Source organism: Gigantopelta aegis, chromosome 14 (assembly GCF_016097555.1).
Source record: "Gigantopelta aegis isolate Gae_Host chromosome 14, Gae_host_genome, whole genome shotgun sequence".
Taxonomy (NCBI): Eukaryota; Metazoa; Mollusca; class Gastropoda; order Neomphalida; family Peltospiridae; genus Gigantopelta; species Gigantopelta aegis.
In genome coordinates, this window is record NC_054712.1 from 9,314,509 (window position 1) to 9,602,866 (window position 288,358).

Here is a 288,358-nt window from a genome sequence, read left to right on the forward strand (position 1 = left end):
ACTAATGGAAATATGTAGTGGGTTTAGTCGGTAATGACCAAATGTTTGACATCCAATAGCTGATGATTAATAAATTAATGTGCTCTAATGGTAAACAAACTTTAAAATTATTTTCTGTTGCATTCAGTTTTTCGCGTACCTCGCCCGGACCGCGTCAAAAAGCGTGTATCTGAAAAACGGCTCTTATTATTTTTTTTTTTTAAACAACCTAAAAACTAGATTCAGCGACTTTGATAACTGATCACCGGTCTCGGTGGTGTCGTGGTAAAGCCATCGGACTTAATTCGGCTGATAGGTACTGGGTTCGCAGCCTGGTACCAGCACCCACCCAGAGCAAGATTTAACAATTCAATGGGTAGGTGTAAGACCACTAACCCTCTTCTTTCTCACTAACCATTAACAACTAACCCACTGTCCTGGACAGCGTGATTGAACCTTAATTGGATTATAAGCACGAAAATAAGTTAAAATGAAAATGAAATAAACTAATTGATCATCGAGTTTAGGGAAAAATTCCAAGCGTTCCAGCATATATACTATTAGTGGAAGGACTTTCCTTTGGCACAGTCACTAACCCTAACCCTAACTCATATATACTATTAGTGGAAGGACTTTCCTTTGGCACAGTCACTAACCCATACCCTAACTCTATTTGTTATAAGTATTTATAATGGGTTTTTTGGTAGGACTTTCCTTTAGCACTGTCCCGTAGCGTAGGCTATAATAAAGAACATTATAAATACTTATCATAGAGTTATGGTTAAGGTTAGGGTTAGTGACAGTGCCAAAGGAAAGTCCTTCCGAATGGTGGAACGTTCGGAAGTCTTGCCGAGTTTAATCTGCAGGGGCATAGCGTGATCTGAACCTGGGGGTGGGGATGGGGGGGGGGGGGGTCGAATATGAACCAAGTGGACTTTTTTCTATTTTGTTTTTGCACCACCCGAAACTCCATATTTATAAACCTGTATGTTTTAGTACTGAAAGCGGACCATTTGCTTCAGCGGGGGGGGGGGGGGGGGGGTCGTCCTATCCCCCACCAGCCTACACCCCTGGTCTGCACCCACCTTTGTATATGAAAGGTCCGACCTTGTCGTCGAGGTTGATCGTCTTCACGTGCGGCATGCTGTGACGTCGGCGACTTCGATCTTCCAACCTCTGAGGTTTGACGACGTCGTCGGTGTGAAAGCGTACACGTCGCACGTTCACGACGCGGTAGCCTTTAAATTCAGCTGGCGGGGAAAGAAAGTGGACAGCTGCATTTCGCATTTTTGTAATTTAGATTATAGCGATATCTACACAAACAATCTATTTAAACTGTGTTACCAAGTTAGCTTTCACGTGGAACTAATCCCTAAAAAAACCCAAAAACCAAACAAAAAAACCCCATATATTTAAAATTAATATCCGGTAAATGTTTGCGTAAAGGTACTTTAGACTTCCTTCTAGAAATTTTCAGCACTAAACAAGATACAAAATGATGCATTTACACATAAGTGAGTGACTTACGATCTGTCTCTCAACCAATGAACTTGTTTGAGTCTTTTTGTGCGGACCACTGGGATTAACACTAAATTACTAGTGATTGATTCCCAAGCCCGGTGTTGGTGCAGCATGTTGTGTAAGAGAAGAACGCGTCGCCAGCGATGACTATAGACGCTGTTTAGATGTGTAGGCGACGACTTGTCACATCACCGTCAACATCTGTCATGTAACAGACTTGTTATTTATACGCGATTATATAAATATATTAATGATGAATTCTAAAAACCCAAGTTCTCTTACATGTGTAAAGACTGACAGCAGCTCATAAAGTCGAAAAGTACTGGGTTCGCAACCCACATAACCTGCGACTAGTTTGCGATTCTCTCTCTCTCTCTCTCTCTCTCTCTCTCTCTCTCTCTCTCTCTCTCTCTCTCTCTCTCTCTCTCTCTCTCTCTCTCTCTCTCTCTCTCTCTCTCTCACTATACGCCTTTAATACACGCGCACACACACACATTCATATCTGAATATGTCCCACCCCGGTCTTAATGTGCCTCGTACACCTAGTACGAATAAACCAGTACCCCCAGGACTGTTGCTACTCTTTCCAATTAGCAGCAAGGGTTCTTTTATATGTACCATCCCACAGACAGGGTAGTACATACCACGGCCTTCGATATATCAGTCGTGGTGCACTGGCTGGAAAGAAAAATAACCCAAATGGGCCCACCAACGGGGATCGATCCCAGACCGACCTCGCATCGAGCGAGCGCTTTACTACTGGGCTACGTCCTGCCCACTATATCATCTTAATGTCAAAATAACCATATTTTAGACAGCAAATAGCTTTGGTTTAAAAGGTGCTGTGGTGTAGTTAGACACACATTCCATTCCATTTTTTTATGGGTAAAACAATGGGGGGGGGGGGGGGGGCGGTTTTCTGTACATTTTATTGGTTTGCTGCACCAACATCAAATAGTTATTATGATTTAAATTAACTAACTTTTGAACAAACGAAAAGTTACATGAATGTTTTTTGGGTTTTTTTTAATGCATGCAACTGCCATTCTGATTATACCCTGTGTTGAATTTATAAGTCCTGACTTAGATTACTAAAGTCAAAAAACAAATAAGTTGAATAATAATTTAAAAAAAAGTTTAAGTATTTCTTTTTCCACAAGGACAACATGCAGACTTTTAAATCATTCTATTTTATTCTAGTCTAGTCTATTCTATTTACTGTCCAATCAAAACTGAGTAAATTTTATATCATAACTGTGCGGGTATGCGTTAATAACACATGACTGACGTCACAATATTGGAGTAATACAATCACAACAGGATACTGACAGTTTAATATTGAAATTTCTATACTGGCTGAACGTAAGACTATTACAACCTTTTTCCATTAAGTTTTCTAAACCGAGAAGGTTTTCTTGGAGCTCATATAGTCCGAAATCGGACGTTCTTGCGACCACCTTGGATTGGGAGCACAGTGGGGAGGGAATCTAGTACACATAAGAAGTCTTTGTCAACATGTTGCGATTTTTTATTAGCTATCTCGTGTTAATACCTTACCCTATTGTGTTACTGAAACGATTTAAAATGTATTCTCTTGTTAAACCATTTCCTACCAATAGGTGCAGTGGCAGTTCCAGAAAATCCATTTGGGGGGGGGGGGGGGGGGCCTGTCACGAGGTAGAATGCCAAGGGAGGTTTGGAAGGGGATCGTAAAAAATGAAAATTAATATATCATAAAATTATAACTATCGCAAAATTTAGAGAGGCGCAATTGAAAAGTTAACTACGCGTCATCCTTGTCTTATATCTTTAATAAACTGTACGTTTCCATAGTCAGTGGGGGATCTAGCGGGGGGGGGGGGGGGGGGCAGTGGCCCGCCTCCCTAAATTTTGCCACGGTTAAAAAAAATTCTTTTTTTTTTTTCATTTTGTACGTTGGAGAATCCGATGAATATCTTCGGGAAAGTACATGTGACTGCCCCCCCCCCCCCCCCCCCCCAATAATGGATTTTCTGGATTCGCCACTGATAATGCTGGTTTAACAAAAGGAAGAACATTTTGAACGACACTTCAGCACGTTTAAAACTTTAGGGTCCATATGTTCAAACGTAATTAGTTAGCTTAACCAGTGGTTAAAGAAATTAGCATGTTTCATAAATATAGTAATTAATGAATTCAAACGCCCTTGATTACACACTACAAACACAATCAAAACCAAAAATATTTAATAAAATATTACCATTATCCACTGTACCATATACACGTTTAACAATCTATTCGTTTATAAGTACTTGGATACCCGTATATCTGTATTAAATATCTGTATTATTACATAATATATTGATATGTGTGATTGTATGTGTATGTGTATGTGTTTGTGAATGTATTGTAACTAATGTCTTTACTGTCAACCATCTTGTCACGTGTATATAACAACATGTTTATGTATATATTCCTCCTATGCCTTTGTGTAACGGCCCGAGTGTAAATAAAGTAGTGGCTGTTCCGTGGTGATGACACGGTCGCCACAGCCTACTATCTAAGTTAACAGATTTTGTTTTTAAATCACGGACTGACTGAATCAGTTCAAGTGCCGGTAATAATTTAAAACGTAATGCAGAAACTTGATTTAGAACAACCAAAGATCAAATCTAAAGTTTATTTTGTATATTTATGCAAAAAGTATTAAAGGCATATTGTCACAGATCACTGACCTATTTAATGGTCTAACAAAGTATTACCTAAACACAAATAATTCGATTTGTCCCTAAATGTACTTTATTCAACCATCTTCATAAGCACCATACTCCATTTATTAATTATATTTTGTAAAAATAATTGAATTATGGCAATGGTCCATAATTCAAAAACTAAAATTGCCGAGAGGGTTGGCATGGATTTCACTTCATCATGGTTCAGTTAAGGTGATGCGATAGCTAGATTTAGTTTCCAACAATTAATGTAAATTTTTATTTATTATCCATTTTTAGAGAAATAAGGTCCTTAAATCCGTGACAGTAAATAATCTACTTAAATTTTAAAAGGTAAATATTAGACTAACCCAGGGTTAATTTAACTAGGTTTTGAACAACACAGAACTGGTATTTATGCATAATTGCTATTTCGATATTTATTTTAGAGTGAAAGAAACAAAATTCACTCCGCCACACAGGTTACACTGAAAACCCCCCACAACAAGGTGTCTTTTGCATGCATTTTTCCATAAACAAGTTACTATACCATAGCCTTTGATGTGTAAGTCGCGAAACAGATCTATAGATTAATCAATGAACAGCATGACACATGAAACATCATGATTTTAAAGACATACCCTAGTTTTTAAACACTAAGACACATTTTTCGCTATTAGAGCCGTTTATGATCATTGAAATCAAACATTATTTATATTTTATTGTTTACATTGTCCATTTCCGTGCAATCGTATTGTTTCTGGTAATCCTGGTGTTTCTAATACCACATAATGCATTTTTCATATTTTTTAAAAAACGCACGTGCGTCTGAGAAGTAATGATTATTGAATTATCGGATTATTGCAGGGTATTTCAACGTCACAGACTCTATTGTATCCAAATTTGTTACAAGTTTGTAAAGTAACCAAACTTAGTGTCCATTGTTATGGGTTGAAACTAGGGTTTAAGTGAAAAATATACCTTAGTGTTTAAAAACTAGGACCACGCAAATAATTAGAGAGGAAACACGTTTCCACCACTCCATGGGCTACTCTTTTTGATTAATTGTCAGTGGGATATTTTACAGACAGGATAAGATCACAGGCGTACGGGCTCCCATTTATTAACATTACTAACAAACAGCTATATATGGTTACAAACGAATCACTATGCGTTTTTATATGGATTACAACTAATGTTGATGGTAGAATGATGGAAATACATGATAACAACTTTTAGCATATCTCTTTAATTTTTTGCCCGAATTTGGTTTTGCTCCAGCACTGGGGGGGGGGGGGGGGGGTCGTTGCACCACCCCACCCTTGCCTCGTACTCTTATGGATAAGATAGTACATACTACGTAAAAGATCTACATCTCATTGCTCGAGAGGCCTACTTGTTATGGCGAGACAATGGTAAACCTAGAACAGGACTTATATGTGAAAATATGAACAAAACACGTAGGCAGTTTAAATACGCTCTTAGAATGTGTCAAAATGAGAACGATAGAATGAAGGCAGATGCTATAGCACAAAATTTGACCGACATGAACTTTCGTGAATTTTGGAAAAATATTTCTAAAGAAAATAATAAACGAACTCTATTGGCAACAACTGTGGATGGTGTGACCGGGGAAGAGAATATTGCAGGTTTGTTTAAAGAACATTATAAAGAACTTCTAAATTCTGTGACAGGTCAGCATCATCGAGCATATGTTGAAGAGTATATTGCTAATGATTCAAGTTATGTTGCTGAAATGAACGTAAATCCCAATGAGGTAATGGAGTTTGTTTTTAAACTTAGCAGTGGGAAATCAGCAGGGAATGACGGTCTCTCAGCGGAACACCTCCAATATGCGCCCAAGAGATTATTCGTTCTATTAGCAGTTTGTTTCAGTGCCATGCTTGTACACGGGCATGTATCTAGTAGTATGACAGATGTTATTCTTGTTCCTATTGTGAAAAACAAAACCGGAGACATAACAGATAAAGGCAATTACCGTCCAATTGCATTAGCAACTGTGATATCAAAAGTTATGGAACATGTACTGTTATCACGAATAGACCTGAGTACATCAGATTATCAGTTTGGTTTTAAAAGTGGGACATCCACCGATATGTGTTTATTTGCTTTTAAGGAAGTTATTAACTTTTACATTTCACAAGGTAGTCCTGTGTATGTTTGCTTTTTGGATGCGAAAAAAGCCTTTGACCGAGTAAATCACTGGACATTATATATGACACTTTTGAAAAAAGGCGTGCCTACTTTTGTAGTTCGCTTTCTCAAAGCATGGTATTTAACCCAATTGTTTAGTGTAAAATGGGGTGCATATATTTCCTGTAATTTTAATGTAACAAATGGCGTCCGTCAAGGTGGGGTAATGTCACCCTTATTATTTAATATATATATTGATGACCTTAACCTACAGTTGTCAAAATGTGCAGTTGGGTGTAATGTTGGTGGGGTGTTTCTAAATAACTTCAGTTTTGCTGATGATATGTCACTTCTTTGCCCATCTATTTCTGCATTAAGAAAAATGTTAACGATTTGCGAGAAATTTGCAGAAGATTATGATATTATATATAATACAATGAAAACTGTTTGTATGTGTATTGAGCCAGAAACTCTGAAGTTGATCAATGTGCCTTCGATATATTTGTGTGGTGATGTACTGAAATTTGTTGACAACTATAAATATCTAGGTCATATCATATGCAAAAACATGAAAGACGATAAAGACATTAAACGACAGTATAGAGCCCTTTGTGTACGTGCAAACATGTTGTTGCGGCGATTTGCAAAATGTTCAGAATCTGTTAAAACACAATTATTTGTGAGTTATTGTAGTAATTTGTACGCGGGTGCATTATGGGTGAAATTTAAGCAGGATACCATGAAAGATCTTAACATATGTTATAATAATGCATACCGATGGATGATCGGACAACGACGACCATACAGTGCCAGCAAGATGTTTGTCAGTCATCGAGTAAAAAGCTTTGGCGCTTTACTTCGCTCAACAGCATATTCGCTGAAGAGCAGAATCGAAACAACTTCAAACGACCTACTTGCCCACCTGCGGTGTACAACTGTGTACGTCAAATCTGTATGTGTAAATCGCTGGCACAAGCTGCTGTATATTATGTAATCAGTTTTGTATGTGATGTTTATATATGTTCTATGGATCTCTGATCTGAAATAAAAATCTATTATTATTATTATTATTACTATGACCTTTGATACACCAGTTGTCGAGCTTTGGCCGTGACGAGAAACAGCCCAATGGGCTACCGACAGGGATCGATTACAAACAGACAGCGCATCTGGTGAGCGCTTTACCACTGGGCTACGCCCCGCCCCGGAAAAGAAAAGAATTAAACAATAACCCACCCACCCCCCCAAAAAACCCCCCACAAAACCCCCCACAAAAAACAAACAACAACAAACAAACAAAAAACAAAAACAAAAAAGAAACAAAAACAAATAACAACATTACAACATTACAATCAAAAGAAGAACATGAAAAAGAAAAAAGGAGAAAAAGAAGAAGACGAAAACAAAGAAAAGAAAGAAAGATGTTTTTAAAAATATATTAAAAAACATATCAGTACCGTTTCTTACCCTAGCAAACAAAAAAGCGGCCGGTCTCGTCTGCTTTTAGGTTGGACTAATGTCACCATACGGAGTGTCTCACGTACAGCGACTCGGGTGGTTTTCTTCACGCCTGTATAACACGGACGTGTCAAGCATGAAAAAAACTCAGCCCCGACAGTTGTATTTACCTAGTGAATAAAGACACGATCAAACATAAAGATGTGACGGTGAAAGATGAGATAGCTTGTAAATGTTGGTGGAACTTGTTAAGTGACGTTCTATGGAGTGCCGTTTAATCGAATTTTTCTTGATATATTACAACAGGCTCGTAACAACTGTGGGTGAGGTTGAAGGAGGCGCCTAAATTGAGGAAAACTAAATTTACTTGGGGGGGGGGGGGGGGGGGGGTGGAGGGGCTACTATATCTAACAAACACAATAATAGCCCTTAAAACAGCTTTTAAAAAACCAAACACTGTGTGCCGAATTTACGAATTTAAATGCAGGTGTTTACGTATTGTAAATGTATACATCTGGAAAAAAGTTAAGCACCCCCATGGAATTTTACAATGGCTAATAAAACAAGCGTTGCCAAGATATTACTGGCAAAATGAGCTGCGAAAACGAACTTGATATGTAACAACAACCCATTGGCAATAAGAACACAACAACTGTATTAGATTTCGGATTTTTGTATCACTATATTGTCGCATAATCACCAGTACTGTTTAACACCAAAAACATATCACTTCAAAGTACGGAGCTGCAGAGTTCATAAAACAATTTAAGGTGGTTATTTGAGAGTAAAAATGTTACTTCGAGACTCTAATTACATCCTTAGTTCAAAGGTTCAGTAGCGGGTAAATCCTCCACGTGTCCGGATGACTGCCTCCAACCTCCGTCTCATCCCTCCAGTTAAACATCGGATTTGTTGAAGGGGTAACTGCTGCCACTCCCGATACAAAGCTGCTTCCAATCCATGCATATTCTGTACAGGTGGCTCCATTGACTGTATACGAGGCCCGATGATGTCCCAAATGTGTTCCAGCGGATTCAAATCAGGACTCATGGCTGGCCAAGGCAGAGTGGTTACAGCGTTGTTTTGGAGGTAGGCTGTTACTGCCCGGGAACTATGGGTCTAGCGTTGTCATCCATGTACAGAGGCCTTGTGGCGAGTGAGTGGTTGTCGAAATGAGGGACAACTGGTTCCAAGGCATCTCGAATGTACTGATCGCCTGTGAGATTGTATGGTGACCAAGTCAAGCTTACAGTCACGTTAGATACACCCCCAAACCATTACCGATCCTTCCCCGTAAGGAACACGTGGTCTGATCTTCTTGGATGTATAGGCCGTATTTCTCTGCCTCCAGACCCTTACTCGACTATCCGTGACATGCACCAGAAATCTGCTTTTGTCCGACCAATGGATTCTTCGCCATGTCCTCAGATTCCAAGCTCTTCGTGCTAAACACCACGTCAAACGTATACTCCGATGGTGATCTGCCAGTAGGGGGCGTTTGATGACCCTTCTAGATGCATATCCTGCTGATTTCAAGCGGTTCTTCAAGGTTTTCAAGGACAGACGTCGATTGGGCAGCCATTGACGCTTTAGGACAGAACTTGTTGCAAAAGGCTGTCATTGTACAAAACGCAGCAGTGCCCCGTCTTTACGCTGTGATGTCACACGACGTTGTCCGGACCGAGGGAGGTCCACCACATCATTGGTTTGCCCATGTTTCCTTACCAGGCCTGGCCTGGTGTATACTACATGTATACTAAATGTTTGACATCCAATAACCGATGTGCTCTAGTGGTGTCATTAAAAAAAATGCAATTTTTTTTTTTAAATGTTAAAATAATCATATACGTGTCCTCTAGCATTATTGTATATAATAGAACGCTAGTGTCCTCTAGCATTATTGTATATAATAGAACGCTAGTGTCCTCTAGCATTATTGTATATAATAGAACGCTAGAATGTCCTCTAGCACTATTGTATATAATAGAACGCTAGTGTCATCTAGCATTATTGTATATAATAAAATACTAGTGTCCTCTAGCATTATTGTATATAATAGAATGCTAAAGTACTGTCGGAAATAGAATAAAAATTATTTTCGTCGATTATTTCTTACATATTCAACAGACAAGTAAATATTTAGTAAATATCTATTTAATGATACTCTACCTAATTTAGTATTAACTTGTTTAGGTTCTCACTGATGTACAAGGTGGCGTTTACTCTTGAAATTAAAAGAAAGATGTCAGTAAAACAGGTGATTTGTGCTCTTTATTGGAACAGACTATAACACATTTTGATGGACATGTCGATTTCATTGCCGTTACAATATGTGAGGGACTGTTTCTGATGTCAGTTTACCCCTATTCCTCTCCAAAACAAAATATTTGTTGACATTTATAAGTTAACCTTTGAGCAAAACTACCAAGATCCATTTTGAGTTTGTGATCTATTGTTCCGGTATTAAAGGTGCTATCTCAAAGTTGCATAATGACAGCTATTGCAAATCATGTTTTTATTAAATTTTGCTTTAACATTTAAAAACTACACCTTTAACTATATGCCCATAAATGATTATAGGAAATAATTTTATCTACTAGTAGAAAATACATTTTTACTGGAGAATCTTTATCACAAACAGATGCTCACATATAACTATGATATAGCACCTTTAAGTGGTTGCAAGATTGTGTAAATTTCTAATGTACTTATATTGAATTTATATTCACTAAATATTCTGATAATAATAATTTATGCTGCAATTCAAAATAATCAGTTAACTTGCAGTTTTAAATTAAAAGTTTATGGGTAAATGAAATTGACACATATCATCAAAATGTGTTATAGTATGTTCCAATAAAGGTCACAAATCTCCTGTTTACTGACATTTTTATTTTAATTTCAAGAGTAAACACCACCTTGTACATCAATGAGAGCCAAAACAAATAAATGCTAAATTAGGTAGAGTATCATTAAATAGGTATTTACAACATATTTACTTTTCAGTTTAGTATGAAAGAAATAATTGACGAAAATCATTTTATTCTATTTCCGACACTACTTTAGTGTCCTCTAGCATTATTGTATATAATAGAACGCTAGTGTCCTCTAGCATTATTGTATATAATAGAACGCTAGTGTCCACTAGCATTATTGTATATAATAGAACGCTAGTGTGTCCTCTAGCATTATTGTATATAATAGAACGCTAGTGTGTCCTCTAGCATTATTGTATATAATAGAACGCTAGTGTCCTCTAGCATTATTGTATATAATAGAACGCTAGTGTTCTCTAGCATTATTGTATATAATAGAACGCTTGAGGAAACCCGAGCTACTCTGGTGAATGCACTACCACTGAGTTACATACTGCACCAATGGCTCACCATACTTCACTGCAGCTAAAGAAAAACTCAAACACTGTGAAATTATATAAAATGATGAAATCTTTTATATACATGTATACAAACATAACAATATCAAAAAACAAATTACAGTTAATACAGTTTTGATTCGATCATTACACACCATGGGCAAGATGAAGTAGTATCCAGACAATGAAATCTAGAAGTATTTTAACAGGTATGCAGAAACATGGAAAATTTAACAAAGTACCAATTAACACACCCCAGAATTTAGAATATATACATATAGTCGTACCTGCAATAAAGAAAACCTTGTATAACGACCATCTGTCGTTATAGGGCAATCCATTTTCACTGCCTGAACCTCTATATAAAGGCCACATGTAAATCCTTTGGGTATTTTATAAAGACAGGTTGAAATGAAGTAGCTGCCAAACTGAAACAGCAGTATGAATGCATTATGAACGTGTTCAACCCATTCAGGGAAAAACATGGAACATTATGCCATGGGACTGTTTTACTACCTCTAAATATTCTAGGCTAACTAACAAGGTAACAGAAGTCAAGATAACGATATATGAGTACACACATATATATATTATAATTATTAAATAATCTTTCCTATGTTTGATGTACTATCTGAGTTCTGCCACAGCTTGTGGAGACTGATAATATTTATGATAACCATGCGAGTCCATGCTGGGTTTGCATTCCAATTCCAGCTTGAAACCAATGATTCAATGGGGACACTACACGGACTTCCCTCACACTAACCATTAAAGTGACAGACTCTAGTTTTAAAACACTACTGCATACTTTTCACTATCACAGCCATTTGTGATAATTAAAATCAAACATTACTTATATTTTATTGTTTCGATTATCCATTTCAGTACATCCGAAGTGTTTTGAGTCATTCTAGTATTTCTAATACCAAGAAATGCATTTTTCACATTTTTAAAAACGTGTTTACCTCTAAAAAGTAATAGTTATGGAGATGAGCTCTAGACTATTTTTAAAGGGAATTTCCACATTTCAACGTCACACTTTGGTTTTTCTCTATTGTAACTTTATCTAAATGTGTTACAGGCATTGTAGATGAACCAAGTTTAATGTCCCTTTTTACGGGTTGAAACTAAAATCTGTGCCTTTAAAGGTGCCACAAAATTACATAGTAATCCATCTGACACTCTTTTCACAAATTATTACAGAATATTAAAATTGTTGAGTGAATTTTAAAAGCAATTAGCGAATTTTATTTTAATTTGGCGACAAAATTACATAGTAATTGATCTGACACTCTTTTCACAAATTATTACAGAATATTAAAATTGTTGAGTGAATTTTAAAAGCAATTAGCAAATTTTATTTTAATTTGGCGACAAAATTACATGCAATAATAGACATTTTCTTACAGAATATATCAGTTGTTTTGCTATTTTTGAAGTTTAATAGATAATTGTGCGAAATTGTCTTCTTACCCAGGGCTACATTTGTAGCTCTGGAGTTGCCTAAGAAGGACTATAGATCAGTCTTAGTTTCGTAACAAATCTTATAAAATTGACTAATTCACAGAATCTGCCAAGTTGTGGGCACTGCGGGTTTCTACTCTCATGCCCAGCAGCCACGGTGCAAGCTCAAGACAATGTGTATGAACTATAACAAGACACAATGCGGTGAAATACACCACATAACCCAACAAGCACGAATGAGCATGGACAGAACTCTGTGGTACAACAATACTTCAACTACATTTATAAAACAAATTAAATAATGTGTACAACACTTAACAAACTTCAGTTAATACTGTATTGATAAAAAAACCAAGTTCATTTTATTTTGTACATAACCGAAACCATGATTAACATGTAACAGAAGTTCAGAATTTTTGTAATATATAGTAAATCGTGACATTTTAACCACTAGGAGTTTAAAATATAGAAAGGAGCACAAAAATAACCTTTTAGTAATGTCCAAAGATAGTCAGTTCAACTTCGTTATATCAGAGGGTGTATGAAATATAAAATATAGCATAAAATATTGTCTTTTGAATGGCCTTGCCTAAAAAAAAAAAGAGCAACAGATGAGAGAGAGAATTACAATTGTTGAATTTTATAATCGTATACCATTTATTTAACATTTGCATAGAATACAAAAAAATGCATGCCTGTTTTTTTTTAGGTCTGTTAACTCTAATCAGAAATTTAAAAAAACATTTAAGTTAGCTTGCATCTCTGCATGAGACAGATCCGATCTATATTTTGACACTTTAAGATGTGATGGTATGTGCATCTCTTTGAAAATAACCCTAACCCTACGTAGCAGACCTTCAGCATAGACGGATGTCCTGAAAGTTTCACAGTATCAAACTTTAGGAACACAGGAAGGTCCCCAATGAAACTACCTTCATGTATTATCTCAGAGGCTGCATGATGCTACAGAAAATGCTGGAGCAGAAGGGATATTACTGAACTAAAAAGAAATACAGACTGCTGGAAAGTCAAGTCATCTTGTTTTTATCACATTGTGAAAGTTTCAGGCCTGTACTGCCTTGAATTGTTAGTGTTAATGTTAGTATTACACATTTAAAATTAAATTTATAAAAATAGTTTTGTATTACCACCGGTATGGATGGCATCAACATTTTGGTCAATTGGTAATCACCATCGGTTCCACAGCCCATGCAGATACATACAAAATAAAATATATATATTAATAGCAATAATAAAATAAAAATTAAAAAATTAGGAGTAATCCAACTGAAATATTCCAGTAATCATTAAGCAATGTTTGTTTTTTCACACATCATAAAACTACAAAATTACCACACGCTAAAAACTCATATATTATTCTCTATACAAGTGGAGGCCAACCAACACAGCCACAGCAAATGTGTAATGAAGTACATTTAAAACACACAACAGGGCTCGAAATTCATTTTGTCCAGTCTGAAGTAATCCTTGTTTCCAATATTTTAAGCTGGAATCAAATGCTAGAAATTGGGAAGCCGTTCCCAAAAATTAAGACTTCTAATTAGACTTGTGGTGTGTAACTTATTAAAACAACCATGCGAAATACTTAAGACAAACACGGACAAGCCCCTAAGATTTATATTCATTTATATTACTCCTAAAAATCACAATTCTCGATATATCTGGAAAGCAAAAACTGCTTGTGAAACCAAATATCGGAAAGCATATTAATATTATTATGTTTCAAACAGGATTTGCTGTCTTCACTATGTCAATTTCAAGCACTGCAGTGATACAATTTTCTATCACTAAGGCCATTATAAATTAAATGCCAGATTTTCATCAAAATGTTAGCAGGGGATGAAATTATATTTTTTATTTTTATAGAACATTAAAAAGAAAGAAATGTTTTATTTAACGACACACTCAACACATTTTATTTACGGTTATATGGCGTCAGACATATGGTTAAGGACCACACAGATTTTGAGAGGAAACCCGCTGTCGCCACTACATGGGCTACTCTTCCAATTGGCAGCAAGGGATCTTTTATTTGCGCTTCCCACCTACCCATTGAGCCTTGCGGAGCACTCACTCAGGGTTTGGAGTCGGTATCTGGATTAAAAATCCCATGCCTCGACTGGGATCCGAACCCAGTACCTACCAGCCTGTAGACTGATGGCCTGCCACGACGCCACCGAGGCCGGTAGAACATTAAAAATACTGCCCCCCAAAAAACAACAACAAACAAACAAACTTGCAAACTAGATGTGTATTTATGTACTTGCATTGTAATGTTTTTATGTGTGGAACACACTGTGAAATGATCGGCAATCCAAATAAACAAATTCGAATTTGTGATAAGAAAACGTCAGGATAAAAACCTAGGATTTATTTTATAATGGCCTAATGAATACACCACTACTAACAGCAATCACCCATAGATCTGACAATCACCATACCATACTCATGGCATGTTCTGTTTCGTAAATATTTTTCATGCTTTTTAGGGTGTTTTTCTCCCCTTCTACATTACTGATGACAATGACCGAGGGATATAAAAACCAAGACTCTGGACAGGATATGTTGTAACATGCAGCTAAAGTTCTGTAAAATAATATATTCAACAAATACCTGATATACATACATAATTGTATTATGATATTAATATATACACATACATAATTAATATAGTACAAACATAACTATGTTTCACATCTGAATAATAAAATAGGTCATGCTGATATAAAAAAATAAATAAAAAAATAAAAAAAGAGAAAACAAAATTATGTGGATATCCACAACAATCAAACATGAGGATATAATCTGCTATATCATAGTATAGCCCTTTGATTGGATGCTGGCATGTATAAAAAGACCAAGACATAATGAGGGCTAAAACCAAGACGGCCCCAATAGGTAAGGTTAATGAAGAGAGCTATATTTAGATCTATCAAGTTAAAATTACTCTAATAGCTCATTAAGTTTACTTTCAATGAACTGTTTGAAAAAAGCGCACAATTACTGCATGAAAACTGTGCAAACCTTTACTGTTTCGGACGTAATCCTACGAGACATTCCACTGGACCACAAGTGCCGGCAGAAGGAGACAATAAACACTGGGTTGGAGCGGGGGAGGGGGGAAAGTGCTGAGGGGTGGTGTGGGAGCGGTGTTATTATTTTATGCCTAGTTGGCCTGATGTACTTTTCTATTAATTATGATCAACGGCCTACAGTTGACTTTAATCACATCTTTCCCATAACACAGACACTCTACAACTCATTTATACACTATCAGGATTATCATCACCAAGATGCTAAACTGTATTTAAAGAAAGATTAACATAAACTTTGAGACTTAATTCAAATTCCAGTGAGGAAAGCCACCATTGCTAAAATGTTTGTGGACATTTTGTAATAAGAAAATGTGACTAATTTGGATTTTAATACAAGAACTTTGTAACAATGTCCCAAAATTAGTTTGTCTAAATTAAATGTTATGATTTCCTAACAAAACATCTCTAATATGGAAGACATGTTTTTAAACAATAACGATTCTGCTCCTGCCTTCAGCAGTATCAACACTTTACATTTTATATAATGTAACATGGAATATCAAGATATTTACATTAGATAAGCAAAAACAAAACCATCAAGCGCATACAGATTATGAAATCATTTCATTTAACTAGTCTATGAAACAGACTCAAAGATACTTTTAGAATTCTGCTGTGCATGCTTGGGTCTGATGTCAAACTTTGCCATCATGGAATAATAAGTTAAAATTTGTAAATGTTCGAATAAAATTTAACAATTTAACCTACCATGTGTGTGCTTGCATCTGCATCATTTGAATTTTAACATGAAAACAAATGTACATAATTATTCACACCATTCATTATTTATTTTGGTGGGTGATCTTCCATGTGTAGATTATAAGAAAACGTTTAAAATTGTCTGGGAACAAAAAGCATGTGCAACCTGTTTGGTTAAGTTAGTTTCATTATATTATCTATCCAACATGCAACATATGCAACATTGGGTTTGAATTTTTGTTGTTATTTGAGGTCTTTTCAGATTATGTTGGGGTTTTTTTTCAATATCTGTAATTGTAATTTAGCCTGTTGTAAACAAATTATGCAATAAAGATTATTTTTTTAACATGCCTATTTCATATGTTAAACATGTGCTACAGATGTACATGTACTAGCCCATACGTATATTAATATGTGGATATTTTCACCATATTTGCAACAAAATAGTATTTACGAGTACATACATCCAAGAATATAAAATGTACAGTTGATATGGAGTTTGTTAACCCCTGTAATTCATTATGTCTCAGTTTCAATGCATGCTAAAGCCTCAAAGCATAAGCAACTGTGATAATCATCTATAATGCATATCCAGTTTAAAAAAAAAGAAAACTTTCATCGTCAAAAACATAAAACTCAAGTATCAAGAATATCTATCAAAAATATTCTTTAGTGTAGCCATTATTATGTCACCTGTCACAAATGATGTTGAATAATAATTTAAAAAATTGAAAACCAGAAAAGATCACATTTGAGGTAAAAGAGTGTTGAAAAACATTAAATCAAGAGGTGATTCCTATATGAAATTTTTGTTTTGTTTAAAGCTTCAATTTCGTCTAATACAAAACACAAACACAACAACAGTCTTAACAAACATGCATTTTCGCTACATTCATATAGCGTAACGCGTCTCATTGCTAGTTTTACTGTTATCATTGAAAAGATGGGAAGCATTCTGACGTTGCTTTCTTAGGTGACCTGAACAGAAATTGAAGAATGGCAGATCAAGGCAAGAAACTAAATGGTATGATCAATCTACTGTATAACAAGTATTTTTCACATGTATGCTATTTTTGTGACTGTAAATTATTTTTAAAACTACACAGATGCAAATAACTGTTCACTTTTTTTGTTACGATATGATGACCTGATAAATTTCTCTACTTTTTGTCACTAATAAAAAATATAGGTCATGTGACTTAAGCCTGCCTCGACTTGATTTTCAATTACATACTCTTTACATCGTTATTTTCAGTACAGTATATACATATAATGCTTTGTGTGGCAATAAAGATAAAAAACTTATATACTGTAAATCCTCGAATACACATTTGCCTCGTTTTGAGGCCAGACAACAGATTTTCAAAGCTACATTATATTAGTGCTACAATTTTTCAGAAACCATCGTAGGCAATGATATCACTACAACACATGTCATAGTGATGTCATATCCTACGACAGTTTTACGATATCATAGTGCTAAGATAGCTTCAAAAATATGGGCCAAACAAAATACAGGCCTGCCTTATATAAATGCGTTTCTGCTATTCTAATGTTGTCTGATTAATAACTGCATTATACTTGTCACTTTCAATGCCTGATGTCTAAAGCTTATATAAATGCCTGTTTCTGCTATTCTAATGTTGTCTGATTAATAACTGCATTATACTTGTCACTTTCAATGCCTGATGTCTAAAGCTTATATAAATGCCTGTTTCTGCTATTCTAATGTTGTCTGATTAATAACTGCATTATACTTGTCACTTTCAATGCCTGATGTCTAAAGCTTATAACAATATGGTGAGAACACCACTTTTAATTAATAATGGTGTTCTTCAATACCACACAATCTCTAAACAAAAGAATGGGAGATACATCATATACTTTGTTATTCTTTTTAACATCATATACTTTGTTATTTTTTTTAACAAATGTACAGACAGGTTAAAAAAAATTGTATCCAAAAAATACAAGCCTAGGTTCCTATTCAAGGATTTGTGGTATTTATTTTTGAATTTGAATTTAAAAACTTTTTTTTTCTTTTTTTTTGTAATAAAATGTAGCTAATATCTTACAATAAATGAATCATATGACATCATACGGGAAATGCTAGATTGATCGTCACAAAAGAATATAGAGTATCTTGAACATAAGCAATAATAATAAAAGTTAAAACAAATTCCTAAATGTTTTTACAACCACAAAAACTACAAATAACGAAATTATTGTATTCTCCCTACGAAATTGTGAAAAATAACTTGTTTTACAGTATTTAAAAAACTTAATAATTTTTTTTTTAAATACTTAGAACTGCAGCTGTAAGGAGGTTAAAAGCAACACCAGTGTAAATTAGGACACTTTTTGAAATAGTTACTTGAAAATTAACACTGGTTCTTTGCTCTCGATTCAGTTTTTCATTTGACATTTTTCAACGGTTAAAGTTATACATTTTATGAATGGCGATTATCAAGCAAAACCTCCTCCCCTCCCCTTCCCCACCATGTGATCATTTCTGGAACAGCCCTATTGTGAGGAATGTATGTTCAAGGAATATTCCTCATATTTTGATAGTAATGGTCAATTCCTACACCGGCAAAAAGAATCATTTGAATGGGAAACGAGGAGCACAGAGGAATTACACTGATAGTAAATTGTAGGAAAACAAGCCTGCATTATAAGAAACAGTCCAATATAAATGGGCTTCATTTCACATTTTAATTTTAAACTGAAATGCGCTCCGCTGAAAACTGTGAAGCTTTGAAATGGGTGAAACATACTTTTCAGTAAGAGCAAGTGGTATCAGTATAAAACATTTCCAATGTGATTTATATCATGCTGAAAGATTTTTAATTTTAAACTGAAATGCGCTCTGCTAAAAACTCTGTGAAGATTTGAAATGGGTGAAGCACATTTTTCAGTCAGAGCAAGTGGTTTTGGTATAAAAATAAGGCTTTCATTTTATATGAAGCAATCTTTTTACAAATGATTTTCAATTCTGAAAGATGTAAATTGAGAAATTGAGAAATAATAGCTGCTGAAACCCGTTTCTGAGTTTTAAAGTGGATGAAGCACACTTTTTGATTATAATAAGTGGCATCTATAGAAAAGTTAATACAAACTGCCTTAAATTCACATTAATGAGCTGAAAGATTTAAATCTTTAACTGATATATAATGGATGTTGAAATCTGTGTTGAGTTTTAAAATGTGTGAATCACACTTTTCGGTGAGAGTGAGTAGCATCTATAGAAAAATGAATACCAATACAGTTGAACCCATTGGTGCTCGAGAAATGTTCGACTCATCGAGTAGTTCGACCTAACCATTCGGTCAACATTGTGTAAGTGTAACTCAGGTCTTCTTTGTTGGTTCAAACATTGCAGTGTATTCTACCCTTCCGAGTTCGACCCAACAAGATTTTACTGTAGGTTAAAATTTCTTGTGATGAGTTGACGAACGTTACATTTTAAATTGATACATGAAATGAATACTAATAGGTTAAAATTCATTGGGATGAGTTGGAAGGCTATCCAATATTAAAAGTGATACATCTGGCACTGAAACCTGTGTTAAAGTGTTAAAATGGGTAAAAACGCACTGCTCACTGGTAGTAGTATCTGTAAAGCAGCAAGCCTCCCACCAGGAGGGACAGTCCAATACAAATGGGTTTCAAGTACGTCCGTCTCTTCTTCCACACTTCACTCTTCTGTTGACGATCCTTCATCTGTTTTATCTTTTCCTGCGTATTCTGTTTACGTTCGTCGCGAATTCTTTTCCTCAATACATATGCACTGAAACAGATTGACAAAAAATGTACTTGGTTGGAGGTAATGTTAATGTATGAAAAATAAATGACAACAGCCCTCTGACTGAAAATTGTGAGAACGATCATTTCGTTCTTGTATTGCTCACACAAATCTAATTTTGCGTAATAAAAAAAAAATCCCACAAATTTGGGAGCACCATTTACTTGGATAAAAATGAAATGGGCTACCTGGATTTATTTCTGCTAACCGATAAATGGGACATGCAGATTTTCAATTCTCAGATGCCTGGATATATACATGAAGAAGATGACATCAAATGAGAATATTGCTGAATTATGTCTTGCCTACCATAAACTCATTCAGTGAAAAAAAAGAAAACATTTCTGATATGACATTCCAGATTAATTTAGTTCTTATTGAAAAAGTAAAATAAACAAATTTACTTGGAATCCCCACCCCCTGAAAACCCAACATTAACAAGCACTGAGATACATACATCAATCAATAAATCATTTGGTCTAGGATTTTGTTTGTAAGAAATGGAGACTTAATGTTGAGCTATTTTTTTTTTTAATTGACGCCGTTGTTGCAGAAAAGAGTAGCCCATAAAGTGGCGATAGTGGGTTTCCTCTCTCAATATCGGTGTGGTCCGTAACCATATATCTTACATCATATTACCGTAAATAATGTGTTGAGTGCATTGTTAAATAAAACATTTCCTTCCTTCCGTTGCTGCAGTCGGAAAATTACAATCTATATTCTTCCTTGCGACATTATCACAGCAATGCAAAAATAATATGTATTTCTTCTGGTGAATTTAGACTTTTAGGACTCCCTGTATTCAAGTAAAAGTTTGTTTTGGATGTCAAACATTTGGTAATTCTGACTTGTAGTCATCAGAGGAAATCTACATTTTTTCATTAGCAGCAAGGGATCTTTTATATGTACTTTCTGACGGACAAGAAAGCACATACCATGGCATTTGACCAGTTGTATTGCACTGGTTGGAATGGAAAAAAAATATCAAATCATGCGAATGGATCCACCGAGGTGGTTCAATCCTGTGACTCAAGTACCTTAAGCAAGCACTCAACTGCTGAACTAAATCTCCCCCCCTCCCCCCGTATTAAGTGAAATAAGAAAATACCATATCCAATTATATCAACATTAACTAGTCTATTTAATAATTCTCAAAACAGGCAAACCATCAAAAACACCCCCTAAAACAAATCCACTGATTATGTTGTCCATTCCATCCTATAGTCCGTCCCATCCTTCTACAAAAATATTTTTTGTAAACAATTCCAGTTTGGTTTCACGTAAGAAGAAAAGTGAGTGCTTGGGAAATAACAAAAAAATAATACTAATTTTGTGTGCATAGAAAACAATTGGCTCAAAAATAAATAACGTGTAGTAAACTCCATAGTATGAAAAAAGGTGTTTCCTGTGGTAAGGACTATAGTATTAATAACCGAAACCCCCAAGAATTACCTCTCTTGTTCCTTCTCTACTGTTGGGTTGTTATCCGGTAGTAAATCATCCTTCTCGTCTTCTCCATCATCGTCCTGTATGAAATCATCGAGGTCGTCAAAGTCATCATCAAAGTCGTCGATATCGAAGGGTTCGGGTGTGTACGTCCTCTCTTTGGGTGGAAGTGGTGGCGGCGGTCTGGAGGGAGATATACTGGTTGTCCGTATCGGAGGGGTCGGCGGACTGTCTGTCTGGTCATTCTGCAACACGGTCAAATCAGCTTATGTTAATAAGCAAGCGAATAAGAAAGCAAGCGAAGAAGAAAAAAAAGAGAAAAAAAAAGAACCCCCCCCCCCCCCCACCGAAAAACTCCATCTCGACCATGAAATGTGCCAATTACAGTCTCTGTAAGCAGGGCTAGCTCTGTCACTCACTAAATTCAACGATCAGTGAAGTTTATTTTAATTTTGCGAAACAATTTAATGTAAGTGAATTTGTGCAATTTATTTTTTTAATACATAATTTGGCGCAATTTTCTGCTCACCCAGAGCTAGCACTAATTACTAATTAAGGTAAAAAAAACGTACTTTGTTTTGTTTCATAAAAATGTTAGAGAATGGTGATTAATTAATCATCTGCTATTGAATGTCAAACATTAGATAATTTGGGCACATAATCTTCAAAACTAACCCACTACATTTTATCCATTAGCAGCAATAGTTTAAAGTGGTCCAAACTGGATTTTACCTCCAAATAATGTCTTAAATGCAAAAAAAAAGAAAAAAGAAGTATATTGGAAAGAAAATAAATTTTAGATATTACTTTGTTTAAAATTTGTTTTACCTATTGCAAATATTTGGATAACCAAACTTGATCAGATATACAAACACTGATTTTCTCAATAAGAAAATGACTTTAATATTTAATTTTAGTCATTATAAAGACACTCTAAATCGGAAACATGTTACAATGGTAGCAAACTCAAGATGGTCTGGTTTAAAGAAGACCTGCAAATAACATTCTTTATGAACCAACAAGTAAATTCTAATGTCTGCCAAACTAATTGTCAGTATTCAACAAATGTTTCAAAAAGTCACTAGACCTTACAGAAGCTTTGGCTGGTGCCCTATATATTTTAGTATTACAACTGATAATATCCACTAGCCAAGACAAACATTCATTAGCTAGGACCGAGGGACAGTGGATTTGTCGAACGCTGTAATTGTGTGGTTGGAGATTTGTGTGTGTTTACCGGGAGATCGCCATTAACAAGACAGCTCTCTAACGTGGAGTTGGAGCTGGTCGCGGCCAGGACGCGGCGGCCCCCCTCGATGATGGCGAGATACGAGAACCGCAGTTGGTCCGGAGTCTGGATGAGACCCATGCGGAACGAGCGCATCTCCATCAACATCATCTTAATGTCGACCGCATCCAAATCCCGTTGCTTCTCTATCTGTAAAAACAAAATAAGGCATTTTTTAAAATCAAAATCCTATAAAATCAGATTTAGGTCTACTGCATCCAAATCTTAGTTCTTTTCTGTCTGTAAACAAGAACACCAGACACCAGACCATGGGCCTATGTAAACAAGTCAGTTTAAATTTGATTACACTCAAACGCTGTACCTGAATTTAAAATCGATTAAATCAAGTGGAAAAATGCCAAGCATTAATAACAAAGCACACCATAACTGGATATAAAATGTATGAAATCAAGACAAAAATTACTAAGCATTAAGTACACCAAAAGTAACTGGATAAATTTTTTATTAAATTCAGACAAAAATTGTCAAGCATTCATAACAAAGTACACCATAACTGGATATACAATTTATTAAATCAAGACAAACATTGCCAAGCATTAATAACAAAAGTACACCATAACTGAATATAAAATTGATTGAAACAAGACAAAAATTACCAAGAATTCATACCAAAAGTACAAGATAACTGGATACAATATTGAATAAATCAAGACAAAAATTGCCAAACATTAATAACAAAATTACACCATAACTGAATATAAAATTGATTAAATATATACAGACAAAATTAATAACAAAGGTAGTCTGGAGAAACAAACTTACTAGAACTAGTGACGAGTCTACTAAACAGAATGTCCCCGAGCGCCCGATCCCAGCACTGCAATGAATGACAGGCGGTCCGACGTCAGCATCAAGAACTCCTGTCAGTCGCACGTTTGACAGGAAGGTGAGGAACGCTGTAGGTGAGGACGGGACTCCAAAGTCTGGCCACGTGGTGTATTGAAAGTGTAGTATCTCTCGCCTCTCATTCGTCTGTCAAGTAGAGCAAATTATTAAATACAGGGCTCTCGCTGTTGGTAGCCAAATTAGCCATTTGCTAATTTAAAAAAAAAAAAGGCTAATAAAATTTGTAAGTGACTAAAATTTTGGCTAAGACATTTTCTATCTTCTGATGTGAACAAATGGTTACATAATCTATCTGACACCTGACATATAATAATAATACCAAATGTTCAATTAGCGTAATAGCGATCTCGCGACCGGTATCGAGAGTTAGTGTCATCCATAATACAGCATAATGTTTGCTTATTTTATTAATCACAGTTATTAATTTTAACGGCAACATATATATGAAAGCAAAGTCTGAAAGACTGTAGCTTGTTATTTGAACTTTGTAAAGTCTTTGAACCAAAGTAATAAAAACAGACTGACAATGAGTATCAGTTTCAATACACATGCTAGTTCAGGGCCGAAGACAAGTAGGCTAGGGCACGAGTTCAGCTAAACCGAGCAAAACAAAAACGTCCACTAGACTGGTTTATGCGCTTCGCGTTAAACCTAATGTCCACATCGGGAACCAATCAGATAGTTTGTGAACGTTAGAAAAACGTTCGTTGGCTGCTCTCAGTGTCTAGGGACATCGTTGCGGACATTAAACAATACAATTACATGCAAATAAATCTTGATGTAAATTTGTAAAACAAACCCAAACAGTTGTTCTCATCAATGAATACGTAACTGCTGTTTCGTTCGTTTATTTCCGTTGTCTTTGTTAATTTCAAAGTCATGCATATCGCGATCAATGAACATGCAGTATTTATAGAAATACGACGTGGAAATCAACAACATGGCGCAAATTACGAAATTGTTGAGGTGGGTAATTGATGGGTTACTTTTAAAAAAAAAATTAAAAGCAGTTCAAACCAACATAAAGATTGTTATTTTAAAGAAATAATGAGCTCTTTTTTTTTTTTAAAGAAGAAGAGTATATTGGCTCTCAAATTTTTATTAATATCATAGGCCTTAGAAGTTGGGGTGGGTGTTTTCAGAGGGCACTGGCTTCTAACTCTGCATATCTCCCCCCCCCCCCCCCCCACCACCACCACACACACTAAAAAATCAAAGTAATATATCAACTGCCCCTACCCCCATTGCTGTCTTTGATTTTGATCAGGTAATACGGTTTTGTTATTCAGATTTATTCCAGTTTATACACAATTAGCTGAAAAAGATGCATTTTCATATTCATATATAAATACTCTATACAGTACTGCATAAAACAATTTTGGCTAAAGCATTAAAGCAATAAAAATAGCTGGTGAAAATCAAATTTTAATCAACAAAAAGTTGACAAGCATTGTTTATTGCAAGTTCGATATCCGGCGACAATTGATTCGATAGCTGGCGAAAAATCGCCAGCTATGAATGACATCCCTGCATTTTCAATATGGCTAATAAAAACTCATTTGGCTAATTTTTTAGCTACAGGTATTTTTGATCCAGGGTGAGCCCTGAAATACATACTCAATTTTAAAATATTACTTTGATCCCACTGCCCTCTTTCCTTTCTCTGCAGGGTTTACGCTGGGTCCATTCTGTCACTTTCGAAATTTAACAATTGTGTATTTTAAAAATAATGGGCAAATTTTATTTTATTTTGGCAAAACAATTTCAAGTAATGACTGATATGTTGTCGGAAAAATAAATTTAAGTGATAATTTAGCAAAATGCTACTCCAAAGCTAACCCTGCATATGGTTGCCTACTTTTCTCAAAAATTCCAATATAGAACACTATTTTAATACAAAATAGATGGTACAAATCTTACTAGCCATGTGTTTAAACAGGAGCAATCAAACCATTGTATTTAACCAGGAGTTAAAATTGACTGAAATTCCTTCTGGATATTCGTTACGGAAAGCTATAAATAAAATTCTGCTGGTCTGAATCATAACATACTGGACCAAACATCATTGACAAACTAATGTGTGAATATAAACATAAAATAATTCCTGTTCCACCAGGCAAAAAACCAATCTTCCGACCCGTGGTGATGTTGACCGGCAAAAACTGGTTGTGACAGTAATATTTTAATTTCGACCCATGTTAAACAATATGCACAGCTTAGTTTTTTAACAGCTGAAGCAATATTCATACATTTGCATTTTCGAGACTCAAGTATCTAAGAGTGTAATGCATGGTGTCTTCTTCACTGGTCAAGGTCACTTTAAGGTTGACATCGTCAAAATACATCTCATCTTCGTAACCTGCATCCGAGCCCAGTGGCCAATACTGATGACACTTCAGCTGAAAGACAAAAACAAAAGCTCAGTAAATTAAAAACATTTGGGTAAAGCATTCCATGAAAATAAGCGAATAAATCAAGATTTATATATTTAGTTATTCACCGAAAATTTAAAATATTAGTGTAAACCATTCCACAAAAACAAATGGATAAACTGGGATTTACACATTATGTTATTAACCAAATTATTTAATTTAAAAAGCATTTTTCAATACTTTTTGTGTCTCAATTTTCCTGCAGTCATTAACATAATCAATAATATTGCAATTTTTACTTAATTTTCAAAGGGATTACAAAATTCCATACTTGTCTATGACATTTGCATAGCAAGGCCGGATTTCAAGAATTTTCCATACCGAGAAATTACAAAAATTTCATACTTTTCCAGGATTTCCATACTGTGTAAGAACTCTATACAATGTTTTCAGAGGAGTATGCACCTTTAACCCTACTTAAAAGAATTGTCTTGTGTTTTCTACCACTGTAAAATGTTTTTGACATACAGAACATTTTTGATGATAAAAATCACATATTAAATATACGTTCTTGTTTAGAATATAAGTGTCTATATAAACAAGATGTTTGTTGTCATTTTAATGTTTGTAGTAGCCCAAACCTGATTTTACCTACCAGTATGTATGAAATAGTATAAATTAAGAAGTAAACTGAAACCTGTCTACAAACATTAGCAACCAACCACAGACACATTGGCTATATAAACACAGGTATTCTAAACAAGAAAATGTATTTAACCTTTAGACTACTGGATTAATTTTTGACAAAAACCATGTTGAGTGGGTACAAGTTTATAATTTTTACTCACATATATTCACTGAAATGTTTTATAAATACATAAAATAAAGTTCATATTTGAATCGGTAAGTATTATTTGCGTGTAGTTTTCTAATTTTTATGTTATTTTAGATCAGTTATTGTTGATTAAAATTAGGCAAAAAATCTAAAAGGTCACGTTTACATACGGGCATTTGTGGCCAGCTGTCCAGTATTTATGTCTATTATTCCCAATAACAGTGGCTTCCTGACCAGATTAAAAAAACAAACAACGCACTACGATTCATATCCCAATATATGGTGATTTTCGTTGTTGGTAAAACAATCAAATTTATTATCAAATTTGATGTCACAATCAGCTATCGATCCCTGAAAATAACCGTGATGTGCCGAAGCGAAAATACTTGCCGTAAACCACTTTTTGAACTCAAAATTTCAAGCCATTTTACAGTGAAAAATCTAATTTTAAAGACACAGGAAGCTAGGTTGTCTTTTGTTTCCTGTTACTAAATTGTTTCCAGTGAGTGTCGTGTCGAACGGCGGGAAATATGAATTGGGGAATGCACTGTATACAGGGTACAGTATGTTGACTGGCATGACGTCAGGCGAGATATCTCGCCTGCAGTAGTCAGAAGGTTAATATGTAATTGTAGTAGTCAAAATGACTGTCAGTCAGAAACACTTTACAATGGCTGCAAACTCAGGACAGTCCCTTTAAGTCTTTCTGCATTTTGTTAAACACGATATATGGAGTAACTCGGTGCAGGGAACATTTTGTTTAATATCGCGTCGCGATTTAGAAATTAAGAAATTAAACAGTAATGGCAAATAAATTTTCAAAACATGACAAATATCTCTAATCAAGATTTTTAAAACAAAATATTCCTAGCAGCCATAGGCCACAGGATCCTTTATAAACTTAGGGTTTCTTTATCCTATCACAACCAGTATCCCATAACTGGTATATCAATGTTTGTGGCAGATACTGTGCTGTCTACGGAAAAGTGCATATAAAAGATCCCTTGTTGCTTTATTGAGAGAGTAACATATGTGGCGGCAACAAATCTCCGTAACCAAATGTCAAATTAGCCATATGTTAAATATCAAACAGCTGTAGTTCATTCTTCGCCTTTCTTCCATTTGTTATTAAACCGACTTACTGTGCCTTTTTCCACTGTTCTGTTGAGCATGATGACTGCTTTTGTGTTCTGCTCCCAGACCATCAGCCAGAAATGACTTGTCGTGTGTGCTAATGGACCCTATAATAAAAAGCATTTGTTTAAATCAGGGTACAATATTTCATTTGGACTGTCGCTCTTTTCACATGTTGATTACACAGCTTTAAAAAACATGTTAACTGCAAGTTACTATCAACCCCTGCAATTGCCCACAGCAATCGGCAATGCCGTGAAGTTTTTAATTCATCAAGGCACTAATTTGCCGTTGACTATATTCAGGTGTTTTTTTCCAACTGCATTTTCTTAATTGTTGTACTATTATTTAAAATTAATAAATGCAATTTTTTTTAATAATTAGCTACTATTTCATTAGCTATATAGAAAAAATACTATCTCAGTCAGTTACCTAGGTAAAAATCATGTGCACCAACCTAAAATTTAAATACATTATCCCCTGTAAATGCAGCTAAATACCAAACAAAGCTTTAAATATGAGATGCATAATTATTAAAACTATGATGAATGGAAACACCAGCTACCAAGATTTTGTGTTACTCTAATGGCAACAAATCGTACCACTGTATTTTATCATCAAATACATGTATCAATTGTATACAGATTTTCACCACAATTTTGTAATAATGTCTAGTAATTGTTGTTTTATTTTATCTGTAGCTAAAATATAGATCTCGGTTTTCATTGGCAAGTGTGGAATTCCCCAACAAGAGATCACGTGAGATTTCGCAATTTTTAAACAAATTTAACTGTCTCATATCTCCAAAACATATTTATATCCATAGAGGTATGTTACAATGCCTTTCCAGGGGTCGGTGGGTGGGGGATTTGCCGTGAAATTTTCAGTGGCCAGCTGTTGGCATACTCATTACATGCAAGGGGTGATACCAATTACATAACGCTCTAGGGGTAGAGGAAGAGGGTAGGTACTGTTTTCGATTTACGTAACATTTTTCAAGACTATATGTTATTTTTATTAATTACTTACCTAAAATGGTGTTTTTTGGAAATGCGCGGTCAGTCTAGGATCGATTCCCATCGGTGGGTATATAAAAGACCATGGTATGTGATATCCTGTCTGTGGGATGGTACATATAAACGATCCCTTGCTAAAAACAAAATGTAGTGGGTTTCCAAGGCACATGTGCAGGGATTTCAGCAGGGTTGGGGTTATAGACTGTGTTGAGCGAAGTTTATATGGGGCCATGGTCCCCCAGAAAATATATTTCAATTTTTTTAAAGCTTGGGCAAGTAAGGGTTTCGACCTCCAATACATGCACATGCACCCGATTCCTCTCTAAGATTATATGTCAAAATTACCAAATGTTAGACATCCAACAGCAGATGGAAGGAAGGATAGGATATGTTTTATTTAACAACGCATTCAACACATTTTATTTATGGTTGTATGGCGTCGGATGATTATTAAATCAACATGCTCTAACTCTGATGTCGTTAAACAACCCCCATTAACTTTACCCTTTCCAAAGAAAGAATATTTATCTGATTTTGTCGATTTTAACACGTAAAATTAAGAAGTGAAAATGTCTACTTTAGTATATTTTATTTTAAATATATATCTACATGATCAATGTGTTATACAAACTAAACTTTGAAAGTGCTACTAACCCTTTATAAAATATTAATTCTGAAATAGGAAGGTACGATTGTCGATAATACGTTGTCAAGATCAAACCGGTTTTAACGAAAGACTAGTACCGTATCCTCAACCGAACGTTCTTCGTACAGCGCAAGATTTCTTTTCTAATTTTTTTAGACGAACCCTACAATTTGAAATCGGCAAACGCGCGTGTTAATTGAAACTGACAACAGGCTGTCGCTTGTGCTTTGCCGAGCTGTGGCGGCACAGGCAAAGAATCGAGCGTATACTTTTGACGATCTCCGTTCATAGCGAACACACACACGTTTTTTAAAAGTGCATTTGAGCTTGTATTTCATATATGTATATGATGTTATAATATGGTAACCAGAGAATGTAACTTTAAATAAAAAAATTAAAATCAGTAACCAGGATTTAAGCTGATGTTTGTCATATCACAAAATGTGAATTAAGTCGAATGTGGCATATATATTTAATAATTAATTCACTAAAAAGCAAAAAACCCCAACAAATATGTAGATCTACCACTATTTTGATTGTTCTGCTAACTAAAACTGGAATATATCTACACATTTTCTCACCATACTTGCTCAACTGCTAATAATTTTAGGGTTCCACCGTAAATCCCGGATATCTCTAACAATATTTTATAGTCCAGCATAAGTCTGAATCATTTTGTACCAGTGTTTAAAAAATCAAAATATAATAATTTTACTATAAGATTTGTTGCCAAAAGGAGCACAGAACAGTACAGTAACATTCTTACCAACACTAATAATCAGGGGTCTAATAATTCTACTGATCATTAAAGGTTGTTGTAGGAAATATCATTGGCACTATAAACTGCAATATCTCTTGCAATATTTTCCTAAGAGATATCGCTTCTTTTTGTTACATCACTGTGTATGTTTCAGTGCTAAACCTATCATTAGTGACGTCATGCCACTGTCGTTCTGCTAATTAACGAGTCTATTTCTGCCAAGTTGACATTCAACCCACATTACTGACATTGCTTACAATTTTCTCAAATGAAAAGAATGATAATTGATGATAAAAAAGAATACCCCCCTTGTGTCTTGTGATATAATTTATTAGCACTCGTTGATAAAAGTATAAAAGTCCTCGGCAAGCTCAGATTTCATACTGTTATCAACTTGTGCTGATAAATTATGATACCACAAGACACTCGGGTAGTATCTTCTATAAACTCTTGTAACTTTGCGATCTCACAGTGCAATGCAAAAAGACTTGAACAGATGATACAATGTGGCATAAGAGAGCCGACGACAGCCGTATGAATTAGGCCCTGGGCCCGTGCTTATAAACCTTAGTCTAGACATTAACATAACATTGACGTTTAACGTCATGGCAACGCCATTCAAATAGCATTACGTTAAAGTCTTAACTTTATTAAAGTCTAGGCTTTAAGTTTTATAAGCATGGGCCCAGATCTCTTCAGTAATACAAAAAGCCAATCTAACCTGAGTCAGGATGTATTTTCTCCCAGCATCTGGCACCTCAATCAGACTCGCGTTAATGTAGTCGTCATTTACCTTACCCAAAACAATTCGACTGTGATCATCTGAAAGTAGTTACAAAACTAATGCAATATTTTTTCACAAATGCTCATTTAACAACATGCTGCAGTCATTAACGGACAATCCTATTACAAATTATTGCCCATATGTTTAAAAAATATCTTGGTACATATTGAAGTGAACTGTGATACGTCCCACTAGAACGCCAAGTGGAACGTAACACTGTGTGATGTCATCGATTGGCACACTACAACCATACAGGAATGTTAACAAAACAAGATGAGCGATATAAATTAAGATCAATTATGGGTAATAAATTGGATATTAAACTCGCTACCATTTCATATGTTTGTTCCTCATGACAATTGAAAATTATTTCACTCGGGACATAAACATGATATAAAATGGAAGCTTGTTTAATATCCTATAAATATTTATACAAATACATCTGAAATATATTATTTGTGTAATCACGGCTCACCCTTGGAAAAATCGTAATCTAGCCAATTTTCAGATATGTAGAGCATTAGAAGTCTGAAAAAATGTTACAAAATGGTTAATTAAAACAAAATTTTATTAGCCAAATACTAAATGTTGGAGCCACATAAAAATTAACAGTTGGCTAATCTGGCTATATGTATATGAGCCCTGCTTAATTAAACAATTAAATATCTAGCATACAACATGAAACACAAGTACAAGTAAAAACGGCTTAAACTTTAACAGGGCGCAAGAGGCATTTATCACTCCATATACAAAAGAGTGTTTGTTTTGTTTAACAACATCACTAGAGCACATTGATTTATTAATCATTAACTATCAGTATCAGGGCTCGAATTTCACCACGGCAATTGCCATTATGCCTCTAAAATTGTATGGTGTCGACGGCAAGAAAAATGCCACGTTGCTTTCCCTGATTTGCCACCGTGCCCTTCAGATTTTTGTTTTTTAAACCCAGCATTTTATTATTTAGAAATGGCACAAAATGTAACATAAAAAATCACATCTAGCGAAGTTGAGCTGCTTGTTGACATACAAAGTGACAGGTCATTTACAGAGTTCGACAAATCCGCTAGCCCGACGCCTGTGGCTAGTGGTTTTTACATTCGGGCTAGTGAGAAATGCAAAACCACTACCCAGCAGGGCTGGTGGTTCCCCCCACCCCTCCTTATCGCTTCTTTTTTCTTTTTCTCTCGGCTGATATTTCGTTTAATAAATTGATTGTGACATTTGTCATCGAATAATATCAACAACGTAATCAGTATATAATAATAATAATCCACTTGAACTAGGTCTGCAAACTGCAGTAACATGCGATCTCTACATCGTCACAGTTACAGCATGCATTGTTTACTTTTCCCTTTCAAGTTTCTGGCACAGGAAATAAGTCTAATGTTTTAGGCTAAGAACTTGAAAATCACCAATCGCGACGACTGGTTAATCTCCATTAAGTAAACACCTGTCATGCTTTGAATTTTAGTGTTTGTTTTATTTACCTATTGTTTTCTAATTTAACACTTCTCTTACATGTGGTTATCAGTAATCAGGAAAACAATTTACTTTAATGGTAACCGCACATGCAATGGCTCGGCTTGGCCTGTTACATGTTGCGGTTTGGATAATGCGTCACAGCTGCCAATCCAAGATAATACCTTTTTTGTTCATCAATTAACAACAGATTAGATGTCGCCGTTATATTCTTTTGATATCGATCGGACACGGGATAATGCCTGTATTTGAGCAATTGGCATCACCGTTCCTGACGACATAAATAGTAGGCCCTAAATGTATAACCCACTACCAAACACACAAGGTCAATGTTAATTTTCATGAAATTATGGCCATAGCACATACAAATTTAATTAAACTTTGGCAACAAGAGTGGGACAATAAAACAAGACTATGGCACTATTTGATCAAACGAAAAGTTAATTCTAAAAAACCCACATATTTAGATCCTAAAACCGAAAAAAACATAACTAGGCTCCGTTTGGGAGTAGTCTTGGGCTTGAACGACAGCAAACATAGAATTAATAAGACCCCCAGTTCTATGTGTACAATATGTAAAAGATAGATAACGACAGACACTATTTATTTTATTGTAATAAATATAAAGATGAACGTGCTACTTTAAAAAATACTTTTACTGACCTAGATATTAAATTCAAGCCTATCAAATTATTTAATCTACCCCTAATGCATAAACGATTAGTGGAACAGGCTTTAATGACCTTTGTAGAGAATACCAAAGTTCTAATTTAACATATTAAGATGATTGGGACGTTGCAGTCACTCAGTTGGACGAGTGCCTGCTTGAGGTGCTTGCATCGCATGATCAAACCACCTCAGTGTATCTGTTTCAACTGATTGGATTTTTTTCTCGTTCCAATCAGTGCACCACAACTGGTCAAAGGCCATGATATATGCTTTCCTGTCTGTGGGAAAGTACATATATATAAAAGATCCCTTGCTACATTAGGAAAATGTAGCGAGGGTTTCCTCTGTTGACTATGAGTCAGAATTATCACGTTCGACATCCAATAGCCAATGATTAATATGTTAATGTGCTCTAGTGGTGTCGTTAACAAAACAAACTTTACTTTACATTTTTTTTTCTTTCTTTTTTTTCTGGGCAATTGCATTTTTGACATCCTAGTAATTCCTACTACCAACAAAATATTTTTTAACTTCACTTCCCACCACAAACAAGACAGGACATATGACAACCTTTTGTATACATGTACTAGACACTTGACAAGATTAAAAATACATATATACCTATAAATAACAGAACAAATGAGTTAAAAATAATGTGATCCAATCAAACAAAGATAAATTGATATATATACATTTCATAACATTTGTCACACAGATATGACTATTCACTCATATGACATGTTTATCTATGTGGAATGTGTGTATGACATTTGACTGACTCAGTATTCACATTCTGTGAGATCTAGCTGACTTGAAAGCTAACAAACATAACCTACATGTAACTAGGCTAAATCGTAGTAAACGCAAAATGTTGGCAGCATGAAAAAAAAAAAACAATACCCGGTACATACACAATGAATATCAACATTAGGTAAGAGGATCACATATTTGGGTCTCAATATCAACCAAATTCCATAATTTTAGAAAAGACATATTGCATTCATGACCATTTAAAGGAATTTCAAGGGTTTTTCTGCTATTCTTTAAATAACCTACTGGGCAATAACAGGCATCCACATATTGAAGAAACAATATTTTTGTTCAGGCACAGGTTAGCTATTTTATCTTTTATAGGTATAAAATTTACCGAATGATCAGTCATGACATTGTGGTTTTTTGTTGTTCTTTTCAATAATATAAAAAAGGTTATGCCAACCAGAAAAGGTTATGATTTTAATGTTTGTATATAATAACTCAATTTCAGATTATGCAGAGGCCTGGAATAATAACACATCCATGAGTTGATGCCAAGCTCTTCTTGTATTATTTTAAATGTTTGGGTTTTTTAAATTTTAAATTATCATCATCCAGAACTAAACATTTCATGACCTTTTAGGACTGGAAAATGACATTTGCAACGATTGGAAATTCCACCACTCTCCAGGATTTCCACAGGATCAGACTAAAATGGCACTCTACCAAAACGGAACCATTTTCGTTGGGAAAAACGGAACTAATTTGGCTGTAATGGCACCTCAATATTTTGGCGAAAACAGCACCTTTCAATGTTTTAACAAAAATGGAAAAAAAATTCTTATATAATAATATTATATAAAGATTGATGCATTTTAGCCATACATTTTAAAATATTTTGTGGCATTTCAGCCAATACAAGGTTCCGTATTGTCCATAGATTTTGGTGTTGTTTCAACCAAAACTAGGTTCTGTTTTGTCTAATTTGGTTCCAGTTTTGCAATAACCCATTTCCACAAGTACCTGCATGAGACCTGTGATAAACAAAGACCAACTTACAAGGACTGACATCTCGGTATCTATTTTTGCTCCTGTTTTCTGGTTTTCTCGCTTCTATCACTGTTAGTTTTTGATCAAGAGTTCTCAAGGAGGCTTCATTCTTAAGTCTCTGAAATAAGATTTTAAAATTTTTAATTAAAAACTTCCATCTCTGGATCCTTGTATTTGGTAGGAGCGGCTTGGTGTAAATCACTTTTGGGTTTTTTACATTTGTTGATAAATGTGACATGACATGACATGTTCATGTTTGCTCTCAAGATTTAGAAGATAAATGTGACATGGGCAACCACTGATTACTCCACGATATGCATTGCAGTGGTGTGATGGTAAAATGCAGCGCAACTATAAATTGTAACGATTCATTGTAGTGCACACAAAAATAACTTACGGCATGAGTTCGACCCATACCCCCCTTTCAATGGTTAGGGTAGTTTTAATGATAGGGTTAGAGTTATAGTCTTTAGAGCCTTTGATATTGAGGGGTACAGGTCGAACTCTTTCCTAACTTACCTTCTTTTTTTTTTTAATATATTTTATTATTTGTTCAAACGGCATTCCCATAACAAATGTGTTGAACATTACATCAAACGACTATAATTCACCGTCTTATTTCATTATATGTTAAGTAATAATGTTTAAAATACTTAATAGACAGATGGCCACAAGGGAGATTAGTGTATTACTATATGTGTAACCTTCTTTAAATAAAGATTATTAAATGCCCCATGATTTTAAAATTGGACAACTCTGAAGTTTGGATTTAGGAGTTTTCGAGAACTAGCAATATACAACGCTATATTGTAATCAACACGTGCTAGCAGTTATGAGGTTAATAACATTTTCAATTATCAGACAAACGTGTTGTGCAAATAATCAGTTTCATCATGATGATGATCATGATTATAAACACTTTCATGCGACATAACTTTTATAATAATAACGTTAACTTTTAATGAATTTGTATGTTCACCTGCTGACACAATTCATGCTTTTTTACATATACGATCACCCAGTACCTGATATATTTCCACCCAGATATTGGCGCTGTCGTAATCTGCAAATTCATTTTCCATCCGCGACATCCTATTATTTTAGAGATAATTAATCCAGCTTTATGAAGCCAAGTGCTCTTTTCCTACCGGACGCTAGCTACGCCATGTTAGCCAATCGCAGAGGTCAGAGCAACTTCCTGTCTGTAGTGGGGGAGGGTGGAGGTGCGGGAGGTCATGCGGGTCGCTCAAATTATTATTACGCACCGCAAATTTCATGCATCTGTTGCTTATATTTCTACAAACAGTCGTTACCGCACCAGTTATTTATTATTTTCGAAGTCTTCATTTCAAAAGTGAATCAATATTTTATTTGGGAAATATGTATGTTTGTTTGACAGAAGTGTATTTTTGTTTAAAATAAATGTTAAATAATTGATCAGTTAGGGGAAATTATTATTTTGTTAAGAATAAGTAAGTTTTTGTTTGCCATGAATCTACTTTTAGTTTCCACAAAACAAACATGACATGGAAGCATGTTTTCAACTAACGTTAAGCACATAATCCATGGACCACATATACTGAACAAAATAAGAAACTTCCGCTAACTTTGCTTGAACATAACTTGATGAAAACAAACCGGGGGAATAATTGTTATATATGCGTTTAAAGAGTGTTCCATGATGCATCGTTTGGTGCAAAAATCATGGCCATAGGTTAACAGAAACTGGGAGAAATTTTGACCAAGTGTGGTAGGGGTTAAAAAAAACCCACACACTTAATTTAACGGGTATGACCACCTCTTGAATTGACCACTGCAGTGCATCGCAGGCGCATAGAATTGACTAACGTGTTGATTTCTACCTGTGAAATATTGTTCCATTCCTGAATGAGCGCTTGACGAAGTTCGTTGACGTTAGCGGGTGGGTTGGGACGACGCCTCAATCGTCTGTCCAGACTATCCCAGACATTCTCGATGGGGTTGAGATCAGGACTTTTAGCGGGCCAGTCATCAATGAAATCAATGTTATTTGTCCTAAGAAAATTTACAGTGTCTCTATCTGTATGAGAGGTGGCATTGTCATGCTGAAAAATCGAGATGTTGGCGTTGTTATGGAACAGAGGAATGACGTGATGAGCGAGAATGTCATCGCGGTAACATCGAGCATTTAAATTGCCATCAATGACGACTAGTGGTGAACGATAACCATGGGCAATGGCTGCCCAGACCATGACACAACCCCCACCCCTGAAACGATCTCGTTCAAGAACACAACAGTCAGCATAGCGTTCATTTCTTCTACGGTAGACGCGCACCCTGCCATCACCACGTTGTAAAGAAAATCGGGATTCATCCGAAAAAAGAACGGTATTCCAGCGTCGCCGTATCCAACGAGTGTGTACACGTGCCCAATTAAGACGATGACGTTGCGTTAAAACGCATCCGACGTAAGGACGTCGTGCATGTAAACCGTTCTCCCGCAGACGATTACGAACAGTTATTAAGAAGCCCAGGTGTGTTAGCAGCAGTAGCAGTGGCAGTTTGGAATCGATTGCGCAAATGCGTGTTCATGATATAGCGGTCTTGACCACGCGTTGTAACACGCGGACGTCCACGACGTGGCAAGTCGTTGGTGCTTCCTGTCGTTCGAAATCTTACGCGAAGATTTCGTATCGCTCGACTAGAACTGCCAACATGCCTTGCAACGTCTTCTGTCGACATGCCAGCATCAAGCATGCCAATCGCCCGTTCGCGTAAATTATTGGGTATTCTTGGCATACTAAAAATGCTACAATGTAAAAAAACGTTAATTTTTTTTACAAATTTTGAAGCGTTTTCGTTCACTTGACAACAATGTCAGTAAGACAAGTAAAACAAATCGACCGAATACTACACGGGACATGTCGAACCATGCATGCACGTGCAAATTGAATTTCACGTTGTCGACGATTAACAGTGCAAAAATAATCGATAAAATTCATGAATCCTGATAATACAGCTCAAGGCTAATACTACATATATAATTTCATTACACAATGAATTCTTTAACACAACAAATACAATCTAATTAAAATTAGCTCCACTATTACATGTGGATCTAACACCAGCCAGTTGGAGCTCATGTCCACCAATCAAAACCTTACTTGCAGAATCCTGCCAGTGATTTAAAACTAACAACACTGCGTAGTCCCCAATGTCCAGGTACCATTTCGTCTGTAAATAATAATTTAAATATTGACCAATCACACTTCGCCTTTTATAACGTTATTTGGGAGGATACAAATTCAAAAAATATCGGGCGAGTCTATTTTAGTGGTCGCAGTACAGCGAACCATACCAATACGTACGAGGTGGGTTATCAGCCTTCAATTTTACATTAAAAATTATTTATTTATTTATATATATAAAAAAACCACTAAATCAGTCTTCAGTTTTACATTACAAATTATTTATTTTATAAAATAAGACATGTTTTAAGGCATTCGTAATTCACACGAAACATGTCGTATACCCTCAGGACAATTCGGAATGTTTTCAAATTATTTTTAAATCACTGGCAGGATTCTGCAAGTAAAGTTTTGATTGGTGGACATGAGCTCCAACTGGCTGGTGTTAGATCCACATGTAATAGTGGAGCTAATTTTAATTAGGTTGCAACAAATACTATATTTATCGGAAGTTTCTTTTTTTGTTCAGTATATATGCCACACAATAGTTCTACATTTATTTTAAATAACACTAAGAGATCTTTTAAAAACATTTTCTAACAAACATTTTTTTTTAATCATCATAGATGAATGAATACATGAATTGATGAATGAACAAAGGAATGAATAATGAGTTTTAGCTGTCAGTCCTTGATATGAAATAAAAATTCATGGATGTCAGTGGTAGAGTACACATTTGAGATGTGATAGGTAAAAGATTCACCCCCAACACGTGGCAGGACATAGCCCAGTGGTAAAGTGCTAGCTTAATGGGTGCGTGGAAAAATAGTCAAGGGAACAAAAGTCATGGTAAAAAATTCTGATGTATGGTCAGTTTAAGATCAATGTCCAGAAGTGGTCCCACTGGGCTATTTCTCATTCTAGGCAGAGCACCACGACTTGGGACTGGTATATCAAAGGTCGTGGTATTTGCTATCCTATCTGTGGGATGGTTCATATAAAAGATCCTTTGCTATTAACGAATAATTATCAGGCTTCCTCTCTAAGACTGTCAGAACAGAACAGAACTTTATTTACGCTCAGATCACCATACGGTGATACATGGAGGTGATTTACAAACATTTTGTGCAGCTGCAGTAAAACAAAAATAGTACAATAAACTATAAAACTGTAGAAAATATCTTATATAATTACAATAATTCCAAATATATATATTTCAAACATATCTTTAAAGACAGAGTTAATATCTATAATATATTTAATTTTTTAAGATACAGAAATAGTTTAATACATTTGCAATAAAATATGCCAGAATAACCAAATGTTTGACATCCAATAGCCGATGATTAATAAATCAATGTGCTCTAGTGGTGTCTTTGAACAAAACAGACTTTCACTCCCAACTCCCCTTTTTAGTGGATCAATTGGGTTATACATCTATTAAATTTTCCCAATTGGCCCACTAGGGAGTGGGGCTGGGGTGGTTCTTTGATTGGATTATGTATCAATTTCTGCCAAGATCTAGCTCAGTCGTTAAATGTTCACCTCGTGTGTTCTGTTGTAGGATGAAACTCCCTTGGTGGAACCATTCTCCGCCGTAATTTTATTTTTAATCATGTCCCAAAGAATATAACTGGTATATCAAAGTTTGTGGTATGTGTTACCCCATCTGGGAAAGAGTACATAAAAAGACCCCTTTTTGCCAATGGGAAAATGTAGCGAGTTTCCTCTAAAGACTGTCAGAATTATCAAATGTTTGACATCCAACAGCTAATGTTTAATAAATCAAGGTGCTCTAGTATTTATTTTATTCTATCCTTTCCCAGATATTAACTGCTGAGTGCCAACATCAATGTTATAATCAGAAAGAAAAATAACAATTTTAAAACAATCTTCTTTATTAAATTCATTTATCTTTCACAAAAAAGTTGTCATTGTCAAATAAGTTTATAGTAGTGGAACAATAACAACCAAATAATAAACATCATATACATAAAAGCAAAAACGATAAACAAACATTCTGGGAGTACTGCTAAAGCAATACCACACCCCAAGGTTGTTTTTTCTTATCACCTCCGTTCACTGGCTATAACTCTATTAAATACAGTTAAAAGAGCAATTAAAAATAAACTATTTAAAACATCACAGTGGGTTAAAACAATAATAAAAATAATTATAAAACTATAAAAAGTCATACAAAAGTCAGTTTAATTTGAACTCTGCTCTAGTTACAATTCTTTCCCATGAGGAGTTTTCAATTTTCTGAGAAAATAATATCATAAAATAGTAACAAAGATATATTTTTCTGCACTGGGTGATGGATGTAGGTACCTGAGAAAAGCTTTTTTAGGCCTCTCCTAATTGCTGGGTGATGGATGTAGGTACCTGGGAAAAGCTTTTTTAGGCCTCTCCTTATTGCTTGGGAAAACAGTATGCTCTATATTAAATAACTTTCAATTTTTTTTAGATGAATTCTGAGTAACATCGATTCCATTTTTTTTTACAAAGGCTTTCCAGATTAACATACATGATCTAAACATAAATCTTTGTCTAGTAAAATATTTCCTTTAAAACACTCCAAACAAATATAATACAAAAGAAACAGATCAGCTAACATTCTGTATGTAAAACTTTGATATTTAGTTAGTAAAACTGTGAATATTTATTTGGGAAAAAATTAACATTACTTTTCTCTGAAGAACATTTTTTTAAATGTTAGGTTAAATTTTGTACATTATATTAAACAACAGATATGAGATGAGGACAATTTTTAATGACAAAATGGTGGGGGTCAATAATCTATATTCCATTGATGTTAACTTTTTCTTGCAAATGTCTCCAAGCCTGATTTTAAAACATCATGAGAGACACCATCTTCTGCCAAAATACACGTAACACCTGTAAATAAAGAACAACAGAATTAATCAAAATCTATTAGCTTTGTCCGTAGATTAGTGGTACATGAAGTACATTGTATAGATCATAAATACCCAAATAAATGTCACATTTGTCACAATCATTATGTACATCAGATATTAGAACTTGTAAAAATGTATACATATCTGTGTGTGCAAACATATAAAGTATATCACTGCTCGGCCTATCGGTCGCAACAATCGCCAATTGCGATCAAAATATAAAAGTGGCAACAAAATAATCAATGTGGCAAATGTCTGTGTTGATGTTTTTTAATAAAAAAAATATAAATAAATACGCACTCAGTTTTAGGTATCCAGTAACAAAGAATAATTTCAACCACTATCTAATCTTTCTGGCCACGTTATCGAATCTCCGATTGGACAAATAATGCATGAATTTGCTTTATTTTTATTTGTTTATTGCTACATGTAGATTTCTGTTTATTGTTACATAAACGTAATCCAGCATCAGACACCTGAACACATTGCATATTATCAAGAGTACTTGGCAGTGTTCCGCTTTCTTGTCCACTCTTGTGGCAAAATAAAAGGATCACCAATCAGGCTTGATGAATATGGCATCTTACTGTTGACCTGGGACGCAATGCGATATAACCCTTTGTATAATTCTGAATCAAAAATATTATTGGTAGTAAATCTTATAATTGGATAGTCATTGGGGTTAAATAAAAAAATAAAAAATCCAGCCATTATATTTCGGACGAACCGTTCAAAATTAGCATCCAAATAACCTAAACTTTTTGACTAAAATTAAAAAACAAAATGGCTTAATTCACCTACTGAGAAACACTGCAAAACCAGACTGCCTCCTCTCTTGTTTACATCAGAACCGACCTGGCTGCAGTGCTCATTTTGGAAGAGTTTTGGGGATCGAAACCCCTCTCTGCTCAAGCAAATTTTCTTTTTTCGAAATATATTTTTCGAGGAAGCAGTCTACACATACACCCCTCCCTACTAAAATTCATGAACACGCACCTTCTTACGATAAACTAATACAGTATTGTTGTTTTAAGATCAATGTGGCATGGATTTGATGTAATAAAATATACAAACGCCGTAGGTCTTAAAATAAAACTTGTATTTTTCTGGGAACCCGACCATACCTATAAAAAAACGAGCCGACCCAAATTATTTTTTGGATGCATTAATTTTTCTCTTTTTTTAATTCCCCCCCCCCACCCCCTCCCACTAATAGATATATATATACTGAAGACCAAAAGAAACTTTACCATTTTCAATTTGGAATTTAAGAAAAAATTAATTGTTTTTAAAAAGTAACTCAATCCAAAACACATAGCCCAAACACAACAATAATGTATGCAGAAAATTATACCCGCCCACTGCGCGTTTTGGGTGGAACACACAGAAAAGTGAAAAACTTGTGCACTATGAACAACAGCAATTGCACGTGCAATAAGGGTATAAAAACGGTTTACACGGCATGTCAGACATCCACACAGATAAAAAACCACCATAGGAATGCCACGACTGACACCAGAACAACGCGAGAGAGCCCTGGGTATGATACAGATGGGAGCCACTCATGCCCACATCGCCAGAACCTTCGGTTGTTCCCGTGTTACTGTTACAAACTTGATGCAACGCTATAGGCAAACAGGGCAGACATCAGACAGGCCGAGAACAGGCAGACCCAGGGTGACTTCGCCCCGCGATGACCGGTACTTGCGTACCTTGCATCTACGAAATCGCTTCCTGACAGTGACGTCATCAGCAATGAATGCCTTAGGTCACAGGGTTAGTAGACAGACAGTGGCCAGGCGACTCAGGACACATGGAATAAGGGCTTACAGACCATATAGAGGACACTTACTGACACCACAACATCGTCGTTTGAGATTGACATGGGCTAGGACTGTACGACGTTGGCAGCGACGTGATTGGCTGCGGGTTCTTTTCACTGATGAAAGCCAGTTCTGTTTGTTCAGTTGATGGAAGACAGCATGTGTACCGCCGTAGGGGAGAACGAGTGGCGGCTTCTTGCGTTCAGGAGGTCGTGCCATATGGTGGAGGGAGTGTCATGGTGTGGGGAGGTATCTGTGCACAGGAAAGGACACCATTGGTCATCGTTCATGGAAACTTGACAGCTCAACGTTACAGGGACGACATTCTTCATCCAAATGTAATACCATTTCTCCAACGGCAGCCACGTGGTGTCATTTTTCAGCAAGACAACGCCAGACCTCATACAGCCAGAATCGTACAGAACTTCCTTAGAGCCAACAACGTAAACGTATTGCTGTGGCCTGCACGCTCCCCAGACATGTCCCCCATAGAACACCTCTGGGATGTTTTGGATTGCCGTGTTCGACAACGACCACACCCTCCAGCCAACCAACAGGAACTGATCCAGGCCCTTCAAGAAGAATGGCAACGCGTCCCACGTGACCTCATTAGACGAATGATTTTTTCTATGCGTCGGAGAATTATTGCTTGTATTGGGGCAAGGGGTGGTCACACACGCTATTAATGTGACTTGTTATTGGACTTGAGTGATTGTCTGTATGCTTTGCATGTCGTCCATGAAGTTGAAAGCTCGATTTGTGTACACCACCTCGCTTTGGGAAAATGTGACGTCATTATTAGATGCTGAATGACACTCATTTTTAGTTATGTTAATGTTGACATATTGATCTAGTCAATATATTTTACCTCATGCGACTATCTTTTGTTGTTTTTACACCAGAGTGATTTAAAACTATGGTAAAGTTTCTTTTGGCCTTCAGTATATATATATATACTGTTTAAAAGAAATAAGGGAACACATAAATAGTTAAAAAATATAACTACTCTAGCAGTGAATTGAATTTGGTCTCAGACACCATGTGATCCATTATTTCTTTCCATCAGTTTACAAATAACTTTCCAAAATGTCATCAAAAAATAATGCACAATGTTGATCGACGAGAACACAGTTTTTACTTACCCAGTGATCCAACGTCCACAATGTTTCGGTGCTCATCATCAAAGAACAACATTGATTTGAATGGAATTCCACTCTTTTGACGAAATCTTAAATAACAATATTTTAAAAAAACCCCACTTGAGACGAGATGTATGGAACAAATTAATTGAATTTCATAATGCAACAAATGACACATATGCTATAGAACTTATATAACTTTCCTTCTTATATACGGTATACAGCTTAACTTCATTACCTCGATGTCGATGGGACCAAACCAAATAGCTTAAAGGCATACTGTCACAGATTTAAGGACCTTATTTCTCTAAAAATGGATAATAAATAAAAATTACATTAATTGTTGAAAACCAAATCTAGCTATGACATCACCTTAAATGAACCATGATGGAGTAAAATCCATGTCAACCCTCTCTGCAATTTTAGTTTTTGAATTATGGACCATTGCCATAATTCTAAAAAAAAAAAAAAATTCATTAATAAATGAAGTATGGTGGTTATGAAGATGGTTGAATAAAGTACATTTAGGGACAAATCAAATTATATTTGTTCGGGTAATACTTTGTTAGACCATTAAATACGTCAGTGGTCTGTGACAATATGCCTTTAAGATATTGATGGTTCAACAATTTAGCATTTTTAATACCCCCTCACCTCGAAATGTTTTGTAACAAATTCTCCCTCTTAAATAAATCTTATGCTCATGAACAGCACCCTCCAGCTTTCAGTCATAATGAAATTTGACAGTGTTATTGAATTATGTATAATTTACTACTGCTTCGTTTGCTGATAAATACTAGATAGAAAATTTATTATTAAAGAGCAAAACAGAAAACTTAAAGTTTGTTTTGATTAATGACACCACTAGAGCACATTGATTTATTAATCATTGGTTATTCAGTATTGGATATCAAATATTTGGCAATTCTGACATACAATATAGTTTTAGAGGAAGGAAATGTTTTATTTAATGATGCACTCAACACATTTTTATTTATGGACATATGGTTAAGGACTACACAGATATTGAGTGAGGAAACTCACTGTCGCCACTTCATGGACTACTCTTTTCGATTAGCAGCAAGGGATCTTTTATATGCACCACCCATAGACAGGATAGCACATACCATGGCCTTTGATGTACCAGTTGTGGTGAAACTGGCTGGAGCGAGTTTTAGAGATAAAACCTGCTACATTTTTCCATTGGTAGCAGGGATCTTCTATATGTACACTCCAGGCAGGATAGCACATACCACAGCCTTTGATATACCAGTCATGGTGCACTGGCTGGAACGAGAAATAGCTCAATGGGTCCACAGATGAGCATCAAGCAAAATAGAACTGATTGGCTGCTTTTTACTTCATAACTAAAAATCAGACAACTGTTACATAACTTTTTGACAAACACTCCTTCCTGGGCTTCTAGAATTTAAAAAAAATCCACTAGCCATGGGATTAGTGATTAAAATATTGTACTAGCCACAATAAAATATTCACTAGCCCTACTTTACTTTAAGATAATATAATTTTACTAATTAATAGTAATAATCAGATGTCACCTAAAGAAGGAGATAGAGTTTAAAAACACTAACATTGGGGGGTTGGGATGGGGGCAGGCTATTCATATTTACAAAATAGACTTTAACTGCAACACTTGGCTATTTTTTTTCACTAGTCGTTGGGCATGGCAATATTAGTTATTTACTAGCCCAACATTGAATATCACTAGCCATGGGAGTGGGGCTACCATAATCTAGAAGCCCTGCCCCTTCTCTTGTCTATAACGTTTCATAGTACATCCAGTGATACCCCCCCCCCCCCTACAGTGTGTAGTAAGGTGGGGTTTTTTTTATGTATACTCATCATGCACAAATAAATTTAGTTAAACCATGTAGGCCTATGTTTAGACAGAAAAAGGAAATATCTCAGCACATTTTAAACTATGACTATTTGTATTTGGTGTCTAACATATGACCATTTCAGCATTTAGTCAACAGAACGGAAGGTAATTCCCCCTCCCCCATTTCTCCAATATCATATCTGGAATAGCCCTCATTTTTCAAAGTGACCACGACATTTCAGAAAACAGTTTTTTGAAGTTAATTTTTAAAGGAAGTGATCTTGGATGTTATTTTCAACTTACTTTTCAAAGTGAGTGGTCTTGCAGGGGCGTAGGCTAGGGGGGGGTTCAGACGGAAAAAAAAAAAACCTGTTGAAGCAAATGGTCCGCTTTCAGAACTAAAACATACAGGTTTATACATATGGAGTTTTTGGTGGTGCAAAAACAAAATAGAAAAAGTCCACTTGGTTCATATTCAAACCCCCCCCCCAGGTCCAGATCACGCTACGCCCCTGTCTTGGATGTTATTTCAACTTACTTTTCAAAGTGAGTGGTCTTGGATGTTATTTTCAACTTACTTTTCAAAGTGAGTGATCTTGGATCTTATTTTCAACTTACTTTTCAAAGTGCGTGGTCTTGGCACTGGGGTAAATCTCTTTGTATGTGAAATAGCGATTCCACTGCAACAGTTCAACCAGCTCATTCGCCTCCTCTATACAAGATGTTCTGAAATCAACAGTTAGAGAAATACTGTTAAAACACATCTGTCCACGTCTGCCACTGGTACATTTCACACAAAGATTCATATAGTAACACTGATAATTTGAGAATACTCGACAAGCTACGAGGCAATATCATTTATTTCTTGCACGATTGAATTGATGTTGTCCTTCTCGAGCCTTTTAGTAAGTTGATTTAATTGAAGACACCTGTAACTCGGATTTAACCGAAAAGTACACAGACGTGTGTTGTTAGGAAAATAGTATTTAACGACATACTCAACATATGATATTTTACGGTTATATGGCGTCAGACATATGGTTAAGGACCACAGAGATATTAAGAGAGGAAACCCGCTGTCGCCACTTCATGGGCTACTCTTTTCAATTAGCAGCAAGGATCTTTTACATGCACCATCCCACAGACAGGGTAGTACATACCACGGCCTTTGATATACCAGTCGTGGTGCACTGGCTGGAACGAGAAACAGCCCAATGGTATCTCAAAGGGAGGCCACTCGCATTAATTTCATGTAGCATTTTAGTCTTCGACCGTTACTCGCATTAATTAGGGACGCGTTAACTTCAGGATCTACGGTATACTGAGGTGTGTTTTATCAGTCAAACCTGGATGCCACTGCCATCACATATCCTTCTGCATGCAGCTTCTCGAGAATCTGTGGTACATCTGGGTATACAGTCACGTGATAGCCAGCACTGTCGACTATCTCCCCATTTCTGAAACACAAGTAAAGTAATGTTAAACACCCACCCCAGCACATTGTTAAATGAGATGTCAGGCATGAGAATTATTACACATACTTCAAAATGAAAAAAGCCTCACGTTATGCTTGTCTTTATTTTAATAATGATGGCAAGGGGTCTTTTATATATACAGTAGAATGATCCATCTCAATGGGTCGAACTCGGAAGGGTCGAATACACCGTGACACTCGAACCAAAAAACGAAGTCCCGAATATAAACTTACACGATGTTGACTGAATGGTTAGGTTGAACTACCCACAGGGCTTCTAGATTATGGTAGCCTCACTCCCATGGCTAGTGATATTCAATGTTGGGCTAGTCAATAACTACTATTGCCATGCCAGACAGGGCTTCTAGATTATGGTAGCCTCACTCCCATGGCTAGTGATATTCAATGTTGGGCTAGTCAATAACTACTTTAGCCATGCCCGACGGCTAGTGAAATATTTTGGTCAAATGTTGCAGATAAGTCTATTTTGTAAATATGAATATCCTGACCCCACCCCATTCCCCAATGTTAGTGTTTTTAAGCTCTAACTCCTTCTTTAGGTGACATATCTGATTATTACTATAATTTAGTAAAATTGTATTAAGTTAAAGTAAAATAGGGCTAGTGAATTTTTAATCCTGGCTAGTAAATTTTTGAAATCACTGATCCCATGGCTAGTGGATTAAAAAAAAATTCTAGAAGTCCTGTGTAACCCGATGGGTCAAACACTTTCTCCAGCACCGGTGGGGTTCGAGCCAATGAGATTCAACTGTACATGCTTATTTACCCATAAAAAGAATAGCATTATGACATGACCTCAGCACAATGTTTAATCACAATTCTTGTGTGTCAAACAAATAAACCTACTAGTACCATAATGCACACACATTAGCATATTTTTTAAAATTTAAGTTTATATTCTCTTAAAAAAAACATAACGTAACATCAACATTCACAAAAATGCAGTTGGATGCTCTGACTTTAGAGCCATTCATGTGCCACAGTCTCCTACAAATATGCTTCATGGCAGTACTTTATTAATATAGTTTTTAAATATATATGAAGAGTTTCATCGCAAAATGCAATAAACGCCACTATACACACCCAATCCAAAAAGCGTTTTATTCCAAACCACCATAACCACTAAGCCGGTTTCTCTGCAATCTGCCATATATCCTCAGACAATCGTATCGCCTTTTGCTGAAAACTGAATTTGAACTTGTGTTTGTCTACGTGTGAACAGTGTCTGAGTGGTGTGTTCGCACAATGGTTTTTAAAATATGGCGTTTATCGTATTTTGCGATGAAACTCTTAATATATATATGTATATGTATTGCACTTTATATAAAATGATAGTGAATAAAAAAAATCAAATCTAAATGAAGCAAAAAATCATTAACAATAAAATGGGTTTACATTTTTATAAAATCATGCTGTAGAACCTGGGCCTGTGCTTATAAAACTTTTAGAGTCCAGACTCAATCTTTAATGACGTCACACGCATACAATTTGTTTGGCATTGTCATGGCATCACCGTCTCAGACTTTATTACAGTCTCGAGTCTAGACTCTTCCCAAATGTTTGACATCCAATAGCCGATGATTAATAAATCAATGTGCTCTAGTGGTGTTGTTAAACAAAACAACATTAACATTAAATTCAGGTAATCCATTTGGTTTTTGCGTTACCTGCAATGACCATGTAAATGATATCCTAAGTTTAATGTGTGAATTGGTTACACCAAACTAGACTTAAGTCACTTGTGCAAACGAAACAGTCATAGTTTGCACTATTTTCCGCGGCCTATAAAGCACACTTGTTTGAATGTATAGTAAGCCTGGCACTAATCCAGCAAGATCTACCTGGGCCCATGCTTATAAAACTTTTATTTTAACATACAGTCTTAGAGAGGAAACCTGCTACATTTTTCAATTAGTAGCAAGGCACCTTTTATATGCATCATCCCACAGACAGGATAGCACATACCACAGCCTTTGATATACCATCGTGGTGCACTGGCTGGAACAAGAAATGCCCATTAGGCCCACCCATAGGGCTCAATCCTAAACCGACCATGCATCAACAAAGTGCTTTACCGCTGGGTTATATCCAGCCCCTACCTGAATTTATTTTGACATAACCCATAGTTTTAAATTTGAATGGTCAGGGGCCCGCCTTATGGTTCCTTAATTTTTCACTTTAAAATAATGCATTGTTAACTATAAAATAAGTATATTTAAAAAAGGTTAAAGAATGTTTCGTTTAACGACACCACTAGAGCACATTGGTTTATTAGTCATCGGCTATTGGATGTCAAACATTTGGTAATTTTGACCTACAGTCTTAGAGAGGAAACCTGCTACATTTTTCCATCAGTAGCAAGGGATCTTTTATATGCACCATCCAAAAGACGGGATAACACATACTACGGCCTTTGATATACCAGTCGTGGTGCACTGGCTGGAACGAGAAATAGCCCAATGGGTCCACCAATGGGGATCGATCCCAAACCAACCGCACATCAAGCGAGCGCTTTACCACTGGGCTACGTCCCGCCCCTGAACATAGATATTTAAGTCATATATGCAATGTTCAGCATAACCATACCTACCCCTGCAGCATGAATGGTGCTTCAACGTGTGTATCAACCCAGAATGGCCATAAGGTGTAATCTAAAACAAAAGAGATCTTTAACAACACATCAGTACATTTTAAAAACTACACAGGGCTAGCTCTGGCACTTGCCAAATTCACTAATTGTGAATTTTGAAAGCAGTTGGTGAATTTTATTTTAGTTTGGCGAAATAATTTCATGTAATAATGGACATTTTTTTTTAAATAACTGACAATTCCTGCAATTTTTTAAGTTTAATAGACAATTTGGCAAATTGTTTCGTTCACAGAGCTAGCACTGTTACTTAAGGCTCTTTTGTGTTCAATATGGTTTATTTCGACATATTGTTAAATGGGAAATTATTACATCTATAGTCCATCTCATCCTCCCACAAAAATGTTTTTGTAAATAATTTTAGTCTGGTTTAACGTAAAAAGAAAAGTAAAAGTGTTTTGGAAATAACAACAATATACTATTGTGTGTGCAATTTAAAAAATCGGCTTAGAAATAAATAATCTGGAGTAAATTCCATAGTATATATATTTTTTAAAAAGTGTTCCCCGTGGAATGGACAATAGGTTACTTTTATCTTATAATATGCGCTTTTCCATAGACAGGGCAGTACATACCACAGTCTGTACTGTACCAGTTGTGGGGTATTAGTTGTGATGGTAAAAAAATCATACTCTTTTGAGACCCATCATACTTTAGGTAAATGCCTGGAAAGAGTTCGACCCATTCCCCTCTATATCAAGGCTCTACAGGTAGTACTAAACCAAATAACTTCCGGCTGGGTCAAAGTTCGAGATGCACCCAACTTTTAATAGAGAAGTGAACACCACAAGTCCTGTGATTGGTTATAAATGTGAGTGTGTTGGTTGTAAAAAAAATTAGTTAATTAATCAATGTGCTCTAGTGGTGTAGTTAAACGAAACAAACTTTATTTGAACTTACCTAGATCAAACACAACAAGTTGGGGCTTTTTTGATGACATTTCTGTCAATCCTGGAAGAGCGGTTTGTGTTTCTTTTAAAAAATCTGTTCATATCATGATATATGTGGAAAAAACATAAAACGTTTCTACCAAAGCTTTACAAAGCCGCATCCACACGACACTCACACGATTCACAATGCTCGATTGACTTCCTGTTAAAAAATAAATACTTGCCTAGATACACACACTATTCAAATACTTGGAACATTTTATCGATTGGTTTATTCGATTAAAATTGCAATCTCGTATTACTTTAGTAGTATTCTCACAATTCTCGGAACCGGCGTGACGTCACACGGCCTAGTTACCGATCATCCGGGTCTTTGGGGGTGAAGCAAAGCCTTAGGTCTCACTACACAGATGTCATCTGCCATTGAAACCCATGTTAAACTGCCCAACTTCAAGTGAAGATTGCCCATAGAACGGGTTCTCGTTGGCACCAACAACATACACCATTGCGAACATACATTATATAAGCATTTATTTTCACTGCAAAATTGAGAACATTTCCGTCTCAGTTTTTTGCTATATGACCGCATCTGGCTGTAGTACCGGTCCGAACAGGTGGTTCATTAATCGATTCACTCCGGCTGTCACGTGCGCTATCGATGCACAATATTACAAAATAACATGGGCAAAATACAGCCAGAAGGCTTACCATTAAACATACATATTGTTTTAATTCTTCACCATTTTTTAGAAGTGAATATGTGAACCGTAACATGTGCCACAATTAGGAACTATAGTGGACCGTCATCAATCAACTCTCACCCGGAAGTGATCTGTGTAGTGAGACCTTAGTGATTACTGTTTTACATAGAATAAAGTTATCATATTAACTTTTTGCATGCTTTGCATATTGTCATTTATTTTCTGTAGCTAACACATAGTTGCAGCATGTCTTATGAGTATTATAGCAGCTTGGGTTGTCTTGTTTATGCATATGTTTTACATCCAGTTCCGTATGTGGAATGTTTATATGCAATAAAGTTTTTATCTTTATCTTTATCTTATCTTTTTATAAGAGAAACGAACAACGGGAATATGAATTAGTACAGTCTATATTTTTTACCGACATGTTTCCGTATAGCTTATATTGTCGAGGGGACCTGACTAGAGGCAGGTTGGGCAGAACAATTTTTGTTGATGCAATTTTCAGGTAATAAAAATTATAAATTTTAACAACTTTGAAATGATAAGATAATTATTAATATTATAATAATTATGATGTAGGCTACAAAATATATAATTTGTATGTATAATAATAAAATTTATATGCATGATTCAAGATAATTATTTTTATGATTTAACATAATTCTTTTATTTCCACTTATAAATAAACAAAATTAATATATACATATTGTATGTATGTGTGCGTGTTACCCACATGGTCTACAATAAACTGTCACATATATATCGTATTTTCCCACTCTATCTTTATGGCATGGGCTATATCTATAATAATATATTAAAACTGTTGCACCTCTGACGTAACAATAGTTGCTATAGCAGCTGCAAGCTTGCGACGGTCGCGGCTATGATACTGACATCATTCCGCGTCACATGTGTGTAAAAAAAACAAAAGAGCATATTTCCAAACTCATTTCATAAATTCCGTACGAGTACTACGACACTCCCACTCATGCAATAATATACAAGAACCTTTAATTTCTACTAATTAAAACATTTAGCGGGTTTTCTCTTTGAGACTAAATGTCAAAATTACCAAATGTTTGAAATTCAATAGCCGATGGTTAATAAATCAATGTGCTCTAGTGGTGTCGTTAAACCTTTTTCCCTTTCTCCATGTCGAGGTTGTGTAAATACTAAAGCAATCGATAAACAACCAAGTGGATAATTGTCTGACTCTCGAATATGATTTAGTATTGTGTCTCAAGTTTGTTGCTTAATTTAAGAACAATGAGTGTTTTAATAGGTAACTCAGTGTACACTAGCTTATTTCGCAAACATTTTGCACTTGAGCATCTAATTGTGAATGAAGATGATCATTTTATTTTATATTTACATAAAGACGTGACCAAATCAAGAAGCCGAACTGGGCTGTAACCATGGACCAAATATTTTCCATGGCGCGGATTATTTATTCCTATGGAGAGGAGTTCTGTATTATCCCCAGTTCTATGCAATATATATCAGGAATAGGTTTAGATTCAGGAATAAGGTTAGAACTGACTTCAGGATTAGTAATGTTATGAGGCAACAGGAAAATATGTAATGTGGTTGGAGAAAAAAGTGTGATGGGTGGGGCACACACTACATGAATAAATCCGACAGCACCCCTTTTAAAAATATGTTGGTTAAATACATAAGTGCTGATGGGTTTCTTCCTGTAGTGTGTGTATTAGTTATTAACGTGAAATATCTGTTATATGCAAAATCAACACTTACATAGAGGATAATCAAACTAAGGAATAAATTAAAATAGCAATATGCATCTTAATTCCAGCATTGAACATGGATGCCAAATCGTGCCATTGTATTGCATTCCACACATTCGACTTTTGTTTTCCCTTCATGTCTCATAGCCCTATAATGTAACTGGCAGCAATCAAAATTACGTTAAAAAAATATAGGCTAATTAAATGAGAGTGCTCTTCCTTGCACACGTACTCGAGTCATGCTATGAAAGATATTTAACATGAACGGTAGGGTTATTAATGTATTAGAGTGGAAGTCTTTGTCTACTGAACTTACTCGGTGGTAGGCAAAAATCCTGTGTTTACATTAGGCCCCTGTATAGTTATCTATGATGATGATGGTAGATAGTGAATATAACCGTCCAGAACTCTGTCTAGCTCTCGATTGACAAAGTACTCCGTCTCAGGTTAATTAACCATGAGACAACTAACACTGAGCATACCTTGGATCCCTCTCTGTTGTTTACCTTTCATGCTTGCAGTTTCACACCCATCAGATTAAACCATCTGACTTTCTGTTAAGGGTGACAGGTTTCTTCTTGTAGCATTTGTACCTGTTTAATGTTATGACTGAACTTCAAAGTAATCAAACTTAAAGGTCTGAGGCATCACATTTTAGAAACTATTTCACTAATTAAATAGTGTGCTGGGGTGTTAATTTTGTTTGTTTCTTTTTATTTTAATATAGCTGCTGATTAAACAATATGCTGGGGTGTCATTACACAAACATTCCTTTCTGTTTTAATATCGAGTGATTACTGTGCTGGGGTGTCGTTTAGGGTCTCCACGAGTACTCGGGCACGGTTTGAGTCTAGCAAGACTCGAGTCCGTTCACAGTACTCGAGTACACGTGAAAGAAATAGGATAGGATAACATATAATTATTAATGTACCTATATCAAATTACGGTTCAAGAACCGTGCAAGAAAGATCATTCTTATTTAATTATATTTGTATACATCATTTTGCCATATGCTTGCAGCCGGTTACGTTATGCAGGGCTATGAGAATGTCTGCAATGCAATACAATGGCATGATTTGGCATCTATGTTCGGCGCTAGAATTAAGATACATAATACTATTTCACTTTATTCCTTAGTTTCATTACCATCTAGTAAGTGTCGGGTACTCGGGTCCAGGTCGAGTTTGACCCTCGAGTACTCGAGTACAATATTTTGGACCCGTGTAGGCCCTAGTGTCGTTGAACAAAATTCCTTCCTTTTGTAATGTAGCCATTGATTAAACAATGTGCTGAAGTGTCATTAAGTAAACATTGCTTTTCTCAGTGTTACTTTTTACTGATTAAACAATGTGCTGAAGTGTCATTAAGTAAACATTGCTTTTCTCAGTGTTACTTTTTACTGATTAAACAATGTGCTGAAGTGTCATTAAGTAAACATTGCTTTTCTCAGTGTTACTTTTTACTGATTAAACAATGTGCTGAAGTGTCATTAAGTAAACATTGCTTTTCTCAGTGTTACTTTTTACTGATTAAACAATGTGCTGAAGTGTCATTAAGTAAACATTGCTTTTCTCAGTGTTACTTTTTACTGATTAAACAATGTGCTGAAGTGTCATTAAGTAAACATTGCTTTTCTCAGTGTTACTTTTTACTGATTAAACAATGTGCTGAAGTGTCATTAAGTAAGCATTGCTTTAAAAAATGTGCTGAAGTGTCAAAGTAAACATTGCTTTTCTCAGTGTTACCGATTAAACAATGTGCTGAAGTGTCATTAAGTAAACATTGCTTTTCTCAGTGTTACTTTTTACTGATTAAACAATGTGCTGAAGTGTCATTAAGTAAACATTGCTTTTCTCAGTGTTACCGATTAAACAATGTGCTGAAGTGTCATTAAGTAAACATTGCTTTTCTCAATGTTACTTTTTACCGATTAAACAATGTGCTGAAGTGTCATTAAGTAAACATTGCTTTTCTCTGTGTTACTTTTTACTGATTAAAAAATGTGCTGAAGTGTCATTAAGTAAACATTGCTTTTCTCTGTGTTACTTTTTACTGATTAAACAATGTGCTGAAGTGTCATTAAGTAAACATTGCTTTTCTCAGTGTTACCGATTAAACAATGTGCTGAAGTGTCATTAAGTAAACATTGCTTTTCTCAGTGTTACTTTTTACTGATTAAACAATGTGCTGAAGTGTCGTTAAGTAAACATTTCTTTTCTCAGTGTTACTTTTTACCGATTAATCAATGTGCTGAAGTGTCATTAAGTAAACATTGCTTTTCTCAGTGTTACTTGTTACTGATTAATCAATGTGCTGAAGTGTCATTAAGTAAACATTGCTTTTCTCAGTGTTACCGATTAAACAATGTGCTGAAGTGTCATTAAGTAAACATTGCTTTTCTCAGTGTTACTTTTTACTGATTAAACAATGTGCTGAAGTGTCGTTAAGTAAACATTTCTTTTCTCAGTGTTACTTTTTACCGATTAATCAATGTGCTGAAGTGTCATTAAGTAAACATTGCTTTTCTCAGTGTTACTTGTTACTGATTAATCAATGTGCTGAAGTGTCATTAAGTAAACATTGCTTTTCTCAGTGTTACCGATTAAACAATGTGCTGAAGTGTCATTAAGTAAACATTGCTTTTCTCAGTGTTACTTTTTACTGATTAAACAATGTGCTGAAGTGTCATTAAGTAAACATTGCTTTTCTCAGTGTTACTTGTTACTGATTAATCAATGTGCTGAAGTGTCATTAAGTGAACATTGCTTTTCTCAGTGTTACTTGTTACTGATTAATCAATGTGCTGGGGTGTTGGTAAACATTCCTTTCTTTTTTTCAGGTGGAGGGTCTGGCTTCATTGGTCGACATCTCGGCCTGCTGCTGTTAGAAAATGGTTTCAAGGTCACGGTAGTGTCGAGGGAGTCTGGACCAAATAAAATAACATGGGTAACAGTTATTTAGTACAGCAAAATGGTACATGTTAAGATACCATAATTATATATAAACTGACAATCAAAAGAAAGTATACCAATTATTTTTATTATAAATAAACACAATACACGTTCATGGAAGGTTAGATAGGTTCCTGTATTGTTCGTTATAATGCAATCAAAGACGAATAGTCGCACATTGCTGCGTTTGAATGATGCCGCACGTGCAAAATGAGTTTATTCATCAAATTTATACTGCAGGAGAAACATGATACTCATGCACATAAGGGTATAAAAAAGGGTGCCATTGCTTAGAACATGCCTCAGTCAACAGTAAAACACCAGAGAATATGGCAAGGCTAACTGCTGAAGAAAGAGAGAGAGCTATTGGTATGGTGGAGGTGGGTGCGAGTTATGCCCATGTGGCAAGAATCCTAAATTGCACAAAATTGACGATCACAGGGTGACTGGCAGGACTGCAGACAGACCACGAAGTGGAAGACCCTATGTCACAACAGCCAACGAGGACCGCCATCTCCGCATCTTAGACTTACGTAACAGATTCCTCACTGTGACGTCATCTGCAGCAACTGGCCTTGGACAAGTCATCAGTCGTCACACTGTACGTCGTCGACTACGACAGCATGGTATCAGGGCCTATCGACCATTCAGAGGGATGACATTGACGAGGCAACATCGACTTCAACGTTTACGTTGGTCACGTCAGTTTCAACGTTGGCAACATCGGAACTGGCAACGTGTACTCTTTTCTGATAAGAGCAGGTTCCAGTTATTCAGAGCTGATGGCAGGACTCGGATATACCGATGTGAAGGAGAGAGAACAGCTCCGTGCTATGTTCAGGAGACTGAACCGTTTGGTGGTGGATCTGTGATGGTTTGGGAGAGGTATCTGTGGCCAACAGCAGACAGACCTTATTGTCATTGACGGAAATCTTAACGCACACCGTTACATCAACCAGATTTTACATCCCGTCCTGTTACCGTTCTTGCGACACCATCCTAGACTCTTGTTCCAACAGGACAATGCTAGACCTCACACAGCTCATATGGTGCAACAGTTCTTCGCCGCAAACAACGTCAATGTTTTGCCATGGCCAGCCCGTTCACCTGACCTGTCACCGATAGAACATTTGTGGGATCTTCTTTGCCAGCGAATTAAACGTCCTAACCCTCCAATGAACAGTGATCAGTTGGTACAGGCACTGAGGCAGGAGTGGAGGGCAATACCTGATGTCGTCATTAGGTGCTTAACAAACTCTGTCCGACGTCGGGTCAATGCTTGCATACTTGCACATGGTGGACATACACACTATTGAAACATGTTCTTTGTGGTCAAATTTATTCACCTTCGTTATGAGTGGTCCTTTATGAAATCGCACATTTCACCCCTCGTGCTGTTGTGCACTGTGATATTATCATTTTATGGGTTTTATTGAGTATACTCGTGTTTATTTATCGCCAAAGTGTTATACTTTCAAAATATAACATTTGCATCAACTTGTGTTTTGTGTTGTTTTTAATACTTTGAAAAAATAATTGGTATATTTTCTTTTGATCGTCAGTTTAGATCGTTTAAGCATTGTATGTTATTTCATTTATGTTCATCACAAGCCATACTATTTCAAATTTGATAGGAAAGACTTTTTTGGTTGGGTGCCTTGTGATCTTGGGAACCCACCGGAAACTGTTTTATAATACAGTGACACTTCTCTGAACCACACACCCTCGGGACCACGTAAAAAGTCTGGTTTTCAGAGGTATCCAGTTTAGAGAGGTTTTCTTTTGAACATATATTTCAAAAGGGACCAGGAAAAACGTCCGGTATTGAGGGGATTCCAGTTTATAGAGGGTCCGGTTTTGAGAGGTTTCTCTGTATATATATTATTTTTGTTGAATAGTCCTACTCGATATAATATTCATGGGAAACGAAATTTCTGTTCTGTGATTTGACTGGCACAGTACTGGAAACGATTGTCTCCATGAAATCCAAACGCCTGCATCGGGGTATGAACAAAAGAAATAATCCACAAACTGTGAATCGGCGTAAAATAAATAACAGACAATCATTTTAATTAAATTTAAAACCTGCTTTCTAATAATAACACTAAAATTTAAAATTTTATTTAGAATTATTTTTTGGTTCTTAAACAATAACGCTGAATAAGTCAAAGTACCAATATAAAGTGACGTCACAAGATATGACGTTTCTTGACCAGGGCCATACCCTGATCAAAATTTGGGTGGGGTGGGGTGGGGGGATGGGGCACTATCTTTTATAAACAAATAAAACACTATACAAATTATACCCTGAGATGAGTATGCTATTTTCTTGAGTAAAAAACAAAGAAGGTGAGATTCTCAGTGGGGCAACTGCTTCCCCCCCCCCCCCCCCCCCCCCCCCTCGAGGGTACGGCCCTGTTGACAATGTTATTTTTATGTTCATCGAGTAATGAACAAACTCGCATTGCTACGGCTGGACCAATAAGATGATGTTAAATTGTAAGGACCAGCCTCGGTGGCGCAGTGGTTAAGCCATCGGACTACAGGCTGATAGGTACAGGGTTCGCAACCCGGTACCGACTTCAACCCAGAGCGAGTTCTTAAGGGCTCAATGGGTAGGTGTAAGGCCACTACGCCCTCTTCTCTCTCACTAATAACTAACAACTAACCAAGTGTTCTGGACAGACAGCCCAGATAGCTGAGGTGTGTGTGCTAAGGACAGCGTGCTTGAACCTTAATTGGATATAAGCATGAAAATGAGTTGAAATAAATAAATAAATAAATTGTAATGAATTTAACAGGAATTTAATTATTCCAGTGTAAGGTTATAAAACTGAAAATTAAACGTAATATTATATGTATGATAGTATCAGTATTCTCAAATATTTCTGAAACCAATCCAGGGTAACAAGTGATTAGGGCATCTGAAGTCCGAACCATGTTGTTAACAACTATGATAAATTACTCTCCTACCTTTATTTACCATTACATTTACCCCACATTTTGTCCAGACAAATCTTGAAAAAACAATTACAATAACACAGATTCCACGTACTAAATGATAACTATGTCACATATATCAACTTCGCTGAGATCGCATTGGGCAAAAAACATGTCATTTTGTGCTTTTGCCATTTTGCCTTTTTATGGAATACTCTTTAAGAGGGCTGAAAGGATATGACATAATCTAACAACGTCATAACATGTGTTACGTTATAAAAGCAAACGTGATGACGTCATATTAATTACTCCTCTTGAAGAGTATTCCATAAAAAAGTAAATGGCAGACGGCAAAAAATTGCAGGCTTTTTGTCCTAGGAGATTTTATCAAAGTGTTATCAAAGGTGACGTTTATCATCGAGTATATGGAATTTGTATAATTGTAATTGGTTTTTTTCATGATTTCTGTCTGGACAAATATGTGGGTAAATTTTATTGGTAATTTATCGTAGTTGTTAACAATGTGGTTCAGACTTTAAAATGATTGGTAATCCATGGAGGAGGTTGGAGCCTTCTCCTATGACATTTTTGAATTGGTAGATCGTTTCCAGTACTGTGTTGGTCAAATCACGGAACCGAAATTTCGTTCCATGATTATTATATGAGCCGTCACATGGGGAAAACCTACAACTTAGCAAAAAAAAAAAGTTTGTCTTATTTTTTGGTATATATCAGGTAATAACCTTACAAAACTAAATCTGAGGTATTTGGTCTCTATCTTAATTATATCTTGTAAAAATACAGCATTAATGACGTCACATTTTTAAAATCAAAGTAGACGGCATCAAAATGAAATTTCAACGTCATTACCTTATTCTAGGTTACTTCCTGCCCAATTTCAATGAAATCAATTGATTTGGAATCAGTACTTGGTTCATTTTATTTTTACCCAGTATTTTAAGTTATATATTCCGATTTTTTTTTTTTTTAAGCGATATATTCCCTTTTTTTTTCTTTTTTTATTAATCTACAGATCCCATACATGAATGTAGGCTAATACTAATTAGTGAGAGATATGAAATTTAGCGAACTACAATATTTCGCACCAATGTTTGTTAATTTTCTGTTACATATTGCATCCCACCCCACTTTATTCAAATTCCTGTATCCACTATGGAGTAATTTCATATTTTATTGGTGTCGTACTGTCGAACGATATCGTTTCATTCTTCGGTTGGTAGTGGGCATGTTGTAAACTGGTACTTGGGGCGGACAAAGGGTCGAATGGTTTTATAATTAGTTTTGTTTTTGTTGTGACAAGTGTTCTCGCGCGCTGCTCCATTTAAGCGAGGCGGTCGGCCCGCTATTGCATTTTGCTGCCCACTTTCGTGTTTTGCCGCCCCTTTATTTTTCTCCATGCCTCTTTATTTTCCCACATCCTACTATATTTTACAGAACCCAGCTCCGCTATTTCATATTGGACACTTTTTTTCACACTGACAAAAAAAATCGATCAGTCGGCACATTCGACATCAAAGAAAACAAGCCGCGGTGTGGAAAAACTTCAGTAGCTTATGATAGTTACTGTAACGTAATTTAACACTATTTTAACAGCCTTGGTTGATCACTTTTTGTGTTCACTAACTTTCGTCTGATATTTTGTTCTCAATTGCAGATGTAGTTGGTCGTAACTGATGATTTTTAATTAGTCATTTGTTTATTAACTAGTGGTAGTGTTCATCATTAAAAGTATTTTTCATGGACGCCAAATTATATATACACCGCCTTTACAAAAGCGAAACTACTTTTTATCACCGGGCGATATCAATGCGATCGATTCATTCGATGAAGAAATAAAAAGAACACAGACATGATATCCCAATTTAGGGGATCACCTTTATATTTTTGAGATCTCTTGAAATCTTTATTAAAATAATATTAAAACAAGGGGTATGTCTTTTTGCAAAGTCGACCAATACCCAACGATGGGCCTACACATAGCCCATGTACGCGAGCTAGCCTATACGGTAACCATGTTTCCCACCCCTTTTTTTTCCTTTTTCTCTTCTGGTTTCTTTTTTAGGGGGGGGGGGGTGGAGAGGGGCTTCCGCCCTCCTTTAATTTTTACCCAGTGAGAATATTATGTAGGCCTACATTTCCTTTTACTCTTTTTCCATTTCCCTCAACTTCAAAATATGGTCATAAATTTGATTTTCAGACAAAGACAATCCACTGCACTCTTTCTGTAACTTGTGCTAATTGGATCAGGTTCAGTGTCATTCTGCTCACTGGTGTTATCATCAGATAAGTGTTTGATTCTATGTTCAGTATTATTGTCAACATATACTGGACTGTATTTATCATATTCATCCAATACAGTTAAAGTTAGAGAACATTGATTTATTAATCACCGGCTATTGGATGTCAAACATTTGGTAATATTGACCTGTAGTCTTACAGAGGAAACCCGCTACATTTTCTATTAGTAGCAATGGATGTTTTATATGCACCATCCCACAGACAGGATAGCACACACCACGGCCTTTGATATGCCAGTCGTCGTAAACTGGATGGGATGAGAAATAGTCCAATGGCTCCACCGGCGGGGATCGATCCCAGACCTACTGCACATCAGGCGGGCGCTTTACCACTGGACTATGTCCCGCTCGTCATCTAATATAGATACTGTTTCTTCCGTTTCCACTATTCTTAGTCTTGGTCTTCTATTTTGAATTCCAAAATGTGCCTCAAACAGTAGGCCTACTTCAGGCTCTTGTAAAATTAAAATATACATCTGTAAGGAAAGAAAACCAACTCCTTCTATACAAATGATGTGAAGTGAGTAAAGTGAACAGATATTGTGTGTGCAGATGACAGTAAATTTGTTTCCAAACGATGGTAAAATAAATAACTAAAAATGTAGTATTGTTACAGATATATATATATATATATATATATATATATGTATGTTTTGTTTTTTTGTAGGAAATGATTTAGTTTTCAGTATTTAGATTATAAATAGAAATAGGATTAGAAATAGTGGTGTTGATTGTAGTCCACAGAACAGGTAGGCCTAACCGAGTGGTAGACCCATGCAACCCGATACGATCCTAATTTGATGTTTGATCTAACTTATGAATATTGTATTTAACTTCTGGAAAAGTTGTTTAACTTTATGCTATGTATAATCATATAGGCCTACATTATAAAAACGTGTGATACTTGCATACCATATCGATATATAGGACTTCTCCCTATGCTTGTAAATGTATATCAAAGTACTGATGGTATCGCTAACAATCTCGACCGATGTTCTCAGGTACAAAATACAAAATGGTAACCAAACACTATTGTACATACAGATATATGTTTACTTCAAACTAATCTTCGTGTAAAGAAGATGTCATCTTCTAAATTCTTCAAAACAAACAACGCAAACAGCATGTTAAAGTTTACTTCTGCGTTTACATGTGACGTCAAAGTTTGAGCCACCTTTACTCGGTTTCTGACGTCATGCTAAGTTGTAGGTTTTCGCGTGTGACAGCTCATATATACTCTTCAAAAAAAGTAGGGGAACCTGAAACATTAATGTTAATATCAACCACAGATATCCTAGTAATGAACGTTCAGGTCTGTTTATCAACACACCGAAACACATTCCATAGTTTGCACATGCATCACGCAGTTGCCCTGTACACATGCGTGGGGTGTCATTCTCGATTTTGACAATTTCCAGGAAGGTCGATTAATCACTGTGGAACATTATTTCTGTCAATCTTTTTCATTCTGTTAATCATACAGTTGTTATTGTTTTGTTTTTAGTCATTTTTATTGTTTGAATTTGCGATTTACTGATAAAAAAATGTCAACTTTTAAATTTCACTTCTGACCCCAATCATCCTTCAAGATCTTTGGTGGTCATAAAACCTACTGTAATACTGAACTACCGGTTGTAATGTTTGCCCAATTAATTCACTATTATCATATAACCATTCCCCACAGCTAATATACCTTACAATTTTGGCAATTGTAAATTCTTATTAGAGTTCCCCTTCTATTTTTGAAGAGTATATATATATATATATATTGGAAAACAAATTGAATATGTATTGTATTTCAAGTGAGAAAAGTTTAGATTTGAAGGCAATACCAGATTTTGGTAGCATGCTGTGATCATATTCAACATGATGAATATGTTTTTAAAAATCATGAGGATGATGCTAGCCAATGTATTATTGCTCTTATCTGTGTCATCCACAGACGGACTTGAAGCAGAATGGTCTGCCAGATGACTGTACAGCTGTTGTCAGCTTGGCAGGAGAAAATATTCTCAATCCAAGGAAAAGGTAACACTAGCATTTAATGGTGCAATGTCAGGTTTGTAAATATCCTTTTAGTGTTCTTGTTCATATGCCTTTATTGTTTTACACTGTGAGAGGGGCAGAATGTAGCTCAATGGTAGAGCGCTCACTTGACGTACAATAGGTTACAGGATTGATCCCCCTCAGTGGACTCAGGTGTTTTACCCTGTTCCAACTTGCTTGATACATTTTAAAAGAACTCATTGCAAGATACTGTAAATGGTATGTAACGACCACTCATGGTATTCTCTATATAAACCAGGGGGTCCTGCTATATAGACAGATGGTGTTTGTAACATTTTGATGACTGAAAATAAAAAAGGAAGTGGTAAAATCTACCTGACCTGTGACAGAACAAGGGATCAAACCTCTGTAGTAGATTCAGGTTTTTCCCATTCCAACCAATGCTCCACCACGGGTATATCAAAGTCTGTGGTACAGTGCTTCTAAATTATGGTAGCCCCACTCCCATGGCTAGTGATATTCAATGTTGGGCTAGTAAATAACTAATATTGCCTTGCCCGACAGCTAGTGAAAAAAATAGTCAAATGTTGCAGTTAAGTCTATTTTGTAAATATGAATATCCTGCCCCCACCTCAACCCCCCAATGTTAGTGTTTTAATCTTCATTTCTCTCTTTAGGTGATATATCCGATTATTACTATTATTTAGTTCAATTGTATTAACTTAAAGTAAAGTAGGGCTAGTGAATTTTTAATCATGGCTAGTACATTTTTGAAATCACTGATCCCATGACTAGTGAATTAAAAACATTTTCTAGAAGCCCTGGTGGTATGTGCTGTCCTTTATTGGAAAATACACACATATAAAAATTGTTTGCAGATCAGTCACCTACATGTTGTGGAAGTGGCAGCAGCAGGTTTCTTCTCTCACAGGCCCTCAGATTTCATGGAAATGATCGTTTTTGAAATTTGGTTTCCCGGGATTTTTATATCGAGTATGATTATTCAACGAAAATAATATATACAAATAATTATTGTTTAAAGACAGTTTCCGATGGGTTCCCAAGATCACAAGGAACAGAACTGAAAAAGGGTTTCACACTAAATTTTAAATTCGACAGCCTGTCTCACAGACAACGTGTGTGTTAGTAAAATGTTTGTTTTGTTTAACGACACCACTAGAGCACATCGACTTATTAATCATCGGCTATTGGATGTCAGACATTTGGTAATTTGACATATAGTCTTAGAAAGGAAACCCGCTAGCTTTTTCAAGTAGAAGCAAGGGATCTTTTATATGCACCATTTCACAAAAAGGATAGCACATACCACAGCCTTTAATATACCAATCATGGTACACTGGCTGGAACAAGAAATAAGCCAATGGGTCCACAGACAGGGATCGATCCTAGACCGACCACACATCAAGCGAGAGCTTTGCACTGGGCTACGACCCGCCCTTCCGTGTGTGTTAGTTAACATTATATTGTTATCACTGATTAACTAATGTAGAAGAGATTACAACAAGCATTCAGGGAGTAGTGCTAAAACAATATGATATCTATGACCTCTACCAGGCCCAAAATAATTTCATATCTCCTAGTTCAAGGACCATAACTCTGTAAAAAAATTAGTAAATCACCATGAAAGTCAAACTTGATTTGTAGCAGTACAAAATTTCATCACAATATCTTCAGGCATTGCAGAAAAAAAAAGGAAAAAAGTTTGGAAAACAAATTTCCATATCTCCTATGTTCAAGGGCCATAACTCTGTCAAAAATGGGTAAATTACCATGCAAGCTAAACGTGATCTGTAATAGAACTTCAAGTCTTGATAAAGGTTCAGCTCAATATCTTGATGCATTGTGAAAAAACATCTGGAAAACTATATGTGGGACAGACGGACAGACAGACGAACAGAAAGACTGAGATGATTATTTGTCCCCTTCTGGTCCAACCAGAGGGACTATAGGTTTCAAGGGCAATTACTTTTAACTAATATTAAATTTATGGAGGTGCAAAAATTTATTTTATTTTTTTATTTATTTTTATATATAATCCCATAATTTGTGGGATTTTGAAATGTTATTAGGTGTACCGAGATAAATTATTATAGAAAAACATTGCAATCACTTTTTGGGGTTTTAGGTGGAATGAGAGTTTCAAAGAAATTGTCCGATCAAGCAGAATTGACACGACCAAGACACTTGCGGCAGCCATTGTGAACAGCAGTAAACCACCCAAAGTGTTTGTTTCCATGTCGGGAGTGGGTAAGATTACTTGCAATGATTCTAACAATGATTATTATCACATATATAGGGATTATTTAACCATGTTTGTGTTTTATTTGTGGAATATACCAAACAGGTTATTATTTTGGGGGGAGGGGTAGAGGGTGGGGTTGTTTAGTGGGGCAGGATTTAGTTTAGTGGGTAGAGTATTCGCATGAGGTGCTTGGGTCACAGAGTGAACCTTGTTGAACCCCCCCATTGGGTTTTTCCTGTCCCAACCAGTGCCCCAGTATTGATATATTAGGGGTGAGCACCCCTCCAAATTTGTTTTATTGAAGTTCCCTGAAGTGTCCAGTGTAGTAAATAAATGCAATGAATCTATTTGTGATTAGTGGGGGAGGGGAAGAGGGTCATGTAACATGTTCATCACCTTGGTGTTTTGGGGAGTATTGCCTTATATAATGCACATTAGTGTACTTTAGATTGGTGTCAGTAGCCTTTCTTAACTTTGCACTCCTCCCTAAGTACTATAGGTGCTTTTTTTTATTTTAAACATTACATTCCCTTCCTGAAAAAAATCCAGCATTCACTCCTGAATTTCCACCATTTTTTTTCCCCCAGCGTACTACAAACCGAGCACTACAGAGGAATACGATGAAGACAGCCCAGGCGGAAACTACGACTTCCTGTCTCGGCTAACCGTAGACTGGGAAAAAGCTGCCAAACTTCCGGCATCCTCCAACGTTCGACAAGTCACCATAAGATCAGGTATGCTTGCCTGAAGTAATTTGGTCGCAGGATCAAACCCTCTCAGTGGACCCATGGTTTTTCCCCCATCCCAACCAGTGCCCCATGATTAATATTTCAAAGGCTGTGGTATGTGCTATCCTGTCTGTGGGATGGTGCATATAAAAGATCCCCACGACTGGCATATCAAAGGCTGTGGTATGTGTTGTCCTGTGTGGGGAAAGTGCATATAAAAGATCCCTTGCTGCTAATGGAAAAAATTAGTGGGTTTTTACTAAAACTATATCAGAATTACTAAATATTTGGCATCTAATAATAATATGTGCTGATGTGTCGTTAAATATTTCTCTTTTGCAGGCGTTGTCTTGGGTCGCGATGGAGGAATGATACAACAGATTTATTTACCTTTCTTCCTCGGACTGGGAGGGAGAATCGGTTCTGGGTCCCAGTGGTTTCCATGGATACATGTTGCCGACATCGGAGGAATCTTCACCCACGCCATCATCAACGACAACATTTCGGGAATTCTCAACGGCGTTGCACCTCAAGCAGCAACGAATCTCGAGTTCACGAAATCTCTCGGAAGCGAGATGTGGCGACCCACAATATTTCCCATTCCAGGGTTCGTTATCAATTATTTATTGGGTGAAGAGCGTGGCAAGGTTATCCTCGAAGGACAGAAGGTCATACCAAAGCGGACGCTGGAATCGGGATACAAGTTTGTGTTTCCAGACCTGATATCAGCGTGTCAGAACTGTGCACATATGTTCTAATACGACAGATGTTTTTTTATTCACTGTGCTGTATGTATTTTATAACTGTAAGCGTGACTGTGTGGAGTTAGTGTTATGGAGATACATCATGTTCCCAGTGTAAACCCAATGGAGATTATGATCTATACTGACGATAATGAGTTGTAGAGTTTCAAAGAACTAGGTTTGTTGTAGAGAAAACGTTATTTCCTGTAAAACGTTATTTCCTGTAAAACGTTATTTCCTGTAAAATTTTGTTGCCAGTTCTGTTGTGTGCTTGTCCTTTTTTTGTAATTTTTTTGTCGGTTATGTGTGCAGATTTAATCAAAAGTATTTTTACCATTAGTGTCAAGTGCGCATATATATATATGTATATTTATTACCCATATGGTCTTCAATAAACGGTTACATAAATGTTGTATTTTCGCCACACTATCTTTATTACCTGGGTCATAACATTACCTTGAAAACTGTAGCACATTACTGGCATCACGAGTAACCTTTGCATCTGCAAGCTTATGATAATCACGTTTTAAAAATGTTCCACGTCACTGTAATTGGCATAGCTTAATGTTATTAACGCCGATTGTGAAGCCATTACAGTTATATTCAATGTTTGTTCAGAATCATAGTTTGTGGATAAGAAATAAATTATAACATTCGCTGGAATGCCATACAAAATTTATGAAACTTGTTTGAGACTTGTTTTACATCCCTTGCTCTCGCTTAGGGAATAAAATAATTCCCATACTTGTTTCATAAATTCCTTTTATATATATATATATATATACTGTAAATCGTAAAATATTAGCGATCTTCAAATTTAGCGAAATCCAAATAAGTGACATATTAGTGAAATAAAACTTTAGCAAGGTCGGCATATTAGAAACTAAAAATGAATAAACTAAAGTTGTAGGATCGACTGAAATAATGTTTTTGACAAATCTTGACGTTATGCAGCTTATCCGGTATAGACATCTTGAATTTAGTTGAAAATAGTAATTTTCTACTAACTGTTGTTTTTTGCTGTCCTTTTGGCTTAATCAACAGCATGTAACCACTGTTGGGAGTTTAGTTAATCACAGACAAAACAATCTCACAAAAGTTTTTTGGAACAGTGTGTTTGTTGTAGGTCTATTTAAATTTAGAGTCATGAAATATTAGCCTCTTTGTATGACCTTGTCAAATTCGCTGACATTTTATGCTCGCCAACATTTCCTGATTTACAGTATATTAATTTCTCATTCTAGCCAGTGCACCACAACTAATACATCAGTCTGTGGTATGTGCTGTCCTGTTTTGGATGGTGCATACAAAAGAAATGCATACAAAAGATCCCTTGCTACTAATGGAAATTTGCTGCAAGTTTCCTCTCTAAAACAATGTCAAAATTACCAAATGTTTGACATTCAATAGCCAGTGATTAATAAATCAATGTGTCATTATACAAACCTTTTTAAAATAAATGCCTTGCTCATTTTTGCAATACTGGTTGTCTCCCCCTCGCCAGTTTTTAAAAACATTTTATGACATTTTTTGTTGACATGTGACCAATGTGTACAAATGCATCTCTAGCTGTTGTTAAAGAAATAAAAGTAAAACACCTATGTTATTTTCTTTGTTTATAAAAAGAAATCATGGTTGCTGTGTAAGTGACGATGCGCCCGAGGAATAGATTACGGCAGCACTGAACATTCATTGCGGAAATATTGTGTCCGGATTCATTGTTCATTTTGAACATTAGGGTTAGACTTAACTGGAACATACTGGAGTACTTATATTCTTGCAAGGGTGGGACGTAGCCCAGTGGTAAAGCACTCGCCTGATGCATGGTTGGTCTAGGATCGATCCCCGTTGGTGGACCCATTGCGCTATTTCTCGCTCCAGCCACTGCACCACAATTGGTATATCAAAATCTGTGGTATGTGCTATCCTGTCTGTGGGATAGTGCATAGAAAAGATCCCTTGCTACAAATGGAAAAATGTAGCGGGTTTCCTCTCTAAGACTACATGTCAAAATTAGTTAATTACCAAATGTTTGCCATCCAATAGATGATTAATAAATGTACTTTAGTGGTGTCGTTAAATTTTGTTTTAATTTTTAAACTTTATATTCTTGCATACGGAAGAACCTGAAATTAATGCGATCATATTAATGTGAAAAATGTGAGTTTGTGCAATTCGCATTAATAATATGATCCATTTATTTCTCCGTTTCTCCACGTGTCCTAAACATCATCAATAGCCAGATGTTTGAGGCATTATGATTTTTCTTTATGGTACAAACTAAAGTTGTTTTTGGTTTTACAAAGGTTGCAGTTTTGTTCAATGTTAATTATGGTCAGTGTTTGGAAATCATCTGTGATCAAAAGTTAACAAGAATAAAATTTTAGTGAGGCCACACAAGGCACTAATATTCACGACGCTAAATTTAAAGAGACTTACAACGGACTGTTCCCAAAAATTGTGTGCAATTGTTTTGTTGGTGATTAACTGAACACACAACAGTTATATGCTGGTGATTACATCAAAAGGATAGCAAACGACAACAGTTAGCATGCACATTACTGCAATTTTGTACTCGATGGAAATTGTCAGTAAGATGCGTATAACATCAAAAGTATTAGTTTATTTCATCCTACAGCTTAAAGGGACAGAACCTTGTTTTTAAACACTACAGCATATCTTTCACTATTTGATCAGTTTATGATCACTGAAATCCAACATTACTTATATTTCATTGTTTAGATTATCCATTACCGTGCAACTGAAGTGTTTCATCCTGTCATTTCTAATATCACAAAGGAAGGAAGGAAATGTTTTATTTCGCTATGCACTGAAACATTTTATTTATGGTTATATGGCGTCAGACATGGTTAAGGACCACACAGATATTGAGAGAGGAAACCCGCTGTTGCCACTTCATTGGCTACTCTTTTCGATTAGCAGCAAGGGATCTTTTATATGCACCATCACAGACAGGATAGCACATACCACGGCCTTTGATGTACCAGTCGTGGTGCACTGGCTGGATTGAGAAATAGCCTAATGGGCCCACTGATTGGGATCGATCCCAAACCGACTGCGCAGCAAGCAAGCACTTTACCACTGGGCTACGTCTCGCCCCCAATATCACAAAATGTATTTTTCATATTTTTAAAAACGCAGGTCGATCTGAGATGTAGCAGTTATTGATTCAAGTCTAATTTTCAAGGATCTTTTCCAGTTTCAACTCTTCTTTCACTCTATCCAAATGTGTTACAGGTTTGTAGATACCAGTAAAATAAACTTAGTGTCCATTTTTACGAGTTGAAACTAGAGTCTGCACATTTAAGTTTAAGTTTCTGATACGACCTCGCTGAAGTTTTATGTTGCTAATATGTCACTACCAGCCTCGGTGGTGTCATGATCAAGTTTCTGATACGACCTCGCTGAAGTTTTATGTTGCTAGTATGTCACTACCAGCCTCGGTGGTGTCATGATCAAGTTTCTGATACGACCTCGCTGAAGTTTTATGTTGCTAGTATGTCACTACCAGCCTCGGTGGTGTCATGATCAAGTTTCTGATACGACCTCGCTGAAGTTTTATGTTGCTAGTATGTCACTACCAGCCTCGGTGGTGTCATGATCAAGTTTGTGATACGACCTCGCTGAAGTTTTATGTTGCTAATATGTCACTACCAGCCTCGGTGTTGTCATGATCAAGTTTCTGATACGACCTCGCTGAAGTTTTTTGTTGCTAACATGTCATACCAGCCTCGGTGGTGTCATGATCAAGTTTCTGATACGACCTCGCTGAAGTTTTATGTTGCTAATATGTCACTACCAGCCTCGGTGGTGTCATGATTAAGCCATCGGACATAAGGCTTTTAGGTACAGGTTTCGCATCACAATAAAGCCAGTACACCACGACTGGTATATCAAAGGCCGTGGTATGTGCTATCCTGCCTGTGCGATGGTGCATATAAAATATCCCTTGGTACTAATGAAAAAACTAAAATCCTCGTAAACTAATTTTTTTTAGTTCACTCTTTTCTCAAATTAAAAAAAAGATAACAACCCCAAGACAGTAACGTAATTAGACACATTTTATTTGGTAGGCTTAGCTTTCCGATATAACGGCCAGAGAAATGGCAAAAACTCGGACAAGCTTAGCAATGAACAAGCACAATGCAGCATACCGTACAGCCCAGTGGTCTGGACGGTACTGGAGTGAATAGCGGTATCTTCCCCATCACTCCGTATACACACACCAACATGTATGTGCATGTTAAATATTTACAAGCACAATCACAGCATTTCATCTAAACAGACATCGTTATAATGGTAGCTATTAATGCAGCTTATGATGATCTGATTATTTTTTTATAATTTATAATAAAACAAGTAAATCAACATCTTGTCTAAAGCAAAAGAAGCATAACATGAAGTATTGTAGAATTAACATGTTACAAGGCCATTATATATGTAATATCAATTGTTTATATCATACAGTGTACTAAACTCTGGTATTTAGTATCATATTTCATTGCCACCACACTGAACATTAACATTTAAACTGGTGGATTCAAGGAAGAGGATATGCAGGTACTCTTGACATGCCTTTCTCTTATTTGTGAAATGCTTTGAAAATGTACTATACAAGTTTGGAACAAAAAGAGGAATCTGGAAGGTGCACCTCCTTTTCAAGTTTTGTGGAGCTGCCACTACATAGCCATTAGTAGTATACATAATATTTTAGTGTCAACCTTTTGTAGCCACTATATTTAGTGTCAATCTTTAGTAGCCATATTTATTGTAAATGTTTAGTAGCCATTATATTTTTGTCAACCCGTAATAGCTACAGTAAAACCCCAACCACCCCGGTTCTAAGACCACCCTGCTATAAAGACCAATACTTTAAAGACCGGAATATTTCCTTATTATTTTATAGTAAACCTACCCTGGTATTAAGACCACCCCGTTATTACGGATTACAACCAGTAAAGTCAGACCCAATTGTCGCTTTTACTGTATTTGGACCCCACAAATGCGACCACAGCATTTACTTGCGACATCAACTTTGCGTAGTTGTACACGCTATGGTGTTAAAGTTAATTGCAGGTATGTGTTGCTCAAACTAGCAATTAAATAATCTAACATTTATTTAGTTCAGAAGACAGAGGTATTACTTTCAAACTAGTAAAGGGAGGGAGGAAATGTTTATTTAACGACGCACTCGACACATTTTATTTACAGTTATATGGAGTCAGACATATGGTCAAGGACCACACAGATATTGAGAGAGGAAACCCACAGTCGCCACTTCATGGGCTACTCTTTTCGATTTGCAGCAAGGGATGTTTTATATGCACCATCCCACAGACAGGGTAGTACATACCACAGCCTTTGATATGCCAGTCGTAGTGCACTGGTTGAAACGAGAAATAGCCCAATGGGCCCACTTCGAACTAGGAAGTCATAATTAATTTCTGGAAGGTACAGTGCAGTTATTGTGGTAACATCTAGTATCCACTATGCTGTCAACATTTTACAGCCACTATATTTAGTGCCAATCTTTAGTACTGGTAGCAATTATATTTTGTGTTAACCGTTAGTAACCATAATATTTAGCATCAACCTTTAGTAACCATTACATTTACCGTCAACCATTATAGGAAGAAGTAGATTGTTTTGTTTAATGACACCATTAGAGCACTTTGATTAATTAATCATTGGCTAATGGATGTCAAACATTTGGTAATTCTGACTCGAAGTCAACAGAGGAAATCTGCTACATTTTCCCAAATGCAGCAAGGGATCTTTTATATGCACTTTCAAACAGACAGGAAAGGACATACCACAGCCTTTGACCAGTTGTGGTGCACTGGTTGGAACGAGAAAAACTCAATCAGTTGAATGGATTTGCTTAGGTGGTTCGATCCTGCGACACAAGCACCCCAGGAGAGTGCTCAACTGGCGGACTAAAAATCCCCCCCACTGCTAATAGGAATTATATTTAGAGCCAATCTTTAATTGCCATTATATTCAGGGTCAACCTTTAGTAGCCATTATATTCAGTGTCAGCCTTAAGTAGACAAATTCAATTAACCACTACAGTGTACCCCACCATGGCCCCATCCTCAGGATTAAAGAACTATGGAATAGCACTAATGTGTGTATCAGTGCACAATGCTAATCAGCCGTAATGCTGGTAGGTACCGAGTTCGCATCCTGGTACCAGCTCCCACCCACAGCGAGTTTTAATGACAAAATGGGTAGGTGAAACTCAAACTTCTCTCTCACTAACCACTAACCTACTGTCCTGAACAGACTGCATAGATGGCTGAGGTGTATACCCAGGGCAGTGTGCTTGAATCGTAACTGGCTATAACCAGGTATAAAGTTTAAAATGAAATGGTTCTCTCAGTACTTGTACCTAAATAAGAACAGGAAGTATCACTGCTATTGACACTACCAGAAGAGCAATACCTACATTTCATCTCGTATTACTTTCATCATTGGCAAGTTAGTTTACAAAAGAAATACAAATATTTCCCCAAAAATACTTTAAAGCAAAAAATCCCACCCCAAACAACCATAAACTACAATCTCCTCACCATTTACACCTACACTACAAAATATACTGCATATACAATAAAAACCCTCAAAACAGGACACTCTGTAACTGCAATTCCCATAAAACTATGTTTTTCAGTCACTTTTTAAATATCAGTACAAAACTGAATCCCTCTAAAATGACTACTCCACAACACTGGAATTTCACAACAACTGGTATCTCAAAGGCTGTGATATATGCTGTGGGATGGTGCATATAAAAGATCTCTTGCTACCAATGGAAAAATATAGCGGGTTACAACTAGCAAATGTTTGACATCCAATAGCCGATAATTAATAAATCAATGTGCTCTAGTGGTGTCGTTAAAAAAAATTGTTATTTAAGATAAGATGTTTGTTTTGTTTAGCAACACAACTGGAGCACATAGATTAATTAATCACATGCTATTGGAGTCAAACATTTGGTAATTCTGACTCATAGTCATCAGAGGAAACCTGCTACATTTTCCCAAATGCAGCAAGGGATCTTTTATATGCACTTTCCACAGACAGAAAGAATACACCACAGCCTTTGTCCAGTTGTGGTGCATTAATTAAAACTAGAAAAAACCTAATCAGCTGAATGGGTACACCGAGGTGGTTCGATCCTGCGACGCAAGCACCTCAAGCGAGCACTCAACCAACTGAGCTAAATCCCATCAAGTTTGTTTGGGATAACTGCGGTCCTGTGGAAGTCCCAATTAGAGTGCTTTCATTGTATAGTTTTCTTATCCATAAATTATAATAACAATAGTGCTTGTTTGCTATGCATTGATTTTAACACATTCCAGCAGCAATTACTTTTTGTCCTCTCTTTCTAGGCTTCAAGATTAAATATGCATTAAAAATATACATCTCATTTCACTTGAGTTTAAAGAAACCTGCTATAAATCATAAACAAAACAAATACACATAATACAATAATCTGAATTTAATCAACCAACAGATAATTACCTGTCAGACTTGCACATGTACATGTTATATATATGGAAAGCTTGAAGTCTCTGACGCTGGAATGACCATTCGCATACAATGATGAAACATATATATATATATATATATATATTTAATTTATCAACAAAATATACAGATTTTAATAAATTATATGAAACATAAAATATACAAGGATTAGATCAATTTCCATATTTCGTTTTAGTTATTTCTTCTATGTAGTCCAATGAAAACCTTTAAAAGCAGGGTCGCACAGTAGATGACCTGCTAAATGTTCCACGAAGTATTGCATAAAATCGCACACAAAATCTGATGTTTCATTTATGCAATATTAAAGATACTTGAACCACCAACTTGTTATGTGGGGGATGGTTACGTTCTAAAATTAAAAGTTACAAATTTCATAATCATTATTCAATATTAAAAAATTATGTGAACAGTGTTCTGGTTACCTAAGATTTTTAAAATATTGTCTCTTTAAAATATAAACAATTATTACATTCTGACATCCAATGAAGTCAAATTATTAAGTCATCCCGAGTGCAAAGTGCACCCAGGAAAAGAAAAAATCGGGCAGCACCAAAATCCAGAATTTTGGATAAATCTGGAAGATTTCCAATCATTTATGAATTTAAGAATTTGTTACCTATAAAAATTTTGAGCCTGCCTAACATTATTTTGTACCAATACCTATTGAAACAAATAAACAGAAAATGAAAAAAAAATTAAGATTTTTTTTAATCGACAGCAGTAAATTTTATCCAGCTGAAAAAAAACGGCCATCAGTAAAGCCCCTGATCTAGTGCTGTTAATAAAGTTCAAGCCGTGTGAAAAGTACTTTATTCAACCAGTAACATAATGATCAAATCCCATTTGTTACCGTTATTTTGAAATACAACTAAATTACACGTGCGTAACTTTAGTAATTTTTATCCTGCATCCACCATTTCTACTGACAGATTATGATGACCAATTAAAGCAAAGTCATAAATGTATACTAGCAGATTATGACTTCTGACGTCACTCATATGACATCACACGCATAGCAACATACAAGATTGCTTATTTGTCCTCTAGGTCATCATACAGTGTGGCAGAAATAACAGAAATAATAGCTTTTCCCCATAATTTTTATGGTCTGCATTATGAAAATAATAGCTAGTTACTGACGTCGGATATCTGCTTTATCCTGTTCAGAGCCTCGCGGAATTTCCCATTCTTACCGCCACAGGAAAAAGCAGATATCCGATGTCATGAACTAGTTATTCTCTAATTACCTAACCCTATCGGTTTAAAATGTTTACAGCAATGCCTACGGTAGCAAGAGTTAGCTGTAGAGGAACATACAGTGTAAATTTTAAGCGATGTAATCGGTGCCACCCGGTCTTTAATATTGACAGTAACATTTCATTATCTCAATGATTTTTTTGCTATCAGGCCAAGTTGAAAAGATATTTCTCTATACTTAGCGAGTTAGTCTAGTCTTTTAAGTTAAAATGTGCAAGTAATCATCCACTGCAATTCAGTTGATTTTTATATTGCCTTCGAGATCTACACACTTGGTAAGAGTTTACCCAACTGCAAGTCTTAGAGTTACCTCTGATTAATACATATAACATAACATTCATTCAAAAAGATCACTAATCAAAATTTCTTTTTAAATATTGTAAAATTTCACATGACCATTAAACTTTTTTTAATATTGTAAATTTCACTTGACCATTAAATTTGTTTTTAAATTATGTAAACTTTCACTTGCCCATTACATTTCTTTTTAAATATAGTAAAATTTAACTTGACCCTTACATTTCTCTTTTTAAATAATGTAAAATTTTACTTGATCGTAAAAGAATCATTCAAAATTTATTTTCAAATAATTAAAGTCATAATGAATTTAAAAATGATCCAAAGGAATCAAAACTTTGGATAAATTTTACCTATTTACTTTGATTATAGATTTCATTTGTTTATACAGTTTTGTACAAAAATAAGAACAGAAATAATTTGTTAAATTATATTTAAATTATTGTACAATTTTTTTAATGATTATTTTTCTTTTTTAAGCAGATTTAATTGAATTTGATCAGGGAATTGCTAAAAGCTTAACCTTTTTACATTGGATCCTACAAATAAACCAACTGTACAATTGTAACCCGATATTCAGGTGGGAACGACTTGGGAATTAACACAACCCATCTTACTCACAAACATGCAGATATATACAAAACAAAATTATACAAAAACTAATTGTCTTGACGAAAGCAGAAAATGCATTTAAATTCACATATAAAACTGAAATTCAATAAATTCAACAATATTCTGCCATTCAACTGAAATAAATTATGTGTATACAGTAGCCATACAACAAAAACACAAGAAGAGGGCATATAAAGTCTTATTTTGTTGCAAATGTCTTGTTCTTGTAATCATGAATGCTTTAGGAAATAGCCGACAACCCTGTAATGCTGAACTACTGTATCATCATCATCCATGGAATATTTCTCTCTTCTTTCTCAGTCAGGACGTACGTTTGCCAAAGCATCACAGCGATTTCTCTGTCATCATTTCCCCGACTCAGAAGACTTCATTGTCACATCACGATGATTTAAAACAAATTTCACAAAAATCAATCCATTTTAATGGAAAACGACACCATAAATTCTCCAATTCTTTAACAAAACTCTCGCCCCAAATTGTCCGTTAAAAAGCCAGAAGCAATTTATTCTCGATAATATGTAAGCATCACATTTCGTTTGGGGCATTTCCAAAATTCGTTTCTCGTTCATACACTCGGCAGTAAATAATCCACCATGTACACCAAATGCACATTCCTGCACAAAACGACTCAACAGAATTTCCTCCACGATGGAATTACTCAGAGATTCTTAATAATTTTTTTTTTTAAAAAGACAATATGAACAACGGCCTGTGAAACAGATTTTAAGTTGACGAATCCAGTTGTTTTTGCCATTTGGATCTTACTTTCACGTTTAATACCTATGGGCAGTTTGTTTTCAAACCACCATGTACTGAACTGCACCGACTTGTTTCGTTTCTAGACAACCTGAGAATCATAATCCATCATGTTCTTTGTTAAATAAAATGCTATGTGTGCACACGATAGAATTGTACTTGACAGAATGCCCGAGAGGAAGTTATTGTGCAGGTTTTCCCCAACCAGTTTTAGCCTCTTTCACAAGTCTCAGCCTTTTTCCAATTAGCTTTTGCCACTATTAATGAGTTAACGAGTCCAGCTTCCTTAAAAAGCACAGCCGCTTTAATGAGCTTTTCAGCCGCTTTACCTGTAAGCCAGGTACATCACAATAGTGTTCAAACTGGATTTTTTTTGTTTTTGTTTTTTTGTTTTTGTGTCTATGGTTCCTAGTGAATCTCTGTGCTATTGCCACAATCCCTGAGGAAAATTGTTTACTTCTCCTACTTCCGTGATAGAGTTCCCGCTTTGTGTGTACGTCATCCGAAGTCGCATCCGAATGGCTTGCTAGAAACAATTAAAAAAAGAAAATTGATAAAATTACTATCATTTCATAATTGTAATAATACTATTTTAATGATTCATATCTACATCTTTTAAAACAATAAAATTATCAAACCAGTGACTTGTATTCTTAATTTTTTTCTTATCTAAATCTATTTCTTACGTATCAAACAACAAAAACTAAAAATAAATAAATATATAAAATCTTAGAAATTTGGAAAGAAACATTTACTTCGAAATTGGAGAAATATATGCCAAGTTTTTTATTTAATGTTTCTTGAGAAAAATCGACATTTGATAAATCATTTGATAACTGTATACATACAAATAGTTACAGATCTAATACAGTGGAACTGCCATACGACTCAATGCACTTTAAAACACAAGGAACACTATCTGTTCCATTACGGTACATCCATTTCAAGGCTAATCCAGACTTTGCAAGGAAACACTTCTTGGATCATTTCACGTTGTATCATTTACAAATCCTGCTCTATGTAATAACATTCCAAAGGCCGACAACCAGAACTTATGTCCATTCTTTGCCACAATGAGAATAGTCCCCATTTCATAATTTTCCCCAATTTTATTTTTTACATTTCGTTTTTGTTTTTTGTTTGTTTTTAGTATGATAAATAACAAGAATAAGAGTGATGCAAAGCTGTATAGTTTGAAGAAGTATTAAAATTATTTCCTTTCTGATCGTTCGATGCCATTAAATGTTAAAAACAGTTTTTTCTGAAAAAGGCGACATTGGACATAAGTCAGTTCTAGTTGTCGACCCTTGATTCCTTTCATAGAGCTTCTTTTTCTTTTTTTTACCTTAAGTGGATTCGAAATTTGATTATTTGGATATTTTTAGAAGTTAAAACAGGTTTTGTGTATAAAACCCGACTTTGGACAGTTCTAGTTGTCTGCCCTTGATTCCTTTCAGAAAGAATTTAGTTTTCTTACCTTTAGTGGATTAGCAATTTTGATAATTTGTTCTACTGATCCACCATTCATCGGCGGAATGAGGTTACCCGAGGGAGACTGCAGTTGAAGTTGGAATGACTTGAAAAAAAGAGAGAAAAGAATTTAAAATTAACACATCCAAAATAAAGCATTTCTTCCTAAGCCGTTTAGGTCCACAAACCAGTAATGTTAACAATGTTAGCCTGATCTTTGGAGGGCAAAACTAGCACAAAAGGCAGTAACCAGTTACTATCTCCATACACATATCCTCCTCACAAAAGTCACATGCAAATAAAGTTAAAGTTGCTTTTGTTTAAAGACACCACTAGAGCACATTAATTTATTAATCATCGGCTATTGAATGTCAAACATTTGGTGATTTTGTTTTAACCTGCAACATTTTCGAATTAGTAGCAAAATGACTTTTAATATGCACCATCCCAAGACAGGATAGCACATACCATGGCCTTTTGATATACCAGTCGTGGTGCACTGGCTGGAACGAAAAATAGCTCAGTAGGCAAGGCTTCTAGAATTTTTCTAAAATCCACTAGCCGTGGGATCAGCGATATTAAAAATTTACTAGCCCTTCTTTACTTTAAGTTAATATAATTTTACTAATTAATAGTAATAATCAGATATGTAACCTAAAGAGGGAGATGGAGATTAAAAACACAAACACTTGGTGGTGGTGGTGGGGATAGGATCTATATATATTTACAAAATAGACTTAAAAACACAAACACTTGGTGGTGGTGGTGGGGATAGGATCTATATATATTTACAAAATAGACTTAAAAACACAAACACTTGGTGGTGGTAGTGGGGATAGGATCTATATATATTTACAAAATAGACTTAAAAACACAAACACTTGGTGGTGGTAGTGGGGATAGGATCTATATATATTTACAAAATAGACTTAACTGCAGCATCTGAAAAATTTCAAAATACTTAAGTGCAGCATTTGACAAAAACAAATTCACTAGCTGTCTGGCATGGCAATAGTAGCTATTTACTAACCATATATGAAATATCACTAGCCATGGGAGTGGGGCTACCATAATCTAGAAGCCTTGGTGGGCCCACTGACAGGGATCGATCCAAGACAGACTGTGCATCAATCGAGTGCTTTACCACTTGACTACATCAATGTAAATAAAGACTATTTTACACTACCTTTATAGACATGCTGAATCAAACTGTCAACCACAATTATACTGAAGAATATTCACAAATCTACCTTTTCAACAGTTTACATATTAGTAATATTTCTTAAAATATTCTTAAATGTCTCACCTTTGGAACGGCAGCTTGAAAAACAAAATCGGAAATAGGCAATGTCGTGGAATTAGTCGCTTTCATGTTGATTATTGTAGCTTCAGGCTTTCCATCTTCTCGCTCACACGTGAACTGAAGCCGCAAACCGTTCTTGTTGAATGCATCCATTGGAGGGAACGCTGCAAACAAGTAAAACTACATTACTAGATCCATACACTTTGTCATCACTACTAAATCCCATGGCAATTCATGATTTCTAAAGGCATTTTTCATCATCACCTTTCGTAAAATGATTTTTTCTGCTATTATCAATATTGCAAATTGCTAGAGCTAGGTAGTATTGAAATTTCAGGTTTGGTATTTTGGGGAGATTTACGTTGGTATTGGTACAATATTCAGTACAGACACCTATAATGAAATTGAGCAATATTTTCAGTATACCCAGAACTAAACACGTCTTGAGTTAAGGCCCACCAGCTAATTTCATCTAAATTCAATGCTACAGAGCCTTCCTAACTTTTTTCGTTCAGTATAATTTAATATAGAATAAAGGATTAATTTTTTGCATACCTTTAGACACACCATTCATTTGATTAGTAATATTTACTGGAGACTGAAGTAAACCATCCATTATGTTGTTTGGAGCAAGCGGCACTGAAAAACAATCATAAAGGTCAATAATTGTTGGAAAAATTGAAGAAGAAACATGACTACAAAACACATTAAAAAAACAAAAAAACAATAATAATATTTAAAGAATATGAACAAATTTTTTACTGGTCAGATAACTTAAATTTTTATTTTCTTTATTTCCTTCTGTTTTGCCAAGCTTGGCCTTAGGCCCACTTTCCATTAACGTGATTTCCTGTGCATTTATATAGGACCTTTTCCAAATACATAATTTCGCACCCTGAAAAAAAAAAAAAGTGCTGATCAATGATCGATTTTTCCACATGATGACGTCATAAAGTGAAGCATTTACTTTCTGCTTAAAGTACACTCCAACAACAAACATTTGTTTAGTAATCTGCTTGAGAAAATGCAGATAAGGAAAAGCACATTTCCACTTGAGGAAAACACGCACGATAAAACATGCGTGGAATTGCGTTAATGGAAAGCAGGTTTAACAGTAAAATGTATACGATCAGAAGATATCATTTCCAAAAGCTAATTAAAATAAACACTGTACCCAGCTTGGTGATAAATGGATATATATATATATATATATATATATATATATATATATATATATATATATATATATATATATATATATATTGTACAAAGTATTATACAAGTAGTCATGTAATAAAAGTCATATGACTATAATGAATGCAATATACCACTGTTGTTTATCACTGGGACAGGATCCAAGTCTCCAAGTAGATCTAGTAGGTCTGTGGCACCTCCCGATTTCTTCTCTGGAACAATGCTCACAGGACTAGATGGGCCATTGCCCAAAATATCAAGAATGTTGGCACTCTGAAAGTAATGAAGGAAGGAATTGTTTTATTTAACGACGCACTCAACACATTTCATTTACGGTTATATGGCGTCGGACATGTGGTTAAGGACCACACAGATATTGAGGGAGGAAACTTGCTGTCGCCACTTCATGGGCTACTCTTTTCGATTAGCAGCAAGGGATCTTTTGTATGCAATATCCCACAGACAGGATAGCACGTACCACAGCCTTTGATGTACCAGTCATGGTGCTGAAAGTAATGAACAATCATACTAATCAATTACTACTGGCAATATATATCACTAGACTTTGCGCAGTCAACACACTATATATCGTATGTAGTGCATTCACCAATATTTTCTAAGTTTGTACACAACACTGTCCAGAAATAACACAACTAGAAACAGCTTTAATAGAGACAATGGCCTATTTATTGGGGGGGGTTGGGGGTGAGATAAACCTCAGAATTTTTACTTCAATATTGTGATATCGAAGTTTGCCTGTGTATCTGCACAAAGAGACAAGGTCCTGATACAGACTGATAAATACACAAAGGTCCTGATTACAGACTGATAAATACACAATGTGGTTAGACTGACTTGCAGCATGAGACTTACTTCTGTTGGCTGTGGAAGCACGTTTACTTCAGACTCGACATTATTTGAGATGAGCAGATCTTGGTCTGGCAATTCCCGATCCTCCATCACATTACGACACTTGCTGTGATCCAGCAGAGGCATGTGTTCTAGCAGGGCAGACCTGGTGTTAAAAACAAGGTAACAATCCTTTATATTCCAGACCAGGCCGTATGCTTATAAAACATTTTGAGTCTATATACTAACATAGCTAACATCATGACAATACCAGGACGTGTAACATCATTAGAGATGGAAGGAAGTGTTTTATTTAATGAGGCACTCAACACATTTTATTTACGGTTATATGGTGTCAGACATATGGTTAAGGACCACACACATATTGAGAGAGGAAACCCATTGTCGCCACTTCATAGGCTACTCTTTTCGATTAGCAGCAAGGGATCTTTTATGTGCACCATCCCACAGACAGGGTAGTACATACCACAGCCTTTAATATACCAGTTGTGGTGCACTGGCTGGAACTAGAAATAGCCCAATGGGCCCACCGATGGGGATCATTAGAGATGGAGTCTAGACTCTGGCCTTTAGGCCCTGCAATGAACCCAGCAGGTTGTTTAGGGCTCCAGTAGATGCTATCAGATCTGACAGGAAAACACTTTTGTGTTACTTTCAGTTAGAATTCTGAATTTATATTCAATTAAAGTTTTCACATAATACAAACAAGATAAAGTCCATGTATGTGTGATTGGTAAAAGAAACTGAATAACACAATCATAATAGACAAAGGTCAAAGTTCATGTTGCACAGTGCGAGTAAAGTAATTTATGTAGGCACATACAATAAAATTATGGTCACATTTTTGATTAAATAGTCACCTATTCGAACCATGCAATACGCTTTTAAAACCGACTCTCGATGGGAGCAGATACTGCAAATCGAACTCTGTACCTACCAGCTTTAAGACATATGGCTTTGCCACTTTGTCAATGAGGTGGGCGAGGGAAAAAAATAGGACAGCCATTAAAGCTAATCAAACCGGGTGTTGTAATTATTAAAAGATACTGGTATAATGGTGTTACACTTAGTAAAAACACTTGTATATTGTATTTACATCATATTGCCACATTGTTAAACTTACATATTACCTCATATTGTCGTAGCTGTAACAGAGACTTGTGCATTGCATTGTATTTACCTCATATTGTCATAGCTGTTAGAGAGACTTGTGTATTGCATTGTATTTACCTCATATTGTCGTAGCTGTTAGAGAGACTTGTGTATTGCATTGTATTTACCTCATATTGTCGTAGCTGTTAAAGAGACTTGTGTATTGCATTGTATTTACCTCATATTGTCATAGCTGTTAGAGAGACTTGTGTATTGCATTGTATTTACCTCATATTGTCGTAGCTGTTAGAGAGACTTGTGTATTGCATTGTATTTACCTCATATTGTCGTAGCTGTTAAAGAGACTTGTGTATTGTATTTACCTCATATTGTCGTCGCTGTTAAAGAGACTTGTATTGCATTGTATTTACCTCATACTGTCGTAGCTGTAACAGAGACTTGTGTATTGCATTGTATTTACCTCATATTGTCATAGCTGTTAGAGAGACTTGTGTATTGCATTGTATTTACCTCATATTGTCGTAGCTGTTAAAGAGACTTGTGTATTGTATTGTATTTACCTCATATTGTCGTAGCTGTTAAAGAGACTTGTGTATTGTATTTACCTCATATTGTCGTCGCTGTTAAAGAGACGTGTATTGCATTGTATTTACCTCATACTGTCGTAGCTGTAACAGAGACTTGTGTATTGTATTGTATTTACCTCATATTGTCGTAGCTGTTAAAGAGACGTGTATTGTATTTACCTCATATTGTCGTCGCTGTTAAAGAGACGTGTATTGCATTGTATTTACCTCATACTGTCGTAGCTGTAACAGAGACTTGTGTATTGTATTGTATTTACCTCATATTGTCGTAGCTGTTAAAGAGACTTGTGTATTGTATTTACCTCATATTGTCGTAGCTGTTAAAGAGACTTGTGTATTGTATTTACCTCATATTGTCGTCGCTGTTAAAGAGACGTGTATTGCATTGTATTTACCTCATATTGTCGTAGCTGTTAAAGAGACTTGTGTATTGTATTTACCTCATATTGTCGTCGCTGTTAAAGAGACGTGTATTGCATTGTATTTACCTCATACTGTCGTAGCTGTAACAGAGACTTGTGTATTGTATTTTATTTACCTCATATTGTCGTAGCTGTTAAATAGACTTGTGTATTGTTATTGTATTTACCTCATACTGTCGTAGCTGTTAAAAAGACTTGTGTATTGTATTGTATTTACCTCATACTGTCGTAGCTGTTAAAGAGACTTGTGTATTGCATTGTATTTACCTCATATTGTCGTAGCTGTTAAATAGACTTGTGTATTGCATTGTATTTACCTCATATTGTCGTAGCTGTTAAATAGACTTGTGTATTGTATTGTATTTACCTCATACTGTCGTAGCTGTTAAAGAGACTTGTGTATTGCATTGTATTTACCTCATACTGTCGTAGCTGTTAAATAGACTTGTGTATTGTTATTGTATTTACCTCATATTGTCGTAGCTGTTAAATAGACTTGTGTATTGTTATTGTATTTACCTCATATTGTCGTAGCTGTTAAATAGACTTGTGTATTGCATTGTATTTACCTCATATTGTCGTAGCTGTTAAATAGACTTGTGTATTGTTATTGTATTTACCTCATATTGTCGTCGCTGTTAAAGAGACTTGTGTATTGTATTGTATTTACCTCATATTGTCGTAGCTGTTAAATAGACTTGTGTATTGCATTGTATTTACCTCATATTGTCATAGCTGTTAGAGAGACTTGTGTATTGCATTGTATTTACCTCATATTGTCGTAGCTGATAAAGAGACTTGTGTATTGTATTTACCTCATATTGTCGTAGCTGTTAAAGAGACTTGTGTATTGTATTTACCTCATATTGTCGTCGCTGTTAAAGAGACGTGTATTGCATTGTATTTACCTCATACTGTCGTAGCTGTTAAAGAGACTTGTGTATTGCATTGTATTTACCTCATATTGTCGTAGCTGTTAAATAGACTTGTGTATTGTTATTGTATTTACCTCATATTGTCGTACCTGTTAAAGAGACTTGTGTATTGTTATTGTATTTACCTCATATTGTCGTAGCTGTTAAAGAGACTTGTGTATTGCATTGTATTTACCTCATATTGTCGTAGCTGTTAAATAGACTTGTGTATTGCATTGTATTTACCTCATATTGTCATAGCTGTTAGAGAGACTTGTGTATTGCATTGTATTTACCTCATATTGTCGTAGCTGATAAAGAGACTTGTGTATTGTATTTACCTCATATTGTCGTAGCTGATAAAGAGACTTGTGTATTGTATTTACCTCATATTGTCGTAGCTGTTAAAGAGACTTGTATATTGTATTTACCTCATATTGTCGTAGCTGATAAAGAGACTTGTGTATTGTATTTACCTCATATTGTCGTAGCTGTTAAAGAGACTTGTGTATTGTATTTACCTCATATTGTCGTAGCTGTTAAAGAGACTTGTGTATTGTATTTACCTCATATTGTCGTAGCTGTTAAAGAGACTTGTGTATTGTATTTACCTCATATTGTCGTAGCTGTTAAAGAGACTTGTGTACTGTATTTACCTCATATTGTCGTAGCTGTTAAAGAGACGTGTGTATTGTATTTACCTCATATTGTCATAGCTGTTAAAGAAACTTGTGTATTGCATTGTATTTACCTCATATTGTCGTAGCTGTTAAAGAGACTTGTATATTGTTATTGTATTTACCTCATATTGTCGTAGCTGTTAAAGAGACTTGTGTATTGTATTTACCTCATATTGTCGTAGCTGTTAAAGAGACGTGTGTATTGTATTTACCTCATATTGTCATAGCTGTTAAAGAAACTTGTGTATTGCATTGTATTTACCTCATATTGTCGTAGCTGTTAAAGAGACTTGTATATTGTTATTGTATTTACCTCATATTGTCGTAGCTGTTAAAGAGACTTGTGTATTGTATTTACCTCATATTGTCGTAGCTGTTAAAGAGACTTGTGTATTGTATTTACCTCATATTGTCGTAGCTGTTAAAGAGACTTGTGTATTGTATTGTATTTACCTCATATTGTCGTAGCTGTTAAAGAGACGTGTGTATTGTATTTACCTCATATTGTCATAGCTGTTAAAGAAACTTGTGTATTGCATTGTATTTACCTCATATTGTCGTAGCTGTTAAAGAAGAGACATATTGTCGTAGCTGTTACTTGTGTATTGTATTTACCTCATATTGTCGTAGCTGTTAAAGAGACTTGTGTATTGTATTGTATTTACCTCATATTGTCGTAGCTGTTAAAGAGACTTGTATATTGTTATTGTATTTACCTCATATTGTCGTAGCTGTTAAAGAGACTTGTGTACTGTATTTACCTCATATTGTCGTAGCTGTTAAAGAGACTTGTGTATTGTATTGTATTTACCTCATATTGTCGTAGCTGTTAAAGAGACTTGTGTATTGTATTGTATTTACCTCATATTGTCGTAGCTGTTAAAGAGACTTGTATATTGTTATTGTATTTACCTCATATTGTCGTAGCTGTTAAAGAGACTTGTGTACTGTATTTACCTCATATTGTCGTAGCTGTTAAAGAGACTTGTGTATTGTATTGTATTTACCTCATATTGTCGTAGCTGTTAAAGAGACTTGTGTATTGTATTGTATTTACCTCATATTGTCGTAGCTGTTAAAGAGACTTGTGTATTGTATTGTATTTACCTCATATTGTCGTAGCTGTTAAAGAGACTTGTGTATTGTATTTACCTCATATTGTCGTAGCTGTTAAAGAGACTTGTGTATTGTATTGTATTTACCTCATATTGTCGTAGCTGATAAAGAGACTTGTGTATTGTATTTACCTCATATTGTCGTAGCTGTTAAAGAGACTTGTATATTGTATTTACCTCATATTGTCGTAGCTGTTAAAGAGACTTGTGTATTGTATTGTATTTACCTCATATTGTCGTAGCTGTTAAAGAGACTTGTATATTGTTATTGTATTTACCTCATATTGTCGTAGCTGTTAAAGAGACTTGTGTATTGTATTTACCTCATATTGTCGTAGCTGTTAAAGAGACTTGTGTATTGTATTGTATTTACCTCATATTGTCGTAGCTGTTAAAGAGACTTGTATATTGTTATTGTATTTACCTCATATTGTCGTAGCTGTTAAAGAGACTTGTGTATTGTATTTACCTCATATTGTCGTAGCTGTTAAAGAGACTTGTGTATTGTATTGTATTTACCTCATATTGTCGTAGCTGTTAAAGAGACTTGTGTATTGTATTGTATTTACCTCATATTGTCGTAGCTGTTAAAGAGACTTGTGTATTGTATTGTATTTACCTCATATTGTCGTAGCTGTTAAAGAGACTTGTGTATTGTATTGTATTTACCTCATATTGTCGTAGCTGTTAAAGAGACTTGTGTATTGTATTGTATTTACCTCATATTGTCGTAGCTGATAAAGAGACTTGTGTATTGTATTTACCTCATATTGTCGTAGCTGTTAAAGAGACTTGTATATTGTATTTACCTCATATTGTCGTAGCTGTTAAAGAGACTTGTGTATTGCATTGTATTTACTTCATATTGTCGTAGCTGTTAAAGAGACTTGTGTATTGTATTTACCTCATATTGTCGTAGCTGTTAAAGAGACGTGTGTATTGTATTTACCTCATATTGTCGTAGCTGTTAAAGATCCTTGTGTATTGTATTTACCTCATATTGTCATAGCTGTTAAAGAAACTTGTGTATTGCATTGTATTTACCTCATATTGTCGTAGCTGTTAAAGAGACTTGTATATTGTTATTGTATTTACCTCATATTGTCGTAGCTGTTAAAGAGACTTATGTACTCCACAGAACGTTGCTGCAGTTCTACGTCTGTACTGCTACCATAGGTCTGTAGAACTCGCTGAATGTGTCTGGAAAAAATAAAATAAAGATATAAAAATATGACATTTTGTTCATACTGGTGTTATTAAACATTAATTACTTTAGACTGTTGTTTGTAGCACCATAACATTCAACAAGCATTATGAAAGTACTGCTAAAGCAATACATGTCCCCTACTGAAACAAACAATTTTAGCTCAATATCTCAAGACCTGGGAAAACAAAGTCTGGAAATCTTTTTTTCACATATCCTAAGTTCAAGGGCCATAACTCCGTTAAAAATGGGTAATTTGCAATGGAAGTCAAACTTTTCTGTAACAGTACATTATAAAAGTATACACAAAATTTCAGCTCAATATCTCAAGACATTCTGGAAAAAAAGAAGAAAAAAAGTCTGGAAAACAATTTTCACATCTTCTAAGTTTAAGGGTCATAAATCTGTCAAAAATTGATAAATCGTCATTGAAAGTCTGTATCAGTACATTATAAAGCTATACACAAAATTTCAGCTCAATATATCAAGACCAGGAAAAGAGTTTGGAAAACAAATTTTCACATCTCCTAAGTTCAAGGGCCATAACTGTCAAAAATGAGTAATTTGCAATGAAAGTCAAACTTGATCTGTAACAGTACATGCTTTCTAAAAAAATCCCACAGCCCGAAAACTATGTGGGACAGATGGACGGACAGATGGACAGGACGGAGATGAAACCTACAGTCCCCTCAGGTTGGACCGGTCGGGGACTAATAACTGGACTAGGTAAGCATTTCTTATTTAGGCTGGACAAGATGTGAAAACTGTTACATTTAAATCAGGATGTTTAGAAACAAATTTCAGACTGATGATGACGATAATGGTTTTAACAAACTTAAAGTCTCACTAATTATTTGGGTGCAACAAGCATTTTGTCTGTTCTGAGTGATGTTTTTCTCTTTTAGCACAGTAATTTTGTTAACAGCTGCTGAAGAGTTGTGAATATCCAGGAATGCATTTCAAGTTATTTTAATCTAATTAAAGCTCAACATTTTAGTGAGATAAAATATTAGGTCAGCATGTCTTTATTTAATTTGGGCATGATTACTTTGGACATACTTATTTTAAGCACAACTTACTTGAGCTTGACTGTAGTGCAATCAAAAATCCCAAGAATAAATTAACTCAAATTTCATGCAGAAAGTTTACATCCAGCATTTTAGTAATTAGTATTAGAATGCTATAAGGAAAATGGAGAAAACTTGGAGTGTGTTCTCTTTTATAGATACATTACCTGTCCTCAACAAAAGAAAGAAAGAAATGTTTTATTTAACGACGCACTCAACACATTTTATTTACGGTTATATGGCGTCAGACATATGGTTAAGGACCATGCAGATTTTGAGAGGAAACCCGCTGTCGCCACATAGGCTACTCTTTTACGACAGGCAGCAAGGGATCTTTTATCTGCGCTTCCCACAGGCAGGATAGCACAAACCATGGCCTTTGTTGAACCAGTTATGGATCACTGGTCGGTGCAAGTGGTTTACACCTACCCATTGAGCCTTGCGGAGCACTCACTCAGGGTTTGGAGTCGGTATCTGGATTAAAAATCCCATGCCTCGACTGGGATCCGAACCCAGTACCTACCAGCCTGTAGACCGATGGCCTGCCACGACGCCGGTCTTGTCCTCAACAAGTGCACCCCCCCCCCCCACCACACACATGGTCTGGTCCGAAAGGAGTGCATGTGTGTGTGTGTGTGTGGGGGGGGGGGGGAGGTACACTTGTTGAGGACAGGTAATGTTGAAAAGAAAAAACCCTTTGATGTTAACTTACGCATTAGAATGTTTGAATCGTGAGCTTAGCTTCATCAATGCAGTGATGGCGTACTCCTTCGTTATACAGCTCGAGTTGTTGTTGGCTAAAACCCGATCTAGCAGGTTAACAACATCTTCTTCTGTAGCCTGCAAAAGTACACATCAAACGTCATGTTTCTTTTGTTCATAACTATACAGTTACTATACTTCAATATCTTAGGCAACTGAAAGTTTGTGCGCTTGATATTTCAGTGGTTGGTTACTGAATTAAATTTGCCCTAACCCTAACACATTACATTAAATTTTGTACTAGAGTCATGTTTTACAGTGACATTCCAAAAACAAACTGATTTTGAAATGCCATGGAGTAGTATTTTTGTCAGTTTGATTACTGATGTGCTGGGCATTAAATGTTCAAAATTCAGTTTAAAACATTTATGGAATCGGCCTACATGAATGTCTGAAATACAATAAAGACGTTCAAATGATCTGGAGTTTGTAACTTTTAATTTTAGAACATAATGGTCATATATAAAGAGATTTTGATGAAAAGGTGAAGCATTTGAGCATGGATTGATGGTGCACAGGAATTTAAATTGCGTAACCAACATGCGAATAGCATGACAAAATCTACCATAATTTGTAATTAATATATTTATTTAAATAATAAAAATAATAACAAATTTATTAATGCATCAAGATGATCCAATTTTTTATTAATATAGAAATTATAGTGTGTGTGTATACAACTTAAGGTAAGAAACTTATATACAGTCAAATCCGCTTATTTGGATGTGCCTCGTGCAACAAAAATATATTCAAATAAGCGGCATATTCAATAAACCGAAGGTACAGTTTCGACATACGATATACCCAATTAAGACCTCGTTGATTTATGCAAACCCTAATTACGATTCTCCCAATTTGGGCCTCATGACATGTGGAATTTTCGTCAAAAACCGGTAAGTATTTTGTGTTAATAAAATACCGATTCCAAGTTCCATATTGTGACTCTGTTGCCATTATCAAGTTTGTCTATAAACTTGATAAATACAAGAGACAACAGTTAATGCCGTTTGTACGCCTAGAAGCAGAAGTGACTAAACATCTAATGACCCAAATAAAACCACCGGAAGCTCAATTAGACTGGCCACAGTCAAATAATTAAAAGGCCGTTATTAACTTCTTGATAATTAAATGGCCATTATTAACTTCTTTGTACATTTGTAAATCAAGTGCAACAAGACCCCACCCCAACCACCCAATATAATCTTGAATAAGTAGTCATTTCCATGTTCTGTATTTTACCAGGACGTCTATCTGACTATTATCTGTGTGCATTTGTAACTGATTTGACAGGTAAACTAGACTGGCCAAAGTCAAATAAGTGAAAGGCCGTTATTCAATGTAACAGAAGGAAAAACACAAACACAAACGCTAATATTGGGCCCGATATTGGAATGTCTTTTTGTCTGGCGACGGAAAACCATTCTGATAAGGCCTTCTCCACATTGGCTGCTTTTCCTGTTCTCTGTCTTTTTCGTTCTGGGTTAGCATTGGCTAGATACTGGGCACATATCTCGTCGTATTTCTGAGCCAAAGATAAATCGTTTCCTTTCCGTTTATTTGCCATGTTGACATTGTGAAAAAAAAGAGTTCTTGTCAATATTTATAGCCAAAAGATGATTAATCCAACTTGCTAAGAAAATCTCCTACAACTTACCTTTTGTCGGCATTTAACAATTTAAACAATAATCACCATAATCGGTCACCCCAAATGGGGCCTCACATTGTGAGCTGCAGAGGAAAAATCACGTGATCAAAAGATCGCGCTAAAAATAACACTAGTAGTAAACGGCTTTTGTTTGTTACTGTCACCGACAATTCATAGAGAAAAATATCTGACAAGTGTTTATTTATGGATTAAACATACACTGCTTCAAAAGTGGCCGACATGAGATTAAGGGATGCCTGCTTACGAAACGCACATGGCCGCCAACAAGGTGGGAATGACCGACTTTGATCCTTGATTGTCCTGCATTGTCTCGGCCATTGGGTCACATTTGAGATGAATCTCAGAGTTCATGGATTAATTACGATGTAATTAGGAAATGTATTGATTAATAACGAGTCATCCGAAATAATTTAAGAAACAAGAAAACAAGTTTGTTGTAAGTCTTTTTCCTTTTTTTAAACAATGAAATTAAATAAAATTAAAAGTATTCATTTTTGCATGTACGATAGTATGGTATTACGTACGATCATAAATTAAAAAAAAACACATCAAGTAACACAAACTTTCCTATGTTTTACGTGCAATTGCCATTCGGCAAGGATAATTTTATATTCAAATATCCGAAAACACGTTAAAAAACACATCCAATTAACCGTTGGATTTTGTATTGTCATAATGGCAAATGGTTCCGTGCAGGACAAACATATTCAAATATCCGAAATATTCAATAATCCGACATCCAATTAAGTGGATTTGACTGTAGTGAGAAATGGAGCTCAACTCAAAAATATGACATTGAGCAGAACATAAAAGTTGAAGCTAGCTATAACCAGGATGCAACAAATTCACTAGCCCTCAGCCCCGGCTAATGATTTCTTTTGTTCTAGGCTAGTGAAAATTATCAACTGTATTACTCTAATACATAGAGCACTAGTTAGCTCCAGTTTATGTGAAGGGTTAGCTTTTTTAGAAAACATTTGTCAAACACTGCCTCCCAACTTCACCGAGTGAAAGTTTGTTTTAGTTAACGACACCACTAAAGAACATTGATTTATTAATCATAGTTATTGGATGTAAAGCATTTGGTAATTCTGACATACAGCCGTAGAGAGAAAACTTGCTACATTTTTCCATTAGTAGCAAGGGATATTCTGTATGCACCATCCCACACAGGATAGCACATACCACAGCCTTTGATATACCAGTCGTGGTGCACTGGCTAGAGGTAGAAATAACTCAATGGGCTTTGATTACATGAATTATATTTGCAAAAACTGGCAAGTTAACTAACTCTAACAAATTAAATTTTGCACTACAATATTTAAAAAAACCTGATGTTGCAATGGGGCAGGATTTTTTTTGTCAATTTGACAACTGATGTCCTTTGCATTTTTTAAATGTAAGAATGTTCCAGTCTAGACTCAGAAGTCAAAAAAGATCTCGCTTACCAGAAACTAATAACAAAATTAAATTTAAAAAATTAAAAATCATGATATATACAAAATTTGTCATTCATATATTTCATTTAAATAAAAAAAAGAGTAAAAATCATCAAGATGATCCAGGTTTCATTAATCCAGAAGTTATAGTGTGTGTGTGTGTGTATACAACTTAAGGTGAGCAAATTATAGTCAGAATTGGACCGTTACACAATAACTTAACAAAGCACAAAAGGTCAAAATTGACGCTATTGCTGCAGTAAAAGTAAAACCATAGATATGCTGCCTCACTGACTGAAGACAGAACCGTGTGAACTCACATCCAGTGGTGGCTCGTCCTCGAGTGTCTCTATGAAGAGCTGTTCGCCGTACTCGCCGATGCACCAGGCCGCGACCTGCACGAGGGACTGCTGGCTGATGTCGTCGCAGATCGCCTTGTACAGCTCCTGGGCCGTGTAGCCGTGCAGCGTCTTCGCCTCGGAGATCAGCTGGATCAGGGTGGACACGACCTCCGATCGCAGGTAGTTTCCCGCCTACACACACACACACAGATAAAACAGTGGGCACATTACACACATCATTCACAAATCAGTGATGTTAGGTTTGGGCAACAGGAAGGAAGGAAATGTTTTATTTAACGACGCACTCAACACATTTTTATTTATGGTTATATGGTGTCGGACATATCGTTAAGGACCATACAGATATTGAGAGAGGAAACCCGTTGTCGCCACTTCATGGGCTACTCTTTTTGATTAGCAGCAAGGTATCTTTTATATGCACCATTCCACAGACAGGATAGCACATACCACAGCCTTTGATATAACAGTCGTGGTGCACTGGCTGGAACGAGAAATAGCACAATGGGCACACCGGCAGGGATCGATCCCAGACCATCAGTGCATCAAGTGAGCGCTGTACCACTGAGCTACTCCCTGCCTCTTTGGGCAATAAAATTAAGCCTGTATTGTGGCAGGGCTTCACAGATTGCACATTTGACTGTTTCGTTAGGTTGCAGTCACATATAACCTTCATTGCATAACCTATTTGCAATTCATTTACAAACTTTGTACAGTGCTAAACAATATTTTGCTTATCATGGTAATTAAATAGCAGAGGGAGGAAAAACAACTGAATTAACATTAATCATTTTATGCACTAAATTACTTTTTAATCAAAAGAAAAGATTTTATTTCATTATATGAAATTTTACATAAACTATGTAGTGTTTAGATTATTTTTAAAATGGGTTACGCAAACAAAAAGGGTTATGCAATAATACTTTGCATAACCCTTTAATGGATTATGCACATTTTTTTTATTTGTGCAGTCCTGTTATGGCCTAATTCAGCATTTCACAACAATATATATATATTGAACTTCACATACATTGTTTTTGCTTCCTATTTATTGCTCAAGTTTATTTTGCACAAGAATATATACCACGAGACAGTATGTCTTTATCACTAAAGTAAGATTGAAAAGGTAATAAATTTGTTTCCACAGTCAACATGATAAAAAAAGAAGCTAATTCAAGTATTAGAATATTCTTAGAACTGTGAGCAAATTACATACAAGAGACGTATAGATTGCTTACATGCATTATGTGTATTAGACTATTCTTTAAAAGAGCATTTATTAAAGCATTTATTCATTGACAAACGTATTACATATATACTGCCTTTCCAAATCCATTTTTGATGATTACATGTTCAAGTTTTTTTGTTTAACAACACCACTAGAGCATACTGATTTATTAATCATCAGCTATTGTATGTCAAACCTTTAGTAATCTTGACATATAGTCTTAAAAAGAAACCTGCTACATTTTTCCATTAGTAGCAAGGCATCTTTTATATCGTTTACCATACCACAAACATCCTTTGATATACCAGTTGTGGTGAACTGGCTAGACCGAGATTGATTACATGTAGGCTGACCTCTATAACATTTAAATATCCCAGTGGTTTGAAGTTATTTGTTATTTTTATTACCAAATGATAACAACAGAGCAGAAGAATGTAGCAAACACTCACCATTGTCAAAACTTTCATTATGGTATCTATGTGCCATCGCTTATTGGGTGCATATCTGCAAGGAATAAAACATTATTCAAATTTCATCTTATTTTTGTGCTTACATCCAATTAAGGTTCAAACATGTTGTCCACACACCTCAGCTATCTGGGCTGTCCGTCCAAAACAGTAGGTTAGTTGTTAGTGAGAGAGAAGAGGGTGTAGTGGTCTTACGTATAACCACTGAGTCGTTAAAACTCGCTCTGGGTGGGAGCCGGTACCGGGCTGTGAACTCAATATCTACCAGCCTTACGTCCGATTGCTTAACCACGACACCACCGAGGCCGGTAACACATTATTAATTTGACTGCAGCAAACCCACAGCACTGAACAATTTAACAACTGAACACTCTCTGAAGGGATGATCTGTTTACAATTCACAGAAGATGGCCACAAGAGACCAGAAACTTGTCATGGTTAAAACGACAAGGACTGAGATGTGGAGATGGACAATAACGGCTGAAAGGTGTGAGGAGCTGCTAGAGCATAAAGAACCGAGACGGAATTCCAGGGAGATATCGGAGAGGATGCATTGGGATAAACATGGACAAACACACACACAAACGTTTAAATACAACAGTACCACGGAATTCCAGGGAGATATCGGAGAGGATGCATTGGGATAAACATGGACAGACACACACACACACAAACGTTTGAATACAACAGTACCACGGAATACCAGGGAGATATCGGAGAGGATGCATTGGGATAAACATGGACAGACACACACACAAACGTTTAAATACAACAGTACCACGGAATACCAGGGAGATATCGGAGAGGATGCATTGGGATAAACATGGACAGACACACACACAAACGTTTAAATACAACAGTACCACGGAATTCCAGGGAGATATCGGAGAGGATGCATTGGGATAAACATGGACAGACACACACACAAACGTTTAAATACAACAGTACCACGGAATTCCAGGGAGATATCGGAGAGGATGCATTGGGATAAACATGGACAGACACACACACAAACGTTTAAATACAACAGTACCACGGAATACCAGGGAGATATCGGAGAGGATGCATTGGGATAAACATGGACACACACACACACAAACGTTTAAATACAACAGTACCACAGAATACCAGGGAGATATTGGAGAGGATGCATTGGGATAAACATGGACAGACACACACACAAACGTTTGAATACAACAGTACCACGGAATACCAGGGAGATATCGGAGAGAATGCATTGGGATAAACATGGACAGACACACACACAAACGTTTGAATACAACAGTACCACGGAATACCAGGGAGATATCGGAGAGGATGCATTGGGATAAACATGGACAGACACACACACACAAACGTTTGAATACAACAGTACCACGGAATACCAGGAAGATATCGGAGAGGATGCATTGGGATAAACATGGACAGACACACACACAAACGTTTGAATACAACAGTACAACGGAATACCAGGAAAATATCGGAGAGGATGCATTGGGATAAACATGGACAGACACACACACAAACGTTTGAATACAACAGTACCACGGAATACCAGGAAGATATCGGAGAGGATGCATTGGGATAAACATGGACAGACACACACACAAACGTTTAAATACAACAGTACCACGGAATTCCAGGGAGCTATCGGAGAGGATGCATTGGGATAAACATGGACAGACACACACACAAACGTTTGAATACAACAGTACCACGGAATACCAGGAAGATATCGGAGAGGATGCATTGGGATAAACATGGACAGACACACACACAAACGTTTAAATACAACAGTACCACGGAATTCCAGGGAGATATCGGAGAGGATGCATTGGGATAAACATGGACAGACACACACACAAACGTTTAAATACAACAGTACCACGGAATACCAGGGAGATATCGGAGAGGATGCATTGGGATAAACATGGACAGACACACACACAAACGTTTAAATACAACAGTACCACGGAATACCAGGGAGATATCGGAGAGGATGCATTGGGATAAACATGGACAGACACACACACAAACGTTTAAATACAACAGTACCACGGAATACCAGGGAGATATCGGAGAGGATGCATTGGGATAAACATGGACAGACACACACACAAACGTTTAAATACAACAGTACCACGGAATACCAGGGAGATATCGGAGAGGATGCATTGGGATAAACATGGACAGACACACACACAAACGTTTGAATACAACAGTACCACGGAATACCAGGGAGATACCGGAGAGAATGCATTGGGATAAACATGGACAGACACACACACAAACGTTTGAATACAACAGTACCACGGAATACCAGGGAGATATCGGAGAGAATGCATTGGGATAAACATGGACAGACACACACACAAACGTTTGAATACAACAGTACCACGGAATACCAGGGAGATATCGGAGAGGATGCATTGGGATAAACATGGACAGACACACACACAAACGTTTGAATACAACAGTACCACGGAATACCAGGAAGATATCGGAGAGGATGCATTGGGATAAACATGGACAGACACACACACAAACGTTTGAATACAACAGTACCACGGAATACCAGGGAGATATCGGAGAGTATGCATTGGGATAAACATGGACAGACACACACACAAACGTTTGAATACAACAGTACCATGGAATACCAGGGAGATATTGGAGAGGATGCATTGGGATAAACATGGACAGACACACACACAAACGTTTGAATACAACAGTACCACGGAATACCAGGGAGATATTGGAGAGGATGCATTGGGATAAACATGGACAGACACACACACAAACGTTTGAATACAACAGTACCACGGAATACCAGGGAGATATCGGAGAGGATGCATTGGGATAAACATGGACAGACACACACACAAACGTTTAAATACAACAGTACCACGGAATACCAGGGAGATATCGGAGAGGATGCATTGGGATAAACATGGACAGACACACACACAAACGTTTGAATACAACAGTACCACGGAATACCAGGGAGATACCGGAGAGAATGCATTGGGATAAACATGGACAGACACACACACAAACGTTTGAATACAACAGTACCACGGAATACCAGGGAGATATCGGAGAGAATGCATTGGGATAAACATGGACAGACACACACACAAACGTTTGAATACAACAGTACCACGGAATACCAGGGAGATATCGGAGAGGATGCATTGGGATAAACATGGACAGACACACACACAAACGTTTGAATACAACAGTACCACGGAATACCAGGAAGATATCGGAGAGGATGCATTGGGATAAACATGGACAGACACACACACAAACGTTTGAATACAACAGTACCACGGAATACCAGGGAGATATCGGAGAGTATGCATTGGGATAAACATGGACAGACACACACACAAACGTTTGAATACAACAGTACCATGGAATACCAGGGAGATATTGGAGAGGATGCATTGGGATAAACATGGACAGACACACACACAAACGTTTGAATACAACAGTACCACGGAATACCAGGGAGATATTGGAGAGGATGCATTGGGATAAACATGGACAGACACACACACAAACGTTTGAATACAACAGTACCACGGAATACCAGGGAGATATCGGAGAGGATGCATTGGGATAAACATGGACAGACACACACACAAACGTTTAAATACAACAGTACCACGGAATACCAGGGAGATATCGGAGAGGATGCATTGGGATAAACATGGACAGACACACACACAAACGTTTGAATACAACAGTACCACGGAATACCAGGGAGATACCGGAGAGAATGCATTGGGATAAACATGGACAGACACACACACAAACGTTTGAATACAACAGTACCACGGAATACCAGGGAGATATCGGAGAGAATGCATTGGGATAAACATGGACAGACACACACACAAACGTTTGAATACAACAGTACCACGGAATACCAGGGAGATATCGGAGAGGATGCATTGGGATAAACATGGACAGACACACACACAAACGTTTGAATACAACAGTACCATGGAATACCAGGAAGATATCGGAGAGGATGCATTGGGATAAACATGGACAGACACACACACAAACGTTTGAATACAACAGTACCACGGAATACCAGGGAGATATCGGAGAGGATGCATTGGGATAAACATGGACAGACACACACACAAACGTTTGAATACAACAGTACCATGGAATACCAGGGAGATATTGGAGAGGATGCATTGGGATAAACATGGACAGACACACACACAAACGTTTGAATACAACAGTACCACGGAATACCAGGGAGATATTGGAGAGGATGCATTGGGATAAACATGGACAGACACACACACAAACGTTTGAATACAACAGTACCACGGAATACCAGGAAGATATCGGAGAGGATGCATTGGGATAAACATGGACAGACACACACACAAACGTTTAAATACAACAGTACCACGGAATACCAGGGCTAGCTCTGGCACTCGCCAATTTCAAATTTCAAAAACAATTGGCCAATTTTATTTTAATTTGCCGAAATAATTTCATGAAATAAATTATGTTTTGTTGGAAAATAAATGGGCTTCTCAGTTTTTGAAGTATGACTGATAATTTCGCAAAATTTTCTGTTGACCAATAGCTAGCCCTAAACATGATGAAATAGGTCAAAAATTATAATAAATAGTTTAACCACACACCCAAATAATTTTCTCATTTTTGTCATATTTAGTTATCAAAACATTAAAACACTGACAATGCATACATTGGACTAACTACCGTAAGCTGTATCCAATACAGCACAAGGCTGTAAGAAAGTGAACTTACTTTGTTGCACACATGATGATATTAGAGCTGCAGTCCGACTTGAATTCCACATCACAGGTCTCCAGAAAGTGTAGCAACTCTTTCATCATTCCACGCACGTTGTTCGAATTGACTAATGCAAATGAAAGCTCCATGGCTCGTCTGTGAAAACAAACATACTTGTTTAGTAAACAGAAAAAGAAAGAAAGAAATGTTTTATTTAATGACGCACTCAACACATTTTATTGACGGTTATATGGCGTCGGACATATGGTTAAGGACCACACAGATTTTGAGAGGAAACCCGCTGTCGCCACTACATGGGCTACTCTTCCGATTAGCAGCAAGGGATCTTTTATTTCCGCTTCCCACAGGCAGGATAGCACAAACCATGACCTTTGTTGAACCAGTTATGGATCACTGGTCGGTGCAAGTGGTTTACACCTACCCATTGAGCCTTGCGGAGCACTCACTCAGGGTTTGGAGTCAGTATCTGGATTAAAAATCCCATGCCTCGACTGGGATCCGAACCCAGTACCTACCAGCCTGTAGACCGATGGCCTACCACGACGCCACCAAGGCCGGTTGTTTAGTAAACAGATTACAAAAAACGATGATACTCTACATCATCGAATAAAATTATCTTAAACATGAACTCTTGAAAGTCAATCAAAATTAATCCATATATATATATATATTGACCAAAAAAATCCAGAATGTCTAAGTATTAACCAAGCTAAAGCCATCACCTTACTGTTCATTGGCTTCACTTTTGCCTATCATAAAATATTTCCATGCATTGTGATGAACATCCATACATGGGTGCAACAATAAACCAAGTTTTACCGATCTAGAACTTACAGTTTGTAAGAAACTGATCTAAATACAATACTTTAATGCAAAAGTTAACCATTTCAGAAAGGTAATACCTATATCTTGGCTTTTTACATTGTAAAGACGGTGGAGGGACATAGTCCAGTGATAAAGTGCTTGCTTGATGAACGTTCGATTTGGGATCGGTCCAGGTTTCCTCTCTAAGACTATATGTCAAAAGTACCAAACATTTGACATCCAATAGCAGATGATTAATAAAATCAATGTACTCTAGTGGTGTTGTTAAACAAAAACTAACTTTTTCTTGTAATGGCAAGACAAAAAAACAGAAGAAGAGAGACAGCTCAAAATGAGAGAAATGAGGTATGACCCAAAAAAAATCCCTAACACTAATAGTTGAAACTGAAGCACAAGAAAGACAAAGCTAATGGCATGTAATAAAATACCAACTTTCTGATGGATACATCTGGATCCTTGAGGCAGTCGACGATTGTTGTTCGATGTCTCTGAACAGCATTGTAGTCTGCCTGCACCACTCGTAACAATGTGTTCAAGGCTACATACCTGAAAAACGTAACCAGCTTTGTAAGTCCAATATTCTACACGAATAATACATTGTTCTTAAATCTGCTTTAGTAATTTAATATGCCATATGGTATTCTTAAAATTATCAATATCAATGCAAAAATTACATTATTTAAAGAGACATACACTATAGTACTGTCGGAAATAGAATAAATGTGATTTTCGTCAATTATTTCTTACATATTAAACAGACAAGTAAATATTTTGTAAATATCTAATTAATTATAGTCTACCTAATTTAGCATTTACTTGTTTTGGCTCTCACTTGTGTACAAGGTGGCGTTTATTCTTGAAATTAAAAGAAATACGTCAGTAAACAGGTGATTTGTGCACTTTACTGGAACAGACTATGACAAAGTTTAGTCAACATATGTCAATTTTATTGCTGTTACAATATGTGAGGGACTATTTCTGATGCTGGTTTACCCCTATTCCTCTCCAAAACAAAATATTTGTAGACATTTATAAGTAACTTTTGAGCAAAACTGTCAAGAACCATTTTGAGTTTGTGATCTATATTTTCCGGTATTAAAGGTGCTATCTCAAAGTTGCATAATGACAGCTATTGAAAATCATGTTTTTATTAAATTTTGTTTTAACATTTAAAGACTACACCTTTAACTATATGCCCATAATTATGATTATAGGAAATAATTTTATCAACTAGTAGAAAATACATTTTTATTGGAGAATCTTTATCACAAACAGATGATCACATATAACTTCTGATATAGCACCTTTAAGTGGTTGTAAGATTGTGTACATTTCTACTGTATTTATATTGAATTTATATTCACTAAATATGCTGGTCAAAATTAATATTTATGCTGCAGTTCAAAATAATCAGTTATCTTGCAGTTTTAAATTAAAAGTTTGTTTAAGGGTAAATGAAATTGACACATATCCCATCAAAATGTGTTATAGTCTGTTCCAATAAAGGTCACAAATCTCCTGTTTACTGACATTTTTATTTTAATTTCAAGAGTAAACCCCACCTTCTACATCAATGAGAGCCCAAACAAGTAAATGCTAAATTAGGTAGAGTATCATTAAATAGGTATTTACTAAATATTTATTTGTCTGTTAAATAATTTTTATTCTATTTCTGACACTAAGGCATATTTTTTACTATTAGAGCCATTTTTGATAACCGAAATCATACTTACTTAGATTTTATTGGTTAGATTATCCATTTTTGTACATCGGAGTGTTTTTGGTCATCCTGGTGTTTTTAATATCACAAAGTGCATTTCTCATATTTTAAAAAACGTATGTGAGTCTAAGTAACAGAGTTTTAGTCTATTTTTACCATTTCAAAGTCAGAAACTTATGTTTCACTCACTTGTAACATTATCCAAATGTGTTACAGGTTTGTAGATTAACTAAACTTAACTGTCCTTTTAAAATTAGCAACATGTTTCATCAACACAAATCGGATACCTTTCAGTATCTTTAGGTATTTTTTTCAAAAAGTGCTTTCTTAGTACCGACTACGTCTCATATTAACCTAAACAATTCTCTTGTATATATGCGATAAATGCGTACATTTAAAATTGAATACGAAAAATATATAGATTAACTTTCTGCAAGGCGTAACAGAATATTTTCTCACAATGAAAAGTTGTAAAAAAACCATTCTTGGATTGAAACATTTACTCCACAAACTTGTCAGAAATGAAACAATGTATATTTTACGTAAAAATACGAAACTAAGTATAAATCATTCCCCAAAGTACTTACCTAATATTTTTATCACTGTTTAAAAGAAATCTTCCTAAAATATTTACAGCTAGAACCTGTAAAAACAAAACAAACAAAAGATAAAAACAGCTGAACACACCTTCCCACAATGCCATCTTTAATTCGATAAGGTAAGTGAGCAATTATATGATAAAAATATTGTAATTAAGAGAGTAGGCAGGATTGTCTTAATAGCCATCATTTGAAACTTCCATTTTGACATCCAATAGCAGATTTATATATGTGCTCTAGTGGTTTAGTTATATAAACAAACTTTTAGAATCAACATGAAAGCCGTCTCATCCTTTTCCAATAATGAAAGAAAGAAATGTTTTATTTAAAGACGCACTCAACACATTTTATTTACGGTTATATGGCGTCAGACATATGGTTAAGGACCACACAGATTTTGAGAGGAAACCCGCTGTCGCCACTACATGGGCTACTTTTTCCAATTAGCAGCAAGGGATCTTTTATTTGTGCTTCCCACAGGCAGGATAGCACAAACCATGGCCTTTGTTGAACCAGTTATGGATCACTGGTCGGTGCAAGTGGTTTACACCTACCCATTGAGCCTTGCGGAGCACTCACTCAGGGTTTGGAGTCGGTATCTGGATTAAAAATCCCATGCCTTGACTGGGGTCCAAACCCAGTACCTACCAGCCTGTAGGCCGATTGTCTAACCACGACACCACTGAGGCCGGTTTTTCCAACAATGATGTATTAAAAATAGTTGCAACAACTATAGACAAAGATATGCCTTTGATTAGTCTTGTTTTGTAAAGCATATTCATACATTTAATAATTCTGACCCAGTTTTCAGAGGAAACCAGCTACATTTTATCCATTATCAGCATGGGACTTTCCCATAGACAGGGCAACACGCACCATAGCCTTTGATATACCAGCCTAGCGGCACTGGAAAAACCAAATGGGTCTGCTGAGGCTTCGCTCACACCAGGGGTGGTATGTAGCCCAGTGGCACAGCGACTGAGCTATATCCCATCCTGATATGCCTTTTAATGTATCGCATTCTGTAATTACTGAGTGCACAAGCCGTATCTTACCCGTAAGCCTGCCTCGGACTGAATTCCCATAATGGTAAGCACTATTTCATACAGGATCGCATGGCCAACATTTTTACTCGTATCTGTATTCGTGGCAACCTGTTGAGAAACACAACCAACTATTTTAATATTCAGTTATATATTTTAATAAGAAACTTATTATAGTAGATATCCATGTGTACAACATCAAAGTTTGATATAATATCCTTTGAAGGTCTGAATTAAAATAAAATTAACTTTTGAGGAAATTGTAAATGATTTTTTTTATTTTTTATTATAATATAAAAGAAAAAGAAAGGGCTAGCTCTGGCACTCAAAAAAATTCGCCAACTGCGAATTTTAAAAGCTGTTGGGGAATTTTAATTTTAATTTGGTGAAATAATTTCATGTAATAATTGACATTTTAAAGAAACTAACTGTTGATTTGTGCAGTTTTTGAAGTGTAATAAACAATTTGGTGAAATAGTTTGCTCACCCAGAGCTAGCCCTGAGTATATGAATGACCAGTAAACATGTTTATAGTGATTTTTGCCATGGTACACTATAGATTACAAAGAGTAAAAGTCCAATTAAAACGGGTTGATTTACCACATATGATGTACAATGCACTGTAAACTCACCTGTGCCAGTATGTCATTCATTGTCTCACTGGCGTCAGCATCATTCTTCCCTAGTATCCGTAGTAACCTCAGAATCTTCACCTAAAACACACATGAAAATACAATTAAGCATTAAGCTTGCATCTTACATCAAGCTTGCATCTCAGTTTGCTTGATCCTTGATAAAGTGACTACCTGGTAGATTGAAAACATCTTTACTATTGTAAAATCATTGATTACTAGTGTACTGCACATCTCAGTTTGCTTGATCCTTGATAAAGTGACTACCTGGTAGATTGAAAACATCTTTACTATTGTAAAATCACTGATTACTAGTGTACTGCACATCTCAGTTTGCTTGATCCTTGATAAAGTGACTACCTGGTAGATTGAAAACATCTTTACTATTGTAAAATCACTGATTACTAGTGTACTGCACATCTCAGTTTGCTTGATCCTTGATAAAGTGACTACCTGGTAGATTGAAAACATCTTTACTATTGTAAAATCATTGATTACTAGTGTACTGCACATCTCAGTTTGCTTGATCCTTGATAAAGTGACTACCTGGTAGATTGAAAACATCTTTACTATTGTAAAATCATTGATTACTAGTGTACTGCACATCAAAGTTTGTTTGTTTTGATTAACGAAACCACTTGAGCACATTGATTTATTAGTCATCGGCTACTGGATATCAAACATTTGGTAGTTTTGACAGTCTTAGAGCAAAAGCCAGCTACGTTTTGTTTTGTTTCTCCCTCCCTCCCTCCCTCTCTCCTCTCTCTCCCTCCCTCCCTCCCCCTCTCCTCTCCCTCCCTCTCTCTCTCTCTCTCTCTCTCTCTCTCTCTCTCTCTCTCTCTCTCTCTCTCTCATTTCTTCCCGACCTGGCAACTCCTATCTTTCAACTTCTTTCGCTGTCCACCTCCACATCCCAGTCCTTGTCTCTACAACTGCGACATGTGCTTGTCTCTTATGGCTATCTGTGCCACACACCTGCCATTCCCCATCAGCTTTTACCTGCGGGCTTAGTCTGACCACTTCAGTGAGTGTTCAGTAGTTCCTTTTAGAAAATTTGTTTCTAATTTTCATTATTATTCATACTTACCTAGTACCAGCACAACAACGCTATACGAGTTATAACCTCCACTGCAGAATTATCTCCCTTGCCAGATGTATGACCTACACCTGCACATGGGTAGACCGTATATCCTTGTTATCGATTATAACTCAGGATCGTATAGCATTGTTGTTGTGCTAGTACGGTAAGTTGAATAAGACTATTGGCATTGTTAAGAGGCACTTGTAACCACCTACTATGCACCCCTACTACCGGCAGTCATTAGTTAGTGCCGTGAGACAGACCAGGTTTATTAGCGGCAGAGGACGAGGATGCCAGGTGGGTGCAGGGAAATACAGAAAGACTGCACCCATGGAAGAAGTTGAGACAGGTAGGCGATGGTGTGGACAGTTCAGAAGACAGAGGCGGAGGAAACTGACAGAAAGGGTTGAAACAAATTGAAATCATGGGAGAAATTAGAATGTTTTTTACATTAAGATAATGAGAATGATAGGCAGAGGGTGATAGATGAGAAAGATGAATGAATGTGTCAGCCATATATTCAACATCCCACAGACAGGATAGCACAAACCACAGCTTTTGACATACCAGTCATAGTGCACTGGCTGGAATGAGGTACTGCACATCAAATGTCCAGAAACAGTGTAAAAGATTTTTTGATCTGGTGATCCTCAAGTTCTCAGCTTTTATTTTCATCATGTGTTACAGTTCGTTTAATAGTCATAGAGAAAATAATATTAAAACAGTATAAACAAGATCCTGAAGTGTTACCTGAAGAAAGGGATCACTGACGCCAGAGACATCATGTTCAGGGGAGTAGCCAGCCATTATTAAATTTTTCAATATTCGCACTAACTGTGGCACAAGCTGAAAACAAGAACATTATATCATAAAACACTATAAAAATTATTGATGTTGAAATTACATAAATTATGTATCACAAGTAATAAAAACAAGCATTCTGGGATACTGCTAACGCAATACATCTTCTCTACTGGGCACAAACAATTTTCATATCTCCTAAGTTCAAGGGCCATAACTCTGTGAAAAAAGTCCAGGAAATCAAATTTTCGTCTGTCAAAAATTAATAAGTTGATATGAAAGTCAAGCTTGATCTGTAACAGTACATGATAAAGCTATACACAAAAATGTTAACATTTTTGTATCTCCTAATTTCAAGGGCCACAACTCTGAAAAAAATGGGTAAATCACTATGACTCCTAGGGCTCCAACTAAAAAATTTGTCTCCCACAGTACTTTTTAGAAGAATTTTCATGGGCGAAACGGCCCAAAGACAGCACTTTTTTAAAATGAGTTATGCACGAAAATGTACATGTCACCATGACATGACTCCCAACTTAAAGAAATGCTAAAGCAAGGCTTTTGGACTGGTATGCACATTCAACGATACATAATGCACATTATTGCTTAATATCAACAAGTATAATCGTATAGTTAATTAATAAAATGATTAAATGTGACGGCTATTATATAGAACGGGTGCAGCATTTTGTACCATCCCAGTGAATACGCCCTCTGGCGAGATGGTGGTTACATAATACCTAACATGTCATGTCAGGAATTATTCTTCGAACTGAAGAAACAAAACATCCCAGTAACATAGCATCGTGTATATGTGGTTAATTTTTCAATACACAATAAACCACCATTGTCAGTGTTGAAATAACTGTATTATGTTTTGTATATAAATTAACCCACGTACTTAAATAATGGTCGGAGTGTTTTCTTGGTTAATTGGTCTTTTCTTTCCGTGGCCTGTACCTGTGGTTCTTGATTGGCAGGTGTATATTTAGACTGTCCCCAGACAGTGTCTAGACACACTAAAAAGACATGCCTCTTTTATTAAGATCACAGGGTAGTGTGTGATAACCTCAAATCCTGCTGCTTTATTACTGTAATTCTGTAAAACCCTTGATTAAGTAGACTTTCCCATCTAAAGTCACAAAACTGACCAATTACGTCGTCCCAAAGAAAATTATCACTTGGGTATCATGAGTGGTCATTTTTGCTCGAACGTATCCTACCAATAGGCCTAATAATATGCATTTTTTCTTTGGATTTTTTAAAAGAAAAAAATACTATAACTCCATTTTGTTATATTGATGCAAAATGAAATATATTTAGTTAAATAGTTTATTACACTATCAAGTCATTTGCATTCTTTTACAAGTCAGGTTGATGAAAGTGAAGCGCCTTGTCATAAATTAGAGCGTTTGTTGACACTATGCATAATAGAGAAGTCAAACGGAGCTGACGTCACTTCGCCCCAAGCTATACCACCGGACATCACAAAAATGAAACAAAATGGCTGCCCCCAGTTAGCAGGAATAATCATGTTTTTTTTATTAACTCTAAAATTACTACGCATTTTTCATTTGTTAAAGTATCAGTATGTGTTGGTGGTCCGGTTATGCATCTTTCCAACACATAAGGCTCTTGTTGGAGTTCAGTCTACCTTTAAAAATATTTTCTCAAACGTCAATTTTGAGCCTGTCTATGGCAATTTTTTTAAAACAAGAACCTGCCATTGAGACAAGCTTGATCTGTAACTACATGATAAAGAATTACACGGAAATGTTAACATTTTTGTATCTCCTAATTTCAAGTACCATAACTCTGTGAAAAATGGGTAAATCACCATGAAAGTCAAGCTTGATCTTTAGAAGTACATAATAAAGCTATACACAAAATTTCAATTCCTGAGGAAATGTCAAACAATATCCAGAAAACCATACATACGTAGGACAGATGGACAGGCAGACAGAAGGGCGGAGATGAAACCTATAGCCCCCCCCCCCCCCCCCCCCCCGAACATTAAAATTGCCAAAAAACAACCACAATCTATTAATATAATATGTCATGTCAGATACAAAAAACCCAAAGTGTACTAGAAAGCTGTACTGTATTATGTGATATAACAAATGTTTTTTTAAATGGCTTCTTATAGACATCCCCTGCGTGTGCTGTAACCTCACCGTGGTGCAGGGGTGTAACATTCTCTTTGAGAATGGCCAATACAGCACAAATGGAAGTTCAGAGTAAAATTCGGTGTCCGTAAAATTCTGTGATATTTGTATTTGTATTTTTGGCACAGTTCTTTACACTGTTTTTGTTTAAACATTGAATTTTTATATTGATGTTGATCATCACTTTATTTATTTGAATTATCATAGTTTGACACCCAATAGCCGATGTATTTTTCGTGCTAGGGTGTCGTTAAACATTCATTCATTCATTCATTCTTATAGACATAGGCGACATAGATGTCAGGATTTATTTTGAGAAACTCGAAGCACACAATTATTTGTAAGAGTACGATAATCAATTTCCCAGATATTTATCACACTAAACTAGCATTTACATGTTCGTAACATACTTGGTGCATATTATTTGATAGGATTTAACATCTGTGCTTTTGAAATATGTCTACATAAAGCAAAATAACCTTTCAGTCATGTTGATTTGCGGCAAAAATCACTTTGATAAAAAAAAAAAACTCCCGCAGGCAGGCTCAAAATTGTCATCAAATGGCTGTTTCACCCATGGCAATTCTATTAAAATATTGCCGTAGGTGACAAATTCTTAAGTTCTGGTCTTGCCTAGCGCAGTCTGAGACTTTTTGAACTTCAGGGTCGTGTGCTCTGAATGAAACAGCTGATGCAAGACTAATACTACTGTCCATTCATGAAAACATGTTTAATAACGTTTATATACCGTGTCAGGGGTGGGGATTGATGAACTGCAAAAAAAGAGGAAGTTTAAAGGGGTCCCAGAAATTCTTGAAATCCTAGGTTAAAATCTGTGCCATCTGACACATTTTGGAGGAAAGGACGATTAAAATGTGAGGAAACATATTGTTCCATGAGAGGAAAACAGCTGATCCAAGGAGAATTCCCACCCCTGAACAGTACATTTATTAAAATAAATAATTTTCATGCTAATATCCTATTACTAAAGTTCAAGCACATTACCTTGGGCATGCAAATCAGTGGATCAGGCAGTCCATTATGTAGGTAGAAATGAAATTCTATAACTGATCACCAATATGTACTAACTGTTTGATGACCGATTAATAATCAACCAAATGTGCAATGTGCTTTGGGGAACATACATTTATTTGCTTATTCATATCATATACTGCTTAAGTAAAGTTCTACAATAAAACTATTAAAAACAAACATCTGATATACAGTAATTAATAAAAATATATTGCTGTCAAATGTTAATTTCTTGATGTAAATATTAATTTGACTAGTATAAAAAATAAAATTTTATTTAATAAAAAAGAAATGCATTTTGGACAAAACAATGTGCCAGACCCTCCAAACAAAATTGAAAGAAAAGTTTAGAATTACAAAATGATGGTAACAGGAAAACCTCAAAACAGCAACAAAGAAATGCATGCCAGACTCCACATTGTGATTTTAATATTAGCAGTATTAGTGTTAACACAATATTTACACTTTCAAGGAAACTTTTTTAACACCGAGAAAATTTTTCCACATACAGGTAAAACCTGTATTGAAGACAGATACGGTATCCGAAGATGGACCCGATTATTTCTATCACCCCATGTAGTGACTGAAATCATATTTGCATACCAAACCACACATTGAAGATGAAAAAATAGAGAAGGAAGGAAGGAAGGAAATGGTTTATCTAACGACGCACTCAACACATTTTATTTACGATTATATGGTGTCGGGCATATGGTTAAGGACCACACAGATATTGAGGGACAAAACCCGCTGTCACCACTTCATGGACTACTCTTTTCAATTAGCAGCAAGGGATCTGTTATATGCACCACCACAGATAGGATAGCCATACCAAGGCTTTTGATGTACCAATCGTGGTGCACTGGCTGGAGCGAGAAATAGCCCAAGGGGCCCACTGACAGGGATCAATCCCAAACCAACTGTGCATCAAGTGAGCTCTTTACCACTGGGTTGCATCACGCCCCGACAAAAATAGAGCTTCCATTTATAACTGTACATACATAAACACGATGTCAGGCTACAGTCCTATTTACATATATATTATATATATATATATATATATATATATATATATATTTACATATATATATATATTTACATATATATATATATATCTATATATACTTACTTAGCGTCACTACTGAACAGTCACTCATATTGTTAGTACTACACGTTAATGATGCCTGTCCAACACACTAATTATGAACAGACCTGTCAACCCTCCTGGATTCGGCAGGAGTCTCCTGGTATTTGATCAAATCTCCTGACAACCTGTGCAGGAGACAATTTCTCCTGTTAAATGACATTTTTGTAAGCATAAAAAAAATTTGATCCCCTTTTACCAAAATAACATAAGGGAAGTAACTATGACGGATCTGAAGTGCCAGACTCTGGCCCAGGGTTGACAGCAATACACACAATGCATGTTAAAATCACATTGAAGACAACAAAAAGACCAATTAGCTATATAAACATACTTGTGTCAGTTAATTTTGTATGTTTGAGCAGTAAAACTTTGGTAACAAGGGTACACTTCAATAGATTTTTTTTTTTTTACAATTAATAAATGTTGTGTTTGATATAAAGTTATCCACAGAAATGGGTATAATTCCGGTATATTTCACACAATGTCCGTAATGAGGTTTTACTTCATTAATGGAAATACAATGTTTATTGCATCATTATAATGATTTTAAATAAGTATCACGCCACTGTTCCTCATTATAGTAAAAACTGAATATTAATTTATAAGATTTATATAAATTTGTCTTGGGTACTTCAATTTGGGTACACTAGCCACAAATGATGATGTAACGTAACCTGTAAGTGTAATGCCGTAAATGTACTAATTAATTTGTTTAATTTCTTGTTAATGTTCTTAACATTTTGGGATAAAAGAGATTTTTAATTTTTTTTTATATTAAATCATAATGATATTTAAACTTTGAAAAGAAATATATATACACACATTTAAAAAAAAAAAAAAAAAAAATTAATTTAAAAGAAATTTTAAAGCCAAGGTCTAAAGTTAACAAGTATATATGACATTATGTAGTGTTCATATAACATATTGTAATAATGTTTACAACAACCTTGTGATTTTGGGTTAAATTGTGTGAAGTTAAAAAATCTCCTGTTTTTTGACAAAATCTCCTGCTTTTTCAACACACACCTCCTGCTTTCTCTTGACTAAAGGTTGACAGGTCTGATTATGAAAGAAGGAATGTATGGCCTTCGTGGATTAGGCCCAGAGTGAGGTTTCCTAAGTAGCATTTGGATTTCAATATGAGTAATGGTACTTCCGGTTATAGGCCACAACAAAGTGGTAAATGTTATGCAAACACACGTACTTAGGGACCGTAACAAAAGTATATTGAAGCCAGAGAGACTAAGTCACTTAGTCTTGATTCTGACCCCCCACCCCCCTCAAAAAGACTAAATGGGCAGTTGACTTTGGCTTCATCCAAATTGACGTTACAGAACAAGGTTTGGAAAAGACCAAAGGAAGACAGTAGTAATATAAAAGAAACAAACAGTATTTATTCATGAATGCACATAGTGAAACAATGTTTTTAAACAGTGATATGAGGCCAACCAAGGCACTCTGAAAGGCTTTGTAACTATTAAACTATACATCCAATGACAATATGCCCATTGGTATCTTTCATCAGACGCCAATGACATAAGCTCCAAGTTGGCCTATTTCTCAAGTCATATTTTCCAGCAATTTAAGAAAATTTATGCTTCTTTTCTCTTCTTTTTTGCTGTTGCAATTGCCGTTTTTCGGCTCTATTCCAGCGCTTGATGTGCAAGGTAGAGATTTTTTAAACAACTTGTATTGTTGTTAATATCTTGATGCAGAGTTGAGTTGTTCCTGTCAAGTCTCTTTTTGTTAATTAGAAGTTACAATATATCGTGAAATGTTTTAATGCGCTGTTTATTGGGAGAAAATATCACACACACCCGCGACACGACGCTACGCGCAAATTTCGATAAGTGAAAAAAGAGAAGTGACTCCTATTAAAGAAAATCATCCTAAACACGCTCAAGATGTATAACAACAATTGTTTGTTTGTTTTTTGTTTTGTTTGTTTCATTACTTTATTATTTATTAGTGTTACACATGATTGCCAAACCACTTGTCATACTAAGAGAGCTAACTCTTTACGATCGTTACAACGGCAAGACCTGTGTGGTACCAACATGGCCGTTATAACGAGAGTTGACTGTAATACATACCTAGCCACCTTGATATCCTGGTTTGCATGGGCAGTAGGTCGACAATAAATACCTTGGCCAGTGTTTTGAAGCCTTTTGGGTTGTGTTTGTATGATGATTTTCAAGTTCAAAGCAAGTGAAGCCAAAAGTGATAAAAAGACTAAATGGAGATGTTGAAATCATAAACACCCTCCCCCCCAGACTAAGTGACTTAGTCTCTCTGGCTTCAATATACTTTTGTTACGGTCCCTTACTATCACCCCAATAAATGGGTTGTCTCAACGCACCCATGTCTACAATTCTGTATGTTGTGCCTGTGCAATGTGTTCTCACCATGGGTATAAAAGTCTGCATGATTGCCATCCACATATTCACGCACACTTCAATTTAAAATGTGTCATGTTTTTGCTTTGCTTAATGCTGGTCCTGGTCTTTGTGCATAGGAAACGGATCCAGTCATTTGAAGTCATTGCATCATCCACCCAATGACACTCTGACTGACATTAAAGTGCCTTGCGACTTCTCGTTGACTGTGTTCAGACCTACTCCACTGCCCTTCTCAACATTAGTCAAAACACGACGCATTTTCAACTGTGTAGTACTAACAATATGAGAGACCCTTCAATAGTGATGCCGAGTATACATGCTGTATGATCAGATCCGTATCCATGTATATCGGAACATAGCCGTACACACATTTTGAAACCAAAAATAGATACAGGGTTCATACACCTTTTTCAAAATTAATTTCTATACTTATTCCATACCTTTTCGAAAACATATTAAACCATTTTCCAGATTTATATGACTAACTTCCGAATGTACACTGTGCAAGTGTATAAAATCAGAAACTCCCGATTAGCTTCAGAATGTTAACGATTGTGTGTAAAAGGAGATCGCATTCGGGCAGCGTTATGCAAGTTACTGAAATTTGCTTATTTCCCATATTTTTTCAAAAATTGCATGCAAAATTGGGGGGTTTTCCCCATACTTTTTCAACACCTGCAAAATGAAAAGTATAAATTCCATACTTTTTAAGGATTTTCAGACTGAGTACAAACCCTGTAGATAAAACTGGCTGTTAAACGACATTTCTGGAAAATGAAAGTTAATACCATAAATTGTTTAATTCCTTCTTTCTTTTTTTTGGGGGGGGGGAGGGGGGAATGGATGACAGTCTTGCTTAAATGTTGAGAAAGTAAATAAACCCGCTGTATAAGAAGTGTCATGCATGTACATACTGATTAAGACATGCACATGCAGTATTAGTAAGGCAACAACTTACATTGTCACTAACCTTTCTGAAGTGATGCAGTGTGTCGGGACTCCGTTCACACATCTCCGTGATAAGACACACTGCTGTCAACAGAACACCTACACAAACAAAAACAGAACACAGGAATGATTAATAACTGCTGCATCTCACTACGTTTCAAAGTAGATAGCTGCTTATGCCAGGAAACTTTGTTTTCAAAAACTTGATTAGCAATATTTCTAGTCAATTGAAAAATGATTTGCAATTTTTGTTTAATGTTTTTAAATTGTGTGACGATCTGAAACTTGCATAGCAAATCACAATGCAATGCGATACTGAACAAAATGTTCTGTTATGCTAAACAGGACACCATCATAAGCATCTTCTTAGACAATATAAAGTAAAATGTAGCCGACAGTTAAGTACAAGTGATGAAATGATCTGGCTAGCTGGAAATCAGCTGCGATTTTAAGCCAGTACTTCGTTATATCATAAACATATTCTAAACATACGTTTAAAATAAAATATTGCTGATCAGCAGCAAAGATTTAATTTCTGAAAAACCAAACTTCCCAAAATTATGAGGAGCGGAAAATCGCACTACTCGTAATAGAGGGGAAGTACAGTTTTATTTAAATGAGTGGGACAATGTTTTACACTTCATAGATTGAAATAACAAGTGTGCTCCTTAGAAACGAAAGTCTGTATGTTACTAACCATGATTTTTCTCATTGAGCAATGAACGTGTAGCTGGTATGTACATCTCCATGAGGTCAGGAACTTTGTGGATAATGCAGAATGCGCACAGTATAGACTGAAAAACAAACACAGTTTACAAACAACTTCTTTCACTCCGTATATTCCATTACCAGGGGTTTCCCTAGAGCCAAGTAAGCGCCTTCATGTCTGGTAAGCGCCTTAACTGCAGGACCGTGTCGGCTTAATTTGTAACATGTATACAAAACAATGGAGCTGTGATCCGTAACGTTATTCACCACACATTATCACACTTCCATCTGGTATCTCTGCAATTCTTTAGATGTTCACTTTGAGGTCCATTGATCGCACCGTTTTAATTGTCGGCGGGCTTGTGCTGGTCACGTGGTACAGGTGATCGGCTACTACTAATCCGCCAGATAACTGCTTGTTGTAATAATGTCTGTATGCTTGGGAATTACGCATCAAGACAAATCAAAGAAAATACCTATTAATTGAATAAACATCTTTGAAGGTGAAATTCTTGAGTAAAACATGTCACCATTAATCCTGGTATATATTTACCATATCGAAACCGTACCTACATTGTTATTTGCTAAAATGAACGGTCACGGATCGACCAAAAAAATTTGCAAGTGGCCAAAATTTTGGCTGAGCCATTTTCTATCTTCTGATGTGAACAAACGGTTACATAATCTATTTGACACCTCAAACATAATAATACCAAATATTCAATTAGCATAATAGCAATCTCGCGACCGGTAACGAGAAACGGTGTTATCCAGAATACAGTGTATGCCTTATGATATTTGCTAATTTTAATAATCAAGGTTATTAATTTTAACGGCATGCATTCGACATGTACGACAGCAATGTGACAGCGATTCAATGTCTGGAAGATATGTAACTTGCTATTTTAATTTTGTAAAGTCTTTGAACCAAAGTAATAAAAACAAACCGACAATGCATGTCAATTTGAATACACATGCCAGTTCAGGGCCGAACGACATGTCGGCTATCCCAAGGGCTGAGTTCAGCCAGACCGAGCAGAAACAAAACGTTCACTACACTGTTTTGTGCGCTTCACGTTAAACCAAATGGACACGACGGACACCAATCAAGTAGTTCGCGAACGTTAGGAAGGTTCGTTGGCTGAACTGAGGAAAGCTCTCGGCGTAATATATGTCACGCTTCAGAGTCAGCTGACACCCACATGTCAAGAGATATTGTTGCGGACATGAACAATACGATTACACAGGAGTAAATCCTGATGTAAATGTGTAGAAAAACAATAGTTGTTTGCATCAATGAATACGTAACTGCAGTTTCGTTATTGCCTTTGTCTTTGTTAATTTTGTACCTATGGTCGAGAGCACGCACTGAGATCGCGATCGCGGGAAATGTACATGCAGTATTTATACAAATTGCAGTTAAACGTACACTGAATTAGTTTACAATAATCATATTTGTTAGATAATGCTAGATATATATTTGTTAAACTGTGAGATGACATTTATTAAGTTAGCTGGATTTTTGAAAAAAAGTAAAATTTTATTTTATTAACGTTTTTGGGGTTTTTTGGTAGTTTTTTTTTTATAAATGGAATATACTGTGAAGTCAGCATTCTTAGCTTAGGTATTTTACAAGCAGAAATCACAACAAGCATTTAACACGACGCTGAAATCAACAACAACAACATGAAGCAAATTATGAAGTTGTTGGGGGTGGGGAATTGATGGGGTTTTTTTTTTTTTTAAAGTCCCCCCCCCCCCCCAAAAAAAAAAACCCCAACATGATTTGATGGATTGAAGGCAAACACTTAACTGTTTTCAACCCACTACCCCACTTCTTTTGGCTTGATTTTTGTGTTATAATGATGCTATATATGTAAGCGTCTTAAAAATATCCTGGGGAAAGGCCTGCATTACATTCAACAGACATTCCAAATCATCACCAGATTCACTGCTATACGAGACAGCGAGTTAAAACGTCTTAAAATTACATTCTCTTTAACCTACAAAGTATATTACTTTATACACATAAATAATTTTTTGTATTAAAAAAATATTCCAGTTTCAGATAAAAAAATAATAATTAAAATGTCAAAAAATACAAAATAAAATAAAATGATATGAAATTAGCTATGAGCATACACTTTAAATATATATATATATATATATATATATATATATATATATATTTGGTCAGAAATATGGGCTAGTAGTTTAGCTTGGGGGGTTGATTTAAAATCACAAACCCACTAGCCACAAGACATTTTATCAGACACTGAAATACACAGTGCAAAATGTACCCTTTTCACCATTTGATCAGTTTCACAACATACCTTTTTCTTCACATAAGCATTTGACGATTTGATCATTTTCTCAATCTCTCCAGCAAGATCGCGACTCATCTCTGTCGAACAAATGGATCCGAGTGTACAGAGGGCTAGACTCTGAATATATTGTGTTTGGTGACTCAGATCACTGGCAAAGAGAAAAAAGGAATCTCTGAAACATTGGTACCACACCTCACCCTGTCCAATGCCAAATTAGCCAATTGGCAATTCAGGGCTAGCTCTGGGTAAGCAAAACAATTCACCACATTGTCTATTAAACTTAAAAAATGTCCAGAAATTGTCAGTTATTTTCTAAAAAATGTCAATTATTACATGAAATTATTTTGCCAACCTAAAATAAAATTTGCCAACTGCTTTCAAAATTCGCGATTAGTGAATTTGGCGAGTGCCAGAGCTAGCCCTGTAATAGTTATATAAAGTGGTTACAACATTGAGTTGTTGCCTAATAAAACATTCCTTATATTAACCACATTTTAATAATTTTTACCGAAATGCTCTACATATAGGTATCTAAAATTTGGCTAAGCATACTTATATTTTGTATTGTGGTAATTGAAATGACCGACATACATAAGTAAACAAAGAAATTATGCTTATTACTAAAGGGACAGGCTTTTAATAAGGTTCAAATTGTAAAAATTATGACCAGCTGAAATTCTAAATTGAGGACTTACTTTTTGAGTGAATTTGTCACCAGCAAGTGTACATCCTGCCTCTCGTCCAGTAACAACATGGCGCCCAAGTATCCAATCCGCTTGTCTGTAAACCGCGGCGACGCTATCAGCTTCAGACACTCCAGCTGTCAATATCAAGATTAATTATCTTTATTATTATTTCTTTTTACATCAAACTTAATTTCAGTATTCATGTAGAGCAGCAATTATAAGGAACAATATGTATATACAAAGGGTTGCATAGATTGTCCCATCATTTCGTTAGCGTGTGGATCACGTGGAGTGGTACTGGGGTAACCTATTTACCGTTGGTGCAAAATGGATATTGCTAAATAATGGGTTACGCAAATTTCCGATTTGTGAAGCCGTGATAGGCGTTCACAGTCCTCACAATTGTCATTCAGTGTTCGAAACAAACATTTATCCGTTTGTCCTGACAAGTGAATATTTGCTCAGACAAACAAAATGTATCTTGGTGGTTGTCCAGTGGACCAGTAAATATTTTCAATGACGTTTTATTCTGAGCAATGAAAAATATTGTCCTTGTACCTGATTAAAACATACTATTTATTTGGACAAGTTAAAATATTGTCGGACAAGTTGATTTCTAGATGTATTTGTCTGGTGGACTAGAGAAAAATTCTGCTTATTTCGATCACTGGCATCGACAATAAAAAGTAACATCAGATTCAGGTTCATGATGTGCTCAAATTTAACAATTTAAGAACAAACTTTATCTTTTCTTTCTCGCAACTTTGCAATCTCACTGTGCAATGCAAAAAGACTTGCATTTCATTTCATTTCAACTTATTTCTGTGCTTATATCCAATTAAGGTTCAAGCACACTAACCTGGGCACACACCTCGGCTATCTGGGCTGTCTGTCCAGGACAGTGGGTTAGTTGTTAGTGGGTTAGTTGGTTAGTGGTTAGTGAGAGAGAAGGTGTAGTGGCCTAACACCTACCCATTGAGCCATTAGGCGTATCATAAAATATTGTTTGTTTCCGGTTACCCGACCGACCCTAATTTGAACCTGCCGACCATAAAACTTTTTTTGTATATCCAAAAATGTTTTCATTAATATAACGATTTCCACGAAAATATTCCAAAACTATCACAAGCACTAATTTGGTGTCATTTAGGGGATAACACTACTGTCTTTTCTGATTTGTGGACGTATATCGGTGGTTTTACTGTCGCAAATTTAGTTTTATTGGCGACCCGTTAGCCACGAAATGTTTTCTTCTAACAATTGATTGATGGAGTTACTTCCCTTCAAATTGAAGTTCGGTAACTTTCGTGAGATATCGGGCAAAGAGTCGGAAAATTGTTTTCACGAATATATGCGATCTTTTCCGATTTACTCTACATCTAGCGTATAACACAGCATATAATAATAATAACTATATTTAATGATTTACTCCAGCGACAGACTGGCCGTGTAGAAATTTTGTGACCTTCTGATAAACTAGGGGAAGGAATGTTTACCGATACTGGAGTTTACTGCCAAATCAAATGATTAAATATGTCAGTAAGATCTAGATGCGTTTCGTTATTTTTTGTAAGTGGTCACTGGGAACTTTGCGGGTTTCCTCTAAAAACAGTGTTAGAATGACCATGTGTTTTACGTCCAATAGCCGATGATATTAAAGATAAAAATCAATGTGCTCTAGTGGCGTCATTAAATAAAACAAACTTTACTTTTCAACATTCATTTGAGCATTTGTACTGCATTTTTATTCATTGGACCAATTGATTGCTTCAAACCAAGTGTCTACTTTAATACTGGATGCATACAGAATAAAACTAACATTGCAAATTATAAAATTGGTAAGTCTACCATTTCTTAGATACACTAGGAAAGATAATATTCATAACATTTTTTTTAATGTTATTGTTGGACAGATAAATATAGAACCCTTCTTTTCAGTTTTCATTAAAAGAAATTGCTATAACTTATTTACTGGTTTCTATCCAATTAAGGTTCAACCAAGTCTGTCCTGGACCAGTACAGAAGTTAAGTGTTAGTATGAGTAAACCTTCTGCCTATTATTAAATAGCAAGGGGTCTTTTGTATGTACTCTCCCACAGATAGGTTAGCACCATGTTGCCCTCAAAATCAAAATGCCTTGCCTTTTATAAATTTATAAGTTGCCCATGTAAAAAGAAGCCTTTAAACACACCTATGTGGATAGTACTACATATTTCCTTTTTTTAATTAAGTTATGAAATAGATATAGAAAATAAAATGGCCATAAGGTTTTTGTCCTTTTGAAAATTGTATAATGGAAAAAAAAAAGCCCTTATATTTAAAACTGCACATAAAATATTCCCCCAAAACGTCACTTTACCATGCCTTACTTCATTTCTAGGGAAAACACTGTGATGAATGGTATTGTTGGTTTGCATAATGCATTTCTATACATGCAGAGGTTATTTTGGATACCGGTAGTCAACACCTTTATTTAATATCCATAAATAAAATTATTTTCCAAAATAAAATGTTTTTCCTACCTACCTACCCTATATTTTTCCAGCATGTAATAGGAAACAAGTAATTTTTTTTTTCGGCCTTAAGAACTCACTCTGGGATGGAGACGGTACTGGGCTGCGAACCCTGTACCTACCAGCCAGTAGTCCGATGGCTTAACCACTACGCCACTGAGGCCAGTAAAAGACTTGCAAGAATGATGTGATGTTGGTAACTTGTCAGGCCCCGGATAAGTTACCAATAACAGACTATACAAAGTTAAAAAAAAGTTTGTTTTGTTTAACAACACAACTAGAGCACATTGATTAATAGATCACCGGCTATTGGATGTCATTAAGAATTAAATACCGTAGCAAATAAATTTAATAATTTTCATAAACATTCTTAAATTAAAATAAAAAGTATGCAGAATTAAAATGTCTCACCTACCATAAAAAAATTGGTGTACTATGATAACCATCCATAGGTGCAACAATAAACCTAGTTTCTGTGACCTAGAACTTATAGTTTGTGAGAAACTGACCTAAAAATTAAGCTTTTAACAAAAATGTTGACGTTGTCGCCACTGCCATCGGAAAAGTAATACCCATATTTTACCTTTTCACTTTGTAAATAAGACAAAACATTTTTTAATCACCTCTATTACCTCTACTGGCTCTGACTCACCAATGAAATAATTACTAATTATGCATTTTTATGCATTTAAAGAATGACATGCGTTTGCCCATGTACTCACCTGACCAAAATGCGCTGGATAGCCAAGCATGTTTATATACAACAGCTTGGCGACATTCCTACAGCGATAAGTATTGTCTTCATCTCGGAACGAGTCTCTTATCATGGCACATTCTTTGTTCACCACAGACCTTTCGTCCGCAGCTGTTCGCGCGGAACGAATCTCGCGTATTAAATCACGGAGACGTTTAGGCGTTGGCATGGCAGTTGAAAACTGGGGAAAAAAGAAGAAAAATTAATAATACATATATTTTGTCAAAATGTTTATGAAAAACAAGGAAATAGTTATTTTAAATGAATCAACAGCATTAATTAAAGTACTTTTAAACAAAATAACTAGCACATGCAGAAAAATATCAGTTACTTTTTTAAAAATAGATAATAAAATAAAATTTTACTGATGGAAATGTAAAGCAAAATTAAAATTTTAACAAATCATTTTATGTGTTTAATTGTGTACATGTTCTATAAAATGAAAAATATGAATTTAAGTAAACATACATACAATAATATGATATATACAATACAAAATCTACATTAAGTTTTTAAATAAAGTAATATGTATATGTCAAATATTTCTGTGACAAATGTGCTTAAAACAAAAACAAATGACCTAACCATAGTCTACATGTACATATACAGAGAAATCCTTTGCATGTATGATAGCTTTAAGCTGGATAAAAAATGTATTAAAATGAAGTCTTGGACAAGTTACCCCAAGATCTGCTTAGTTACGTAACATAAATATCATATATGGCATAAGTTAATTAAAGTAAATATCAACAGAAACAGACGTAAAAGCTAATTAGGTTAATATTTTTTAACAATCTAATATTCACATGTTCATTGCCACATCAAATGAATTTGAAAGCTCATTCCTCATTGAATAATGTACGTATTACTATTAGCTGGTTGTCAATGCATAATGTTAATATTTAAGATACATTGTAAACCAATGAAATTGTGTTATTCTCAGGCTTCGTTATCAGCCTGTTTATTATTTATGTTACGTGTCATTTGTAACAGATGGCAATAGAAAATTATAATTTTATTTTTACCCATTTGTATATTGTTAATACCACAACTGGTTGGTAAACAAACATTTTTTTCTTTCCTTTTAAAAATAGATCTATGAACTTGTCTAAAAAAAATGAATAGTAACCTTCTAATTACCGTCAGTGATGCACTTTGTATACAATTGTTAAAATCCATTTAATATTTAAATATTCTGTACAGCTGTGCAGTTATAAATCATTGCAGATAAATATTCAGAATAAATTATTTACATGCAGTTAATAACCTTTCACCAAGGGTTATATTTATCCATCCCCAAAAGCATACATATATATATACAGTGAAACTCCTCTATTAAGACCACCTGTGGGACTTATGAAAATTGGTCTTAATAGTGGGGTGGTCCTATTACCGAATTACTAACATTTAGAAGGTTTTTAAAATTTTAATTGCGTTGTGTATAAAGTGATAAAAAAAAAGAAAAAAAAAGAAATGTACAATGTAAATGTGTCGTTGCCTGAATCTGTTTAACCAGCCATTTGAAGCCTTAAACTCACTTTCTGCAATTCCAAGTTCAGTTGCATATTTCAAAGCTTTCATTTTTAACATGGGGCCTGAAATCGGTACATCTTGACCGCGCATGCGTTGAAACCATTCCCACATTAATGTATTCAGCTGTTCTACGGAAGAACGTACACATAAACGTTTTCGATCATTATCTTTATTTTTCTCGTAGCCATCCAAAATCTCTGCCTTTCTTTTCAATATTAACTGTACTTGCGTTTTTCCGATACCGAATTTCTCTGCAAGCGTGCGTTGACTTTTTCCTGGACTGTCATTTATTAAAGTAACTTTTTGTTTCAAAGTCAATTCAGAGCGTGATTTACCCTTTTTGAGGGTTCCCATTTCAAACGTTGATATTACCTCTGCCGATATAACGGAAGAAATACGGCATTCGTAGTGTTTACCGTTTACCTCACTTCGACAGGGTCAAATACCCCCCCCCCCCCCCCCCCACAACTCACTTTGTGGCCTCAGTCATTACACATCTCAATAACGGATAACAACACTTCTTTTGTTTCCTAGTGAATTAGTCGGTAAATTTATTCTATTGTGTCCTAATTATCATTAACACATTTTATTAGACTCGGTAGATTTAGGTTGTATCTTCAAACAACAGGTACATAAGCATTAAACACGTGTCATGCCGACTTCTGACCTGTATCGTTTCTTTCAACATCAAACGTGATTATAGCGACTTTCCGCTGGAATGGCTATTGCAATTTGTATAGACAGTTTATTGGTTACAATGCTATTTAATTGACGCGTGGAACGCCTGTTCTCATAATCCGAATGAGTGTCGGCTCTAGAGTCTGATGACTGGCTTGCAGCCAATCAGCGCGTTACATCGCTTCATTAATATTAATCAGTTGACAATGTTTTCCGGAAACTGAAAGTTGGTTATGTGAACAGATTGCGATGGGCGGTTTTTCAACGACTTAAACGTGTATCTCTCTTTAACAGTTTTAATTCATTTCAAAAGACAGAACATTGGTGTTTACTTTACTTCCTGTTACCTGTTCCAGTCTCGGCTCAAACAAAGCAAGCATTAAATTTATATCAGTTATTGTTGAACAGCCTTGGGAATGAACAAATATGAGATATTCATATCGTAATTTGGTCGCACTGGCGGGGTCGAAATATATGCAAAACGACGATCGGGACTGACTTTACTGGTTGTAATCCGCAATAGCGGGGTGGTCTGAATACCGGGTAATTTTTACTATTAAATATGAAGGAAATATTCCGGTCTTCTAAAAAGTGGTCTGTTTAGTGGGGTGGTCTTAGAATCGGGGTGGTCGTTAGGTGGGGTTTCACTGTATATATAATATATATATATATATATATATATATATAAGTATTTAGCTTTTATTATGCAGACTATGTGTATATATTTGTAACTACATATAAACTGTCTTCACGGGAAAGAGCGAACGATCACTTTCACTCTCCTCCATACTCACCTGTAAAGTTTTACTAGCTGCAAACTGATCACCTTGCAGGGGTTTCCCCAAAGCCATATGGTGTAGGGGGCCACTACGCCTTAGGTGTGTAAGTAAGCGCTTTGGCATCATGTAAGGGCCTTAAATCAATTGCCTCTACGCTTTACTTGGCAGGGGTGGGGAAAAATGAAATTGTCAATCGGTCCCACTTGATGTCGTCACTACCGGGGGGGGGAATTATAAAATAAAAAAAAACAAAAAAAAATGATATTTTCGAAATAGTTTTTTAAAAAAAATGAGTGATATTTGTATAGTTTTATCTTGAATCATGAGCGCGAAACGATAAAATTGAAAACATAAAAAAAAAAAATAATCACATATGATCAGTGAAAAACCCCACAAATTGTATATATTTTACATAATAGAATAAATAATATAAAAAAGGAATAAAAGTTATGAATTTTAATTCCCATATATGTATGAAAAGTACGAGTATTCAGTACTGTATCTTGAAAATTAATAAAAGATGGCACTGTTGAAGCGTTTGACAGCCTGAGCAAGCACATGTTTAGACAAAGAGAGTAATAACGACATCACTGATTGGATGAAATTTGACCTCTACTGGCTCTTGAAATAACAGTACATGTAGCTGTTCTGCTCACTCGCACTTGTTAAAAAAAAAGGTGGAAACCGTTTGTTAATTTTAAAATCATTTATAATTATTGGAGACACTACATTGAACAGTCAAAAATAAATACATTTATAGATTATTTCATTATATTTTATGCTATTTTAAGCAGTTTGTATTGCACAAAAGCCTCTTGCTTTGGACTAGGACACTCGACCCGACAGAGCTCCGTACACAGGTGTTGACAGGTGTTGATTGTAACCAGTTGCAAATTCTGGGTCCTTTGTTTTAATTGGAGTGTAATACCTTGATGGCTCTCTAAACCAAGAATGGTGCTATCGTTAATGTCTGTGTAATCTTTTGACCGACTCAGCGACTTTGACAAATGTCTAGCCTAGTGGCAGTCGATTGACACTACTGTAGGTCCGATTGACACTACTGTAGGTCCGACTTCAGTGACTGGCGATATACTTAGGCAGACTTTAAAATCACAAACGTCTGAAACACCAGCCATATTGACCACTATTTATTTATTATTTTAAATCATGCACGAGATACCGATGTATGGGCTGACAGATAGGAATTTGTTCCAATAATAGAAATGGAGAGGTGCTTCGGACCGACAAGAATGACAAAAGTGGGACCGGCAAACGTGCGTTTTTTAAAAATAATTTCGGTCTCAGAGATCGAGAATCGGTCCCAGACCGGGGAAAAAAGGGCTTTTCCCCACCCCTGCTCTGCACCCATTTATTTCACAACAGTTGATTACCAATTGGCATAGACAACCAAGCTGGCACTGAAAATGTAAGCACTTTAAAAATATTCTGGGGAAAGTTCTGCCTTGTAATAAAAAAAATTTACTTTATTTTTTCAAAATTCCATGTGATTGCTCTCCTAGAACAATTTTGGGACTGTCCTTCAGTTCGCCGTGATCTTGTTCATGACAAAGACTGTAAACTAACCAGTGCTCTCCAGTTTGTCTTACCAAAAAAAAATTTAAAAATCTGTAGCTACTCTTACCAAAACAAAAAACAAATCTGTGGCTAGACTAAGTGCTTAGTGCTGTTATCAGATAAAATTTTATTTAAAGGAGCCTTTTTCTTCTTCTTTTCTTAAATATACCAGGGTTAGCTCTGGAATAGCAAAACATTTTGCCAAATTATCTTTAAAAATGCTCAATCAGTTATTTTCCAACAAAATACTAATTATTAGATGAAATTTGTTCTCAAAATTAAAATAAAATTTGCCAATTGTTCCTAAAATTTGCAATTGGCGAATTTGGGGAGTGGCAGAGCTAGCCCTGAATACACAGGCACAGGGTTTTTTCAGTTAGAAATTATATAGAATACAAAGACTAGGATATTTTATCAATCTACATACATCACCAGTGTTCTCGCTGGGTAAAAATTAAAGGACGACAGGTGCACAACACCCCCACACACCCTTTCCCTCCCCTCTCCCCCCCCCAAAAAAAAATAAACGCCCAAAAGAAAAAAAAAGAAAGAAAAAAATGGAAAGCTTGGTTACTGTATATCGTTGTGTTTTGGTCGACTTTGTGTAAAGACCTACCCCTTAGGCCATTTTTGACTCAGTATCTGGTACAAAAAAGTTTGTATAATGTACAAGCTGCCTCGGCTGTTATGTACTGTTAGATAAACTGGAGATATTGTCGGTATGCCATTCACGGGCATTTGTTTTGCTGACCCGATCAAAGTTTTAATAGTTATTTTAATAAAGATCTGAATATCTGAAAAATAATAAAGATTTTCTTAAGTGATCCCCTAATGTGGGATAATGTTTCTGGTTTTTTTATTTCCATCTTCATCGAATTAATCGCATTGATATCGCCATCTGATAAAATGTAGTTTTGTTTTTGTAAAGGCTGTGTATGTATTATTTAGCACTCAAGATAAATAATTTTAATGATAAACACTACCACTTTCGTTCTGATCACATGGCAAAATTAGTGCCAAATCAATCGGAGATTGCCGAAATTATAATACAAATATATATAAAAATCATTGCTCAAATAAAATACAACTCTTAGACTTATTGTGTGTATCAAACATACAAATGGATACTGGAATAACAGAGACTGATAAAAATACTGTTAAATTATGTAAGGTAACTGTTGTAAGATACTTAGGTTTTCCCACCATTTTGATGTGTGAAAAAGTGTGCATTTTGAAATAGCAGAGCCGGGTGCTGTAAAATATAGACGGAAGGGGGGGGGGAAGAAGAAGAAATAAATATGGGCACAGCAGAATGTGAAAGGAGGGTGGCACAAGCTTAAATAGAGCAGCGAGAACGCTGCATCACAGTGTTAATTATATTTGAAGGTAGAACTTTTAATAAACCTATTTAGAAAAGATGTTCTGTAGTTATTTATTGGCCATGCTACCAAATTTATTAAATATTACAATGTACGACAGACTACCATTAAAAATATCTTTGACCGTAAACTTTAAAAACCAAAACTGTTTATTAACTTAAAAAACAATTTGTTTTACAGAATTCCTAAATGGTACTAGCAGTAACTCTTAGTCTAATCATGAAAGCTAATAACATACATATAATGCTAATGTTACATTGTAGAGCTGGGCGGTATACCATCTGGTATTAGTATCATGTCAATACCAATTTACCGTAACAAGCAAATAACAAAATACCAAAATGTTTCCTGTTATTTAGTAAAGCACAAACAATATATATCTGACGAATGCAAAATAGCTGACAAGAGGAGAGAGATGAGGGTCTTGGGTATGGAATTTATTTTATTTAAATGAAATTAACAGGTGAGACTTAACTTGGGCATGTATTTAAAGCTGAGAATACCGAAGATACTGCTCGATATCAATATCTGTATCAATACTGTATAGATACCGAGGCAAATCACCCCAAAAATACTGATACCGAACCTGACCATCCAGCTCTATTAACTGTACATTGCAGATAGCAATTAAACTTGGTATGGTATGTTTACAATCAGTATACAAGTGGTTACATATTTTACACTTGTGAATGAACTATATATGTGCATTTACAACATACCATATCCAAAGAATGATGAAAAACCTAAAAGAAACCAATTACATATATATTTAAAAAAAAGTAAATTATATCTATGGTACTGGGAGTACATATCAAACAAATACATGTATACTTCCTGATGAAAAAGATTTTGACAGGACATTGTGTTACCCAGGCCCTAATCTAGAATTGAAAAAGTAGGAGAATGGACTCCTCCCTTCCCAGAAGAAAGGGGAGAAATTTGATCAAAACAAGCTAAGTGAACAATTATCATTACATTTAGTAACATTTCGTCCAGTTTCCATGTTCAATTGGAAATATTCAAAATTTTACACTTGGTTCTAATCATATTTTAATATAATTAAATTTTCTCTGGGTCTATACACTTTACGGCAATCTGATTGGTCCAGAGGTGCTTACTTTTAGAATTTTTGCCTAATTTTAACCACCATTAGCTGATCTAAAAATAATTAAAATTACAAAAAACCCACGAAAATAATACTTACTGATTCATATATGCAGTGCCCTCAATAGTTTAAGAAGTAGCAGGCTACAACAGTGATGATAGCAGGGGGCAAAGCGGGGTTGTCTGGGGGCCCTCCCCTAGAAACATTTGAAAAATCGAACCTCTGAGATGCATTCTCATTGCCTCTAATCGCGTTCAAGACAAATAAACAACTATTTTGGCACCTTGTTTGGATCCCTTTTGTAGGAGACTTTATTAAAGAAAAGAAAGCACTTTTTTTTCACCATCAACGAAAAGTAGGCGGCGGCAAAAGCTGTTTCAGGCGGCGATTTGCCGCCGGAGACCGGGTACTTTTGAGGGCTCTGTATATGAACTTTATTTCATGTATTTATAAAACATTTAAGTGAATATATATGAGTAAAAATTATAAACGTGTACCCACTCAACGTGGTTTTTGTTAAAAATTAATCCAGTAGTCTAAAGGTTAAAACAAAACAACCTTCGCTAATTGTGAAATGCAAGTATGAACCAAAAAACACGATATGCACACTTTTGTATGTCCCGCTACTTAAATAAAATACTACTTCCGGTAATAAAATTTCAACAACACAGTTGTATGTTTCATTAAAAACGTGATATTATTAAGTAGTTGACAATGTGCCATTGTTATTTTAAAAAAATATAAAAAAATAATTAGTATTTTCTAGCATTACTGAAATGAATGTGGCCAAGGATTAACAACACTTGACTGGTCACAGCACACGGCCCCGACATATGTTACTGTAACTTTGTAAGAAACAATAGCCCGCTTTACAGACCGTGTATCTGAAGAATGTCAATATAGACTACGACATGTATATGTAATCTCTTCACAACAGAAAGAAAGAAAGAAATGTTTTATTTAAGGACGCACTCAACACATTTTATTTACTGTTATATGGCGTCAGACATATGGTTAAGGACCACACAGATATTGAGAGAGGAAACCCGCTGTCGCCACTGCTTGGAATACTCTTTCCGATTAGCAGCATGGGATCTTTTATATGCACCACCCCACAGATAGGGTAGTACATACCATGGCCTTTAATATACCAGTTGTGGTGCACTGGCTGGAGCGAAAAATAGCCCAATGGGCCCACCGACAGGGATCGATCCCAAACTGACTGCGCATCAAGTGGATGCTTTACCACTGGGCTACGTCCCGCCCCTTCTTCACAACAGAAACCGATATGTGCGTCAATTCATATGTGTTGATTTTGATAATAAATTGAACAAGCAGGGCTAGCTATGCCACTTGCCAACTGCAAATTTTAAAAACAATTGGCAAATTTTATTTTAATTTGGCGAAAAAATTACATGTAATAATTGATATTTTGTTAGAAAATAACTCAGTTTCTGCAATTTTTAAAGTTTTATAGATAATTTAGCGAAATTGTTAATTGTTTGCTCACCTTGAGCTAGCCCTGACAAAGTAAAACATTATTTCATCGAATCAATCGTGCATTACACTGCACATGCGCAGAAAACATTTCCCGTTAATAGACTGGTTCAAGATTACTTGAGGATACAGTCTGGCACCAAAGCAAAACCAGTCTGACATCATACAGCGACAGGTTGCCATGTGAGCTATGGCACTAAACAAGTTGGGAGTCTTGACGTCTGTTGTGTGATTTCGTTTTAGAAATTAGATTAGGTCCAAAATATTACGGTGACTTTGACTGCTCACTACTAATAACTCAGTGACTTGAGCAGACTTTCAGAAGAAAAAAACATGCTCATTTTACCGGCAAGATTAGGGCCTGTGTGATACCATAATTTTATCATCGTGCTCAATAGATATCATATGTAAGCTATCTTATTGTAATTATTATATGCGAGATAGATGTTTTTTGCTAAATCTTTTAAAGATAAAATTATGCAGCTATATTTTTCTCTACGTTGGTGAAAAAATAATATATATTAACCAGTTGTACTATCTTATGATTCTTACTCTATTCAAAAGTGCAAATTTACATAGCACAGATAACAGTTTGAGACATTTGTTACAACTTTGGCCAAGAGTGCAGGCAATACTCAAGATTTCAAATTAAAGGTGACCTGCCATGAAACTGACAGCCAAAAGATTGCAACGTCTGGTAACTTTTTTTCCATGGCCCTTCCACTACAATCAATGCCCATGTCTGCTAGGAGATTATTGAAGAAAAATGCCACCTGTCTTAATTATGGTAACACAAATTAATTATAACAATAAAGGAGCGATTCGGGAGGAGGTAGGATCGCAACTCTGTTATTGCACTTCAATGACACACTGCCATAAGCTAAATGTCCTGAGCCCCAGGCACAGCCTCGGGTAGGTGTGTGCAGATGTGTCGGCAACCAATTACCTTTTGTATACTAGAATGACACTTCAGGCAGACATCCAAATAGGATCTAACGAACTATTATATATTCCGACAATTTAAAAACACAGCAAAGTTTTTCTTGATTTAGTGATCGGTATAATATCACAATTTTTTCCTCTATTCCACCTTGGTATCTATTAAAGATGGCTGTCCCGGCTGTAAAGTGTTATTATTGCGCCTATTGAATATAGTGCATACTCTGATATCATTATTGTTCCAGGATTTGATCATAAACAAATGTTTTATTTTTGGAAAACATTTATAAGGCACATAATAAGTCTGTACCAACTTTATGCGTATATTAATGTCCATATGATATTTTAAATGTCGAGGAGCGAAATAATAAACAATTCGAAAGTAGTTCGCAAGACCCGTGGCAAGTGGTTATGACGTCACATCCTATGAGGAAATGCTAATGGGAAACAACTCTTATGGAATAGTATTACGAAATTATACTGACCGCACAAAAAATATTGTGTACATGTATACTAAAAAAATAAATAATAATAATAATAATAAAAAATAAACACCGCTTATTTTATTTATTTATTTTAAAGGGTTAATCGGACGAATGAGCAATGCGACATACAATATAACATAAAGTTTAAAATATAAAATAAGAAAAATATTTTTTGAAAAACACGCTTACGATGGCAGGGGGCCTGATATAATATGATGACGTTGATGATGAAGCCTAATGGGAGTGGGTGGGGTGTTTGTCAAGAATTGCGTCAAAACAACTGTGTCAAATTTATTTATAATATAAATGTTTTTTTGCTTTGTTTAACGACACCACTACACCACACTGATTTATTAATCATTGGCTATTGGATATCAAACTTTTGGTAATTTTTGACACAAAATCGTAGACAAAACCCGCTACTTTTTTTTTCCATTGGCATCATTTTCAATGGTTCTTTTATATGCACTTTTCCAAAGAACTTTTCAATAGACAGGACATCATATACCATGGAATTTAATATTTACCAGTTATGGGGCATTAGTTGGAATCGGGGAAATCTGACAATGGGTCCACTGAGGTGCATCTTTTAGCTAGGCGTACGGGCTCCCATTTTTGCAGGTTGGTTTTTACCCGAATTAAACGAAAATGCCCGAATCTGAATTCATAACAAGATTTATTCATATTAGCATTACCACCAAACAGCTATATAGGATTGCAAACGAATCACTATGTATTTTTACATGGATCACAACTAATTTTGAGGGTAGAATGATACAAATATATGGTAAAAATGTCTCAGGTTAGCACATTTTGCTCGAATATCTCTATCATTTTTGCCCGAATTTGAGCTTTCGCTCCAGCACTGTCTTGTACGCTTATGCTGAGGTGGTTCCAACCAACGACGCAAGCACCTTATGCGAGCGCTCTATCTACTGAGCCATATCCCTCTCTCATGCATGCAGGTACAGAAGTTGTGCTAACATCGTAGGCTACGTAATTTGTATACATGTGTATCTTATATTTGAATACGGTAACAGTACACAGTTGATCAAACTTTATGTGGTGTTTTTTTGCTTGATTTCATAGATAATTGTTTTAGTATTCCTACGCTTTAAAGGGGCATACCCTAGTTTTTAAACACTAAGGCATATTTTTTTAACTATTAGAACCGTTTTTTATAGCTGAAATCATACTTTACTTAGATTTTATTGTTTTAGATTATCCATTTTTGTACATTCAAAGTGTTTTTGGTTATCCTGGTATTTTTAATATCACAAAATGCATTTCTCATATTTTTAAAAACGCACGTGCGTCTGAGAAGTAACAGTTATGATGTAGAGTTTTAGTCCATTTTTAGAGCGTATTTCACCATTTCATAGTCACAGACTCATGTTTCACTACATTGTAACGTTTTCCAAAGGTGTTACAGGTTTGTAGATTAAGTAAAACTGTTAATTTTCACGGGTTGAAACTAGGATATGTCCCTTTAACGACCTTTTTGGTGTGTGATAATTCCTGATAACCTAAGGAATGGCTCCAGGGATTTTCCGGGGGGGGGGGGGGGTCCGGGCGCCGGATATTCATTGTAAGAGGTGTTAAAACAGCCTCTTAAACACTATTATTAGGCCTATTACTAGTATTTTGACGTCGCGCCTTCTCGACTTTATTTTGATGTGTCTGCCTGTTATTATAGAGTTAGTCTTTAAAATATTATTTTCTATCTAGTAGGCTATCGCTAGCCTAGCTATTTTAAATCAGTATTTTACGACTTTAAAGGAGGAAAAAGTGGGGGGGGGGTGGGATTATGTGACGTTATATAGTGGGCCTGTACTAGTATGTAGCTGCCTTCTAAATTATATACATTTAAAAAACAACAACACAATATGCCCCTCAAATTTAACCCTTAGGAATATATATACAAAAATAGAAATATAAAGTCCAGATTTTAGCCTTAACTGACTTCAGAGGCGAATCTTGGGGGTGGGGGGGGTGGGGGGCAGAGGCCTGGGTCCCCCTAAATTTTGCGACAGTTATAATTTTATTATATATTAATTTTCACCCCCTCCAAACCTCCCCCAAAATTCCCTTGGCATTCCATCTCGTGTCATTGGGGCCTCCTAAATGGATTTTCTGGATCCGCCTCCTAGACTGCCCAGATCACAAAATCACCAATAGTTGGGCAGGCATGTTACATGATGTTTTCACACAGACTAGCAGAACTTTCCAGATCATCTACCTCAGTACAAGTAACATAGTCATATTCATCTGAAATATGTATAACTTTGATTATGTGTCTAGATTAGGGCCTCTATGTGGCCATAATATTGGACTTGAGTACTCGAGGGTCAAACGCGACCCGAACCCGAGTACCCGACACTTGCACTAGATGGTAATGAGACTAAGGAATAAAGTAAAATAGCATTATGCATCTTAATTCCAGCGCTGAACATGGTTGTTAAATCATGCCATTGTATTGCATTCCACACATTAGACTTTTGTTTTTCCTCCATCCTATAGCCCTATAATGTAATCGGCTGCAAGCATATGGCAAAATGACGTAAACAATGTAATTAAATGAAAGTGTTCGATACCCTAGTCTAGAAACAAAACGTGCTTAATCATTTAAATTCCATACATGACTGTATAAATTTTCTTATTTAAATTTTCTTAATTATGTTTTAAAATGTGCCATGTTATTTGTATTATTCATATATAAATAAATAAAGATTGAATTGATGTGTACTCAGATTGGGTTATTGCTAGATGAAAAATGAAGAAGAAGGTCTTTGACTTAATTCCATTAAATACCCCAATAATAGGCTTTCTTCTGTCATTCTGCGCCCATTCACAGAACATCAGCCATCGTCTTTCGATACCCACAACGATGCGACTATATCTGTCTGTATTCATCGGTGACGTTTTCTCAAATGAAGTTAAAACGTCATTCGTGACGTAGAATAATTAACAGTTCCTGGGGAAACTCTTATCATGGTGGTAATCGTTGCTGCCCTAGATTTGGATGCTATCCACTGGAAAATACGCCATATTTGGATTCCGTCCGTTAAAAAAAAGGGTTATTTTACATCCATTACGGATAGGCCTAATTCTACAGCTACAAAAGAACATTTAAGGACAAGCATGTCCTTGAACATTTCTGTACTTAACACATAGCCTAACATTTTATGTGAGTTAAATGGGTTTTTCCCCCTTTTTTTCCCCTTCAATATGCTATTTTTAAAGCCAGAATCACTTGTTTCCAAATATAATTCAACCACAGTGATTTTTTTTAAATTAAAAATTACCGCACAAAGAAGAATAAACATATATTTTAGAGCTCAGGTCAGGTCATAGGGCTTTACGTGCACATTCAGAACAAGCTGTTGTAGCGCATGTCTGTTTTGGGCACAAGAGCCGGCCGGCTCCTCCGTCCAGGACAGGAAAGGTGTGTGTGTGTGTGTGTGTGTGTGTGTGTGTGTGGGGGGTAATGGTGCTATAGAATTTTGAATGGAGCAAGAATTATGCCAAAAGAGAAAAGGTGCGCAAGTTTGATTGAGGAATTTGGGCGCAATTTTTTTTTAGAGCTCTACTGTCCATTCGACCAACGTTTATTGCACGAATAAAAATACGTCAGTTATTGATGATTATGACCGATAGGGCCTACGTACAGATTCCATTATTTAAACAAATACAGATGGAACGGATTACGTTTATTATTATTATTATTATTATTATTGTGGGTTAATTGCATATTTTAAATAGATGGGTCATATGAAACGTTTTGGAATGATTTCGCTATATAATCATTAATTTTAGTAAATTTACTTCTCTTTTTTTTTTGGGGGGGGGGGGGGGGGGGGGGGGGGGTATTGTGAAAATGTAGCCTGAGTACTCTGACCGTAAGATAACAAGACGGACCTCTGGACAGTCACGACGCTCTCATAACTGTCCAAATGTCCGTCTTGCTCTTACTTTTACGGTCAGAGTACTTGGGCTATGTGAATATGAAGATGAGCAAGCATTATAATTTGTGTATTAGGCCTACAGATGATCTTTCATTTCAAATGGCCTTCTGGCGAATTAATTTTATTATATCAAATTATCTAGCTAGTAATCGCATAACATTGGTCAACATAAATCTGTACCAGATCAAAGAAAATTGCAAATTACTTATCTCGAGATGTTGATCTTTTGTTTTGCTCTCGCTTCAGAGTTCGCAATATCCTGTGTACGATACACGGTGGTTACGTGTATGATCATATTATCAACAGACGTCAAGATTTAAACCGATACACCAAATCAGCGTGGCAGGGATGGTATACCGAGTAAAAAATAAAAGCTAAAATGATATTTAAAAAAACAGAAAAATGTAGTGTAGCATATTTAAATAAAGGTATCTTTTCAGTATTTCAGATTAAATCCAATATACATTGTGAAAAACATTATACGCACGCGCGCACGCGCACAGAGAGAGAGAGAGAGAGAGAGAGAGAGAGAGAGAGAGAGAGAGAGAGAGAGAGAGAGAGAGAGAGAGAGAAGAAAGAAAAAGAAAAAAAAGGAAGAAGAAAAAAAGGAGCTGAAATCAGACAAGCTGATCCCACCTCCCAACGGCATGGGCTCTGGAGTAAATAACTCGTACTAAGGGCAAATCAGCAAAAATGTTACACTCTAAAATTGATTTAACTACACCAAAAACCACCACCACAAAACAATCAACACATCAACACAGTTTGCATTGAGAGGGTTTTGTTGGTCAAACCCCACTCTTACCACCCCCCCCCCCCCCCCCCCCCCCCGACACACACACACATTTAAGCAATTTTTTGTTCAATACATTTTCCGGGGGGAAAATACATAAACCGTAAATAGCCTATGCATGAAAATGTATGACAATTATTAACTATGGAGCTGGAATCACACTGTTGTGTTTCTCAAAGTATTTTATTCATGTCATCTCGGTAAATGCCCTATAGATAGGGGCCTACAGAATATATAAAATCTCAAAACGGACCAAATACTTCTAAGCGGCTTTTTGGATGCAATACAATTCAAGTAGTCCTTAATTAATTTCCAGGTGTATATATATATATATATATATATATATATATATATATATATATATATATATATATTAATGATTAACAATAATCAACATATTAAGCGCCAGTGGTAGTCATTTTGAAATATACGTGGTATTGGCCATGCCCAGTTTTAAAATGTAACATTTTATTACGACGTATAGTACCACCTGTTATTTCCTAACCTTTTACCAAGATTGAAGCATCACAATTAAATTGGTAAAATGCATGGTGCTAAATGTGTCAAGTTTGATGCAACAAAAAACTTTATATTGTTTTCAACGAATGATATTGGCCGATTTTTTATCTTTATATACCCCCCCCCCCCCCCCCGCCCCAACCTCTACCCACTCGCTATCCCGTGATTGTTAGGCATATTAATTGTCATATATAATTACAAGGTATGTGGTCAAATATTAACCTCTTGTAAATTAAATCTTTGTAGCAGTGACTATATCTATGTACAGAATTTGTGGTTATACAAGAGATCAACAAAGTTCTAATCTTGGTATCATATTCGAACTGTTACTAAGGGTCGTTCAGAAATTATTACATAACGTTCCTAAGGGTAAGGGAAATCATGGAATGCATTTCGAAATGGTGTAAGGGAGCAAGAGTGTATGGTGAATGCTTGGGACACAACTACCGATTAACGCTGACTCGAAAGTCGCGTCGGCGTTAATCGGTCTAGGTGTGTTCAGGGCTAAGACGCGACAGTCGCGTGTAATCTCCAGTTTTGCCCCGATTAGACGGTCACGTCGGCTGGTGTGTGCAAGTGCAGACTACCGCCGACTCGACAATAGATATATATATATATATACTCACGGCCAAAAGGAACTTTACAAATGAAAAAAAAATTTAGTCTCTGTAAACATCCATGATATATATCCTAACGTAACCAATTGCATAAATAATCACCCAAACACAACCAACTTTCTACAGTATATTTGAAACATAACATTGCATGCTTTTCATGCCGAGCAAATTTTTTATTATCGAAATCACGTTTTCCAGGACCTACGAAATTCACCTGTGCAATAATGGTATTAAAATGAGCCAGGATACTGGTAGGGTATGCATTTGATAGAAAACCACCAAAAGAATGCCTACTGTAGAACAACGCGAGCCATATGCATGATATAAATGGGGGCATCTAACGCTCATGTCGCAAGGACGTTTGGATGTTCCAGAGTTGCTGTTGGTAACCTGATAACTCGATACCAACAGACAGGTCGGACATCGGACAGGCCAAGAACGGGTAGACCACGTGTCACAACTCAACGGGATGACCGATACCTACGAACATTATACCTACGTAGGCTAATCATTTTCTGACGGTGACGTCATCAGCGGACACGGCATTAGGCCACCGTGTCAGTAGATACACCATGTCAAGAAGATTACGTGCTGCTGGTATCAGAACCTACAGACCCTACCGTGGGACCACATTGACAGACCAACACCATCGGCTTAGACTACGATGGGCCAGGCATGTGAGGCGTTAGCTGATTCGTAATTGGCGAAGGGTTCTCTTTTCCGATGAGAGTAGGTTCTGCCTGTTCCGTGGGGATGGGAGAATAAGAGTGTATCGGCGTAGAGGAGAACGTACAGCCCGTTGTTGCGTTAATGAAGTCGAACCTTTCGGAGGTGGTACTGTGATGGTGTGAGAAGGCATCTGTGGCGATCAGACCACTGAACGTGTCATCATTGATGGCCATCTGAACGCTCAACGTTACAGGGATGAAGTACTAAGAACAGTTGTTATGCCATTCCTACAGCAAAAGCCTCAAGAGATCATGTTCCAGTAGGATAATGCGAGACCTCACGCTGCTCGCATTGTTCAGGACTTCCTCTATCAGAACAACGTTAACGTCTTGCCATTGCCTGCACGCTCTATAGACATGTCACCTATAGAACATCTTTGGGACTACCTTGATCGCCAGATTCGACAGAGACAACAGCCCCCACTCAACAGACAACTGCAACAATCAATAGTTGAGGAATGGCGACGCATCCCGAATGACGCAATCAGAAGGCTGACTACATCTATGCGAAGACGTGTGCATGCATGTATCCGAGCTCACGGGGGTCACACACGTGATTAGAGACATTATCGAGTCTGAAATACCTATTTTGCTCGACTTCATTGGGTGACATTTCAGTGTAAATTTGGTTTTTGACCCCACGTGTAACTTTCACATTATGACGTAATTGTTACCTGCAGTCACGTTGCTTTTGTTGATGATTTACATTTGGTATTGAACTATTAAATAATATCACAAATAATGTTATTCTTATTATTTGCCATTTCCCCACAAATTCAAATATAATACTTGTAAAGTTTCTTTTGGCCGTGAGTATATATATATATCTATATATACATACATGTACATATATTTACTAATCTCCAAACCACTGAAATAAAAACAGAAAATTATTGGTCAAATTACATAATATAGGGAGTGAAAGTGATTGTGGTGTGGGTGTGGGTGAACAAGCGTTATGTAATTTCTGGAGGAGGTCTTAGCCCCGTACAACAGTTTGTTTTGTTTAATGACACCACTAGAGCACACTGATTTATTAGTCATAGGCTATTAGATGTCAAACATTTGATAATTCTGACATGTATACAGTATTAGAGAGGAAACCCGCTACATTTTTTTTCATGTTTGACACCCATAGTTTAAGACCGAGTTTAATGTATATTAAAATAAACACACATAGTTCAGGTGCATGTGCCGGAACTTAGGTAGGGGAGAGTTCTAGACAGTGAGCAAGCTTTATAAGAGGGTTCAGTTCATGCGCCCCCACAAAATGTACCCCCCCCCAAAAAAAAAACCCACTGCTTTGAACATGATTTGGGTTTTTTTAATCCCCACCTCAAACTCCCCTCTCCCCATGAATCTGTAGTTCTGTTTCATTGTCACTGAACGAGTGGGGCCATTTGCTCTCTATTGTATAATCAGAATTACAAAGTCCAAAGTTTACGAGTGTACAACTACAATGGGATGGAAATTTCAAACAAAACTTAAAAAGACAGAGGTCAGTACCAGGTTATATTTTAAGGTCACTAAGTGTGATAACTTTGATGATTTACCATGTTGCTATGAGGGTCTTCCTTGCATGGTTATCAAGTTAAAAGTTTGTTTTGTTCAACACCACCACTAGAGGTTCTAATAGACCAAATCAATTCCTATTGCCGATAATGTTAACGTTTACTAATAAAACTGATATAAGCGTTTTAACACACCCAGGAAGTACAGCAATGGAAAGTGTGGCACCTCACATCTAATCTACCTGCAAGAAAATGGGGGGGGGGGGGGGGGGGGGGGGGGGGGGGGGTCATGTATCATTTAAGAGATTTAATTAATGTTTTTAATAGCAAACTGTCATTTTTGCTGAAAATTGCAGTTCCATTTTGGGGGGTACCCCACATTAGTTTCAACCTCTGGTATATACTGCATAACAACTGTATAACAAATAAAAGTGTATTTATTTATTCTCAATGGATAATAGTATTTGCACAAAATAATCAATGTCAAATATTACTACCAATCACATCCACAGCTGCTTTTACTCTGTAAATATTTTGATGGTACACATTGAACTTAGACACGGAACTCTCTTCTTTAGTACTGTGCAACCTAGAGCACACTGATATCTTAATAATCATTCTGCATAGTTATAAAAGTGTCCTGAAGCTATTTCTGTCAGTGTTTTGAATAATAAACAAAACCATAGCAATATTAGAAGTGTGCATGTGTGTGTATGTATGCGTGTGTGTGGGGGAATGACTGGACCTCATTGCACTATGGACCATCCATAAAGAACATACACCCAGAGGGGTGGGGGAGTGGGGTTTGGACATCACAAGTATAAAAGGGGAAAGGGGAGGGGTGTTCTCTGACAGAGTACATACACCACGATTGTTGGTGTAAAATGTATGAAACTCAAGCTCGTAATTATATCTGATGTATTTTTCAGCACAGAAGATCGATGTAAACTTGTACATTTTAATGATCAAACGTTAAAAAAAACCCAGTGTACACAGATGGAGGGGGTTTAAAATATCCAAGATTTTGTGTGTACATACTCCATGGATGGCTCTAAGATGTGACGAGTTACATAATCGATTACACCCTCATTCCTAAATGACCAAGTTTAAAAAAATAATAACAACAACAACCACAAAACAACAAACAAACAAACACGTTTCCATGTGTTATAATTTTTAATAAATAAATAATTTAAAAAAAACTATTTGTAGAATTGGAAAATTACAATATGCTATTATGTACAGAAGTAAGTGGGCATCCACTTTTCAGCTATTGTAACTATGAACATAATACAACTAAACTAATCATTTTGAGAAACTCGTAGCTCTTCAAGAAACGGTGAAAACCAACCATAATCCATTAATTATCACAGATTTGTTTTACAATACTTTTGTTTGCCGATTCAGAATGAAGGAGTTGTATATCTATAGTAATTAAGGTTGAAGTACACAGTCCTAACCACACACCACAGCTATCTGGCACCATGCTTATACAATTTTTAAGAGTCTAAAAACAACTCTAAAAGAGTCTAAGACCTTAATGCCATGCAAGACAATTGAATGCCATACAAATTGCATATAATGTCATTAGAGATTTGAGTGTAAACTTTAAAGCATATGTTATTAGAGAGTTGAGTGTAGACTTTAAATCATATAACGTTATTAGAGATTTGAGTGTAGATTTAAAAGCATATACCCGGTAATGTCGGTAAAGATTTGAGTGCAGACTTAAAAGCATATAATGTCACAAGAGAGTTGAGTGTAGACTTTAAAGCATATAATGTCGTTGGAGATTTGAGTGTAGACTTTAAAGCATATGTCATAAGAAATTTGAGTGTAGACTTTAAAGCATATAATGTCATTAGAGATTTGAGTGTAGACTTTAAAGCATATGTCATTAGCGATTGGAGTGTAGACTTATAAACATATAATGTCATTAGAGATTTGAGTGTAGACTTTAAAGCATATAATGTCATTAGCGATTTGAGTGTAGACTTATAAACATATAATGTCATTAGAGATTTGAGTGTAGACTTTAAAGCATATAATGTCATTAGCGATTTGAGTGTAGACTTATAAACATATAATGTCATTAGAGATTTGAGTGTAGACTTTAAAGCATATAATGTCATTAGCGATTGGAGTGTAGACTTTAAAGCATATAATGTCATTAGAGATTGGAGTGTAGACTTATAAACATATAATGTCATTAGCGATTGAATTGTAGACTTTAAAGCATATAATGTCATTAGCGATTGGAGTGTAGACTTATAAACATATAATGTCATTAGAGATTTGAGTGTAGGCTTTAAAGCATATAATGTCATTAGCGATTGGAGTGTAGACTTATAAACATATAATGTCATTAGCGATCGGAATGTAGACTTATAAACATATAATGTCATTAGAGATTTGAGTGTAGACTTATAAACATATAATGTCATTAGAGATTTGAGTGTAGACTTATAAACATAATGTCATTAGAGATTTGAGTGTAGACTTATAAACATATAATGTCATTAGAGATTTGAGTGTAGACTTATAAACATATAATGTCATTAGAGATTTGAGTGTAGACTTTAAAGCATATAATGTCATTAGCGATTGGAGTGTAGACTTATAAACATATAATGTCATTAGAGATTTGAGTGTAGACTTTAAAGCATATAATGTCATTAGAGATTTGAGTGTAGACTTTAAAGCATATAATGTCATTAGCGATTGGAGTGTAGACTTATAAACATATGTCATTAGAGATTTGAGTGTAGACTTTAAAGCATATAATGTCATTAGCGATTGGAGTGTAGACTTATAAACATATAATGTCATTAGAGATTTGAGTGTAGACTTTAAAGCATATAATGTCATTAGAGATTTGAGTGTAGACTTATAAACATATAATGTCATTAGAGATTTGAGTGTAGACTTATAAACATATAATGTCATTAGAGATTTGAGGGTAGACTTATAAACATATAATGTCATTAGAGATTTGAGTGTAGAGATCAGTTGGGTTGAGTGCTTGCTTGATGTGCTTGTGTCGCAGGATCGAACCACCTCGGTGGATCCATTCAAATTGATTGGGGTTTTTCTCATTTCAACCAGTGCACCACAACTGGACAAAGGCTGTGGGACGTGCTTTCCTGTCTGTGGGAAAGTGCATATGGAAGATCCCTTGCTGCATTAGGAAAGATGTACCCGGTAGATGATTTCCTCTTATGTGTCGGAATTACCAAATGTTTGACATCCAATAGCTGATGATTAATTCATCAATGTGCTCTAGTGGTGTTGTTAAACAAAACAAACTTTAACTTTAAATATATCTCATCAAACACTATATATATATAAAACATTTTTATGTATTATTTAACATGTTTTGGTGTTTCGTGCTGTATATTATTATTTAACTTTAAAGTTTTATAAGCATGGCCTAGCTGTCTGTCCAGGATACAGGCTAATGGTTGGTGACTAACAACATATGCACCCAGGACCTCCGGCCCTTAAACTCAATAACTTAACCACTGTGCCACCGATATCAATATGGCTGTTGAAATGTTAAAAATCCATCCCATTTATAAAGGAAATCTTAAACAGTAGATCTTATCAAACATCATGGATCTCACAACACAGATGTCATCTGCCAATGAAATCCATGTCAAATTGGCCAACTTCAATTTGAAGTTCAAATCAAGATTCCTAATAGAATTGGTTGTCATTTGCACTAACAACATATATTGGTACCATTTCTGAGATATATATTCAGGTTTTTTCACTCGAAATATGAATATTGTATCTGTCTTTGCAGCCAAAACAGGTAGTGAAAGGAACCAATTCACACTGGCCACCTGTTCGGCTGAACACCCATGACACAAAATGTCAATGCACATTATGACAAAATGACACGAGTAAAATTCAACCAGAGGGCTTACCATTGAAAAATACAGATTGTTTTAATTCTTCCTCGGTTACTGTAAGTGAATAAGTGAACCACAACATACGTAACAATTAGGAATCAACTTGGACCATGATGTTTGAACTCTCACCCAGAAGTGAACTGTGTAACGTGTGTAGTGAGGACTTACAATTCATTAGTACAGTACACCTTGGGAATCAATCTGAACATTTGGGAAAATTTTACAATTATAAATATTTGAACATGAACATGAACATGCACACACATGCGCAGTAATGTTTCTCAAACAAAACATGCATAAAAACTCCTGCATATTTTTTTATGAAACATGAATATGGACATATACACATCCTAATTATATATACACATTCTAAACTTCAAAAAAAGGCTATTAATTAACAGATGGAGAGTATTTCTGGGAGAAATACAGCTTCATAAAATCTAACACTTAATATTTTACAACATTCGACTGCTTGAATTAATTTTTACAGACACTATAATGATAAAACTTCAACAAATGGACACTATACAGTTATACCACATATTTAAAGTTTTGGACGGAATGTGTAAAAATATTGGCTCATGATCCACTCATTTTACTTGTAAATGAAATGTTTAAAGTAATAACTCTACAACAAATATAGAATACTTTATAAGTTTATGTATTTTCACCAGATATAATTCTTACGAAATGAGTGAACTTCCCATGTTAGTATCTGACTGAACGGAAATGGTATCTAGTGACAACAAGTGTGATATTTTATTTATTACCCACCAACAAATAATGTAAGATCTGACATTACTTCCAATATTACTCCACAAGACTATGGGTATATATTTGAAGGTATAAAGTTTACATTTCGAAACAAAAGTTAATAATTTTAACGAGTGCAACTTTTAGACTGCACCTTTAATGATTGATCATGGCTCTCCATCTTTCTTTCTTTTAAATTATTTTGGTGCTTACATCCAATTAAGGTTCAAAGACGCTGTCCTGGGCACACACCTCAGCTATCTGGGCTGTCCAGGATAATGGGTTAGTTGTTAGTGGTTAGTGAGAGAGAAGAGTGTGTAGTGGTCTTACACCATTGAGTTGTTAAAACTTGTTCTGTATGCGAGTTGGTACCGGGCTGCGAACCCTGTACCTACCAGCCTTATATCCGATGGCTTAACCACTATACCACGGAGGCCGGTAGCTCTCTATCAAGGACAAGAGCATACCTGTCAGGTTAACGGACTTCTCAATGAGCAGGGAACTCTTGACTGAAGCCAGCACTGAGATAAGAACCCAGCATCAAAAGGGGCATTCTCATTATGCGATAGTCACACCGACTTGTTACTTGCGATCGAATCGTACCGTGGGAATACCTAACTTGGAACAACAAGTCATGTCGGAGTACTACCTATTAGAACATGTCCTATTTCTCACGACAAATCGCATGCGACGTCCGTATAAAAAACATTACATAAAGAGAACACTGCTTAACAGTTTTGTGACCACTGAACCATTAAGACTAGAACACCACAGTAGATCTGATAATGATATTTTCATTATATAAGAGAACTGACTGGAACTCTGGATTCAGATATTAGAAGAAATATACTTAGATTCATGCCGATCTGTATTACAGAATATCTGATTGGATAGGATATCTGGGTTTAGAGGCAACATGCAATTTGATTGGATGAGAAATCTGGATTTAAATGTTAGATGAGATTTGATTGGAGATCTGCCAAGGTGCAGGACATATGCTTCAACTTCTCTTCCATTGTTTTCTTTGTCATTTCATTTTCATGCAAGAGTTCTCTCATTTCGTCTTCTACTATCGCAACCTACAACACATCAATAAATAACAGTTTATTCCCTCTTCTGTTTTTACTATCACTGACTACCTATCAATAAACAAGTTAATTATCTCTACTTTTACTAAATATTATGATCAACAACAGATTAATAAATAATTTAATTCTTTCTTCTTTTACTGGGCGAAACATAGCCCAGTGGTAAAGTGCTCGCTTGATGTGTGGTCGGTTTGAGATCAATCCCCGTCAGCTATTTCTCGCTCCAGCCAGTGCTCCACGACTGGTACATCAAAGGCTGTGATATGTGCTATCCTGTCTATGGGATGGTGCATATAAAAGATCCCTTGCTGCTAATTGAAAAGAGTAGCCCATGAAGTGGCGACACCAGGTTTCCTTCCTCAATATCTGTATGGTCCTTAGCCATATATCCGATGCCATATAACCGTAAATAAAATGTGTTGAGTGCATCGTTAAATAAAACATTTCCTTCTTCTTTTACTATTAAAGTCTACAAACTCAAATATTAAGTTAATTCTCTGTTACTATTACGGTCAACAACACATCAATAAATAATAATTCTCTCTTCTATTATCACAGCCTATAATATCAATAAATAAGTTATTATCTCTTTATATTATTACAATCTAAAACACACTTCTCTTTCTAGTATCATAGCAAACAATAACCAATTGATTCTCTAAAAATGTTGACTATCACATCAATAAATAACAATTTAATTTCCTTTTCTCTTTCATTATTTGCATTTATTTAGTGGGGGAACTAGGATTTTTAAACATTAAAAATGTACTTGAGATTAAAACTTTAAATATTCAGAATACACTCGAGATTGTGGCTTTAAATATTACAGGTAGATAACTGCTCGAGAATGGTTGTGGTTGCTGGTAATTTTAACATGCTCATATACCACAAATGTTTCGAGCATGTCTGTCCCGGGTCCCCATTTCTGGATAGCCAGAGGCCCAACCCGGGACAGATTCGAGAATGGAGATCTATTTAAATATTAAAAATATATATTCAAGACGTGGTAAACTCGGGTTGATGAAATAACCTGGTGAGAAGTCAGTGTAAACCTACCCGCTGATTTGCTTCTTCCACCTGGTGTCGTTTCTCATCTTGTAGTTGAGTTATCTTTTCCTGAAAAGCTTTCTCTTTTGCATCCAGCTGTTTGCGGAAAGCATCATCCATGCTTCTCAGTTTCTCTATAGCCAAACTGACAAAAACAAAATGTATTAATGATTTTTATTTCATTATTCTAAATGTTTTACTGGGTGCCATTAAAAAACCAAACAAAACAACAACAAAACAAAAAAACCAAACAAAAAACAACACCATGGCTTTAAATTGTTGACCCTTGCTTCTGAAAAACATAACCTTTTTGCTTCACATAAAATTAATTTTTAGCTACTACAGGATGACCAAAAACAGGCTTGATTTTTTAAAAACTTTTAATTTAAATAAGTATAATGTTAAAGGCAAAACGCTGTAATGATTTGTGCGAGCTGCTTTGCCCAGGACAGGAGGAAATTTTGGGCAGGTTAAACAGGGTGCTGTATTAGAGAGGGACAGGATGTAGCCCAGTGGTACAGCGCTTGCTTGATGTGCGGTTGGTGTGGGATCAATCCCCGTCAGTGAGCCCATTGGGCTATTTCTCTTTCCAGCCAGTGCACCACGACTGGTATATCAAAGGCCGTGGTATGTGCTACCCTGACTGTGGGATGGTGCATATAAAAGATCCCTTGCTGCTAATCGAAAAGACTAGCCCATGAAGTGGCAACAGAGGGTTTCCTCTCTCCATATCTGTGTTCTCCATATCTGTGTAGTCCTGAACCATGTGTCTGACGCCATATAACTGTAAATAAAATGTATTGAGTGTGTCGTTAAATAAAACATTTCTTCTTCTGTACTTGTGCATTCAAATCATCAAGTGCAAGGACACACAGGTTGGGTCATATGGTTTAACAGGCACATTCAGAGCAAGCTGTTGTAGCACATGGCTGTCATGGGCGCAGGTGTAGACTTACGTCGGCTCCTCCGTCCAGGTCAGGAAAGGGGTTGGGGGTGGGTGGGAGGGAGAGGGGACCGCCCGTCCTTGGCACAAGCAGCCCGACCAGGGTTGGTAGGTTGGTTTTGGTGCTATTGAATTTGCAAATGTCCCGTTGGATTAAAGCCATATAGAAAATGTTGTGTAATTTTATGAGGTAATTTTGATGCATAATTTAGAATGGTTCCTCAAAATTGAAAATGGAGCTAATTGATTGATTTGATTTAGTTGGCCGAACTTCGCTCTTTGGACACACTTTGTGATCCAGTTAATTATTCATACTTTGCAGCCTCGATTGCCTTGTCCCTCTCTCTCGATAGTTTCTGTTCCTTCTCTTCCCAGGTCTCCTTCATCTGTGTCACCTGATATTCCAGCTGACCAATCAAAGAAGACTTTTCCTTCCAACGAGAATTCAGAATTCTGAAAAGGAAAAGTGAGTTTTAAAGAAAATACAATATTCATCTTCCTCAACTATTCATACATATTTAACAGAATAAAGACCTAAAACACATACCACAACCTTTACTCACGAGCCTTTACCGTAACCCTGTCAAACTGAATGTTTAAAGTTGATTGACTTGTTTGTCTTAACCCTGTCATAATGAATGTTTAAAGTTGGTTTACTCGTGAGCCTTTGTCTTAACCCTGTTGTAATGAATGTTTAAAGTTGATTTACTCATGAGCTTTTATCGACTCCTCCAAGTCCGACTTGAGATCTGCAACCTGCTGCTTCAGTTCATCTTTACGTTCCCGCAGTCGCTCCACCATTTCCTGGAATACCACACAAATCTCAAAACATTACAAACACTAATTCTATTACAACATTCCCACAGTTGCTCTACCATTTCCAAAATACCACACAAATCTCAAAACCAGTACTTTCTCATTACCTTCCTACAGTCATTCTATCATTTCCTGAAAGAAATAAACCCCCACCAACTAAAAACAACAACTTTACAAACAAAAATGTTCTTCTTACATTAATTTTAAGGAAATCAGTAATTTTCCTATTTTACATATTAATTCCCCCCCCCCCCCCTCCTCTAAAAACAACAGTTCCTACTTGTACATGAAACTGGTTTTCAAAATAATAAAATATTTAACCATGCAGTTTTCAAAAAACTATTTTTCAACTTTATACTCACTGAGTATTTAAACAACCTGGTTATAAGAGGTATTATGAACTGAATGAAAGTACTTTTGACTTATGAGCCGTTCCAATGTTACGTAACGCTAGATGGAGTGTGTGGGTGTACAGTTAGGGTTTGTTTTGTTTAACGACACCACTAGAGCACATTCATTTATTAATCATCAGCTCTTGGATGTCAAACTACTCAGTAAATTAAAACAATTTTTTTTTTTTATATCAGGAATAGATAATAGTAAGTTTTAAATATATGAACAATGTCAGACACAATGAGAACAGCAGTTTTTTTTTTTTCTCCAAAAATATTTGAAGGTGAACTTTGACCTATGACACTGACTTGGTACAGTGCAATCCTCAGCTATTGTTATGATCCCTTGATGCTAATGGAAAAAGGTGGTGGATGTTTTCACCATGACACACGGGTCAAAAATTACTAAATGTTTTGACATTTGGTATTTAATTAATCAATGTGCTGTAGGTGTGTTGTAAAACAAAACAAACTTGAACTTTCTATTGTTATGTCGGCACTGCCAAAAGGTCTCGCTTCATGTGCAGTCGGTTTAGGATTGATCCCCATCGGTGGACCCATTGGGCTATTTCTCATTCCAGCTGGTGCACTACAATTTGTATAACAAAGGCTGTGGTATGTGCTATCCTGTCTGTGGGATGGTGCATATAAAAGATCCCTTGCTACTAATGGTAAATGTGGCAGATTTCCTCTTGAAGACTATATGTCAGAATTACCAAATGTCTGACATCCAATAGGTGAAGAAAGGAAATGTTTTATTTAATGACGCACTCAACACATTTTATTTACAGTTATATGGTGTCAGACGTATGGTTAAGGACCATACAGACATTGAGGGAGGAAACCCGCTGTCGCCACTTCATGGGCTACTCTTTTTGATTAGCAGCAAAGGATCTTTTACATGCACCATCCCATAGACGGCCTTTGATGTACCAGTCATGGTGCACTGGCTGGAGCAAGAAATAGTCCAATGGGTCCACTGATGGGGATCGATCCTGAACCGACCTCGCATCAAGAGAGTGATTTACCACTGGGCTACATCTCGCTCATCCAATAGGCGATGATTAGTGATGTCATTAAACAAAAACAAACTTTATCCTCTTGAAGACTACATGTCAGATATTACCAAATGTTTGACATCCAATAGGCGATGATTAGTGGTATCATTAAACAAACTTTATCCTCTTGAAGACTATATGTCAGATATTACCAAATGTTTGACATCCAATAGGCGATGATTAGTGGTGTCATTAAACAAACTTTATACTCTAGAAGACTATATGTCAGATATTACCAAATGTTTGACATCCAATAGGCGATGATTAGTGATGTCATTAAACAAAAACAAACTTTATCTTCTTGAAGACTATATGCCAGATATTACCAAATGTTTGACATCCAATAGGCGATGATTAGTGGTATCATTAAACAAACTTTATACTGTTGAAGACTATATGTCAGATATTACCAAATGTTTGACATCCAATAGGCGATGATTAGTGGTATCATTAAACAAACTTTATCTTCTTGAAGACTATATGTCAGATATTACCAAATGTTTGACATCCAATAGGCGATGATTAGTGGTATCATTAAACAAACTTTATCCTCTTGAAGACTATATGTCAGATATTACCAAATGTTTGACATCCAATAGGCGATGATTAGTGATGTCATTAAACAAACTTTATACTCTAGAAGACTATATGTCAGATATTACCAAATGTTTGACATCCAATAGGCGATGATTAGTGGTATCATTAAACAAACTTTATCCTCTTGAAGACTATATGTCAGATATTACCAAATGTTTGACATCCAATAGGCGATGATTAGTGATGTCATTAAACAAACTTTATACTCTAGAAGACTATATGTCAGATATTACCAAATGTTTGACATCCAATAGGCGATGATTAGTGGTGTCATTAAACAAACTTTATACTCTAGAAGACTATATGTCAGATATTACCAAATGTTTGACATCCAATAGGCGATGATTAGTGGTGTCATTAAACAAACTTTATACTCTAGAAGACTATATGTCAGATATTACCAAATGTTTGACATCCAATAGGCGATGATTAGTGGTGTCATTAAACAAACTTTATACTCTAGAAGACTATATGTCAGATATTACCAAATGTTTGACATCCAATAGGCGATGATTAGTGATGTCATTAAACAAAAACAAACTTTATCTTCTTGAAGACTATATGTCAGATATTACCAAATGTTTGACATCCAATAGGCGATGATTAGTGGTGTCATTAAACAAACTTTATACTCTAGAAGACTATATGTCAGATATTACCAAATGTTTGACATCCAATAGGCGATGATTAGTGATGTCATTAAACAAAAACAAACTTTATCTTCTTGAAGACTATATGTCAGATATTACCAAATGTTTGACATCCAATAGGCGATGATTAGTGGTGTCATTAAACAAACTTTATACTCTAGAAGACTATATGTCAGATATTACCAAATGTTTGACATCCAATAGGCGATGATTAGTGGTATCATTAAACAAACTTTATACTCTAGAAGACTATATGTCAGATATTACCAAATGTTTGACATCCAATAGGCGATGATTAGTGATGTCATTAAACAAAAACAAACTTTATCTTCTTGAAGACTATATGTCAGATATTACCAAATGTTTGACATCCAATAGGCGATGATTAGTGGTATCATTAAACAAACTTTATCTTCTTGAAGACTATATGTCAGATATTACCAAATGTTTGACATCCAATAGGCGATGATTAGTGGTGTCAGTAAACAAAAACAAACTTTATTATCTTGAAGACTATATGTCAGATATTACCAAATGTTTGACATCCAATAGGCGATGATTAATAAATCAATGTGCTCTCATTTCATTTCAACTTATTTTTGAACTTATATCCAATTAAGGTTCAAGCACGCTGTCCTTGGCACACACCTCAGCTATCTAGGTCTGGGCTGTCTGTCCAGGACAGTGGGTTAGTTGTTAGTTGGTTAGTGGTTAGTGAGAGAGAAGATCAGCAGTGGATCAACAAGTGAAACTGCATTTTAATACTTATAAATCTCATAGGGTGTATTTTGATAGAATGAACTGAACGTCTACGGAATAAAATGAAGATTTAGTCCCATGATGCCTCATTCTGTCTTCTGTGCTATATTTCTTTCAAAAACACCCTTGTGGAGGAAATTTTACACAGAATAGTCAAAATGTCAAATTTTTCAAAGGCAAAACATAGTGTTACTGGATTACAAAACATAGCGTTACTGGATTACAAAACATAGCGTTACTGGATTACAAAACATAGCGTTACTGGATTACAAAATATAAACATTATGTTGGTTTTATGGAACCAATTGTTTTAAAAGATATTGTATATAACTATCGCTAACCCTAACCCTAACCTTAAACTAATTCTAACAAATATTTCTTTAAAATCATTCTGGGGAAAATAAGGAACTCATGCCAATGTATTTATTGTTGACTCTTCAATGTAGTGTATCCAATAATTTATAGGATTTTAAAATTAACAAAAGTTTCCATTTTTTGTTGTTAAGAAGTGGGAGTGAGCAGTGAGGTCAAATTTTATCCAATCAGTGATGACATTATTAAGCTCTTTGTCTAAACATGTATGAGCTCAGGCTGTCAAATGCTTAACGGTGTCATCTTTGATTAATTTTCAGGACACAGTACTGAATACTCGTACTTTTTATACATATATGGGAATTAAAATTCATAACTTTTATTCCTTTTTTATATTATTTATTCCATTATGTAAAATATATACAATTTGTGGGGTGTTTTTTTTCACTGTGATAAAAAAAAATTGTTTCATGTTTATCGTTTCGCGTTCATGATTCAAGTTAAAACTATACAAACGTCACTTGATTTTTTTAAAAACTATTTGGCAAATATCATCTTTTAAATGTTCTTCTTTTTTTATTCCTTTCTCTCCCCCCTCACCGGTAGTGATGACATCGAGTGGGACTGATTGACAATTTTATTTCCCCCCACCCCTGGTATAACTGGATGTAGTCTAGCTGGGAGGCTGAAATAGTATAAATAACCCCACAATTGTATACAAGGGTTCGAGTTATTGTGTTTTATAGAAAAAACAGCTGAAAATTGGCTGGTCATTTTCAGTAAAGTTCAGCAGTATATTATTAACTATATGATGCGACTCTTTTAAAACATTATATAATTTATTTCACATACTTACATTCAGTTGAGTTTCAAGCAAGCTGTCCCATACTCACATGTATATAAAACTCAGCTATGTCTGTTTAGAACAGAGATTTAACAAAGCTCTCCACTAAGCTAAGGGTTATAACCCTGGGTTTGAGTTGGCCATTATTAAACAGGATGTGAACTCCGGCCCCGTGCTAATAAAACTTTAAAGTCTAGACCCAAGTCTACTTCATTTCATTTCGACTTTTTTTTTTTTATGTGATCCCCTAAATTGGGACAACATTTCCATGTTCTTTTTATTTCTTCATCGAACGAATCGATCACATTGATATCGCCAGTTTCGTTCTTGTAATGGCTGTATATATATAATTTGGTGCCCAAGATAAATGCTTTTAATTTTTTCATTTTCATTGCAACTTATTTTCGCGTTTATATCCAATTAAGGTTCATGCACGCTGTCCTGGGCAAACACCTCAGCTATATGAGATGTCTGTCCAGGACAGTGGGTTAGTTGTTAGTTGGTTAGTGGTTAGTGAGAGAGTTGAAGGCGTAGTGGCCCTACATCTACCCATTGAGCCCTTAAGAACTCGCTCTGGGAGGGAGCCAGTACCAGGCTGTGAACCCTGTACCTATCAGCTTGTAGTCCGATGGCTTAACCACTCTGCCACTGAGGTCGGTCCAAGTCTACTAATAATGTCTGCCTTGAGACTTTAACATCATCAGTGGTCCCATCGAGCAATTTTTCCTCAAAGAACAGGTAAAGCTAATTTACTGTATGTACTCAGACATGGGTCTAGCAAGACTGTTCACAGGACTAGAGTATCTGTGCAAGAAAGAGCACTCTCATTTAATTAATTTGTTTTCACATAATTTTGCCATGTTTGCCTCCAGTTACATTAAGGGTTATAAGACATGGAGGGAAAACAAAAATCGAATGTGATGAATGCAATACAATGGTATGATTTGACATCCATGTTCAGAGATGGAATTAAGATGCATAATGCTATTTTACTTTATTCCTTAGTCTTATTATCATCAAGTGTAAGTATAGGGTATTCAGGTCTAGGTCGAGTTTAACCCTCGAGTACTTGAGTCCAATATTTTGCACTTGTGGAGGCCCTGTTTCTGGGCATATAAAACTTTGGTCTAGACTCTAATCTTTATTGATGCCACATACATACAATTGATATGTTTGGTTTTTGCCATCATGTTAAAAGTCTCAGACTCTATTAGAATCTGAGACAGGATGTAGCTCAGTGGTAAAGCGCTTGCCTGATGCACGGTCGGTCTGGGATCGATCCCTGTCGGTCGGCCCGGCCATTGGGCTTTTTCTTGCTCTAGCCAGTGCACCATGATATGTGCTATCCTGTCTGTGGGATGGTGCATATAAAAGATCCCTTGCTGCTAATTGAAAAGAGTAGCCCATGAAGTAGCGACAGTGGGTTTCCTCTCTCATTATGTGTGGTCCTTAACCATATGTCCGACGCCACATAACCGTAAATAAAATGTGTTGAGTGCGTCATTAAATAAAACATTTCGTTCCTATTAGAATCTTGAGTGTAAATTGTGAGTTTTATAACCATGTGGCAAGTAGCACTAATTTACTGTGATTTTTCCTCAAAGAACAGAGACAGAACAAAGTATTAGGCAGTCTGGAACTCAAGAGAGTTTTTCAGGTCTGCTCACCTCGGCATCCTGACGTGCTGTCCTCTCTTCTGCCAGCTGTTCCTCCAGGTCTCGGTGGATCTTGAGACCCTCGTTGCGAGCTTTCTTTACTTCCCCGTCCCTCTCCAGCAGACCCTACAAAGTCAAACACAGCTGGTACTGCAAAGTCACTCATCCCATTTAGTAGGCAGTGTAAAATGTTATTGAAAAAAGAAAAAAATGAAGAAAAAACCCCCAACATAAATATATAGCTGGTCTCTGGTCAGACCAAAGTTCCACAATTGATGTGTCAATATGTTAATTAGGTGTTTTGTTTTAAAAGCATGGACTAAATAAAATTGTGGATTTCCAACCCTGACACTATCATAACATATTTCTGGGGCAATAAACTATTTATTAAAAAAACCCCCAAAACCCCAACAACAACCAAATTGTGGATTTCCAACCCTGACACTATCATAACATATTTCTGGGGCAATAAACTATTTTTAAAAAAAAACCCAAAAACCAACAACAACCAAATTGTGGATTTCCTGTTTTAAAAAATCACCTCTTTCAAGTTGCGAATAGTCTCGGTCTGGTCGTCTATCATCTTGCTCTTAATTCTCACAGCATCCGTCTCTTTCTGAAAATAAACAAAACACAGAAGACAGCTAGATAAACTAGAACTGCACCTTACATTTGTCTAAATCACCTTAGAAATGGCAGGCCTCAAAGAGGCAAATTAGGAAGGAAGAACGTATGTTTTAGTTAATGACACATTTTATTTAACAACACACGCAACACATTTTAATGAAGTCATATGGTGTCGGACATACGGTTCAGGGGTGGGAACTGGTGAACTGTAAAAAAGAGGAAATCTGGAGGGGTCCAGGAAATTCTTGAAATCCTAGGTTAAAATCTGTGCCATCTGACACATTTTGGAGGAAAGCATGATTAAAATGTGAGGAAACGCAATGTTCAATGAGAGGAAAACAGCTGATCCGAGGAGTATTCCCATCCCTGAAGGTTAAGAACAACACAGATAATGAAAGAGAAAACCGGCTTCCACCACGCAATGGGCTACTCGCTTTGTTCAGCAAGGGATCTTTAATATGCACCACCATCCCACATTCAGGATAGTATATACTACGGCCTCTGTAACACTAACTGTGGTGCACTGGCTGGAACGAGAAATAGTCCAATGGGCCCACAGATGGGGACTGACCCTAGACTGAGCCACTGACTAGAAGTTTGTTTTGTTTAATGACACCACTAGAGCACATTGATTTATTCATCGGCTATTGGATGTCAAACACATTGTAATGTTGACAGTCATAGAGAGGAAACCCACTACATTTTTTTTTCATTAGTAGCAAGGCATCTTTTATATGCACCATCCCACAGACAGGATAGTACATACGACAGCCTTTAATATATCAGTCGTGGTGCACTGGTTGGAACGAGAAATAACCTAATGGGTCCACCAACGGGATTCGACCCTAAACTGATCACGCCCTAGCCACTATGTCCCACCTTGGTTTAAATCTAACACTGTGTGATGCAAACAAAGTAAGTATACCTAGACTAAGCCAAATGCAAAAGCTGATGGGGAAATGACAGGTGTCTGATCCAGATGGACAGAAGAGACAAGCACCTGTCGAGGATAGGGATGTGGAATTAAGAGCAAAGAAAGAAAAGTGGAAAGAAGAGGCTGCTAGATTCAGAATCAATGGGAGGACGAAGTGGGATTTATTAAAACATAAAATAAAAATTACCACACCCTCAAAAAAATAAAAATAATAATACCACCCAAAGATGATACCACATAAAGATGATAGGAAGATGAAAAAAGACAGGAAGAACATCCTCCCTGCTAAATCAGCCCCCTTCCCAGATCACTTTAGAATGAAGATAATAAATTATACTATGACAAAAAAGTATAACTAGACAAAAAGTCCTGTAAGACTGGGTCAGTGAAGTTGTTTCACGACCATGTTTCACCTACCTCCAACTGTTTTTTCAGAGTGGAGATTTCAAACTGTGAACTTTCTATCTTCGACTCCAATCGACCTCGGTCTTGAGCCAGGGAAGCTCCTGTGAGAACACACAAAAAAAAAGAAAAAAATTTCAATGTACTTTAGTGGTGTCGTTAAACAAAAAACATACTTTTTTAGGTGGCATTTGTTGGGATCAGACAAAAACCCAGAGAATGGGTCCCTTAGGGGGTTTGATCCTGTGAGCCAAGTAACTCAGGAGTGTGCTCTACATTCCACTCGGAAGAAATTAGACAAAAAAATTTTTTTTTGTTTAACAATACCACTAGAGCACATTGATTAATTAATCATCGGCTATTGGATGTCAAGCATGTTGTAATTCTGACTCATATTCATCAGAGGAAACCCGCTACATTTTTCCTTATGAAGTAAGGGAAGGGATCTTTTATATGCACTTTACCACAGACAGGAAAGCACATACCACGGCCTTTATCCAGTTGTGGTGAACTGGTTGGAACGAGAAAAAACCTAATCAGCTGAATGGATCCACTGAGGTGTTTCAATCCTGCGATGCAAGCACCTCAAGCGAGCACTCAACCGACTGAGCTAACTCACAGCCCGAGTTCAAGACAAAGAATCACCTTGATGCGCCAGCTCCTGACCCCAGAGTTTTCTTTCTGCCTTCAGTCCTTCAATGACCGACTCCAGAGCCTGTACATGGGCAGACAGCTTGGACTTCTCCTGAAAACAGGAAAACAGTTAAAATGCAGTTTTACACAGAGGACAATATTTCAAAATCTTAAACTGCACTTATTTTCGTTAGTATCTTTTTTCAAAAATTAATATATTTATTTTAACGTATTTATAAGGTTCAAGCACACTGTCTTGTGCACAATTTAAGCCTCAGTTGTTTGGGCTGTCTGTCCTGTACAGTGGGCTAGTTGTTATAGTAATGGGTTGGGTTTTGTTTTCTTTTTAACTTCTTTTCTTACTTAGGTTCAAGCACACTGTCCTGGGCACACATCTCAGCTATCTAGGCTGTCTGTCCTGGATAGAGAGTTAGTGGTTAGTTATTAAGGTCGATGACAGTCACTTTTCGGACACTTGTTTTGGCTTCATACACAATAAATAAAAAATATCCAATGGTAATTTTTTTATGATATATTTAATAAAAGGTACTTTTTATTTCTTTCATCTTTTAAAACTTAAACTTAATATTTTGAGAAAAACTATGAAAAATAAAAACATACCGACCTGTAAACAGTGTTGTCTGCTTGTTGTAGAATTTTAATGTGGCGAAGCATTGTAATAATATAGCTAATTTTAAATCTGAATGATGTCAATATTCCAATGACATTACTTTGCATAAAAAAATTCCAGTGCAAAATTGCTACTGAAATTGTTTTGTTTGAATATTACAAATACACCTGAACATGTTTGAAGAAAATCTTGTGATTAATTTTTTTTATACCTTTTATGAAATATGGATTTCAAGTGAAAATATGGTAAGATATGCTATATTTATTGTGTACGAAGCCAAAACAAGGGTGCGAAAAGTGACTGTTGTCGACCTTAGTGAAAGAAAAGTTGTTAAAACTCGCTCTGAGTGTGAACCCAGTGCCTACCAGCCTTATGCTCTATGGAATAACCACTACACCACCGAGGCCAGTCAAAAATCTTAGACAGATCTTGAAAGACAGTTAAAATGATTTTGTAAATGATAACCGATCGTTTGGCCTTAACCACCACGGGACGTAACCACCACACTCTTGAGGTCTCAAATTCCTCAAGCAGAGGTAAGGGACAGAACTCTTACCTTCTTAAGGAGTTCAAACTGCACCATTCTTTTCCTTGCCTCGTCAACGTGAGCTTCCAGAGATGCAACACGTTCCTGCAAAATGAAAATAGAAATCATCAAACAGAAGAAAAAACATCATGGAATTAATCAATACTTAATGAAATCTATATACCAAGCAACAGAAAATAAAAATGATGTTGGTCTATTTTAACTGTTTTTTTTTTTTTAGGATATTGTAAAGTAGGGTGCTATTAAAAAGCATTAAAAAAAAAAAAAAAAAAAAAAAAAAAATCCCCCCCCACCAAGCATTCTGTAAGCAGTACATGTCTCCCACCTGGCCTTACAAAGTTCAAGGGCCATAAATCTATCAAATATGGATAAATTCCATATTTCATAGTTATGGCCCTTGAATACATTTTCTGGCGATGCTCTGTCAAAAATGAGTAAATCCACATAAAAGTGCAAGCTATATACACAATTTCAGCTCAATATCTTGAGGCATTGCGAAAAAGTCTGGAACACTATATGTGGGACAGACAGATGGACAGATGGACAGATGGACAGACAGACAGAAGGTTGGAAAACGAAACCAGGAGTGTGTGGTGGGGGGTGGGGTGGGTAATATTAGCGGTTTTTTTTTCTTTTTCAATGTATTTTTCAAGGGAGCCTGACCTGACCCCCCAAAAAACTTTGCTCACCACTGTCTAGACACCCCCCAACCCCACACAATTTCCTGTGGATGCGCCTGGAAACATATAGCCACCTGTGGCTGGACCAGTAAGGGACTAAAAAACAAGCGTTCTGAGAGTACTGCTACAGCAATACATGTCCACTATTTGGGCCCAACACATTTGTAAATGAACTAAACTTAGTGTCCATTTTTTACAGGTTAAAACTAGGGTGTGCAGCTTTAAGGACGATGGCTTAACCATGATGCCGTTCATGCACTGTTAACCTGTAGCTTTAATTAATAGTGTTAAAATAATCAGCCCCTTCAGTTCATTATAGTTAGTTTTTGATTGGTCCTCCTCAGCAACTTGTACTGCACATGCGATGTGTGAAGAGCAGCACTTGGGAATAAAATATCCGAGGGGACGAACGTGTTCAAATCTTATTTTGTAATGCACCTATACAAAAACACTTGCTGCTTTAGAAAAATGTAGCGGGTTTCCTCTGATAACTACAAGTCATATTACCAAATGTTTGACATCCAATAGCCGATGATTAATACATCAATGTGCTCTAGAGTGGTATCGTTAAACAAAACAAACTTTAAACTAAACAGAAATATTGCTGTTATTTATTAATATACAAAAATTCAATGGAATAAAATGTCTCCACTACCATAAGCTTATCCAATGTCAATTCAATATCACTGGCAGTAATTGTATCCACAGAGTCCCTTTTTACCTTTTGACGGACCGTTCAAAATTGCGCCTAAATTCCTTCATAAAAATGCGCACCATTTATCTTTGGCTATAATCCTACGGGACATTCCAAATTCCATAGCACCATACCACCCTCCGCCTGTTACCGACCCCAGTCAGACTGCTGGTGCTCCCTTGCACCTGCTAGTGCAGGGGCCCCCCATCCTTCCCACCCCACCCTTTCCTGTCCTGTACGGAAGAGCCAGCCCATGACAGGCGTGCGCTATAACTGCTTGCTCTGAATGTGCATGTTAAACACTATGACCTGACCTATCCACAGAGGTTCATCTCAGTGTATGTTTAGAAAAAAAAAAAAAAATTAAACAAAGAAATTTAATTAATTTGTTTTAATGTATTGTGATGAACATCAATAGGTTCAGCTATAACCAAAGTTTCATTCATCTAGGACTTAAAGGTTAGCCTTATAATAAAGTAAAGTTAAAACCAGACCACGTTTTTCATGCCATATGCATGAAGTCAAACATCAGATGACAGACATTAAGTCTGTTTTCATTTCCAATAACAGCCATTTCGATTTTAAAATCATGCATTAAAACGGCTTTTGGCTAAAAGGATAAAAAGACTAATGGTGAACAGTGACGTACTTCATATGAATTTCTCTTTAACAGTGACACAATTTATTTGATTTGTGTATAGTGTGTGCATACTGAAAACATTAAAATGTCTTTGTTTTCAAATAAAGTTTGCAATGTTTAGCATAAGCCTTTTGTAAGGTGCTTTGCAGTGCTTACATGAAAGCAAATGAATTAATTACACTTTTTACTCATTACTAAGAATACGAAGTACAGTCAACCTTGTCTTAAGCAGTCACACACGGGAGTAGAGAAAAATGTCTGCTTAAGACAGGTGACCACTGATTACAGGTTGCCACATATATAGTCTTTAAAACATTTGTTTTTGTTTCTTTTTTGCCGTCTGTACTGCTAATTAATGGTAGTGTGCTCCACAGTTGATTCAACTTTCAACATGTCGCCTCCTTCAGAAATGAGGTGATTGGAATATATTAATTTAACCATTCTCAATAAGTTTGTTTTCTTTTTCCATTTAAACCGCCTCGGCGGCGTCGTGGTTAAGCCATCGGACACAAGGCTGGTAGGTACTGGGTTCGCAGCCCGGTACCGGCCTCGGTGGCGTCGTGGTTAAGCCATCGGACACAAGGCTGGTAGGTACTGGGTTCGCAGCCCGGTACCGGCCTCGGTGGCGTCGTGGTTAAGCCATCGGACACAAGGCTGGTAGGTACTGGGTTCGCAGCCCGGTACCGGCCTCGGTGGCGTCGTGGTTAAGCCATCGGACATAAGGCTGGTAGGTACTGGGTTCGCAGCCCGGTACCGGCCTCGGTGGCGTCGTGGTTAAGCCATCGGACACAAGGCTGGTAGGTACTGGGTTCGCAGCCTGGGTAGGTGTTAGACCACTACACCCTCTTCTTTCTCACTAACAACTTACTAACAATGAGCCCCTAACAACTAACCCACCATCGTGGACAAACAGCTCAGATAGTTGAGGTTTGTGCCTAGGACAGCGTGCTTGAACCTTAATTGGATATAAGCACAAAAATAAGTTGAAATGAAATTTCCATTTAATTATTTAATTCCTATTTCATGCAGTGTATTGGGCTATTTCTAGCTCCAGCCGGTGCACCACGACTGGTATATCAAAGGCCGTGGTATTTGCTATCCTGTCTATGGGATGGTGCATATAAAAGATCCCTTGCTGCTAATCGAAAAGAATAGCCCATGAAGTGGCGACAGCGGGTTTCCTCCCTCAATATCTGTATGGTCTTTAACCACATGTCCGACGCCATATAACTGTAAATAAAATGTGTCGAGTGTGTCGTTAAATAAAACATTTCCTTCCTTGTCATAGTAAGTGAATCTACAAATATCAAGCTTAGCCTATCCAGAGACAATTAGATGCATTCCAGAGTCATACTTTCTTAATTGATACACAATAGAGATGTCGGGACTGAATGGGTACTTTTATTCATGAAGGTGTGAAGATCGGTTATTTGTTGCACCTTGTTGCTGTTGTTAAAATATCCCTTTTAAATAACAGTAAATATTTACTGTTGCCGCTTAATACAGGTATTTATGCGATTTGGGATCTGATTTAGGTGATTGCTGGTCACTGTATTGGACAGGTGACCACTTATTACAGGTGCATTTACATTAAAAATCATTTGGGATGGGAAAAAAGTCGCCATTTAAGGCAGGTGACCACTGATTACAGGTGGGTACTAGAACAGGTTTGACTGTATGCAATAAAATCAATTTAAACATACTTTATCATGAACCCATCTCTGAAATTTTAGCTTCATCTGCACTTTACTCTCATACTAATTTTAACATTAACTTGTGTCACGCACATTAATGTTGGGTATCGGTTGGAATTTCATGACTGATCATCAGTTATAAAGTTTGTTTTGTTTAACGACACCACTAGAGCACATTGATCAATTAATCATCGGCTACTGGATGTCAAACATTTGGTAATTCTGACTCGCAGTCATTAGAGGAAACCCACTACCTTTTTCCATTAGCAGCAAGGGATCTTTTATATGCATTTATACCAGACAGGAAAGCACATGCATACCACGGCCTTTGACCAGTTATGGTGGGTGATCAGTTATAATTGATTGGTACCAACCGATCCACTTTCGATTACACAATGGGTTAGAATGATATGAGCACCAGAATGATTTGAATAATCAGGACAATGTTACGGTGGGTGATCAGTTATAATTGACTGGTACCAACCGATCCACTTTCAATTACACAATGGGTTAGAATGATATGAGCACCAGAATGATTTGAATAATAAGGACAATGTTACGGTGGGTGATCAGTTATAATTGACTGGTACCAACCGATCCACTTTCAATTACACAATGGGTTAGAATGATATGAGCACCAGAATGATTTGAATAATAAGGACAATGTTACGGTGGATGATCAGTTATAATTGATTGGTACCAACCGCTTTTTCTCCAGTTTCTCTCGAACGATGAGGTTGTGTTCTGAGAATGTGGCGATTTCTCTCCCCCCCACCCTAGGGGCTGTGCTTCGTTCGCTTGGGCATTTGGCCAAGTATAGAATTGAGCACAATGGAGACTCAGCGACCGTGACGCTACATTACAGCAGCGAGACGAAGCGACGCGCAACCAGTAGAAGACGGAGGAGGCGACCTAAGACTACACAGGGGGAGCCTAACTTGGCGGCTCAACCGCCAGGGGCGGCTCCACCTGTCCCGAAGAGGAGGACGAGATGCGGAACGGTGCAGGGTGATCCAAACCCGGTGGCCAAACCACCGGGGGCGGTTCATTCTGCTACACCGGCGCCACCCACTCGACCGAAGCACTCGCCAGGAACCATCCAGGGGGGACCAAAGCTGTCAGCTCCACTGACAGTGGAGGCTCCTCCTGTTGAGGTTCCTTCATCGATGGACACGGGACACGTGGTCATTATTGACCCGCCGGAAAGTCCACCACCACCTCCGGTTGTTGTTGAAAAACCAGCGGAGATCCAGCGAGAATCCAAAAGGAGGAAGATGTCATCGGTTACCTCACTGAAGAAGTCCGACCAACCCGACTGGATTATCGTATGTGATAAACTCCCAGCAAAGTATAGAGGAGCGGTCATTGGCGATTTCACCGATACCAAACAACTGAAGGGACCCTGGTCAGACAAGCACTGGCGCCAACTTCCAACAGGACAAGGGAAGTATCAGCTCCAGGAGGCCATCCACTCCAACCAACTTTATGTGACAGCGCAGCAGGACGGGCTGTACAGACAAGGACTCCTGATGCCTACGATGCCCAACGCGACCATTCAACGCATCTTAAAGATGGTACTGCGGGACATCTACACAGGAGCCCTTGAACGTAACAACCAGTTTTTGATGGAAGGACTCCCCAACTTCTGCCCTGATCAGCCCATCAACTCACCATGAGTCCTGCTGCGTCAACCTTAACTAGGACAGGTAACCTCCTTTTTGGGCTTAGTTGGACTTTAAACATTTTTCGATCGAGCTTCAAAATTCGTATGTTTATTTTTTTCATAAATAGTCCAATGCATTTTACTTTGGCGCCCGTTCAATTGCTCAAATCACCTTAAAACCTTTTCGGCCGAGCAGTCAAACTTATTTTTGGGTTTAAATTCTTAGTCCGGACATGATGTTAGGTGCAGTTATTCTCTGTAGACTATAGCTTTTTCTAGTTAGACCCAAAGGAATCGAAATTCAGCCAGTCATAACACGGCCCATTTTCGGTGTCTACTAGTCGGTCCGCGCAGTCGCTGGACCCAACTAAATTCGTATTCCAAATTCCGCCCACCTCAAACTTATCCACCCCCCTTCTCTGTCCTGGACGTAGTCACTGGCAAAGGCCAGAGATTATGCCCAGGACAGACATGCTTGAAACCTTCGTGGTATAGGAGCATGTAAATAATTTTTGGAATGGAATGGTACCAACCGATCCACTTTCGATTACACAATGGGTTAGAATGATATGAGCACCAGAATGATTTGAATAATAAGGACAATGTTACGGTGGGTGATCAGTTATAATTGACTGGTACCAACCGATCCACTTTCGATTACACAATGGGTTAGAATGATATGAGCACCAGAATGATTTGAATAATAAGGAGAATGTTACGGTGGGTGATCAGTTATAATTGATTGGTACCAACCGATCCACTTTCGATTACACAATGGGTTAGAATGATATGAGCACCAGAATGATTTAAATAATAAGGACAATGTTACGGTGGGTGATCAGTTATAATTGACTGGTACCAACCGATCCACTTTCGATTACACAATGGGTTAGAATGATATGAGCACCAGAATGATTTGAATAATAAGGACAATGCACTTATTGCCACGTGGGTCGGTATGTAGCCCAGTGGTGAAGCGCTTGCTTTATGACCAGTCGGTTTAGGATCGATCCCCATCGGTGGTCCCATTGGCCTATTTCTCGTTCCAGCCAGTGCATCACAACTGGTGTAACAAAGGCTGTGGTATGTATTATCCTGTCTGTAAGATGGTGCATATAAAAGATCCCTTGCTACTAATCGAAAAAAGTAGCCCATGAAGAGGCGACAGCGGGTTTCCTCCCTCAATATCTGAGTGGCCCGTAACCATATGTCCGATGCCATATAACGTAAATAAAATGTGTTGAGTGTGTCGTTAAATAAAACACTTCCTTCCTTCTATTGCGACATTCACTGGGAACCAGACCCTACAAATGGACGATTTTACCTGTAATAACCATTTAATATCCTTTTTCTTCATGTACACATGAAAACAAACACCAACCCAAGCTTATCAATTTCATCATCTAAAGTGGAGAAACAACGTCTGTTTTGTTTAACGACACCACTAGAGCACATTGATTTATTAATCATCGGCTATTGGATGTCAAACATTTGGATATTCTGGCATATAGTCTTAGAGAAGAAACCCGCTACATTTTCCCCATTAGTAGCATGGGATCTTTTATATATATACACCATCCCACAGAGAGGATAGCACATACCATGGCCTTTGATATACCACTCGTGGTGCACTGGCTTGAATGAGAAATAGCCCAATGGGCCCACTGATGGGGATCGATCTCAAACTGACCGCACATCAAACAAGCACTTCACCACTGGGCCACGTGCCGCCCACTGTAGGAAGAATTACAGTTACATGTAAAATTTTCCAACACCATCGATTATATCATGAATGCTCAAAGGCCAGTAGGCCTATTGCAATAAACTATATATATATATATATATATATATATATATATATATATATATATATATATATACATATATATATATATATATATATATATATATATATATATATATTTGTATATACTAAATTGTTAGTATTCACTAATAACTCATTACTCGGAGTTTCAGGCTCCTCGCCTTCATCAGATGAGTGTTTATAATTGTGACAGTTAAGGTGACGTCACGCTGTGTGTACGTGGCGGTGCGCTCCTGACGTCATGGCACGTCAGTCGTGAGACTCTCTCGGCTTGTTGCTGTGGCGGCATTTTGATATGAGTTCTGTCCTTTTGTTGAGTAGCTTGTCTCCTTTTTCAAATAGTATTGAGAGCTTCTCCTCGATGCACAGGTTGCATTGTCCCGAGCTGCGTTTCCGTGTGTCCGATTTCCTGACGATTTCCCAATTGATGTGATAGGCGGGTTTTTTTCGTTTGAGTTCCCAGATGTATTTTGACAGTTCTGTCTCTTTTTCATAGCGTTCATATTTGAAAGATTTAGTGTGGTTATTAAACCTCTCCTTGAATGTACCTCCAGCAAGACCTATGTATGATCTGACAGTCTTACCAGATGCCACGTTTGCCCGGTATACGAGGGAGCTAGTTTGGCAGTTGCCGTTCAGGGGGCATTCGTTCTTCTGTCTGCAGTTACAAGACTTTTTTTGTGCGGGATCGGTTGAGCTCTAGGTGATTTTCGTGTTGTGGCTTTTGATTATTGCTCCGAAGTTTTTCATGCAGCTGTAGCTGATTTTCAGGTTGTTTCTGTTGAACAATGTGTGGTACTTGTGATTACTTGGGAAATGCTTGGATATCAATTTGATGAACACGCTACCGACGTTTGTCTTCACATTCTTGCTGAATGGGGGGTTGAACATGTGATTTTTCTGGGTCTTTTCCTTTTCTTTGTGTCTGGTTGTTCTCTATATTTAGGCGGGTCGTATTGGATGTTTACTGTGTAGCCACTTGCCCTCAGCGCTTTGTTGTACCCTAGTGCAGCTTCCGCGAAGTAGTCTTCATGGGAAGACAGAAGGGAAATTCGTTTGCCGATTGATTTTGGTATTTGCTTCGTGATTGCGGGTGGGTGGTTTGAGCTGACGTTGATGTAAACGGGTTCGTTGTTGGGTTTCCTGTAGGGTTTGTGGGAGTCAGTTTCAAGGTTCAGGGTGGTGTCCAGATAGTTGACTATTTTCAGGTTGGTCTGGATGGTGATCTTTAGGCCAAGATCTTTGAATATTTTGATGAGCATTTTCCTCATTCTGTCTGCTTGGCTTCCTGAACTTCTGCGTAGAACTGCTAGACCGTCATCTCTGTACAGTCCGACGTTCATGTTGGAGGTATTTGTTTGAATTGTGTGTAGGATGAGGAGTCCTACTAGTTCGCACACTTCCGCTCCATCATATCCGCCCATGGTGACGTCGAATGCATTGGGAGTGTAATTTTTCACCCATGGTTGTTCTTTGTTGTCAAAAAGTAGTGATTTTCTTGCATGCATGATAGTTGCGTATTCTATATCTGGGATGACTGTATATTTCTTCGCCCATTTCAATGCCTTGTCGAGTAGTTCAGGTGTTATGGAAGGGTAGAAGTCCACAATGTCGAATACGAGGAAGGATAGTTCTTTTTTATCATGCAGAGCTGAGAACCCATTCAAGTACAGCGGAAGTGTTTCTCCATTGGTTCATTTGCGTCTTGAGTCGTGTTTCACTGTTTTATTCGGTCTAACATAAATTTTGCTGATCCTACCGATTTCGCTTTTGCTGGATGATGAGTCTGCAACTTGGATTAGTGGCAAAATTGTCCTTATGATCTTTCAAGGTGATGAATGCTCGGGTCTCTGCCATCTTGTCTATTCTGTCACGTATTCCTAGGGCATTGCTGACATACTCGAACTCTGTGTTGATATCTTCGATTGTTTGGTCGTCTGCATGTTTGTACTTCGTTGTAATGTTTTCTGTTAGCATTTTGTCATAAGTGTCCACTTCTAACTTGTAGAAGTTTCTAGTTTTGTCTGCAGGTACAAACACTTTTTTGGAGTTGTTTATATGCCTTATGTCCTCTTTCATGGTGTTCTGGAACTGGTCATATGCATTCTTGAACTGTATGGTCTCAACCATGTGTAGCATGTCCTTTTCGAAGGGTGCTAAACCTTCTATTTGTGGGGGTGTTTTCCTGGAGTTAAGTCCGAATTTGCTATCTTTGTTTGGTGTTGGGTCGTCATGGTTGTGTTTATCATCGTTGTTCTTTTCAAAGAAGAAAGCTTTCCATCTCATACGCTTTATTACACTTTCCACTTTCTCAAGCAGTCTCTTTAAGTATTCCTTTCGTGTTGGTAAAGGAATGTTTTTTGTGGAATAGTCGAAACGGATATGGTCCATGGTGATTGAAGAAAGTGCTCAACTTATACAAGGAGCATTACAGTCCAATAGTGATAACAAATATATTACTATATTTGTATATATATATATTATGGGTTTTCACAATCGATCATCACATCGGTAGAGCCAAACCGATCAATTTATTTTTATTTTATGGAGCTCTGTAAAGAGCTCAGTGAAGTGATTAATCTGCCCCACCCCTCCCACACTGAGATATTGTTAAATAAAACCTCCTTTCCTAACTTTCATTTAATTATGGGTGGAGAATATCTGAAATAAGATGTTTAATTTTTCTGACAAATTAAAACATATGATTGTAGTTGGAGTGACAAGGACTGGATTGTGGATGTAGACAGCAGAAATAGATGCAACACTGGTGCTACCAAACTAGGAATGAAACAAAATGGAATTCAAAGATAGCCTTCAGAAATTGTAATGGCAATAAGGAGCACCATGGCAAAATGCTGCCACAAATTTGTATTGGCAATGACATTTTATCATTATTGGGTGTCTTTGCAAGATGATCAGAATGTCAATGGTTGAAAGGAGAAAAAGAAAATGGGGCAGTGGGCAAAAATAATTTGTTATATATACATGTATACAGTTGAATCCCATTGGCTTGAACCCTGTCGGTGCTCGAGAAAGTGTTCGACCCATCAGGTACTTCAACCTAACCAATCGGTCAACAACGTGTAAGTGTAACTTGGGACTGTTTTTCGTTCGAGTGTTGTGGTGTATTCAACTCTTCCGAGTTGGAGCCAATGAGATGCTACTGTATATATATAAATCTTAACAGATATTATTTCAGAAAGTAAATAGTGCAACAAGTTAAATTGCATTTCTCTTTGTTTGCAAGTCCAGTTTCAAGAACCAGCTAATACACTTTTAATAAAGATACGTATCAAATTGGTTGCGTTTGTTTTTGCTGACTTACAAAATATTAAACATTATTTCAAATAGTTTGCCATGAAGTTATTAAAATGCCATGAAGTTATTAAAATATCATATTTCAATACCAAAAGGTCTTTTTTTGTGTGTCTTTGTTTTTTTGTATAGATAAATACAATTACCGATGCCATGTCATTTACAATCTAACTGAAAACACATTTATAATGTTACCCAAAAATAGAACAAAGTTTCTTTCATCTCAAATTACTCATTTCTTTTTATAATTACATTAAAATGTCGTCATATGAATCCTGTTTGAAAATTTACTGTACAAAACGGAAATAATTATTCTTGATAATAACATTTTGTCCCCATAGAAAGACAACATATCTAATACAACAGATTCTAATTTACTGTACTGTCAGGTAAAACGACCAACATTTCATGACTTGGATATTATGTTCCTAATAACAGTTTTACCAGTAAACAAACACTACATACATTTTAATGGGATGGAATAGGGAAGACAAAAGAATACTTCTAAACGAAGCCGGCACTTTTCTGATAGTTATAGATTCTTATTCATAACACATACATGAGTAATACGTATGGTTAAAACTACAAACAATGTAATATTTGTAAGCAGTATCACATCACACCATGCATCATGCCTAGTGACGTCACTTTATGTAGCAGTTTAATATAGTCTGGTTTAAATAGGAATTTGATCTTCATAATAATAATAATAATAATAATAATAAAAATAATAATAATAAAATACTGAAATACCTTTCAGGAAAAGCTCTGGGTCAGATGAAAATTACGCCAAATTATATATCAAACTTCAAAATTGGAAGAAACAGATATTTTGTAACAAAATATCAATTATTTCATCAAATATTTCGCCAAATTAAAATAAAATTCACCAAGTGTTTTTAAAATTCGCAATTGGTGAATCTGGCAAGTGCAAGAGCTAGCACAAAGTAGGTGGACCTAGCTCTGTCGTATTTAAATAACTCACCAAGGTAGGTGGACCTAGCTCTGTCGTATTTAAATAACTCACCAAGGTAGGTGGACCTAGCTCTGTCGTATTTAAATAACTCACCAAGGTAGGTCGACCTAGCTCTGTCGTATTTAAATAACTCACCAAGGTAGGTCGACCTAGCTCTGTCGTATTTAAATAACTCACCAAGGTAGGTCGACCTAGCTCTGTCGTATTTAAATAACTCACCAAGGTAGGTCGACCTAGCTCTGTCGTATTTAAATAACTCACCAAGGTAGGTCGACCTAGCTCTGTCGTATTTAAATAACTCACCAAGGTAGGTCGACCTAGCTCTGTCGTATTTAAATAACTCACCAAGTTAGGTCGACCTAGCTCTGTCGTATTTAAATAACTCACCAAGGTAGGTCGACCTAGCTCTGTCGTATTTAAATAACTCACCAAGGTAGGTCGACCTAGCTCTGTCGTATTTAAATAACTCACCAAGGTAGGTGGACCTAGCTCTGTCGTATTTAAATAACTCACCAAGGTAGGTGGACCTAGCTCTGTCGTATTTAAATAACTCACCAAGGTAGGTGCAACCTAGCTCTGTCGTATTTAAATAACTCACCAAGGTAGGTGGACCTAGCTCTGTCGTATTTAAATAACTCACCAAGGTAGGTCGACCTAGCTCTGTCGTATTTAAATAACTCACCAAGGTAGGTCGATCATTCTAATATTTTGTACTAGGTTATTTCATTTTATCACCAAGGTAGGTCGACCTACCTACTGTCGTATTTAAATAACTCACCAAGGTAGGTCGACCTAGCTCTGTCGTATTTAGATAACTCACCAAGGTAGGTCGATATAGCTCTGTCGTATTTAAATAACTCACCAAGGTAGGTCGACCTAGCTCTGTCGTATTTAAATAACGTCAGAAGGTAGGTCGACCTAGCTCTGTCGTATTTAAATAACTCACCAATTTTAGGTCGACCTACTCTGTCGTATTTTAAATGGTAGTCACCAAGCAAGGTCGACCTACCTCTGTCGTATTTAAATAACTCACCAAGGTAGGTCGACCTAGCTCTGTCGTATTTAAATAACTCAACAAGGTAGGCATATTGACCTGTACTCTGTCGTGACAGGAAATAACTCAGTGATATTTTTTTTAGTTATTCTGTTATTACTTTTTTAACAGGTGCATTCCTGAGTTTGCTGCAATTTTATAAGATGTTAGGTTAACAGCACGCTGTCTTGGGCACGATTGTAATCAACAGTCTGGGCTGTCTGTTCTGCATAACATATGGGTTGGCTGTTATATTAACGTGATTTTCTGATCATTTCTACTTATTTTGTACGTGGTTAAATTTCAATTAAGTTTCCTAGCACGCTGTTTCTTCGTACATACCAAAGCTATTTGATGACAAAATCCAGTTTGGGCTTCTTAGTAAAAATATGTAGACGACCTATAAACACATTGAATATACAGACACTGATATTCTAAATATGAAAATGTACCGGGCTACGAACCCCAATCGTACCAGAAATATTTTATTACTCGAATCACAACTCAACCGAGGCCGGTAACCTACATGTATCACTGCATGTTTGCATGGTAATTACCAAGCAACACCGACTTCCTAAAAATAGCAGTCGCATAACTGCCTGTCAATGTCTTATTTTTCACAAGACTATATTCCGGTATAGAAAGCATATTGAAATGCATGTCTGATGACTGAATGACATGTATGCAGCAAAAAGTGATATTTTTTTCAGTATGTCTGTTATTACTTTTTTCACATTCATTTTGACTGTATTCAGTGCTTCTATGCCAATCACGAGGTTAAAGCGGTACGCTGTATTAGGCACACGCCTGATTGTCTGGGCACGTGCTGTCGAGGACAGTAGTTGACTGTTGTTACTATAATGGTGATTTTTTTTTCATTTCAACACATTTTCGTGCTTATGTCTGTATTCAGTTTCATGTCTGCTGTCCTAGGCACGACCTCAGCTATCGAGGCCAGGACAGTGAGTTAGTTGTTCACTGGTCTGATGACTGAAAAGAGGGTGTAGTGGTCTTATACCTACCCACTGAGTCGTTAAAACTTGTTCTGGGTTGGAGCCTGTACCGGGCTACGAACCCCAAACTACCAGCCTATGTCTGATGACTTAACCACGACGCCACCGAGGCCGGTAGTATGACTGTATTCACTGCATGTCTGATGACTTAACCACGACGCCACCGAGGCCGGTAGTATGACTGTATTCACTGCATGTCTGATGACTTAATCACGACGCCACCGAGGCCGGTAGTGTGACTGTATTCACTGCATGTCTGATGACTTAATCACGACGCCACCGAGGCCGGTAGTATGACTGTATTCACTGCATGTCTGATGACTTAACCACGACGCCACCGAGGCCGGTAGTGTGACTGTATTCACTGCATGTCTGATGACTTAATCACGATGCCACCGAGGCCGGTAGTATGACTGTATTGACTATGTCTGATGACTTAATCACGACGCCACAGAGGCCGGTAGTATGACTGTATTCACTGCATGTCTGATGACTTAACCACGACGCCACCGAGGCCGGTAGTATGACTGTATTCACTGCATGTCTGATGACTTAACCACGACGCCACCGAGGCCGGTAGTATGACTGTATTCACTGCATGTCTGATGACTTAACCACGACGCCACCGAGGCCGGTAGTGTGACTGTATTCACTGCATGTCTGATGACTTAATCACGACGCCACCGAGGCCGGTAGTATGACTGTATTCACTGCATGTCTGATGACTTAATCACGATGCCACCGAGGCCGGTAGTGTGACTGTATTCACTGCATGTCTGATGACTTAATCACGACGCCACCGAGGCCGGTAGTATGACTGTATTCACTGCATGTCTGATGTTAACAACATTCAATGAACAAAAGTAAAGTCTGTTTTGTTTACAGCACATTGATTTGTTAATCACTGGCTATTGGATGTCAAACATTTTGGTAATTTTGACGTATTAGTAGCAAGGGATCTTTTATATACACCATCCTACAGACAGGATAGCACAAACCATATGACCTTTGATATACCAGTTATGGTGTACTGGCTAGAACGTGAAATAGCCCGATGGGTCTACCGACGGGGATCGATCCTACACTGACCTCACATGAGGCAAGTTACTTTACCACTGGGCTAAGTCCTGCCCCAATAATTCAACAAAGAAGGAAGTAAATGTTTTATTTAATGACACACTCAACATATTGATATTGAGAGAGGAAACCCGCGGTCGCCACTTCATGGGCTACTCTTTTTTGATTAGCAGCAAGTGATCATTTATATGCACCATCCCACAGACAGGATAGTACATACCACGGCCTTTGTAACACCAGTTGTGGAGCACTGGCTGGAACGAGAAATAGCCCAATGTGTCCACTGACGGAGATCGATCCCAGTAACAATTCAACAAAGTCAGTTAATTCAGCAAGTCAGTTACTATATAACAGCCCCCTTGACCAGTGTTATTCCACTGATCAATTATAACAGAAAATTGATCGGTTTGGCTCCACCAATATGATGACAAATTATAAGAATCCATAATCGATTGTGTGGGAAAATGTCAACTGTAATTGTTCCTCCAGTTTAGATGCAAATAGTATGTTCGGGATGATGTTTATTTTTAAATGGGCTCTATTCCAATAAACACAACAACAGGTGCTTTGTGGGATCTATTCCAATAAACACAACAATAGGTGCTTTGTGGGCTCTATTCCAATAAACACAACAACAGGTGCTTTGTGGGCTCTATTCCAATAAACACAACAACAGGTGCTTTGTGGGCTCTATTCCAATAAACACAACAAAAGGTGCTTTGTGGGCTCTATTCCAATAAACACAACAACAGGTGCTTTGTGGGCTCTATTCCAATAAACACAACAACAGGTGCTTTGTGGGCTCTATTCCAATAAACACAACAACAGGTGCTTTGTGGGCTCTATTCCAATAAACACAACAACAGGTGCTTTGTGGGCTCTATTCCAATAAACACAACAACAGGTGCTTTGTGGGCTCTATTCCAATAAACACAACAACAGGTGCTTTGTGGGCTCTATTCCAATAAACACAACAACAGGTGCTTTGTGGGCTCTATTCCAATAAACACAACAACAGGTGCTTTGTGGGCTCTATTCCAATAAACACAACAACAGGTGCTTTGTGCTTATAATGCAGCCCAAGGCGGGACGTAGCCCTGTGGTGCTTAATGTACAGTCGGTCTAGGATAGATGCCTGTCAGTGGGCCCGTTGGGCTACTTCTCGTTCCAGCCAGTGCACCATGTGGTATGTGCAATCCTGCCTGTGGGATGTTGCATATAAAAGATCCCTTGCTACTAATGAATTTTTTTTAGCAGGTTTCTTCTATAAAACTAAATGTCAAAATGACCAAATATTTGACATCCAATAGCGGATGATTAATAAATCAATGTGCTCTGCATGGGCGGGATGTAGCCCAGTGGTACAGCGCTCGCTCGATGTGCAGTCGGTGTAGGATCGGTCCCCGTCGGACAGCACATTGGGCTATTTCTCGTTCCAGCCAATGAACCACGACTGATATATCAAAGGCTGTGGTATGTACTACCCTGTCTGTCGGATGGTGCATATAAAAGATCACATGCTGCTAATCGAAAAGAGTAGCCCATGAAGTGGCGACAGTGGGTTTCCTCTCTCAGTATCTGTATGGTTCTTAACCATATGTCTGACGCCATATAACCGTAAATAAAATGTGTTGAGTGCGTTGTTAAATAAAACATTTCCTTCTTCCTGCCAATATATTGTTGACACAGCAGAATCCAAAACCAAACTGACCTGTAAAGTGTGCTGCTCAATCCACATGTACGTATGTGAGTTGACACCAAAACAGATTGATATGGTTTGGTAAACGTATTTGGTGTGTCACTGCCTATATTCAATCGTGATCAATGTGCATTATTTGATATGGTTTAACATTTGGTAAAGGACAGTGAAACGCTGTAATAACATTACACCTAGTAAACAGTTCACATTAATTATAAGAATAAACCCTTATAATCCACCTACTACGTATTGATTTGTTTTAAATCTACTGTTCTCACCACTGAATACATGTTGCATTATTAGAGATACAGGACGGGATTTAGCTCAGTTGGTTGAGTGCTTGCTTGAAGGTGCTTGCGTCGCAGGATTGAACTACCTCGGTGGATCCATTCAGCTGATTTTTTTGATTTTTTTTATCGTTCCAACCAGTGCACCACAACTGGTCAAAGGCCATGCTATGTGCTTTTCTGTTTGTTGAAAAGTGAATATAAAAGATCCCTTGTTGTACAAGAAAATTTGTAGCAGGTTTCCTCTGATGACTACAAGTCAGAATTAACAAATGTTTGACATCCAAAAGCTGATGATTAATTAATCAATGTGCTCTAGTGGTGTCATTAAACAAAACAAAACAAACTTTATTAGCAATGCAGCATATAACATCAATGTCAGTTTCACAAACCACAACTGCCAGAATCGATTATAAATTGTTATAATCGATCATCACATCAGTAGAGCCAGACAGATCAATAATCGATTATGATCCATCACTGGGATATCACATCGGTAGAGCCGATTATGATCGATCACCGGGAAATAACATCGGTAGAACCAGACTGATTAATGATCGATTGTGATCGATCACCAGGACATCACATCGGTAGAGCCAGACTGGTCAATGATTGATTATGATCAATCACTGGGACATCACATTGGTAGAGCCATCGATCACTGGGACATCACATCGGGAGAGCCACACTGATCAATGATTGATTATGATCGATCATCGGAAAATCACATCGGTAGAGGCAGACTGATCAATGATCGATCACTGGGAAATCACATCGGTAGACCATCGATCACTGGGACATCACATCGGCAGTCAGACTGGTCAATGATCGATTATGATCGATCACGGGGGCATCACTACCATGAACCCCTCATTTTGACTTTATTTTGCTAATTTCGATTGATCAATTAATATTACCCCCATAGACATGAAATAATAATACAAAGTGTACTATTCTCGTTATCGAAATTCAATCTCTATTTCCTTCTATCTTTGTTTCTTTCTTCTTCCTTTCTTTGCTGTTAACCCCTAAAAAGCTTATTTTCCCCCTATTATTCCATTATTACCAATGTAATACATAATATATATGCATGAAAACATATTTGTTATACAACATTACTGTCAGGTAGTGATATCAGGATCACAACCCTGACACTACCAAATTTGTTTCTAGGGTTAATAAACTTTATTTATAAAAAAAGAAGAAAAAAGAAAAAAAGAACTCCTTTCCTCTAGAATTGACATGAACTAGCAAGGAGGTCAAACTAGTTCAGCTAAGTTTTAAATACACATTTCTACATAATAATTTGAAAATAATATATTACAGTTTTTTCTGTTGTTGATATAACATTTGTATTATTCCTGATATTAGCAATTGTAATTGTAACAAATTATCTGACTGCATCGTACAGTTCCTACTGTAATAATTACAGCAGCCTATCGCTATTTCATTTGATCCAGCAATTTGGTTCATGTATATGGCTGTGGTGTTTATTAATATACAGCATATATAAGCCTACAGACCTGTTGTGTAAAAATTACACATCATGATCAATGTTTTTCAAAAGTGTTGCATTTACCCACATTTGTCATTTTGAGTTTCCGAGGGAGCATGCATGATCCCTAACCCCCTCTAGAAACTTGGGTGCTCCAACCCTCAAAATCAGTTGTGCCCCTACCCTCCAATTTTCACTTGCTTCTGCCATACCTGATACTGCATGGTGTTATTAATCCTTCTTGAAATTATATATCATCAGACAGTGACATTGAAATAATAAATATCTACATTTGTACCTACCTACAACCCACCTACCCATCCACCCACCCACCTATCTACATATAATAATGTTAATAATGTTTATTCTGTATTCTTGGGTACATGTAAATTTATGGGGAGGGGAGAGTATTCCACATCCTCCACATGATGAATTCATAATACGCTTTATAACAATAATTTGTGGGCTTCCTATGGGCCAGGGGCGAGGCGTAGTCCAGGGTAAAGTGCTTGCTTGATGCGCAGTTGGTGTGGGATCGATTCCCGTCAGTGGGCCCATTGCGCTATTTCTCGCTCGAGCCAGTGCATCACGACTGATACATCAAAGGCCATGGTATGTGTTTTTGATTGGTTATTTTTTCATAAAGAGAGGATATTCAAACCTCTGACAGTAACCTTAGTTGCTGGGTAAGGTGGAAAAATTAATAATGCCAAAGTTAATTTTCACTGTAACATCTGCGAGAAATTGCCGACAGACATATACCTACTGGGCAATTTCAGCTGACTGTAACTCGAAGAATTAACAGGAATCAGGAATAGTATATTAAATTTGTCTCTAATGTCATCAGAATCATCCAGAATAAAAAAAATTGTGTCAGTAAACATATATAATTTTTTTCTCAACAAAAAAGTTAAAATCGTATTAGGCTAAAAGAGAACCTCCCCCCCCACCACCCCCAAAAAGAAAAAAACCTAAAAAAAAGAAAAAAAAAGAAAACACATATCTGAACAGTGTTTTTGGAACCGATGCAGTGATGCGATGAAATATGAGAGAGACAGAGACAGACAGACAGACAGACAGACAGAGAGAGACAGGGACAGAGATAGAGAAAGAGAGAAATGGAGAGAGAGGCAGACACAGGGATAGAGAGATAGAGTGAGACAGAAAAAGATAGAGAGATTGGGAAAGCGAAAGAGAGAGATGGAGAGAAAACAAGTTAGGGTGGGGGCGGGGGACTCACTGCCATAACACAGGCAACTCCAAAAACCCAGCAAGGGATTGTTTATAACAATATAAGCATTACATCCCACTAAAGACAGGACAGCACACACACACACACACACACACACAGTACATGTGTGTCCTATCCCATAAATAGGTGTCACTATGACCTTTTGTTGCACATACAATGTACCAGCCACAAGGCAGTGGTTGGGAAGGAGGGAAGGAAGGAAATTGTTTATTTATCGACGCACTCAGCTCATTTCATTTATGGTTATATGGCGTCAGATATATGGTTAAGGACCACACAGATATTGAGAGAGGAAACTCGCTGTCGCCACTTCATGAGCTACTCTTTTCGATTAGCAGCAAGGGATCTTTTATATGCACAATCCCACAGACAGGGTAGTACATACCACAGCCTTTGATATACCAGTCATGGTGTACAGGCTGGAACGAGAAATAGCCCAATGGGTCCACCGACGGGGATCGATCCCAGACCGACCGTGCATCGAGCGAGCGCTTTACCACTGGGCTACATCCCGCCCCTGGTTAGGAAGGAGTCCATCAAGGGCAATCGATTCTACGACCTACCACACCTTAGGTAAGTGGTCTACTTCTGAGCTACATGCCCCTGCACTCTCTCCTCCCCCCCCCCCCCCCCAACTGATTAAAATCCCAGTTTTGTAGAAGTCATAAAGAGTTGAACCATGTCTTAATCATGCATGCCCCATGCTGTGTTTTACATTTCTCTGACCGGTCAGTGACATGAATACATGGCTAACACAAACAGGCAAATCGCACTGTCTAGGTGTCATTGTACTCACATGAGAAGACAGTATTACAAAGTTCAAATTTGATTCCTTTAACAACACTACTATAGCACACTGATTTATTAATCATCGACTTTTTTGGATGTCAAAATTTTTGTAATTTTGACAGATTTATTGAGGAAATTTGCTACATTTTTTCTATTAGTAGCAAGGGATCTTTTATATAGGCAGCATCTCACAAACAGGACAGTACATACCATGATCTTTGATATACCAGAAGTGAAGAAGAAGTTTGTTTTGTTTAACAACACCACTAGAGCACACTGATTTATTAATCAATGACGTTTTTGGATGTCAAACAATTGGTTTATAGAGGAAACCACCTACATTTCTCTATTAGTACCTAGGGATCTTTTATATGCACCATCCCATAGACAGGATAGCACATACCATGACCGTTGATATACCAGAAGTGAAGAAGTTTGTTTTGTTTAACGACACCACTAGAGCACAATGATTAATCATAGACTATTGGATGTCAAACATTTGGTAATTTTGATATAGATTTATAGAGGAAACCTGCTACATTTTTTCATTAGTAGCAAGGGATCTTTTATATGTGCCATCCCACAGACAGGATAGCACATACCATGACCATTGATATAACAGAAGTGAAGATTGTTTTGTTTAACTACACCACTAGAGCAAATTAATTATTAATCACCGGCTATTGGATGTCAAACATTTGCAAAATTTGACATATAATCTTAAGAGAAGAAACCTTTTTTTCATTAGTAGCAAGGGATGTTTTATATGCACCATCCCAACCAGGATAGCACATATCACAGCCTTTGATATACCAGTCATGGTGCACTGGCTGGAACAAGAATTAATAGCCCAATGGGCCAACCGATTGGGATCAATCCTAGTCTGACTGTACATCAAGCGGGCGGCATACCACTGGGCTACGTCCCACCCCACAGGGTTTCAGTCCAATTGCTGCTGATACAATGAGCAACAAGAGAAACGCAAATATCAATGAATGAAAGGAATGAAATGTTTTATTTAACGACACTCAACACATTGTCGCAACTATCAGTTCACTTTCCTGAGATTTATCTTAAATTATTCAGTAAAATTTGTTTTTATTTTTGAGTCTATTAAAATTAGAAAATTTGTTTCTAATTTTCATTATTATTCATACTTACCTAGTACTAGCACAACAACAATGCTATATGACCCAGAGTCATAACCTCCACTGCAGAATTATCTCCCCTTGCCAGATGTATAACCTACACCCGTGCATGGGCAGACCATATATCCTCGTTTTTGATTCTGCAGTCCTCCATTGTAGTCAATGTTTGTCTACATTGTTTTATTTGTATAGCATTATTGTTGTGCTAGTATGGTACATGTATGTCGAATAAAGTAAAGTTTGTTTTATTTAACGACACCACTAGAGCAGATTGATTTTTTTATCTTATCATCAGCTTTTGGATGTCAAACATATGGTCATTCTGACACTGTTTTTTTTAGAGGAAACCCGATGTCACCACATAGACTACTCTTTTTACGACAGGCAGCAAGGGATCTTTTATTTACGCTTACCACAGGCAGAATAGCACAAACCATGGCCTTTGTTGAACTAGTTATGGATCACTGGTCAGTGCAAGTGGTTTACACCTACCCATTGAGCCTTGCAGAGCACTCACTCAGGGTTTGAGGTCTGTATCTGGATTGAAAATCCCATGTCTCGACTGGGATCCGAACCCAGTACCTACCAGCCTGTAGACCGATGGCCTAACCACAACGCCAGTAGGTATGTTGAATAAGACTATTATCAATGTCCTGTGAACATTTTAAGCACATTTTGGACAATCTATTCACCTAATTAACTGTATCATGAACAAAAAAATAATAAAAAATTATATACTAGGATTAAAACATTCACATTTTTGTTGTTAAGTGTATGTACATAGTGGACATTTATTCCACTGCGCCCACCCACCCACCACCCCCCAATTTAAAAACAAGGTAAATATTGGTGAATCTAAAGCCTGACAGGTGTAATAGCTTCCTACAGCCGTATGCTAGGGTCAGACAACCAACTGTCACTATGGAGTTGGGCAACTTGCTGATCTCACGACTTCTACGACTGTCCAGTTGCTAGTCTGATCACTCTTACAGTTACAACTCGATTGTTGTCTAATACAATACCTACGACCGATTAGTTGTTAATCTGAGCAGACCCGTCATTAAGCTGGGACTTGGGAGAAGTTACAACTCGATTGTTGTCTAATACAATACCTACGACCGATTAGTTGTTAATCTGAGCAGACCCGTCATTAAGCTGGGACTTGGGAGAAGTTACAACTCGATTGTTGTCTAATACAATACCTACGACCGATTAGTTGTTAATCTGAGTGCACCTGTCATTAAGTTGGGACTTGGGAGAAGTTACAACTCGATTGTTGTCTAATACAATACCTACGACCGATTAGTTGTTAATCTGAGTGCACCTGTCATTAAGTTGGGACTTGGGAGAAGTTACAACTCGATTGTTGTCTAATACAATACCTACGACCGATTAGTTGTTAATCTGAGTGCACCTGTCATTAAGTTGGGACTTGGGAGAAGTTACAACGCAACTGATGAGTTGGCCAACTCAGTTGTCACAGATGATAGTCTGAATCTAACATGAGTCTATTACCGTTACTTTAGTGTTAAACTGACAAGAGTGGGATGTAGCCCAGTGGTAAAGAGATCGCCTGATGTGCGGTCATCTAGGATCGATCCCCGTCAGTGGGCCCATTGGGCTATTTCTTGTTCCAGCCCGTGCACCACAACTGGTATATATCAAAGACTGTGGTAGTGCTATCCTGTCTGTGGGATGGTGCATATAAGAGATTGTTTGCTATTTAACGATACACTCAACACATTTTAATTATGGTTAAATAGGCATCAGACCACGCAAGGGACTACTCTTTCCGATTAGCAGCAAGGGATCTTTTAGTTTTATAAGCACCATCCCACAGACAGCATTGTAAATACCACAGCCTTTCTTACACCAGATGTGAATCACTAGCTGCAATGAGAAATAGGTCAAAGGGCCTGCTGACAGGGATTGATCCTAGACCGACCACACATCAGCTGAGCATTTTACCAGTGGGCTACGTCTCAGCCCCTGACTGTAATGAGAAACAGCTGAATGGGTCCACTGACTGGGATCAATCCTAGACCGACCACACATCAGCCGAGCACTTTACCACTAGGCTACGTCCCGGCCCGACTACAATGAAAAATAGCTCAATGGGTCCACTGACTGGGATTGATCCTAGACCGACCACACATCAGCCGAGCACTTTACCACTAGGCTACGTCTCGGCCCGACTACAATGAAAAATAGCTCAATGGGTCCACTGACTGGGATTGATCCTAGACCGACCACACATCAGCCGAGCACTTTACCACTAGGCTATGTCTCGGCCCGACTACAATGAAAAATAGCTCAATGGGTCCACTGACTGGGATTGATCCTAGACCGACCACACATCAGCCAAGCACTTTACCACTAGGCTACGTCTCAGCCCCTGACTGTAATGAGAAATAGCTCAATGGGTCCACTGACTGGGATCGATCCTAGACCGACTGCACATCAGCCGAGCACTTTACCACTAGGCTACGTCTCGGCACGGCTACAATGAAAAATAGCTCAATGGGTCCACTGACTGGGATCGATCCTAGACCAACTGCACATCAGCCGAGCACATTACCACTAGGCTACGTCTCGGCACAACTACAAGGAAAAATAGCTCAATGGGTCCACTGACTGGGATCAATCCTAGACCGACTGCACATCAGCCGAGCATTTTACCACTGGACTACGTCTCGGCCCCTGACTGTAATGAAAAATAGCTCAATGAGTCCACTGACTGGGATCAATCCTAGATCGACCATACATCAGCCGAGCACTTTACCACTGAGCTACATGTACGTGCTGCCCCCTGATATTATATATGGACGTGCACCAGTTTGAACTTGTTTTGTTTGTTTATAACTATGGACGAAGCGTTAATGAACTTTGCTAATGATGAGTGGATAACAGCAGTGGAATCTTAATTACCAGTACTCAGAAGGAATTGTGAACCTAACCAAGACAAAAACATGTACCAACTGTATGTCGGTCAATATATAAAAACATTCACATTTTTGTTGTTGTTACGTGTATGTACATAGTGGACATTTATTGCACTGCATTCACTCACCCACCCACCCCCCCCCAATTTAAAAACAAGGTAAATATTGGTGAATCTAAAGCCTGACAGGTGTAATAGCTTCCTACAGCCTTATGCTAGGGTCAGACAACCAACTGTCACTATGGAGTTGGGCAACTTGCTGATCTCACGACTTCTACGACTGTCCAGTTGCTAGTCTTATCACTCTTACAGTTACAACTCGATTCTTGTCTAATACAATACCTACGACCGATTAGTTGTTAATCTGAGCAGACCCGTTATTAAGCTGGGACTTGGGAGAAGTTACAACTCGATTCTTGTCTAATACAATACCTACGACCGATTAGTTGTTAATCTGAGCAGACCCGTTATTAAGCTGGGACTTGGGAGAAGTTACAACTCGATTCTTGTCTAATACAATACCTACGACCGATTAGTTGTTAATCTGAGCAGACCCGTCATTAAGCTGGGACTTGGGAGAAGTTACAACTCGATTCTTGTCTAATACAATACCTACGACCGATTAGTTGTTAATCTGAGCAGACCCGTCATTAAGCTGGGACTTGGGAGAAGTTACAACGCGATTGTTGTCTAAACTACCTTGACCGATTGGTTGTTAATCTGAGCAGACCCGTCATTAAGATGGGACTTGGGAGAAGTTACAACGCAACTGTTGAGTTGGCCAACTCAGTTGTCACAGAAAGAAAGAAATGTTTTATTTAACGACACACTCAACACATTTTATTTATGGTTATGTGGCGTCAGACATGGTTAAGGACCACACAGAGTTTTGTGAGGAAACCTGCTGTCGCCACTACACAAGCTACTCTTTCCGATTAGAAGCAAGGGATCTTTTATTTGCGCTTCCCACAGGCAGGATAGCACAAAACATGGCCTTTGTTGAACCAGTTATGGTCACTGGTCGGTGCAAGTGGTTTTACACCTACCCATTGAGCCTTGCTGAGCACTCACTCAGGGTTTGGAGTCTGTATCTGGATTAAAAATCCCATGCCTCGACTGGGATCCGAACCCAGTACCTACCAGTGTTAAAAAGTGTTAGCTTGTGAAAAGACTTAGTTTAAGGACATCCAGAGTTTGCTCATTTGGTCCTGATAACGTCACACAAATAGTTTTTAAAAATCAAATGAAAAACCCATTAATGGTATAATTAAATTTCAGAATAGTAAAAAAAAAGAGAAGATTTTTAAAATACAATTTTGTTGAAAACTAATACATTTAAGGTTTCCTGTGCAGATTAACATACAAGAAAAGACACCTAACCAATGCTCTAACTGTGTGTGGTATTACTTATGGGGCTGTCTTGGTAACATTTAGATACTATTTTCTGAACCACCAAATCTGAATGGTAAATGAATTTGCTGAATATGCTGGGCCATTAATCAAAAACTGGAACTGGAATTTGACAAAATCAGAAAGTTAAAAGTTAAAAGTTTGCTTTGTCTAACAACACAACTAGAGCACATTGATTAATTAAATCATCGGCTATTAGAGGTAAAACTCTTGGTAATTCTGACATACAGTCTTCAGAGGAAACGTGTTACATTTTCTCACTGGATGGATGGATGGATGGAATTGTTTAACGTGCACATTCAGAGCAAGCTGTTGTAGTGCATGCCTGTCCTGGGCACAGGTGCCGGCTCCTCTGCCCAGGACAGGAAAGGTGTGGGGTGGGTAGGAGGGTGGGGGACCACCTGTACTGGCAGGTGCAAGGGAGCACCAGCAATCCAACCATAGCCAGTAATAGGCGGAGGGTGGTATGGTGCTATGGAATTTGGAATGTCCCGTAGGATTAAGCCAAAGAGAATGGGTGCGCATTTTTCATGAAGGAATTTAGGCACAATTTTGAACAGTCGATCTAATAGAAAGGTAGGGAGCTACGTATGGGTTTGGAATTTAGTAGGCTAAGAGTAGCTTGTTAATTGGACCTATTTGGTGTCTGACATGTCACCCTAGGTTGCCTATAGGGGGCCCTTAAAAGGGCCTAAACTGTTCAGCTCTTTTCTCGCTGGTAGCAAGGGATCTTTTATATGCACTTTTCAACTGACAAGAGTGGGATGTAGCCCAATGGTAAAGAGCTCGCCTGATGTGCGGTCATCTAGGATCGATCCCCGTCAGTGGGCCCATTGGGCTATTTCTCGTTCCAACCCATGCACCACAATTGGTATATATCAAAGGCTGGAACTGGAATTTGACAAAATCAGAAAGAGTTAAAAGTTAAAGTTTGCTTTGTTTAACAACACAACTAGAGCCAGGGGTGGGAATTGGTAAACTGTTAAAAAGAAGAAATCTAGAGGAGTCCCGGAAATTTTTGAAATCCTAGGTTAAAATCTGTGCCATCCGACACATTTTGGACGAAAGGACGATTAAAATGCAAAGAAACGCAATGTTCCATGAGAGGAAAACAGCGGATCCGAGGAACATTCCCACCCCTGTAGAGCACATTGATTAATTAAATCATCGGCCATTGGAGGTAAAACGTTTGGTAATGCTGACATATAGTCTTCAGAGAAAACCCGCTACATTTTCTCACTGGTAGCAATGGGTCTTTTATATGTACTTTCCAACTGACAAGTGTGGGATGTAGCCCAGTGGTAAAGAGCTCACCTGATGTGCGGTCATCTAGGATCGATCCCCGTCAGTGGGCCCATTGGGCTATTTCTCGTTCCAGCCCGTACACCCACAACTGGCATATATCAAAGGCTGTGGTATATGCTATCCTGTCTGTGGGATGGTGCATATAAGATATTGTTATTTAATGATGCACTCAACACATTTTAATTATGGTTAAATAGGCGTCAGACATATGGTTATGGACCACACAGAAAATATGAGAGAAAACCCACTGCCACTACGAAAGGGACTACTCTTTCCGATTAGCAGCAAGGGATATTTTAGTTTTATATGCACCATCCCACAGACAGCATTGTAAATACCACAGCCTTTCTTACACCAGTCATGAAGCACTGGCTGCAAGGAGAAATAGCTCAATGGATACACCAACGGGAATCGATCCTAGACTGACCGCACACAAGCCGAGCACTTTACCACTGGGCTACATCTCAGCCCCTGACTGTAATGAGAAACAGCTCAATGGGTCCACTGACTGGGATCGATCCTAGACTGACCACACATCAGCCGAGCACTTTACCACTGGGCTACGTCTCGGCCCCTGACTGTAATGAGAAACAGCTCAATGGGTCCACTGACTGGGATCGATCCTAGACTGACCACACATCAGCCGAGCACTTTACCACTGGGCTACGTCTCGGCCCCTGACTGTAATGAGAAACAGCTCAATGGGTCCACTGACTGGGATCGATCCTAGACTGACCACACATCAGCCGAGCACTTTACCACTGGGCTACGTCTCGGCCCCTGACTGTAATGAAAAACAGCTCAATGGGTCCACTGACTGGGATCGATCCTAGACTGACCACACATCAGCCGAGCACTTTACCACTAGGCTACGTCTCGGCCCGACTACAATGAAAAATAGCTCAATGGGTCCACTGACTGGGATCGATCCTAGACTGACCACACATCAGCTGAGCACTTTACCACTGGGCTACGTCTCGGCCCGACTACAATGAAAAATAGCTCAATGGGTCCACTGACTGGGATCGATCCTAGACCGACCGCACATCAGCCGAGCACTTTACCACTGGGCTACGTCTCGGCCCCTAACTAATGAGAAATAGCTCAATGGGTCCACTGACTGGGATCGATCCTAGACCGACTGCACATCAGCCGAGCACTTTACTACTAGGCTACGTCTCGACACAACTACAATGAAAAATAGCTCAATGGGTCCACTGACTGGGATCGATCCTAGACCGACCGCACAGCAGCCGAGCACATTACCACTAGGCTACGTCTCGGCCCGACTACAATGAAAACTAGCTCAATAGGCCCACTGACTGGGATCGATCCTAGACTGACCACACATCAGCCGAGCACTTTACCACTAGGCTACATCTCGCCCCCTAACTGCAACGAGAAACAGCTCAATGGGTCCACTGACTGGGATCGATCCTAGACTGAGCACACATCAGCCGAGCAATAGCCCACACTGTAATTTACCTCCAAATTACTTTGTCAGAAAAAAATATATATTGGGAATGAAACTGAATTTTGAGGTACATGTACGTACATACTAAAAACTTTAGGATATATTGGATGTACAGACGGGGATATTCAAAATAAGAAAATGTATTTTACGCCAAAAAAAGGCAATGTCCTTATAATCACTGCATTTTTTGCTTTTCGTTTTTTCAAACAAAAGGCTAAAATGACAAAAAAAACATCTAATTAAATTAAAATGTAGTTTTTGTCATTGAAAAAGCTCAGTTAGTGAGAAACATATTTCGATGGGCGTATACTAGACAAAATGTCCTTGTAATCACTGCATTTTTTGCTTTTCGTTTTTTTTTCTCAAACAGAATGGCTGAAATGACAATTAAACCCCCATCTCCTCAGACTACGCAGCACCAATTAAATACACTAATTGGCCTGTCTAGGGAGGAATACATACATCATGAGTTAACCGGTTAAGTCCAAGTTCCAAGTCTGATTATTGTAAACCCACGAGTAAATGGTTTACTGTCTGGCAAAGTTTTATCACATTTGAAATATGATTCTGCTTAATTACGCTGGGTTTTTATTTTTTATTTGAATATTAAGTTCACATGGGTACCTGATTTTGATACACGTGCACTTTGGTAAAGGATAATCTACTTTATTTAACAATACCAAAGCAGATTGGAATCTACATAACTCAACTTTCACCAGGGATATACCAAATATACTGTAAATCATAATATATTAGCGATCGTAAAATCCAGCAAAATCCAAATGAGTGGCTTATTAGTGCCATAAAACTTTATCGATGTCTGCATATCATACATTAAGAAAATTAAGCTTTTATTTGTAATATTGGGTCGAAGAATGTGTGTGATAAATTCTGATGTTATGTAGCTGATATTTAGTAGAAACTTGCATTAATGTGCAGGGTAAGTAACTATTTTTAAAGGGACATTCCTGAGTTTGCTGCATTGTAAGATTGTACTTCTGGTTTTCGCATTTTCAACTGAAGTGTGCGTGAATATGTGGATGGCAATCACGCACACTTCTATACCCATGGTGAGAACACATTGCACAGGCACAACATACAGAATTTCAGACATGGGTGCGTTGAGACAACCCATTTATTGGGGTGATAGTAAGTACGTGTGTTTGCATAACTTTTACCACTTTGTTGTGGCCTATAACTGGAAGTACCATTACTCATATTGAAATCCAAATGCTACTTAGGAAACCTCACTCTGAGCCTAATCCACGAAGGCCATACATTCCTTCTTTCATAATTAGTGTTTTGGACAGGCATCGTTAACATGTGTAGTACTGACAATATGAGTGACTGTTCAATAGTGACGCTCAGTATATAAAAAAATACATCATGACTTATAGTATATGTATGTACTCACCCCTCCAAAACTGAACAATTTATGATCAACATGACCAATGTTTAAATTGCAATGAGATAGATAAAAGCACGAAATCTGCTTCAGATTTTGGGTGTTTTGCCACAGGCATGTGTGTATATTAATGATATTCTCAAAACAAGTTGACATACAGGTGGAAAGATGAGGTATGAAAAAAACACCATCTTAGGTTGCTTAATTTTTGGAGAATAGGACGTTAGATTGCATCAAAGTCAAGGTGATACACACTGTGCCCAAAATACATCCATATGCCCAAAATAATCAACCTCATATTAAATACAAACATGCTGACTTCGAAATATTTTATCTCAAAACCAGTGAAATGTTAAGTGTAATTAGATTAAAATAACTTGAAATACATTTGTGAATACTGACAACTCTACAGCAGCTGTTAATGAAAGGAAAGTAAATATTTTATTTAACGACACACTCAACACATTTTATTTATGGTTATATGGCGTCAGACATAAGGTTAAGGACCACACAGATATTGAGAGAGGAAACCTGCTGTCGCCACTTCATGGGCTACTCTTTTCGATTAGCAGCACGGGATCTTTTATATGCACCATCCCAGACAGGATAGTACATATCACAGCCTTTGTTACACCAGTTGTGGAGCACTGGCTGGAACGAGAAATACTGTTAGTATGAACTAAAACACCCTTTCTGCGCTTAGAAAAGACAAAAGTCCCCATTGTACTCAAATTAATGACATCTAAACATGCTGACATCTAAACATGCTGACCTCAAAATATTTCATCTCAAAACCAGTGAAATGTAATTAGATTAAAATAACTTGAAATACATTTCTGAATACTGACAACTCTACAGCAGCTGTTAATGACAGTACTGAACAAAAACACCCTTTCTTTAAAAGTCCCCATTGTACTCAAATTAGTGAAATCTAAAGGCCTGCCGAATGTTGAAAATTTAAACCTTTTTGAGATATACAAGTTTATATATGTCAGAAGGATCACTCACCTAGGAGCAAAACTTAACATTCCTTCAAAATAATGTCATGAAAGTGAGATGATCAAGGGGCATCAGTTATCTCCTGCACTATAACAAATTAATAACCCATACATATATTTCTGTTTAACAGCAGCTATAAAGGTTGAATGTAGGTTTTCAAATGTTAACCTTTTTTTTTTTCATTGCAGGTAAGCAGAAGTCTGTTCACATGATATTTATTTAGATAACTGATTGTTCAGTTATGTAAACAGAGGATTCATTAGGTGTGTTTTCTTTACAGAAAAAAAACAAACTGGGTTAAAACATCAACATATCAAAGGGGTATGCATATTATGAGTAAGCAGGGCTTCAAGAATTTTTATAAAATCCAGTAGCCATGGGATCAGTAATTATTTTTTTTTACTAGCCATGATTAAAAATTCACTATCCCTACTTTACTTAATACAATTTTACAAATAGTAATAATCAGATATGTTACCTAAAGAGATTAAAAACACCAATACTGGGGTCGGGGGTGGGAGCAGCATATTCACATTTACAAAATAGACTTAAATGCAGCATTTGACAACTTTTTTTCACTAGCCATCGGGCATGGCAATAGTAGTTATTTACTAGCCCAACACTGAATATCACTTGCCATGTAAGTGAGGCTACCATAATCTAGAAGCCCTTGAGTAAGTTATAGGATTAATTGTATTTATCCTATAACTTACTGTGAACATGCTCTTATCTTTTCACCTGTGGCGATGTTAATTGTTTTAGAGGGCCGTGTGCAGATTGGTTACGTAATACCCCTGCGCGACGGTAAGATAAAGCTTCGCCGGTCATCCTAGAGGACCTAGGTAAACTGTAGGTTATTGTCTTTATTGTGATATGTACCGTATTAATTCTGTATTACAAGGTTACTGAATGAGTATTTAAGGGTTAATTAAAAATTAACCAGTTAGGAATAGAGTTGTAATTCCTTTATTAATTAAGTTCCCCTGGCAGCGTTTCTCAATTATCACACGTGTGTGTGTTGTATCACGGTGAAGTGATTAGAATATTGTGTAAACTAGACACCTAGTGATTAACTAATTAAGTGATTAGCTCTGGGTTGTTATTATATTGTTGTTGTTAATTAACTACTGCGGCAAGTACATGTGTCAGCGTTAGAGTTAATACAGATTTCAAAGTGTATTGTGTTTTGTTGTGTTTTCTAGTGAACTAAACGTGCTACATATATATATTTATATCAGATCTTATCTCTGATTACTCCTAGAGCCGGGCCACTCGGGTAGTAGCCTGCCCGATACAGAGAGATCTAATAGATATACAGTTAGGAGAGATATTTGGATAATCATGTTTTATTCAGTTACGGGTATTATAGGATCCCCGCGACAGGAATACAAAATTGGGGTGCTCGTCCCGGATATGAAGCGGGACATGCATATTTGAAAAGTATGGTTTGTAAATGGGGGCATTATAATTTTTTTTTTACAAATTAACTAGAAGTAGCAACATTGTTCACTAGAAAAAAATAAATAATAAGTGCATCATTATCTAAACATGGATAAGAATTTGCTGGATACGCTCAGTGTAGTGGAGATAAAGCAGGCGCGTAAGGCCGAATTAGTTGAAATCGTGAGTGAGCGGGAAATTGATTTAACATTTGTTTTTGGTGATAGTCCTGTTATGGAAGAAAGTGAGATTATTCCAGAGATAGAGATAAATGGGTTGAGTGTGGAACAACAGTTAGCTTTTAAAAAGCTTGAGTACGAAAGAGAAGAACGTACATTAGATACAGAGAGAGAGAGAGAAAGAGAAGAGAGGGATAGAGAAAGAGAAGAAAGGGGTAGAGAAGAGAGAAAGAAAGAGAGAGAGAGAGAGAGAGAGAGAGAGAGAGAGAGAGAGAGAGAGAGAGAAAAAGAAGATAGGGATAGAGAATTCCAGTTAGCAAAATTAAAAATGGAACATGAGTTAAAGTTGAATACTGAAGAAATTAGACGAGAGGCAGGAAATGGGTTTAACATGTCAGAAGCTTATAGGTCAGTGCCTGTATTTGACGACCAGGAGGTAGAAATGTTCTTCCAACTTTTTGAAATAGGCCGCTAAGCAGCTAAATTGGCCGCAGTCTAAGTGGACATTGTTAGCCGTGTCTGAGTTTAAGAGGAAGGCTAGCGTAGCTTATAATTCAATGAGTGATGAGCGAGCAAGTCAGTATGACCTAGTTAAGTCTGCAATGTTGAGGCCTTATGAGTTGTGACCTGAGGAGTATTGTTTACGGTATAGCGAGTTGAAAAAAACACAGGGTCAGTCTTATAGTGAGTTCGTGGCTAAGAAAGCAGGGTTGTTTGATAAATGGGTGGTTTCTCATCAGGTAGGGTCATATACAGAGTTACAGGATTGTTGATCTTGCAAGACGTTAAAAATGGGTTGCCAGTTAGCTTACGTATTCATTTAGAGGATCGTGGTATCAAAAAGATAGAGGATGCAGGCATAGTGGCAGATGATTACGTGTTAATACACAAAGCTCAGGCAGTACAGGGTAGCTGTATACAACAGGGTGATAAGAAGAAATTTCAGCCAGGTTTTTCCCGGGAAAGTAACTATCGAGGAGAGTCATCTAGTTGGTCAGCTAATCAGGCAAGGAATGCACCTAGTGGGCAAAGTAAGGATAAACCTGCATTATCAGCCAATGTACGAACTTTTCGTCCACATTGCAGTTACTGTAAAAAGGATAACCATCTTGTCGGGGACTGTTTTAAAAGGAAACATGATAATGCGCAAGTGGTCGATTTAGTGAGGTCAGCTCCGTTAGCGAGAGAGTTAATGGTTAGTCCCATGGCAGAGAAAGTAAACCCGTATGTGTCCACTGGTATGGTTTGTGATGTGAAACAAGAGTTGAGTCCTAAGGCAATATCAGTCTATCGAAATACAGGGTGTAGCCAGTCTCTTATAATGTCAGATTGTTTAGCTGGTATTGAGAATTCAGATACAGGACATAGTTTGGCCTTAACCTCAGTTACTGGGGAAAATATGGTTGTCCGGTTTCATAACGTTTTCTTGTGTTCGAAGTTTGTGACTGGACCAGTCGTTATGGGTATTGTGAAGGACTTGCCTTTTGAAAACATAGGAGTTTTGTTGGGTAACGATTTGACTAGTCAGTGTTGCCAGCCGCAAGGTGACAAATTGTTAATTGAAGACAGCCCTTTACCAATAGAAGAGTGTGAGGTTGATGAGATTAGATATCCTGTGTGTGTAATGACTAGGGCTATGGCCAGAAGGGTAGCACGAGACCCAGAGGATAATTGTGATTTGTCTGATACGTGTGTGAGCCATGAAATTGGAGTGGATGAGGTTATCAGTGAAATGGTAGATAAGTCAACTGAGGAACTAAATGTGGTGGAACCTTTTGACCTCCCGCAGAGGGGAAATGAACCAGTTGTGTTTGATAGAGGGGCCTTACCTTGTAATAGACATGAGTTAATCCTAGAGCAGGGGGCTGATCCAAATTTGTTGGCAGCTCGAACTACATTGTTAACTGAGGGTGAGATGGAGGATCAGATGTCAGGTTATTATATGGACAAGGGAGTATTAATGAATAAGAGTGTGGAGAAGGTTGTGCCTGATAGTGAAGTAAAAGATAGTTGGTTAGACAAGGATAATGCCGAAAACCTGCTGATTTATGTAGGGAGAGTTAGAGATAGGTTGTGGCAGGCGACCGAACTAGCTAGGAAGCATCTGAGCTATGCTCAGAGCAAAATAAAATCAGTGTTTGATAGGAAGGCTAGGAGTCGGGAATTTAAACCAGGGAATAAAGTGCTGCTGTACCTTCCCATTAAACGGGGTTCATTGCAGAACAGGTATTTCGGGCCCTATGTTGTGCACAAACGGGTTAATGAGACAGGGTATGTGATAAACACTCCTGATAGGGATAGGAAAAGTAGGTATTGTCACATCAATTTGCTAAAAGGTTATGTTGACAGACTGCCGATAGTTCCAGTGTTACCTGTCCAGATTGAGAGTCACTCAAATTCCTGTGATGACGCCAGGACTGCAGAGATCAAATTAACCAACAGCCAGATTGTAGCAGACTTGAGTTCTTATCTACAGCACCTTGACAGCCCCCAGCGAGCAGAGCTGACTACGTTGATACAAGACAATGTTTCCATTTGTCAGGACTTTCCAACAGTTACCAATACCTTAAACCAGGATGTGCACTTGGAACCCAACGCTACAACGATTCGACAGCATGCCTATCGGATTAAACCTTAAAACGTGCAGCACTAAAGAAGGAATCGAAGTTCCAGTGGTCAGATGAATGCGAGAAGTCAGTGACGTGGGAGCTGGAGCTGTGCTGTTCCAAGAAGACGAAAATGGACTGGACCATCCTAATGAAAGCCACCAACCAGAGAGTTTTGAGATGGAGTCTTTTTCTGCAGGAATTCCCAATTACCATTGAACATATCAAGGGCACATCCAGTGTAATTGCTGATGCCCTGTCCCGAAGTTGAACGTTGTGATAATGTGTTGACGTTCTTGATTTATGTTTTTGTTTTTATATATTTTATTGTATACCAGGGACTCATAGACTCAGTGTGATTACTGGTAGTCACCGTATTACTATAAATACCCAGATGCGTCGGTTAACGCACTCTTGTTTTGTTTAAATGTAGTATATTTCCCTATTCCTAGAGTAGAGGAAATATCCTTTTTGAGGTGGGTGTGTGTGACGGAACATGCTCTTATCTTTTCGCCTGTGGTGATGTTAATTGGTTTAGAGGGCCGTGTGCAGCTTGGTTACGTAATACCCCCGCAAGACGGTGGTAGTCCTGCATCCCAATATGCACTTAGACCAGGTGGGCACAGTGGTTACGTAATACCTCCGGTAGTTCGGTTTACGACCGGGGTATTTCTAGCGAACTGGCGACGGTCGGTCTGGCCATCTAAGAAAATATACCGTCTCTGGGAGTTGTGGAAATATCACATGATAGGTGAGGTACCTTGTTGTGCCCCCAGGCGATATTCGCTGTCTCCGGACTAGTCTGAGATTTTTGAATAAATAGATAGGATTTTAGATATATCGGGGAGAAACATTGGAAGTATCCAGGGGAACGGACGTGGTCCAACTGAATGAAATATATTAGTTCAGACCGGACTTGGTAAATATATATTTCTGCTCTGTTGTATAACCTTGATGTGATTGATGTGACTTTAAATATTTTAATACTGTATTATACCAATATTCTTTAGACAGTGTCTCCGGTAATCTAACGAAGTAAATTGTAGGCTTCACTGTTCTAATATTTTTATACGAGTATTTGGTAAGATAAAGCTTAGCCGGTCATCCTAGAGGACCTAGGTAAACTGTAGGTTATTGTCTTTATTGTGATATGTACCAGTATTAATTCTGTATTACAAGGTTACTGAATGAGTATTTAAGAGTTAATTAAAAATTAACCAGTTAGGAATAGAGTTGTAATTCCTTTATTAATTAAGTTCCCCTGGCAGCGTTTCTCAATTATCACACGTGTGTGTGTTGTATCACGGTGAAGTGATTAGAATATTGTGTAAACTAAACACCTAGTGATTAACTAATTAAGTGATTAGCTCTGGGTTGTTATTATATTGTTGTTGTTAATTAACTACTGCGGCAAGTACATTTGTCAGTGTTAGAGTTAATACAGATTCCAAAGTGTATTTTGTTTTGTTGTGTTTTCTAGTGAACTAAACGTGCTACATATATATATTTATATCAGATCTTATCTCTGATTACTCCTAGAACCGGGCCACTTGGGTAGTAGCCTGCCCGATACAGAGAGATCTAATAGATATACAGTTAGGAGAGATATTTGGATAATCGTGTTTTATTCAGTTATGGGGGATTATAGGATCCCCGTGACACTTACCCATAATATCCATGTCATAAACCCATTTGATATTTATAGTTATTAACTCGGTTAATGATGTGCTGCTGTCAATGGGTCATTTGTTTACAGCCAACAAGAATTGTATATCTTAGCATAACATATTGATAAGATTTTGTTAAAGTGTGTGATGTCAAACTATATGTGTGCTAATCGCAATGTCATATTACCGGTGAGGGAACTTAATAACTTTGAAAAACTGAATATCAAATTAAAATGCCATTTTAGAGGTGTTGTAAGATAAATAGAATTCGCTACTCGTGTTTTTTAATATGTAAAATATCAACCTCGTCTAGTTAATTGGTATCTGTCTCGGTAGAGCTTCGACAAATACTGATTAACAAAGACTCGGTTGATATTTTCATATTAAAAACCACCTGTGACAAATCCTCTATATATCACTTGTATTAATACATGGCTTTCAAATTGAATATTAACAACAACAAACAATATCTCCTACATTAGCCTTCAGTGAATGATAAATACCTTTATTATATACATAGCAATGAAATATATAGATCTACGGAAACCATAAAAGTCATATCCGGTGAAAAGTCATATTTTCATTGTATTTTAGCTACAGCGAAAATATAGAAGTCGTATTTACTTTTTTGTAAAAGTGCACGATTAAATTATCTCCCTTTGTCTCGGTTCTTCGTATTTAAATTTGATGATTACCAATGCATCTGATCATATTTGAAAAATAAAAAATGTAATTTAAACAACTGTACCTATAAAAACGGGATGTGAAGTGCAATTACGATAAAATATATAAAACAAATTGAATACAAAGTTAAATAATGATGACACAATGTACTGTCATCGAGTTTAAGTGTAAGAATTTAACGGTGTTCGACTAGTTTTGTTTTTGTGGGAGTTTTTAGAGGATCGCTTTGTCAGGTATGTTTGCACCGCAGTATTGTTAAATAAATGTTAATAAAGATAAATTTTAATCAAATTTCTTTTTAAATGTCTATGGTAAAGTAAATTTTCTGGCAAAATTCCATATTAAGAAATACAAATGTATGTCATGACGTTACGTGTTTTCGATAGGATAAGTGAAAGATATTACCAAAGAGCGAAAGATATTGTCAAAAATTAGGAAATATATATATAATAAATAGACCATTTCATGGTGTTTTTCCGAATACGATTTTTATGTCAACTCGTGATGTGTGAAAATATGGTTTTCACACATCACTCGTTGACATAAAAATCGTATTCGAAAAACCCCATGAAATAGCCTCTATATATTTTTATTTCCATTTTATGGTTGTTCCATTTTATTTCGATATGAAAACGTTACATTAATTTTAGATTGAGATTATGCAGTGACTGTTTGCTATATGTAATATGTAAGGTAGTGAACTATGGGCCACATGCCTCACATTACCACAATATATTTCGATATGAAAACGTTACATTAATTTTAGATTGAGATTATGCAGTGACTGTTTGCTATATGTAATATGTAAGGTAGTGAACTATGGGCCACATGCCTCACATTACCACAATATATTTCGATATCAAAACGTTACATTATTTTTAGATTGAGATTATGCAGTGACTGTTTGCTATATGTAATATGTAAGGTAGTGAACTACGGGCCACATGCCTCACATTACCACAATATATTTCGATATGAAAACGTTACATTATTTTTAGATTGAGATTATGCAGTGACTGTTTGCTACATGTAATATGTAAGGTAGTGAACTATGGGCCACATGCCTCACATTACCACAATATATTTCGATATGAAAACGTTACATTAATTTTAGATTGAGATTATGCAGTGACTGTTTGCTATATGTAATATGTAAGGTAGTGAACTATGGGCCACATGTCTCACATTACCACAATATATTTCGATATGAAAACGTTACATTAATTTTAGATTGAGATTATGCAGTGACTGTTTGCTATATGTAATATGTAAGGTAGTGAACTATGGGCCACATGCCTCACATTACCACAATATATTTCTAGAGCAATAAATAGCACTCTTCAGAAATGACATCACAGAAATTGGATCAAGTATTGTAAAATACTTTATTTTCATGGGTTTCATGTTTGAATGAATTTATGAAAATAAATTCCATGTGAAATTAAAGGCTGGCGAAAATTGGACATTAAAAAAAAGTAGTCTCGTTAGTTTCCGCAACATGGGACTATAGTAGTAACAATGCAACACTTAAAACTTTAAAATAATAATAATAAAATAAAACAATATATTATTATATCTATATATATATCTATATAAGTACAGACAATATATTAGTGGGCACTTATATAACATACTACGTTCTGTATGGTTTTCTTTCATAAATGCTAGTGATGAAAGCAACACATTTGTTTAAAAAAAATGGAAGTAAACATCACACTATGTTAAAATGTGGAAGTGAAAAAATCCGGGTTGGACTTGTATACAGTGACACTATACTCGTAATACATATTGCATGACTAGCTATGGATAAACAAAACATTTCGCGAAATTATCTTTAAAAATGCAAAACCAGTTATTTTCCAACAAAATACCAATTATTGCTTGAAATTTGTTTGCCAAATTAAATTAAAATTCACCAGTTGTTCCTAAAATTCGCAATTGGCGAATTTGTTGAGTGCCAGAGCAAGCTCTGCATTGGGTCTAATTCATATTAAAGGTTTTGCCGTTTGGTCAATCACAAACCGTATTGAACGAGTATTTTCACAGTAATAAATGTTGTTTAAATCAAACTTCATTTTGTTTTCAGGTTGTTTTTCATAACAAGTCTGAGGATTACAAAAAAGCGTACAGGGTAGCGTAAACATCTTGCATAAGCTTACGGATTTTGTAAACAATAAATATCAAAAGTACTGACATCAGTACCAGTACTTCAGTTTTCTTACTGGGGGAAATGATGGAGGATTCGCAAAAATAAATGCTCATGAACACTCATTTTCATTAAATTGTGAACATTTTATCCCGCAAAAATAAAGTGTTTTACAGTAATCAGTTTTTTTTACAGTATTTTACCGTAATCTACATGTATTACCAGTTATAACAAAGATTTTTTTCAATTTTTTATCATAAAAGACTATGAAAAACCTGTCAGAATTTGTAAAATATTGATTTTCAGTTTTCAGTTGATAATTAATCATTGAACAAAACCCCCAAAATCCATAGCTTTTGTTTCTGATCTTTGTGTAATGCAAATTCTCATTGTCTATTTACATTATGTACATGAAACTTCTTTTCAAGGACTAAATGTGCTTACATATAATAAAGGGAAATATGAATATGAAGGATTTCAGGAAAATGATTCATCATTAATATTAGTAAAACTACTAGACAGGTGAATCTAATTAATACACGGAGATGAATGCAACACAAGCAAGACAAACTGGCTGTTCATATTTTGCATCTGTCACCAATTAATAGCTAATTTGTGAAGAATGTAGAAGCAGGAGTATCTCTCATTATTTTCACTACTGATTAAAGTCCTGAACTCAAACTAAGTTTCTGATTCCATTACATACACTGTATGAACTATATTATTATTATTATTATTATGAAGAAATATAATGAGAACAACACTGATGATGGGTTTTTTAATAATAAGTCATGACTAGTTAATTATCGGACACAGTCGTCGCAATTAGCAAAATTAAGGCGAGCTGTAGATCACTCTTGTGACATGTTGTTAGGTGAGTAATCACGTGAAGTTTCAACTAAAATGCGTACTTTTTTTTATTACATTGCGATCTATTTGTCACTCGATCGCTCAGATCACATTATGCGACACGACTCAACTGGACGGTTGCGTTGCATTGCGTTGCATCATAAATCATGACCTGTCCATACTATATTACGGCTGTCATTGGGCCGAATAAAAATCAGTCGCAAACGACTTTTTTGTTTTTACCTGTGACTGATTTTTCAATACACACTACACGACGCGACTCGACTCAACTCATCAGAAATGAGAATTCTGTGGAATTATATATCTCGCCTACCATAAATGTATTCAGTGTCACTCAACACTGCATCCGTAGATGTTAATTTAACTCAATGTAGGTTTTAATTTTTTTTTTAATAATAATAATAAAATAAATGAAAAAATATAATCAGCAAAAGAATCACAATCACAGTGTTATTATTTTTTTTTATCACAGAACAGAATGATAAAAATGAATACATGGACAAAAACAGTTGCACAAAATGGTTAAAAGAAAATTATGAACAATGATGGAGCTGTTACAACTGTACTGTACGGTTCAAATGGAACGACAACTGTAGCTATAATGGATTTGGCTCACATAGAAAGATTGACAATAATAACTAAACAAAAGATAAAGATGTATGTCATCTTAATATGTGTGTGCATGTGTGTGTCTGTTTGTGTGTGTGTGTGTCTGTCTGCATGTGAGTCTGTCTGTGTGTGTGTGTATGTCTGTCTGTAAGTCTGTCTGTGTGTGTCTGTCTGCGTGTGAGTCTGTCTCTGTGTGTGTATGTCTGTCTGTAAGTCTGTCTGTGTGTGTCTGTCTGTGTGTGAGTCTGTCTGTGTGTCTGTGTGTGAGTCTGTCTGTGTGTGTGTGTGTCTGTGTGTGTGTGTGTCTGTGTGTGTCAGTCTGTCTGTGTGTGTCTATGTGACTGTGTGTGTGTGTGTGTGTCTGTCTGCATGTGAGTCTGTCTCTGTGTGTGTGTATGTCTGTCTGTAAGTCTGTCTGTGTGTGTCTGTCTGCGTGTGAGTCTGTCTCTGTGTGTGTGTGTATGTCTGTCTGTAAGTCTGTCTGTGTGTGAGTCTGTCTCTGTGTGTGTGTGTGTCTGTGTGTGAGTCTGTCTGTGTGTGTGTGTCTGTGTGTGTGTGTGTGTGTCTGTGTGTGTCAATCTGTCTGTGTGCGTCTATGTGACTGTGTGTGTGTGTGTGTGTGTGTGTGTGTGTGTGTGTGTGTGTCTGTGTGTCTGTCTGTGTGACTGTGTTTTATCTCACCCTGTACTCGGAGCTCTGTTCACGCTTTGCTTTAGAAAGTTCTGTTATTCGTCCCTTTTGTTCTTTGACAAGCTAAAAAATAAAAATAAATAAGGTACATTATATTATACACATATAGACTAGCTATACAAGTCAGTCATGTTAATATGAAACAAAAGCTATCTAACGTTTTAACCATCTGCCTGTCTGCCCACCTGCCCGCCCGCCCCACAACTGGTGTAACAAAGGCTGTGGTATGTACTATCCTGTCTGTGGGATGATACATATAAAAGATCCCTTGCTGCTAATCAAAAAGAGTAGCCCATGCAGTGGCGACAGTGGGTTTCCTCTCTCAATATCTGTGTGGTCCTTAACCATATGTCTGACGCCATATAACCGTAAATAAAATGTGTTGAGTGCGTCGTTAAATAAAACATTTCCTCATACTGAGGTGGCCTCTTTGTTGAGGTAGCTATTTTATCGGGGAACTAGAGGGCTGCTTTATTGACTAAAGTGCCTGCTTTATTCAGGTGGCTTCTAACACAGGTATTTTCAGGCATGGATCTAAGGCTTTGTGAAAGGGGGTGGTGCCAGACATGATAAGACTTGTTTGAATAGGCTTCTTTTTAAAAAACATTTATATCGGCAAAAAAAAAGAGAAAAAAGGTGGGGGTGCGCACACCTTGGCACCTCCCTCTGGATCCGCACCTGTATACCCTATAGAGGACCGTAATACTCACAGCAGTTAGTTCAGAAATAATGGTCGACGAGTTTTCGTTCTTCTTCAGCGTTTCCTCTAGAGTGAGCTTGTTGTGTAGGAACTCATCACTCATTGACTGGAAGGCATCTTGTACCTGACAGAAAAACACACACATAAAATAACAACGCTGCTGCTGCTGAGGTATTCTTCACCGACACAAATCCAACGATTCATTAATTATAAAAGGATCAACCATTCACCCAGATAATGATGCCAGGAGCAAATCATTAACACAATAACGTTGAAGGGTTTTCCAAAAAAATATATACAGTGAAACCTCTTAAAACCAGACCCTCTGTAAACTGGAATTCCCTCAAAACTGGAATTTTTGCCTGGAGCAAATCATTAACACAATAACGTTGAAGGGTTTTCCAAAAAAAATTTTTTTTAAATAATTTCAAATAGTCACTGAATATTATGCCTGGTATCTTAATGCTGCACACTCTGTAGTATATTAATTTAAGCATTATAAAATAAATAATTCTTGGAGTTTGGTTTAGATCTTACAAATTAGATCACATTCAAACATAAGGCCGACGCCATATAACCGTAAATAAAATGTGCTGAGTGCGTCGTTAAATAAAACATCAAACATAAGGTGCTGGATGTAGCCCGGTGGTAAAGCATCCACCTGATGTGCAGCCGTCCTAGGATCGATCCCCGACGGTAGGCCCATTGATCTATTTCCCGTTCCAGCTAGTGCTAATTGATGGTGTTGGAATTTTTTTTACATGTAACTGTAATTCTTCCTGCAGTGGGCGGCACGTGGCCCAGTGGTGAAGTGCTTGTTTGATGTGCGGTCAGTTTGAGATCGATCCCCATCAGTGGGCCCATTGGGCTATTTCTCATTCAAGCCAGTGCACCACGAGTGGTATATCAAAGGCCGTGGTATGTGCTATCCTGTCTATGAGATGGTGCATATAAAAGATCACTTGCTACTAATGGAAAAATGTAGCGGGTTGCCTCTCTAAGACTATATGCCAGAATTTCCAAATGTTTGACATCCAATAGCTGATGATTAATAAATCAATGTGTTCTAGTGGCGTCGACCGGCCTCGGTGGCGTCGTGGCAGGCCATCGGTCTACAGGCTGGTAGGTACTGGGTTTGGATCCCAGTCGAGGCATGGGATTTTTAATCCAGATACCGACTCCAAACCCTGAGTGAGTGCTCCGCAAGGCTCAGTGGGTAGGTGTAAACCACTTGCACCGACCAGTGATCCATAACTGGTTCAACAAAGGCCATGGTTTGTGCTATCCTGCCTGTGGGAAGCGCAAATAAAAGATCCCTTGCTGCTAATCGGAAGAGTAGCCCATGTAGTGGCGACAGCGGGTTTCCTCTCAAAATCTGTGTGGTTCTTAACCATATGTCTGACGCCATATAACCGTAAATAAAATGTGTTGAGTGCGTCGTTAAATAAAACACTTCTTTCTTTCTTTCTTTCTAGTGGCGTCGTTAAACAAAACAAATTTTATCATTCAAACATAATGTTCTGTTAGTGAAATGGAGATGAGATTTAGCTCAGTCATAAAGGTTCTCGCCCGAAGTGCCTGGGACAGCTAGGATCAAACCTAATCCATGGATCCGTTGCCTGGGGCAGCTAGGATCAAACCTAATCCATGGATCCGTTGCCTGGGACAGCTAGGATCAAACCTAATCCATGGATCTGTTATCTGAAGTGCCTGGGACAGCTAGGATCAAACCTAATCCATGGATCCGTTATCTGAAGTGCCTGGGACAGCTAGGATCAAACCTAATCCATGGATCCGTTATCTGAAGTGCCTGGGACAGCTAGGATCAAACCTAATCCATGGATCCGTTATCTGAAGTGCCTGGGACAGCTAGGATCAAACCTAATCCATGGATCCGTTATCTGAAGTGCCTGGGACAGCTAGGATCAAACCTAATCCATGGATCCGTTATCTGAAGTGCCTGGGACAGCTAGGATCAAACCTAATCCATGGATCCGTTATCTGAAGTGCCCGGGACAGCTAGGATCAAACCTAATCCATGGATCCGTTATCTGAAGTGCCCGGGACAGCTAGGATCAAACCTAATCGATGGATCCGTTATCTGAAGTGCCCGGGACAGCTAGGATCAAACCTAATCCATGGATCCGTTATCTGAAGTGCCCGGGACAGCTAGGATCAAACCTAATCCATGGATCCGTTATCTGAAGTGCCCGGGACAGCTAGGATCAAACCTAATCCATGGATCTGTTATCTGAAGTGCCTGGGACAGCTAGGATCAAAACTAATCCATGGATCCGTTATCTGAATGGGACGTAGCCCAGTGGTGAAGCACTTGCTTGATGCGCAGTCAGTTTAAGATCGATTCCCGTCGGTGGCCCCACTGAGCTTTCTCATTCCAGCCAGTGCCCCACAACTGGTGTAAGAAAGGCCATGGTATGTACTATCCTGTCTTTGGAATGGTGCATATAAAAGATCCCTTGCTGCTAATCGAAAAGAGTAGTTCATGAAGTGGCGACAGTGGGTTTCCTCTCTATATATCTGTGTGGTCCTTAACCATATGTCTGACGCCATATAACCATAAATAAAATGTGTTGAGTTGTTAAATAAAACATTTCCTTTCTTCCTGAATGGATATTTTCCTGACTAAACCAGTGTCTCATAACTAGTATATCAAAGGCTGTGGTATGTGCTGTCCTGTCTGTGGGATGGTACATATAAAAGATCTCTTGCAGCTAATGGAAAAATGTAGTGGTTTCCTCTGATACCTTGATAGTCGTGTTTTTACCCACAGTTCTTAATTGTAAGTTTGATTTTTAATCTAATCCTATCGATATACTTACCTTTGTTTGACACCCAAAAGCTGAGGTGTATTTTTGTGCTGGGATGTTTGTTGCTAAAACATTCATTCATTCGTTCGTTAATTTGTTCGTTCGTTCATTCGTTCATTCATTTATTCGTTTTCTCTGAAGACTACATGTCAGAACTGCCAAATGTTTGACATCCTATAGCTGATGATCAATGTGCTCTAGTGGTGTAGTTTTCAGAAGAAACCCACTACAATTTTCCTTCAGCAGCAAGAGATCTTTTAGATGCAATTTTTGAGACAAGACAGCACATTCCATGGCCTTTAATATACAAGTCATAGAGCACTGGTTGGGATGAGACCCCGCCCTGCTTCCAAGGAATGGGTCCAACAAGGAAGGAAGGAAATGTTTTATTTAACGACGCACTCAACACATTTTACTTATGGTTATATGGCATCGGACATATTGTTATGGACCACACATATATTGAGAGAGGAAACCCGCTGTCGCCACTTCATGGGCTACTCTTTTCGATTAGGGATCTTTTATATGCACCATCCCACAGACAGGATAACACATCCCATGAACTTTAATATACCAGTCATGGTGCACTGGTTGGAACGAGAAATAGCCCAATGGGTCCACCGACGGGGATCGATCCCACACCGACCGCGCCTCAAGTGAGCGCTTTACCACTGGGCTACGTCAGGGTCCAACGAGAAAGTTTAATCCTGTGACCCAAGCACCTTAGGCAAGTGCTCTATACCAAGCACGTCCGGCCCCGCCCATCTACTGTAAACGACTGAGTGACATTAGTCTTGTGCAAGACGAAACCAAACCTGTGATATTGTTTAAACATTCCAGAATAAAGCACTTATCTTCCAGGAAGTACCAGGGATGTAATTCACAGCTTGAGGCAAAGAAATCTTATTTTTGCAAAAAGGATTGCATTCACACCATACATTAGTAGAGCAATGCCATTTACATACTGCTCAATTTGTGAAGAAGCTGATGTACAAATGTAGGTCATGCAGTGTTACGGCTTCCATCTGAGACGTGATGGAAAGGAAAGGAATGTTCGTCTGATGACACCCCAGCACATTTTATGGTTAAATTTAAAAGTTTGTTTTGTTTAACGACACCACTAGAGCACACTGATTTATTAATCATTAGCTATTGGATGTCAGACATTTGGTAATTTTTACATGTAGTCTTAGAGAAGAAACCCTCTACATTTTTCTATTAGTAGCAGGGGATCTTTTATATGCACCATCCCACAGACAGGATAGCACATGCCACAGCCTTTGATATACCAGTCGAAGTGCACTGGCTGGAATGAGAAATAGCCCAATGGATGCACCGACAGGGATCATTCCTAGACTGACTGCGCTTCACACGAGTGCTTTAACACTGGGCTATGTCTCGCCCCTGCACATTTTATGGTGTCTGAAATATGGTTACGGGTGGGATCTGGCTCATTAGGTAGAGTGCTTAATTGCTTGAGGTGCTTGGGTCAAAGGAAGGAAGAAAAGTTTTACATTCAACACTTTAATTACAGTTACAAATATGGTGTCAGACATATGATGTCAGAAACACACAGATAATGAAAGAAGAAACCAGTTGTTGCTATACATTGGGCTACTCTTATTTTATATGCAGCATCCCACATGAGGATATGCAGGATAGTACACACCAAGGCCTTTGTTACACCAGTTGTGGAGCACTGGCAGGAATGCAAAATAGCACAATGGGTCCAATGACGGGGATCAATCCTAGACCTACTGTGGGGGCAGGACGTAGTCCAGTGGTAAAGCGCTAGCTTAACGCAGTCAGTGTAGGATCGATTCCCATAAGTGGGCCCATTGGGCTACTTCTCGTTCCAGCCAGTGCACCGCGACTGTTAAAATAAAGGCCGTGGTATGTGCTATCTTGACCTTTGATGTCATGCATGTGATGTTACATGTATGCGCATACATGTAGATGCATACATGTAGATGCATTACAAAATCATTCATTTCACCTCTAAGGTCAATGTACAATGTACAGGTAGGTAAAATAACTAAAATAATAGTTTTTTCCACTTAAATTTTTTATGGCATGCAGGATAAAAATTGTAACTAGCAAGTCAGAAGTTTTGAACATGCCCATCGACTTTGCTGCAACTAATTTTGCTCTGGCGATCACCCACAACCTTTGCGACCAGTCGAGCGCTCGTTCTACGATTTGCCTGCGATTCCAACATTTTTCAGTTGCAGCTAGGTCGCAGGACCTGTGTGACTGGGGCTTAAATGATGTAGGATATACCGGCTTTATCCTTTTTAGGCCAAATGAGAAATTCCACTCGGCAAGTGTATCAGAATTTCCTATTCTTACCCTCAAAGGATAAAGCTAATATCCTACATTATTAACTAGTTATTCTCTATATACACTGTACTAGGTAATAAAATGAAGTTTAACCTGTAGGGCGATCAGAAACACGTTTAATGTATATACATTATGTTACGCAGAAAGCTATATGGAATTACAGTTGTTAAAAAAGTCTCTGTTAGTTCGCAATGTCTTAAAAGGACAGACCCTAGTTTCAACGCGTGAAAATTAACACTAAGTTTAGCTAATCTACAAACCTGTAACACATTTGGATAAAGTTACATTTGAGTGAAACATGAGTCTGAAATGGTGAAATACCCTTTAAAACTCGACTAAAACTCGACTCCATGACTGTTACTTCTCTGACACATGTGCGTTTTTAAAAATATGAGAAATGCATTTTTGTGATATTAAAAACACCAGGATGACCAAAAACACTTTGAATGTATGGAAACTGATAATCTAAACCATAAAATCTAAATAAAGTATGATTTCAGTTACCAAAAACGTCTATAATAGTCAAAAATATGCCTCAGTGTTTAAAAAGTAGGGCATGTCCCTTTAACAATGACAGAAAAAGTTAAAATAGTGAAATGTCAGACATTATTAGTAATTTCGTTGTTAAATGAAGGATGACATCACATGAGATCTATTCTCATTTTCCAAGGTTGAAAATGGAACATTGTTTTTCTGGTTTAATTAGTACACAGGCTTCTGTTTGTACGTTCGACTTGCAGAACCAGTAGTGGTGGATAGCCAGATGTCGTGACATCAAAATCAGTGAATGCGGTCAATGTCAGGGAGGCAGTTGTAGGATTTCATTTTATTATACTCTGTAAACAAAACACTTTTTACACATGCAGCGTGTGACCGATATTAGTCAACAAATTACAAATGACTTAGGTTTATTTTATTATACTCTGTAAACAAAACACTTTTTACACATGCAGCGTGTGACCGATATTAGTCAACAAATTACAAATGACTTAGGTTTATTTTATTATACTCTGTAAACAAAACACTTTTTACACATGCAGCGTGTGACCGATATTAGTCAACAAATTACAAATGACTTAGGTTTATTTTATTATACTCTGTAAACAAAACACTTTTTACACATGCAGCATGTGACCGATATTAGTCAACAAATTACAAATGACTTAGGTTTATTTTATTATACTCTGTAAACAAAACACTTTTTACACATGCAGCATGTGACCGATATTAGTCAACAAATTACAAATGACTTAGGTTTATTTTATTATACTCTGTAAACAAAACACTTTTTACACATGCAGCATGTGACCGATATTAGTCAACAAATTACAAATGACTTAGGTTTAATTTGATTATACTCTGTAAACAAAACACTTTTTACACATGCAGCATGTGACCGATATTAGTCAACAAATTACAAATGACTTAGGTTTAATTTGATTATACTCTGTAAACAAAACACTTTTTACACATGCAGCATGTGACCGATATTAGTCAACAAATTACAAATGACTTAGGTTTATTTTATTATACTCTGTAAACAAAACACTTTTTACACATGCAGCGTGTGACCGATATTAGTCAACAAATTACAAATGACTTAGGTTTATTTTATTATACTCTGTAAACAAAACACTTTTTACACACGCAGCGTGTGACCGATATTAGTCAACAAATTACAAATGACTTAGGTTTATTTTATTATACTCTGTAAACAAAACACTTTTTACACACGCAGCGTGTGACCGATATTAGTCAACAAATTACAAATGACTTAGGTTTATTTTATTATACTCTGTAAACAAAACACTTTTTACACATGCAGCATGTGACCGATATTAGTCAACAAATTACAAATGACTTAGGTTTATTTTATTATACTCTGTAAACAAAACACTTTTTACACATGCAGCATGTGACCGATATTAGTCAACAAATTACAAATGACTTAGGTTTATTTTATTATACTCTGTAAACAAAACACTTTTTACACATGCAGCATGTGACCGATATTAGTCAACAAATTACAAATGACTTAGGGTTATTTTATTATACTCTGTAAACAAAACACTTTTTACACATGCAGCATGTGACCGATATTAGTCAACAAATTACAAATGACTTAGGGTTATTTTATTATACTCTGTAAACAAAACACTTTTTACACATGCAGCATGTGACCGATATTAGTCAACAAATTACAAATGACTTAGGTTTATTTTATTATACTCTGTAAACAAAACACTTTTTACACATGCAGCATGTGACCGATATTAGTCAACAAATTACAAATGACTTAGGTTTAATTTGATTATACTCTGTAAACAAAACACTTTTTACACATGCAGCATGTGACCGATATTAGTCAACAAATTACAAATGACTTAGGTTTAATTTGATTATACTCTGTAAACAAAACACTTTTTACACATGCAGCATGTGACCGATATTAGTCAACAAATTACAAATGACTTAGGTTTATTTTATTATACTCTGTAAACAAAACACTTTTTACACATGCAGCATGTGACCGATATTAGTCAACAAATTACAAATGACTTAGGTTTATTTTATTATACTCTGTAAACAAAACACTTTTTACACATGCAGCATGTGACCGATATTAGTCAACAAATTACAAATGACTTAGGTTTATTTTATTATACTCTGTAAACAAAACACTTTTTACACATGCAGCATGTGACCGATATTAGTCAACAAATTACAAATGACTTAGGGTTATTTTATTATACTCTGTAAACAAAACACTTTTTACACATGCAGCATGTGACCGATATTAGTCAACAAATTACAAATGACTTAGGGTTATTTTATTATACTCTGTAAACAAAACACTTTTTACACATGCAGCGTGTGACCGATATTAGTCAACAAATTACAAATGACTTAGGTTTATTTTATTATACTCTGTAAACAAAACACTTTTTACACATGCAGCGTGTGACCGATATTAGTCAACAAATTACAAATGACTTAGGTTTATTTTATTATACTCTGTAAACAAAACACTTTTTACACATGCAGCATGTGACCGATATTAGTCAACAAATTACAAATGACTTAGGTTTATTTTATTATACTCTGTAAACAAAACACTTTTTACACATGCAGCGTGTGACCGATATTAGTCAACAAATTACAAATGACTTAGGTTTAATGTTTTTTTCCTAATTCAACATACATTCTATTTATGCATTAAAAGTTTTAAGATACACAAAACCAGAACAAAACCCCGCAAACCCCCCCCCCCCTTGCAACCCACCACCACCCACTCTCAGAATGGGTCCAAAGAAATTTTAATGAGTCTATTACAGCATTAATTAGTAGGCATCTCGTTCCAGCCAGTACTCCACGACTGGTATATCAAAGGCCATGGTATGCGCTGTCCTGTCTGTGGGATGGTGCATATAAAAGATCCCTTGATACTAATGTAAAAATGTAGGTTTCCTCTCTAAGAGTAGATATCAAGATGACCAAATGTTTGACATCCAATAGCTGTTGATCGATAAATCTATGTGCTCTAGTGGTGTTGTTAAACAAAACAAACTTTCATAAGTAGGCAATGATTTTTGGCAGCTACCTTTTCCCACCACCTCCAATATTTAATGCCTACAATTATACTTTACTCCATTTAAAGTCTGTTTTGTTTAACTACACCACTAGAGTACATGGATTAATTAATCATAAGCTATTGGATGTCAAACATTTCGTCATTCTGACACACAGTCATCAGAGAAAACTCGCAGAAAAGTATCTGTTATAGGCACTTTCCCAAAGACAGGAAAGCACATACCACAGCCTTTGACAAGTTGTGGTGCACTGGTTGGAATGCCAATATTTAATACTTACAATTCTACTTTACTCCATTTAGCAAATGCTTTGATGAGTCAAAATATAATTTGACTTAATTAACCGATATTCATAATTGCATGAACAGTAATTTTGTTTTACTTTCGGCAATGTTAAACAAATTAAATAGAGCATTTCAGCGTTTTTCTTTATATTGTTTAAAACTAATAAAATAACTTATTTACATTATCTATTAATGTTAAATCAGTAAATGTTGTTTATTGGAACAACATTGCAGATATTTTTTTTTTAAAGTGGTTTGTCAGCAAAGGAGATTTGATCCTACAAACCCAAGCTCTTTAGGTGAACGCTCTACTGACTGACATAAATCCCAACTCCACAAAGAAGTTTGTTTTATTTAACGACACCACTAGAGCACATTGATTTATTAATCATTGGCTACTGGATGTCAAACATTTGGTCATTTTGAGAGGAAACCCACTAAATTTTTCCATTAGTAACAAGGGATTTTTTATATGCACCATCCCACAGACAGGATAACACATACCATGGCTGTTGATATACCAGTCGTGATCCACTGGCTGGAACGAGAAATAGCCCAATGGGCTCACCAATGAGGATCAATCTCAGACTGACTGCGCTTCAAGCGAGTGCTTTACCATTGGGCTACATCCAGCTCCCTCCACTCCACAAAGAGTAATATTGTTGTAAACAATGCAGGGCAATGAATCATCACGGCTGTCGATCATCGACAGGTATCTATCTTATCATCTACCGCATCTCAGGCGAATGCTGTACACTGCCTGCATTATAATTGTGCACAAAGAGTAACACCATGATCATCACAGCAGTCGACCACTGAAGGGAATCAATCTTACAATCTACCGCACCTTGTTACAGAGTAACACCATGATCATCACAGCAGTCGACCACTGAAGGGAATCAATCTTACAATCTACCGCACCTTGTTACAGAGTAACACCATGATCATCACAGCCGTCGACCACTGAAGGGAATCAATCTTTCAATCTACCGCACCTTGTTACAGAGTAACACCATGATCATCACAGCAGTCGACCACTGAAGGGAATCAATCTTACAATCTACCGCACCTTGTTACAGAGTAACACCATGATCATCACAGCAGTCGACCACTGAAGGGAATCAACCTTACAATCTACCGCACCTTGTTACAGAGTAACACCATGATCATCACAGCAGTCGACCACTGAAGGGAATCAACCTTACAATCTACCGCACCTTGTTACAGAGTAACACCATGATCATCACAGCAGTCGACCACTGAAGGGAATCAATCTTACAATCTACCGCACCTTGTTACAGAGTAACACCATGATCACCCCAGCTGTCGACTGCCACTGAGGGGAATCGATCTCACGATCTACCACACCTTGTTACAGAGTTACACCATGATGCAGGCCAAAGGATCAGCCCAACTGTCGACTGCCACCGAGGGGAATCGATCTTACAATCCACCACACCTCATTACAAAGTAACACTGTGATGCAGGCCAATGGATCAGCTCAGCTGTCGACAGCCGCTGATCTCTGTCAGGTTTGTAATTGAGTGGAGATTTGTACGTGGTCACTGGGAGCTGGTGGCCCACTGATCAAGTGACGTGCACACCGCCACGGAGTGCAATATTGCCAGTTTAATCACACAGCGTGATTCCACTGTCACGGACCAGGCACGGATCAGCCATTATGCAGTGGAGAGAGATACTCACAGAGCAGTCAATTCACATGGTATCATTCATTATTCCATACTGTGGAAGTGGCGGGACGTAGCCCAGTGGTAAAGCGTTCACTTGATACGCAGTCGGTCTGGGATCGATCGCTGTCAGTGGGCCCATTGGGCAATTTCTCGTTCTAGCCAGTGCACCATGACTGGTATATCAAAAGGCTGTGGTATGTGTTATCCTGTCGGTGGGATGGTGCATATAAAAGATCCTTTGCTGTTAATCGAAAAGAGTAGCCCATGAAGTGGTGACAGCAGGTTTCACAGTTCCATAATTCTTTCTTGTTCCATACTGTAAACTATCATCAAAAAATATATTACAGTTATCAGCTGTACCAATATCCTTCATTATTCAACATCTTTAAACAATATCATTAAACAATACTGCAGTTAGATTTTAGTCTGTTGTTAGAGTGATCACCTGTTGTGTTTCCATCGTAGGATCGAGCCTCTTGTTGTTTTCCCCCCATCCCAAACAGGGCCCTATGCCTGGTGTATCAACGGCTGTGGTATATGCTGTCCAGACTACCAACAGGCTAGGTCCCAATATGAGCTACGTTCGGCAAACTAAGTTCAAATTAAAAGTTAGCTCCCCTTTCTTTTTAGATGAAACGTTCCAAAATTAGCCAAAATTACTTCCAAAACATTCGTGCAAATGTTTTCCTTTGTGACTTAATCCTATGTGATATTCAAAATTCAATAGCACCAGACTTGCCCCCGCCCACATTGATCCCAGATGGGCTGCTGGTGCTCTCTTGCACTTGCCAGCTCGGGCGGTCCCTTCTCTCTCCCACCCACCCCAACCCTTTTCCTGTCCTCGACAGAGAATCCGGCCCAGGCCGGCACCTGGGCCCATGACAGGTGTGCACTACAACAGCTTGTTCTGAATGTGTACATAAAACCCTATGACCTGACCTAAACTCCTGTCCTGACAGTGGGACAGTGAATATAAAAGGAAATAATAAAAAAACTAATTCCTCTAAGTCCAGTGTCAGAACAACCAAATGATTGACATCAATGTGCTCTAATGCATGGTATCATTAAACAAAACACTTTAATTAACTTTTAATACTATAGCTATCAACAAATACAAAATATATCATTCATTAATTATTACATCATGCATAGCATATACATTGTACTTCAGTTCCGACTGATCAGTGTTACGTACGACTCCCTTTCAGATCCTATTACAGCGCTCTGTGGTTTTGCCAACCGATAAATCACGATACTGCACTATTCCGGTCTAAAACGATCTTCAATTGTTTGCCAACTGTGCATCTAAAGGATCATTTTGCGGTCTGCAAATAATTCCCCTTTTATGGTTTCAATCAATGGGAAGTCATCTTCCGCGACACTCACAATTAAAGAGATTGCTCTGGAAGCAGCATTCAGTGTCCGCTGTAGTGTGCATTTAATAACATTCACATTCCATAGCGTCTTCCCGGCACATTTCTTATAATGCAGTGAGGAAAACGATTCCAAATGTGGAATCCTGCGCGTCTGTGACATTTGAATTTTAATAGTTCTGCAATTATTCAGATTTTTATTTTTTTTAACGTTGATATTAAGTTAATAAAGCTACACCTATAGCTGTTGAAATAGAGAACCGTTTATTGTAGAGATGATTGGTTAAAAGAACAATTAGGCTGTCATTTTCAGAGGTCAGTGTTTCATGGTTTTACATGCTGTAGAGAAAAGACCACAGTTTATTGCTCACTCTGCTGAATTACACACAATACTTCCCTTAAAGGGACATACCCTAGTTTTTAAACACTAGACATATTTGTTTACTATTATAGCCGTTTTTTTGTAACTGAAATCATACTTTACTTAGATTTTATGGTTTAGTGTATCAATTTCCATACATTCAAAGTGGTTTTGGTCATCCTGGTGTTTCTAATATCACAAAATACATTTCTCATATTTTTAAAAACGCACGTGAGTCTGAGAAGTAACAGTTATGGAGTTGAGTTTTAGTCTATTTTTAGAGGGTATTTCACCATTTCAAAGTCACACTCATGTTTCACTCAATTGTAACTTTATCCAAATGTGTTACAGGTTTGTAGATTAACTAAACTTAGTGTTAATTTTCACGGGTTGAAATTAGGGTCTGTCCCTTTAACACTGAGAAGAAGAAACAAAAAATCCATTTTTAAATGACATTATTTCGGGATTGTTAAACATTGATTCACCCATTCACTCCATATTTTACTAATACAAAACATAAAAGCAACTAAAGATTAATTTTAATGGTACCAAGGCATTCCACCCTTGGTAAAAAAAAAACAATTTTTTTTGCCCCATAGATCATTTCCCACCCATTTTCAGATACCAGTTATAGTTTGCTCCTAACCTTGATTAATTACAAGACATACCAAAGAATTTAAGTTGTATTTTAACAGGAAATGCCAGTGACATTCTTAATTCTGAAAAGTAATTAACAGATTATATATGAGGTGGCTGCAACAAAATAAAATCCAACCAAAAAAACCCCCCAACAAACAACCTAACAAAAAACAAAACAAAACAAAAACCCAACCAAAAAAATCATTAGTTATTGAATGTCAAACATTTTCGACTGACAGTCTTAGAAAAAACCTGCTACAGTTTTGCATTAGCAGCAAAGGATCTTTTATATGCACTTTCCCACAACACATACCAAATGCTTTTGATATACCAGTCGTGGTGCATTGGTTGGGATGTCAAAAAACCCAATCAGAGAATGGGTTCTCTGAGGTGAAACTTTTATATGCACTTTTCCTAAAACAGGACAACACATACCACAGCCTTTGATATACCAGTCATGGTGCATTGGTTAAGACAGGGGCGGAACATAGCCCAGTGATAAAGTGCTTGCCTGATGCGCGGTCAGTCTAGGATTGATCCCCGTCGGTGGGTCCATTAGGCTATTTTTCATCCCAGCCAGTGCACCATGACTGGTATACCAAAGGATGTGGTATGTGCTATCCTGTCTGTGTGATGGTTCATATAAAAGCTACATTGTTACTAATGGAAAAATGTAGTAGGTTTCCACTCTAAGACGATATGTCAAAGTTATTAAATGTTTGACATCCAGCAGCTGATGATGATTAAATCAATGTGCCCTAGTGGAAAGAAGGAAATGTTTTATTTAACAATGCACTCAACACATTTTATGTAAGGTTTATCTGACCACACAGATATTGGGAGAGGAAACCCGCTGTCGCCACTTCATGGGCTACTCTTTTCGATTAGCAGCAAGGGATCTTTTATAAGCACCATCCCACAGACAGGATAGCACATACCATGGTCTTTGATATACCAGTCGTGGTGCACTGGATGGAATGAGAAATATGTGCTCTAGTGGTGTCATTAAATAAAAACAAACTTTATTTTTGGTTGAGACGTCAAAAAATCCAATCAAAGCACAAGTCCAGTAAGGTGGTTCGATCCTGCTACGCAAGCACTGTGCTCTACCGACTGAGCTACATGCAGATCCCGTAACCCGCTCTGTGGTACTCTCTACCGGCCTCGGTGGCGTCGTGGTTAGACCATCGGTCTACAGGCTGGTAGGTACTGGGTTCGGATCCCAGTCGAGGCATGGGATTTTTAATCCAGATACCGACTCCAAACCCTGAGTGAGTGCTCCGCAAGGCTCAATGGGTAGGTGTAAACCACTTGCACCGACCAGTGATCCATAACTGGTTCAACAAAGGCCATGGTTTGTGCTATTCTGCCTGTGGGAAGTGCAAATAAAAGATCCCTTGCTTCTAATTGGAAAGAGTAGCTCATGTAGTGGTGACAGCGGGTTTCCTCTCAAAATCTGTGTGGTCCTTAACCATATGTCTGACGCCATATAATCGTAAATAATATGTGTTGAGTGCGTCGTTAAATAAAACATTTCTTTCTTTCTGTAGTATTCTGAGATACCCACATACCTACATACTACTTGTCACAATGTGTGTTCCACAGAATTCAGCCAAGTGATCGCAACAGGATTAGACTAATGGAAGGAAATGTTTTATTTAACGACGCACTCAACACATTTTATTTACGGTTATATGGCGTCAGACATATGGTTAAGGACCACATAGGTATTGAGAGAGGAAACCCACTGTCGCCACCTCATGGGTTACTCTTTTTCTATTAACAGCATGGTGCTAAAGATGCTCAAGCAGGGCTCTAGCTAGCCAGTTTGCAGATACAGAGAATAACTGGTTACTTTCTTAAGATGTCAGCTTTATTCTGCATAGGTTAGAATGATAAAGGAGCTTGCAGCATTCGCCATTCGACCTGAGCAGGAACAAACCGATATCTTAAGACAATAATCAATTATTTTATTTATCCTGCAATCCACATAAAACAAAAAAAATTAATGAAATGAATCGTTTTATTTCATAACATTACCGTCTTCCAGAGTAGTATGTCCACTTGTATCGAAAGCCTTATCACCTACAATATTCATACACCAAAACAAAATAGTTCTTAAGTAACAACAATTTATTTCTTAATTTTTTAATTTTAAAAATTCCTCTGTTGATCATAACTAGTAGTCCAGTCCCAAAAAGCTATATTTTTGGTCAGTAACCTAAAATATAGAAATTTATCTTAGCCATCATATCTCGACAATACATATAGTGATTGCAGGATAAATGTTAGAATTTTTTGACATATTAAAATTTTTATTAGCCAAATATTAAATGTTATAGCCACTTTGTATAAAAATTAGCAGTTGGCCCTGCTCAAATGTTTTGGATGATTCCTGCAAGGGGTTGCTCATATAGCATGTATACAAAAAACTAAATATTTGGTAACCCTCCTCCCCTTGTATGCATGTCATACACCGTGTGTCAGACCCCCACCTCCTCCCCTTGTATGCATGTCATACACCGTGTGTCAGACCCCCACCTCCTCCCCTTGTATGCATGTCATACACCGTGTGTCAGACCCCCACCTCCTCCCCTTGTATGCATGTCATACACCGTGTGTCAGACCCCCCCCTCCTCCCCTTGTATGCATGTCATACACTGTGTGTCAGACCCCCACCTCCTCCCCTTGTATGCATGTCATACACCGTGTGTCAGACCCCCCCTCCTCCCCTTGTATGCATGTCATACACCGTGTGTCAGACCCCCCCTCCTCCCCTTGTATGCATGTCATACACCGTGTGTCAGACCCCCCCTCCTCCCCTTGTATGCATGTCATACACCGTGTGTCAGACCCCCCCCTCCTCCCCTTGTATGCATGTCATACACCGTGTGTCAGACCCCCCCCTCCTCCCCTTGTATGCATGTCATACACCGTGTGTCAGACCCCCCCTCCTCCCCTTGTATGCATGTCATACACCGTGTGTCAGACCCCCACCTCCTCCCCTTGTATGCATGTCATACACCGTGTCAGACCCCCCCCTCCTCCCCTTGTATGCATGTCATACACCGTGTGTCAGACCCCCCCCTCTCCCCTTGTATGCATGTCATACACCGTGTGTCAGACCCCCCCTCCTCCCCTTGTATGCATGTCATACACCGTGTGTCAGACCCCCACCTCCTCCCCTTGTATGCATGTCATACACCGTGTGTCAGACCCCCCCTCCTCCCCTTGTATGCATGTCATACACCGTGTGTCAGACCCCCCCCTCTCCCCTTGTATGCATGTCATACACCGTGTGTCAGACCCCCCCTCCTCCCCTTGTATGCATGTCATACACCGTGTGTCAGACCCCCCCCTCCTCCCCTTGTATGCATGTCATACACCGTGTGTCAGACCCTCACCTCCTCCCCTTGTATGCATGTCATACACCGTGTGTCAGACCCCCCCTCCTCCCCTTGTATGCATGTCATACACCGTGTCAGACCCCCACCTCCTCCCCCCTGTACACATACGCATCCAATAGCAATGAAATTGTGAAAAAAATATTGTTTAATTATTTTTGTTTAATTCTTAATTTTTAAAATTATTATTAATGAAGTTTGGTATGTGTTGATTTAGTATGTGAAATGTGATACCCAAAACAAAACTACTAAAGTTACATGTACAGTGTTGTTTTCACTTTTCATGCCCCTAAGTGTGCATGCATTTCCACTCAAATCGACAATATAATAGCTTTTGCGTACGTATACATCTGTCCTGACCCCCACTCCCCCTGTGTACACATTGAACTGGACACCCCCTTCTCTCCTCAATGCCATACGTATTATGTGGACTGGCCCCAAAAGCTTTTCTGCTAAATTCATTTGTATCTCATACTGCTGCAATTGAGTTCCTACAAAAAGTTCAAGAGACACTCCATCCTGATCTGGATTACTCTGAGGATGTGTTTATTGGAAGAGCGTGACGACGTGGTAGGAGAGAACCATGCTTTCTATATAGTCTAATGTTTTCCCTAGCTTGTTTTAGCATGGTGTGGCACCATGTCTCAATACTCTATAGCCATCTTGAAAATTTCTAAAACTGCCTAAATTTCTAAAACATGGGCGGGATGTAGCCCAGTGGTAAAGCGTTGGCTTGATGCGCGGTCGGTTTGGGATCGATGCCTGTCAGTGGGCACATTGCGCTATTTCTCGCTCCAGCCAGTGCACCACTGGCACATCAAAGGCCGTGGTATGTGCTATCCTGTCTATGGGATGGTGCATATAAAAGATCCCTTGCTGCTAATAGAAAAAGAGTAGCTCATGAAGTGGCGACAACGGTTTTCCTCTCTCAATATCTGCATGGTCCTTAACCCTATGTCTGATGCCATATAACCGTAAATAAAATGTGTTGAGTGTATCATTAAATAAAACATTTCCTTCTATATATTCTAGTGTTTTCCCTAGCTTGTTTTAGCATGGTGTGTCACCATGTCTCAATAGTCTAGAGCCATCTTAAATTTTTTTTAAACTGCCTTCATAAAACATTCGGAAAATGTGTTATTAAAATATTCGTGTTATATGCTTTGCTATTGATTTATTTAAAGAAAAACCCCATTAATTACTTCTTCTTTTTTTGTGCAACTTTGATGGATGTAAATCGAGGGAGGAACTGACCTACGAGTGAAAGGATCTGGGTGAGGTGACTGGTGGGATGGGGTGGGGAAGGCAGGAACTGACCTGAGAGTAACACGATCAGGGTAAGATAAATAGTGGAATGGGGGACTGCACTACAAATCCGATTGAATAAACTGACAATCGTGTCCACAGCCAGTTTTAAATAAACCCACAATCATTCTTTTCAATCCTATGAGACTGTTTACTAATATGAAACACAAACACAGCCACAGATTTAATCAACGTGTCTGTTTTAACTGTCAGCGGATATGCAGAATTAACTAGATTGATGAAACATGCAGGCCTTGTCACCACGTTTTTTATTGAGTGCACAGTCCATCTAACGAATCCAGGAGACCCAGCGTTCAGCGCTTCAGTAATATGGATGACAGTGCACTTTCACGTGGCCTAGATGGCTGAATGTATCCAATATAGAATTCGCAATGACACATAATGAAAAGAAACTTTAAATTTGATAATCTATTATAATCTATCTATATAAAAAAAAATCAATGGCTGCATGACAATCAGAACAGATAAAGAGAAAATTTTGTTTAAAGACACCACTTGAGCACATTGATTTATTAATCATCAGCTATTGGATGTCAAACATTTGGTAATTGTGACGTATAGTCTTAAGAGAGGAAACCCACCACATTTTTCTGTTAGTAGCAAGAGATCTTTTATATGCCCCATCCTAGACAAGATAGCACATACCACAGTCTTTGATATACATACCAGTCGTGGTGCACTGGCTGGAACAAGACGGAACAGATAATGTCAATTCTTTATGAAGATGATGGTAGTCCATTATTTTAGGTGTTTTTTTTGTTTGTTTTGTTTTGTTTATTGGTGGGGTTATTAGTTTTTTTGACGAGGTGGTTTACATGTAATAATTTTTAAGAGTGGATGCAAAGCAGCTACATGTATATAATTTGAAAACAAAAAACCCCTAAAATTTCTTTTCCAATTTTTATAAAAATCTAAAAATATTACAAAACTAGTTTTCCAAAAAAAACTAAAAACCCATGATTTTGGACTGATACAGCCAATTCTAATTGTAAGCCTTCAAAATAACGTATATTTAAGACTGCAACTTTTATTTTGCAACCAATGTAATTTTGTGAAAGATTTTTTTTTTTTTTGCCCAGTACTAATAAAAACTTTGAGGTCTACCATTACAGGCTTAAAAACCCATTAGCCATACAAATCACAAGAGTCTGTGCTAAGTCTTTGAGCCTGGATTTTTGAAGTTATGCATAAGCCTGGGGCCTGGCACATATTACAAGAAGGAAAAGTTTCAAACAAATCTACGAACTCACTTCAGTAAATCTGTTAGCTTCGATTTGAAGAGCCATGCGGAATTCATTCTCAAGCTCGCTGTACTGCTCAGTCAATTGATCAATCCTGAAATAATATAAAAAAGAAAAGAATGGAAAACCTCATACGAAATTAACTAGACACCGACAAAGCTGAACTTCCATGAGTCGAGATGACCCCAAACTGAGCTGTCAAATTAATCTACATTATCAGGGAATTTGCAGTTGCTAAATGTGCACAAAAATGGAAGGTTCAAACTTGGTCATACATGCAGCAAGAACGGGTATATCAAGAGCTGTGGTATGTGCTATCATGTGAATCACCCTTCGTACAATATGTGGTGCTGTTAGGGAAACAAGCCATGAGAAAATTTATAGCGAAACTGGATTCAGTCCTTTAAACCAACGTCGTGTAATTCACAAAATATGTACCTTTTATAAAATGGTTAAAGGCATAACTCCACAGTATTTATCATCGCTGGTACCCCAAACAGTTTCTGGAAATCACTCACTCCGTAATGCTGACCAATTGCAATATATTCACGCAAGAACAGAATTATACAGAAAATCGTTTTTATCCTCAGCAGTTCGTGAGTGGAATAGTATTGATGAAAATATAAGACAAGTAGAATCTTTTAGAAAATTTTAAAACTGTATATCCCCGCAGATAAATGGGTTAAATAAGACATTTTTAGAATTCGGATCACGCTTAAAGGTAGGGTCAACTCAAACTAGAGATTTATGTGTTGGAAAGATGCATACCCGGACCACCAACACATACTGACACTTTAAGCAAATGAAAAACGCGTAATTTTAGAGTTAATAAAAAACCATGATTACTCCTGCTAACTGGGGGCAGCAATTTTGTTTCGTTTTTGTGACGTCCGGTGGGATAGCTTGGGGCGAAGTGACGTCAGCTCCTGACCATCTCCTGTATGTACAGTGTAAACAAAAGCAGTAATTTTCGACACGGCGCTTCTCTTGTAAAACAGCATAAATGACGTAATAATATAATAAACTATTTAACTAAATATATTTCAAGTTGCATTAACGGAACAAAATGGGATTATAGTATTTCTCTCTGTTTAATAATTCAAAGGAAAAATGTACACTATTAGGCCTATTGATATGCTACGTTGGAGCAAAAATGACAACCCACAATACCCAAGTGATAATTTTCTTTTCTTTGGGACTACGTAATTGCATGGTCAGTTCTGTGGTTTTAGATGGAAAAGTCTACTTAATCAATAGTTTTACAGAACTATTTACAGTAATAAACCATGTCCATTACCATTTTAGGGGCGGCAGGTAATATTCCACAATTGGCTCGTCTGGTTACCAATCAAATACACACCTGCCAATCAGGAATCACAGGTAGAAGCAACTAACAGCATAGACCAATTAACTAAGAAAACACTCTGTGTATCATTTCAGTATGTAGGTTAATGCATGGGCAAAACATTGTTAATTGTTTCGACTTGTTGTGTAGTCACTGTGACAATGGTATTTTATTTTGCATTGAAAAATAATAGTTCTAAGGCTCATTCCTGACGTCACGCGTTAAGTATTACGTAACCACCAGCTCGCCAGAGGGCGTACTCACTAAGATGGTACAAAATGGCTGCGCCCGTTATATATAATAGCCATCACATTTAACAGTTTTATTAATTAACTATACAATTAAACGTGTTGATATTAAGCAATAATGTGCATTATATATCGCTGAATATGCATACCAGTGCCTTAATTGTCCTCTCCTTTAAATCAAATAATTCATTGTGAACTTCGTTTAGAATGCAGTTACCTCAACGCTCATAGATATACAAGACATACATGTATTTATGATAATTCCATTTATAGTTGTGGACACCCATATGAAGATATGTTACATTTCCTATTTGTCTGTCCTCTATATGATAACATTCATACAACAATGCATTTTTATAATGGTGGTTTTGATCTCCATACAGTGCTATATGGTAATAATGATTACCCTCTGGACCTTAATTTAAATAGCAGAATCTATTCATAACTTTTTCGAATTGTCAAAATGCTTCACGTTTTAATTTCTTAAAGCCTTTTATCCTACAGCACATTGTCACTTGCAAGTTTGGCTGCTGTACTGTGGGCGAGAATCACTGATGTAAGTTAATCTTAGGAAATCGGGTATATTTATGTACGTGGGTATGTGTACGCATGGACAAGTATATTAATTTAATGGTCATTTAGACTTGTCTTTATGCAAATTATGTAATTGTTTCTAATTCTCTGAAGAACATGTCAACTGATGTATGTGTATATTATAAATTGTATGTAACAAAGCATGTGTAGAAAGGCATTAATATAGGCCAATGGCCTGTTTGCCAATCCATTTCTTTTGTGAAATAAATATTGTTTAAACCATGTGCTATCATGTGTGTTTGAAAATGCATAAAAGATCCATTGCTGCAAATGAAACATCAATAATTTCTCTCTCATAAATATTAATGATGTGTCTATCACATAAACATGAATGACTTCTCTCTTATAAACATGAATGATTTCTCTCTGATAAACATGAATGATTTCTCTTATAAACATGAATTCTCTCACATAAACATGAATGATTTCCCTCTCATAAACATAAATGATTTCTCAAACATGAATGATTTCTTATGTAAAGATGAATGATTTCTCTCATAAACATGAATGATTTCTCTCATATAAACATGAATGATTTCTCACATAAACATGAATGTTTTCTTTCATAAACATGAATGATTTCTCTCACATAAACACGAATGATTTCTCTCATAAACATGAATGATTTCCCTCTTATAAACATGAATGATTTCTCTCTTATAAACATGAATGATTTCTCTCATAAACATGAATTTCTCTTATAAACATGAATGATTTCTCTCTTATAAATGAATGATTTCTCTCATAAATATGAATAATTTCTCTCATAAACACAAATGATTTCTCTCATAAACATGAATGATTTCCCTCTTATAAACATGAATGATTTCTCTCTTATAAACATGAATGATTTCTCTCACATAAACATGAATGATTTCTGTTACTAACATGAATGATTTCTCTCACATAAACATGAATGATTTCTGTTACTAACATGAATGATTTCTCTCACATAAACTTGAATAATTTCTCTTACAAACATGAATGATTTCTCTCTCATAAACATGAATGAAATCTCTCTCACAAACATGAATGATTTCTCTCTCATAAACAACTTCTCTTTTATAATATCAAAATCATGAAACTGATATAATAAATTGATGATTAATAACGGCAAATTAGTTTTCCCTTTTAAAAAATATATTGGCATCTCAGAATATACACTACTGACAATTCTCAGTAATTATTTTAACTATAAAGGAAATAGATAACTGAAAATCCCTGACAAACTCATATTAGCTAGTTTCCAATAACCCATTCTAATAGAATTGACTATACCTGTAAGTATATTACACACTCATTAATTCTTGAACAAGGAATGTTTTAAATTAGTTTTACTTTGTGAATAATTTCTGTGCCAACTTACATGGAAACATAAAAGAAATGAGAATATTGGATTTTCTTTTTTGTGTCTTTCTACATCTGAAAACAAAAATTAAGCTTATTTTCATTCAGAAGAGAATTTATAAAGTCCATTTGTTGTTCGATCATGCAGATAAGGAAATCCAACAGACTGACGAACACATCTGCAAATCGATGCCAGATGCACACTAACAGGTGCAGAATTCCCAGACATTCCCATCAACAATGGGTTTTCTTCCTTTTTTAAACAGAGAATTAAAAAATAAATTTAAAATGACAAAATTATAAATTTTCTGAGGGTAATAATACCAGTCCACAAACAACCTTTACAAATTTAAATCAACAATGTTAGGAATGGAACAGAATGTTTGTTCAATGACATCTCAACACATTTAAATCAACAATGTTAGGAATGGAACAGAATGTTTGTTCAATGACATCTCAACACATTTAAATCAACAATGTTAGGAATGGAACAGAATGTTTGTTCAATGACATCTCAACACATTTAAATCAACAATGTTAGGAATGGAACAGAATGTTTGTTCAATGACATCTCAACACATTTAAATCAACAATGTTAGGAATGGAACAGAATGTTTGTTCAATGACATCTCAACACATTTAAATCAACAATGTTAGGAATGGAACAGAATGTTTGTTCAATGACATCTCAACACATTTAAATCAACAATGTTAGGAATGGAACAGAATGTTTGTTCAATGACATCTCAACACATTTAAAACAACAATGTTAGGAATGGAACAGAATGTTTGTTCAATGACATCTCAACACATTTAAAACAACAATGTTAGGAATGGAACAGAATGTTTGTTCAATGACATCTCAACACATTTAAAACAATGGTTATTGGTCTAATATATGATTATTTTAAAATTTGGTGTAGAATGTCAGGCTATTTGTGTATTGATAGAGAAGCAAGGGATCTTTTATATGCACTTTCCTAGAGATATGCTAAACAAAGTTAAAGTTTGTTTTGTTCAATGACACCACTAGAGCACATTAATTAATGAAATATCATAGGCTATTAGATGTCAAACAAATACATCGTTATCACAGTGAACTGTAATAAACAGGTAGTGGCTTGTATCTAACACTTTGTTATCACGGTGAACTGTAATAAACAGATGATGGCTTGGATCTAACACTTTGTTATCATGGTGAACTGTAATAAACAGATGATGGCTTGTATCTAACACTTTGTTATCACGGTGAACTGTAATAAACAGATGATGGTTTGTATCTAACACATTGTTATCACGGTGAACTGTAATAAACAGATGATGGCTTGTATCTAACACTTTGTTATCACGGTGAACTGTAATAAACAGATGATGGCTTGTATCTAACACACTGTTATCACGGTGAACTGTAATAAACAGATGATGGCTTGTATCTAACACACTGTTATCACGGTGAACTGTAATAAACAGATGATGGCTTTTATCTAACACACTGTTATCACGGTGAACTGTAATAAACAGATGATGGCTTGTATCTAACACTTTGTTATCACAGTGAACTGTAATAAACAGATGATGGCTTTTACCTAACACACTGTTATCACGGTGAACTGTAATAAACAGATGATGACTTGTATCTAACACACTGTTATCACGGTGAACTGTCATAAACAGATGATGGCTTGTATCCAACACACTGTTATCACGGTGAACTGTCATAAACAGATGATGGCTTCTATCCAATACATTGTTACCACTGTGAACTGTCATAAACAGATGATGGCTTGTATCCAACACATTGTTACCACTGTGAACTGTCATAAACAGATGATGGCTTGTATCCAACACATTGTTACCACTGTGAACTGTCATAAACAGATGATGGCGATGATGGCTTGTATCCAACACATTGTTATCACAGTGAACTGTAATAAACAGATGATGGCTTGTATCCAACACATTGTTATCACAGTGAACTGTAATAAACAGATGATGGCTTGTATCCAACACATTGTTATCACTGTGAACTGTAATAAACAGATGATGGCTTATATCCAACACATTGTTATCACTGTGAACTGTAATAAACAGATGATGGCTTGTATCCAACACATTGTTATCACTGTGAACTGTAATAAACAGATGATGGCTTGTATCCAACACATTGTTATCACAGTGAACTGTAATAAACAGATGATAAACAGAGACCAGAAATTTATTTTGTTTGGCCATAACATTATGATATGATTTTCATAAAAAATGTTGATGTCATCATTTTTTTTAAATTTCAACCATCTACAAACTTTGCAGCTGGTTTTGTGGCACTACTTTATTTGGTGCACAAGACCCTTTTTCAGCGGAATATAAAAACTGATTTAAAAATGTCCAAGAAATCATCTAAACGTAACAACATTTAAAATTTGTTTTTAGATATTTTATTGATCAGAATAAAATCAAAAGGATTGCACAACAGGCAATGTAATAATATTAATTCTAGAAGCCTAACATGGCAGCATGTGCACAACTTGGGGCTTCATAACTGACTTAAGGATTTCCAATTTAGTATTTAATAATTGTCAAGTTATTATACGTCCCACCCCCACCCAATCCAAAATCTCTCAAATGGATCTGTACAGTTAGAAAGATGATCTCTATAAAGACCATGCACTCGTAGTATACAGGGTTCATGCTGACACACTTTGTCAACAAAAGATCATTACCTTTAAAGACCATGCACTCGTAGTATACAGGGTTCATGCTGACACACTTTGTCAACAAAAGATCATTACCTTTAAAGACATTTTTCATTATCTTTTTCATTATTATTTTTTTGTTTACAATTTTTATGTGATCAATATGACATTAAAATGTTTTAATGTAAATTTTGCCTCTAATCTTGTATAATTAAAAAAAAACAAAAAAAAAACAATTATCAAAGTTCCATGATTTTCCAGGCCTGAAAATTACATTTGCAAATTCCCTGACATTCCAGGATTTCCAGGACCCATATGAACCCTGGTGATCATCAGAAATCTATCGGGTAATTATCGGAAATCAATGTCTTACTGGATCGATGTAAATGTAGATAGAACCTTAGGACCCTGACATATGATCAATGAAACATTTACCGTGTGCAGACTACATCAGACTGATTTACTTGTAATTAGACATATATCAGATAAAAGTTAAAGTTTGTTTTTGTATAATGACACCACTAGAGCACATTGATTTATTAATCATTGGCTATTGGATGTTAAACATTTGGTTATTTTGACAATATAGTTTTAGAGTGGAAGCAAGGAAGGAAATGTTTTATTTAACGACGCACTCAACACATTTTTTTTTTACGGTTATATGGCGTCAGACCTATGGTTAAGGACCACACAGATACTGAGAGAGGAAACCCGCTGTCGCCACTTCGTGGGCTACTCTTTTCGATCAGCAGCAAGGTATCTTTTATATACACCGTCCCACAGACAGGATAGTACATACGACAGCCTTTGTTACACTAATTGTGGAGCATTGGCTGGAACGACAAATAGCCCAACCGACAGGAATTGATCCTATTTTTCACCCCAGTCAGTGCACCACAACTGGTATATCAAAGGCCATGGTATGTGCTATCATAGGTGCACATAAAAGATCCATTGCTACTAATGGAAAAGTGTAGCGGGTTTCTTCTCTAAGACTATATGCCAAAATTAACAAATATTTGACATCCAATAGCCAATGATTAATAAATCAATGTGCACTCATGGTATCGTTAAACAAAAAACCAACAACTTTATAATACCATCCACTAATTCTGCTTGTTATCATTTCACCTTACTTTCGTGCTTATATCCAGTTATGGTTCAAACATGCTGTCCTAGGCATACACCTCAACTACCTGGGCTGTCTGTGGTTAATGAGAGAGAAGAATATGTAGTGGTTTTGCACCTACCCATTGAGTCATTAAAACTCGCTCTGGGTGGGAGCCAGTAGTGGGCTGCGAACCCTGTACCTACCAGCTGTATGTCTGATGGTTTAACCATGACACCACTGAGGCCGGTTGCTTGATACAAGTATGGCTTGCGACATTCAGTGACAGCTGTTGCTAGTTAATGGGAGCTGCATACCTTTGGCTCCACAGCTTAACCACGACACTAATGAGGCCGGTTGCTTGATACAAGTATGGCTTGTGACATTCAGTGACAGCCATCACTGGTTAATGGGAGCTGCATACCTTTGGCTCCACAGCTTAACCACGACACTAATGAGGCCGGTTGCTTGATACAAGTATGGCTTGTGACATTCAGTGACAGCCATCACTGGTTAATGGGAGCTGCATACCTTTGGCTCCACAGCTTAACCACTACACCACTGAGGCCGGTTGCTTGATACAAGTGTATGGCTTGTGACATTCAGTGACAGCTGTTGCTAGTTAATGGGAGCTGCATACCTTTGGCTCCACAGCTTAACCACGACACTAATGAGGCCGGTTGCTTGATACAAGTATGGCTTGTGACATTCAGTGACAGCCATCACTGGTTAATGGGAGCTGCATACCTTTGGCTCCACAGCTTAACCACGACACTAATGAGGCCGGTTGCTTGATACAAGTATGGCTTGTGACATTCAGTGACAGCCATCACTGATTAATGGGAGCTGCATACCTTTGGCTCCACAGCTTAACCACTACACCACTGAGGCCGGTTGCTTGATACAAGTGTATGGCTTGTGACATTCAGTGACAGCTGTTGCTAGTTAATGGGAGCTGTATACCTCTGGCTCCACAGCTTAACCACGACACTAATGAGGCCGGTTGCTTGATACAAGTGTATGGCTTGCGACATTCAGTGACAGCCATCACTGGTTAATGGGAGCTGCATACCTTTGGCTCCACAGCTTAACCACTACACCACTGAGGCCGGTTGCTTGATACAAGTGTATGGCTTGTGACATTCAGTGACAGCTGTTGCTAGTTAATGGGAGCTGCATACCTTTGGCTCCACAGCTTAACCACGACACTAATGAGGCCGGTTGCTTGATACAAGTATGGCTTGTGACATTCAGTGACAGCCATCACTGGTTAATGGGAGCTGCATACCTTTGGCTCCACAGCTTAACCACGACACTAATGAGGCCGGTTGCTTGATACAAGTATGGCTTGTGACATTCAGTGACAGCCATCACTGGTTAATGGGAGCTGCATACCTTTGGCTCCACAGCTTAACCACTACACCACTGAGGCCGGTTGCTTGATACAAGTGTATGGCTTGTGACATTCAGTGACAGCTGTTGCTAGTTAATGGGAGCTGTATACCTCTGGCTCCACAGCTTAACCACGACACTAATGAGGCCGGTTGCTTGATACAAGTGTATGGCTTGCGACATTCAGTGACAGCTGTTGCTAGTTAATGGGAGCTGCATACCTTTGGCTCCACAGCTTAACCACTACACCACTGAGGCCGGTTGCTTGATACAAGTGTATGGCTTGTGACATTCAGTGACAGCTGTTGCTAGTTAATGGGAGCTGTATACCTCTGGCTCCACAGCTTAACCACGACACTAATGAGGCCGGTTGCTTGATACAAGTATGGCTTGTGACATTCAGTGACAGCCATCACTGGTTAATGGGAGCTGCATACCTTTGGCTCCACAGCTTAACCTACACCACTGAGGCCGGTTGCTTGATACAAGTGTATGGCTTGCGACATTCAGTGACAGCTGTTGCTAGTTAATGGGAGCTGTATACCTCTGGCTCCACAGCTTAACCACGACACTAATGAGGCCGGTTGCTTGATACAAGTATGGCTTGTGACATTCAGTGACAGCCATCACTGGTTAATGGGAGCTGCATACCTTTGGCTCCACAGCTTAACCACTACACCACTGAGGCCGGTTGCTTGATACAAGTGTATGGCTTGTGACATTCAGTGACAGCTGTTGCTAGTTAATGGGAGCTGTATACCTCTGGCTCCACAGCTTAACCACGACACTAATGAGGCCGGTTGCTTGATACAAGTATGGCTTGTGACATTCAGTGACAGCCATCACTGGTTAATGGGAGCTGCATACCTTTGGCTCCACAGCTTAACCACTACACCACTGAGGCCGGTTGCTTGATACAAGTGTATGGCTTGCGACATTCAGTGACAGCTGTTGCTAGTTAATGGGAGCTGTATACCTCTGGCTCCATAACCACGACACTAATGAGGCCGGTTGCTTGATACAAGTATGGCTTGTGACATTCAGTGACAGCCATCACTGGTTAATGGGAGCTGCATACCTTTGGCTCCACAGCTTAACCACTACACCACTGAGGCCGGTTGCTTGATACAAGTGTATGGCTTGCGACATTCAGTGACAGCTGTTGCTAGTTAATGGGAGCTGTATACCTCTGGCTCCACAGCTTAACCACGACACTAATGAGGCCGGTTGCTTGATACAAGTATGGCTTGTGACATTCAGTGACAGCCATCACTGGTTAATGGGAGCTGCATACCTTTGGCTCCACAGCTTAACCACTACACCACTGAGGCCGGTTGCTTGATACAAGTGTATGGCTTGTGACATTCAGTGACAGCTGTTGCTAGTTAATGGGAGCTGTATACCTCTGGCTCCACAGCTTAACCACGACACCACTGAGGCCGGTTGCTTGATACAAGTGTCTGGCTTCTAACAGTCAGTGACAGCCATCGCTGGTTAATGGGAGCTGCATACCTCTGGCTCCACATCCCTCCCCTGAGACTGGATCAAGCAGAGTAATTTTTGGCTCCACTTAGCACATTAACTTTTAAAAAATATTACTACAAAAGGATTAAATAGCAATGCTTAGCATTATCATATTCCCATAATCTAAAAGTCAGGGGAGATATCAATCATTCCTTTCAATTTTTTCACAGCGAGGTTTGAAATGATGATCATATTAAAAAAATGGGTCCGTGTGTGGGAGTGGGTGGCAGGCAAGGGGATAGTTACCCCCACAACAAATATCTCGTAAAAATAAAAAGACAATTTACTGGTTATTGATATTGACGTTTTAAGTATGTAACCTCCTTGAAATGGATGCAAAATGGTATTTCAGAGCCTCTAGATTTCAAAATTTTCAGGGGGCCATGCCCTCGGACCCCCTAATATCTTACACCTCCCATACTCATTCATTCCAAGTATTCATCTGTCCCCCCTACTCCCACCAAAACAAATCCTAGCTACAGCCCTGCAACTGCTGGGTGAATAAAAAACTGGTCGTCAATTAATTCTCTTCTTCATCGAGCTATCTCCCCCCAACCCCCACTGCCTTGGTGAAGCGTAAAACGTATTGATCATGATGTGAGTGTCTACCACCCAGTGACATCGCCCCTTTAGTCAAGATCCAGGTTAAAGGTTTTTTGGCAGAATACAATGATCCTGACTTGAACACTTCTTTTCAATTTGTTAAGTAAATCAGGCGAGATATTTTATACTATGGAGCTCTTGTTCCGCGTGGAGGAAAGTACATGTACATTAACCCCGAAATGGAAAAATCACTTACTAGCAATTCAGACTGCTACAGGTTCATGTGAGCTGCATAAAGCAGAAAAGCTCTACATTGAAGAAATAGTTTTTAAAATGATCGGCGCAACACAAACATCCATTTATCCTGCAATCCTATATACATGTACACTGGCAGGATATGATGACTAGATAAAAGTCTACATTTTCGGTCAGAGACCAAAAATATAGGGTCTGTGACATAAGCCCACTGTAATTGATTAGTGTATTTCAGACTAGATTTTCAATAACATCACCTTGAAATCATTCTAACAAACTGTTATTTTGACATTTGCTGCCAAATTAACACAGGATTTTTTAAAAAAAATTTGAAGGAGCAACATATCTTTTATATCAACTTATTCCACAGACAGGGTAGAATATACCCTTGTCTTTGATGTAACGTGGGAAGGGACATAAGCCAATGTCTTGATGCGTGGTCTGTCTAGGATGGATCCCTGCCGGTGGGCCATAACTGTGTGTTAAAAATGGGTAAATTGCCATGAAAGTCAAACTTGATCTGTAACAGAACATGATAAAGCTATACACAAAATCTTAGCTTGATATTTTGAGGCATTGCAAAAAACAAGTCCGGAAAGTTTTTTTGGTATCTTCTAAGTTCAAGGGCCATAACTCTTGTCACAAATTGGTAAATGGCCATGAAAGTCAAACTTGATCTGTAACAGTACTTGTTAACACTATACACAAAATTTGGTAATTTTGACATAAAGTCTTAGAGAGGAAACCTGCTACATTTATCCATTAGTAGCAAGGAATCTTTTACATGCACCATTCCACAGACATAATAGCACATACCACAGACTTTGATATACCAGCCATGGTGCACTGGCTAGAATGACAAATAGCCCAATGGGCCCACCAACGGGGATCGATCCCAGACTGACCGTGCATCAGGCGAGCGCTTTACCACTGTGCTACGTCCCTCCTCAAGAGTAATTGTATGAAATGCAGATTTCATTATGTAATAGATCACCTGCAGATCCGATTACAGAATGTATCGTATGCTTATCTGCCTGCCTGTTTCACACGAGTTACAGCTTGTCACTGACAGATTGTGGAATGATGTAATCTAACACTACTGATCCAGTTGAATAAACTCAGAATTCTAGTGGTATATTTGGGTCATGCCTCTAGATTATGACAGTTAACCTAGAGGAGGTGTATGTTTCTGTCAGACCGATTAGTATTCCTAAATAAAAAATAAAACGTATATTATTTAAATGAAGTGCCTATGGTTTAGAAGTTCGGGTTTCTAACACCTACTCAGAATTATGAAATACTGTCTGCTCAGTAATCAGTGTTAGATTTGTGGAGAAGTGTTTAGGGTATGCATGGACTTTGAAAATTATTACGCCTGTCCCAGCCAGTGCCCCCACAATTGGTAAATCAAAGACTGTGATATGTGCTGTCCTGTCTTAGCAAAGTGCATATGAAAGATTTCTGCAAATGGAAAAAATGTAGTTGGTTTTTTCTTAAGACCACGGGTCTGTATTACCAAATCAGGGTTTCTTCCAGAAGGTAAAACGGGTATGGCGCCATACCCAAATATTTTTGCAATTTTTTTTTTTAGTTAACTTTTTGACAAAATTAATTACTCTTATTATTACTGCATGATTTTCTTAACCCTAACCCTAAACTTAACCCAGCATCTTTCTGAGGGAGGCCCCCCATACCCCTTATTGACTGTGGTTGCATTCAATTCCATAGTGCCATACCCAAACATTTCTTTCTGGCAGAATCACTGCAAATACCTGTCATCCAACAGTCGATGATCAATTAATCAATGTGCTCTAGTGGTGTCATTAAACAAGAGAAGCAAGCTTTAACATGAAAAATAACAGTGGTTTATGTCTCCATAAATGCTGGCTTAAAGTTTCCATAATCTGTTTCTTCTGTCACCAAGTGGGATGTAACTCAGTTGTTAATTTCCATAATCTGTTTCTTCTGTCACCAAGTGGGATGTAACTCAGTTGTTAATTTCCATAATCTGTTTCTACAGTCACCAAGTGGGATGTAACTCAGTTGTTAATTTCCATAATCTGTTTCTTCTGTCACCAAGTGAGATGCAACTCAGTTGTTAATTTCCATAATCTGTTTCTTCTGTCACCAAGTAGGATGTAACTCAGTTGTTAATTTCCATAATCTGTTTCTACAGTCACCAAGTGGGATGTAACTCAGTTGTTAATTTCCATAATCTGTTTCTTCTGTCACCAAGTGAGATGTAACTCAATTGTTAATTTCCATAATCTGTTTCTACAGTCACCAAGTGGGATGTAACTGAGTTGTTAATTTCCATAATCTGTTTCTTCTGTCACCAAGTGGTATGTAACTCAGTTGTTAATTTCCATAATCTGTTTCTACAGTCACCAAGTGGGATGTAACTCAGTTGTTAATTTCCATAATCTGTTTCTACAGTCACCAAGTGGGATGTAACTCAGTTGTTAATTTCCATAATCTGTTTCTTCTGTCACCAAGTGGGATGTAACTCAGTTATTAATTTCCATAATCTGTTTCTTCTGTCACCAAGTGGGATGTAACTCAGTTTTTAATTTCCATAATCTGTTTCTACAGTCACCAAGTGGGATGTAACTCAGTTGTTAATTTCCATAATCTGTTTCTACAGTCACCAAGTGGGATGTAACTCAGTTGTTAATTTCCATAATCTGTTTCTACAGTCACCAAGTGGGATGTAACTCAGTTGTTAATTTCCATAATCTGTTTCTTCTGTCACCAAGTGGGATGTAACTCAGTTGTTAATTTCCATAATCTGTTTCTTCTGTCACCAAGTGGGATGTAACTCAGTTTTTAATTTCCATAATCTGTTTCTACAGTCACCAAGTGGGATGTAACTCAGTTGTTAATTTCCATAATCTGTTTCTTCTGTCACCAAGTGGGATGTAACTCATTTGTTAATTTCCATAATCTGTTTCTACAGTCACCAAGTGGGATGTAACTCAGTTGTTAATTTCCATAATCTGTTTCTTCTGTCACCAAGTGAGATGTAACTCAGTTGTTAATTTCCATAATCTGTTTCTTCTGTCACCAAGTGGCATGTAACTCAGTTGTTAATTTCCATAATCTGTTTCTACAGTCACCAAGTGGGATGTAACTCAGTTGTTAATTTCCATAATCTGTTTCTACAGTCACCAAGTGGGATGTAACTCAGTTGTTAATTTCCATAATCTGTTTCTTCTGTCACCAAGTAAGATGTAACTCAGTTGTTAATTTCCATAATCTGTTTCTTCTGTCACCAAGTGGCATGTAACTAAACGCTCATGTACTGTGTGATGAATCACAGGATCAATCCCTCTTGGTGGAACCATCAGCTTTTTATCCCATTCCAACCAGTACATCAATGTACTGTCCTGTCTATATGGTTTAAACAAGATTTACTGCCGTACAAAAACAGTACTGTAGTGGTCTGGGAATTGGCCAACAGGTGTTAGCCTATATTTTAAGGCCTCTCCTAACAGTTTACAAGATGATTATATTAAAAGCAATAAAATAAAACGTGATTATAACTGTTCCAAATTTACTAACAAAGAGGTGAAATAGAAGGAAGAAAAGGTAATATACAATATATATATATAAATAAAAATGATAAAAGAAAACAAGTGTACAGTATATATGTATTTTAAAAAACAATTTAAAGAAATAATGATCCTTTTACATGTTTCAATGTTATCTTCATTATATATATATACACACTCCCCACAAAAAATTAAACAACTTATGGTTTGTTTTCTCAAAAATTGTCTTTCCAACTATCTATCAACTTATTTTAATAATATCAATTATATATACACACATTCCTGTGACAAAAAAAAAAAACCTCCATAAATTGAACAAGAACACACATTTATCTAATTAAATTTCTGTTAGATTTATTAGGATTTAACGTCATCCCATTGGTCCAATTGGAGCAATGCAAATACATTGTATATTGATTTCTCAATGAACGTAAATATAACTTTGTCAGAGAACATCATACATTATGACATCACTTTATATTGGAACTTTATCGTAGTAAGCGCTATTGATTAGAACCAAAAATAATAATTCAAAATAAAATATGAACTTTTAGTAAGAATGTTTCAAATTTAATTATAAGTATTGTCCATTATTTTATTTACGTTCATCTGGGTATGAAAAAAAAAAAAAATCATCCACAAACTTGTGTGTGAACGGCTTCACCGATTCACACAGTTTGTGGATGTTTTTGTTTTATTCATACTCCGATGAACGTAAACGAAATAACAGACAATACTTAATTAAAAATGATATCAAGTTGATAATACTGTTTATTTTGCTTGAGGGTTTTTGTTTTTTTAATTTAGGAAAGAGTATATTATGAGATCCTTTGCTGTCATTTAGTAGAAGTCTACTTGGTGAAACCAGACCAAGCATTACAATAACCAAATGTTGGACACTAAAATTACTCTCGTTTATAATGTGTTTCATCATATCATTAAACCAATATACATGTGTACGTTAACTGTCATGATCTAGGAGCATGACTGAAATATGTCACTAAAAATTCTGAGTTTATTCGATTCAGCTCAATCAGTGGCGTTAGTTTACACCATTACACAATCCGTCTCTGACAAGACGTAACTCAAGTGAAACAGGCAGTCAGATAAGCATATGATACATTCTGTAATCGGATCTGCAGGCGATCTATTACATAATGAAATCTGCATTTCATGCAATTACTCTTGAAGTGGGACGTAGCACAGTGGTAAAGCGCTCGCTTGATGTGTGGTCAGTCTGGGATCAATGTCCGTCGGTGAGCCCACTGGACTATTTCTCACTCCTGCCAGTGAACCACGACTGGTATATCAAAGGCTGTGTTATGTGCTATCCTGTCTGTGGGATGGTGCATATAAAAGATTCCTTGCTACTAATGGAAAAATGTAGTGGGTTTCCTCTCTAAGACTTTATGTCAAAATTATCAAATGTTTGACATCCAACAGCCGATGATTAATAAATAAATGTGCTCTAATGGTGTCGTTAAACAAAACAAACTTTTGTTCATCATATCATCAATCCAATATGTCTGCCTTTTTCTTTCCCTTAAATGTTTCTTCATACTGCACTGGTAACAAATATATATATTTTTTTTTAATTCTACAACTTACCCATAATATCCTTGACATAAGCACATTTGATATTTTGGTATGTTAATTAAACCATTCATTCTAATACAACTGGTATATAAGCTTTTTCACTATTGGTTAATTATTTGTGGTAAATCGAATGATTTATGTTCGCTGTCATGGGCAACCAGGATTTACCATGATGACAAAATTCTGTGAACGTGTCCGATATGCTGTCACCTAGCCTCACATGTGGTGTTTTCATTAGTATACAAATTCCCCTTCTTCCGTTATATTTAAACATTGATATAAATAATAATAAAAAAATAATTACTAACTTCAGATGAAAATTGTCATTGTTATTATTTTATTATTATTTTGTTCCATTGTAATCTTTTATACTTTGTTGGCATGCAGTGAACACCCACCCACCCATACGAAATAAGGTCCGGGAGTGATTGATCGCTGCTTTCAATTTGATCATGTGACTTGTCGTAGTACCTGTACAAGCATTTTCATTGAATATTTAAGTAAGGAGAATAGATAATTAGGTTTTTAAGATTTGTGGGATTCCTTTAATAAAAACACAATAACATTGCTTACAGATATTCCTGATAGGTGAGCATTAAAACAGAAAATATCACTGTTTCGTTGTTAACTATAAGGATTTACTACAAAATGTTTGGATTTTGGGACTGGACTTTGTCTCATCCCCCCCCCCCCCCCCCCCAAAACAAATTTTGTGGTTAATCCTTATACTTAAATAATGAAACACTGTGATGTTGTCCCCTAAATATACCTATTACTGTCAATGGTCATTTATTCACAAGCCAATGAAGTTTGTTTTGTTTACCGACACCACTAGAGCACATTGATTTATTAATCATCGGCTATTGGATGTCAAACATTTAGTAACTTTGAAATATAGTCTTAGAAAGGAAACCCGCTATATTTTTCCATTCGTAGCAAGGGATCTTTTATATGCACCATCCCACAGACAGGATAGCACATACCACGGCCTTTGATAAACCAATCATGGTGCACTGGCTGGAATGAGAAATAATCCAATGGGTCTACTGACCGGGATCGATCCCAAACCAACTGTATATCAAGCGAGAGCTTTACCACTGGGCTACGTCCAGCCCCCACAAGCCAATGAACAAGACTAATACACACCTAACATTTTAATCACATTTAGTTCAAGTGTGTGAGGTCAAACTACATTAAATTTTGTGCCAATCATGATGACATTATATTACCGATAAACGCGACTTTAGAACTGTGATTGATTAAATATCAAATTAAAATGTTATTTTAGAAGTGTTATGTGATAAGCAGAATTAGCTACTCATGTTTGTTTAATATGTAAAATATCAACTTCATCTTGTTAATTGGCATTTGTCTCAGCACAGCCTTGACAAATAAGGAAGGAAATGTTTTATTTAACGATGCACTCAACACATTTTATTTACAGTTATATGGTGTCAGACATATGGTTAAGGACCACACAGATATTGAGAGAGGAAATCCGCTGTCGCCACTTCATGGGCTACTCTTTTTGATTAGCAGCAAAGGAGACTTGACAAATACCGATTAACATAGAGTTGGTCGATACTTTACATATTAAAAAACCACTTGTGACAAATCTCTTATGTTTAAAACAAATAGCTCTATGTATTATGTATTTGCTGGCTTATATTACCACTATGAGATTACCACTATAGATCCTGGCAAAAGATAGTTCAGTATATAATCTGTCCAAGTATTTGATATGTAATGTTTATTAAACTAATCATATCACTTTACTGCAGACAATATCAGACCAGATTGTTTTACATTTTCAATCTAATAACACCGTAAAACAAATTAATACCAACAGTAGTTTGTTGAATTTTTTGTTGCAAAAAACTATTTTAGTCTTCCAGACAAGATAGCACATACCACGGCCTTTGATATGCACTGGCTGGAGCGAAAAATAGCTCAATGGGCCCACTGACGAGGATCGATCCTAGACCGACTGTGCATCACTACTGGGCTGTGTCCCGCCCCAAATTCAATAATCAATTTTAATCCACTATTTTCCTGTAACCTGAAATATCTGTCAAGTTCAATACCAGTTTTTGTGCTTTATTTAATTCTTACAACATTAAGTATTTGTCAATTTCAAGACCAAATTTGAATAATTTATTTCATTCCTATAACATAAAATATTCACCAAATTCATGATCAAATCGTATTTGATTTGTATCCTTTTTTCTGTAATAAGAAATAATTTCCAAATGATGAGTATCCTTTACTTTCCTGTAAAATGATCTATTTGCCAAGTTTAAAACCAATTGGAATCATTTAAATATTTCTATATCATGAAATATTTGCCAAAACAATACCAACCTATATCCTTTTTTTTTTTTTATTACAACATAAAATACATGCAAAATTTAAGATCAATTTGTATTTGATTTGTATCCTTTTTTTTCTATAATAAGAAATATTTGTCAAATTCATGACCAATTTGTATTTTATTCGTATCCTTTTTTTTGTAATAAGACATATTTGCCAAATTAAGATCCGGTTGTATATCCTTTACTTCCCTGTAACGCGATCTACATGTGTATTTGCCGAAATCAAGGCTAATTCGAATATGGAGAAAAACATCTTCAATCGTGATTAATGAACGCAACGCTGATACAAAGATCAGAGTAACATTAGCCTTGTTTAAAGTCTGTGTGTCATTTCATACCAAACAGTGATTAATGGTGAGCTGCATTAAACATATCTGTATTAATGAGAGATCATTGGAGACTGAAGCAAATTATTTTACAGATAACAAAAAAGTCGCGAGCAGTCGGTCAGGTTACTGCATGTCAACAAAGTAAAGAATGGTACGTCAAGTCTTGACAGAAATGTTACTAAGCAAAAACAAGACCAACTAATACATGTACTTTTGATCAACTGTGTGCTATTCAAATTTAATTATTACCCAGTGAGATGCGGGTGAATATATTTTCTATCTTTCTCTCGGGAAAGATAGAAGCTATGTTTCCCCGCTGACGTCATGACGTTAGTTTGGTGACGTCATCGGTTTCCTCGACCGTCAAGTCTCTCGTTGATGAGATTTTACAGACAGTTCAGTTTTTGTTGAAATCGTTTAAGCAATTTGTTCTTGTTAACAATTAAACATGCTGTAAACTAATTTCTTTGTAGTTCATTCACTTCCCACTAGAAACATCAGTCCATTACGAATGTGACCTAGCTCTCATGCTTACATTTGATTTGTGTACCTAAAGATAGCTTTTGACATCATTGCTTTTCATTTGTGATGTTTTCTCAGACTTTCACATCTTGTATATTATGTAGTTTGTGTCATGTAAGAAGTTTAAAGTTTAAGTTTCTAAACTATTTACACTATGGGTAATAAATACAATAACCCACTCGATACTCAGAATTACGGATTATCTGTCCCTCGTGAAATTAATGTTGTCAGTCACTTGCTAAAGCTTGTGACTGACAACATTAATTTCATGAGGGTCAGATAATCTGTAATTCCTCGTAACTCTTAAGTTATTGTCTACATAAGACACACATTCAACTATCAATATAATTACAGAATGGTACGTCTGTCTTGATAAATCTTACTAAGCAAAAAGAAAACCAACTAATATTTTTTTATCAATTGTATGCTATTCAAACATAAGATACACATTCAACTATCAATACAATTATAGAATGGTACTTCGTTCTTGACAACAAAATCTTATTAAGCATTAACGACACCATCTACATGTAAAAATTCTATAAGATACATAACACATTCGACTATCAATATACAGTAGAATTTCTTCAGGTCCAACTCGGAAGAGTCGAATACACCGCAACACTCGAACCAAAAACGAAGTCCCGAGTTACACTTACACGTTATTGACCAGATGGTTAGGTCGAACTACCCAATGGGTCGAACACTTTCTCGAGCACCGACGGGGTTCAAGCCAACGAGATTCAACTGTATTTGTAGGACAGTTAAATTTAAAGTTTGTTTTGCTTAATTAAGCACATTGATTTATTAATCATCAGCTATCAAACATTTGGTAATTTCCAACACAAAGTCTTTGAGCGAACCGGCTACATTTTTCAATTAAAGGCACGAGTTCTTTTATGTGCACTTTTCCACGGATAGAGCAGCACACACGACAACAGTCGAATAACACTGGTTGGGACACAAATGAAAAATAACAAATAAAACATCAGTGAGTCTACTACTGTGAAAACATCTATTTCCATGTGTTTAACTTTTCACGGTTTTGCTAAAATGCACATTTCATTGGGTGGATCGAAAAGGTTGTATAAATTTGTATTATAGGTATATATACATATATACTCTTCAAAAAAAGAAACGCAAAAGGGTACAAATGGGTTATAACTCCGATTTTATGTTTCCTACCGGTTCATGCTTTGTGAATATAAGGTCATTGCATGTCCCAAACACATTCCCACGGTTACATTCGATAAAACGCAGCTACTGTACAATAAAGTTCCAAAATGTGAATATTCGCAAAAACGCAGCCACGTGCAAACCATGTCACCACTGCATGTGCGTTGTCTGCACGTGCAACATGAACACCGACAGTATAAAAGTGCAGGGTGTTCGCTTGCCTGGCCTCTGTATCTGGTCGACAGTTGACAATCTAGGACATGCCACGTCTCAGTGAACCGCAGAGAAACAATGCCATTGGCCGACTAGACGCAGGCGAATCCAGAACGGCCGTTGCCAGGGCATTCCATGTGTCCCCAAGCACCATCTCCAGACTGTGGGACCGTTACCAGCAACATGGATCAACACGTGACCTCCCTAGATCCGGTCGACCACGGGTCACTACCCCCGGGCAGGTTTGCGCAGGATATCCGACCAGACCGTACGGAACCGCCTACGTGAGGTAGGAATTCGTGCCAGACGTCCAGTTCGAGGTGTCATCTTAACACCACAACACCGTCGACTCCGACTGCAGTGGTGCCAGATTCATCGACAATGGCCTCAACTGCGATGGAGACAGGTGTGGTTCAGTGACGAGTCCCGATTTCTGCTCCGACGTCATGATGGAAGATGTCGCGTGTATAGGCGTCGTGGTGAACGTTATGCGGCAAACTGCGTGCAGGAAGTGGACAGATTCGGCGGGGGTAGTGTCATGGTGTGGGCAGCCATCTCACACACTGGCAGAACTGACCTGGTCCACGTGCAGGGCAACCTGAATGCACAGGGCTACATTGACCAGATCCTCCGGCCACACATCGTTCCAGTTATGGCCAACGCCAACGCAGTGTTCCAACATGACAACGCCAGGCCTCACACAGCACGTCTTACAACGGCTTTCCTACAGAACAACAACATTAATGTCCTTCCTTGGCCATCGATATCACCAGATTTGAACCCAATTGAGCATCTATGGGACGAGTTGGACCGACGCCTCCGATAGCGACAACCACAGCCCCAGACCCTGCCCGAGCTGGCAGCAGCCTTGCAGGCCGAGTGGGCCACCATCCCCCGGGACGTCATCCGTACTCTGGTTGCTTCAATGGGCAGGCGGTGTCAGGCAGTTGTCAACACACGCGGAGGCCACACCCGGTATTGACTCCAGATGATCTTGACCTTGGTGGTGTGTCCTATCACTTACTCACAATGGACTAGAGTGAATTGTGAACAATCCTGCAACATTTGGTAATTATCGGACTCACCATTCAATAATTAAATCAATTCTCCAAATGTTACGACAATGTGGTTTTGCGTTTCTTCTTTTGAAGAGTATATGATGTATTACATTTTCGTTATGTTCTTACATTCATTGACGGTTCTTTAGTTGTTTGCATTTATCATAGTTTGATACCCAACAGCCGATGTATTTTTCATGCTGGGGTGTCGTTAAAATTCTATTCTATTCTATTCTATTCTATTCATATGCTGTTCTAGTCCTTGAATCACAAGAAAATTAGACCACCACAAATAAAAGTGATTTTACAGTAAGAGAAAAAAAAGAAATGTTTTATTTAACGATGCACTCAACACATTTTATTTACGGTTATATGGCGTCAGACATATGGTTAAGGACCACACAGATTTTGAGAGGAAACCCGCTGTCGCCACTACATGGGCTACTCTTTCCGATTAGCAGCAAGGGATCTTTTATTTGCGCTTCCCACAGGCAGGATAGCACAAACCATGGCCTTTGTTGAACCAGTTATGGATCACTGGACCAGGTCAGTGCAAGTGGTTTACACCTACCCATTGAGCCTTGCGGAGCACTCACTCAGGTTTTGGAGTCGGTATCTGGATTAAAAAAACCATGCCTCAACTGGGATCCGAACCCAGTACCTACCAGCCTGTAGGCCATCGACCACGACGCCACCGAGGCCAGTTTACAGTAAGAGATTTTATAGTAGTATTAAAATGAGTATTGTAAGCTTGATACGTTATACCATGGATACAGGTCAAGATTTTGTTGTAACCGTTACATACTTAGGTTACCTCACACTATCTTTGAATGACAAAACCATCACCCATGATCAAAACCACATCTCTGCACAATACAGAGCCAAATAGGCACCTGGCAAAACAGTGGCTGCATGACTCCACGAATTTCTGTCTAGTGCCTTCATCTACCAAGATCCTCCATGGAACCCAAATGTTCAAAAGAAGACCGCCACATCCAGATCAGTCTACTAAATTAAAAAAGTTTGTTTTGTCTATTTATTAATCATTAGCTATTGGATGTGAAGCATTTGGTAATTCTGACATACAGTCTTAGAGAAGAAACCTGCTACATTTTTCCATTAGTAGCAAGGGATCTTTTATATGCACCATCCCACAGACAGAATAATACATATTGTATATACAGCAACTAACTCAAAACCAGCACAGGACAGAGCTCATAAGAATAAGTACAGCCATGACGACATGCACTCATGAATCACTGTCAAAACAGTATTTTTCAATGCCTGAATTAGAAAGCTGAATTCCACGTTATAGTGAAAAGATGTTCGCTGTCATCTTACACGTACGCCGACTTAGTCAGCCAGGCAATTATTTAAGATTTCAGTCATTGTGGGAGTGCAGTTAAAAGAGTTTACATATTTTCAAAGTATCGTATAACAAATGACATTGAAGAATGGATTTATTTAAAGGCATTCTTCTGAGATTGCGGAAATTGATAATTGTAACATGTTTACAACATGTTTCCAACTTATTACAATATATAATTTTTAGTTAACTAAAATTACATATTAAAGATATTTTTCTGTTTAAAATATCAGTAGCTGTATATATACAAGGCGTTTATTGTCCAAAATGTCTGTAGTAGCCCAAACCAGCTTACAGATTTTTGAAGCTATCTTAGTGATAGCCCATTGGGCTATTTCTCGCTCTAGCCAGTGCACCACGGCTGGGAAATCAAAGGCCATGGTATGTGCTATCCTGTCTATGGGATGGTGCATATAAAAGATCCCTTGCTGCTAATCGAAAAGAGTAGCCCATGAAGTGGTGACAGTGGGTTTCCTCTCTCAATATCTGTGGTCCTTAACCATATGTCTGATGCCATATAACCGTAAATAAAAAGTGTTGAGTGTGTCGTTAAATAAAACATTTTTTATTTTTTTTATCTTAGGGCTATGATATCGTAAAACCATCGTAAGCTATGACATCATGACATCACAACGTCGCAAGCCAATATCTACGACAGTTTTACAATATGGTAGTGCTAAGATAGCTTTGAAAATCTGGCCCCAGATTTTTCTTTCCAATAATTTTGTAAGTATAAAGAACTATACATTATGAAAGGAGGAAAATGTTTTATTTAACAATGCACTCAACACATTTTATTTATGGTTATGTGGTGTCAGACATATGGTTAAGGACCACACATATATATAGAGAGGAAACCCACTGTCGCCACTTCATGGGCTACTCTTTTCGATTAGCAGCTAGGGATCTTTTATATGCACCATCCCATAGACAGGATAGCACATACCATGGCCTTTGATTTCCCAGCCGTGGTGCACTGGCTGGAGCGAGAAATAGCCCAATGGGCTAGCACTAAGATAGCTTCGAAAATCTGTAAGCTGGTTTGGGCTACTACAGATCTTTTATATGCACCATCCCACAGACATGGTAGTGCATACCACAGCCGTTGATATATCAGTCGTGGTGCACTGGTTGGAACGAGAAATAGCCCAATGGGCCCACCGACAGGGATCAATCTTAGACCGACCGTGCATCGAGCGAGCATTTTACCACTGAGCTACTTCCCACCCCTATATAAAACGGAGTAACATGAAAAGTGACTGATATGGACATTAGCACATGACTGCAAACACAGTAGATATACAGACACTGGTATTCTAAACAAGAATTTTTTTTCTTGTATTTAACATGTAGTTTTAGTCACCAAAACACCCAAACATCTCACAATGGCTGCAAACTCAGGATAGTGCCTTAATTTAAAGGTACAATGTCCTATAAAAACAGTCTGCCATTCTATGGCTATCATATTTCTGAGTGACACTTTCAATCTCTCGTTTACAGTTTTAACTTCTCGGCCAGGGCCCAATTTGACAAAACATCATAAACCTAGTTTTGCATGTAAACATAAATCTACGACTATACCACCATTCTTATTATTGTTAAAAGTACAATAAATATAGTTTGTAGTATACATATTTCATTTTCATTTGTCATTAAAATGCTTCATCTGAAGTAATAATGCCATTTACTGCATGGAATATATGCCAAACACATGTAAATGTACGACCGGTATAACTGCTAGCTGCAGATGTAGAAAATGTTTTGTGAAAATGGCTCCAGTACTTATAATTAATTAAACCCTCAGAGTTCTCGAGTGAAATCTCCAGTGATATGTCACATGCATGTAATCTGTATGACGAAGGGCGGAGTGCAGCCCAGTTGTAAAGCTTGATGTGCGGTTGTTCTAGAATCGATCGATGGGCCCATTGGGATATTTCTCGTTCCAGCCAGTGCACCATGACTAGTATATCAACGGCCATGGTATGTGCTATCTTGTCTGTGGGATGGTGCATATAAAAGATATCTTGCTACTAATAAAAAAACATGTAGCAGGTTTCCTCTCCAAGACTATACAATGATTATGTCAAAATTACAAATGTTTGACATCCAATATAGTCGATGATTAATGAATCAATGTACTCTAGTGGTGTTGTTAAACAAAACAAACTATAACTGTTTGTGTGATGTTGCCATAACGTTAAAGTCTCAGACTGACTCTACTAGAATTAGTCTTGAGTCTAGTCTCAAATCGGCAAATTTACAAAGCCTGTTTTTGTACTTATACACGTTATGACTACAAACATTTACAATGCTTAAGAACAACAACCCATCACTCCTGAGCTACATCCTGCCCCATATATTGATGGATATTAGAAAAAGTACTTACTTCTGCTGCAGTGATGTCATTTCCTGTGTGTGCTGTTTCTCCAATAGATGCGTCTCTCTCTGCACAGCCTCCTGCATCTCACGACTGCCGAGGCTGACCCACTTCCCAAGATCTTCTCTGAAACAACAAAGATCAAAATTAAATACTGAGATCTACTCGCTTCCCAAGATCTTCTCTGAAACAACAAAGATCAAAATTAAATACTGAGATCTACTCGCTTCCCAAGATCTTCTCTGAAACAACAAAGATCAAAATTAAATACTGAGATCTACTCGCTTCCCAAGATCTTCTCTGAAACAACAAAGATCAAAATTAAATACTGAGATCTACTCGCTTCCCAAGATCTTCTCTGAAACAACAAAGATCAAAATTAGAATACTAAGATCTACTCGCTTCCCAAGATCTTCTCTGAAACAACAAAGATCAAAATTATAATTCTGAAATCTACTCGCTTTCCAGGATCTTCTCTGAAACAACAAAAATCAAAATTTGAATACTGAGATCTACTCGCTTTCCAGGATCTTCTCTGAAACAACAAAGTTCAAAATTAGAATACTCAAACCTTCTTGCTTTCCAAGTTCTTCTTTGAAAAAAAATCCCATAGGTACAAAGAGTTAAAGTTTGTTTTGTTTAATGACACCACTAGAGCACATTGATTTCTTAAACAGTGCATGGTTATTGGATGTCAAACATTTGGTAATTCTGACGTAAAGTTTTAGAGGAAACACCTCTACATTTTTTTCATTAGTAACAAAGGATCTTTTATATGCACCATCTCACAGACAGGATAGCACATACCACAGCCTTTGATAAACCAGTCGTTGTGCACTAGCTGGAATGAGAAACAACCCAATGGGCTCACCTGTATATTCAAATAATTGAATTTCTTTCATTCTTTAGTATATATTTAAATATAACAAGACTGCAGTTTAAAGTTATGCATTTTTTTCAAAAACCGAAACACTGCCTCTATATAATATTATTAAAGATGAACTTTGCACTTTTAAACCAAGATGTTTATGTCGCCTTTCTGTACCAATCTCATATAGTATGTCTTAAATAATTGCCTGGATTTAGCATTATTGTTGCAGACAGATGGGCAGATTTGCGTCTAAACATATTACACCTTCAGACCTGCCGACACCCACACCAAGACATCTGTCAGTTCCAATCACATTACATGGTTTTTTAATAATTGCATTTCATTATTTGCAGTATGGATTTCCAATCATCTTGTTAAGCAAATGCCCCAAAATGTCTCAACGACAGTAGGTTATTATAAACTGTAGACATTTATATATTACTGGAAATTACCTGTTAAGTTATTACAATAATTGATTTATTTTTGCTTATTGTTAAACTGCAGACAATTTATATATTATTGAAAATGACCTATTACGTTATTGCAATAACTAACAACATTCTTTAATCAAACATGAATGTACATGAATTTGATTTGTTTTGTGTGTGTGTATACTTACATACATACATACATACATACAATATATAGATATTCACACATCAATACATACATACATACATATATACATGTATATATATTCACCAAACATTTTTGTTGAAATCATTAACTAACTGTTCTGCATTTTCCTCTTTCCTTGATGATGTACCACAGTTAGACATCAGAAGTGGGAAAGAGGTGAGTGTGACTGTATGGTAGTGGTGGTGGGCACTGGCTCCTTAACCGGCCATCATATCAGTTAAAGGAAGAATTAATAACACTCTCCGCCATACCATTAGTGGCATTTTTTCCAGTGCTTACAAATCAGTACACATATTATCTGCCACCTTTCTGCCACTAACTAAGCACTGTGCTATAAATTGTCGTTGAACAGCTGGGAGTATTTTGCTTTTAAAACTTTGATTATAGTGATAATTAATTGCTAAGAATTTAAGAATTGGGGCCTAATTCACTAAACTCTCGCACTTTGTGATCTCGCAGTGCAATGCTAAAAGACTTACAAAGAGGATGCTTTGTTGTCTAGCAGAGCCTAAGAGACCTTTGTCAATTAGGCTCCTGATTAGCAAATACTATCAAATTTAAACATTGTTTTACAAGTGTGTATCAATCTCCAAGACTTTCTTGGCTAATCGCATCAGAATATTGAAAAACGCCAAATCCCCGGAAGTTCAGATAATGTGCCCAAGACAGTCATGCTTGAACCTTCGGTGGATGTAAGCATGTGTCAAATGATTGTTATGTCTGTGAGAAAGTGCATATAAAAGATCTCAGGCTGCTAATGGAAAAGTATAGCAGTTTTCCTCTAAGACTATATTTCAGAATTACCAAATGTTTGACATCCAGTAGCCAGTGATTAATAAATAAATGTGCTCTAGTGGTGTCGTTAAACAAAACAAACGTTTAACCCTGCCCATTACCAAATTAGCTAATTTGTATATAAAGTGTCTACAACATTCAGTCTTTGGCTAATTAAAATATTCCTTAAATTAACCACATTTTAATAATTTTCCTGGATATATGCTACAACTATACCAAACTTTGTTTTAGTGAGAGTCCTGTTTGATTGACCAAACGGTGTCCTTTTTACACACCTCGGTTATCTGGCCTGTCTGTCCAGGATGTCCAGTGGGTTAGTTGTTAGTTGTTAGTTGTTAGTGGTTAGTGAGAGAGAAGTCAGTGTAGTGGTCTTACACCTACCCACTGAGTCGTTAAAACTCGCTCTGGGTGGGAGCCAGTGCCGGGCACCGGGCTTCGAACCCTGTACCTACCAGCCTTATATCCAACCATATAACTGTAAATAAAATGTGTTCAGTGCGTCATTAAATAAAACATTTCCTTATATCCGATGCCTTAATCACGACACCAACGGGGCCGGTGATTGACCAAAATGTTCCCTGAACTAACATTCCTTTCTTCTGTTTTAACGAACCTGTGCTGCTGCTCCCTCGCCGCCAGCAGTTCCTGTAGCTGCTGCAGCTGACCTTTGAGCGAGGTCACTGAGTGACGCAACATCTCCGCCTCACGAGTCATGGCAGCGTACTTCATCTGGGCTTCTTGCAGCTTCTTGTGCTGCTCGGTTGATTCAGAGAAAAGAAAGAGAAGAGAGAAGAAAGATGAATTTTTCCTGACATTCTAAGACATTTGTGTAAATTCACGAGCTAACATTTCAAATCTGACTTCATGAAGCCATATGATGTTTTTAATATTACATTAACAACTGTCTTATTGGTTTCTTTTTTTGTGTATGGTAAAAACATCTAACAGTATCCAGTATCTCATTATGGCAGCTTGATTTAACATGGCACATGTTCATAAAGTGTAATTCTGCAGATACTCTTGTTAATTGAAAGATTGCGAATTGTCCAGTATCAGTAACATTTTCAGGAGGTTGAGCGCTCGCGGACAAGTTGACTGGTACTGTCACCTTCTATCAAATCATGTTCATTTAATACTACGTGCAAAAACACAGTCTAGCTAGCAACTGTAATCATCCATCCTTCTGAACATGCCTCAGGGTTTGGAATGATTACATATGTCACCCACCTCTGACCAGCTATTTTCATAAGTGACTCACCAAAACCATCTTTTCTGATATATGATTAAGACTGATATTACATTACAATATACAAGACTTTAGTAAAATGTTGTAAAGTACATTCTTTTGTAAGCTACAGATGCTGCAATGGATAAGGTTATAAGGTTCATTCTGTTGTATCCAAAGATGCACAAATAAATACATTCTGTTGTAATACATGTATATACATTTTGTAAGTACATTCTGTTTTAATGCATATATAAATTTTATAAAGTACATTCTCTTGTAATGTATAAATGTTATAAAGTAAAGGCCATGGCAATGTCTGGATGTTATAAAGCACAGACCATGGCAATGTCTAGATGATACAAAGTATAGACCATGGCAATGTCTGGATGTTATAAAATATAGACCATGGAAATATCTGGATGTTATAAAGCACAGACCATGGCAATGTCTAGATGATACAAAGTATAGACCATGGCAATGTCTGGATGTTATAAAATATAGACCATGGAAATGTCTGGATGTTATAAAGCACAGACCATGGCAATGTCTAGATGATACAAAGTATAGACCATGGCAATGTCTGGATGTTATAAAATATAGACCATGACAATGTCTGGATGTTATAAAGCACAGACCATGGCAATGTCTAGATGATACAAAGTATAGACCATGGCAATGTCTGGATGTTATAAAATATAGACCATGGCAATATCTGGATGTTATAAAATATAGACCATGGCAATGTCTGGATGTTATAAAGCACAGACCATGGCAATGTCTAGATGATACAAAGTACAGACCATGGCAATGTCTGGATGTTATAAAATATAGACCATGGCAATGTCTGGATGTTATAAAGCACAGACCATGGCAATGTCTGGATGTTATAAATAATAATTGATAAGTATATTCTGTTGTAATGTTTGGGCACTATAAATTACATTTTATTGTAATATATAAAAGTACATGTCATAAAGTAAATTTTGTTGAAATGTCTGAATGTTATAAAGTATTTTCTGTATATGCCCTGCACAGTATTCTATTGCAATATCTAGATGCTGTAAAGATCCTTCAGTTGTAATGTCTGGATGTTATATAAGATACATTCTGTTGTAATGTATGGATATTATAAAGTACATTCTATTGGGATGTTTGGATGTTATAAAGTACATTATAACGTAATGTATGAATGTCATAAAGTGTATTTTGTTTTAATGTCTGGATGTTATAAAGTACATTCTACTGTAATGTTTGGATGTTATAAAGTACATTCTACTGTAATGTTTGGATGTTATAAAGTACATTTTATTGTAATGTCTGGATATTATAAAGTATATTCTACTGTAATGTCTGGATGTTATAATATACATTCTATTGTAATGTCTGGATGTTATAATATACATTCTATTGTAATGTCTGGATGTTATAATATACATTCTATTGTAATGTCTGGATGCTATAAAGTACATATTTCTTCTGAGGATCATCTGTATGAATATATATGTATATAATATTCATGAGTATGCAAAGGCATGAGTGGAAACTGTCAATTGTAGCATGGGATTATGTGTGAGTGACTGGATGTATGTTTGTCTTGTTACAAGTGCGTCTGAAAACCCCCCAACCAACAACCATAATTCAATTGCCAAATGTTCTATTCCCAGTGTTGGTGAGACTTATAAAGGAAGAATATTGTTAGGTGATGATTTGGGGCTTCCAACCCTGACATACATATTCTACTGTAATGTGTGGATGCTGTAAAGTACATTCTACTGTCATGTGTGGATGTTATATAAAAATTACATTCTACCACAATGTCTAGATGTTATAAAGTACATTCTACTGTAATGTGTGGATGCTGTAAAGTACTTTCTACTGTAATGTCTGGATGTTGTAAAGTACATTCTACTGTAATGTCTGGATACTATAAAGTACATTCAACTGTAATGTCTGGATGCTGTAAAGTACATATTCTACTGTAATGTCTGGATGCTGTAAAGTACATATTCTACTGTAATGTCTGGATGCTGTAAAGTATATATTCTACTGTAATATCTGGATGCTGTAAGTACATATTCTACTGTAATGTCTGGATGCTGTAAAGTACATATTCTACTGTAATGTGTGGATGCTGTAAAGTACATATTCTACTGTAATGTCTGGATGCTGTAAAGTTCATATTCTACTGTAATGTCTGGATGCTGTACCTCGTGTGCCTGTTGCTGCAGGTCATCTCTCTCGTGCTTGCCGATGGTTTCTTCAAGGATCTTTAGCGTCTGCTTCAGGGAGCCTTCGGACTCTCGACTCCGGGACAGCTGAATCTGTAGGTCATCTAGTCGCTCCTGCAACACAATCAACAAATATCTATAAACAACTCGCGACTAAATCAGTCATTTAAATATTGAGCCTCTCATACAACAAATTTAATAAAAAAACCTAAAACATTGTGGACTTTGTGACACCTCAATCTGTAGGCCAACCAGTTGCTTCTACAATAAAATTAATAAATAAAAAAAAACTCTTGACTGAATCTAATTTATTTAGTCTTTCTTACAATAAATGTAATAAATATAAACAACTTTGTGACGTCTGAATATGAATAACATCCAGTCTGTCCTGAAGAAAAAGAGGAAATGTTTTATTGAACGACACTGAAGAAAAAGAGGAAATGTTTTATTGAACGACACTAAAGAAAAAGAGGAAATGTTTTATTGAACGACACTGAAGAAAAAGAGGAAATGTTTTATTGAACGACACTGAAGAAAAAGAGAAACAGAATGAAAGAATGATAAAAAAAATTATGAATGAAATGATTTCAGTCTTTCTTTGAACTAAAAAGATTATAATTAATGATGAAAGAATGATCATACAGAAAAAAATACATTATAATTAATGATTTCATTACATCACGTTTCTTTTACAGAAAACAATACATTATAATTAATGACTTAACACATTAGATCACGTTTTTCATACAGAATTAAACAATTGTTTCCAATATAACTCTGGTGTCACACGTTTTAGTATTTCCTGATTTAGATGTTTTAGTAAGACAATTTCTGCCAGAGGGTAAAATGGGTATGGCGCCATACCCAAATCTTTTTGCAGATTTAAAAAAAAAGTTAACCTCTTGATAAAATTAATTACTCATATCATTACTGTATGATTTTCTTAATCCTAACCCTAAACATAACCCATTTTCTTTCTGAGGGAGGCCCCCCATGCCCCCTGTTGACTGTGGTTACATTCAATTCCATAGTGTCATGCATATCCACAAATTTCTTTCTGGCAGAAACACTGGAAGAGTATGTGTGTAGTTATCTAAAAAAGTTCAAACGTATATCTTCGGACATGTGCTTCTTCTTTTTGGACATCCTTTCAGAAATCACCATACAATGTATATTGGGAAATCACACTATCTGTAGGACAGTGTTTTACAGGTGGTGTGTATATGCACAAAATGTGGCCTATCCAATTATCTTGCATAACAAAGCATTATAAGCAATCATTTCTGCAGATTTACTTGTAAGCCATGAAAGGCTGATGTCCATCTGGTGTAATGTCAAATCAACAGAAACATACATATATAGGAAAGAAAGGAATGTTTTATTTAACGACACACTCAACACATTTTATTTACGGTTATATGGCATCAGACATATGGTTAAGGACCACACAGATTTTGAGAGGAAACCCGCTGTCGCCACTACATGGGCTACTTTTTCCGATTAGCAGCAAGGGATCTTTTATTTGCGCTTCCCACAGGCAGGATAGCACAAACCATGGCCTTTGTTGAACCAGTTATAGATCACTGGTCGGTGCAAGTGGTTTACACCTACCCATTGAGCCTTGCGAAGCACTCATTCAGGGTTTGGATCCGAACCCATTACCTACCAGCCTGTAGACCGATGGCCTACCACGACGCCACCGAGGCCGGTTTACATATATAGGAGTAGAAAGAAAATACGGCTCACGAAGGAAGGAAATGTCTTATTTAACGATGCACTCAACACATTTTATTTACGGTTATACGGTTAAGGACCACATAGATATTGAAAGTGGAAACACGCTGTCGCCACGTTATGGGCTACTCTTTTCGATTAGGAGCAAGGGATCTTTTATATGCACCATCCCACAGACAGGATACCACATCCCACGGCCTTTGATATACCAGTCGTGGTGCACTGGCTTACAGCTCATGAATACAAATTCAGTCATAAACATTAGTATACCTCAGACCTAGTGAAGATGCGTGGTCAGTCTGGGATCAATTCCCATTGGTGGAACTCATTGGGCTATTTTTCGTTCCAGCCAGTGCACCCTGATTGAAAAATCAAAGTCAAGGGTTTGTGCTATCCTGTCTGTGGGATTGTGCATACAAAAGATCCCATGCTACTTACTAGTGGAAAAAAATGTAACGGGATTCCTCTCTAAGACTATATGTCAGAATTATCAAATGGGTTTATGACATGGGTATTATGGGTAAGTTATAGGATAAACACTGTATTTACAGTGTATTTACAGTATTTATCCTATAACTTACCCATAATACCCATGTCATAAACCCATTTGATATTTACCATAATTAACTCAGGTATGAATGTTTTGCTGTCGATGGGTCATTTGTTTAAAGCCAACAAGACTTGTAAACCTGAGCATAACGTTTGGATGAGATTTAGTTAAAGAGTGACAAGTCATATTACTGGTGAGGCGACTTCACAACTTTGATTGATTTACACTTTTTTTTATTGTCAGTATATTTATACTGCTGGGTACCCACACCCACATGCACACAAACATACACAACCCTGTCTTTTAAGGTGCGCGAGTGCAATCGCGCTCGTAATTTCAATCTGGCGAGTGTGAAAAATAACGCACCTTACACTTAACAAACAGCGCACATAAAATAATAATTGTGTATATCTACTGATTGCCACTATTTATCTTATGGCAAGCATGTAACATTCTAGTTTCTTTAAAAAAGACATGAAATATAGACGAAGACAATTCAAAAGTAGACGGAATAATAAAAAGAAGGAAAATAAATGATATTAGGTATGTAGGAATAGGCCTACATGTAGGTCTTGTTTACAAAAAAATAAAATAAAAATAAAATAAAACTTCATTTAAATATTTCTATTTCAACCAGAGGTTTATGAATGTATATCTGTTATTTATATATGTACACAATATAGTAACAGTAATCAATGATCATAGCCAACTATTTAATTTTTGTTTGTTTCAATATGTTTGTTAGAAAGTCACAGACCATGTGACTGGAACATGATTTGATGCACAGTACTCTGTGGCATATTGACCAATCAGAGCTATCGGGGTCAGATTATTTTTACTCTTGGAACTCTGGCTGCACACACACGCTGGTCTACTTGACAGCTTGTTATGCATTTATGATGGTATTTAAAATTATGATTGTTTTTAGATTATCTTTATTATGGCATCCCATTTTTAAAATAAATCCTTTGTAATGACAAGAGTTCATGCATTTTTTATCAACAACATTAGGACCGTTCTTATCAATAATCGTAACTTATAGTGGCAGGTCAAATGACGTGTTACAAAATGTTGAGGGAGGGAGGGTTGCGTAATTGTTGAATTAAAAAGCCATGTGAATGTCAATGCCCTATCAACTGAACTAATTGTAGGCCTACATTTAACAAGTTATTTTTAAACAATTTTTAATAATATGAGGGATCTAATTCAGTCGGTAGTGCACACCTGAGATGCTTGGGTCGTATAGTTCTAATTGAACCATGTTTCATGTACATAATAATGAAATTCAAGATAAGTTGATTCCTACACGTGTTTAGCTGCACGTTCATCAAACCATCTGACACTCAAAAGGTATCTATAATTATGTGTATCAAATTATCTGAATACATGTAGTACATATTGTAATTAAAAAATCAAATTGTCTGCATCAGTGTATGTCATAAATATATTTCTATGGCACTGCTCGTGACATTTTGTTAATAACTCCATTCCTGAAAGAGAAAAGAAGTCCAGACTACACTAATGAACCAAACAACATAAAATTAGTTGGTTTTTGCAACATGTCTCTATATTTACATGTACCAATTACTTCATAAATTAATAATTCTTGGTTTTCACTCGGCTTAGCATTTTGATGAGTGCAATTTTCCACTCGCCTAAGACTTTTGAGGTGTGCGATTTTTCACTCGCCATTGTTTTTCAAAAGCCAAGGACTGAGAGAGAGAGAGAGAGAGAGAGAGAGAGAGAGAGAGAGAGAGAGAGAGAGAGAGAGAGAGAGAGAGAGAGAGAGAAACAGAGAGAGAGAGAGAGAGAGAGAGAGAGAAACAGACACACACACAGAGACACACACACACACACACACACACACACACACACAGACACACACACTATTCCTCCAGAAATGGTCTAAATTTTCTCCAATTGAAAACAAATGAACAGACTAATTTCTCACAGACGGTGACACTTTAATTTCCTGGCTGTATCCTACTCAGTGATCTGGTTTCCATGTAGCTGCATGCACACAGTTAATGACTATGGCTGGAATCTCCATCATAGTATTATTTGCAAGCTGCTTCAAAACATACAGTTAAAAGTTTCTTTTGTTTAACGACACCACTGGACCACATTGATTTGTTAATCATCAGCTATTGGATGTCAAACATTTTGTAATTCTGACATGTTGTCATCAGAGGAAACCTGCTACTTTTTTCCTGATGCATCAAAAGATCTTTTATATGCACCATACCAGACAGGATAACACATACCACGGTCTTTGATATACCAGTCGTGGTGCACTGGCTGGAACAAGAAACAGCCCAATGGGCTCACCGACAGGGTCAAAACATGCAGAGCTGAATTATTATAACAGGGCTCGAAAAGGTAGCCATGAATTACTATTATTATTATTTTGTTTAACGACACAACTAGAGCACATTGATTAATTAATCATCGGATATTCAATGTCAAACCTGTGGTAACCTGTGACTCGTAGTCATCAGAGGAAACCCGCTACATCTTTCCTAATGCAGCAAGGGATCTTTCCCACATACCACAGTCTTTGACCAGTTCTGTAAACTCAAACCCTTGGCTAATAAGTATACAAATAAATTGTACATGACTAGATGATTCATTTTTTTAATATGCTGTAATCCTGAACCTTTCTCATACCAACACTGTTTCTTACTGTCATCGCATTAGAAAACAATATTTGTTTTTTTACATCCTTAAAGCAGCTACTTATGAAAATATACTATTTCATGTTTATGAGAAATAATAATTAATTTGTTTTCTTCCTTAAATCTATGTAGATTGTATATCAAGTGTAATCTAACTCATGAATGGAAACAACAACGTAATGGTGTAGTTCTGTCTGCAGTAAACACTGACAACAGGCACACTGTGCAATAATTACATGACCATATAAAACATGACCCTGGATATTTTTAAAGTTTGTTTGCTTAATGACACCACTAGAGTACATTAATGGAATTTGATTTATTAATCATCAGCTATTATGGTAGATGTCAAAAATTTTTCCATTATGACACATACGTATGGTCACAGAAAAAAATGCTACATTTTTCCATTAGCAGCAAGGAATCTTTTATATACACTTCTCAAACAGGACATCACATACCACAGCTTTTGAAATACCAGTTGTGGAACACCAGTTGGAATGCAAAAAAAATAAAATAATAATAAATCAGAAAAAGAATCCACCAAGATGATTCGATCCTTGAACTATTAGCACCTCAGGTGAGCACTCTATGGACTAATCTACATGTAGATCTCATTCCATGGATAGTTTAAACCACATGGTTAGCACTCTATGGACTAATCTACATGTAGATCTCATTCCATGGATAGTTTAAACCACATGGTGAGCACTCTATGGACTAATCTACATGTAGATCTCATTCCATGGATAGTTTAAACCACATGGTGAGCACTCTATGGACTAATCTACATGTAGATCTCATTCCATGGATAGTTTAAACCACATGGTGAGCACTCTATGGACTAATCTACATGTAGATCTCATTCCATGGATAGTTTAAACCACATGGTGAGCACTCTATGGACTAATCTACATGTAGATCTCATTCCATGGATAGTTTAAACCACATGGTTAACAATACCATGCGCTGTTGTAAAACAAAGTTTGTTTTCTTTAACGACACCACTAGAGTATATTGATTTACTAATCTAACATTTGGTAATTTTGACATACAATCTTAGAGAGGAAACCCGCTACATTTTCCTATTAGTAGCAAGGGATCTTTTATTTTTGTTTGTTTTGTTGAATGACACCACTAGAACACATTGACTTATTAATCACTGGCTATTGGATATTAAACATGTGGTCATTATGACATAGTCATAGAGAGGAAATGCGTTACATTTTCATATTAGTAGCAAGGGATATTTTATATGCACCATCCCACAGACAGGATAGTACATACCGTGACCTCCGATATACCAAACATGGTACACTGGCTGGAATGAGAAATAGCCTAATGGGCTCATTGATGGGGATTGATCCCAGACCAAGCGTGCATGAGGTGAGCGCTTTCACCACTGGGCTACGTTGTTCTGAAAATGACAAGATGAATTACGATGCAATCATTTCCACTTTGATTACCGCTATGTTTATACAATGCATCGCACATGAAGCTGATCAAACCTCGACTGAAAGACAAGAATTCTGTGGTATTAAACGTCTCACCTTCCATAAACATTTTCAGTGCACCGTGATGCATATCTATAGGTGCAACTATAAACCAAGTTTCACTGATCTAGGACTTATAGTTTGTGGAAAAACTAATCTGAAAACAAAACTTTAACAGTAAACGTTAACACCTTCGATTCCACCACTGCCACCATAACTGTCTAGGGGTGGGATGTAGCCCAGTGGTAAAGCACCCACTTGATGCGCAGTTGGTCTGGGATCAATCCCCGCCAGTGGGCTCATTGGGCTATTTCTCGTTCCAGCCAGAGCACCACGACTGGTATATCAAAGGCTGTGGTATGTGCTATCCTGTCTGTGGGATGGTGCATATAAAAGATCCCTTGCTGCTAATCGAAAAGAGTAGCTCATGAAGTGGCGACAGCGGGTTTCCTCTCTCAATATCTGTGTGGTCCTTAACCATATGTCTGATGCCATATAACCGTAAATAAAATGTGTTGAATGCGTCGTTAAATAAAACTCCCCCCTCCATAGCTGTCTGAATAGCAATACCTATATGTCTTGTCTTTTTACTTCCTAAAGATCTGATGAGATAGAAATGGGGTGTTTTTTAAGAAATGTACTGATCTTTCACCCATAATTATTTAAGTAATCCATGTTTTAACTAAAACAATTTTAGTTGATTTAAAAAAGAGAAGAGAAAAAATGACAATGAAGTGGCTATACAGGGGTGCTGAAATGGAAAATATTTCACTAGCCCGCCAGACCAGAACCAACTAAATTTTACTAGCCTGCCAGAATTTCGACCAGTCCGCCAGTCTATAGAACAATATATTATTAACAATATTACAATATACTGGGTCTTTCCTTCAAATGAAATATATAGCTATATTGACAAAACATTATTAATAGCACTTGGTAACTAATCAACATGACGTGTCAAACAAAATCAAAAAGACAGATACACCATCAGGTTGGTAGTTCCATTTTTTAAATCATCTGTACGAATTTTTACTCATATTTGGCGAGCGGGCAGCCCTGCTATATACCTGTATATACGGCAGCTGAGAATAGCTTTAGCTTAACGAGGGCTGGCTATCTACATGGCGGTCATATCTGTGGTGGAAAGCTCAGTATATAAGCCCCCCCCCCCCCCCCCCACACACACACACACCATGTAAACTTTCCTGTGCGAAGTACAGGATACATCTAATTATATTATATTACTGAAGAAAATATAGTTTTTAGTTCGTGACATACTCAATTTTCAAAAATTCTGTAGCTTTTACAAAATTTATTTTATATATACATGTACATGTATATGTATATGGCAGCCATCTTTAGCCTCTGCTGAGGGCTGGCATATATTTTTGTTTTTTGTTTTTTTGGCAGTGGAAGCTCAGATCTAAGCCATCACACCCCATGTAAACTTTCCTGTACATCTAATTATATGATATTACTGAAGAAAGTAACATTAAAAGAACAACACAGACACACAATTTTGAAAAATTTAATTACTAATTATATTACAATGAAGACCACCGATTTCGATTTTTTTTCTTCTTTTAAAAGTGATATCGTTTGATTACAAACAGTGGATTATAGATGGGAGAATGACCTTGAACCTTGCCTCAGTCAGTCATCCATCTGTCAACTGTCTAGGAAAACAATAACACCCTCTCAGAATTAAACATAAACATGACCGATGTAGTTAATCAGCTGTACTAATGAATCCTATTAGGGACTGAAATAGGAAGTCAGCTGTCTGTAGAAGTAACGAGTTAACGACAGTTTAAAATGGGAAACTGTCCAAAGCTTGCCATATGTGTATGATAACCTACACGTATATGTCCATTAACCTGTTTTTATTTCTCATCCTGCAACTCAGCAAGAAGAGTATAAAAGGGAAATAATCTTTATTTAAAACTTTGAATAATTATAGCGTGAAAACTTGGCAAACAAGTTTACAGTATGACACCGGCCTCGGTGGCGCAGTGGCTAAGCCATCGGACTACAGGCTGGTAGGTGCAAGGTTCGCAGCGTGGTACCGGCTCCAACCTAGAGTGAATTCTTAACGGCTCAATGGGTAAGGCCACTACACCCTCTTCTCTCTGACTAACCACTAACCAACTAACAACTAACCCACTGTCCTGGACAGAGAGCCCAGATAGCTGAGGTGTGTGCCCAGGACAGCATGCTTGAACCTTAATTGGATATAAGCACGAAAATAAGTTGAAATGAAATGAATGCAGTATGACATACATACACTTGTACTTTGATGTATTTGTCATTGTTCAAAACTAGTTGTTAGCTTCTTCTATTTCAGCCTCTTGGTATTTCTCGTTCCAGCCAGTGCACCACGACTAGTATACCAAAGGCCGGGGTATGTGCTATCCTGTCTGTGGGATGGTGCATATAAAAGATTCCTAGCTACTAATGGAAAAAAATGTAGAGGGTTTTCTTTCTAAGATTATACGCAAAAATGACCAAATGTTTGACATCCAACAGCCGATAATTACTAAATCAATGTGCTCTAGTGGTGTTGTTAAACAAAACAAACTTTTCCAGCCTCTTGGATATGCCGCTGATGGGTTCTTAGTTGTGTCTATACAGATGCTCAAGTCAGTGCCTTGAAGGGACAGTCCTGAGTTTGCGGCAATTTTTAAGATGTTATCGACTAAGAGAAACATTTCAACGATTGTAATTACATCCCAGATATATTGTCCTGCATAAGATATTAGTGGCTGCATATTAAACGTGTTTCTGATCGTTCTAATATTTGTACTAGGTTAAATTTCATTTTATTTCCTAAAATATAATTTTTTCGTACGTACAAAATTATTTGAAGACAAAATCCAGTTTGGGCTTCTTATAAATATTAAGACGACCAGAAACACATTGAATATACAGACACTGATACTCTAAAGAAGAAAATATTTTATTAGTCGGAAACATCTTACAATGCAGCAAACTCAGGAATGTCCCTTTAAAGTTGATGTGACCTTTTAAAAAAGTGACTGAATATTGATGATACTGTTCTATTTTTTAAAAAACCTGTTCCTTCGGATTCTCAACTATAGTTGATACAGGCAAACGTAATGTAGAAAGCAATTCTCGACTTTAGTTAAGACGTGACCGGTCTTTGTAAACACAGGTGTCAAGAGTTACCTTTCTTGGTTCTGTGAAAACTAGAACATAGTAGAGTAACAATGACATTGTTATTGCAATATTGAAAAGAAAGCAAAAAACCCCCCCACCCCCACCCCCCCCCAAAAAAAAAAAACGGTGTAAATTTTTAAGTGTTATTCCTCTATATTTCTGAATATCTGTAAAATATTTCTAAAATATTTTGGACATTATTATTTAATGAAAGTTAGAAGGTTTTTAAGGATATATTTGCCTACAATAGCTGACGAAGCAGACCTTGAAGAAGATGATGGTTGGGATTACTCCTCGTTGAGTGAAAGTGAAAACAAACTTGGTGAAAGCATCATAAACAATGACGTCAATGATAATGATTGTAGAGTTTAAAAAAATATTAATTACCATATTTGACCGGAAATAAGCCCAGGGGGCCAAGACAACTCATTGTGAGCTTGGCATGGGGTGGGCTTATTCACAGACAAGGGGCCAGTTTTGTTGAAATTTTTTTTAATAATAATAATTAAAATAAATAACAATACTTAAATGAACTAGGAAGAAAACAAAAAACGTTCAGTAGCACATCTATTAATTAGTGTTCCATTTGTTATTAATAAATAATAATTGTTTATTAATTAAATTGTGGTTTTTTTACTAGTATCTAATTATCAGAAACACACCTTCGGTGTTACAATTACTTACCAGTGCTGTTTATTTACATCCAAAATTTAATACTGAGAAGACTGAAAACAACAGCAATTAACAACAAAGTCAGTAGCCTACACACGTTTCTGACACAGGCAGCCAGCTTACACTACAAAGAATTGTCAATCTAACATCATTGTTCTTAGCCAATCAGAATAAGGTATTTGCTTAATTAGCATTAACCCAGTGTGGTGGTAAAAATAGACATTGGTTTTTATTTCATACTTGGGCTTGGATACTTCAGAGTAATACTGCAGGCATGAAATTAAAAAAAATGTTACACACTGTTATTGTTAGACTGCTAAATCTCACTGGTGGTAAAATATTGTGTTACATTTGTGTTACATTTGTGTTTAATTATCTGCAGGAGGTATGACCTTTTAAATGAGCTTTTAGCAAACTTGCAGTTTCATGTTATTTATAAGGTGACGAAGTTGGGGATGGGCTTATTTACGAATGAGGGCCTAATTTCTTAAATGCTATCAAAACGGAGGGGGGCTTATTCAAAGACATGGGCTTATTTCCGGTCAAATACGGTAAGTGTTTGTGTAAATTTTATTAAGGTAATTAAACTCACTAAGATATCCCCTAAAATATTACACACACCAAGATAGTGTTACGTTAGTTGTTCTCTTACAATTTGAGGTTGAAAAAAGTAGGATAAAAATGACAAATTTCACACTAGAAACTTGGGATCAATGATGACTTTTTAAAATTTTAAAGCTGAATGTATGAGGTTAAATAACCTTTCAGAAATACATTCTTTTGAAAAGTCAGGAAATGTGACAGTTCAGAATACTTTAAATGATCAACATAACAATCCTTATGGCTTGACATGAACAATTGCTCTCATTTGCGTGAACTCGATCTGCACGCATAATAATTTGTACGTAGGTGAAAAAATTGCATCTCATCACATGCTGAATCACAGATCTATTTGACTCAAATTACTGTGAGTTGGATACTGAGAGCAATTTGCTTTCCTACTTAATTTCAGGAGAACAATTTATTGCTCACCATCGATTTTCAAACAATAATCACTGACAAAAGCAATCAACTTGTCTACAAGTAAACTGTGAAACGTTTTAGTTCTTGTGTGTCGGCCAAATATGTAGACGAATAAATTTCACTTAACATATTATATTATAACAATTATTGATCGGTAGGTCATTTGAGCTATTTTTCATTCCAGCCAGTGTACCACAATTGGTATATCACGGGCCGTGGTATGTGCTATCATGTCTGAGGGATGGTGCATATAAAAAATCCCTTGCTACTAATAGAAAAATGTAGTGGGTTTCTTTTCAAAGACCATATGTAAAAATTTCCAAATGTTTGACATCCAATAGTTGACGATTAATAAATCAATTTGTTCTAGTGGTGTCGTTAAACAAAACAAACTTTTAATTTATAAAAAAAAAATTCACCATTTTATATATTCCACAATACATGTAGCAAAACCCATGTACAAATTTCAACATGAAAACAAACTACCCATCTACAATAATTATATACTTAGATTTAGGTAATACATCTTCCTTGTTATGACTGAAAGTAATTACCACACTTAATTGTTAAACATCAAACCAATTCCATAAAACAAACGTGACATTTGCTGCCAGCATTTGTAAACTCACCAAAGCCATTAATGAACAATAACTAAATCTGCCACAAAGTGGAGAATGGAACATAAATATAAAATATCACTGTTGTAAAACAATGATGGTTCAGCATCGCAAATATCAAAGTGATCCAATTACAAAAACAAAACAAATGTAAGACTATATTTATTATTGGTCATTTGAAGTGTATCGGCTAACTGTATGCACTGGCAAGGTGACTTGTGGACTGGGAGGGCAGCTATAGTCCGTGGACTGGGAGGGCAGCTATAGTCCGTCCTACAGGGAACGCCTTTTTTCATACTATGGAATTTACTACAAGTTATTTATTTCTGAGCCGACTGTTTTCTAAATTGCATGCAAGAAATAGCATATTTTTGTTATTTCCAAACACTTTTACTTTTCTTGTTATGTCAAACAAAAGTGAAATTATTTACAAAAAACATTTTTGTAGGATGGGACGGACGGTTGGTTGGTTGAGTGGATGGGTGGTTGAGTGGATGGGTGGTTGAGTGATTGGGGGGTTGAGTGGATGGGTGGTTGAGTGGATGGGTGGCTGAGTGGATAGGTGGTTGAGTGGATAGGTGGTTGAGTAGAAAGGTGGTCGAGTGGATGGGTGGTTGAGTGGATAGGTGGTTGAATGGATGGGTGGTTGAGTGGATGGGTAGTTGAGTGGATAGGTGGTTTGGTGGTTGAGTGGTTTGGTGGTTGAGTGGATGGGTAGTCGAGTGGATGGGTGGTTGAGTGGATGGGTGGTTGAGTGGATAGGTGGTTGAATGGATGGGTGGGTGGTCGAGTGGATGGGTGGTTGAGTTGATGGGTGGTTGGTTGAGTGGATGGGTGGTTAAATGGATGGGTGGTTGAGTGGTTGGGTGGTTGACTGGATGGGTGGTTGAATTAATTGGTGAGTGGGTTGGTGACTGAATAAGTGAATTTAACATAGTGAATAATTCAGTGTACGAGTGAGTTAGTGAGTCGGGTGGTGAGTAAGTGGGTGATGGACTTAAAGAAGAGTTAAAGTTTGTTTTGTTTAATGACACCACTAGAGCACATTTATTAATTAATCATCGACTTTTGGATGTCAAACATTTGGTAATTCTGATATGAGGAGATACACTACATTTGACTTAAAGAAGAGATGCATGGGTGGCTCAGCGAGTGGGTTGGTGTGTAACTGACCGAGAGAGGAGATCCACTACATTTGACTTAAAGGAAACATGTCACGTAAACCATATTTGGAACCAACCATGTACAATTAATTATAAATTGAATCACCTAAAAAAAAAAATTATAAAAAATTAATTACTTAAAATATCTCCATAAAAGAACCCCAGATACGAGCTCTTAGCGGAAATTGCCGATCTTTAATGAGCAGGGCAATCACGAGGTCCGTGACGTCAGAGACGCGTCGCTTGATCTGAAGCCTTACACTTAAAAGCATTAGTCCGTACCACTCATAAAGAATCTAAGACTTGCACAGCTTACCAAAACAATGAGTGTTCGTTCGCAAAACGTTTTGCCGTATCAATATGAGCTGTTAGTAAATGAAGAAAGACACACATTTACTTACAACAGTGATACTGATGAAAAAACGGATAGCGAGTCGGAGGGTGGAGAAACTGATGGTGCCAGACCAGACCGGTCGACCAATTTACAGCCCGGAGCCCGAAAGTAACCCGGAGACAAAACCAAAACTCGGATGCTAATGCCGAGGTGTATACTGTTTATATTTAGCATAAAGATACACCTCGATATGATGTATTTAAATATGTAAAAAATATAAATGTAGGACAAACATTTTTTGGTGGTTTTTTTTTTTAGAAAATATCGCATTTTTTATGTTCGGGCTGTACATAATGAAATCTGTATGCACAGTGTAAACAAACGCTCTAATTTACGACAAGGCGCTTCACTTTCATTAACCTGGCTTGTAAAACAACATAAATGACTTGAGAGTATAATCAACTTTTAAACTAAATATATTTCTATTTGCATCAATAGAACGAAATGGGGTTATAGTATTTTTCTCTCATAAAAAAGTAGCATATTATTAGGCCTATTGGTAGGGTGCGTTAGAGTAAAAACGACCACTCACGATACCCAAGTGATAATTTTCTTTTCTTTGGTACTACGTAATTGGTCAGTTTTGTAATTTTAGATGGGAAAGTCTACTTAATCAAGGGTTTTACAGCATTATTTACAGTAATGAAGCAGGGCGGCTGATAATGTCCATTAACATTGTACTATAGTCGCGATAGGTTACGCCACAATACCCTGTGATCTTAAAAAAACTGGCACGTATTTTGTACGTATGTCTAGACCGTGGTAATCACTTACCTGGTCGATACCCTGCAATATACACCTGCCAATCAGGAATCACATGTGCAGGCCACGGAAAGAAAGGACCAATTAACTAAAACAACACTCCGATTCTCAAGTCAGCCCGTGGATGAAACATAATAGTTATTTCGACACCGACAGTAGTGGTTTATTTTGTATTGAACTTCGTGTTGCTTTGGGGCTTCGGGCGATGAGGAATGTTTTTGTGACGTATTCCGCCCGAAGATTAAAAACATTATTTAAAATTATTATTGTTTTCTACACGTTTTTTAAAAACATATTTAAATACATCGTACTGAGATGTATCCTCATGCCAAATCCCATGTTTGTATATGCCATATTTAATTACTTGTTGACGTTTCCTTCTTCGGACGGTGAATACAGATTTTGTTATGTAGGCCTACAGCCCTAACATGAAAAATCTTCTTTTTTTTTCCAAAAAAATAAATAAATAAAACATTCTACATTTTTTTTTTAACATATATAAATACATCATGCTGAGGTGTATCTTTGTGCCAAATATGTACAATGTACACCTCGGCATTCGCAACCGAGTACTGTTTTTGTCTCCGGGTAACGTTCGGGCTCCGGGCTGTAAATAGGCTGACACCAAAGTACTATGCGGTGTTGGTGTCCAATCTTTTCTTTTGCGATAAAATACACGCGTCTTTCTTCGGATACAATCCTTTGGAAAACCATAAAAAGACAATCCCGATCGTTTAAACTGTTTATTTTTACACCCAAAGGCCGCGCAGTACGGCACTGTTGGACTGAAAAGATCGTAAGCCCCTTACTCCATATATAAACAGTTAACAACAATGGAAGAGTACAGCGGCTCTGACGTCACTTCCCTTTTTTTCCGAATGCTCACGAAGAAATATGCATAAATCGTACTTTGATACTGATTAGCGTAATTTCTTCATTTTAAGTTAACTACACGTATTTTATTGTTATAAAGTTATTTGTATATTATTTTTATATCATTTTTCTTTTAAAATGAGCTATAATATGGTCTCGTGTCATGTTTCCTTTAAAGAAGAGATGCATGGGTGGCTCAGCGAGTGGGTTGGTGTGTAACTGACCGAGAGAGGAGATCCACTACATTTGACTTAAAGAAGAGATGCATGGGTGGCTCAGCGAGTGGGTTGGTGTGTAACTGACCGAGAGAGGAGATCCACTACATTTGACTTAAAGAAGAGATGCATGGGTGGCTCAGCGAGTGGGTTGGTGTGTAACTGACCGAGTGAGGAGATCCACTACATTTGACTTAAAGAAGAGATGCATGGGTGGCTCAGCGAGTGGGTTGGTGTGTAACTGACCGAGTGAGGAGATCCACTACATTTGACTTAAAGAAGAGATGCATGGGTGGCTCAGCGAGTGGGTTGGTGTTTAACTGACCGAGTGAGGAGATCCACTACATTTGACTTAAAGAAGAGATGCATGGGTGGCTCAGCGAGTGGGTTGGTGTGTAACTGACCGAGTGAGGAGATCCACTACATTTGACTTAAAGAAGAGATGCATGGGTGGCTCAGCGAGTGGGTTGGTGTGTAACTGACCGAGTGAGGAGATCCACTACATTTGACTTAAAGAAGAGATGCATGGGTGGCTCAGCGAGTGGGTTGGTGTGTAGCTCAGCGAGTGGGTTGGTGTGTAACTGACCGAGTGAGGAGATCCACTACATTTGACTTAAAGAAGAGATGCATGGGTGGCTCAGCGAGTGGGTTGGTGTGTAACTGACCGAGTGAGGAAATCCACTACATTTGACTTAAAGAAGAGATGCATGCGTGGCTCAGCGAGTGGGTTGGTGTGTAACTGACCGAGTGAGCATGTGGGTTATTGCGTAACTGCATGGGAGTGAGTGAGTGGGTGGGCGAATGAATTTGAATCCCTGACTTGGGTGGGTGAGTCAGTCAGTCACTGAGTAAGCAAACTGGCCAGCCAGTGAGAAGACTGGAGTCTACTACTCATTATTCTAACATTATCACAAAACGTTCTTCCTAGCTGTCTTTGTCATTTACTGGGGATGGGATGTAGCCCAGTGGCAAAGCGCTCGCTTGATGCACGGTCGGTTTGGGATCAATCCCAGTCGGTGAGCCCATTGGGCTATTTCTCGTTTCAGCCAGTACACCACGACTGGTATACCAAAGGCTGTGGTATGTGCTACCCTGTGTGGGATGGTGCATATAAAAGATCCCTTGCTACTAATGGAAAAAATGTAGCGGGTTTTCTCTCTATGACTGTGTCAAAATCACCATATGTTTGACATATCTAGTAGCTGATGATTAGCAAATCAATGTGCTCTAGTGGTGTCGTTAAACTAAACAAAACTTTATTTTTCTAGCTGTCTGTAATCTGGTCTTTTACTTTGTCAATTCTTTCAAAATCACTACGCCTTTTCAAGAGGTTTTTTTTTTTTTTTTTTTTATTTGTTATCCAGAGCGATCTTATTTCCTTAATTACCAACTGAATTGAATGGCTGGCAGAACAGATATTAAAGAGCTCATGTATTTTAAGACTTCAATGAAATCTTCCAAGACAAACGAGTCTAGACGATAAGTCACATTGTTACTAATACAACAGTGTAGTAATGTTCTATTTTCAAGAAAATTGAAATGTATACTGCTGATGACCCAGGACATTTTAAAACACAACCGTCTTTAGGATCAATGAACTATTTTGTATAGGTATCTTTAAGGTTGAAAGATTTAAAAATAGAGCTCATAAGTGTCTTTAACTAGGATATATGTTTAACTAGGGCATGTATAGGTATCTTTAAGGTTGAAAGATTTTAAAATAGAGCTCATAAGTGTCTTTAACTAGGATATATGTTTAACTAGGGCATGTATAGGTATCTTTAAGGTTGAAAGATTTTAAAATAGAGCTCATAAGTGTCTTTAACTAGGATATATGTTTAACTAGGGCATGTATAGGTATCTTTAAGGTTGAAAGATTTAAAAATAGAGCTCATAAGTGTCTTTAACAATGAAATATGTTTAACTAGGGCATGTATAGGTATCTTTAAGGTTGAAAGATTTTAAAATAGAGCTCATAAGTGTCTTTAACAATGAAATATGTTTAACTAGGGCATGTATAGGTATCTTTAAGGTTGAAAGATTTTAAAATAGAGCTCATAAGTGTCTTTAACTAGGATATATGTTTAACTAGGGCATGTATAGGTATCTTTAAGGTTGAAAGATTTTAAAATAGAGCTCATAAGTGTCTTTAACTATGATATATGTTTAACTAGGGCATGTATAGGTATCTTTAAGGTTGAAAGATTTAAAAATAGAGCTCATAAGTGTCTTTAACAATGAAATATGTTTAACTAGGGCATGTATAGGTATCTTTAAGGTTGAAAGATTTTAAAATAGAGCTCATAAGTGTCTTTAACAATGAAATATGTTTAACTAGGGCATGTATAGGTATCTTTAAGGTTGAAAGATTTTAAAATAGAGCTCATAAGTGTCTTTAACTAGGATATATGTTTAACTAGGGCATGTATAGGTATCTTTAAGTTTGAAAGATTTTAAAACGGAGTTCATAAGTGTCTTTAACTAGGATGTATGGGTGACTATAAGAATGAACTATTTTAAACTAGGGCAGATGAGTGTCTTTAAACAGAGTGTATAAGTGTCTATAAGAAGGATATATTTTAAACTAGGGCATGTATGAGTATCTTTAACTTTGAAAGATGGGTGAAAATAGAGTTCATAAGTGTCTTTAACAATGCAGATGAGTGTCTTTAACTAGGGCATGTATGGGTATCTTTAAGGTTGGACTATTTTAAAACAGGGCTCATGAGTGTCTTTAACTAGGAAATATGGGTAACTAGGGAATGGACTATTTTAATCTTTAAGGTTGAAAGATTTTAAAACAGAGTGACTATAAGTGTCTTTAACTAGGAGATAGTGTCTTTAACTAGGGCATGTATAGGTGGCTGTAAGAATGGACTATTTTAAACGAGGGCAGATGAGTGTCTTTAACTAGGATGTATGGGTGACTGTAAGAATAACTATTTTAAACGAGGGCAGATGATTGTCTTTAACTAGGATGTATGGGTGACTGTAAGAATGAACTATTTTAAACGAGGGCAGATGAGTGTCTTTAACTAGGATGTATGGGTGACTGTAAGAATGAACTATTTTAAACGAGGGCAGATGAGTGTCTTTAACTAGGATGTATGGGTGACTGTAAGAATGAACTATTTTAAACGAGGGCAGATGAGTGTCTTTAACTAGGATGTATGGGTGACTGTAAGAATGAACTATTTTAAACGAGGGCAGATGAGTGTCTTTAACTAGGATGTATGGGTGACTGTAAGAATGAACTATTTTAAACGAGGGCAGATGAGTGTCTTTAACTAGGATGTATGGGTGACTGTAAGAATGAACTATTTTAAACGAGGGCAGATGAGTGTCTTTAACTAGGATGTATGGGTGACTGTAAGAATGAACTATTTTAAACGAGGGCAGATGAGTGTCTTTAACTAGGATGTATGGGTGACTGTAAGAATGAACTATTTTAAACGAGGGCAGATGAGTGTCTTTAACTAGGATGTATGGGTGACTGTAAGAATGAACTATTTTAAACGAGGGCAGATGAGTGTCTTTAACGAGGATGTATGGGTGACTGTAAGAATGAACTATTTTAAACCAGGGCAGATGAGTGTCTTTAACTAGGATCTATGGGTGACTGTAAGAATGAACTATTTTAAACCAGGGCAGATGAGTGTCTTTAACTAGGATGTATGGGTGACTTTAAGAATGAACTATTTTAAACCAGGGCAGATGAGTGTCTTTAACTAGGATGTATGGGTGACTTTAAGAATGAACTATTTTAAACCAGGGCAGATGAGTGTCTTTAACTAGGATGTATGGGTGACTATAAGAATGAACTATTTTAAACCAGGGCAGATGAGTGTCTTTAACTAGGATGTATGGGTGGCTATAAGAATGAACTATTTTAAACGAGGGCAGATGAGTGTCTTTAACTAGGATGTATGGGTGGCTATAAGAATGAACTATTTTAAACTAGGGCAGATGAGTGTCTTTAACTAGGATGTATGGGTGACTATAAGAATGAACTATTTTAAACGAGGGCAGATGAGTGTCTTTAACTAGGATGTATGGGTGACTATAAGAATGAACTATTTTAAACGAGGGCAGATGAGTGTCTTTAACTAGGATCTATGGGTGACTATAGGAATGAACTATTTTAAACGAGGGCAGATGAGTGTCTTTAACTAGGATCTATGGGTGACTATAGGAATGAACTATTTTAAACGAGGGCAGATGAGTGTCTTTAACTAGGATGTATGGGTGACTATAAGAATGAACTATTTTAAACCAGGGCAGATGAGTGTCTTTAACTAGGATGTATGGGTGACTATAAGAATGAACTATTTTAAACTAGGGCAGATGAGTGTCTCTATGAATGAGGGCGGGACGTAGCCCAGTGGAATAGCGCTCACGCGATGTACGGTCGGTCTAGGATCGATACCCGTCGGTGGGCCTATTGGGCTATTTCTTGTTCCAGCCAGTGCACCACGACTGGTATATCAAAGACTGTGGTATGTACTACCCTGTCTGTGGAATGGTGCATATAAAAGAACCCTTACTGCTAATCAAAAAGAGTAGCCCATGAAGTGGCGACAGTGGGTTTTCTCTCTCAATATCTGTGTGGTCCTTAACCATGTCTGATGCCACATAGCTGTGAATGCGTCGTTAAATGAAACATTTCCTTCTTTCTCTAAGAATGAAAGATACATTAATTAAATGCCACAATTTATGCTGTTATGTCTGTGAGTTTTGTCTGACAATATGTCAGAATGACCAAATGTTAAACATCCAATAAATCAATGTGCTATAGTGGTGTCATTAAATAACACAAACTTTGTTAGGCTTCGGTATCAATTTGTTTTGGTAACATGACATTCATAGCAGACAATAATAGCCACCATTCATTTAACTTCTGCCTGCTATTTCTGTTGTTAATGACATCACTGGCTATGTTTGGGTATTTCACATTATTACAAATAACTTCAAGTTAATTAATCCTACATACATATACTAAAAGGCAAAAGTTATTGTGACACACAAAAGCCAAAGATAATTGATAAGTTTTTACTGCCGTGTATGAAATGTTATAACATGGAAAGATAAATGTCCAAAGGTATGGAAACGAGCAGTAGTCCATGAAAAGGGTGCACTTGCCATATGCAAATGAGCCACATCACTAGAGGGAGTCCAGAGCGAAGTTCATACAGTCAGTAGCGAGTGTGTCCACCTTGAGCATTGATACAGGCCTGGCACCGTTGTCTCATTGAGGCCACTAAACGCTGGAGAAAGAGATGGTATGGGCTGTGAGGGTTGCTGGCTGGAACCTGTTTCACAGAAGTGTGGTTCGGATCCATGTGTCTTGGCAAGGGGTTGTCACGGGTGGTCGGCCGCTACCGGGACGGTCCCTGACCTGGTTATTTTATTAATATCGTTGATATAAATGCCAAATGGTGCTTCTGTGGATGTTGAATTGACGTGCAACATCATGCTGCGAGGTCCCAGATTCAAGCATCCCTATGACTCGGCATCTGTCATTTTCACTGAGGCATGGCATAATGAAATTCCAACAAACAGTTTACTAATGGTATTTTCAAGACTTCTGGACTTCTGAAGGCTGCACAGAGTGGCAATGATTTGCGGCTGAATGTCTGGCCTTTTATGGTAAACACTGGACAGGATTTCTTCCAAATATTCCATGTTTCTTCCACAAAGCATGCAATCGCTGCAACAACTGCTTGATTGCATTTCTTTGAGCTGTTTCATGCACATTTTCTCTGGTTTACATCCATAAGTCCATTCACAAATTTATTACTCCAAACAATCCATGCCACAATAACTTTTGCCTTTGAGTATATAATCTCTGCCCAGTGGTAAAGTGCTCGGCTGACATGCAGTCGATCTGGGATCAATCGCCGTCAGTGGGCCTATTAGGCTGTTTCTCGTTTCATCCAGTGCGCCATGACTGGTACACAGGCCTCGAAATTCGGTGTTAAAAGGGCAGGCTATAATAGCCTTTAAAAATCTAGGAAATGAAGGGCACCAAGGCTAACCTAAAAGGCACAAAGGCTACGTTCATACATTTTCAAAGGGCACCAAGGCAGTCTTTTTTAGGAAGTCAATTTAAAAAACTTTTATCTGTAATTTTGTTAAATTGGTCATTCATCAATAAATCAAAGTATTGTAGTGGTGTCATTAAACAAAACAGTATTTTAATTTTTTTGTGGTGTTCTTAAAGACAACTTTGGTGGAGAGAGATTATGACGTATCTGGTCTCCTTGAACAAACACTGCTGCTGTTCCATCTCATTACAGCAGGTAATGGATCAAAGTCCACTGGTTTTGGACCATCTGATCAGATGGAGTATGACTGAAAGAAAATTATATTTGAATGGCTGGACAATTATGTTAAAGTCTTAACATTAAAGAAATAAAATAAAATAATCTATAATAAAAGTAGATATGTTAATTTTATATATTAGTTTGTGAAGGTATCTCCAGAGAATCACTGTAGAATACAGGTACTAAGTTTCAGATTTAACCAATCAAGATTTCTATTTCAATTTTACAATCTCATTAATTTAAAAAAAAAGAAAAAAAAAAAGAAGTTTTTACAAGTTTAGACATCTTTATTATTTTGTGGAGACTACCAAGAGAATATGTGTATTACGTTTCAGAACAATACAATCAAAGCTTTAGGAAAAGGGATGAAATGTTCAGTGTTAAATTATTTGAAATACAAATAATTAAATAAATAAATGTTCAAACCAAATCATTTAGGTTTTTAAAAATTTAATCTTTATATTATTTATGTTGAAAATTCTATATTTAACAATAATAAAAAAATCCACCCTAATTTCAACTTTTTCTCCAACAAACATAATTGTAATAACAAGATTAACCAAATGACCCATTTAATTATAGAATAAAAAATGTGGAGAGAAATCCCATTCTGTCATGTGACCGTATCCACAAAAACGTAAATATTGTCAGAGGACACCATGACCTATTTTCTTAAGTATGTTTTCAGCATTTATGGATTATTTTTAGTGTGTGTGTGTGTGTGTGTGTGTGTGTGTTAAATGGAGGTTGAGGTGGGGGTGGGGGCAGCAGCGATGGTTTTTATACACCCCCACCCCACTTTTTGGCACCTTCTTATGCCGTGCCCTGGACCCAATCACTGGGTGACCCAGACTAGACGTGCCTGGACGTTGAATGGATATGAGCATAACTAATTTGTTTGAAATTGGAATCATTAACATATGCTCTTATTAGGTACCACGGTAATTGGTGATACACGAGATCGCATGACAGTACGGTAACGTGTGTGGCGATTAAACGGCTTTTATTACAAACTGCTAAATACTGTAGGCCTATAGAGGAAAATATATCGTATTATCGTAACTCCAGTCATCTCATACATTGTAGGTTTATTTTCAAAAACAACAACGTGCAATCTCAACAAAACAATCAAGGATTTCTCGATATCACATGCACAGACTACAAGTCATTGCGTTTTTTTCCGCATGCAAAGGTGAAAGTCATTTGAAGAAGACGTGGTACAATTTTTGTTGTTGGCTACTGCTTAGGCCTAGTACCCAGAATTTGTTAATATACACGGGTGTAGCCTGTAGGAAGATATCAAAAAGTGGGGTGGGTGGGCACACACACGTATAAAATTAATATATAAACCATCGATGCTGCTACAAAGTACCCCCTTCCCCGCTTCCTACGCCAGTAATGTATAGGCCTACCATTGAATCAACTGCTGAGCATGGGTAATAATTAAATAAACGGAATATTCAAGAATAACCACAAACATTAAACAGTTCACATTTATTTCAGTGTTTCAGTTAATTGGGAATAAATTACTTTGGGTGATTTTAGCATGGGTCCGTTCAATAGGCTAATAAACATTAAAACTATATGTCCGTCCCACAGAGAACGCCTTTTTCATTACTATGAAATTTACTACAAGTTATTCATTTCTAAGCCGATTGATTTGTAAATTGCACACAAAATTAGTATTGTTTTGTTATTTCCAATACACGTTTACTTCTCTTGTTACGTCAAACAAAACTGAAATTAATAGCAAATTTTGTATAGAATGATGGGACAGACTTTTTTTTATAATTTCCAAATTTGTCATGAAGAATATCGATAACAACAGCCCCAAGTTCAGCCAGCAAACGTTTGTCTAACGTTCGTGAACTATTCGATTGGTTCTGAACGTGGCCATTTGGTTTGTTGTGAAGGGCACAAACCAGTCTAGCGGACGTTTTTCCGCTCGGTCTGGTTGAACGCAGCTGACATTTAAATAGCTAATAATAATAATAATAATTTTTACCTGAAATAATGAAAAAGTTTTGACCATTTTTGTCTTCTTTAGTCTTCTTTTTCTTATAGGCATGGTTTTGTCTATTTTGAAAAAAAAAAATTGCCCTGGGATTCTTTTTCGGCTATTTACGTGTTTTTTTCGTAAATGTACGACGTTAAAACTTTCGGCAATTTACAGTGGGTTTTTTTTCCTGTAGTGCTGTATGTTTCAACCGTAATTTATCATTTGTTACGTTCGATGTGCAATTATAATACATGACCAAGAAACTGTATACAAACACTACCAAGGAACATCGAATTCGTGCATGTTTAATGTTTTAAAATAAAAGTTAGGGTTATACAAGTTTTAAAAAAACAAACATACACAAAAGGGGCACCACGGCAGGTAATTAAAAGGGCACGGTTATTCATAGCCGTAAAGTAACTGGTATTTTTGAGGCAACACGGCAAAGGCACAAGGCAGTACGGCAAATGCCGTGGAGCCGTAGTGAATTTCGAAGCCTGGGTACATATATATCAAAGTCTGTGGTATGTGCTATCCTGTCTGTGGGATGGTGCATATAAAAGATCCCATGCTACTAATGGAAAAATGTAGCAGGTTTCATCTCTAAGACTATATGTCAGAAATACAAAATGTTTGACATCCAATAGTCGATGATTAATAAATCAATGTGCTCTAGTGGTGTTGGTAAACAAATCAAACTTCTTTGCACAATTAACTCAAGAATAAAAAAAACCCTGATGTCACATACATGTACAACTAATCTCATTGGAACGCAATGTAAAACAATTCTGACTGATTGAAAAGAAAGCATGATTTCCGTTAACCTCTTAGCCTAACTCATTTTTAAAGCTTTTGAAATAAAAATAAATAAAAAAGAGCAATTTTTATACAAAGAGAAATATTCAAATGAATTCTTTAAAAATTGTAATACTAAGTTTCAGAACTATCTGATCAAAACTCTACGGATAACAAAAACTTTCAAATTTTTAATTAATTTTTAAAAAATCATTTTAGATGGCAAAGCCTTGACATATATTAATATTGATTAATATTAATAGAAAGCAGGATATCATAATTTCATTTTGAATATATTGCAATGAGGCCAAAAACAAAAAGACTTTCAAATTTTCAATTAATTTTTATTTACTTTTTAAATTTAATAAAAAAATTCAATATTTCCAAAATCTCTCTCTATTAGTTTGTAGAGGGTGTCTGAGAGGATCAGTGTACCAAGTTTCAAAACAATTTAATCAATACTGTAGGAGAAGACTGGAAAAGTTGATGGATGAGCAGATGTTAGACAAATCGGTATCAGAAAAGCTCCACTGACGAACGTCATAACAGAGCTAACAAAAATTAAGAAAGAGGAAATTAGTACTGAATAAAAAATGAGAGCAGTTTCGTGGGATTAGAACAGCAAAGATTTGTTTGGTGCTACAGTGAAAGCCCTCTGAATTGGACACCCACAGGACCACGTCAAACATCTGGTTTTAAAGATTTGTTTGCATGGTGCTACAGTGAAAGCCCTCTGAATTGGACACCCACAGGACCACGTCAAACGTCTGGTTTTAAAGATTTGTTTGCATGGTGCTACAGTGAAAGCCCTCTGAATTGGACACCCACAGGACCACGTCAAACATCTGGTTTTAAAGATTTGTTTGCATGGTGCTACAGTGAAAGCCCTCTGAATTGGACACCCACAGGACCACGTCAAACGTCTGGTTTTAAAGATTTGTTTGCATGGTGCTACAGTGAAAGCCCTCTGAATTGGACACCCACAGGACCACGTCAAACGTCTGGTTTTAAAGATTTGTTTGCATGGTGCTACAGTGAAAGCCCTCTGAATTGGACACCCACAGGACCACGTCAAACGTCTGGTTTTAAAGATTTGTTTGGTGCTACAGTGAAAGCCCTCTGAATTGGACACCCACAGGACCACGTCAAACGTCTGGTTTTAAAGATTTGTTTGGTGCTACAGTGAAAGCCCTCTGAATTGGACACCCACAGGACCACGTCAAACGTCTGGTTTTAAAGATTTGTTTGGTGCTACAGTGAAAGCCCTCTGAATTGGACACCCACAGGACCATGTCAAACGTCTGGTTTTAAGGGTACCTGATTTAGAGAGGTTATGTTATATATAAAAAGAGACCACGAATAAGATCTGATTTTGAGAGAATTCTAGTTTACAGAGGGTCAGGTTTTCAGGGGTTTTACTGCATTAATATTCATAAACATTAATATAGAGCCGTACAACATTATTTCATTTTGAAATTTAAATGTATATTTGTAATGAGGCAAAAAAAAAAAAGGAAAAAAAAAAGGAAAAAAGAAGAAAAAGTGCAAGAATCTTCAATAATGTAGAAAAATAAAAGAAATTCAACAAAATCAGATTGCAAAGCCTTGACATATATTTATATTGATTAATATTAATAGAGAGCATGAAATTATTATTTAATTTTGAATATATATTTGTAATGAGGCTAAAAAAGAGAAAAAAAAAGAGTTAAAAATAAAGAAAAAACTTGTGAGAATCTCTAATAATGCAGAAAATTACTGGTAAAAGATTTGTTTGGTGCTACAGTGAAAGCCCTCTGAATTGGACACCCACAGGACCACGTCAAACGTCTGGTTTTAAAGATTTGTTTGGTGCTACAGTGAAAGCCCTCTGAATTGGACACCCACAGGACCACGTCAAACGTCTGGTTTTAAAGATTTGTTTGGTGCTACAGTGAAAGCCCTCTGAATTGGACACCCACAGGACCACGTCAAACGTCTGGTTTTAAAGATTTGTTTGGTGCTACAGTGAAAGCCCTCTGAATTGGACACCCACAGGACCACGTCAAACGTCTGGTTTTAAAGATTTGTTTGGTGCTACAGTGAAAGCCCTCTGAATTGGACACCCACAGGACCAAGTCAAACGTCTGGTTTTAAAGATTTGTTTGGTGCTACAGTGAAAGCCCTCTGAATTGGACACCCACAGGACCACGTCAAACGTCTGGTTTTAAAGATTTGTTTGGTGCTACAGTGAAAGCCCTCTGAATTGGACACCCACAGGACCACGTCAAACATCTGGTTTTAAAGATTTGTTTGCATGGTGCTACAGTGAAAGCCCTCTGAATTGGACACCCACAGGACCACGTCAAACGTCTGGTTTTAAAGATTTGTTTGCATGGTGCTACAGTGAAAGCCCTCTGAATTGGACACCCACAGGACCACGTCAAACGTCTGGCTTTAAAGATTTGTTTGGTGCTACAGTGAAAGCCCTCTGAATTGGACACCAACAGGACCACGTCAAACGTCTGGCTTTAAAGATTTGTTTGGTGCTACAGTGAAAGCCCTCTGAATTGGACACCCACAGGACCACGTCAAACGTCTGGTTTTAAAGATTTGTTTGGTGCTACAGTGAAAGCCCTCTGAATTGGACACCCACAGGACCACGTCAAACGTCTGGTTTTAAAGGGTACCTGGTTATGTTATATGTAAAAAGAGACCATGAATAAGATCTGATTTTGAGAGAATTCCAGTTTACAGAGGGTCATGTTTTCAGGGGTTTTACTGCATTAATATTCATAAACATTAATATAGAGCCGTACAACATTATTTCATTTTAAAATTTAAATGTATATTTGTAATGAGGCAAAAAAAAAAAAAAAAAAAAAAAAAGGAAAAAAGAAGAAAAAGTGCAAGAATCTTAAATAATGTAGAAAAATAAAAGGAATTCAACAAAATCAGATTGCAAAGCCTTGACATATATTTATATTGATTAATATTAATAGAGAGCACAGTTTCATTATTTAACTTTGAATATATACTCTTCAAAAGAAGAAACGCAAAACCACATTGTCGTAACATTTGGAGAATTGATTTAATTATTGAATGGTGAGTCCGATAATTACCAAATGTTGCAGGATTGTTCACAATTCACTCTAGTCCATTGTGAGTAAGTGATAGGACACACCACCAAGGTCAAGGTCATCTGGAGTCAATACCGGGTGTGGCCTCCGCGTGTGTTGACAACTGCCTGGCACCGCCTGCCCATTGAAGCAACCAGAGTACGGATGACGTCCCGGGGGATGGTGGCCCACTCGGCCTGCAAGGCTGCTGCCAGCTCGGGCAGGGTCTGGGGCTGTGGTTGTCGCTGTCGGAGGCGTCGGTCCAACTCGTCCCATAGATGCTCAATTGGGTTCAAATCCGGTGATATCGATGGCCAAGGAAGGACATTAATGTTGTTGTTCTGTAGGAAAGCCGTTGTGAGACGTGCTGTGTGAGGCCTGGCGTTGTCATGTTGGAACACTGCGTTGGCGTTGGCCATAACTGGAACGATGTGTGGCCGGAGGATCTGGTCAATGTAGCCCTGTGCATTCAGGTTGCCCTGCACGTGGACCAGGTCAGTTCTGCCAGTGTGTGAGATGGCTGCCCACACCATGACACTACCCCCGCCGAATCTGTCCACTTCCTGCACGCAGTTTGCCGCATAACGTTCACCACGACGCCTATACACGCGACATCTTCCATCATGACGTCGGAGCAGAAATCGGGACTCGTCACTGAACCACACCTGTCTCCATCGCAATTGAGGCCATTGTCGATGAATCTGGCACCACTGCAGTCGGAGTCGACGGTGTTGTGGTGTTAAGATGACACCTCGAACTGGACGTCTGGCACGAATTCCTACCTCACGTAGGCGGTTCCGTACGGTCTGGTCGGATATCCTGCGCAAACCTGGTATTGCTGCGGCTGTGGAGGTGGCAGTAGTCAATCGTTCCTGAAGGTGGCGTACCCGGATGTAGCGGTCCTGCCCGGGGGTAGTGACCCGTGGTCGACCGGATCTAGGGAGGTCACGTGTTGATCCATGTTGCTGGTAATGGTCCCACAGTCTGGAGATGGTGCTTGGGGACACATGGAATGCCCTGGCAATGGCCGTTCTGGGTTCGCCTGCGTCTAGTCGGCCGATGGCATTGTTTCTCTGCGGTTCACTGAGACGTGGCATGTCCTGGATTGTCAACTGTCGGCCAGATACAGAGGCCAGGCAAGCGAACACCCTGCACTTTTATACTGTCGGTGTTCATGTTGCACGTGCAGACAACGCACGTGCAGTGGTGACATGGTTTGCACGTGGCTGCGTTTTTGCGAATATTCACATTTTGGAACTTTATTGTAGAGTAGCTGCGTTTTATCGAATGTAACCGTGGGAATGTGTTTGGGACATGCAATGACCTTATATTCACAAAGCATGAACCGGTAGGAAACATAAAATCGGAGTTATAACCCATTTGTACCCTTTTGCGTTTCTTTTTTTGAAGAGTATATATTTATGAGGCAAAAAAGATTAAAAAAATAAAATAAAAAAAAATAAAAAGAGAAAAACCCCACAAGAAAAAGTGCAAGAATCTTCAATAATGCAGAAAATTAAATGAAATTCAACAAAATCAGATTGCAAAGCCTTGACATATATTTATACTGATTAATATTAATAGAGAGCACGAAATTATTATTTAATTACCAATTAAAAAAACAAAACAATGTAAGACTATATTTATTATTGGTCATTTGAAGTGTATCGGCTAACTGTATGCACTGGCAAGGTGACTTGTGGACTGAGAGGGCAGCTATAGTCCGTCCCACAGGGAACGCCTTTTTTCATACTATGGAATTTACTACAAGTTATTTATTTTTGAGCCGATTGTTTTCTAAATTGCACGCAAGAAATAGCATATTTTTGTTATTTCCAAACACTTTTACTTTTCTTGTTATGTCAAACCAAAGTGAAATTATTTACAAAAAACATTTTTGTAGGAGGATGGGACGGACTAAAGATGTTAATAAGTGAGTGAGTAGGTGGATGGGTGAATGAATGACTTTTATTGACGGTTATATGGCGTCAGACATATGATTAAGGACCACACACAGATAGAGGAAACTCACTATCGCCACTTCATGGGCTACTCTTTTCTATTAGCAGCAAGAGATCTTTTATATGCACCATCCCATAGACAGGATAGCACATACCACGGAGCGAGAAATAGCCCAATGTGCCCACTGGAATGAATGAATAAATGAACAGATGTTTCCTGACACCCTAGCACACCCACACACAAACAAAATTCTGCCCACCTCAAACTTATCCCCCTCCCCCTGCCCGGAATTGATCACTGGCGAAGTCAGAGGCTAAGTCCGGGGTGGGCGTGCCTGAACCTAATTTGGATATGGGCACGTAAATAGAGTTCTCATACCCATACACAAAAAATCCCACATTGGCTATTAGGTGTAATTGGTCAATGTAAAATTCTAAAATTATTAATAGAAATACTGTAGATCAACATCAATGAATAGGTCACACTTGTGAACAACACAATGAAGCATATTAACATTAACATATCAAAAAACATTAAAAAATAAAAATAAAATAAACACTGTGGTCCAACCATGAAAACAGTGTATGGATCTGTGGTAAGCAAGCCAATACTGCACAAAATGAAAAACATATTTGAAAACACAGATGCTTGTATAACTTGCTTAATTTGTTTAAAGAGATGCCGACTATGTGCTGTATTCACCACGCTCAAGGAGCAATGAGCTAGGTGAGTAGGTGAGTCAGTAAGTGGATGGTGGGTGAGTCATTTTCATTTCAACTTGTTTTTGTGCTTATATCCAATTAAGGTTCAAGCACGCTGTCCTTAGCACATACCTAAGCTATCTGACTGAGTGAGCAAGTGATAGGTGGTAGATAGGTGAATGGTGATAGTTGAGTACGAGAATGAGTGGATCGGTGGTTGAGTGGATGGGTGGTATGGCGGTTGAGTGGTTGGGTGGTTGAGTGGATGGGTGGTTGAGTGGATAGGTGGTTGAGTGGTTTGGTGGTTGGGTGGATAGGTGGTTGGGTGGTTGAGTGGATGCGTGATTGAGTGAATAGGTGGTTTGGTGGTTGAATGGATGGATGGTCGAGTGGATGGGTGGTTGCGTGGTTTGATGGTTGAGTGCATGGGTGGTTGAGTGGTTAGTTGGTTGAGTGGATGGGTGGTTGAGTGATTGGGGGGTTGAGTGGATAGGTGGTTGAGTGGATGGGTGGTTTGGCGGTTGAGTGGATGGGTGGTCTGGCGGTTGAGTAGATGGGTGGTTGAGTAGAAAGGTGGTTGAGTGGATGGGTGGTTGAGTGGATGGGTGGTTGAGTGGATAGGTGGTTGGTTGAATGGATGGGTGGTTGAGTGGATAGGTGGTTTGGTGGTTGAGTGGATGGGTGGTTGAGTGGATAGGTGGTTGAATGGATGGGTGGGTGGTCGAGTGGATGGATGGTTAGGTGGTTGAATGGATGGGTGGTTGAGTTGATGGGTGGTTGGTTGAGTGGATGGGTGGTTAAATGGATGGGTGGTTGAGTGGATGAGTGGTTGAGTGGATGGGTGGTTGGGTGGTTGACTGGATGGGTGGTTGAATTAATTGGTGAGTGGGTTGGTGACTGAATAAGTGAATTTAACATAGTGAATAATTCAGTGTACGAGTGAGTTAGTGAGTCGGTTGGTGAGTAAGTGGGTGATGGACTTAAAGAAGAGTTAAAGTTTGTTTTGTTTAATGACACCACTAGAGCACATTTATTAATTAATCATCGACTTTTGGATGTCAAACATTTGGTAATTCTGATATGAGGAAATCCACTACATTTGACTTAAAGAAGAGATGCATGGGTGGCTCAGCGAGTGGGTTGGTGTGTAACTGACCGAGTGAGGAGATCCACTACAATTGACTTAAAGAAGAGATGCATGGGTGGCTCTGCGAGTGGGTTGGTGTGTAACTGACCGAGTGAGGAGATCCACTACATTTGACTTAAAGAAGAGATGCATGGGTGGCTCAGCGAGTGGGTTGGTGTGTAACCGACCGAGTGAGGAGATCCACTACATTGACTTAAAGAAGAGATGCATGGGTGGCTCAGCGAGTGGGTTGGTGTGTAACCGACCGAGTGAGGAGATCCACTACATTTGACTTAAAGAAGAGATGCATGGGTGGCTCAGCGAGTGGGTTGGTGTGTAACCGACCGAGTGAGGAGATCCACTACATTTGACTTAAAGAAGAGATGCATGGGTGGCTCAGCGAGTGGGTTGGTGTGTAACCGACCGAGTGAGGACATCCACTACATTTGACTTAAAGAAGAGATGCATGGGTGGCTCAGCGAGTGGGTTGGTGTGTAACCGACCGAGTGAGGAGATCCACTACATTCACTTAAAGAAGAGATGCATGGGTGGCTCAGCGAGTGGGTTGGTGTGTAACCGACCGAGTGAGGAGATCCACTACATTTGACTTAAAGAAGAGATGCATGGGTGGCTCAGCGAGTGGGTTGGTGTGTAACCGACCGAGTGAGGAGATCCACTACATTTGACTTAAAGAAGAGATGCATGGGTGGCTCAGCGAGTGGGTTGGTGTGTAACCGACCGAGTGAGGAGATCCACTACATTTGACTTAAAGAAGAGATGCATGGGTGGCTCAGCGAGTGGGTTGGTGTGTAACCGACCCAGTGAGGAAATCCACTACATTTGACTTAAAGAAGAGATGCATGGGTGGCTCAGCGAGTGGGTTGGTGTGTAACTGACTGAGTGAGCATGTGGGTTATTGCGTAACTGCATGGGAGTGAGTGAGTGGGTGGGCGAATGAATTTGAATCCCTGAGTTGGGTGGGTGAGTGAGTTAGTCACTGAGTGAGCAAACTGGCCAGCCAGTGAGAAGACTGGAGTCTACTACTCATTATTCTAACATTTTCACAAAACGTTCTTCCTGGCTATCTTTGTCATTTACTGGGGACGGGATGTAGTCCAGTGGCAAAGCGCTCGCTTGATGCACGGTTGGTTTGGGATCAATCCCAGTCGGTGAGCCCATTGGGCTATTTCTCGTTTCAGCCAGTACACCACGACTGGTATACCAAAGGCTGTGGTATGTGCTATCCTGTGTGGGATGGTGCATATAAAAGATCCCTTGCTACTAATGGAAAAAATGTAGCGGGTTTTCTCTCTATGACTGTGTCAAAATCACCATATGTTTGACATATCTAGTAGCTGATGATTAGCAAATCAATGTGCTCTAATGGTGTCGTTAAAGTAAACAAAACTTTATTTTTCTAGCTGTCTGTAATCTGGTCTTTTACTTTGTCAATTCTTTCAAAATCACTCCGCGTTTTCAAGAGGTTTTAAAAAAAAAAAAAATTATTTGTTATCCAGAGCGATCTTATTTCCTTAATTACCAACTGAATTGAATGGCTGGCAGAACAGATATTAAAGAGCTCATGTATTTTAAGACTTCAATGAAATCTTCAAAGACAAACGAGTCTAGACGATAAGTCACATTGTTACTAATACAACAGTGTAGTAATGTTCTATCTTCAAGAAAATCTAAATGTATACTGCTGATGACCCAGGACATTTTAAAACACAACCGTCTTTAGGATCAATGAACTATTTTGTATAGGTATCTTTAAGGTTGAAAGATTTTAAAACAGAGTTCATAAGTGTCTTTAACAATGAAATATGTTTAACTAGGGCATGTATAGGTATCTTTAAGGTTGAAAGATTTTAAAATAGAGTTCATAAGTTTCTTTAACTAGGATATATGTTTAACTAGGGCATGTATAGGTATCTTTAAGGTTGAAAGATTTTAAAACGGAGTTCATAAGTGACTTTAACTAGGATCTATGGGTGACTATAGGAATTAACTATTTTAAACCAGGGCAGATGAGTGTCTTTAACTAGGATCTATGGGTGACTATAGGAATGAACTATTTTAAACCAGGGCAGATGAGTGTCTTTAACTAGGATGTATGGGTGACTATAGGAATGAACTATTTTAAACCAGGGCAGATGAGTGTCTTTAACTAGGATGTATGGGTGACTATAGGAATGAACTATTTTAAACCAGGGCAGATGAGTGTCTTTAACTAGGATGTATGGGTGACTATAGGAATGAACTATTTTAAACCAGGGCAGATGAGTGTCTTTAACTAGGATGTATGGGTGACTATAGGAATGAACTATTTTAAACCAGGGCAGATGAGTGTCTTTATCTAGGATGTATGGGTGACTATAAGAATGAACTATTTTAAACCAGGGCAGATGAGTGTCTTTATCTAGGATGTATGGGTGACTATAAGAATGAACTATTTTAAACCAGGGCAGATGAGTGTCTTTAACTAGGATGTATAGGTGACTATAAGAATGAACTATTTTAAACTGGGGCAGATGAGTGTCTCTATGAATGAGGGCGGGATGTAGCCCAGTGGAATAGCGCTCACTCGATGTACGGTCGGTCTAGGATCGATACCCGTCGGTGGGCCTATTGGGCTATTTCTTGTTCCAGCCAGTGCACCACGACTGGTATATCAAAGACTGTGGTATGTACTACCCTGTCTGTGGAATGGTGCATATAAAAGAACCCTTACTGCTAATCAAAAAGAGTAGCCCATGAAGTGGCGACAGCGGGTTTTCTCTCTCACTATCTGTGAGGTCCTTAACCATATGTCTGATGAATGTGTCGTTAAATGAAACATTTCCTTCTTTCTCTCAGAATGAAAGATACATTAATTAAATGCCACAATTTATGCTGTTATGTCTGTGAGTTTTGTCTGACAATATGTCAGAATGACCAAATGTTAAACATCCAATAAATCAATGTGCTATAGTGGTGTCATTAAATAACACAAACTTTGTTAGGCTTTGGTATCAATTTGTTTTGGTAACATGACATTCATAGCAGACAATAATAGCCACCATTCATTTAACTTCTGCCTGCTATTTCTGTTGTTAATGACATCACTGGCTATGTTTGGGTATTTCACATTATTACAAATAACTTCAAGTTAATTAATCCTACATACATATACTAAAAGGCAAAAGTTATTGTGACACACAAAAGCCAAAGATAATTGATGATAAGTTTTTACTGCCGTGTATGAAATGTTATAACATGGAAAGATAAATGTCCAAAGGTATGGAAACAAGCAGTAGTCCATGAAAAGGGTGCACTTGCCATATGCAAATGAGCCACATCACTAGAGGGAGTCCAGAGCGAAGTTCACACAGTCAGTAGCGAGTGTGTCCACCTTGAGCATATTGATACAGGCCTGGCACCGTTGTCTCAAGAGATGGTATGGACTGTGAGAGTTGCTGGCTGGAACCTGTTTCACAGATGTGTGGTTCGGATCCATGTGTCTTGGCAAGGGGTTGTCACGGGTGGTCGGCCGCTACGGGGACGGTCCCTGACCTGGTTATTTTATTAATATCGTTGATATAAATGCCATATGGTGCTTCTGTGGATGTTGAATTGACGTGCAACATCATGCTGCGAGGTCCCAGATTCAAGCATCCCTATGACTCGGCATCTGTCATTTTCACTGAGGCATGGCATAATGAAATTCCAACAAACAGTTTACTAATGGTATTTTCAAGACTTCTGGACTTCTGAAGGCTGCAAAGAGTGGCAATGATTTGCGACTGAATGTCTGGCCTTTTATGGTAAACACTGGACAGGATTTCTTCCAAATATACCATGTTTCTTCCACAAAGCATGCAATCGCTGCAACAACTGCTTGATTGCATTTCTTTGAGCTGTTTTATGCACATTTTCTCTGGTTTACATCCATAAGTCCATTCACAAATTTATTACTCCAAATAATCCATGCCACAATAACTTTTGCCTTTGAGTATATAATCTCTGCCCAGTGGTAAAGTGCTCGGCTGACATGCAGTCGGTCTGGGATCAATCGCCGTCAGTGGGCCTATTAGGCTGTTTCTCGTTTCATCCAGTGTGCCATGACTGGTACATATATATTAAAGTCTGTGGTATGTGCTATCCTGTCTGTGGGATGGTGCATATAAAAGATCCCATACTACTAATGGAAAAATGTAGCAGGTTTCATCTCTAAGACTATATGTCAGAAATACAAAATATTAGACATCCAATAGTCGATGATTAATAAATCAATGTGCTCTAGTGGTGTTGGTAAAGAAATCAAACTTCTTTGCACAATTAACTCAAGAATAAAAAAAAACCTGATGTCACATACATGTACAACTAATCTCATTGGAACGCAATGTAAAACAATTCTGACTGGTTGAAAAGAAAGCATGATTTCCGTTAACCTCTTAGCCTAACTCATTTTTAAAGCTTTTGAAATAAAAATAAATAAAAAAGAGTAATTTTTATACAAAGAGAAATGTTCAAATGAATTCTTTAAACATTATAATACTAAGTTTCAGAACTATCTGATCAAAACTCTACGGAGAACAAAGACTTTCAAATTTTCAATTAATTAAAAAAAAAATCATTTTAGATGGCAAAGCCTTGACATATATTAATATTGATTAATATTAATAGAAAGCAGGATATCATAATTTCATTTTGAATATATTGTAATGAGGCCAAACACGAAAATATTTTCAAATTTTCAATTAATTTTTATTTACTTTTTAAATTTAATAAAACAATTCAAAAATTCAGTATTTCCAAAATATCTCTCTATTAGTTGACCGGCCTCGGTGGCGTCGTGGCAGGCCATCGGTCTACAGGCTGGTAGGTACTGGGTTCGGATCCCAGTCGAGGCATGGGATTTTTAATCCAGATATCGACTCCAAACCCTGAGTAAGACTCAATGGGTAGGTGTAAACCACTTGCACCGACCAGTGATCCATAATTGGTTCAACAAAGGCCATGGTTTGTGCTATCCTGCCTGTGGGAAGCGCAAATAAAAGATCCCTTGCTGCCTGTCATAAGTGAGTGGCCTATGTGGCGACAGCGGGTTTCCTCTAAAAAAATCTGTGTGGTCCTTAACCATATGTCTGATGCCATATAACCGTAAATAAAATGTGTTGAGTGCGTCGTTAAATAAAACATTTCTTTCTTTCTTTCTCTATTAGTT

At 37.1% G+C, this 288,358-nt stretch overlaps 6 protein-coding genes across 12 annotated transcripts in view; 1 reads left to right on the plus strand and 5 right to left on the minus strand.

Moving 5' to 3' along the window:
* The window catches only part of LOC121388506 (carbonic anhydrase-related protein-like), a 28,037-nt gene extending 26,432 nt beyond the window's left edge, over window positions 1-1,605 (minus strand). Inside the window, exons 1-2 of the mRNA XM_041519863.1 lie at window positions 1,507-1,605; window positions 1,065-1,229 (exon numbers count right to left, since the gene is read on the minus strand). Coding sequence (XP_041375797.1) covers window positions 1,065-1,122 — 58 coding nt within the window. The 5' untranslated portion in view covers window positions 1,123-1,229; window positions 1,507-1,605. The remainder of the gene's footprint in view (window positions 1-1,064; window positions 1,230-1,506) is intronic.
* Window positions 1,606-14,820: 13,215 nt separating this feature from the next.
* LOC121388880 (tyrosine-protein phosphatase non-receptor type 2-like) lies at window positions 14,821-36,525 on the minus strand. The gene is made up of 9 exons (XM_041520409.1): window positions 36,387-36,525; window positions 35,371-35,479; window positions 31,345-31,445; window positions 28,210-28,308; window positions 26,110-26,259; window positions 23,777-23,986; window positions 22,943-23,143; window positions 21,712-21,950; window positions 14,821-20,244 (listed from the first exon to the last, which is right to left on the minus strand). Exons 1-9 carry the CDS (start codon window positions 36,450-36,452, stop codon window positions 20,055-20,057), a joined length of 1,365 nt encoding a protein of 454 aa, XP_041376343.1. The 5' UTR covers window positions 36,453-36,525; the 3' UTR covers window positions 14,821-20,054.
* A 3,883-nt stretch (window positions 36,526-40,408) lies between these two features.
* Window positions 40,409-51,595, minus strand: LOC121388961 (magnesium-dependent phosphatase 1-like). Of its 2 annotated transcripts, none has more exons than XM_041520515.1 (6): window positions 51,505-51,595; window positions 50,334-50,394; window positions 47,595-47,705; window positions 46,867-46,974; window positions 44,412-44,497; window positions 40,409-41,426 (listed from the first exon to the last, which is right to left on the minus strand). In XM_041520515.1, the coding sequence occupies exons 2-6, from the start codon at window positions 50,342-50,344 to the stop codon at window positions 41,344-41,346; spliced, it is 399 nt and encodes a 132-aa protein (XP_041376449.1). In that variant the 5' UTR covers window positions 50,345-50,394; window positions 51,505-51,595; the 3' UTR covers window positions 40,409-41,343. The 2 variants fall into 2 exon arrangements, with proteins under 2 accessions (XP_041376449.1, XP_041376448.1); XM_041520514.1 differs by lacking the exon at window positions 51,505-51,595 and adding an exon at window positions 51,291-51,498.
* Window positions 51,596-53,147: 1,552 nt separating this feature from the next.
* On the plus strand, window positions 53,148-68,092 carry LOC121388651 (epimerase family protein SDR39U1-like). Its single transcript, XM_041520089.1, has 6 exons — window positions 53,148-53,266; window positions 56,569-56,675; window positions 63,881-63,966; window positions 66,092-66,213; window positions 66,796-66,942; window positions 67,279-68,092. Exons 1-6 carry the CDS (start codon window positions 53,251-53,253, stop codon window positions 67,692-67,694), a joined length of 894 nt encoding a protein of 297 aa, XP_041376023.1. The 5' UTR covers window positions 53,148-53,250; the 3' UTR covers window positions 67,695-68,092.
* A 7,094-nt stretch (window positions 68,093-75,186) lies between these two features.
* LOC121389045 (AP-1 complex subunit gamma-1-like) lies at window positions 75,187-135,132 on the minus strand. 5 transcript variants are annotated; one of them, XM_041520656.1, is made up of 23 exons: window positions 131,736-131,929; window positions 128,907-128,930; window positions 122,212-122,424; window positions 118,986-119,110; window positions 118,297-118,438; window positions 115,953-116,049; window positions 115,266-115,354; window positions 107,514-107,609; window positions 105,683-105,763; window positions 105,063-105,161; window positions 103,996-104,051; window positions 102,121-102,234; window positions 100,858-100,998; window positions 96,037-96,091; window positions 94,321-94,533; window positions 90,846-90,973; window positions 88,958-89,062; window positions 83,035-83,176; window positions 82,296-82,434; window positions 81,523-81,606; window positions 80,971-81,131; window positions 79,672-79,770; window positions 75,187-78,720 (listed from the first exon to the last, which is right to left on the minus strand). In XM_041520656.1, exons 2-23 carry the CDS (start codon window positions 128,907-128,909, stop codon window positions 78,619-78,621), a joined length of 2,484 nt encoding a protein of 827 aa, XP_041376590.1. In that variant the 5' UTR covers window positions 128,910-128,930; window positions 131,736-131,929; the 3' UTR covers window positions 75,187-78,618. The 5 variants fall into 5 exon arrangements, with proteins under 5 accessions (XP_041376590.1, XP_041376591.1, XP_041376588.1 ...); XM_041520657.1 differs by lacking the exon at window positions 131,736-131,929 and adding an exon at window positions 129,392-129,689; XM_041520654.1 differs by lacking the exons at window positions 128,907-128,930; window positions 131,736-131,929 and adding an exon at window positions 135,025-135,132 and having other exon boundaries at window positions 115,278-115,354.
* Window positions 135,133-145,319: 10,187 nt separating this feature from the next.
* LOC121388033 (leucine-rich repeat and coiled-coil domain-containing protein 1-like) overlaps window positions 145,320-288,358 on the minus strand; it is a 378,090-nt gene continuing 235,051 nt past the window's right edge. For both annotated transcript variants that reach the window (XM_041519233.1, XM_041519232.1), the window contains exons 13-27: window positions 251,780-251,914; window positions 248,958-249,097; window positions 246,049-246,165; window positions 220,440-220,524; window positions 201,364-201,477; window positions 200,645-200,716; window positions 158,958-159,032; window positions 157,783-157,882; window positions 157,153-157,241; window positions 155,716-155,790; window positions 155,187-155,300; window positions 148,801-148,895; window positions 148,407-148,544; window positions 147,158-147,293; window positions 145,320-146,092 (exon numbers count right to left, since the gene is read on the minus strand). In XM_041519233.1, the coding sequence (XP_041375167.1) occupies window positions 145,967-146,092; window positions 147,158-147,293; window positions 148,407-148,544; window positions 148,801-148,895; window positions 155,187-155,300; window positions 155,716-155,790; window positions 157,153-157,241; window positions 157,783-157,882; window positions 158,958-159,032; window positions 200,645-200,716; window positions 201,364-201,477; window positions 220,440-220,524; window positions 246,049-246,165; window positions 248,958-249,097; window positions 251,780-251,914 (1,611 nt within the window). In that variant the 3' untranslated portion in view covers window positions 145,320-145,966. The remainder of the gene's footprint in view (window positions 146,093-147,157; window positions 147,294-148,406; window positions 148,545-148,800; window positions 148,896-155,186; window positions 155,301-155,715; window positions 155,791-157,152; window positions 157,242-157,782; window positions 157,883-158,957; window positions 159,033-200,644; window positions 200,717-201,363; window positions 201,478-220,439; window positions 220,525-246,048; window positions 246,166-248,957; window positions 249,098-251,779; window positions 251,915-288,358) is intronic.

What these genes read in the sequence shown, in the direction of transcription:
- LOC121388880 (XM_041520409.1), bottom strand. Translation starts at nt 36,452, where the DNA reads ATGTCGCGGATGGAAAATGAATTTGCAGATTACGACAGCGCCAATATC. An exon ending in TGAGTCTCGAAAATGCAAAT is followed by an intron (nt 23,987 to 26,109) that starts GTATGAATATTG and finishes TCTACTTGACAG; the next exon opens with ACGAATGAGAGGCGAGAGAT. An exon ending in TTGTTAATGGCGATCTCCCG is followed by an intron (nt 21,951 to 22,942) that starts GTAAACACACAC and finishes ACCGTGTTGCAG; the next exon opens with AATGACCAGACAGACAGTCC.
- LOC121388651 (XM_041520089.1), top strand. An exon ending in TGTTTCCATGTCGGGAGTGG is followed by an intron (nt 66,214 to 66,795) that starts GTAAGATTACTT and finishes TTTTTCCCCCAG; the next exon opens with CGTACTACAAACCGAGCACT. An exon ending in ACAAGTCACCATAAGATCAG is followed by an intron (nt 66,943 to 67,278) that starts GTATGCTTGCCT and finishes TCTCTTTTGCAG; the next exon opens with GCGTTGTCTTGGGTCGCGAT.
- LOC121388961 (XM_041520514.1), bottom strand. Translation starts at nt 51,330, where the DNA reads ATGTCATCAAAAAAGCCCCAACTTGTTGTGTTTGATCTAG. An exon ending in ACTTGTTGTGTTTGATCTAG is followed by an intron (nt 50,395 to 51,290) that starts GTAAGTTCAAAT and finishes CTTTTGTTTTAG; the next exon opens with ATTACACCTTATGGCCATTC. An exon ending in TGTGGACGTTGGATCACTGG is followed by an intron (nt 41,427 to 44,411) that starts GTAAGTAAAAAC and finishes CTTTATTTACAG; the next exon opens with GTGTTACGTGTATTTTGGCA.
- LOC121389045 (XM_041520653.1), bottom strand. Translation starts at nt 135,126, where the DNA reads ATGAATACAGACAGATATAGTCGCATCGTTGTGGGTATCGAAAGACGA. An exon ending in TGAATGACATACTGGCACAG is followed by an intron (nt 105,162 to 105,682) that starts GTGAGTTTACAG and finishes GTTTCTCAACAG; the next exon opens with GTTGCCACGAATACAGATAC. An exon ending in AACAGTGATAAAAATATTAG is followed by an intron (nt 102,235 to 103,995) that starts GTAAGTACTTTG and finishes TACGTTTTTCAG; the next exon opens with GTATGTAGCCTTGAACACAT.